The 230296-nt window shown below is 44.0% G+C and overlaps 3 protein-coding genes and 5 long non-coding RNA genes across 17 annotated transcripts; 6 read left to right on the top strand and 2 right to left on the bottom strand.

Moving 5' to 3' along the window:
- Window positions 1-59: 59 nt before the first annotated feature.
- On the bottom strand, window positions 60-14832 carry lrrc61 (leucine rich repeat containing 61). Of its 3 annotated transcripts, none has more exons than XM_052512430.1 (4): window positions 13748-14832; window positions 962-1060; window positions 540-686; window positions 60-234 (listed from the first exon to the last, which is right to left on the bottom strand). In XM_052512430.1, exons 1-4 carry the CDS (start codon window positions 13779-13781, stop codon window positions 173-175), a joined length of 342 nt encoding a protein of 113 aa, XP_052368390.1. In that variant the 5' UTR covers window positions 13782-14832; the 3' UTR covers window positions 60-172. The 3 variants fall into 3 exon arrangements, with proteins under 3 accessions (XP_052368390.1, XP_052368391.1, XP_052368389.1); XM_052512431.1 differs by having other exon boundaries at window positions 75-237; window positions 968-1060; window positions 13748-14628; XM_052512429.1 differs by having other exon boundaries at window positions 81-237; window positions 13748-14621.
- On the top strand, window positions 1082-2967 carry LOC127926796 (uncharacterized). 6 transcript variants are annotated; one of them, XR_008125101.1, is made up of 3 exons: window positions 1082-1423; window positions 1520-1583; window positions 1720-2967. It is a non-coding gene; the product is annotated as an uncharacterized LOC127926796 (long non-coding RNA). The 6 variants fall into 6 exon arrangements; XR_008125100.1 differs by having other exon boundaries at window positions 1656-2967; XR_008125097.1 differs by having other exon boundaries at window positions 1624-2967.
- A 7346-nt stretch (window positions 14833-22178) lies between the features above and the next one.
- Window positions 22179-40038, bottom strand: LOC118377235 (titin). 3 transcript variants are annotated; one of them, XM_052512425.1, is made up of 7 exons: window positions 37154-40038; window positions 35903-37017; window positions 28632-28721; window positions 27011-27176; window positions 25605-25802; window positions 24007-25290; window positions 22179-22327 (listed from the first exon to the last, which is right to left on the bottom strand). In XM_052512425.1, the coding sequence occupies exons 2-7, from the start codon at window positions 36067-36069 to the stop codon at window positions 22289-22291; spliced, it is 1944 nt and encodes a 647-aa protein (XP_052368385.1). In that variant the 5' UTR covers window positions 36070-37017; window positions 37154-40038; the 3' UTR covers window positions 22179-22288. The 3 variants fall into 3 exon arrangements, with proteins under 3 accessions (XP_052368385.1, XP_052368384.1, XP_052368386.1); XM_052512424.1 differs by having other exon boundaries at window positions 35903-38174; window positions 38311-40038; XM_052512426.1 differs by having other exon boundaries at window positions 35903-37595; window positions 38311-40038.
- A 5322-nt stretch (window positions 40039-45360) lies between these two features.
- On the top strand, window positions 45361-47203 carry LOC127926797 (uncharacterized). The gene is made up of 3 exons (XR_008125103.1): window positions 45361-45370; window positions 45404-45528; window positions 45587-47203. It is a non-coding gene; the product is annotated as an uncharacterized LOC127926797 (long non-coding RNA).
- Window positions 47204-60229: 13026 nt separating this feature from the next.
- Window positions 60230-191295, top strand: tbc1d2b (TBC1 domain family, member 2B). The gene is made up of 16 exons (XM_052512427.1): window positions 60230-60742; window positions 84461-84602; window positions 90862-91042; window positions 124261-124430; window positions 133557-133828; window positions 145760-146002; window positions 163324-163503; window positions 164024-164134; window positions 169428-169618; window positions 172769-172838; window positions 174636-174800; window positions 178801-179060; window positions 180631-180748; window positions 185795-185980; window positions 186505-186626; window positions 187243-191295. The coding sequence occupies exons 1-16, from the start codon at window positions 60404-60406 to the stop codon at window positions 187436-187438; spliced, it is 2946 nt and encodes a 981-aa protein (XP_052368387.1). The 5' UTR covers window positions 60230-60403; the 3' UTR covers window positions 187439-191295.
- Window positions 102680-106279, top strand: LOC127926795 (uncharacterized). Its single transcript, XR_008125096.1, has 3 exons — window positions 102680-102997; window positions 105683-105721; window positions 106034-106279. It is a non-coding gene; the product is annotated as an uncharacterized LOC127926795 (long non-coding RNA).
- LOC127926794 (uncharacterized) lies at window positions 161006-163317 on the top strand. Its single transcript, XR_008125095.1, has 3 exons — window positions 161006-161410; window positions 161758-161787; window positions 161913-163317. It is a non-coding gene; the product is annotated as an uncharacterized LOC127926794 (long non-coding RNA).
- Window positions 191296-198010: 6715 nt separating the features above from the next.
- LOC127926798 (uncharacterized) lies at window positions 198011-199200 on the top strand. The gene is made up of 3 exons (XR_008125126.1): window positions 198011-198680; window positions 198797-198828; window positions 199158-199200. It is a non-coding gene; the product is annotated as an uncharacterized LOC127926798 (long non-coding RNA).
- Window positions 199201-230296: the final 31096 nt, after the last annotated feature.

The raw sequence follows: 230296 nt of genomic DNA, 5'->3' as shown, positions 1-230296 counted from the left end.
GACCTGGTATTAGACCTACACTGGTATTAGACCTACACTGGTATTAGACCTGGTATTAGACCTACACTGGTATTAGACCTGGTATTAGACCTACACTGGTATTAGACCTGGTATTATCAGCACTTATCAGGCCTACACCGTTCTCACAGTACTGTAAATAGTAAATACATATTTACCTGGATATGAGGTTCCCAGCCACATTTAGGCTCTGTAAACTGTCACAGCAGGAAATGTCTTCTGGAAGCAGACAAAACATAAAAACATTTAAAGCTGGAATCGTTACTGGAGAAACCGCCATGTTCGTTTGGGATATTACAACACCTCAGTTCGTAAACAAAAACAAAAAGGCGACCAGCTGTTTCCCCTGATGTGGATTTCATCTTTAAAGATTACCATCACAGCGGACCACCAACCTGACATTTCCACACCGTCACACTTGACTTGTACTATAATCGGTATTGTAACAGCACAATGGAAACAGTGGACGAACGCATCCCGTGACAGTTTCACATGCAGTCGTGTATTGTAAAACTCTGTACCTAAGTTAGAGATCCTGTTGGCTGACACATTGAGTATCTGTAGTAGTCTCAGAGAAGAGAGTGGAGCCAGGTTCGTGATGTTGTTACCAGACAGATCCAGTCTCTCCAGATTTATACAGTCCCCGATACAGCCTAGATCATAGATCCCTGGAGAACAGAAAATTATTACAAAAAAACCTTCACAATCAGCTTATCCTGGAAAACACACATAACACACCACCACGTGTTAAAACGAAAAGGCTTACAAAGAAGCTACAATATCAAGTTGGCAACAAGCTCATGATGTGAAGCAGCCAAGATGAAGCTGGAGAGACTTGTGCTATTCTAGAGAACAAAAAGTACGACGACGACGACAAACTCTTCTATCTAGCGTCTGGTTTCTGGCTAGATTACAAGGTGACAATGATGTAATCTGATTTTACCGAGACCTCGGAGCTTCAGGAACAGAATAGATTCCAGATCAAACTCTCCTGTCCGGGACTTCAGCAGAACAGCTGTCACCTTGGAGACTCTCTCGGTTTCTGGGATATAAAAGGAGGAGAAGAAGATAAAACTAGAGTGGGGGATATCAAATCAAATCTTATTGAATACAACAGGTAGACCCTTAGTGAAATGCTGAATACAACAGGTAGACCCTTAGTGAAATGCTGAATACAACAGGTAGACCCTTAGTGAAATGCTGAATACAACAGGTAGACCCTTAGTGAAATGCTGAATACAACAGGTAGACCCTTAGTGAAATGCTGAATACAACAGGTAGACCCTTAGTGAAATGCTGAATACAACAGGTAGACCCTTAGTGAAATGCTGAATACAACAGGTAGACCCTTAGTGAAATGCTGAATACAACAGGTAGACCCTTAGTGAAATGCTGAATACAACAGGTAGACCCTTAGTGAAATGCTGAATACAACAGTTAGACCCTTAGTGAAATGCTGAATACAACAGTTAGACCCTTAGTGAAATGCTGAATACAACAGGTAGACCCTTAGTGAAATGCTGAATACAACAGGTAGACCCTTAGTGAAATGCTGAATACAACAGGTAGACCCTTAGACCCTTAGTGAAATGCTGAATACAACAGGTAGACCCTTAGTGAAATGCTGAATACAACAGGTAGACCCTTAGTGAAATGCTGAATACAACAGTTAGACCCTTAGTGAAATGCTGAATACAACAGGTAGACCCTTAGTGAAATGCTGAATACAACAGGTAGACCCTTAGTGAAATGCTGAATACAACAGTTAGACCCTTAGTGAAATGATGAATACAACAGGTAGACCCTTAGTGAAATGATGATTACAACAGGTAGACCCTTAGTGAAATGCTTACTTTCAAGCCCTTAACCAACAATGCAATTTTAAGAAAAATAAGAGTTAAGTAAAGAAATAAAAGTAACAAATAATGAAACAGCAGCTGTAAAATAACAATAGCGAGGGTTTATACAGGGAGTATCGGTACAGAGTCAATGTGCGGGGGCACCGGTTAGTCGAGGTAATATGTACATGTAGAGTTATTAAAGTGACGATGCATAGATAGAGTAGCAGCAGTGGAAAATACAATGCAAATAGTCTGGGTAGCCCTTTGATTAGCTTTTCAGGAGTCTTATGGATTGGAGGGTAGAAGCTGTTATGAAGCCTTTTGCACTCCGGTACCGCTTGTCGTGTGGTAGCAGAGAGAACAGTCTATGACTAGGGTGGCTCGAGTCTGACAATTGTTAGGGCCTTCCTCTGACAACACCTGGTAAAGAGGTCCTGGATGGCAGGAAGCTTGGCCCCAGTGATATACTGGGCCATATGCACTACCCTCTGTAGTGCCTTGCGGTCAGAGGACGAGCAATTGCCATACCAGGTAGTGAAGCAACCAGTCAGGATTATCACGATGTCGCAGCTGTAGAACATTGAGGATCTGAGGACCCATGACAAATCTTTTCAGTCTTCTGAAGGGGAATAGGCTTTGCCGTGCCCTCTTCACGACTGTCTTAGTGTGTTTGGACCATGAAAGTTTGTTGGCGATGTGAACAGAGATATTGAAGCGCTCAACCTGCTCCACTACAGCACCATTGATGAGAATGGGGGCGTGCTCGGTCCTTCTTTTCCTGTAGTCTACAATCATCTCCTTTGTCTTGACCACGTAGAGAGAAAGGTTGTTGTCCTGACACCACACAGCCAGGTCTCTCTTGATGATGGTGTTGGAGTCGTGCCTGGCCATGAAGTCATGAGTGAACAGGGAGTACAGGAGGGGACAGAGCACGCACCCCTGGGGGACCCCTGTGTTGAATGTAAAGTCATGGCCAAATGTTTTGAGAATGACACAATTATTAATTTCCACAAAGTTTGCTGCTTCAGTGTCTAGATATTTTTGTCAGATGTTACTATGGAATACTGAAGTGTCAAAGGCTTTTATTGACAATTACATGAAGTTGATGCAGAGTCAATTTTTGTCGTGTTGACCCGTCTCTGGGGGACTTTGCAATTAAATGCAATTCATCTGATCACTCTTCATAACATTCTGGAGTATATGCAAATACGCAAATTGCCATCATACCAACTGAGGCAACAGACTATGTGAAAATTTAGATTTGTGTCATTCTCAAAACTTTTGGCCATGACTGTATTTCCTACCCTTACTACCTGGGGGGCGGCCCATCAGGAAGTCCAGGATCCAGTTGCAACGGGTGGTGTTTAGTCCCAGGGTCCTTAGCTTATTGATGAGCTTCGAGGGCACTATGGTGGTGAACGCTGAGCTGTAGTCAATGAATAGCATTCTCACATATGTGTTCCTTTGTTCCAGGTGTGAAAGGGCAGTGTGGAGTGCAATAGAGATGGCATCATCTGTGGAACTGTAAGCAAATTGTAGTGGATCTAGGGTTTCTGGAATAATGGTGTTGTGAGCCATGACCAGACTTTCAAAGCACTTCATGGATACAGATGTGAGTGCTACGTGTCGGTAGTCATTTGGTTACCTTAGTGTTCTTGGGCACAGGGACTATGGTGGTCTGCTTGAAACATGTTGGTATTACAGACTCGGACAGGGAGAGGTTGAAAATGTCAGTGAAGACACTTGCCAGTAGGTCAGCACATGCTCGCAATACATGTCCTGGTAATCCGTATGTCCTGCGGCCTTGTGAATGTTGACATGTTTAAAGCCACAACGGTTACGGAGAGTGTGATCACACAGTCGTCTGGAACAGCTGGCGCTCTTATGCATGCTTCAGTGTTACTTATAAACTCACTCACCGAATCAGCTTATAAATCAATATTATTCTCTGAGGCTACCCAGAACATGTCCCAGTCCATGTGATCAAAACAATCTTGAAGCGTGGATTCCGATTGGTCAGACCAGGGTTTGAGTTTCTGCCTATGGGAATGGAGGTGCAAAATGAGTCGTGGTCAGATTTGCCGAAAGGAGGGCCTTGTAATCATCACGGAAGTTAGAGTAACAGTGATCCTGTGTTTTGCCTGCGTGAGTGCTACAATCAATATTCTGATAGAATTTAGGTAGCCTTGTTCTCTAATTTGCTTTGTTAAAATCAACCTTCCGGTTACTCGTCCAACGCTCTAACCACTAGGCTACCCTGCCGCCTCCACACTCTAACCACTAGGCTACCCTGCCGCCCCTTTTAATAACACTTCAGATTTTCTGGTTTAACAAAGAAATAACACATAACAAAACACTGCAAAGTTTCCTAAGGACTAGAAGTGAGGTCGGCCATCTCTGTTGGCGCCATCATTCGGGGAGGTCTAGTAGTAGGATCTCGATGTTACCCGTCCTTGGTAGAGCAACATGCTCAATGGCTGTATTTTTGAGGGAGGAGATGGGATGGTTAGCGTCAACAAAGTGATCTGCTACTGGATAGTCACCTGATTGAGCTGTGTTCAGCAATGCATTGTTTTAAATGCATTTGTGTTTGTCCTACGTAGGCTTTCCCACATGAACGGCTGAGGAGATTTCCTTTGTCTTGCATGAGACAATACCCGTAACAGTGATTTTGGACCTGTATGTGGGTGTCTGAAGGAGGATGTTTTTGTAGTGCTATTGCACTGTGCGCATGAGCAACATTTGTAGTTCCCTTAAAGACCCCAGTCAACTAATCAACACTTTATATCAATATCAACACAACCTTCTGTATGTTTAAGAAATATTGCTTTGTGCATCCGTTACCAAAAACTCACATCTTTAAGATATTTTCACATTTTTGTCCCTCATGAGGGAGGATAATGAAAGTTCACAGAAGTAACAAGTAATGGTAGACCTACCAATTAGTTATAGTGATTTTACTGATACCAATTTTGTTTATTCATTATTAAGTGCTTAAAACTCATAATTCTGTTGCCAAATTGTTAAGGGAATTATCAAAAAACAAAATTACTGCAACTAATTTGGCTACAATGGGAAACCATAAGCCACAGTTGGGTCACCTGCTACTGTCCTCCCTTCCACTAGCATACTGTTTTGTTTTGTTACAAAGTGGGATTAAAATGTATTTCGTTCTTTTTTGTCAACGATCTCCACACAATACTCAATGTCAAAGTGGAAGAAAACGTTATTCAAGATATATGTATACAGCATTCTAAAGATTGATTCAGTACATCGTTTGACATGTTTCTACTGACTGTTACGGAACTTTTGGACATTTCGTCACGTTATAGTGGACGTGCTTTGTGACTTTGGAATTGTTTACCAAACGCGCTAACCAAAGTAGCTAATTGGACATAAATAAACTGACATTTTCGAACAAATCAAGCATTTATTGTGGACCTGGGATTCCTAGGACCGCATTCTGATGTAGCTCATCAAAGGTAAGGAAACATTTATCATGTATTTTCTGGTTTCTGTTGACTCCAACATGGAGGCAAATTTGGCTACTGTTCTGAGTGCCGTCTCAGATTATTGCATGGGTTGCTTTTTCCGTAAACTTTTTTTGAAATCTGACACAGCAGTTGCATTAAGGAGAGGTATATCTATAATTCCATGTGTATAACTTGATTTATCATCTACACTTATGATGAGTATTTATGTTGAAACGATGTGGCTATGCAAAATCACTTCATGTTTTTGGAACTAGTGAATCATTTTATCTTTATTTCTGCTTTTTGTGAATGCTATATTTAGCTGGAAAATGGCTGTGCTTATTGTGGTTTGGTGGAGACCTGACATAATCGTTTCAATTAATAAAATCGCCACCGGACAATTTACATTGACCCCCTTCCTTTTGTAAACTGCTGCTACTCGCTGTTTATTATCTATGCATAGTCACTTCACCCCTACCTAAATGTACCAATTACCTCAACTAACCTGCAGACTGACTCGGTACCGGTGCCCCCTGTATATAGCCTCCACATTGCCTCGGTACCAGTGTGGAAAATGATTTAAGACTGAAACTCTCCAATACAACCCAACATTGCAGAGTTATGTGCATCCTTTCAAGCACACCCTTCTCATTAACCTGAGGTGAGTTATTCACTATTGTCGATGAACAAATACGGTTTTATATGTAAGATGGTTAAATAATGACCAAAATTATTTATTATATTATTACTTGTGTCCTGGTCCTATAAGAGCTCTGTCACTGAAAGAGCTGCAAAACCTGGACCCGTATAAATCAGCTGGGCTAGACAATCTGGACCCTTTCTTTCTAAAATTATCCGCCGCCATGGTTGCAACCCCTATTACCAGTCTGTTCAAACTCTCTTTTGTATCGTCTGAGATCCCCAAAGATTGGAAAGCTGCCGCGGTCATCCCTCTCTTCAAAGGGGGTGACACTCTACACCCAAACTGTTATAGACCTATATCCATCCTACCCTGCCTTTCTAAAGTCTTCGAAAGACAAGTTAATAAACAGATCACTGACCATTTCGAATCCCACCGTACCTTCTCTGATGTGCAATCCGGTTTCCGAGCTGGTCACGGGTGCACCTCAGCCATGCTCAAGGTACTAAACGATATCATAACCTCCATCAATAAAAGATTGTACTGTGCAGCCACCTTCATTGACCTGGCTTTCGACCAATCACTGCATTCATATCGGCAGACTCAACAGCCTTGATTTCTCAAATGACTGCCTCGCCTGGATCACTAACTACTTCTCAGACAGAGTTCAGTGTGCCAAATCGGAGGGCCTGTTGTCCGGACCTCTGGCAGTCTCTATGGGGGTACCACAGGTTTCAATTCTCGGGCCGACTCTTTTCTCTGTATATATCAACGATGTCGCTCTTGCTGCGGGTGACTCCTCGATCCACCTGTACGTAGACGACACCATTCTGTATACATCTGGCCCTTCTTTGGGCACTGTGTTACCTTCTCTAGGGTAGGGGGCAGCATTGGGAATTTTGGATGAATAGCGTGCCCAAATTAAACTGCCTGCTACTCAGCCATAAAAGCTAGAATATGCATATTATTAGTAGATTTGGATAGAAAACACTCTGACGTTTCTAAAACTGTTTGAATGATGTCTGTGAGTATAACAGAACTCATATGGCAGGCAAAAACCTGAGAGAAAAACCCACCAGGAAGTGGGAAATGTGAGGTTTGTAGTTTTTCAACTCATTGCCTATCGAATACACCGTGTCTATGGGGTCATATTGCACTTCCTAAGGCTTCCACTAGATGTCAACAGTCTTTAGAACCTTGTTTGATGCTTCTACTGTGAAGGAGGGGGTAATGAGAGGGGATTGAGTCAGTCTGCCAGAAAGGCATGAGCTGACCACGCACGTGAGCATTAGCTTGCATTCCATTGCAATTCTAAAGAAAGGAATTCTCCAGTTGTAACATTATTGAAGATTTATGTTAAAAACATCCTGAAGATTGATTCTATACATCGTTTGACATGTTTCTACGGACTGTAATGGAACTTTTTGACTTTTCATCTGCACCTAGTGATCGCGCCTCATGAATTTTGATTACTGGGCTAAAAGCGCGAACAAAAAGGAGGTATTTGATGGACATAAATTGACTTTATTGAACAAACCAAACATTTGTGGAACTGGGATTCCTGGGAGTGCATTCTGATGAAGATCATAAGAGGTAAGTGAATATTTATAAGGCCATTTCTGACTTCTGTTGACTACACATGGCGGATATTTTGGTCTCTAAGCGCTGTACTCAGATTATTGCATGGTGTGCTTTTTCCGTAAAGTGTTTTTGAAATCTGACACAGCGGTTGCATTAAGGAGAAGTGCATCTAAAATTCCATGTCTAACACTTGTATCTTTGATCAATGTTTATTATGAGTATTTCTGTAAATTGATTTGGCGCTCTGCAAAATCATCGGATGTTTTGGAACTACTGAAAATAACGAGCCAATGTAAAGACCTCCTTTGGCCGCCTTTCCTTCCAGTTCTCTGCTGCCAATGACTGGAACGAATTGCAAAAATCACTGAAGCTGGAGACTTATATTTCCCTCACTAACTTTAAATATCAGCTATCCGAGCAGCTAACCGATCGCTGCAGCTGTACATAGCCCATCTGTAAATAGCACACCCAATCTGCCTACCTCCTCCCCATAATTGTTTTTATTTACTTTTCTGCTCTTTTGCACACCAGAATTTCTACTCGCACATCATCATCTGCACATCTATCACTCCAGTGTTAACTTGCTAAATTGTAATTACTTCGCTACAATGGCCTATTTATTGCCTACCTCATGCCATTTGCACACACTGTATATAGACTTTCCAATTTTTCTACTGTATTATTGACTGTATGTTTGTTTATTCCATGTGTAACTGTGTTGTTGTTTGTGTCGCACTGCTTTGCTTTATCTTGGCCAGGTCACAGTTGTAAATGAGAAGATATTCTCAACTAGCCTACCTGGTTAAATAAAGGTGAAATAAAATAAATATAAAAAACTTCCCGCGAGCCAGGTTGTGAAAAACTCACACTCATTCTTATGTTTAATAAATGTATTGTATAGTGTGTGTGGCAGGCTTACAATGATGGCAAAAATCAACATTTGAGAGTGTGCTGACCCTGGTGCTAGAGGGGGTACGCAGCTGGAGGTTGAATGTTTGAAGGGGTACGGGACTATAAAAAGTTGGGAACCACTGATCTAGTAGAATTAGATGCACACTTTCCCACAATGCATTGGAAGAGATGGCTGCGAGTGATAGGCCCTGGTTTTCTTCAAGTAACCAAACAACAAACCTAGGCTAGTTAATTAGGAAGATACCCAATTCTGTAGCTCAGTTGGTAGAGCATGGCGCTTGTAACGCCAGGGTAGTGGGTTCGATCCCCGGGACCACCCATACGTAGAATGTATGCACACATGACTGTAAGTCGCTTTGGATAAAAGCGTCTGCTAAATGGCATATATTATTATTATTATTATATTACCCAAAGCTTCTGTGGTTTTCAAATGTACGCCAAGTAATTTTTGTTCTCCTTAAGAAGATCCTGAGTATTGTGTTTTTTTTATTTTTACCCTCCTTTTATTGTTCTCTTGGCCTTCGTCAGAGCTTTTAAACTAAATACTAAACCACATTTAGATTTCTGAAATATGTCGGCACCGGGACCTGGGGACGTGGCTTTGTTATTGATGTTAATCAGTCCATTTGATATGGATTGGTTTAGTTTGTTGAATTTGGAAAAATCTACATGCACTTGGCCCCACCTACTTAGCCAGTCGGTATACTTCATACTGTTTACAAAACGGCTAAACAGTATGTCTTATGTATGTCCTACGCTAGTATGGGTATTCAGTTTATGTATGTCCTACGCTAGTATGGGTATTCAGTTTATGTATGCCCTACGCTAGTATGGGTATTCAGTTCATGTATGCCCTACGCTAGTATGGGTATTCAGTTCATGTATGTCCTACGCTAGTATGGGTATTCAGTTTATGTATGTCCTACGCTAGTATGGGTATTCAGTTTATGTATGTCCTACGCTAGTATGGGTATTCAGTTTATGTATGTCCTACGCTAGTATGGGTATTCAGTTTATGTATGTCCTACGCTAGTATGGGTATTCAGTTTATGTATGTCCTACGCTAGTATGGGTATTCAGTTTATGTATGTCCTACGCTAGTATGGGTATTCAGTTTATGTATGTCCTACGCTAGTATGGGTATTCAGTTTATGTATGTCCTACGCTAGTATGGGTATTCAGTTTATGTATGTCCTACGCTAGTATGGGTATTCAGTTTATGTATGTCCTACGCTAGTATGGGTATTCAGTTTATGTATGTCCTACGCTAGTATGGGTATTCAGTTTATGTATGTCCTACGCTAGTATGGGTATTCAGTTTATGTATGTCCTACGCTAGTATGGGTATTCAGTTTATGTATGTCCTACGCTAGTATGGGTATTCAGTTTATGTATGTAGTACGCTAGTATGGGTATTCAGTTTATGTATGTAGTACGCTAGTATGGGTATTCAGTTTATGTATGTAGTACGCTAGTATGGGTATTCAGTTTATGTATGTAGTACGCTAGTATGGGTATTCGGACACGACCACTATTATTATGCACAGAGTACAAGCAACATGTGACTAAGTAAATTCTGACTCCTGAACTTATTGAGGCTTTCCATAACAAAATGGGTTGAATACGTATTGACTTAAGACATCCCTGCTTTTAATTTAGTATTAATTTGTCAATTTCTAAAAACATAATTCCATTTTGACATTATGGGCTATTGTGTAGGCCAGTGACACAAAATCAATTTTATATCCATTTAAAATTCTTAAAATGTTGAAAAAGTCAAAGGGTGTGAATACCTTTTGAAGGCACAGTATCTGTTCTTTTCTCTCTGTTGTCTGGTAGTAAAACAATCGGTGTCTAGACAACCTCTCTCTGCCTTAATCTCTCACTCTTCCAATTATAATGTCACCTCTCCCTGTGACCTTAGTCAGCATCCTCAACCCTACCGACACCGCACTTCCATAGACGTTGAAAAGTATTTGAAATTCGGTCAGTCCACCCTGACCTTGATGTTAACGTCCACAGACGGACCGGACCATAACTGGACCTATCATAGACGTATGTTTCACAAGTTTGGACAGTGCAGTAAGTAGAGCACAATAGAGTTGGCGCCCCCCCTTGGGTTGTGCCGTGGCGGAGATCTTTGTGGGCTATACTCGGCCTCGTCTCAGGATGGTAAGTTGGTGGTTGAAGATTTCCCTCTAGTGGTGTGGGGGCTGTGCTTTGGCAAAGTGGGTGGGGTTATATCCTTCCTGTTTGGCCCTGTCCGGGGGTATCGTCGGATGGGGCCACAGTGTCTCCTGACCCCTCCTGTCTCAGCCTCCAGTATTTATGTTGCAGTAGTTTGTGTCGGGGGGCTAGGGTCAGTTTGTTATATCTGGAGTACTTCTCCTGTCCTATCCGGTGTCCTGTGTGAATTTAAGTATGCTCTCTCTAATTCTCGCTTTCTCTCTCTCAGAGGACCTAAGCCCTAGGACCATGCCTCAGGACTACCTGGCATGATGACTCCTTGCTGTCCCCAGTCCACCTGGCCGTGCTGCTGCTCCAGTTTCAACTGTTCTGCCTGTGATTATTATTATTTGACCCTGCTGGTCATTTATGAACATTTGAACATCTTGTCCATGTTATAATCGCCACCCGGCACAGCCAGAAGAGGACTGGCCACCCCACATAGCCTGGTTCCTCTAGGTTTCTTCCTAGGTTTTGGCCTTTCTAGGGAGTTTTTCCTAGCCACCGTGCTTCTACAGCTGCATTGCTTGCTGTTTGGGGTTTTAGGCTGGGTTTCTGTACAGCACTTTGAGATATCAGCTGATGTACGAAGGGCTATATAAATCAATTTGATTTGAGTAGAGTACTGAGTACAGTACTGTACAGTGAGTAGAGCTGATTGGTTAAAAAACGCATTCCAGACAGTGTCTGTTTCACAAGTTACCACCGGCTAAATCTATGATATTAAAATGCCTATTTACTCTGTTCCATCTGACTGAACAATCCACAGTCTCATCAGTCCAGCCAGGAAATGTATAAACTTGGTCTCCACTATAAAAATCATCGAGACATTATCTCACATTTCTTTTAGACATTTAGTTTTCAACAGCGGACATTTGTATAAACCTTGCTGTTTGTCTCTCTGACATTTGCAACATTCAAATTTGATCTCCAGCTGTCCCATAGTAATGAATGTGTCGTGAGTTGGGACGAGACACAGGCAGGGAGCGTTTCTCAGCTAGTCAAAATCATGAATCAGCTGGCATCATTTTTATGGATATATTCAAATAAATGTGAATTGAACAAATGTAAAATGAAGCACAGCTAGTTTGAAGTCTTTCCAGCCTTAGTTTGAAGTGATTGTGTTAGAGGTGTTGTTTGCTAGCTCCTCTGAACTACAGTGTCCTGATGAAATCGCACCTCATTAGCTCATTGTTATGGATGTATCCAAATAAATGTCCCTAGAAAACAGCTTAAACAAATGCAAATACTTTGCTGTTATTCTGGCTGCACTTTTTGACGTGACTAAGTTAGCCGTAGTTGGCTTGCTAGCAAGCAAGGGATAAGAATGTTGCCAGCGTGTATGGCGATGGAACATTTAGAATGAACGGTTGCTCTGGCAACCGAACCAATAGAATGAACGACCTGACCTGAGCCCTAGGACCATGCCCCAGGACTACCTGACATGATGACTCCTTGCTGTCCCCAGTCCACCTGACTGTGCTGCTACTCCAGTTTCAACTGTTCTGCCTTATTATTATTCGACCATGCTGGTCATTTATGAACATTTGAACATCTCGGGCCATGTTCTGTTATAATCTCCACCCGGCACAGCCAGAAGAGGACTGGCCACCCCACATAGCCTGGTTCCTCTCTAGGTTTCTTCCTAGGTTTTGGCCTTTCTAGGGAGTTTTTCCTAGCCACCGTGCTTCTACAGCTGCATTGCTTGCTGTTTGGGGTTTTAGGCTGGGTTTTTGTACAGCACTTTGAGATATCAGCTGATGTACGAAGGGCTTTATAGATATATTTGATTTGACCTTCCGGCTTGTGTAGCAAGCTGAATGAAATAGTATAAACGATTGCTTGTGTAGCTAGATGAAATAGAATGAATTAATTAATCACATTAATGTTCATGTTTAATGAAATTATGTAAATCATTATTTGAATATGTTGGTAACCTGTAGTATAAAAGTGATAATGCCCTCAAAGCCAGTGTTTGGAGGATATATTGGCAAGGTTAGCTGGCCCTCAACTTCAGCCTAATAATACCCGTGCCAATATATCCTCCAAACACTGGCTTCTTCAGCATTATCACTTAAGTTGGGCGGCAGCGTAGCCTAGTGGTTAGAGCGTTGGACTAGTAACCGGAAGGTTGCGAGTTCAAACCCCCGAGCTGACAAGGTACAAGGTGTCGTTCTGCCCCTAATTTAACTAGGCAAGTCAGTTAAGAACAAATACTTATTTTCAATGACGGCCAAGGAACAGTGGGTTAACTGCCTTGTTCAGCGGCAGAACAACAGATTTGTACCTTGTCAGCTCGGAGATTTGAACTTGCAACATTTCGGTTACTAGTCCATTGTGCAGTACAGATCAGGGACCCATGATGTAATTCCATTACCAGGTGCAAATCCACTTCACTCAATAAACAAAAGAGATCTGTTCAAACTCAAGGTGGCATGTCATAGCCCCATTCTTTCTGCAGATATCTTTGAATCTTAATTCAGAGCATGGTGGCATAAAAACCTGCGGGAGATTTTACCATAATTCTGTCATCAAAGTCTACATTTGCACAGTCCTTCCACTAAATGAATCTTTGTAACGTTATCAGTGGACATTTTAAAGTAGTCCTTGTGAATAGAGATGTATGGTTTGTTATTAAGCTTTGAAATCAATGGTTGTTTGTCACCCCAAAAAAAAGAGTGATGACTACAATTCTGTCTCGGGGAAAATAATGACATGATTTCATTGTAGCTTGCTGGTTACAATGGCTTAAGATTTAGCCTACGCTGCTACCAGGCAAATACAGAGCAATTCATGAATTATGAATAAGTGACTGTGGACGAATATGCTACTGTATCAGATATGGCATAATAATCAACTAACCTTAAGGGAGATAAACGTTGTTTTGCTATCCGTTATGGTTAGAAATGACGTTAGTCGAGCCGTGTTTATCAGATGATTGTGCAGTAGCATAACGTTAGCAAGTGGTTGCCAAGGCAGCGGAAGGCTACTGTTGCTCTTGTTATTGTTAGCTAAGCAACAAGCTAAAACAACCATCTAGCTATGTATGACCTTACCTTGATCTTTCACGTCTCTCTTTGAATCCATCATGTTATAGTTCAGGTCAGTTAGCTCGTGTACCGAACATAGAAGTGGATAGTGATTTCTTCGATAATTTGGAGTGAAATTGTCATCTGTCCTTGATGTTGCAGGACAGAGCTGACGACGGTAACGCTAACCAGTGCAGGTAGCTACGGGATTAGCTAGCTAGCACGGTGGGCTAACATGATGCCTAATTTTTTGCACACTTGTTGGAAGCAAATGATTCCGCGAAAACGTTGCTACTCAGTTAAAACCGAAGCGAGCCACAACAAACTGTATTACTGTGTCCCGAAACGAGAAGAAAAAATGTCATGTTGACCTGAAATCCCTCTGTCCGGTCCGACCAGAGCTTCTGAGCACCAGGGAGCAGAAGAACTGTTGAATTTATGAATGCGCAACGCCGGTTCAATGTGACCGGGATCAATTAAACATCGGCAAAAAAAAATGATCTAAAATGATTGCCTGGAGCACAAATACAGTCACCAACTCTCTAGATTACATAAACAACCTAACCAGCTCTGCTGGGTGAGTAAGATGGTCAACGTGTTCAGAAGTATTTCTATCACTTGTGTCTAAAAGTAGCTTGGTCATTTTAGACAATTAACATTAAATTGTCCGCTGCCGTTGCGGTCAGACCAAACCTTACTCCTCGGCCGGGGCGTCCGGAGTGAAACGCTCTGATTTACTAACGCACCCTTAAAGATGACTCCCGGAGGACATGCGCGGTTTGGTTTGTTACGGTAACGTAGCTATCACCGCGGCTGTGTTCTGGAACTAGAAAAACGAGGTCCCTCATGTGCTTTATGTATTGATTTGTTGTTAATAAAAAAATATATTAAAAAAATAAAAATAAAAAAAAAACTAGAAAAACGAGGCTACGTATCCTCTTTCTACTAATACACGGGGAAAATACAATTGAGCAGATGAAACGGGAACAATATTTACGTCTGAAAAAAAAATATATATTTTTACCTTTATTTAGCTAGGCAAGTCAGTTAAGAACAAATTCTTATTTTCAATGACGGCCAAGGAACAGTGGGTTAACTGCCTTGTTCAGGGGCAGAACGACAGACTTACCAGCTCGGGAGTTTTGAATTTGCAACCTTCCGGTTGCTAGTCCACCACTCTAACCACTAGGCTACCCTGCCGCCCCGAATATTATTTGCAATCCAATGCTTGCGTGGGTGTTTGACAGACGCGCCTGATGGTAGCTACAAGTTGTTGCTGGTACTATTCTGTCATCGGCGGTGACAGCAGCTGGTGCTGAGACTCTCTGGAGGCTTTTCTATTTATTTTCTATTTATATCACCTTTATTTAACCAGGTTGGCCAGTAGAGAACAAATTCTCATTTACAACTGTGACCTGGCCAAGATAAAGCAAAGCAGTACGTTTAAAAACGACAACACAGAGTTACACAGAAACAAACGTACAGTCAATAACACAAAATAAAATAAAAATATACAATTATATGTACAGTGTGAGCAAATGTAGAAGAGAGGTAAGGCAATAAATAGGCACTAGAGGAGAGAATAATTACAATATAGCATTACTACTGGAGTGATAGATGTGCAAGTAGAGATACTGGGATGCAAAAGAGCAAGAGGGTACTTTATAATATGGGGATGAGGTAGTTGGGTGTGCTATGGAAGGAGTGTTCTATGGCATTGAAGCTCGTCTGGAGGTTTGCTTACACAGTGTCCAAAGAAGGACCAGAAGTATGGTGTCGTCTGCATAGAGGGGGTTAACACAGTGTCCAAAGAAGGACCAGAAGTATACAGAATGGTGTCGTCTGCGTAGAGGTGGACCAGAGAATCACCAGCAGCAAGAGTGACATCATTAATATATACAGAGAAAAGAGTCGGCCCGAGAATTGAACCCTGTGGCACCCCCATAGAGACTGCCAGAGGTTCGGACACAGGCCCTGCGATTTGACACACTGAACTCTATCAGAGAAGTAGTTGGTGAACCAGGCGAGGCAGTCATTTGAGAAACCAACGCTATTGAGTCTGCCAATAAGAATACTGTGATTGACAGAGTCGAAAGCCTTGGCCAGGTCGATGAAGACGGCTGCACAGTAATGTCTCTTATCGATCGATGGTGGTTGTGATGTCGTTTAGGACCTTGAGCGTGGCTGAGGTGCACCAATGACCAGCTCAGAAACCGGATTGCGTAGTGGAGAAGGTACGGTGGGATTCGAAATGGTCGGTGATCTGTTTGTTAACTTGGCTTTCGAAGATTTTAGAAAGGTACGGCAAGATGGATATAGGTCTATAACAGTTTGGGTCTAGAGTGTCTCCCCCTTTGAAGAGGGGGATGACTGCGGCAGCTTTCCAATCTTTGGGGATCTCAGACGATACGAAAGAGAGGTTGAACAGGCTAGTAATAGGGGTTGCAACAATTTCGACAGATAATTTTAGAGAGGGTGCAGATTGTCTTGCCCAGCTGATTTGTAGGGATCCAGATTTTGCAGCTCTTTCAGAACTTCAGCTGTCTGGATTTGGGTGAAGGAGAAGTAGGGGAGGCTTGGGCAAGTTGCTGCAGGGTGTGCAGAGCTGTTGGCCCGTGTAGGAGTAGCCAGGTGGAAAGCATGGCCAGCCGTAGAAAAATGCTTATTTTTACATTTAAGTCATTTAGCAGACGCTCTTATCCAGAGCGACTTACAAATTGAAATGATTGATTATTGTAGATTTATCAGTGGTGACTGTGTTTCCAAGCCTCAGTGCAGTGGGCAGCTGGGAGGAGGTGCTCTTATTCTCCATGGACTTTACAGTGTCCCAGAACTATTTGGAATTTGTGCTACAGGATGCACATTTCTGCTTGAAAAAGCTAGCCTTTGCTTTCCTAACTCTGTGTATAATGGTTCCTGACTTTCCTGAACAGTTGCATATCGCGGGCGCTATTCGATGCTAATACTGGTCAAGGGTAGTCAAGTCTGGGGTGAACCAAGAACTATATCTGTTCTTAGTTCTACATTTTTTGAATGGGGCATGCTTATTTAAGATGATGAGGAAAGCACTTTTAAAGAGCAACCAGGCATCCTTCCAGGATGAGGTCAATATCCTTCCAGGATACCCGGGCCAGGTTGATTAGAAAGACCTGAAAGGCAGTGAATAAAATGCTTAGTGGGACTATCACTAGTTTTTCAACAGGACAATGACCTAACACACCTCCAGGCTGTGTAAGGGCTATTTGACCACGAAGGTGAGTGATGGAGTGCTGCATCAAATGACCTGGCCTCCACAACCCAATTAATCCAGGTGAAGCTGGATTAAGAGAATGCCAAGAGTGTGCAAAGCTGTCATCAAGGCAAAGGATGGCTACTTTGAAGATTCTCAAGTATAAAATATATTTAGATTTGTTTTTAACAATTTTTTGGTTACTACATGTTCCCATATGTGTTATTTCGTAGTTTTTTACAATGTAGAAAATAGTACAAATAATGGTTAATGTGTAATTCAATCATTAATTGCTTAGTATATGATATAATGTATCTATGTCCCCCTTTAAATCTGAATGTATCTATGTCCCCCTTTAAATCGATCTATGTCCCCCTTTAAATCTGAATCTATCTACGTCCCCCTTTAAATCTATCTATGTCCCCCTTTAAATCTGAATGTATCTACGTCCCCCTTTAAATCTGAATGTATCTATGTCCCCCTTTAAATCTGAATGTATCTACGTCCCCTTTAAATCTGAATGTATCTATGTCCCCCTTTAAATCTGAATGTATCTTTGTCCCCCTTTAAATCTGAATGTATCTACGTCCCCTTTAAATCTGAATGTATCTACGTCCCCCTTTAAATCTGAATGTATCTACGTCCCCCTTTAAATCTGAATGTGTCTATCTGAATGTATCTACGTCCCCTTTAAATCTGAATGTAAATCTGAATGTCCCCCCCCTTTAAATCTGAATGTATCTATGTCCCCCTTTAAATCTGAATGTATCTACGTCCCCCTTTAAATCTGAATGTATCTACGTCCCCCTTTAAATCTGAATGTATCTATGTCCCCCTTTAAATCTGAATGTGTCTACGTCCCCCTTTAAATCTATCTATGTCCCCCTTTAAATCTGAATGTATCTACGTCCCCCTTTAAATCTGAATGTATCTACGTCCCCCTTTAAATCTGAATGTATCTATGTCCCCCTTTAAATCTGAATGTATCTACGTCCCCTTTAAATCTGAATGTATCTATGTCCCCCTTTAAATCTGAATGTATCTACGTCCCCCTTTAAATCTGAATGTATCTATGTCCCCCTTTAAATCTGAATGTATCTACGTCCCCCTTTAAATCTGAATGTATCTACGTCCCCCTTTAAATCTGAATCTATCTAAATCTGAATGTATCTATGTCCCCTTTTAAATCTGAATGTATCTACGTCCCCTTTAAATCTGAATGTATCTACGTCCCCTTTAAATCTGAATGTATCTATGTCCCCCTTTAAATCTATCTATGTCCCCCTTTAAATCTGAATGTATCTATGTCCCCCTTAAATCTGAATGTATCTATGTCCCCCTTTAAATCTGAATGTATCTACGTCCCCTTTAAATCTGAATGTATCTACGTCCCCCTTTAAATCTGAATGTATCTACGTCCCCCTTTAAATCTGAATGTGTCTACGTCCCCCTTTAAATCTGAATGTATCTATGTCCCCTTTAAATCTGAATGTATCTACGTCCCCCTTTAAATCTGAATGTATCTACGTCCCCCTTTAAATCTGAATGTATCTATGTCCCCCTTTAAATCTGAATGTATCTACGTCCCCTTTAAATCTGAATGTATCTATGTCCCCTACGTCCCCCTTTAAATCTGAATGTATCTACGTCCCCCTTTAAATCTGAATGTATCTACATCCCCCTTTAAATCTGAATGTATCTACGTCCCCCTTTAAATCTGAATGTATCTACGTCCCCCTTTAAATCTGAATCTATCTACGTCCCCCTTTAAATCTGAATGTATCTATGTCCCCCTTTAAATCTGAATGTATCTACGTCCCCCTTTAAATCTGAATGTATCTACGTCCCCCTTTAAATCTGAATGTATCTATGTCCCCCTTTAAATCTATCTATGTCCCCCTTTAAATCTGAATGTATCTATGTCCCCCTTTAAATCTGAATGTATTCACAAGAAAACAAAGGCAAGTTATTATTCATTACTTTGTAGTTTATAAAAGACCCACCCACGCTCGTGCAAAAGATAAAGTAGAAAAAAAGACATATTTTTAAATAAATAACATTAAAATAACTTTGATGTTCTCAACCTGCATAGTGCCCAGCACATAAATAGTAGTGAGACAGCTCATAAATGGCTCAAAGTTCAGTTTGAATGACACCCTGCAAAAGTATTCAGAAAAATAATAATGTGTGTAGTGTGTTGTAATATTGGGTTGATGGGATAGTACACTGTAGTGTTGGGTTGATGGGATAGTACACTGTGGTGTTGGGTTGAGGGGATAGTACACTGTCCAGTAGTATTGGGTTGATGGGATAGTACACTGTGATGTTGGGTTGATGGGATAGTACACTGTGGTGTTGGGTTGATGGGATAGTACACTGTGGTGTTGGGTTGATGGGATAGTACACTGTGGTGTTGGGTTGATGGGATAGTACACTGTGGTGTTGGGTTGATGGGATAGTACACTGTGGTGTTGGGTTGATGGGATAGTACACTGTGGTGTTGGGTTGATGGGATAGTACACTGTGGTGTTGGGTTGATGGGATAGTACACTGTGGTGTTGGGTTGATGGGATAGTACACTGTGGTGTTGGGTTGATGGGATAGTACACTGTGGTGTTGGGTTGATGGGATAGTACACTGTGGTGTTGGGTTGATGGGATAGTACACTGTGGTGTTGGGTTGATGGGATAGTACACTGTGATGTTGGGTTGATGGGATAGTACACTGTGGTGTTGAGTTGATGGGATAGTACACTGTGGTGTTGGGTTGATGGGATAGTACACTGTGGTGTTGGGTTGAGGGATAGTACACTGTGATGTTGGGTTGATGGGATAGTACACTGTGGTGTTGATGGGATAGTACACTGTGATGTTGGGTTGATGGGATAGTACACTGTGGTGTTGGGTTGATGGGATAGTACACTGTGGTGTTGGGTTGATGGGATAGTACACTGTGATGTTGGGTTGATGGGATAGTACACTGTGGTGTTGGGTTGATGGGATAGTACACTGTGGTTGATGGGATAGTACACTGTGGTGTTGGGTTGATGGGATAGTACACTGTGGTGTTGGGTTGATGGGATAGTACACTGTGTGATAGTACACTGTTGTGGGATAGTACACTGTGGTGTCCAGTAGTATTGGGTTGATGGGATAGTACACTGTCCAGTAGTGTTGGGTTGATGGGATAGTACACTGTGGTGTCACATGGGATAGTACACTGTGGTGTTGATGGGATAGTACACTGTGGTGTTGGGTTGATGGGATAGTACACTGTCCAGTAGTGTTGGGTTGATGGGATAGTACACTGTCCAGTAGTATTGGGTTGATGGGATAGTACACTGTGGTGTTGGGTTGATGGGATAGTACACTGTGGTGTTGGGTTGATGGGATAGTACACTGTGGTGTTGTTGATGGGATAGTACACTGTGGTGTTGGGTTGATGGGATAGTACACTGTGGTGTTGGGTTGATGGGATAGTACACTGTGGTGTTGGGTTGATGGGATAGTACACTGTGGTGTTGGGTTGATGGGATAGTACACTGTGGTGTCCAGTAGTATTGGGTTGATGGGATAGTACACTGTGGTGTTGGGTTGATGGGATAGTACACTGTGGTGTTGGGTTGATGGGATAGTACACTGTGGTGTCCAGTAGTATTGGGTTGATGGGATAGTACACTGTGGTGTTGGGTTGATGGGATAGTACACTGTGGTGTTGGGTTGATGGGATAGTACACTGTGGTGTCCAGTAGTATTGGGTTGATGGGATAGTACACTGTGGTGTCCAGTAGTATTTGGTTGATGGGATAGTACACTGTGGTGTCCAGTAGTATTGGGTTGATGGGATAGTGCACTGTGGTGTTGGGTTGATGGGATAGTACACTGTGGTGTTGGGTTGATGGGATAGTACACTGTGGTGTTGGGTTGATGGGATAGTACACTGTGGTGTTGGGTTGATGGGATAGTACACTGTGGTGTCCAGTAGTATTGGGTTGATGGGATAGTACACTGTGGTGTTGGGTTGATGGGATAGTACACTGTCCAGTAGTATTGGGTTGATGGGATATGACACTGTCCAGTAGTATTGGGTTGATGGGATATGACACTGTGGTGTTGGGTTGATGGGATAGTACACTGTGGTGTTGGGTTGATGGGATAGTACACTGTGGTGTTGGGTTGATGGGATAGTACACTGTGATGTCCAGTAGTATTGGGTTGATGGGATAGTACACTGTGGTGTTGGGTTGATGGGATAGTACACTGTGGTGTTGGGTTGATGGGATAGTACACTGTGGTGTTGGGTTGATGGGATAGTACACTGTGGTGTCCAGTAGTATTGGGTTGATGGGATAGTACACTGTGGTGTCCAGTAGTGTTGGGTTGATGGGATAGTACACTGTGGTGTTGGGTTGATGGGATAGTACACTGTGGTGTCCAGTAGTATTGGGTTGATGGGATAGTACACTGTGGTGTCCAGTAGTATTGGGTTGATGGGATAGTACACTGTCCAGTAGTATTGGGTTGATGGGATAGTACACTGTGGTGTTGGGTTGATGGGATAGTACACTGTGGTGTCCAGTAGTGTTGGGTTGATGGGATAGTACACTGTGGTGTCCAGTAGTATTGGGTTGATGGGATAGTACACTGTGGTGTTGGGTTGATGGGATAGTACACTGTGGTGTTGGGTTGATGGGATAGTACACTGTGGTGTCCAGTAGTATTGGGTTGATGGGATAGTACACTGTGGTGTTGGGTTGATGGGATAGTACAATGTGGTGTCCAGTAGTGTTGGGTTGATGGGATAGTACACTGTGGTGTTGGGTTGATGGGATAGTACACTGTGGTGTTGGGTTGATGGGATAGTACACTGTGGTGTTGGGTTGATGGGATAGTACACTGTGGTGTTGGGTTGATGGGATAGTACACTGTGGTGTTGGGTTGATGGGATAGTACACTGTGGTGTTGGGTTGATGGGATAGTACACTGTGGTGTCCAGTAGTATTGGGTTGATGGGATAGTACACTGTGGTGTCCAGTAGTGTTGGGTTGATGGGATAGTACACTGTGGTGTTGGGTTGATGGGATAGTACACTGTGGTGTTGGGTTGATGGGATAGTACACTGTGGTGTTGGGTTGATGGGATAGTACACTGTGGTGTTGGGTTGATGGGATAGTACACTGTGGTGTTGGGTTGATGGGATAGTACACTGTGGTGTTGGGTTGGTGGGATAGTACACTGTCCAGTAGTATTGGGTTGATGGGATAGTACACTGTGGTGTTGGGTTGATGGGATAGTACACTGTGGTGTCCAGTAGTGTTGGGTTGATGGGTTGCTTCTCCATTATTTCTTCTGTCTCTCAGGGAACAGCCATCTCCATTTCTGATTATGCAGAAAACAAAACAGTAAGTCATTATACAGCTGAGGAACAGTCAGTCATTATACAGCTGAGGAACAGTCGGTCATTATACAGCTGAGGAACAGTCAGTCATTATACAGCTGAGGAACAGTCAGTCATTATACAGCTGAGGAACAGTCGGTCATTATACAGCTGAGGAACAGTCAGTCATTATACAGCTGAGGAACAGTCAGTCATTATACAGCTGAGGAACAGTCAATTAATTATACAGCTGAGGAACAGTCATTATACAGCTGGAGGAACAGTCAGTCATTATACAGCTGAGGAACAGTCAATTCATTATACAGCTGAGGAACAGTCAGTCATTATACAGCTGAGGAACAGTCAGTCATTATACAGCTGGAGGAACAGTCAATTCATTATACAGCTGAGGAACAGTCAATTCATTATACAGCTGAGGAACAGTCAATTCATTATACAGCTGAGGAACAGTCAGTCATTATACAGCTGAGGAACTTTCAGTCATTATACAGCTGAGGAACAGTCAGTCATTATACAGCTGGAGGAACAGTCAGTCATTATACAGCTGAGGAACAGTCAGTCATTATACAGCTGGAGGAACAGTCAGTCATTATACAGCTGGAGGAACAGTCAGTCATTATACAGCTGAGGAACAGTCAATTCATTATACAGCTGAGGAACAGTCAGTCATTATACAGCTGAGGAACAGTCAGTCATTATACAGCTGAGGAACAGTCAATTCATTATACAGCTGGAGGAACAGTCAATTCATTATACAGCTGAGGAACAGTCAGTCATTATACAGCTGGAGGAACAGTTGTTCATTATACAGCTGATTAACAGTCAGTCATTTTACAGCCGAGGAACAGTCCATTTTTTTATACAGCTGGAGGAACAGTCGGTCATTAAACAGCTGGAGGAACAGTCAGTCATTATACAGCTGGAGGAACAGTCAATTCATTATACAGCTGAGGAACAGTCAATTCATTATACAGCTGGAGGAACAGTCAGTCATTATACAGCTGGAGGAACAGTCAGTCATGATACAGCTGGAGGAACAGTCAGTCATTATACAGCTGAGGAACAGTCAATTCATTATACAGCTGGAGGAACAGTCAATTCATTATACAGCTGAGGAACAGTCAATTCATTATACAGCTGAGGAACAGTCAGTCATTATACAGCTGGAGGAACAGTCAATTCATTATACAGCTGAGGAACAGTCAGTCATTATACAGCTGAGGAACAGTCAGTCATTATACAGCTGAGGAACAGTCAATTCATTATACAGCTGAGGAACAGTCAGTCATTATACAGCTGAGGAACAGTCAATTCATTATACAGCTGAGGAACAGTCATTCATTATACAGCTGAGGAACAGTTGTTCATTATACAGCTGGAGGAACAGTCGTTCATTATACAGCTGGAGGAACAGTCAGTCATTATACAGCTGATTAACAGTCAGTCATTAAACAGCTGATTAACAGTCAGTCATTATACAGCTGGAGGAACAGTCGTTCATTATACAGCTGGAGGAACAGTCAGTCATTATACAGCTGGAGGAACAGTCGGTCATTAAACAGATGGAACATCAGACATTACATTCGAATCAGATCTAGCAGTGTATGACTGTCACTACTATACTACCATTACCATGGACATGTCTGAATGCAGTACTCACCTTTATACCCCAAGAAGAGGTGGTGTGTTTGGACTTGAGCTCCTCCACTGATTCATAGGTATGGTTGTTAGCAGAAGGTCTGGCCGATCCTTTCAGTCCTAACTCTGGTATGTGTTCATAAGGTCTGGCCGATCCTTTCAGTCCTAACTCTGGTATGTGTTCATAAGGTCTGGCCGATCCTTTCAGTCCTAACTCTGGTATGTGTTCATAAGGTCTGGCCGATCCTTTCAGTCCTAACTCTGGTATGTGTTCATAAGGTCTGGCCGGTCCTTTCAGTCCTAACTCTGGTATGTGTTCATAAGGTCTGGCCGGTCCTTCCAGTCCTAACTCTGGTATGTGTTCATAAGGTCTGGCCGGTCCTTCCAGTCCTAACTCTGGTATGTGTTCATAAGGTCTGGCCGGTCCTTTCAGTCCTAACTCTGGTATGTGTTCATAATGTCTGGCCGGTCCTTTCATTCCTAACTCTGGTATGTGTTCATAAGGTCTGGCCGGTCCTTTCAGTCCTAACTCTGGTATGTGTTCATAGGTGTCGTCCAGTAGGAGACGGAGGACCGGCTCACAAGGGACCTCAGCGTACAGACTGTTAGCTATGTCTTCCTCTTCCTGTGGTGATGATGTCATGGATGATGTCATGAATGATGTCATGGGTCCTTCCTGGTCCCTGGGTCTACCTGCCAGTTGATACACGAGGGCAGGTATGGGGCTGTTACATAGATGTTCCAGACTGTGGCTGATTATTGGAGGTCTCTTGGAGGTATCCTTGTGGTAGCTCTGGTCCAGAAGGGAGGGGCTAGTGGTCCGTTTAGTGGGGTTGGGAGAGAGTCTTGGGGGAGTAAAAGAAGGTGCGCTCAGCCTGTAGGAGTTATTGGCCCCCTCCTCTGAGTCAGGATCCAGGTCCAGGAGAGGCAGAGACTTACTCTTGCAGTCCAGCAGGCTGAGTAGCTCTGAGTAGACTGTGCCTGGGTCTGGTCCAGGGGCTGAGGCAGGGCCTGGGGCTCCAGTTTTACCACTGGGGATGCCCCCCCTCTGAGGAGGGGTTTGATGTTGGGCTACAGGACCCAGGCCTTCAGCCCTTCCTTCTGGAGCTCTGGGTAGACCTTCCAGGCTCCTGGGTTGGGGATTCATGGCCTTGTGCTTCTCCAGCTGGGCATACAACGCCCTTCTCTGAGCACTACCCTGGTGGTAATCCAGGGAACTGCTCTTCAAAGGACCGGCCCTTCTAGGCACAGGTGGGACTCTAGGTACAGGTGGTACTCTAGGTACAGTTGGCACAGAGGGTTCTTCCTGGTTAGAGAGACATGAGGAAGTAATTTGGTTACACTCTCTGATCAACTTTGAATCTTTTTTTTGCAATCGCCAGCAAGTAATCAAAACAAATGGTAGGCCTGAGTTTTACAAAGAGGCCCTTTGACTTGACATCTGTTAGTTGATTGTTCCACCAACCCCCCTATAAAGCTGTAGTGTTGTACGCTACAAGAAACCAAATGCAATAGGACTGTAGTTTATGTGTGAACATTTTGATGAGCAAACTCACAATCCTATTGCAGCGGGTTGCCTTACAATCGTACCCCGAATAAACATATTATTTGTACACTGACCTCTGGTTTCCTGCTGCTTTTGGGAGGCAGTGTGGGAGGAGGAGGGTGCTCCTCGGCGTGGTCGCTAGGACTAACCCTGCGCCAGTCACCCTGTTGGTCACTCTGTGCGTCCCACAGGCTCCTCACAGCTCTCACACTGACCCCCGGCTTCTCTCTGAGGTTGACTTTGATGACATCATAGACTTCTACTCTGGAAGACTGAAATAGCACGACATCATCAATTTTACTAACAGGTACAGTGCACACCACCATTATAACTGACCAGATGTATTTACTGATATACTGTATTCTGTGAACACTACCATTATAACTGACAAGAGGCCTACTTGAACCAGTTAGACACACACTATCTTACAAAATGTCTTCTTGAATACCTTCTTGAATTCAAATGATAACATAAAGATCGTGTAGCTCGGTCTCAGATCTGTGAAGTTGGCAAGACAGCACAAATAGACCAGGCTAGAGACAGTCTCTCCTCACCTCTAGACAGGAGCAGATCAGGTACTCTCTAAAGTGTTAAACAAATCAAATCAAATTAAACAACTGGTCTGGGCCAGGCTAGAGACAGTCTCTCCTCACCTCTAGACAGGAGCAGATCAGGTACTCTCTAAAGTGTTAAACAAATCAAATCAAATTAAACAACTGGTCTGGGCCAGGCTAGAGACAGTCTCTCCTCACCTCTAGACAGGAGCAGATCAGGTACTCTCTAAAGGGTTAAACAACTGGTCTGTGCCAGGCTAGAGACAGTCTCTCCTCACCTCTAGACAGGAGCAGATCAGGTACTCTCTAAAGGGTTAAACAACTGGTCTGGGCCAGGCTAAAGACAACATCTCTCCTCACCTCTAGACAGGAACAGGTCAGGTACTCTCTAAAGGGTTAAACAACTAGTCTGGGCCAGGCTAGAGACAGTCTCTCCTCACCTCTAGACAGGAACAGGTCAGGTACTCTCAAAAGGGTTAAACAACTGGTCTGGGCCAGGCTAGAGACACCATCTCTCCTCACCTCTAGACAGGAACAGGTCAGGTACTCTCTAAAGGGTTAAACAACTGGTCTGGGCCAGGCTAGAGACAAAATCTCTCCTCACCTCTAGACATGAACAGGTCAGGTACTCTCTAAAGGGTTAAACAACTGGTCTGGGCCAGGCTAGAGACAACATCTCTCCTCACCTCTAGACAGGAACAGGTCAGGTACTCTCTGAAGGGTTAAACAACTGGTCTGGGCCAGGCTAGAGACAGTCTCTCCTCACCTCTAGACAGGAGCAGGTCAGGTACTCTCTGAAGGGTTAAACAACTGGTCTGGGCCAGGCTAGAGACAGTCTCTCCTCACCTCTAGACAGGAACAGGTCAGGTACTCTCTGAAGGGTTAAACAACTGGTCTGGGCCAGGCTAGAGACAGTCTCTCCTCACCTCTAGACAGGAACAGGTCAGGTACTCTCTGAAGGGCTCTATGGGGCTGGTCTTGTAGTGTTCTATCAGTTCTCCCAGGGTCTCATGCTCCTCTGTGTCTCCAGACACTATGAACTGGCCTGACTTACTCTGGTTGATCACAAAGTGTCTGCATCGATCACGGCCTCTGGGAGACAATAATAACACTGGTAAGTCCGGGGTATGATGTTGTGTTATACTGTGGTCCACTGTTATCTCCCTTGTTACTACCTCCGCTGTTATCTATGTTATCTCCACTGTTATCTCCACTGTTATACGTATTATCTCCACTGTTATCTCCCTTGTTACTACCTCCGCTGTTATCTATGTTATCTCCACTGTTATCTCCACTGTTATACGTATTATCTCCACTGTTATCTCCCTTGTTACTACCTCCGCTGTTATCTATGTTATCTCCACTGTTATCTCCACTGTTATACGTATTATCTCCACTGTTATCTCCCTTGTTACTACCTCCGCTGTTATCTATGTTATCTCCACTGTTATCTCCACTGTTATACGTATTATCTCTACTGTTATCTCCCTTGTTACTACCTCCGCTGTTATCTATGTTATCTCCACTGTTATCTCCACTGTTATACGTATTATCTCCACTGTTATCTGTGTTATCTCCACGGGCGTGCTATTTCCACAGTTACCTACAGTATGTTATCTCCTCTGTTATCTATGTTATCTCCACTGTTATCTGTGTTATCTCCACGGGCGTGCTATTTCCACAGTTACCTACAGTATGTTATCTCCTCTGTTATCTATGTTATCTGCACTGTTATACGTATTATCTCCACTGTTATCTCCACTATTATCTATGCTATCTCCACTGTTATCTCCGCTGTTATCTATGTTATCTCCACTGGTATCTATGCTATCTCCACTGGTATATATGTTATCTCTACTGTTATATATGTTATCTCCACTGTTATATATGTTATCTCCACTGTTATCTCCAATATTATCTATGCCATCTCCACTGTTATCTCCGCTGTTATCTATGTTATCTCCACTGGTATCTATGCTATCTCCACTGGTATATATGTTATCTCTACTGTTATATATGTTATCTCCACTATATGTTATCTCCACTGTTATCTCCAATATTATCTATGCTATCTCTGCTGTTATATCTCCTGTTATCTTTGTTATCTCCATTGTTATCTATGTTATCGCCACTGTTATCTCCACTCTTATCTATGTTATCTCCACAGCTGTCTATGTTATCTTGACTGTTATCTATGTTATCTCCGCTGTTATATATGTTGTCTCCACTGTTATCTATTTTATCTCCACTCGTACCTCTGTTATCTCCATTTTTATCTCCACTGGTATCTCCACTGTTATCTATGTTATCTTCACTGTTTTTTAAAGAACAAATTCTTATTTACAATGACGGCCAAACCCTTCCTAACCCTGACGACGCTGAGCCAATTGTGTGCCACCCTATGGGACTCCCGATCACGGCCTGTTATGATACAGCCCGGTATCAAACCAGGGCCTGTAGTGACTAGCACTGAGGTGCAGTCCCTTAGACCGCTGTTCCACTCGGGAACCCTGTTATCTCTGTTATCTACGATAGGAGAACAACAACCTGTATGACAGGATGTATCCCATGGCTTTGTCACTCAGTCGGACCAGGAAACAGCCCAGTTCTTTGTCTCTCAGCATCTCTTCCGCATCTCTACAGAAGCATTAAAAAGTATTAAAAAGCAATATAAACCAATGCAAAAAATATCCCTCTACCCTCATAAAGGTATCATTGATATGTTATAGGGGAGTATTATTGATATGTTATAGGGGGGTATTATTGATATGTTATAGGGAGGTATTATTGATATGTTATAGGGGGTATTATTGATATGGGAGGTATTATTGGTATGTTATAGGGGGGTATTATTGATATGTTATAGGGGGGTATTATTGATATGTTATAGGGGGTATTATTGATATGGGAGGTATTATTGATATGTTATAGGGAGGTATTATTTATATGTTATAGGGGGGTATTATTGATATGTTATATGGGGGGTATTATTGATATGTTATAGGGGGTATTATTGATATGGGAGGTATTATTGATATGTTATAGGGAGGTATTATTTATATGTTATAGGGGGGTATTATTGATATGTTATAGGGGGGTGTTATTGATATGTTATAGGGGGGTGTTATTGATATGTTATAGGGGGTATTATTGATATGGGAGGTATTATTGATATGTTATAGGGGGGTATTATTGATATGGGAGGTATTATTGATATGTTATAGGGGGGTATTATTGATATGTTATAGGGGGTATTATTGATATGGGAGGTATTATTGATATGTTATAGGGGGGTGTTATTGATATGTTATAGGGGGGTATTATTGATATGTTATAGGGAGGTGTTATTGATATGTTATATGGGGGGTGTTATTGATATGTTATAGGGGGGTATTATTGATATGTTATAGGGGGGTATTATTGATATGTTATAGGGGGGTATTATTGATATGTTATAGGGAGGTATTATTGATATGTTATAGGGAGGTATTATTGATATGTTATAGGGGGGTATTATTGATATGTTATAGGGAGGTATTATTGATATGTTATAGGGGGTATTATTGATATGTTATAGGGGGTATTATTGATATGTTATAGGGAGGTATTATTGATATGTTATAGGGGGGTATTATTGATATGTTATAGGGAGGTATTATTGATATGTTATAGGGGGGTATTATTGATATGTTATAGGGAGGTATTATTGATATGGGAGGTATTATTGATATGTTATAGGGGGTATTATTGATATGTTATAGGGGGTATTATTGATATGTTATAGGGGGGGTATTATTGATATGTTATAGGGGGGTATTATTGATATGTTATAGGGGGGTATTATTGATATGGGAGGTATTATTGATATGTTATAGGGGTATTATTGATATGTTATAGGGGGCATTATTGATATGTTATAGGGGGGTATTATTGATATGTTATAGGGGTATTATTGATATGTTATAGGGGGGTTATTATTGATATGTTATAGGGGGTATTATTGATATGTTATAGGGAGGTGGTATTGATATGTTATAGGGGGGTATTATTGATATGGGAGGTATTATTGATATGTTATAGGGGGTATTATTGATATGTTATAGGGGGTATTATTGCTATGTTATAGGGGGGTATTATTGATATGTTATAGGGAGGTGTTATTGATATGTTATAGGGAGGTATTATTGATATGTTATAGGGGGGTATTATTGATATGTTATAGGGAGGTGGTATTGATATGTTATAGGGGGGTATTATTGATATGGGAGGTATTATTGATATGTTATAGGGGGTATTATTGATATGTTATAGGGAGGTGTTATTGATATGTTATAGGAGGTGTTATTGATATGTTATAGGAGGTGGTATTGATATGTTATAGGGGGGTATTATTGATATGGGAGGTATTATTGATATGTTATAGGGGGTATTATTGATATGTTATAGGGGGGTATTATTGATATGTTATAGGGGGGTATTATTGATATGTTATAGGGGGATATTATTGATATGTTATAGGGGGTATTATTGATATGTTATAGGGAGGTGTTATTGATATGTTATAGGGGGGTATTATTGATATGTTATAGGGGGGTATTATTGATATGTTATAGGGGGGTATTATTGATATGGGAGGTATTATTGATATGTTATAGGGAGGTATTATTGATATGTTATAGGGGGGTATTATTGATATGTTATAGGGGGTATTATTGATATGTTATAGGGGGGTATTATTGATATGTTATAGGGGGGTATTATTGATATGGGAGGTATTATTGATATGTTATAGGGGGTATTATTGATATGTTATAGGGGGGTATTATTGATATGTTATAGGGGGGTATTATTGATATGTTATAGGGAGGTGTTATTGATATGTTATAGGGAGGTATTATTGATATGTTATAGGGGGGTATTATTGATATGTTATAGGGAGGTGGTATTGATATGTTATAGGGGGGTATTATTGATATGGGAGGTATTATTGATATGTTATAGGGGGTATTATTGATATGTTATAGGGAGGTGTTATTGATATGTTATAGGGAGGTGTTATTGATATGTTATAGGGAGGTGGTATTGATATGTTATAGGGGGGTATTATTGATATGGGAGGTATTATTGATATGTTATAGGGGGTATTATTGATATGTTATAGGGGGGTATTATTGATATGTTATAGGGGGGTATTATTGATATGTTATAGGGGGATATTATTGATATGTTATAGGGGGTATTATTGATATGTTATAGGGAGGTGTTATTGATATGTTATAGGGGGTATTATTGATATGTTATAGGGGGGTATTATTGATATGTTATAGGGGTATTATTGATATGGGAGGTATTATTGATATGTTATAGGAGGTATTATTGATATGTTATAGGGGGTATTATTGATATGTTATAGGGGGTATTATTGATATGTTATAGGGGGTATTATTGATATGTTATAGGGGGTATTATTGATATGTTATAGGGGGTATTATTGATATGTTATAGGGGTATTATTGATATGTTATAGGGGTATTATTGATATGTTATAGGGGTATTATTTATATGTTATAGGGGTATTATTGATATGTTATAGGGGTATTATTGATATGTTATAGGGGTATTATTGATATAGTTTATAGGGGGTATTATTGATATGTTATAGGGGGATATTATTGATATGTTATAGGGGCATTATTGATATGTTATAGGGAGGTGTTATTGATATGTTATAGGGGGTATTATTGATATGTTATAGGGGTATTATTGATATGTTATAGGGGTATTATTGATATGGGAGGTATTATTGATATGTTATAGGGAGGTATTATTGATATGTTATAGGGGGGGTATTATTGATATGTTATAGGGGGTATTATTGATATGTTATAGGGGGGTATTATTGATATGTTATAGGGGGGGTGTTATTGATATGTTATATGGGGGGTGTTATTGATATGTTATAGGGAGGTGTTATTGATATGTTATAGGGAGGTGTTATTGATATGTTATGGGGGGGTATTATTGATATGTTATAGGGGGTATTATTGATATGTTATAGGGGGGTATTATTGATATGTTATAGGGGGTATTATTGATATGTTATAGGGAGGTATTATTGATATGTTATAGGGGGGTATTATTGATATGTTATAGGGGGGTATTATTGATATGTTATAGGGAGGTATTATTGATATGTTATAGGGAGGTATTATTGATATGTTATAGGGGGTATTATTGATATGTTATAGGGAGGTATTATTGATATGTTATAGGGGGGTATTATTGATATGTTATAGGGAGGTATTATTGATATGTTATAGGGGGGTATTATTGATATGTTATAGGGAGGTATTATTGATATGTTATAGGGGGGTATTATTGATATGTTATAGGGGGTATTATTGATATGTGAGGTGTTATTGATATAGGAGGTATTATTGATATGTTATAGGGAGGTGTTATTGATATGTTATAGGGAGGTATTATTGATATGTTATAGGGAGGTATTATTGATATGTTATAGGGGGGTGTTATTGATATGTTATAGGGGGGTATTATTGATATGTTATAGGGGGGTATTATTGATATGTTAGAGGGGGGTATTATTGATATGTTATAGGAGGTGTTATTGATATGTTAGAGGGGGTATTATTGATATGTTATAGGGGTATTATTGATATGTTATAGGGAGGTGTTATTGATATGTTATAGGGGGGTATTATTGATATGTTATAGGGGGGTATTATTGATATGTTATAGGGGGGTATTATTGATACGGGAGGTATTATTGATATGTTATAGGGAGGTATTATTGATATGTTATAGGGGGGGTATTATTGATATGTTATAGGGGGCATTATTGATATGTTATAGGGGGGGGTGTTATTGATATGTTATAGGGAGGTGTTATTGATATGTTATAGGGGGGTATTATTGATATGGGAGGTATTATTGATATGGGAGGTATTATTGATATGTTATAGGGGGGGTGTTATTGATATGTTATAGGGAGGTGTTATTGATATGTTATAGGGGGGATTATTGATATGTTATGGGGGTATTATTGATATGTTATAGGAGGTATTATTGATATGTTATAGGGGTATTATTGATATGGGAGGTATTATTGATATGTTATAGGGGTATTATTGATATGTTATAGGGGTATTATTGATATGTTATAGGGGGTATTATTGATATGGAGGTATTATTGATATGTTATAGGGGGTATTATTGATATGTTATAGGGGGGTATTATTGATATGTTATAGGGGGTATTATTGATATGTTATAGGGAGGTGTTATTGATATGTTATAGGGGGTATTATTGATATGTTATAGGGGGGTATTATTGATATGTTATAGGGAGGTATTATTGATATGTTATAGGGAGGTGTTATTGATATGGGAGGTATTATTGATATGTTATAGGGAGGTATTATTGATATCTTATAGGGAGGTATTATTGATATGTTATAGGGGGTATTATTGATATGTTATAGGGGGGTATTATTGATATGTTATAGGGGGGGTATTATTGATATGTTATAGGGGGTATTATTGATATGTTATAGGGGGGTATTATTGATATGTTATAGGGAGGTGTTATTGATATGTTATAGGGGGTGTTATTGATATGTTATAGGGGGTATTATTGATATGTTATAGGGGGGTATTATTGATATGTTATAGGGGGGTATTATTGATATGTTATAGGGGGTATTATTGATATGTTATAGGGGTATTATTGATATGTTATAGGGGTGTTATTGATATGTTATAGGGGGGTATTATTGATATGTTATAGGGGGGGTGTTATTGATATGTTATAGGGGGGTATTATTGATATGGGAGGTATTATTGTTATGTTATAGGGGGGTATTATTGATATGTTATAGGGAGGTATTATTGATATGTTATAGGGAGGTGTTATTGATATGTTATAGGGGGTATTATTGATATGTTATAGGGGGGTATTATTGATATGTTATAGGGGGTATTATTGATATGTTATAGGGGTATTATTGATATGTTATAGGGGGGGTATTATTGATATGTTATAGGGGGGTATTATTGATATGTTATAGGGGGGTATTATTGATATGTTATAGGGAGTTGTTATTGATATGTTATAGGGGGGGTATTATTGATATGTTATAGGGAGGTGTTATTGATATGTTATAGGGAGGTGTTATTGATATGTTATAGGGAGGTATTATTGATATGTTATAGGGGGGTATTATTGATATGGGAGGTATTATTGATATGTTATAGGGGGTATTATTGATATGTTATAGGGAGGTATTATTGATATGTTATAGGGGGGTATTATTGATATGTTATAGGGGGGTATTATTGATATGTTATAGGGAGGTATTATTGATATGTTATAGGGAGGTATTATTGATATGTTATAGGGGGGTATTATTGATATGTTATAGGGAGGTATTATTGATATGTTATAGGGAGGTATTATTGATATGTTATATGGGGGTATTATTGATATGTTATAGGGGAGTATTATTGATATGTTATAGGGAGGTATTATTGATATGTTATAGGGGGTATTATTGATATGTTATAGGGAGGTATTATTGATATGTTATAGGGGGTATTATTGATATGTTATAGGGGGGTGTTATTGATATGTTATAGGGGGGGTGTTATTGATATGTTATAGGGGGGTATTATTGATATGTTATAGGGAGGTATTATTTATATGTTATAGGGGGGGTATTATTGATATGTTATAGGGGGGTATTATTGATATGGGAGGTATTATTGATATGTTATAGGGGGGTATTATTGATATGTTATAGGGGGGTGTTATTGATATGTTATAGGGGTGTTATTGATATGTTATAGGGGGGTATTATTGATATGTTATAGGGGGTATTATTGATATGTTATAGGGAGGTATTATTGATATGTTATAGGGGGGTATTATTGATATGTTATAGGGGGTATTATTGATATGTTATAGGGGGGTATTATTGATATGTTATAGGGGGTGTTATTGATATGTTATAGGGGAGTATTATTGATATGGGAGGTATTATTGTTATGTTATAGGGAGGTATTATTGTTATGTTATAGGGAGGTGTTATTGATATGTTATAGGTGGGTATTATTGATATGGGAGGTATTATTGTTATGTTATAGGGAGGTGTTATTGATATGTTATAGGTGGGTATTATTGATATGGGAGGTAGTATTGATATGTTATAGGGGGGTATTATTGATATGTTATAGGGGGGTATTATTGATATGTTATAGGTGGGTATTATTGATATGGGAGGTATTATTGATATGTTATGGGGAGGTATTATTGATATGTTATTGGGAGGTATTATTGATATGGGAGGTATTATTGATATGTGAGGTGTTATTGATATGGGAGGTGTTATTGATATGGGAGGTATTATTGATATGGGAGGTATTATTGATATGGGAGGTGTTATTGATATGTTAGAGGGAGGTATTATTGATATGTTATAGGGGGGTATTATCAATATCTACATCTCACAAACACAATGACTAAATAAAATCACAATCATAAGGTAGCAATAATTCAAGTTAACACTGGAAAGGAAATGAACCGCACCTTGGCTCATTTAATAGAGTTCAAAGTTCGTTATTCCAAATTAAAATATACATCATAAATCCTTCCAGTTGCTGGAAAAGGAATCATACTGTGAGTCACCACCCTAAAAACAGTGTCGTGCTGACATGCACTCCACTACACTCCACTGCACTGCATAAAACAGCCATGATTTGCCCATCCATCTCTCAATAGACCTGTATGTAGAAGTACTTACCTTCTGGTGATGAATCCTTCGAACCAGGAGGGGAAATTTCCCTCATGGAGGATGAGAGGAGCTTGAGTCTCCATGAACCACTTCAGGGCCATCTCTCTGTGCCTGCACCCTGTCCCCAGAATCCCCTCTGTCCCCTGGTCCTGCTGGGACTCCACCGGCGGCTCCATCCTGACCCCGTCCTACCCACACCTCACCAAGCAGGACAGCAGTCAGCACAGATGAGAACAATGAGCAGAGATAACCTAATCCTAACCCAATCATAGACCTAATGTTAACCTAATCCTAACCCAAGCATAGACCTAATGTTAACCTAATCCTAACCCAAGCATAGACCTAATGTTAACCTAATCCTAACCCAAGCATAGACCTAGTGTTAAAATAGTCCTAACCCAATCGTAGACCTAATGTTAACCTAACCCTAACCCAAGCATAGACCTAATGTTAACCTAATCCTAACGAAAGCATAGACCTAATGTTAACCTAATCCTAACCCAAGAATAGACCTAGTGTTAAAATAGTCCTAACGAAAGCATAGACCTAATGTTAACCTAATCCTAACCCAAGCATAGACCTAGTGTTAAAATAGTCCTAACCCAATCATAGTCCTCACCCAATCATAGACCTAATGATAAGATCGTCCTCACCCAATCATAGACCTAATGTTAAGATCGTCCTCACCCAATCATAGACCTAATGTTAAGATCGTCCTCACCCAATCATAGACCTAATGATAAAATAGTCCTAACCCAATCGTAGACCTAATGATAAGATAGTCCTAACCCAATCGTAGACCTAATGGTAAGATAGTCCTAACCCAATCATAGACCTAATGATAAGATAGTCCTAATGTTAAGATCGTCCTCACCCAATCGTAGACCTAATGGTAAGATAGTCCTAACCCAATCATAGACCTAATGATAAGATAGTCCTAATGTTAAGATCGTCCTCACCCAATCGTAGACCTAATGATAAGATAGTCCTAACCCAATCGTAGACCTAATGGTAAGATAGTCCTAACCCAATCATAGACCTAATGATAAGATAGTCCTAATGTTAAGATCGTCCTCACCCAATCATAGACCTAGTGTTAAAATAGTCCTAACCCAATCATAGACCTAATGGTAAGATAGTCCTAACCCAATCATAGACCTAATGGTAAGATAGTCCTCACCCAATCATAGACCTAATGGTAAGATAGTCCTAACCCAATCGTAGACCTAATGGTAAGATAGTCCTAACCCAATCATAGACCTAATGATAAGATAGTCCTAATGTTAAGATCGTCCTCACCCAATCATAGACCTAGTGTTAAAATAGTCCTAACCCAATCATAGACCTAATGATAAGATAGTCCTAATGTTAAGATCGTCCTCACCCAATCATAGACCTAGTGTTAAAATAGTCCTAACCCAATCATAGACCTAATGGTAAGATAGTCCTAACCCAATCATAGACCTAATGGTAAGATAGTCCTCACCCAATCATAGACCTAATGGTAAGATAGTCCTAACCCAATCATAGACCTAATGGTAAGATAGTCCTAACCCAATCATAGACCTAATGGTAAGATAGTCCTAACCCAATCATAGACCTAATGGTAAGATAGTCCTAACCCAATCATAGACCTAATGGTAAGATAGTCCTAACCCAATCATAGACCTAATGGTAAGATAGTCCTAACCCAATCATAGACCTAATGGTAAGATAGTCCTAACCCAATCTTAGACCTAATGGTAAGATCGTCCTAACCCAATCATAGTCCTAATGGTAAGATCGTCCTCACCCAATCATAGACCTAATGGTAAGATAGTCCTTAACCCAATCATAGACCTAATGTTAAGATCGTCCTCACCCAATCATAGACCTAATGATAAAATAGTCCTAACCCAATCATAGACCTAATGTTAAGATAGTCCTAACCCAATCATAGACCTAATGGTAAGATAGTCCTAACCCAATCATAGACCTAATGTTAAAATAGTCCTAACCCAATCATAGACCTAATGGTAAGATAGTCCTAACCCAATCATATACCTAATGTTAAGATCGTCCTCACCCAATCATAGTCCTAATGGTAAGGTAGTCCTAACCCAATCATAGACCTAGTGTTAAGATAGTCCTAACCCAAACATAGACCTAATGTTAAAATAGTCCTAACCCAATCATAGACCTAATGGTAAGATAGTCCTAACCCAATCATAGACCTAATGGTAAGATAGTCCTAACCCAATCATAGACCTAATGGTAAGATAGTCCTAACCCAATCATAGACCTAATGTTAAGATCGTCCTCACCCAATCATAGTCCTAATGGTAAGATAGTCCTAACCCAATCATAGACCTAGTGTTAAGATAGTCCTAACCCAATCATAGACCTAGTGTTAAAAAAGTCCTAACCCAATCATAGACCTAATGGTAAGATAGTCCTAACCCAATCATAGACCTAATGGTAAGATAGTCCTAACCCAATCATAGACCTAATGGTAAGATAGTCCTAACCCAATCATAGACCTAATGGTAAGATAGTCCTAACCCAATCATAGACCTAATGGTAAGATAGTCCTAACCCAATCATAGACCTAATGTTAAGATCGTCCTAAACAGTGGAACACTCAGTGCAGTGAGGCAGCAGGTTGAAGGGCAGCAGACTGATTTGCCTATTTTCCGTTAGCGGTCAACCTGAGAGCGAGGCCAGCTGAAGGTATCCATTGTTCCAGTTTATCTTCCCTGGTTACTGTACTACTCTCACTGCCTGTTAATACTGGTCAGGATCTGGACATCAAGAGAACCCACTGCCTGTTAATACTGGTCAGGATCTGGACATCAAGAGAACCCACTGCCTGTTAATACTGGTCAGGATCTGGACATCAAGAGAACCCACTGCCTGTTAATACTGGTCAGGATCTGGACATCAAGAGAACCCACTGCCTGTTAATACTGGTCAGGATCAGGGCATTAAGAGAACCCACTGCCTGTTAATACTGGTCAGGATCAGCGCATTAAGATAACCCACTGCCTGTTAATACTGGTCAGGATCAGGACATTAAGATAACCCACTGCCTGTTAATACTGGTCAGGATCTGGACATCAGGACATTAAGAGAACCCACTGCCTGTTAATACTGGTCAGGATCAGGACATTAAGAGAACCCACTGCCTGTTAATACTGGTCAGGATCTGGACATTAAGAGAACCCACTGCCTGTTAATACTGGTCAGGATCTGGACATCAGGACATTAAGAGAACCCACTGCCTGTTAATACTGGTCAGGATCAGGACATTAAGAGAACCCACTGCCTGTTAATACTGGTCAGGATCTGGACATCAGGACATTAAGAGAACCCACTGCCTGTTAATACTGGTCAGGATCAGGACATTAAGAGAACCCACTGCCTGTTAATACTGGTCAGGATCAGGACATTAAGAGAACCCACTGCCTGTTAATACTGGTCAGGATCAGGGCATTAAGAGAACCCACTGCCTGTTAATACTGGTCAGGATCTGGACATCAGGACATTAAGAGAACCCTGCCTGTTAATACTGGTCAGGATCTGGACATTAAGAGAACCCACTGCCTGTTAATACTGGTCAGGATCTGGACATCAGGACATTAAGAGAACCCACTGCCTGTTAATACTGGTCAGGATCAGGACATTAAGAGAACCCACTGCCTGTTAATACTGGTCAGGATCAGGACATCAGGACATTAAGAGAACCCACTGCCTGTTAATACTGGTCAGGATCAGGACATTAAGAGAACCCACTGCCTGTTAATACTGGTCAGGATCTGGACATCAAGAGAACCCACTGCCTGTTAATACTGGTCAGGATCTGGACATCAAGAGAACCCACTGCCTGTTAATACTGGTCAGGATCTGGACATCAAGAGAACCCACTGCCTGTTAATACTGGTCAGGATCTGGACATCAAGAGAACCCACTGCCTGTTAATACTGGTCAGGATCTGGACATCAAGAGAACCCACTGCCTGTTAATACTGGTCAGGATCTGGACATCAAGAGAACCCACTGCCTGTTAATACTGGTCAGGATCAGGGCATTAAGAGAACCCACTGCCTGTTAATACTGGTCAGGATCTGGACATCAAGAGAACCCACTGCCTGTTAATACTGGTCAGGATCTGGACTGGAACCCACTCCTGTTAGGTCATCTGGACATCAAGAGAACCCACTGCCTGTTAATACTGGTCAGGATCTGGACATTAAGAGAACCCACTGCCTGTTAATACTGTTCAGGATCAGGACATTAAGAGAACCCACTGCCTGTTAATACTAGTCAGGATCAGGACATTAAGAGAACCCACTGCCTGTTAATACTGTTCAGGATCAGGACATTAAGAGAACCCACTGCCTGTTAATACTAGTCAGGATCAGGACATTAAGAGAACCCACTGCCTGTTAATACTAGTCAGGATCAGGACATTAAGAGAACCCACTGCCTGTTAATACTAGTCAGGATCAGGACATTAAGAGAACCCACTGCCTGTTAATACTGGTCAGGATCTGGACATTAAGAGAACCCACTGCCTGTTAATACTGTTCAGGATCTGGACATCAAGAGAACCCACTGCCTGTTAATACTGGTCAGGATCTGGACATCAAGAGAACCCACTGCCTGTTAATACTGGTCAGGATCTGGACATTAAGAGAACCCACTGCCTGTTAATACTGTTCAGGATCAGGACATTAAGAGAACCCACTGCCTGTTAATACTAGTCAGGATCAGGACATTAAGAGAACCCACTGCCTGTTAATACTGGTCAGGATCTGGACATCAAGAGAACCCACTGACTGTTAATACTGGTCAGGATCAGGACATTAAGAGAACCCACTGCCTGTTAATACTGGTCAGGATCAGGACATCAGGACATTAAGAGAACCCACTGCCTGTTAATACTGGTCAGGATCTGGACATCAAGAGAACCCACTGCCTGTTAATACTGGTCAGGATCTGGACATCAAGAGAACCCACTGCCTGTTAATACTGGTCAGGATCTGGACATCAAGAGAACCCACTGCCTGTTAATACTGGTCAGGATCAGGGCATTAAGAGAACCCACTGCCAGTTAATACTGGTCAGGATCTGGACATTAAGAGAACCCACTGCCTGTTAATACTGTTCAGGATCAGGACATTAAGAGAACCCACTGCCTGTTAATACTGGTCAGGATCAGGACATTAAGAGAACCCACTGACTGTTAATACTGGTCAGGATCAGGACATTAAGAGAACCCACTGCCTGTTAATACTGGTCAGGATCAGGACATTAAGAGAACCCACTGCCTGTTAATACTGGTCAGGATCAGGACATTAAGAGAACACACTGCCTGTTAATACTGGTCAGGATCAGGACATTAAGAGAACCCACTGCCTGTTAATACTGGTCAGGATCAGGACATTAAGAGAACCCACTGCCTGTTAATACTGGTCAGGATCAGGACATTAAGAGAACCCACTGCCTGTTAATACTGGTCAGGATCTGGACATCAAGAGAACCCACTGCCTGTTAATACTGGTCAGGATCTGGACATCAAGAGAACCCACTGCCTGTTAATACTGGTCAGGATCAGGACATTAAGAGAACCCACTGCCTGTTAATACTGGTCAGGATCAGGACATTAAGAGAACCCACTGCCTGTTAATACTGGTCAGGATCTGGACATCAAGAGAACCCACTGCCTGTTAATACTGGTCAGGATCAGGACATTAAGAGAACCCACTGCCTGTTAATACTGGTCAGGATCAGGACATTAAGAGAACCCTATACATTACATAGACACATTACATAGATACAGATTCAGTCATTAGCCAGCTGTTGACATTCTTTTAAAAAGTGGTTGTGGTTAGTTTACACTGTAAATCTGCAGCTATGTAACTAAATCAAATCAAATCAAATGTTATTGGTCACATACACATGGTTAGCAGATGTTAATGTGAGTGTGGCGAAATGCTAACAAACTAACTAACTAACCAACTAACTAACTAACCAACCAACCCTAATATCTGAGCACTCACAAGCCGAAAGCCTTAAATTGACCATTAACCTATTATCTCTGTATTACTATTTAACATCTCTGTATTACTATTTAACATCTCTGTATTACTATTTAACATCTCTGTTTGACTATTTAACATCTCTGTATTACTATTTATTATCTCTGTATTACTATTTAACATCTCTGTATTACTATTTAACATCTCTGTATTACTATTTAACATCTCTGTATTACTGTTAACATCTCTGTATTACTATTAACATCTCTGTATTACTGTTAACATCTCTGTATTACTGTTAACATCTCTGTATTACTATTTAACATCTCTGTATTACTATTTAACATCTCTGTATTACTATTTAACATCTCTGTATTACTATTTAACATCTCTGTATTACTGTTAACATCTCTGTATTACTGTTAACATCTCTGTATTACTGTTAACATCTCTGTATTACTATTTAACATCTCTGTATTACTATTAACATCTCTGTATTACTATTTAACATCTCTGTATTACTATTTAACATCTCTGTATTACTATTTAACATCTCTGTATTACTATTTAACATCTCTGTATTACTGTTAACATCTCTGTATTACTATTTAACATCTCTGTATTACTATTTAACATCTCTGTATTACTATTTAACATCTCTGTATTACTGTTAACATCTCTGTATTACTGTTAACATCTCTGTATTACTGTTAACATCTCTGTATTACTATTTAACATCTCTGTATTACTGTTAACATCTCTGTATTACTGTTAACATCTCTGTATTACTGTTAACATCTCTGTATTACTATTTAACATCTCTGTATTACTGTTAACATCTCTGTATTACTATTTAACATCTCTGTATTGACTGAAAAAAAGTGCATTCAAGTTATCAACGTTATGTGACTCATGGATAAAAGCGTCTGCTAAATGGCATATATTATTATTATTATTATTATTATCAACGTTATGTGACTCATGCGTTATAGAGATGAAAGACTGTTCAAGAGTTTTATCATCAGATCTTGACTATACTGTATGTTATGTACCTTGAGGCAGGTCCTGAAGCGGTCTGCTATAGGCTCTAGTCCAGCTGTTTCTCTGTCAGGTACCAAGGAGGGTAGCAGGGCTGAGACAGGGTCTGGTCCAGCTGTTTCTCTGTCAGGTACCAAGGAGGGTAGCGGGGCTGAGACAGGGTCTGGTCCAGCTGTTTCTCTGTCAGGTACCAAGGAGGGTAGCGGGGCTGAGACAGGGCGTTCTGAGACCTGAGGTGTCTAGAGCGCAGACATAAGGTCCCTGTTCAAACAACATGAAAAATACAGGTCAACAGTAAGAACAGTTTAATGATTGACAGGTTGTTATAACATACGGTGTAATAACATCCAATAAGATAACAAACACACATTCAAAAGGCAGAAAGAGGCTTGAGTTCAGAAAGCTAGAGAAACTGTAACCGTACCTGTGGGTGGTGGTGTGATCCTAAAGTCCTCTCAGTTAAAGTTAATCATCGTCTATCTATTTAGGGTCTCTGAGGAAGGGAACACTGAAAGAGTACACCTCCGAACACGTCTGATATACATACCACATCTACTCTACCCTTCCATGGGTTAGGAAAGTGTAGGCGTCATTGTGCAATGGTAGAATCAACTGTACTGTCGAAATTTGCATCAGATAGAGAAGGGCCTGCACCAACCAACAGTTTCCTGAAGATGAGTGGAAAGTGAACCTGTGGAGGAGAAACTGTGGTTTCTGAGCTGCTGTATTTCAGAATCCCTTGGCAACAGGAGATGGTTTTACCCACAGAACTAGAATTGGATTCTATATCTACTCACAGAGAAAGTCTGTTTGGTGTAACTGTGGGAGCCTGACTTACAAAACACGGTACATTTTGTTAGTACATTTTCTGTAAACTGTCTGACTTGGAATTTTCAGAGCTTGTGAATCATGGAGGCGATTAGCATTGGCACAGTAGGCCCATTTATCATTACCAAAACCAGCCAGCCTGGGTCAAATGGGCCTTAATATGGGGCTTGAAGAGTGCATGAACAATCAAAATGAGAATATGGTTAACAGCCTGTTCCCCTGCTGATCTAATCTGATCTGTGGTCAGTAGTAGTGTGAGCAGCATGTTCTCCTGCTGATCTGATCTGTGGTCAGTAGTAGTGTGAGCAGCATGTTCCCCTGCTGATCTGATCTGTGGTCAGTAGTAGTGTGAGCAGCCTGTTCCCCTGCTGATCTGATCTGTGGTCAGTAGTAGTGTGAGCAGCCTGTTCCCCTGCTGATCTGATCTGTGGTCAGTAGTAGTGTGAGCAGCCTGTTCCCCTGCTGATCTGATCTGTGGTCAGTAGTAGTGTGAGCAGCCTGTTCCCCTGCTGATCTGATCTGTGGTCAGTAGTAGTGTGAGCAGCCTGTTCCCCTGCTGATCTGATCTGTGGTCAGTAGTAGTGTGAGCAGCATGTTCCCCTGCTGATCTGATCTGTGGTCAGTAGTAGTGTGAGCAGCCTGTTCCCCTGCTGATCTGATCTGTGGTCAGTAGTAGTGTGAGCAGCCTGTTCCCCTGCTGATCTAATCTGTGGTAAGTAGTAGTGTGAGCAGCATGTTCCCCTGCCTATGAGTGGGGTATGATTACCGGGTGGGTTCAAGAAGGTGAATGGAAAGTAACCATGTGGAGGAGAAACTGTGGTGTCTGAACCACTGTATCTGAGTGTTACTATGCAACAGGAAATGGTGTTACGCAGAGAGTCTTATTAGATCAGATGAGTTTATTAGTCAGTGCTCAGGGTTGCAGATGTAGTCGCAGGGTACAGTGAAATTCTTATGCTCCGAGCTCCATCAGTGTGGATCAAAAACACAGCTTTGAGGTGTTTCGCCCTGGGCGTTGACACAGCTTTGAGGTGTTTCGCCCTGGGCGTTGACACAGCTTTGAGGTGTTTCACCCTGGGCGTTGACACAGCTTTGAGGTGTTTCGCCCTGGGCGTTGACACAGCTTTGAGGTGTTTCGCCCTGGGCGTTGACACAGCTTTGAGGTGTTTCACCCTGGGCGTTGACACAGCTTTGAGGTGTTTCGCCCTGGGCGTTGACACAGCTTTGAGGTGTTTCGCCCTGGGCGTTGACACAGCTTTGAGGTGTTTCACCCTGGGCGTTGACACAGCTTTGAGGTGTTTCGCCCTGGGCGTTGACACAGCTTTGAGGTGTTTCGCCCTGGGCGTTGACACAGCTTTGAGGTGTTTCACCCTGGGCGTTGACACAGCTTTGAAGTGTTTCACCCTGGGCGTTGACACAGCTTTGAAGTGTTTCGCCCTGGGCGTTGACACAGCTTTGAAGTGTTTCGCCCTGGGCGTTGACACAGCTTTGAGGTGTTTCACCCTGGGCGTTGACACAGCTTTGAGGTGTTTCACCCTGGGCGTTGACACAGCTTTGAGGTGTTTCACCCTGGGCGTTGACACAGCTTTGAAGTGTTTCACCCTGGGCGTTGACACAGCTTTGAGGTGTTTCACCCTGGGCGTTGACACAGCTTTGAAGTGATTGGGTTTGACCCTAGGTGTTGATGCACATCATTCACCCAACTTCCCTTATGCACTATGTACTTTCTGCATGCTCCTCCCCTATCAAGGTGTTTTGGTACTTCCCTTATGCACTATGTACTTTCTGCATGCTCCTCCCCTATCAAGGTGTTTTGGTACTTCCCTTGAGGCAGGTATCCTAGCGGTTAGAGTGTAGGGGGCGTAGGTATCCTAGTGGTTAGAGTGTAGGGGAGGCAGGTTTCCTAGTGGTTAGAGTGTAGGGGCGGCAGGTATCCTAGTGGTTAGAGTGTAGGGGAGGCAGGTATCCTAGTGGTTAGAGTGTAGGGGCGGCAGGTATCCTAGTGGTTAGAGTGTAGGGGTGGCAGGTAGCCTAGTGGTTAGAGTGTAGGGGAGGCAGGTAGCCTAGTGGTTAGAGTGTAGGGGAGGCAGGTAGCCTAGTGGTTAGAGTGTAGGGGCGGCAGGTATCCTAGTGGTTAGAGTGTAGGGGAGGTAGGTATCCTAGTTGTCAGAGTGTAGGGGCGGCAGGTATCCTAGCGGTTAGAGTGTAGGGGAGGTAGGTATCCTAGTGGTTAGAGTGTAGGGGTGGCAGGTATCCTAGTGGTTAGAGTGTAGGGGCGGCAGGTATCCTAGCGGTTAGAGTGTAGGGGAGGCAGATAGCCTAGTGGTTAGAGTGTAGGGGAGGCAGGTAGCCTAGTGGTTAGAGTGTAGGGGAGGCAGGTAGCCTAGTGGTTAGAGTGTAGGGGTGGCAGGTAGCCTAGTGGTTAGAGTGTAGGGGAGGCAGGTAGCCTAGTGGTTAGAGTGTAGGGGAGGCAGGTAGCCTAGTGGTTAGAGTGTAGGGGCGGCAGGTATCTTAGCGGTTAGATTGTAGGGGCGGCAGGTAGCCTAGTGGTTAGAGTGTAGGGGTGGCAGGTAGCCTAGTGGTTAGAGTGTAGGGGAGGCAGGTAGCCTAGTGGTTAGAGTGTAGGGGCGGCAGGTATCCTAGCGGTTAGAGTGTAGGGGAGGTAGGTATCCTAGTGGTTAGAGTGTAGGGGAGGTAGGTATCCTAGTTGTTAGAGTGTAGGGGCGGCAGGTATCCTAGTGGTTAGAGTGTAGGGGCGGCAGGTATCCTAGTGGTTAGAGTGTAGGGGCGGCAGGTATCCTAGTGGTTAGAGTGTAGGGGCGGCAGGTATCCTAGCGGTTAGAGTGTAGGGGAGGTAGGTATCCTAGTGGTTAGAGTGTAGGGGAGGTAGGTATCCTAGTCGTTAGAGTGTAGGGGCGGCAGGTATCCTAGTGGTTAGGGCGTTGGACTAGTAACTGAAAGGTTGTTAGATCAAATCCCTAGCTGACAAGGTAGAAATCTGTCGTTCTGCCCCTGAACAAGGCAGTTAACCCACTGTTCCTAGGCAGTCATTGAAAATAAGAATTTGTTCTTAACTGACTTGCCTAGCTTAAATAAAGGTAAAAGAAAAATTACAGTAGGCTACCACCATCTCTTCAGAAAGGAACTTAGAAATGTTTGTTTCCACCTTGTGGTAGGCTACTTTACGGTTCTAACTAATTTCCTCTAAAACTACAACTACCATCATCACCGGAATCCCCCAGAGTCCAAGCAGTCATGCGGATGGAAACAGAACCTTGCCAGAGAAGAAGAGGCCGAGCGATAACTGGGCACAAATGATGTCTTCTCCAGTGGGTGGCGTTTTTTGTTTTTGTTGGTCACCAAGCTAGGAGTTTTTGTATGGAGGTCAATGAGAGAGTGTTTAATTTTGTTATTAAAAAATGTAATGATTTATTTGCTACGTGTGTATTATTTGGTCGAATAGACGTTTCGTAATGCATAGGTTGTTACGAGTGTAGTTGATAGAAGTAGGACACGTGACATCCCGGCAACTTTGAGGAAAAACATTACATCGGAGTTGTGCCTGTTTGTGTTCACGCATATCTGCCCTTTTATTGGCTAGAATGGTTCAGCTCCGTGAAATCAGCGACATTAACGTGACCGTCCACTATCGCGAAAAAAGCTTCAAAATAATAGTCTCCCTTTACATGACTACAAGATCACAAATCGTAGTATAGTTTGCCTGTTTCAAGATGCGTTCTTTTTATCTGATTCCTCCCTCTCCCATTTTAGAAGAGTTTGAGGCTTATTGTCGGCTTCTAGTGGTTATTTGTAAATATGTACTAGGTGGGTAAATGACGTGAAAAATACAACCAAAAACATCTCCAAAAACCTCATTAACGTTATTAATGAGTTGAAAATGAATTAAATATGGAACGTTCAATATTCCCCATTAAATAATATTTGGAATAATATTTGATTCCCATTCCACTAGATGACACCCTATGCTTCTCCCAGTCAAACAAAATAGTTTATGCTCTTTAAATACATCTGTGCGTTGGTAGATCTGCTGTACATTGTTAAAAACAGTTATGTTACACTCCTATAGTCTGTTATTATCACTGTTATTGACTGCTATAGACACGCATTACATTAGAATTGTTAGTACATTGTTAAGACAACAGACCTACACTGTGAAGGTCTTTTTCTAAATGAATATTTGTGTGGAAAGTTTCCATCAGCTGGAAAGACAGCACGTTTCTGTTTAATTATTACCTGAGGTTATATTAGGGTGACGTCTCTATTATCCATACGTAATACAGGTTATATTAGGGTAGAGATAAATAAGAGAAGGATGACGTCTGTTAACCAGTGATCTACTGTAATACAGGTTATATTAGGGTAGAGATAAATAAGGGAAGGATGATGTCTGTTAACCAGTGATCTACTGTAATACAGGTTATATTAGGGTAGAGATAAATAAGAGAAGGATGACGTCTGTTAACCAGTGATCTACTGTAATACAGGTTATATTAGGGTAGAGATAAATAAGAGAAGGATGACGTCTGTTAACCAGTGATCTACTGTAATACAGGTTATATTAGGGTAGAGATAAATAAGAGAAGGATGACGTCTGTTAACCAGTGATCTACTGTAATACAGGTTATAAATAAGAGAAGGATGACGTCTGTTAACCAGTGATCTACTGTAATACAGGTTATAAATAAGGGAAGGATGACGTCTGTTAACCAGTGATCTACTGTAATACAGGTTATATTAGGGTAGAGATAAATAAGAGAAGGATGATGTCTGTTAACCAGTGATCTACTGTAATACAGGTTATATTAGGGTAGAGATAAATAAGAGAAGGATGACATCTGTTAACCAGTGATCTACTGTAATACAGGTTATATTAGGGTAGAGATAAATAAGAGAAGGATGACGTCTGTTAACCAGTGATCTACTGTAATACAGGTTATATTAGGGTAGAGATAAATAAGAGAAGGATGACTGTCTGTTAACCAGTGATCTACTGTAATACAGGTTATATTAAGGAAGGATGACGTCTGTTAACCAGTGATCTACTGTAATACAGGTTATAAATAAGAGAAGGATGACGTCTGTTAACCAGTGATCTACTGTAATACAGGTTATAAATAAGAGAAGGATGACGTCTGTTAACCAGTGATCTACTGTAATACAGGTTATATTAGGGTAGAGATAAATAAGAGAAGGATGATGTCTGTTAACCAGTGATCTACTGTAATACAGGTTATATTAGGTAGAGATAAATAAGGGAAGGATGACGTCTGTTAACCAGTGATCTACTGTAATACAGGTTATATTAGGGTAGAGATAAATAAGAGAAGGATGATGTCTGTTAACCAGTGATCTACTGTAATACAGGTTATATTAGGGTAGAGATAAATAAGAGAAGGATGACGTCTGTTAACCAGTGATCTACTGTAATACAGGTTATAAATAAGAGAAGGATGACGTCTGTTAACCAGTGATCTACTGTAATACAGGTTATAAATAAGAGAAGGATGACGTCTGTTAACCAGTGATCTACTGTAATACAGGTTATATTAGGGTAGAGATAAATAAGAGAAGGATGATGTCTGTTAACCAGTGATCTACTGTAATACAGGTTATATTAGGGTAGAGATAAATAAGGGAAGGATGACGTCTGTTAACCAGTGATCTACTGTAATACAGGTTATATTAGGGTAGAGATAAATAAGAGAAGGATGACGTCTGTTAACCAGTGATCTACTGTAATACAGGTTACAGGTTATAAGAGAAGGATGATGTCTGTTAACCAGTTACTGTAATACAGGTTATAAATAAGGTATCTACTGAGGTTATAAATAAGAGAAGGATGACGTCTGTTAACCAGTGATCTACTGTAATACAGGTTATAAATAAGAGAAGGATGACGTCTGTTAACCAGTGATCTACTGTAATACAGGTTATATTAGGGTAGAGATAAATAAGAGAAGGATGATGTCTGTTAACCAGTGATCTACTGTAATACAGGTTATAAATAAGAGAAGGATGACGGCTGTTAACCAGTGATCTACTGTAATACAGGTTATAAATAAGGGAAGGATGACGTCTGTTAACCAGTGATCTACTGTAATACAGGTTATATTAGGGTAGAGATAAATAAGAGAAGGATGACGTCTGTTAACCAGTGATCTACTGTAATACAGGTTATATTAGGGTAGAGATAAGATAAATAGAAGGATGACGTCTGTTAACCAGTGATCTACTGTAATACAGGTTATATTAGGGTAGAGATAAATAAGAGAAGGATGATGTCTGTTAACCAGTGATCTACTGTAATACAGGTTATAAATAAGAGAAGGATGACGTCTGTTAACCAGTGATCTACTGTAATACAGGTTATAAATAAGGGAAGGATGACGTCTGTTAACCAGTGATCTACTGTAATACAGGTTATATTAGGGTAGAGATAAATAAGAGAAGGATGACGTCTGTTAACCAGTGATCTACTGTAATACAGGTTATATTAGGGTAGAGATAAATAAGAGAAGGATGACGTCTGTTAACCAGTGATCTACTGTAATACAGGTTATAAATAAGAGAAGGATGACGGCTGTTAACCAGTGATCTACTGTAATACAGGTTATATTAGGGTAGAGATAAATAAGAGAAGGATGATGTCTGTTAACCAGTGATCTACTGTAATACAGGTTATATTAGGGTAGAGATAAATAAGAGAAGGATGACATCTGTTAACCAGTGATCTACTGTAATACAGGTTATATTAGGGTAGAGATAAATAAGAGAAGGATGATGTCTGTTAACCAGTGATCTACTGTAATACAGGTTATATTAGGGTAGAGATAAATAAGGGAAGGATGACGTCTGTTAACCAGTGATCTACTGTAATACAGGTTATATTAGGGTAGAGATAAATAAGAGAAGGATGACGTCTGTTAACCAGTGATCTACTGTAATACAGGTTATATTAGGGTAGAGATAAATAAGAGAAGGATGACGTCTGTTAACCAGTGATCTACTGTAATACAGGTTATATTAGGGTAGAGATAAATAAGAGAAGGATGACGTCTGTTAACCAGTGATCTACTGTAATACAGGTTATAAATAAGAGAAGGATAGTCTGTTAACCAGTGATAAATACAGATAAATAAGGGAAGGATGACGTCTGTTAACCAGTGATCTACTGTAATACAGGTTATAAATAAGAGAAGGATGACATCTGTTAACCAGTGATCTACTGTAATACAGGTTATAAATAAGAGAAGGATGACATCTGTTAACCAGTGATCTACTGTAATACAGGTTATTAGGGTAGAGATAAATAAGAGAAGGATGATGTCTGTTAACCAGTGATCTACTGTAATACAGGTTATAAATAAGAGAAGGATGACGTCTGTTAACCAGTGATCTACTGTAATACAGGTTATATTAGGGTAGAGATAAATAAGAGAAGGATGATGTCTGTTAACCAGTGATCTACTGTAATACAGGTTATAAATAAGAGAAGGATGACGTCTGTTAACCAGTGATCTACTGTAATACAGGTTATAAATTGATGTCTGTTAACCAGTGATCTACTGTAATACAGATAAATAAGAGAAGGATGACGGCTGTTAACCAGTGATCTACTGTAATACAGGTTATAAATAAGAGAAGGATGATGTCTGTTAACCAGTGATCTACTGTAATACAGGTTATAAATAAGAGAAGGATGACGGCTGTTAACCAGTGATCTACTGTAATACAGGTTATAAATAAGGGAAGGATGACGTCTGTTAACCAGTGATCTACTGTAATACAGGTTATATTAGGGTAGAGATAAATAAGAGAAGGATGACGTCTGTTAACCAGTGATCTACTGTAATACAGGTTATATTAGGGTAGAGATAAATAAGAGAAGGATGACATCTGTTAACCAGTGATCTACTGTAATACAGGTTATATTAGGGTAGAGATAAATAAGGGAAGGATGATGTCTGTTAACCAGTGATCTACTGTAATACAGGTTATAAATAAGAGAAGGATGACGTCTGTTAACCAGTGATCTACTGTAATACAGGTTATATTAGGGTAGAGATAAATAAGAGAAGGATGACGTCTGTTAACCAGTGATCTACTGTAATACAGGTTATATTAGGGTAGAGATAAATAAGAGAAGGATGACGTCTGTTAACCAGTGATCTACTGTAATACAGGTTATATTAGGGTAGAGATAAATAAGAGAAGGATGACATCTGTTAACCAGTGATCTACTGTAATACAGGTTATATTAGGGTAGAGATAAATAAGGGAAGGATGATGTCTGTTAACCAGTGATCTACTGTAATACAGGTTATAAATAAGAGAAGGATGACATCTGTTAACCTGTGATCTACTGTAATACAGGTTATAAATTGACGGGTAGTAGATAAATAAGAGAAGGATGACGTCTGTTAACCAGTGATCTACTGTAATACAGGTTATATTAGGGTAGAGATAAATAAGAGAAGGATGACATCTGTTAACCAGTGATCTACTGTAATACAGGTTATATTAGGAGATAGAGATAACCAGTGATCTACTGAGAAGGATGAAGGATGACGTCTGTTAACCAGTGATCTACTGTAATACAGGTTATATTAGGGTAGAGATAAATAAGAGAAGGATGACGTCTGTTAACCAGTGATCTACTGTAATACAGGTTATATTAGGGTAGAGATAAATAAGAGAAGGATGACGTCTGTTAACCAGTGATCTACTGTAATACAGGTTATAAATAAGGGAAGGATGACGTCTGTTAACCAGTGATCTACTGTAATACAGGTTATAAATAAGAGAAGGATGACATCTGTTAACCAGTGATCTACTGTAATACAGGTTATAAATAAGAGAAGGATGACGTCTGTTAACCAGTGATCTACTGTAATACAGGTTATATTAGGGTAGAGATAAATAAGAGAAGGATGATGTCTGTTAACCAGTGATCTACTGTAATACAGGTTATATTAGGGTAGAGATAAATAAGAGAAGGATGACATCTGTTAACCAGTGATCTACTGTAATACAGGTTATATTAGGGTAGAGATAAATAAGAGAAGGATGACGTCTGTTAACCAGTGATCTACTGTAATACAGGTTATATTAGGGTAGAGATAAATAAGAGAAGGATGACGTCTGTTAACCAGTGATCTACTGTAATACAGGTTATAAATAAGGGAAGGATGACGTCTGTTAACCAGTGATCTACTGTAATACAGGTTATAAATAAGAGAAGGATGACATCTGTTAACCAGTGATCTACTGTAATACAGGTTATTAGGGTAGAGATAAATAAGAGAAGGATGATGTCTGTTAACCAGTGATCTACTGTAATACAGGTTATAAATAAGAGAAGGATGACGTCTGTTAACCAGTGATCTACTGTAATACAGGTTATATTAGGGTAGAGATAAATAAGAGAAGGATGATGTCTGTTAACCAGTGATCTACTGTAATACAGGTTATAAATAAGAGAAGGATGACGGCTGTTAACCAGTGATCTACTGTAATACAGGTTATAAATAAGAGAAGGATGATGTCTGTTAACCAGTGATCTACTGTAATACAGGTTATAAATAAGAGAAGGATGACGGCTGTTAACCAGTGATCTACTGTAATACAGGTTATAAATAAGGGAAGGATGACGTCTGTTAACCAGTGATCTACTGTAATACAGGTTATATTAGGGTAGAGATAAATAAGAGAAGGATGACGTCTGTTAACCAGTGATCTACTGTAATACAGGTTATATTAGGGTAGAGATAAATAAGAGAAGGATGACATCTGTTAACCAGTGATCTACTGTAATACAGGTTATATTAGGGTAGAGATAAATAAGAGAAGGATGACATCTGTTAACCAGTGATCTACTGTAATACAGGTTATATTAGGGTAGAGATAAATAAGGGAAGGATGATGTCTGTTAACCAGTGATCTACTGTAATACAGGTTATAAATAAGAGAAGGATGACATCTGTTAACCAGTGATCTACTGTAATACAGGTTATATTAGGGTAGAGATAAATAAGAGAAGGATGACGTCTGTTAACCAGTGATCTACTGTAATACAGGTTATAAATAAGAGAAGGATGACGTCTGTTAACCAGTGATCTACTGTAATACAGGTTATATTAGGGTAGAGATAAATAAGAGAAGGATGACATCTGTTAACCAGTGATCTACTGTAATACAGGTTATAAATTAGGGTTAGATCTACTGTAATAAGGTTATAAGGAAGGATGACGTCTGTTAACCAGTGATCTACTGTAATACAGGTTATAAATAAGAGAAGGATGACATCTGTTAACCAGTGATCTACTGTAATACAGGTTATAAATAAATAAGAGAAGGATGACGTCTGTTAACCAGTGATCTACTGTAATACAGGTTATAAATAAGAGAAGGATGAATACAGGTTATAAATAAGAGAAGGATGACGTCTGTTAACCAGTGATCTACTGTAATACAGGTTATATTAGGGTAGAGATAAATAAGAGAAGGATGACGTCTGTTAACCAGTGATCTACTGTAATACAGGTTATATTAGGGTAGAGATAAATAAGAGAAGGATGATGTCTGTTAACCAGTGATCTACTGTAATACAGGTTATAAATAAGAGAAGGATGACGTCTGTTAACCAGTGATCTACTGTAATACAGGTTATAAATAAGGGAAGGATGACGTCTGTTAACCAGTGATCTACTGTAATACAGGTTATATTAGGGTAGAGATAAATAAGAGAAGGATGATGTCTGTTAACCAGTGATCTACTGTAATACAGGTTATATTAGGGTAGAGATAAATAAGAGAAGGATGACATCTGTTAACCAGTGATCTACTGTAATACAGGTTATTAGGGTAGAGATAAATAAGGGAAGGATGATGTCTGTTAACCAGTGATCTACTGTAATACAGGTTATAAATAAGAGAAGGATGACGTCTGTTAACCAGTGATCTACTGTAATACAGGTTATAAATAAGGGAAGGATGACGTCTGTTAACCAGTGATCTACTGTAATACAGGTTATATTAGGGTAGAGATAAATAAGGGAAGGATGACGTCTGTTAACCAGTGTAGAGTGAATAGTGAGGGGTTGACTCTGGGTCTAGTGGTGGATAGTGAGGTGTTGACTGTAGGTCTAGTGGTGGATAGTGAGGTGTTGACTCTGGGTCTGGTGGTGGATAGTGAGGTGTGGACTGTAGGTCTAGTGATGGATAGTGAGGTGTTGACTCTGGGTCTAGTGATGGATAGTGAGGTGTTGACTGTAGGTCTAGTGGTGGATAGTGAGGTGTTGACTGTAGGTCTAGTGGTGGATAGTGAGGTGTTGACTGTAGGTCTTGGGGTGGATAGTGAGGTGTTGACTGTAGGTCTAGTGATGGATAGTGAGGTGTTGACTGTAGGTCTAGTGGTGGATAGTGAGGTGTTGACTGTAGGTCTTGGGGTGGATAGTGAGGTGTTGACTGTAGGTCTAGTGGTGGATAGTGAGGTGTTGACTCTGGGTCTAGTGGTGGATAGTGAGGTGTTGACTCTGGGTCTAGTGGTGGATAGTGAGGTGTTGACTCTGGGTCTAGTGGTGGATAGTGAGGTGTTGACTGTAGGTCTAGTGGTGGATAGTGAGGTGTTGACTGTAGGTCTTGGGGTGGATAGTGAGGTGTTGACTGTAGGTCTAGTGGTGGATAGTGAGGTGTTGACTGTAGGTCTTGGGGTGGATAGTGAGGTGTTGACTGTAGGTCTAGTGGTGGATAGTGAGGTGTTGACTCTGGGTCTAGTGATGGATAGTGAGGTGTTGACTGTAGGTCTAGTGGTGTCTAGTGGTGGATAGTGAGGTGTTGACTGTAGGTCTAGTGGTGGATAGTGAGGTGTTGACTGTGGTCTAGTGGTGGATAGTGAGGTGTTGACTCTGGGTCTAGTGGTGGATAGTGAGGTGTTGACTCTGGGTCTAGTGGTGGGTGGTTGATAGTGAGTGGTGGATAGTGAGGTGTTGACTCTGGTCTAGTGGTGTTGACTCTGGGTCTAGTGAGGTGTTGACTGTAGGTCTAGTGGTGGATAGTGAGGTGTTGACTGTAGGTCTAGTGGTGGATAGTGAGGTGTTGACTCTGGGTCTAGTGATGGATAGTGAGGTGTTGACTCTAGGTCTAGTGGTGGATAGTGAGGTGTTGACTCTGGGTCTAGTGGTGGATAGTGAGGTGTTGACTGTAGGTCTAGTGATGGATAGTGAGGTGTTGACTCTGGGTCTAGTGGTGGATAGTGAGGTGTGGACTGTATGTCTAGTGGTGGATAGTGAGGTGTTGACTGTATGTCTAGTGGTGGATAGTGAGGTGTTGACTGTAGGTCTAGTGGTGGATAGTGAGGTGTGGACTGTATGTCTAGTGGTGGATAGTGAGGTGTTGACTGTATGTCTAGTGGTGGATAGTGAGGTGTTGACTGTATGTCTAGTGGTGGATAGTGAGGTGTTGACTGTATGTCTAGTGGTGGATAGTGAGGTGTTGACTGTATGTCTAGTGGTGGATAGTGAGGTGTTGACTGTAGGTCTAGTGGTGGATAGTGAGGTGTTGACTGTAGGTCTAGTGGTGGATAGTGAGGTGTTGACTCTGGGTCTAGTGGTGGATAGTGAGGTGTTGACTGTATGTCTAGTGGTGGATAGTGAGGTGTTGACTGTAGGTCTAGTGGTGGATAGTGAGGTGTTGACTGTAGGTCTAGTGGTGGATAGTGAGGTGTTGACTCTGGGTCTAGTGGTGGATAGTGAGGTGTTGACTGTGGTCTAGTGGTGGATAGTGAGGTGTTGACTGTAGGTCTAGTGGTGGATAGTGAGGTGTTGACTGTAGGTCTAGTGGTGGATAGTGAGGTGTTGACTGTAGGTCTAGTGTGGATAGTGAGGTGTTGATGGTCTAGTGTGTAGTGAGGTGTTGACTGTCTAGGTCTAGTGGTGGATAGTGAGGATAGTGAGGTGTTGACTTGGTCTAGTGGTGGATAGTGAGGTGTTGACTGGGTCTAGTGGTGGATAGTGAGGTGTTGACTGTAGGTCTAGTGATGGATAGTGAGGTGTTGACTCTGGGTCTAGTGGTGGATAGTGAGGTGTTGACTCTGGGTCTAGTGGTGGATAGTGAGGTGTTGACTCTGGGTCTAGTGGTGGATAGTGAGGTGTTGACTCTGGGTCTAGTGGTGGATAGTGAGGTGTTGACTCTGGGTCTAGTGGTGGATAGTGAGGTGTTGACTCTGGGTCTAGTGGTGGATAGTGAGGTGTTGACTCTGGGTCTAGGGTCTGTGGTCTAGTGGTGGATAGTGAGGTGTTGACTCTGGGTCTAGTGGTGGATGGGTGTTGACTCTGGGTCTAGTGGTGGATAGTGAGGTGTTGACTCTGGGTCTAGTGGTGGATAGTGAGGTGTTGACTGTAGGTCTAGTGGTGGATAGTGAGGTGTTGACTGTAGGTCTAGTGGTGGATAGTGAGGTGTTGACTCTGGGTCTAGTGGTGGATAGTGAGGTGTTGACTCTGGGTCTAGTGGTGGATAGTGAGGTGTTGACTGTAGGTCTAGTGGTGGATAGTGAGGTGTTGACTCTGGGTCTAGTGGTGGATAGTGAGGTGTTGACTCTGGGTCTAGTGGTGGATAGTGAGGTGTTGACTGTAGGTCTAGTGGTGGATAGTGAGGTGTTGACTGTAGGTCTAGTGGTGGATAGTGAGGTGTTGACTCTGGGTCTAGTGGTGGATAGTGAGGTGTTGACTCTAGGTCTAGTGGTGGATAGTGAGGTGTTGACTGTAGGTCTAGTGGTGGATAGTGTGGTGGATAGTGGTTTGACTCTAGGTCTAGTGGTGGATAGTGAGGTGTTGACTGTAGGTCTAGTGGTGGATAGTGAGGTGTTGACTCTGGGTCTAGTGGTGGTGAGGTAGTGAGTGTTGACTGTAGGTCTAGTGGTGGAGTGGTGGATAGTGAGGTGTTGACTCTGGGTCTAGTGGTGGATAGTGAGGTGTTGACTCTGGGTCTAGTGGTGGATAGTGAGGTGTTGACTGGGTCTAGTGGTGGATAGTGAGGTGTGACTTGGGTCTAGTGGTGGATAGTGAGGTGTTGACTCTGGGTCTAGTGGTGGATAGTGAGGTGTTGACTGTAGGTCTAGTGGTGGATAGTGAGGTGTTGACTGTAGGTCTAGTGGTGGATAGTGAGGTGTTGACTCTGGGTCTAGTGGTGGATAGTGAGGTGTTGACTGTAGGTCTAGTGGTGGATAGTGAGGTGTTGACTCTGGGTCTAGTGGTGGATAGTGAGGTGTTGACTCTGGGTCTAGTGGTGGATAGTGAGGTGTTGACTCTGGGTCTAGTGGTGGATAGTGAGGTGTTGACTCTGGGTCTAGTGGTGGATAGTGAGGTGTTGACTCTGGGTCTAGTGGTGGATAGTGAGGTGTTGACTGTAGGTCTAGTGGTGGATAGTGAGGTGTTGACTGTAGGTCTAGTGGTGGATAGTGAGGTGTTGACTGTAGGTCTAGTGGTGGATAGTGAGGTGTTGACTGTAGGTGACTGTAGGTCTAGGGGTGGATAGTGAGGTGTTGACTGTAGGTCTAGTGGTGGATAGTGAGGTGTTGACTGTAGGTCTAGTGGTGGATAGTGAGGTGTTGACTCTGGGTCTAGTGGTGGATAGTGAGGTGTTGACTGTGGGTCTAGTGGTGGATAGTGAGGTGTTGACTGTAGGTCTAGTGGTGGATAGTGAGGTGTTGACTCTGGGTCTAGTGGTGGATAGTGAGGTGTTGACTCTGGGTCTAGTGGTGGATAGTGAGGTGTTGACTGTAGGTCTGGTGGTGGATAGTGAGGTGTTGACTGTAGGTCTAGTGGTGATGGTTGACTCTGGGTCTAGTGGTGGAGTGTGTTGACTCTGGGTCTGGTGGTGGATAGTGAGGTGTTGACTGTGGGTCTAGTGATGTGGATCTGGGTCTAGTGGTGGATAGTGAGGTGTTGACTGTAGGTCTGGTGGTGGATAGTGAGGTGTTGACTGTAGGTCTAGTGATGGACAGTGAGGTGTTGACTCTGGGTCTAGTGGTGGATAGTGAAGTGTTGACTAGTGGGTTTGTCATTGCTGTGAATGTGAATGTCAGTGAACATAGTGGGTTTGTCATTGCTGTGAATGTCACCGTGGAGACGATGTGCTCCAGCAGTTTGTCACCATGGAGACGATGTGCTCCAGCAGTTTGCACATCCTCCCCAACAGTCTGGTAACAGTAGACAGTTGGTTTCCCTCCAAAAATCCATTGAATGATGCACATCTTCATGGTATGAAACCAGATCCTATGAGCAAGGTGTCTGAGGATTCAATATCGCCACCTTTACTGGACTTCTGTAGAATTAACACAGTACACAGCAAATAGCTGTGAAGTGCTATAATGAAAACACTTTGTTGGTAACAGCTGACAGTAGCTCTTTCTCTAAAAAAACGTTTGAATGGCACAAATACAGAAAGAGACAGCTAGCGAGAAAGAGAGAGAGAGATAGAGAGAGACAGCGAGAGAGACAGATACTGAGTGAGCGAGAGACATAGAGAGCGATAGAGAGAGCGAGAGCGAGATAGCGAGCGAGCGAGAGAGAGATAGCGAGCGAGAGAGACAGATAGCGAGCGAGCGAGCGAGAGAGACAGATAGCGAGCGATAGAGAGATAGCGAGCGATAGAGAGATAGCGAGCGAGAGAGATAGCGAGCGAGAGAGACAGATAGCGAGTAAGCGAGAGACATAGCGAGCGATAGAGAGAGCGAGAGAAGGGGTCAACACAGCAGGCCCGGTGAATCAGGTCAGTGGTCCACAGCTGCAGGCAGAACAACAGAACTGGACCAGCAGTACAACTGGACTGGGGACAAGGACAGCCAGGACTCATCAGGCCAGTTAATCCTGAGGCATGGTCCTAGGGCTCAGGTCCTCTGGGGGGTGAGACAGAGAGAGAGAAAGAAAAAGAGAGAGATAGAGGGGAATTAGAGAGAGGATACCCATATAGGACAGTTACAGACCCTATCCCCCGGCACCTAGGCAATGGCAGCATTTGGGGACAGAAACAAGGGGGGTTCGGAGGACACTGTGGCCCTGTAAACAGTTACACTTGGATGGGGTCAGTGTGAAAATGTTCTCTTCAAAACATGTTTAAATCCTGTTCTGTTAAATGTCAAGTATTTTAAAACCATCAATACTTCCAGTAACAGCGCTAGCATTGTGTTGTTTTTGTTTTATCACTATACTATTACAATTTGTAAAAAATACAGTAAATCGATCTTTGTTAATTGATTTCAAAAATATTAATATTTTTCTTTAATAATTGTATGTTTAAGTCAATTATCTACAACCTTTGTGATTTAAATTAGAAACACGTCAAGTAAATCGTGAAAAAAAAACATTCAGGTTGACTTTTATTTTGAAATTTAGCCTTATGCTCACTTGACCTTAATGTCGCTAGGTTCACAATGCTGAATGATCCCACCTAATTTTGTCTCCTTCCTGGACTGGACTGCCTTCCATTTTTTAAGACATATATTTTTGTTGTTAGAGCGGCCACTTGAGTGTCTGGTCAGTATAATGGATCATCTGTGACCGTGCGTCCGCTCTGGTGCAAGCCAAGACGAAGAAAGTTGGGGAAAGATGCACGAAGAGGATGGCGGAGAGGAGAACTCTTCACGAGACCTACGGGTTCTGGCCTCCAATTCGGTGGACGCAGGCGAACCCGAATCACTGAAGGACCCGGTCGCGAAACTATGCGGTTATTTGACTAAACTCGCTGGAAAAGGGCCGCTGCGGGGGTTTAAACTCCGCTGGTTTGTGTACGACGAGAGGAAATGTTATTTGTATTACTTCAAGACTCCCCAAGACGCCTTGCCGCTGGGACACATAACGATAGGCGAAGCCAGCTTCAGCTATGATGTGGAGGGGGATGAGGGGCAGTTTGAGATTCGCACCGCGGGGAAGGAGTTTGTACTCAAGGTAAATATAATCTACATTGTTTACAATTCTATAGTTACGTGAAGTTTGGTGTTCAATGCATGTGATGGCGAGTGAATATACGTCCACGATTGACATAATTATTTTGCATAACAATATATGTCACAGTGTCACGAGCACAACAAGTAGTTCTAGACACACCCTTTAATACGGCCTATAGTTTTAGGAAGTATGGTCTGCATGCATTGGTACATGGCAACTAAGTGACAATATGTTGGGAAACTGTCATTAGTCTGTGCTGTTACAATGTATCAACTGCATCTCACGTTACAGAATGGAACGTAGCCTGTTGAATCACGTGGGATGTAACGTAGCCTGTTGAATCACGTGGGACGTAACGTAGTGGGACGTAACGTAGTGGGACGTAACGTAGTGGGACGTAACGTAGTGGGATGTAACGTAGCCTGTTGAATCACGTGGGATGTAACGTAGTGGGACGTAACGTAGTGGGACGTAACGTAGTGGGATGTAACGTAGTGGGACGTAACGTAGCCTGTTGAATGACGTGGGACGTAACGTAGCCTGTTGAATCACGTGGGATGTAACATAGTGGGATGTAACGTAGTGGGACGTAACGTAGTAACGTAGGGATGTAACGTAGTGGGACGTAACGTAACGTGGGGGATGTAACGTAGTGGGGCGTAACGTAGTGGGACGTAACGTAGTGGGGCGTAACGTAGTGGGGCGTAACGTAGTGGGATGTAACGTAGTGGGACGTAACGTAGTCTGTTGAAGCACGTGGATGTAACGTAGTGGGGCGTAACGTAGTGGGACGTAACGTAGTGGGACGTAACGTAGTGGGACGTAACGTAGCCTGTTGAAGCACGTGGGATGTAACGTAGTGGTGGGATGTAACGTAGTGTTGAACGTAGTGGGATGTAACGTAGCCTGTTGAATCACGTGGATGTAACGTAGTGGGACGTAACGTAGTGGGGCGTAACGTAGTGGGACGTAACGTAGTGGGACGTAACGTAGTGGGGGACGTAACGTAGCCTGTTGAATCACGTGGACGTAACGTAGTGGGATGTAACGTAGTGGGACGTAACGTAGCCTGTTGAATCACGTGGGATGTAACGTAGTGGGACGTAACGTAGTGGGACGTAACGTAGCCTGTTGAATCACGTGGGACGTGGGGATAACGTAGTGGGATGTAACGTAGTGGGACGTAACGTAGTGGGATGTAACGTAGCCTGTTGAATCACGTGGGATGTAACGTAGTGGGACGTAACGTAGTGGGACGTAACGTAGTTGGATGTAACGTAGCCTGTTGAATCACGTGGGACGTAACGTAGTGGGATGTAACGTAGTGGGACGTAACGTAGCCTGTTGAATCACGTGGGATGTAACATAGTGGGATGTAACGTAGTGGGATGTAACGTAGTGGGACGTAACGTAGTGGGACGTAACGTAGCCTGTTGAATCACGTGTAGGGGGCGTAACGTAGTGGGACGTAACGTAGTGGGACGTAACGTAGTGGGATGTAACGTAGTGGGACGTTGAACGTAGTGGGGCGTAACGTAGTGGGGCGTAACGTAGTGGGACGTAACGTAGCCTGTTGAATCACGTGGGACGTAACGTAGTGGGGCGTGGGGCGTAACGTAGCCTGTTGAATCACGTGGACGTAACGTAGTGGGACGTAACGTGGGGGCTGTTGAATCGTGGGATGTAACGTAGTGGGGGGCGTAACGTAGTGGGATGTAACGTAGTGGGACGTAACGTAGTGGGACGTAACGTAGTGGGACGTAACGTAGTGGGGCGTAACGTAGTGGGACGTAACGTAGTGGGACGTAACGTAGTGGAATCGTAACGTAGTGGGACGTAACGTAGTGGGACGTAACGTAGTGGGACGTAACGTAGCCTGTTGAATCACGTGGGACGTAACGTAGCCTGTTGAATCACGTGGGACGTAACGTAGTGGGACGTAACGTAGTGGGACGTAACGTAGTGGGACGTAACGTAGTGGGACGTAACGTAGTGGGACGTAACGTAGTGGGATGTAACGTAGCATGTTGAATCACGTGGGACGTAACGTAGTGGGACGTAACGTAGTGGGACGTAACGTAGTGGGACGTAACGTAGTGGGATGTAACGTAGCCTGTTGAATCACGTGGGACGTAACGTAGTGGGACGTAACGTAGTGGGACGTAACGTAGTGGGACGTAACGTAGCCTGTTGAATCACGTGGGACGTAACGTAGTGGGACGTAACGTAGTGGGACGTAACGTAGTGGGACGTAACGTAGTGGGGCGTAACGTAGTGTTGAATCAATGGGACGTGGGATGTAACGTAGTGGGGCGTAACGTAGTGGGACGTAACGTAGTGGGACGTAACGTAGTGGGACGTAACGTAGCCTGTTGAATCACGTGGGGGGCGTAACGTAGTGGGACGTAACGTAGTGGGACGTAACGTGTGGGATGTAACGTGTGGACGAACGTAGTGGGGCGTAACGTAGTGGGACGTAACGTAGTTGGGCGTAACGTAGTGGGACGTAAGTGGGGCGTAATCACGTGGGGCGTAACGTAGCCTGTTGAATGACGTGGGACGTAACGTAGCCTGTTGAATCACGTGGGACGTAACGTAGTGGGACGTAACGTAGCCTGTTGAATCACGTGGGACGTAACGTAGCCTGTTGAAGCACGTGGGATGTAACGTAGTGGGACGTAACGTAGTGGGATGTAACGTAGTGGGACTAACGTAGTGGGATGTAACGTAGCCTGTTGAATCACGTGGGACGTAACGTAGTGGGACGTAACGTAGTGGGACGTAACGTAGTGGGATGTAACGTAGTGGGACGTAACGTAGTGGGACGTAACGTAGTGGGATGTAACGTAGTGGGATGTAACGTAGTGGGACGTAACGTAGTGGGATGTAACGTAGTGGGACGTAACGTAGTCTGTTGAAGCACGTGGGATGTAACGTAGTGGGACGTAACGTAGTGGGACGTAACGTAGTGGGACGTAACGTAGTGGGACGTAACGTAGCCTGTTGAAGCACGTGGGATGTAACGTAGTGGGACGTAACGTAGTGGGACGTAACGTAGCCTGTTGAATCACGTGGGACGTAACGTAGTGGGATGTAACGTAGTGGGACGTAACGTAGTGGGATGTAACGTAGCCTGTTGAATCACGTGGGATGTAACGTAGTGGGACGTAACGTAGTGGGACGTAACGTAGTGGGACGTAACGTAGTGGGATGTAACGTAGCCTGTTGAATCACGTGGGACGTAACGTAGTGGGACGTAACGTAGCCTGTTGAATCACGTGGGATGTAACGTAGTGGGATGTAACGTAGTGGGATGTAACGTAGTGGGACGTAACGTAGTGGGACGTAACGTAGTGGGACGTAACGTAGTGGGACGTAACGTAGTGGGACGTAACGTAGTGGGACGTAACGTAGTGGGACGTAACGTAGTGGGACGTAACGTAGTGGGACGTAACGTAGCCTGTTGAATCACGTGGGACGTAACGTAGTGGGATGTAACGTAGTGGGATGTAACGTAGCCTGTTGAATCACGTGGGACGTAACGTAGTGGGACGTAACGTAGTGGGACGTAACGTAGTGGGACGTAACGTAGTGGGACGTAACGTAGTGGGATGTAACGTAGTGGGACGTAACGTAGCCTGTTGAATCACGTGGGACGTAACGTAGTGGGACGTAACGTAGTGGGACGTAACGTAGTGGGACGTAACGTAGTGGGACGTAACGTAGTGGGACGTAACGTAGTGGGACGTAACGTAGTGGGACGTACGTAGCCTGTTGAATCACGTAGGACGTAACGTAGCCTGTTGAAGCACGTGGGATGTAATGTAGTGGGACGTAACGTAGTGGGATGTAACGTAGTGGGACGTAACGTAGTGGGATGTAACGTAGCCTGTTGAATCACGTGGGATGTAATGTAGTGGGACGTAACGTAGTGTTGACGGGGGCGTAGCGTAACGTAGTGGGACGTAACGTAGTGGGACGTAACGTAGTGGGACGTAACGTAGTGGGACGTAACGTAGTGGGATGTAACGTAGTGGGATGTAACGTAGTGGGACGTAACGTAGTGGGACGTAACGTAGTGGGATGTAACGTAGTGGGACGTAACGTAGTCTGTTGAAGCACGTGGGATGTAACGTAGTGGGACGTAACGTAGTGGGACGTAACGTAGTGGGACGTAACGTAGTGGGACGTAACGTAGCCTGTTGAAGCACGTGGGATGTAACGTAGTGGGACGTAACGTAGTGGGATGTAACGTAGCCTGTTGAAGCACGTGGGACGTAACGTAGCCTGTTGAATCACGTGGGACGTAACGTAGTGGGATGTAACGTAGCCTGTTGAATCACGTGGGATGTAACGTAGTGGGACGTAACGTAGTTGGATGTAACGTAGCCTGTTGAATCACGTGGGACGTAACGTAGTGGGATGTAACGTAGTGGGACGTAACGTAGCCTGTTGAATCACGTGGGATGTAACATAGTGGGATGTAACGTAGTGGGACGTAACGTAGTGGGACGTAACGTAGTGGGACGTAACGTAGTGGGACGTAACGTAGTGGGATGTAACGTAGTGGGACGTAACATAGCCTGTTGAATCACGTGGGACGTAACGTAGTGGGACGTAACGTAGTGGGACGTAACGTAGTGGGACGTAACGTAGCCTGTTGAATCACGTGGGATGTAACGTAGTGGGACGTAACGTAGTGGGATGTAACGTAGCCTGTTGAATCATGTGGGGCGTAACGTAGTTGGGATGTAACGTAGTGGGACGTAACGTAGTGGGATGAACGTAGTGGGATGTAACGTAGTGGGACGTAACGTAGTGGGACGTAACGTAGTGGGACGTAACGTAGTGGGACGTAACGTAGTGGGATGTAACGTAGCCTGTTGAATCACGTGGGATGTAACGTAGTGGGACGTAACGTAGTGGGATGTAACGTAGTGGGAATCACGTAACGTAGCCTGGACGAACGTAGTGGGATGTAACGTAGCCTGTTGAATCATGTGGGACGTAACGTAGTTGGGATGTAACGTAGTGGGACGTAACGTAGTGGGATGTAACGTAGCCTGTTGAATCATGTGGGATGTAACGTAGTGGGACGTAACGTAGTGGGACGTAACGTAGCCTGTTGAATCACGTGGGACGTAACGTAGTGGGATGTAACGTAGTGGGACGTAACGTAGTGGGATGTAACGTAGTGGGACGTAACGTAGCCTGTTGAATCACGTGGGACGTAACGTAGTGGGACGTAACGTAGTGGGATGTAACGTAGCCTGTTGAATCACGTGGGATGTAACGTAGTGGGACGTAACGTAGTGGGATGTAACGTAGTGGGACGTAACGTAGTGGGACGTAACGTAGTGGGATGTAACGTAGTGGGACGTAACGTAGTGGGACGTAACGTAGTGGGATGTAACGTAGTGGGATGTAACGTAGCCTGTTGAATCACGTGGGACGTAACGTAGCCTGTTGAATCACGTGGGACGTAACGTAGCCTGTTGAATCACGTGGGACGTAACGTAGCCTGTTGAATCATGTGGGACGTAACGTAGCCTGTTGAATCACGTGGGACGTAACGTCGTGGGACGTAACGTAGTGGGACGTAACGTAGCCTGTTGAATCACGTGGGACGTAACGTAGTGGGACGTAACGTAGTGGGACGTAACGTCGTGGGATGTAACGTAGCATGTTGAATCACGTGGGATGTAACGTAGTGGGACGTAACGTAGCCTGTTGAATCACGTGGGACGTAACGTAGTGGGATGTAACGTAGTGGGATGTAACGTAGCCTGTTGAATCACGTGGGACGTAACGTAGTGGGACGTAACGTCGTGGGACGTAACGTAGTGGGACGTAACGTAGTGGGATGTAACGTAGTGGGACGTAACGTAGCCTGTTGAATCACGTGGGATGTAACGTAGTGGGACGTAACGTAGTGGGACGTAACGTAGTGGGATGTAACGTAGTGGGATGTAACGTAGCCTGTTGAATCACGTGGGATGTAACGTAGTGGGACGTAACGTAGTGGGACGTAACGTAGTGGGACGTAACGTAGTGGGACGTAACGTAGTGGGACGTAACGTAGTGGGATGTAACGTAGTGGGATGTAACGTAGCCTGTTGAATCACGTGGGATGTAACGTAGTGGGACGTAACGTAGTGGGACGTAACGTAGTGGGATGTAACGTAGTGGGATGTAACGTAGCCTGTTGAATCACGTGGGATGTAACGTAGTGGGGCGTAACGTAGTGGGACGTAACGTAGTGGGACGTAACGTAGTGGGACGTAACGTAGTGGGACGTAACGTAGTGGGACGTAACGTAGCCTGTTGAATCACGTGGGACGTAACGTAGTGGGATGTAACGTAGTGGGATGTAACTTAGCCTGTTGAATCACGTGGGACGTAACGTAGTGGGACGTAACGTCGTGGGATGTAACGTAGCCTGTTGAATCACGTGGGATGTAACGTAGTGGGACGTAACGTAGTGGGACGTAACGTAGTGGGACGTAACGTAGTGGGACGTAACGTAGTGGGACGTAACGTAGCCTGTTGAATCACGTGGGACGTAACGTAGCCTGTTGAATCACGTGGGACGTAACGTAGTGGGACGTAACGTAGCCTGTTGAATCACGTGGGACGTAGTGGGACGTAACGTAGTGGGACGTAACGTAGTGGGACGTAACGTAGCCTGTTGAATCACGTGGGACGTAACGTAGCCTGTTGAATCACGTGGGACGTAACGTAGCCTGTTGAATCACGTGGGACGTAACGTCGTGGGACGTAACGTCGTGGGATGTAACGTAGCCTGTTGAATCACGTGGGACGTAATGTAGTGGGACGTAACGTAGCCTGTTGAATCACGTGGGACGTAACGTAGTGGGACGTAACGTCGTGGGATGTAACGTAGCCTGTTGAATCACGTGGGACGTAACGTAGTGGGACGTAACGTAGTGGGATGTAACGTGGTGGGGCGTAACGTAGTGGGACGTAACGTAGTGGGATGTAACGTAACGTGGGGGATGTAACGTAGTGGGACGTAACGTAGTGGGATGTAACGTAGTGGGACGTAACGTAGTCTGTTGAATCACGTGGGATGTAACGTAGTGGGACGTAACGTAGTGGGGCGTAACGTAGTGGGACGTAACGTAGTGGGACGTAACGTAGCCTGTGGGATGTAACGTAGCCTGTTGACGTGGGGACGTAACGTAGCCTGTTGAATCACGTGGGGCGTAACGTAGTGGGGCCGTAACGTAGTGGGACGTAACGTAGTGGGATGTAACGTAGCCTGTTGAATCACGTGGGGCGTAACGTAGCCTGTTGAAGCACGTGGGATGTAACGTAGTGGGGACGTAACGTAGTGGGACGTAACGTAGCCTGTTGAAGCACGTGGGGGATGTAACGTAGCCTGTTGAATCACGTGGGACGTAACGTAGTGGGGCGTAACGTCGTGGGATGTAACGTAGTGGGGCGAATCGTAGCCCTGTTGAATCACGTGGGGCGTGTTGAACGTAGTGGGATGTAACGTAGTGGGACGTAACGTAGTGGGATGTAACGTAGCCTGTTGAATCACGTGGGATGTAACGTAGTGGGACGTAACGTAGTGGGGACGTAACGTAGTGGATGCAACGTAGCCTGTTGAATCACGTGGGGCGTAACGTAGTGGGGCGTAACGTAGTGGGACGTAACGTAGTGGGACGTAACGTAGTGGGACGTAACGTAGTGGGATGTAACGTAGTGGGACGTAACATAGCCTGTTGAATCACGTGGGACGTAACGTAGTGGGACGTAACGTAGTGGGACGTAACGTAGTGGGACGTAACGTAGTGGGACGTAACGTAGCCTGTTGAATCACGTGGGATGTAACGTAGTGGGACGTAACATAGTGGGATGTAACGTAGTGGGATGTAACGTAGCCTGTTGAATCACGTGGGATGTAACGTAGTGGGACGTAACGTAGTGGGACGTAACGTAGTGGGATGTAACGTAGTGGGATGTAACGTAGCCTGTTGAATCACGTGGGACGTAACGTAGTGGGACGTAACGTAGTGGGACGTAACGTAGTGGGACGTAACGTAGTGGGACGTAACGTAGTGGGACGTAACGTAGTGGGATGTAACGTAGCCTGTTGAATCACGTGGGATGTAACGTAGTGGGACGTAACGTAGTGGGATGTAACGTAGCCTGTTGAATCATGTGGGACGTAACGTAGTTGGGATGTAACGTAGTGGGACGTAACGTAGTGGGATGTAACGTAGCCTGTTGAATCATGTGGGATGTAACGTAGTGGGACGTAACGTAGTGGGACGTAACGTAGCCTGTTGAATCACGTGGGACGTAACGTAGTGGGATGTAACGTAGTGGGACGTAACGTAGTGGGATGTAACGTAGTGGGACGTAACGTAGCCTGTTGAATCACGTGGGACGTAACGTAGTGGGACGTAACGTTGAGTGGGACGTAACGTAGTGGGACGTAACGTAGTGGGATGTAACGTAGCCTGTTGAATCACGTGGGGCGTAACGTAGTGGGATGTAACGTAGTGGGATGTAACGTAGCCTGTTGAATCACGTGGGGCGTAACGTAGTTGGATGTAACGTAGCCTGTTGAATCACGTGGGGCGTAACGTAGTGGGATGAACGTAGTGGGGCGTAACGTAGTGGGATGTAACGTAGTGTGGGGGACGTAACGTAGTGGGGCGTAACGTAGTGGGATGTAACGTAGTGGGAATCGTAACAGCCTGTTGAATCACGTGGGATGTAACGTAGTGGGACGTAACGTAGTGGGACGTAACGTAGTGGGACGTAACGTAGTGGGACGTAACGTAGCCTGTTGAATCACGTGGGATGTAACGTAGTGGGACGTAACGTAGCCTGTTGAATCACGTGGGACGTAACGTAGTGGGATGTAACGTAGTGGGATGTAACTTAGCCTGTTGAATCACGTGGGACGTAACGTAGTGGGACGTAACGTCGTGGGATGTAACGTAGCCTGTTGAATCACGTGGGACGTAACGTAGCCTGTTGAATCACGTGGGGCGTAACGTAGTGGGGCGTACGTACGTGGGGGATGTAACGTAGCCTGTTGAATCACGTGGGATGTAACGTAGCCTGTTGAATCACGTGGGACGTAACGTAGTGGGCGTAACGTAGGGAAACGTCGTGGGATGTAACGTAGCCTGTTGAATCACGTGGGGCGTAACGTAGCCTGTTGAATCACGTGGGGCGTAACGTAGTGGGATGTAACGTCGTGGGATGTAACGTAGCCTGTTGAATCACGTGGGGCGTAATGTAGTGGGGCGTAACGTAGCCTGTTGAATCACGTGGGATGTAACGTAGTGGGGCGTAACGTCGTGGGATGTAACGTAGCCTGTTGAATCACGTGGGGCGTAACGTAGCCTGTTGAATCACGTGGGGCGTTGAACGTAACGTGGGGCGTAACGTAGTGGGATGTAACGTAGTGGAGACTGTTGAATCACGTGGGACGTAACGTAGTGGGGCGTAACGTAGCCTGTTGAATCACGTGGGGCGTAACGTCGTGGGATGTAACGTAACGTAGTGGGATGTAACGTAGTGGGATGTAACGTAGTGGGACGTAACGTAGCCTGTTGAATCACGTGGACGTAACGTAGCCTGTTGAATCACGTGGGACGTAACGTCGTGGGACGTATCGTAGTGGGACGTAACGTCGTGGGATGTAACGTAGCCTGTTGAATCACGTGGGACGTAACGTAGCCTGTTGAATCACGTGGGACGTAACGTCGTGGGACGTAACGTCGTGGGATGTAACGTAGCCTGTTGAATCACGTGGGACGTAACGTAGCCTGTTGAATCACGTGGGACGTAACGTCGTGGGACGTAACGTCGTGGGATGTAACGTAGCCTGTTGAATCACGTGGGATGTAACATAGTGGGATGTAACGTAGCCTGTTGAATCACGTGGGACGTAACGTAGTGGGACGTAACGTAGTGGGACGTAACGTAGTGGGATGTAACATAGTGGGATGTAACGTAGCCTGTTGAATCACGTGGGACGTAACGTAGTGGGACGTAACGTAGTGGGATGTAACGTAGTGGGATGTAACGTAGTGGGACGTAACGTAGTGGGGCGCCGTGTTGAATCACGTGGGGCGTAACGTAGTGGGACGTAACGTAGTGGGATGTAACGTAGCCTGTTGAATCACGTGGGACGTAACGTAGTGGGATGTAACGTAGTGGGGCGTAACGTAGTGGGATGTAACGTAGTGGGACGTAACCTGTTGAATGGGGGATGCGTAACGTAGTGGGATGTAACGTAGTGGGATGTAACGTGGTGGGGCGTAACGTAGTGGGATGTAACGTAGTGGGATGTAACGTAGTGTTGAATCACGTGGGATGTAACGTAGTGGGGCGTAACGTAGTGGGGCGTAACGTAGTGGGACGTAACGTAGTTGGGGGATGTAACGTAGCCTGGAAACACGTGGGACGTAACGTAGCCTGTTGAATCACGTGGGGCGTAACGTGGGACGTAACGTAGTGGGATGTAACGTAGTGGGGCGTAACGTAGTGGGACGTAACGTAGCCTGTTGAAGCACGTGGGGCGTAACGTAGCCTGTTGAATCACGTGGGATGTAACGTAGTGGGACGTAACGAGTGGGACGTAACGTAGCCTGTTGAATCACGTGGGATGTAATGTACGTGGGGCGTAACGTAGCCTGTTGAATCACGTGGGGCGTAATGTAGTGGGACGTAACGTAGTGGGATGTAACGTAGTGGGACGTAACGTAGCCTGTTGAATCACGTGGGACGTAACGTAGTGGGATGTAACGTAGTGGGACGTAACGTAGTGGGATGTAACGTAGCGTGTTGAATCACGGGGATGTAGCGTACGAGTGGGACGTAACGTAGTGGGATGTAACGTAGTGGGATGTAACGTAGCCTGTTGAATCACGTGGGGCGTAACGTAGTGGGGCGTAACGTAGGGGCGTGGGTGGGATAACGTAGTGGGGCGTAACGTAGTGGGGCGTAACGTAGTGGGATGTAACGTAGTGGGATGTAACGTAGCCTGTTGAATCACGTGGGATGTAACGTAGTGGGACGTAACGTAGTGGGGCGTAACGTAGTGGGACGTAACGTAGTGGGATGTAACGTAGCCTGTTGAATCACGTGGGATGTAACGTAGTGGGGCGTAACGTAGTGGGATGTAACGTAGTGGGGGATGAACGTAGTGGGGCGTAACGTAGTGGGATGTAACGTAGTGGGGCGTAACGTAGTGGGGCGTAACGTAGCCTGTTGAATCCGTGGGGCGTAACGTAGTGGGACGTAACGTAGCCTGTTGAATCACGTGGGGCGTAACGTAGTGGGACGTAACGTAGTGGGACGTAACGTAGTGGGGCGAATCAGTGGGACGTAACGTAGTGGGACGTAACGTAGTGGGGCGTAACGTAGTGGGGCGTAACGTAGTGGGACGTAGTGGGGCGTAACGAGCCTGTGGGACGTAACGTAGTGGGGAATAACGTGTGGATGTAACGTAGTGGGAATCGTAACGTAGTGGGACGTAGCCTGTTGAATCAGTGGGACGTAACGTGGGACTGTTGAATCAACGTGGGCCTGTTGAATCACGTGGGGCGTAACGTAGCCTGTTGAATCACGTGGGGCGGCGTAACGTAGTGGGGGTATGTAACGTAGCGTGGGATGTAACGTGTGGATGTAACGTTGAATGGGGCGTAACGTAGTGGGACGTAACGTAGCCTGTTGAATCACGTGGGGCGTAACGTAGTGGGATGTAACGTAGTGGGGCGTAACGTTGAGTGGGGCGTAACGTAGTGGGGATGTAACGTAGCCTGTTGAATCACGTGGGGCGTAACGTAGCCTGTTGAATCACGTGGGGCGTAGTGGGGCGTAACGTAGTGGGATGTAACGTAGTGGGACGTAACGTAGCCTGTTGAATCACGTGGGGCGTAACGTAGTGGGATGAACGTAGTGGGGCGTAACGTAGTGGGATGTAACGTAGTGGGATGAACGTAGCCTGTTGAATCACGTGGGGGATGTAACGTAGTGGGACGAACGAGTCACGTGGGCCTGTTGAATCGTAACGTAGTGGGATGTAACGTAGTGGGATGCGTAACGTAGCCTGTTGAATCACGTGGGATGTAACGTAGTGGGACGTGAACGGTGGATGTAACGTAGTGGGACGTAACGTAGTGGGATGACGTAGCCTGTTGAATCAGTGGGACGTAACGTAGTGGGATGAATCACGTGGGAATAACGTAGTGGGACGTAACGTAGTGGGACGTAACGTAGTGGGACGTAACGTAGCCTGTTGAATCACGTGGGGACGTAACGTAGCCTGTTGAATCACGTGGGGCGTAACGTAGTGGGACGTAACGTAGTGGGATGTAACGTAGCCTGTTGAATCACGTGGGATGTAACGTAGCCTGTTGAATCCTGGGATGAACGCGTAACGTAGTGGGGCGTAACGTAACGTAACGTAGTGGGACGTAACGTAGCCTGTTGAATCACGTGGGACGTAACGTAGCCTGTTGAATCACGTGGGAGTGGGATGTAACGTAGCCTGTTGAATCACGGGGACGTAACGTAGTGGGGCGTAACGTAGTGGGGCTGTTGAGTGGGACGTAACGTAGTGGGATGTAACGTAGTGGGATGTAACGTAGTGGGGCGTAACGTAGTGGGATGAACGTAGTGGGATGTAACGTAGCCTGTTGAATCACGTGGGATGTAACGTAGTGGGGCGTAACGTAGTGGGGCGTAACGTAGTGGGACGATGTAACGTAGCCTGTTGAATCACGTGGGAACGTAACGTAGTGGGAACGTAGTGGGGCGTAACGTAGCCTGTTGAATCACGTGGGACGTAACGTTGGGATGTAACGTGGGGGACGTAACGTAGTGGGATGTAACGTAGTGGGATGTAACGTAGCCTGTTGAATCACGTGGGATGTAACGTAGTGGGGCGTAACGTAGTGGGATGTAACGTAGTGGGACGTAACGTAGTGGGATGTAACGTAGCCTGTTGAATCGTAGTGGGATGTAACGTAGCCTGTTGAATCACGTGGGGACGTAGCCTGTTGAATCACGTGGGATGTAACGTAGTGGGACGTTGAACGTAGTGGGATGTAACGTAGTGGGATGTGTTGAATCACGTGGGATGTAACGTAGTGGGATCGTACGTGGGGCGTAACGTAGTGGGGCGTAACGTAGTGGGACGTAACGTAGCCTGTTGAATCACGTGGGACGTAACGTAGTGGGATGTAACGTAGTGGACGTAACCTGTTGAATCACGTGGGGCGTAACGTAGTGGGATGTAACGTAGTGGGACGTAACGTAGCCTGTTGAATCACGTGGGGCGTAACGTAGTGGGGACGTAACGTAGTGGGGCGTAACGTAGCCTGTTGAATCACGTGGGACGTAACGTAGTGGGAGCGAGTGGGATGTAACGTAGTGGGACGTAACGTAGTGGGACTGTTGAACGTAGTGGGAACGTGTAACGTAGCCTGTTGAACGTCGTGGGATGTAACGTAGCCTGTTGAATAGTGGGGACGTAACGTAGCCTGTTGAATCAACGTAGTGGGGCGTAACGTAGTGGGACGTAACGTAGCCTGTTGAATCACGTGGGACGTTGAACGTGGGATGTGGGATGTAACGTAGTTGAATCACGTGGGGCGTAACGTAGCCTGTTGAATCACGTGGGACGTAACGTAGTGGGGTAACGTAGTGGATCACGTGGGAAACGTAGCCTGGGAATCACGTGGGGCGTAACGTAGTGGGACGTAACGTAGTGGGATGTAACGTGGACGTAACGAGTGGGATGTAACGTAGTGTTGAATCACGTGGGACGTAACGTAGTGGGGTGGAACGGGACGAGTGGGACGTAACGTAGCCTGTTGAATCACGTGGGACGTAACGTAGTGGGACGTAACGTAGTGGGATGAATAGGTGAATCACGTGGGGCGTAACGTAGTGGGGCGTAACACGTGGGGCGTAACGTAGTGGGGCGTAACGTGGGGATGTAACGTAGCCTGTTGAATCACGTGGGATGTAACGTAGCCTGTTGAATCACGTGGGGCGTAACGAGTGGGATGTAACGTAGTGGGGCGTAACGTAGCCTGTTGAATCACGTGGGGCGTAACGTAGTGGGACGTAACGTAGCCTGTTGAATCACGTGGGGCGTAACGTAGTGGGGCGTAACGTAGTGGGATGTAACGTAGCCTGTTGAATCACGTGGGATGTAACGTAGTGGGACGTAACGTTGAATCACGTGGGATGTAACGTAGCCTGTTGAATCACGTGGGGCGTAACGTAGTGGGATGTAACGTAGTGGGATGTAGCCTGTTGAATGGGACGTAACGTAGTGGGAATAACGCCCGTACGTGGGGCGTAACGTAGTGGGATGTAACGTGAGTGGGATGTAACGTAGCCTGTTGAATCACGTGGGACGTAACGTAGTGGGACGTAACGTAGTGGGACGTAACGTAGCCTGTTGAATCACGTGGGACGTAACGTGGGAGCCTGTTGAATCACGTGGGATGTAACGTAGTGGGACGTAACGTAGTGGGATGTAACGTAGCCTGTTGGGATCACGCCTGTTGAATCGTGGGACGTAACGTAGTGGGGCGTAACGTAGTGGGGCGTAACGTAGTGGGACGTAACGTAGCCTGTTGAATCACGTGGGGCGTAATGTAGTGGGGCGTAACGTAGCCTGTTGAATCACGTGGGGCGTAACGTAGTGGGACGTAACGTGTGGGATGTAACGTAGCCTGTTGAATCACGTGGGGCGTAACGTAGTGGGACGTAACGTAGTGGGGCGTAACGTAGTGGGATGTAACGTAGCCTGTTGAATCACGTGGGGTGTAACGTGTGGGGCGTAACGTAGTGGGATGTAACGTAGCCTGTTGAATCACGTGGGGATGTAACGTAGTGGGGCGTAACGTAGTGGGATGTAACGTAGCCTGTTGAATCACGTGGGGACGTAACGTAGCCTGTTGAATCGTAGTGGGGCGTAACGTAGTGGGATGTAACGTAGTGGGACGTAACGTAGCCTGTTGAATCACGTGGGGCGTAACGTAGTGGGACGTAACGTAGCCTGTTGAATCACGTGGGACGTAACGTAGTGGGACGTAACGTAGTGGGATGTAACGTAGTGGGATGTAACGTAGCCTGTTGAATCACGTGGGGTATGTAACGTAGCCTGTTGAATGGGGGCGTAACGTAGTGGGACGTAACGTAGTGGGATGTAACGTAGCCTGTTGAATCACGTGGGATGTAACGTAGCCTGTTGGGGGGCGTAACGTAGTGGGACGTAACACGTGGGACGTAACGTAGTGGGATGTAACGTAGCCTGTTGAATCATGTGGGGCGTAACGTAGCCTGTTGAATCACGGGGACGTAACGTCGTAATCATGTGGGACGTAACGTAGTGGGACGTAACGTAGCCTGTTGAATCAACGTGGGATGTAACGTGGGAGCGTAGTGTAGTGGGAATAACGTAGTTGAATCACGGGGGCGTAACGTTGGTGGACGTAACGTAGTGGGATGTAACGTAGCCTGTTGAATCACGTGGGATGTAACGTAGTGGGGACGTAACGTAGTGGGACGTAACGTAGTGGGATGTAACGTAGCCTGTTGAATCACGTGTGGGATGTAACGTAGTGGGGATGTAACGTAGCCTGTTGAATCACGTGGGGCGAACGTAGTGGGACGTAACGTAGTGGGACGTAACGTAGCGTGGGATGTAACGTAGTGGGATGTAACGTAGCCTGTTGAATCACGTGGGATGTAACGTAGTGGGATGTAACGTAGTGGGACGTAACGTAGCCTGTTGAATCAGTGGGGGAACGGGGCGTAGTGGGGCGTAACGTAACGTAGTGGGATGCGTAACGTAGTGGGATGTAACGTAGTGGGATGTAACGTAGCCTGTTGAATCACGTGGGGCGTAACGTAGTGGGATGTAGTGGGACGTAACGTAGTGGGACGTAACGTAGTGGGGCGTAACGTAGCCTGTTGAATCACGTGGGACGTAACGTGGGGCGTAACGTGGGACGTAACGTAGTGGGACGTAACGTAACGGCGTAGTGGGATGTAACGTAGTGGGATGTAACGTAGCCTGTTGAATCACGTGGGATGTAGTTGGGATGTAGCGTAGTGGGGCGTAACGTAGTGGGATGTAACGTAGTGGGACGTAACGTAGCCTGTTGAGTGGGGCGTAACGTAGTGGGACGTAACGTAGTGGGGCGTAACGTAGTGGGATGTAACGTAGCCTGTTGAATCACGTGGGACGTAACGTAGCCTGATGAACGTCAGTGGGATGTAACGTAGCCTGGAATCACGTGGGAGCCTGTTGAATCGTAGTGGGACGTAACGTAGTGGGACGTAACGTAGTGGGACGTAACGTAGTGTTGGGGACGTAACGTAGTGGGATGTAACGTTGAGTGGGGCGTAACGTAGTGGGACGTAACGTAGTGGGAATCGTAACGTAGGGGTAACGTAACGTGGGGCGTAACGTAGTGGGACGTAACGTGGGGACGTAACGTAGTGGGGGATGTAACGTAGTGGGGCGTAACGCGTAACGTAGCCTGTTGAATCACGTGGGGACGTAACGTAGTGGGATGTAACGTGTGGGACGTAACGTAGCCTGTTGAATCACGTGTGGGATGTAACGTAGTGGGACGTAACGTAGCCTGTTGAATCGTGGGGCGTAACGTAGTGGGATGTAACGTAGTGGGATGTAACGTGAGTGGGATGTAACGTAGCCTGTTGAATCACGTGGGGCGTAACGTAGTGGGACGTAACGTAACGTAGTGGGGCGTACGTAACGTGGGATGTAAGTGGGATGTAACGTAGCCTGTTGAATCACGTGGGATGTAACGTAGTGGGGCGTAACGTAGTGGGATGTAACGTAGTGGAATCATGTGGGGCGTAGCCTGTTGAATCACGTGGGATGTAACGTAGTGGGACGTAACGTAGTGGGACGTAACGCCTGTTGAATCACGTGGGACGTAACGTAGTGGGACGTAACGTAGCCTGTTGAATCACGTGGGGCGTAACGTAGTGGGACGTAACGTAACGTAGTGGGGCGTAACGTAGTGGGGCGTAACGTAGTGGGGCGTAACGTAGTGGGGCGTAACGTAGCCTGTTGAATCACGTGGGGCGTAAATCACGTGGGACGTAACGTAGTGGGGCGTGCGTAGTGGGGATAACGTAGTGGGACGTAACGTAGCCTGTTGAATCACGTGGGGGCGTAACGTAGCCTGGATGAACGTAGTGGGGCGTAACGTAGGGATGTAACGTAGCCTGTTGAATCAACGTGGGATGTAACGTAGTGGGGCGTAACGTAGTGGGATGTAACGCCTGTTGAATCACGTGGGGCGTAACGTAGTGGGACGTAACGTAGTGGGATGTAACGTAACGTGGGGACGTAACGTAGCCTGTTGAATCACGTGATGTAACGTAGTGGGAATAACGTGTGGGGCGTAACGTAGCCTGGGACGTAACGTAGTGGGACGTTGAATCAGTGGGACGTAACGTAGTGGGATGTAACGTAGTGGAATCGTATGTTGAATCACGGGGACGTAACGTAGTGGGATGTAACGTAGTGGGATGTAACGTAGTGGGGCGTAACGTAGTGGGGCGTAACGTAGTGGGACGTAACGTAGTGGATGTAACGTAGCCTGTTGAATCACGTGGGATGTAACGTAGTGGGACGTAACGTAGTGGGATGTAACGTAGCCTGGGAATCAACGTGGGGGGACGTAACGTAGTGGGATGTAACGTAGCCTGTTGAATCAGTGGGATGTAGCGTAATGATGGGACGTAACGTAGCCTGTTGAATCACGTGGGGCGTAACGTAGTGGGACGTAACGTAGTGGGATGTAACGTAGCCTGTTGAATCACGTGGGGCGTAACGTAGTGGGACGTAACGTGTGGGATGTAACGTAGCCTGTTGAATCACGTGGGACGTAACGTAGTGGTAGTGAACGTCGTGGGGCGTGTAGCGTAGTCACGTAGGTTGAATCACGTAACGTAGCCTGTTGAATCACGTGGGGCGTAACGTAGTGGGACGTAACGTCAGTGGGATGTAACGTAGTGGGAATGTAACGTAGTAGCCTGTTGAATCACGTGGGGCGTACGTAACGTAGCGTAGGGGGCGTAACGTAGTGGGATGTAACGTAGTGGGGCGTAACGTAGCCTGTTGAATCACGTGGGACGTAACGTAGTGGGGCGTAACGTAGTGGGATGTAACGTAGTGGGATGTAACGTAGCCTGTTGAATCACGTGGGACGTAACGTAGTGGGACGTAACGTAGTGGGATGTAACGTAGTGGGATGTAACGTAGTTGGGATGAATGGGATGCGAGCCTGTTGAATCACGGGGGGCGTAACGTAGTGGGATGCGTAACGTAGTGGGATCACGTACGTAACGTGGGGGATGCGTAACGTAGTAGCCTGTTGAATCACGTGGGAATGTAGTGGGGCGTAACGTAGCGTGGGACGTAACGTAGTGGGATGTAACGTATAATCGGTGGGGCGTAACGTAGTGGGATGTAACGTAGTGGGATGTGGGACGTAACGTAGTGGGATGTAACGTAGCCTGTTGAATCACGTGGGGACGAACGTAGTGGGGCGTAACGTAGTGGGATGTAACGTAGTGGGGCGTAATGTAGTGGGACGTAACGTAGCCTGTTGAATCACGTGGGACGTAACGTAGTGGGACGTAACGTCGTGGGATCTAACGTAGCCTGTTGAATCACGTGGGACGTAACGTAGTGGGACGTAACGTAGTGGGATGTAACGTAGTGGGACGTAACGTCGTGGGATGTAACGTAGTGGGATGTAACGTAGTGGGACGTAACGTAGCCTGTTGAATCACGTGGGACGTAACGTAGCCTGTTGAATCACGTGGGACGTAACGTAGCCTGTTGAATCACGTGGGCCAGTCTGAGATATGGCTTTTTCTTTGCATCTCTGCCTAGAAGGCCAGCAACCCGGAGTCGTCTCTTCACTGTTGACATTGAGACTGGTGTTTTGCGGGTACTATTTAATGAAGCTGCCAGTTGAGGCATTTCCAGCTGTGCTACAATAACTGCAAAATTGTTTTCTAATGATCAATTAGCCTTTTTAAAATGATGAACTTGGATTAGCTAACACAACGTGCCATTGGAACACAGGAGTGATGGTTGCTGATAATGGGTCTATGTAGATATAACATAAATCTGCCATTTCCAGCTACAATAGTCATTTACAGCATTAACAATGTCTGCACTGTATTTCTGATCACTTTGATGTTATTTTAACGGACAATTTTTTTTGGGATTTCTTTTCAAAAACAAGGACATTTCTAAGTGACCAACTTTTGAACGATAGTGTATATTTCATATTTGAGATTCTTCCCCCCTTTGCCTTGAATGACAGCTTTGCACACTCTTGGCATTCTCTCAAACAGCTTCACGAGAAATGCTTTTCCAACAGTCTTGAAGGAGTTCCCACTTATGCATTCAGAAAGTATTCAGACCCCTTCACATTTTGTTAAGTTACAGCCATTTTCTAAAATGGATTGAATAAAAAAATGTCCTCCAATCTACACACAATACCCCTATTTCAAGATGGCGCCGACAGAGATGGTTGGAGTCCTTCGGAAACTATGCTGTATTTTTATTTATTTTTATAAATGATTTCTTACATCGTTAACCCTGAAAATCTTAAGTGTTATTACACGCAGCCGGGAAGAACTATTGGATATAAGAGCGAAGTCAATTTACCAACATAACGACCAGGAATACGACTCTCCCGAAGCGGATCCTCTGTTTGATCCACCAACCAGGACATTGCATCTAATCCCAGAGACCGACCCAAAACAATGTCGCCTCAGAAGAGATAGACAGAGCGGCCTCCTGGTAAGACTTCGGAGACGTGCACACCACCCACCGCTTCTGAGTATATTACTTGCCAATGTCCAGTCTCTAGAGAACAAGGTGGACGAAATTAGGGCAAGGGTTGTCTTCCAGAGAGATATCAGAGACATTGTAACGTTCTCTGTTACACGGAAACATGGCTCATAACACGTTTAAATGTCTTACTCACCTCGGCTGCAGTGAAGGAGAGGCCGCATGTTTTCGTTGCAGGCCGTGTCAGTGGCACTGTATTGTCCTCAAAGCGGGCAAAAAAGTTATTTAGTCTGCCAGGGAGCAAGACATCCTGGTCCGTGACTGGGCTAGGTTTCTTCTTGTAGTCCGTGATTGACTGTAGACCCTGCCACATGCCTCTTGTGTCTGAGCCATTGAATTGAGATTCCACTTTGTCTCTGTACTGACGCTTAGCTTGTTTAATAGCCTTGCGGAGGGAATAGCTGCATTGTTTATATTCGGTCATGTTACCAGACACCTTGCCCTGATTAAAAGCAGTGGTTCGCGCTTTCAGTTTCACGCGAATGCTGCCATCAATCCACGGTTTCTGGTTTGGGAATGTTTTTATCGTCGCTATGGGAACGACATCTTCGACGCACGTTCTAATGAACTCGCACACCGAATCAGCGTATTCGTCAATATTTTCATCTGACGCAATACGAAACATGTCCCAGTCCACGTGATGGAAGCAGTCTTGGAGTGTAGAGTCAGCTTGGTCGGACCAGCGTTGGACAGACCTCAGCGTGGGAGCCTCTTGTTTTAGCTTCTGCCTGTAGGCAGGGATCAGCAAAATGGAGTCGTGGTCAGCTTTTCCGAAAGGGTGGCGGGTCAGGGCCTTATATGCGTCGCGGAAGTTAGAGTAACAACGATCCAAGGTTTTACCACCCCTGGTTGCGCAATCGATATGCTGATAAAATTTAGGGAGTCTTGTTTTCAGATTAGCTTTGTTAAAATCCCCAGCTACAATGAATGCAGCCTCCGGATAAATGGTTTTCAGTTTGCAAAGAGTTAAATAAAGTTCGTTCAGAGCCATCGATGTGTCTGCTTGGGGGGGGTATATACGGCTGTGATTATAATCGAAGAGAATTCTCTTGGAAGATAATGCGGTCTACATTTGATTGTGAGGAATTCTAAATCAGGTGAACAGAAGGATTTGAGTTCCTGTATGTTTCCTTCATCACACCATGTCCCGTTAGTCATGAGGCATACGCCCCCGCCACTCTTCTTACCAGAAAGATGTTTGTTTCTGTCGGCGCGATGCATGGAGAAACCCGTTGGCTGCACCGCCCTGGATAGCGTCTTCCCAGTAAGCCATGTTTCCGTGAAGCAGAGAACGTTGCAGTCTCTGATGTCCCTCTGGAATGCCACCCTTGCTCGGATTTCGTCAACCTTGTTGTCAAGAGACTGGACATTGGCAAGAAGAATGCTGGGGAGTGGTGCGCGATGTGCCCTTTTTCGGAGTCTGACCAGAACACCGCCTCGTTTCCCTCTTTTTCGTAGTCGTTTCCTTGGGTCGCTGCATGCGATCCATTCCGTTGTCCTGTTTGTAAGGCAGAACACAGGATCCGCGTCGCGGAAAACATATTCTTGGTCGTACTGATGGTGAGTTGACGCTGATCTTATATTCAGTAGTTCTTCTCGACTGTATGTAATGAAACCTAAGATGACCTGGGGTACTAATGTAAGAAATAACACGTAAAAAAAACAAAAAACTGCATAGTTTCCTAGGAACGCGAAGCGAGGCGGCCATCTCAGTCGGCGCCATCGCTGCTGTCCCCCTCCAACTACAGGCCTGACCCTAACCCTGTGTCTCTGACCCCCTCCAACTACAGGCCTGACCCTAACCTCCAAACCCATAACCCTGTGTCTCTATGTATCAGGCCCCTAACCCTGTGTCTCTGTGTCAGTCCCCTAACCCTGTGTCTCTGTGTCAGTCCCCTAACCCTGTGTCTCTGTGGCAGGCCCCTAACCCCGTGTCTCTCTGGCAAGCCCCTAACCCCGTTTCTCTGTGTTTCAGGCCCCTAACCCTGTGTGTCTCTGTGTTTCAGGCCCCTAACCCGGTGTCTCTGTGTTTCAGGCCCCTAACCCTGTGTCTCTGTGTTTCAGGCCCCTAACCCTGTGTCTCTGTGTTTCAGGCCCCTAACCCTGTGTCTCTGTGTTTCAGACCCCTAACCCTGTGTCTCTGTGTCAGGCCCCTAACTCTGTGTCTCTGTGTCAGGCCCCTAACCCTGTGTCTCTGTGTATTTGGCCCCTAACCCTGTGTCTCTGTGGCAGGCCCCTAACCCTGTGTCTCTCTGGCAAGCCCCTAACCCTGTGTCTCTGTGTTTCAGGCCCCTAACCCTGTGTCTCTGTGTCAGGCCCCTAACCCTGTGTCTCTGTGTCAGGCCCCTAACTCTGTGTCTCTGTGTCAGGCCCCTAACCCTGTGTCTCTGTGTATTTGGCCCCTAACTCTGTGTCTCTGAGTTTTAGGCCCCTAAACCCCCTGACTCTGCGTCTCTGTGTTTCAGGCCCCTATCCTCCCTGACTCTGCGTCTCTGTGTTTTAGGCCCCTAACCCCTTGTCTCTGTGTCAGGCCCCTAACCCCTTGTCTCTGTGTCAGGCCCCTAACCCCCCTGACTCTGTGTCAGGCCCCTAACCCCCCTGACTCTGTGTATTTGGCCCCTAGCCTCCCTGACTCTGCGTCTCTGTGTTTCAGGCCCCTAACCTCCCTGACTCTGCGTTTCTGTGTTTTAGGCCCCTAACCCTGTGTCTCTGTGTCAGGCCCCTAACCCCTTGTCTCTGTGTCAGGCCCCTAACCCCCCTGACTCTGTGTATTTGGCCCCTTGCCTCCCTGACTCTGCGTCTCTGTGTTTCAGGCCCCTAACCTCCCTGACTCTGCGTCGCTGTGTTTGAGGCCCCTAACCCCCCTGACTCTGCGTCTCTGTGTTTCAGGCCCCTAACCTCCCTGACTCTGCGTCTCTGTGTTTCAGGCCCCTAACCCCCTGACTCTGCGTCTCTGTGTTTTAGGCCCCTAACCCTCCTGACTCTGCGTCTCTGTGTTTGAGGCCCCTAACCCCCCTGACTCTGCGTCTCTGTGTTTCAGGCCCTTAACCCCCCTGACTCTGCGTCTCTGTGTTTCAGGCCCCTAACCTCCCTGACTCTGCGTCTCTGTGTTTTAGGCCCGTAACCCCCCTGACTCTGCGTCTCTGTGTTTCAGGCCCCTAACCGCCCTGACTCTGCATCTCTGTGTTTTAGGCCCCTAACCCCCCTGACTCTGCGTCTCTGTGTTTCAGGCCCCTAACCGCCCTGACTCTGCATCTCTGTGTTTTAGGCCCCTAACCCCCCTGACTCTGCGTCTCTGTGTTTCAGGCCCCTAACCGCCCTGACTCTGCATCTCTGTGTTTCAGGCCCCTAACCGCCCTGACTCTGCATCTCTGTGTTTTAGGCCCCTAACCCCCCTGACTCTGCGTCTCTGTGTTTCAGGCCCCTAACCGCCCTGACTCTGCATCTCTGTGTTTTAGGCCCGTAACCCTCCTGACTCTGCGTCTCTGTGTTTCAGGCCCCTAACCCCCCTGACTCTGCATCTCTGTGTTTGAGGCCCCTAACCTCCCTGACTCTGCGTCTCTGTGTTTTAGGCCCCTAACCCCCCTGACTCTGCGTCTCTGTGTTTCAGGCCCCTAAACCCCCTGACTCTGCGTCTCGGTGTTTCAGGCCCCTAACCGCCCTGACTCTGCGTCTCTGTGTTTTAGGCCCCTGACTCTGCGTCTCTGTGTTTCAGGCCCCTAACCCCCCTGACTCTGCGTCTCTGTGTTTCAGGCCCCTAACCCCCCTGACTCTGAATCTCTGTGTTTCAGGCCCCTAACCGCCAGGTGATGCAGTACTGGCTCCAGCAGCTGCAGCAGAAGCGTTGGGAGTTCAGTAACACCAGAGGGTCTGGACAGAGGGACAGCTGGAGTTCTCCTACCCCTCACACTGGCCTGGTGGCCAAAGATACAGGTACTTCCCTGCTACACCCTTACACTGGGGAAGCACTGGAAGCTACAAGGACTACACCCTTACACTGGGGACAAAGATACAGGGACTACACCCTTACACTGGGGACAAAGATACATGGACTACACCCTTACACTGGGGACAAAGATACAGGGACTACACCCTTACACTGGGGACAAAGATACAGGGACGACACCCTTACACTGGGGACAAAGATACATGGACTACACCCTTACACTGGGGACAAAGATACATGGACTACACCCTTACACTGGGGACAAAGATACAGGGACTACACCCTTACACTGGGGACAAAGATACAGGGACTACACCCACTGGGGACAAAGATTACACTGGGGACAAAGATACAGGGACTACACCCTTACACTGGGGACAAAGATACAGGGACTACACCCTTACACTGGGGACAAAGATACAGGGACTACACCCTTACACTGGGGACAAAGATACAGGGACGACACCCTTACACTGGGGACAAAGATACAGGGACTACACCCTTACACTGGGGACAAAGATACATGGACTACACCCTTACACTGGGGACAAAGATACAGGGACGACACCCTTACACTGGGGACAAAGATCCATGGACTACACCCTTACACTGGGGACAAAGATACAGGGACCACACCCTTACACTGGGGACAAAGATACAGGGACGACACCCTTACACTGGGGACAAAGATACATGGACTACACCCTTACACTGGGGACAAAGATACAGGGACTACACCCTTACACTGGGGACAAAGATACAGGGACGACACCCTTACACTGGGGACAAAGATACAGGGACTACACCCTTACACTGGGGACAAAGATACAGGGACTACACCCTTACACTGGGGACAAAGATACAGGGACTACACCCTTACACTGGGGACAAAGATACAGGGACTACACCCTTACACTGGGGACAAAGATACAGGGACTACACCCTTACACTGGGGACAAAGATACAGGGACTACACCCTTACACTGGGGACAAAGATACAGGGACTACACCCTTACACTGGGGACAAAGATACAGGGACTACACCCTTACACTGGGGACAAAGATACAGGGACTACACCCTTACACTGGGGACAAAGATACAGGGACTACACCCTTACACTGGGGACAAAGATACAGGGACTACACCCTTACACTGGGGACAAAGATACAGGGACTACACCCTTACACTGGGGACAAAGATACAGGGACTACACCCTTACACTGGGGACAAAGATACAGGGACTACACCCTTACACTGGGGACAAAGATACAGGGACTACACCCTTACACTGGGGACAAAGATACAGGGACTACACCCTTACACTGGGGACAAAGATACAGGGACTACACCCTTACACTGGGGACAAAGATACAGGGACTACACCCTTACACTGGGGACAAAGATACATGGACTACACCCTTACACTGGGGACAAAGATACAGGGACGACACCCTTACACTGGGGACAAAGATACATGGACGACACCCTTACACTGGGGACAAAGATACAGGGACTACACCCTTACACTGGGGACAAAGATACAGGGACGACACCCTTACACTGGGGACAAAGATACATGGACGACACCCTTACACTGGGGACAAAGATACAGGGACGACACCCTTACACTGGGGACAAAGATACAGGGACTACACCCTTACACTGGGGACAAAGATACATGGACTACACCCTTACACTGGGGACAAAGATACAGGGACTACACCCTTACACTGGGGACAAAGATACAGGGACTACACCCTTACACTGGGGACAAAGATACAGGGACTACACCCTTACACTGGGGACAAAGATACAGGGACGACACCCTTACACTGGGGACAAAGATACAGGGACGACACCCTTACACTGGGGACAAAGATACATGGACGACACCCTTACACTGGGGACAAAGATACAGGGACTACACCCTTACACTGGGGACAAAGATACAGGGACTACACCCTTACACTGGGGACAAAGATACAGGGACTACACCCTTACACTGGGGACAAAGATACAGGGACTACACCCTTACACTGGGGACAAAGATACAGGGACTACACCCTTACACTGGGGACAAAGATACAGGGACTACACCCTTACACTGGGGACAAAGATACAGGGACTACACCCTTACACTGGGGACAAAGATACAGGGACGACACCCTTACACTGGGGACAAAGATACAGGGACTATACCCTTACACTGGGGACAAAGATACAGGGACTACACCCTTACACTGGGGACAAAGATACAGGGACTACACCCTTACACTGGGGACAAAGATACAGGGACTACACCCTTACACTGGGGACAAAGACACAGGGACTACACCCTTACACTGGGGACAAAGATACAGGGACCACACCCTTACACTGGGGACAAAGATACAGGGACTACACCCTTACACTGGGGACAAAGATACAGGGACTACACCCTTACACTGGGGACAAAGATACAGGGACTACACCCTTACACTGGGGACAAAGATACAGGGACTACCCTGCTACACCCTTACACTGGGGACAAAGATACAGGGACTACACCGTTACACTGGGGACAAAGATACATGGACTACACCCTTACACTGGGGACAAAGATACAGGGACTACCCTGCTACACCCTTACACTGGGGACAAAGATACAAGGACTACACCCTTACACTGGGGACAAAGATACAGGGACTACCCTGCTACACCCTTACACTGGGGACAAAGATACAGGGACTACACCGTTACACTGGGGACAAAGATACATGGACTACACCCTTACACTGGGGACAAAGATCCAGGGACTACACCCTTACACTGGGGACAAAGATCCAGGGACTACACCCTTACACTGGGGAACAAAGATACAGGGACTACAGCCTTACACTGGGAACAAAGATACAGGGACTACCCTGCTACACCCTTACACTGGGGACAAAGATACAAGGACTACACCCTTACACTGGGGACAAAGATACAGGGACTACACCGTTACACTGGGGACAAAGATACAGGGACTACACCCTTACACTGGGGACAAAGATACAGGGACTACACCCTTACACTGGGGACAAAGATACAGGGACTACACCCTTACACTGGGGACAAAGATACAGGGACTACACCCTTACACTGGGGACAAAGATACAAGGACTACACCCTTACACTGGGGACAAAGATACAGGGACTACACCCTTACACTGGGGACAAAGATACAGGGACTACACCCTTACACTGGGGACAAAGATACAGGGACTACACCCTTACACTGGGGACAAAGATACAGGGACTACACCCTTACACTGGGGACAAAGATACATGGACTACACCCTTACACTGGGGACAAAGATACAGGGACTACACCCTTACACTGGGGACAAAGATACAGGGACTACACCCTTACACTGGGGACAAAGATACATGGACTACACCCTTACACTGGGGACAAAGATACAGGGACTACACCCTTACACTGGGGACAAAGATACAGGGACTACACCCTTACACTGGGGACAAAGATACAGGGACTACACCCTTACACTGGGGACAAAGATACAGGGACTACACCCTTACACTGGGGACAAAGATACAGGGACTACACCCTTACACTGGGGACAAAGATACAGGGACTACACCCTTACACTGGGGACAAAGATACAGGGACTACACCCTTACACTGGGGACAAAGATACAGGGACTACACCCTTACACTGGGGACAAAGATACAGGGACTACACCCTTACACTGGGGACAAAGATACAGGGACTACCCTGCTACACCCTTACACTGGGGACAAAGATACAGGGACTACACCGTTACACTGGGGACAAAGATACATGGACTACACCCTTACACTGGGGACAAAGATACAGGGACTACACCCTTACACTGGGGACAAAGATACAAGGACTACACCCTTACACTGGGGACAAAGATACAGGGACCACACCGTTACACTGGGGACAAAGATACATGGACCACACCCTTACACTGGGGACAAAGATACATGGACTACACCCTTACACTGGGGACAAAGATACAGGGACTACACCCTTACACTGGGGACAAAGATCCAGGGACTACACCCTTACACTGGGGACAAAGATACAGGGACTACACCGTTACACTGCGGACAAAGATACAGGGACTACACCCTTACACTGCGGACAAAGATACAGAGACTACACCCTTACACTGCGGACAAAGATACAGGGACTACACCCTTACACTGGGGACAAAGATACAGGGACTACACCCTTACACTGGGGACAAAGATACAGGGACTACACCCTTACACTGGGGACAAAGATACATGGACTACACCCTTACACTGGGGACAAAGATACAGGGACTACACCCTTACACTGGGGACAAAGATACAGGGACTACACCCTTACACTGGGGACAAAGATACAGGGACGACACCCTTACACTGGGGACAAAGATACAGGGACTACACCCTTACACTGGGGACAAAGATACAGGGACTACACCCTTACACTGGGGACAAAGATACAGGGACTACGCCCTTACACTGGGGACAAAGATACAGGGACTACACCCTTACACTGGGGACAAAGATACAGGGACTACACCCTTACACTGGGGACAAAGATACAGGGACTACGCCCTTACACTGGGGACAAAGATACAGGGACTACGCCCTTACACTGGGGACAAAGATACAGGGACTACACCCTTACACTGGGGACAAAGATACAGGGACTACACCCTTACACTGGGGACAAAGATACAGGGACTACACCCTTACACTGGGGACAAAGATACAGGGACTACACCCTTACACTGGGGACAAAGATACAGGGACTACACCCTTACACTGGGGACAAAGATACAGGGACTACACCCTTACACTGGGGACAAAGATACAGGGACTACACCCTTACACTGGGGACAAAGATACAGGGACTACACCCTTACACTGGGGACAAAGATACAGGGACTACACCCTTACACTGGGGACAAAGATACACTGGGGACAAAGATACAGGGACTACACAATACCTTACACTGGGGACAAAGATACAGGGACTACACTGGGGACAAAGATACAGGGACTACACCCTTACACTGGGGACAAAGATACAGGGACTACACCCTTACACTGGGGACAAAGATACAGGGACTACACCCTTACACTGGGGACAAAGATACAGGGACTACACCCTTACACTGGGGACAAAGATACAGGGACTACACCCTTACACTGGGGACAAAGATACAGGGACTACACCCTTACACTGGGGACAAAGATACAGGGACTACACCCTTACACTGGGGACAAAGATACAGGGACTACACCCTTACACTGGGGACAAAGATACAGGGACTACGCCCTTACACTGGGGACAAAGATACAGGGACTACGCCCTTACACTGGGGACAAAGATACAGGGACTACGCCCTTACACTGGGGACAAAGATACAGGGACTACGCCCTTACACTGGGGACAAAGATACAGGGACTACACCCTTACACTGGGGACAAAGATACAGGGACTACACCCTTACACTGGGGACAAAGATACAGGGACTACACCCTTACACTGGGGACAAAGATACAGGGACTACACCCTTACACTGGGGACAAAGATACAGGGACTACACCCTTACACTGGGGACAAAGATACAGGGACTACACCCTTACACTGGGGACAAAGATACAGGGACTACACCCTTACACTGGGGACAAAGATACAGGGACTACACCCTTACACTGGGGACAAAGATACAGGGACGACACCCTTACACTGGGGACAAAGATACAGGGACTACACCCTTACACTGGGGACAAAGATACAGGGACGACACCCTTACACTGGGGACAAAGATACATGGACGACACCCTTACACTGGGGACAAAGATACAGGGACGACACCCTTACACTGGGGACAAAGATACAGGGACGACACCCTTACACTGGGGACAAAGATACAGGGACTACACCCTTACACTGGGGACAAAGATACAGGGACTACACCCTTACACTGGGGACAAAGATACAGGGACTACACCCTTACACTGGGGCCAGACTGTAAATAGAGTGTCAGAGCTGTGGCTGTTGTTCACACTGTAGACAGTAAATATAGTGTCAGAGCTGTGGCTGTTGTTCAAACTACAGACAGTAAATATAGTGTCAGAGCTGTGGCTGTTGTTCACACTACAGACAGTAAATATAGTGTCAGAGCTGTGGCTGTGGTTAGTAACAGACTGTCTATCTGCTGTGTTTCAGATGTCTTTGTGTTTGAGAAGCCCAGTCACAGTGACAGCATGGAGAGGGTACGCAGCGACTTTGCTATGGAAACAGACAAGGACGGACTGGTGGGTGTCCAATCAGTACGAGGCCCCTCCCACCACCCCCCCAATCCCCTCAACTTCTCCAGCAAGCTGGGCCACTGGAGCTCAGAGATCAGGTAAGGTCTGGTGTAAGGGCTGTGATAAGGACTGGGCCTAGTGTAAGGGCTGTGATAAGGACTGGGCCTAGTGTAAGGGCTGTAATAAGGACTGGGCCTAGTGTAAGGGCTGTGATAAGGACTGGGCCTAGTGTAAGGGCTGTGATAAGGACTGGGCCTAGTGTAAGGGCTGTGATACGAACTGGGCCTAGTGTAAGGGCTGTGGTAAGGACTGGGCCTAGTGTAAGGGCTGTGGTAAGGACTGGGCCTAGTGTAAGGGCTGTGGTAAGGACTGGGCCTAGTGTAAGGGCTGTGGTAAGGACTGGGCCTAGTGTAAGGGCTGTGATAAGGACTGGGCCTGGTGTAAGGGCTGTGGTAAGGACTGGGTCTGGTGTAAGGGCTGAGTCTGGTGTAAGGGCTGAGTCTGGTGTAAGGGCTGAGTCTGGTGTAAGGGCTGAGTCTGGTGTAAGGGCTGAGTCTGGTGTAAGGGCTGAGTCTGGTGTAAGGGCTGAGTCTGGTGTAAGGGGTGTGGCTATGGTAAGGACTGGGTCTGGTGTAAGGACTGTGGTAAGGACTGGTTCTGGTGTAAGGGCTGTGGTAAGGACTGGGCCTAGTGTAAGGGCTGTGGTAAGGACTGGGCCTAGTGTAAGGGCTGTGGTAAGGACTGGGCCTGGTGTAAGGGCTGTGGTAAGGACTGGTTCTGGTGTAAGGGTTGTGATAAGGACTGGGCCTGGTGTAAGGGCTGTGGTAAGGACTGGGTCTGGTGTAAGGGCTGAGTCTGGTGTAAGGGCTGAGTCTGGTGTAAGGGCTGAGTCTGGTGTAAGGGCTGAGTCTGGTGTAAGGGCTGAGTCTGGTGTAAGGGCTGAGTCTTTTGTAAGGGCTGTGGTAAGGACTGAGTCTGGTGTAAGGGGTGTGGCTATGGTAAGGATTGGGTCTGGTGTAAGGGCTGTGGTAAGGACTGGGTCTGGTGTAAGGGCTGTGGCTGTGGTAAAGACTGGGTCTGGTGTAAGGGCTGTGGCCGTGGTAAAGACTTGGTCTGGTGTAAGGGCTGTGGCTGTGGTAAGGTCTGGGTCTGGTGTAAGGGCTGTGGCTGTGGTAAAGACTGGGTCTGGTGTAAGGGCTGTGGCTGTGGTAAGGACTCGGTCTGGTGTAAGGGCTGTGGCTGTGGTAAAGACTGGGTTTGGTGTAAGGGCTGTGGTAAGGACTGGGTCTGGTGTAAGGGCTGTGGCTCTGGTAAAGACTGGGTCTGGTGTAAGGGCTGTGGCTGTGGTAAGGACTGGGTCTGGTGTAAGGGCTGTGGCTGTGGTAAAGACTGGGTCTGGTGTAAGGGCTGTGGCCGTGGTAAAGACTTGGTCTGGTGTAAGGGCTGTGGCTGTGGTAAAGTCTGGGTCTGGTGTAAGGGGTATGGCTGTGGTAAGGACTGGGTCTGGTGTAAGGGCTGTGGCTGTGGTAAAGACTGGGTCTGGTGTAAGGGGTATGGCTGTGGTAAAGACTGGGTCCGGTGTAAGGGCTGTGGTAAGGTCTGGGTCTGGTGTAAGGGCTGTGGCTGTGGTAAAGACTGGGTCTGGTGTAAGGGCTGTGGTAAGGACTGGGTCTGGTTTAAGGGCTGTGGCTGTGGTAAGGACTGGGTCTGGTGTAAGGGCTGTGGCTGTGGTAAAGACTGCGTCTGGTGTAAGGGGTGTGGCTGTGGTAAAGACTGGGTCTGGCTGTGGTAAAGACTGGGTCTGGTGTAAGGGCTGTGGCTGTGGTAAAGACTGGGTCTGGTGTAAGGGCTGTGGCTGTGGTAAGGACTGGGTCTGGTGTAAGGGCTGTGGTAAGGACTGGGTCTGGTGTAAGGGCTGTGATAAGGACTGGGCCTAGTGTAAGGGCTGTGATAAGGACTGGGCCTAGTGTAAGGGCTGTAATAAGGACTGGGCCTAGTGTAAGGGCTGTGATAAGGACTGGGCCTAGTGTAAGGGCTGTGATAAGGACTGGGCCTAGTGTAAGGGCTGTGATACGGACTGGGCCTAGTGTACGGGCTGTGATACGGACTGGGCCTAGTGTAAGGGCTGTGGTAAGGACTGGGCCTAGTGTAAGGGCTGTGGTAAGGACTGGGCCTAGTGTAAGGGCTGTGGTAAGGACTGGGCCTGGTGTAAGGGCTGTGATAAGGACTGGGTCTAGTGTAAGGGTTGTGACAAGGACTGGGCCTGGTGTAAGGGCTGTGGTAAGGACTGGACCTTGTGTAAGGGCTGGGTCTGGTGTAAGGGCTGGGTCTGGTGTAAGGGCTGAGTCTGGTGTAAGGGCTGAGTCTGGTGTAAGGGCTGAGTCTGGTGTAAGGGCTGAGTCTGGTGTAAGGGCTGAGTCTGGTGTAAGGGCCGAGTCTGGTGTAAAGGCCGAGTCTGGTGTAAAGGCCGAGTCTGGTGTAAGGGCTTTGGTAAGGACTGAGTCTGGTGTAAGGGGTGTGGCTATGGTAAGGACTGGGTCTGGTGTAAGGACTGTGGTAAGGACTGGTTCTGGTGTAAGAGCTGTGGTAAGGACTGGGTCTTTTGTAAGGGCTGTGGTAAGGACTGAGTCTGGTGTAAGGGGTGTGGCTATGGTAAGGATTGGGTCTGGTGTAAGGGCTGTGGTAAGGACTGGGTCTGGTGTAAGGGCTGTGGCCGTGGTAAAGACTGGGTCTGGTGTAAGGGCTGTGGTAAAGACTGGGTCTGGTGTAAGGGCTGTGGCTGTGGTAAAGACTGGGTCTGGTGTAAGGGCTGTGGCTGTGGTAAAGACTGGGTCTGGTGTAAGGGCTGTGGCTGTGGTAAAGACTGGGTCTGGTGTAAGGGCTGTGGCTGTGGTAAAGACTGGGTCTGGTGTAAGGGCTGTGGCTGTGGTAAGGACTGGGTCTGGTGTAAGGGCTGTGGCTGTGGTAAGGACTGGGTCTGGTGTAAGGGCTGTGGTAAGGACTGGGCCTAGTGTAAGGGCTGTGATACGGACTGGGCCTAGTGTAAGGGCTGTGGCTAAGGACTGGGCCTAGTGTAAGGGCTGTGATAAGGACTGGGCCTAGTGTAAGGGCTGTGATACGGACTAAGGACTGGACTGGGCCTAGTGTAAGGGCTGTGATAAGGACTGGGCCTAGTGTAAGGGCTGTGATAAGGACTGGGCCTAGTGTAAGGGCTGTGATAAGGACTGGGCCTAGTGTAAGGGCTGTGATAAGGACTGGGCCTAGTGTAAGGGCTGTAATAAGGACTGGGCCTAGTGTAAGGGCTGTGATAAGGACTGGGCCTAGTGTAAGGGCTGTGATAAGGACTGGGCCTAGTGTAAGGGCTGTGATACGGACTGGGCCTAGTGTAAGGGCTGTGGTAAGGACTGTGCCTAGTGTAAGGGCTGTGGTAAGGACTGGGCCTAGTGTAAGGGCTGTGGTAAGGACTGGGCCTGGTGTAAGGGCTGTGATAAGGACTGGTTCTGGTGTAAGGGCTGGGTCTGGTGTAAGGGCTGTGGTAAGGACTGGGTCTAGTGTAAGGGTTGTGATAAGGACTGGGCCTGGTGTAAGGGCTGTGGTAAGGACTGGGCCTTGTGTAAAGGCTGGGTCTGTTGTAAGGGCTGGGTCTGGTGTAAGGGCTGGGTCTGGTGTAAGGGCTGAGTCTGTGTGTAAGGGCTGAGTCTGTGTAAGGGCTGAGTCTGGTGTAAGGCTGAGTCTGGTGTAAAGGCTGAGTCTGGTGTAAAGGCTGAGTCTGGTGTAAAGGCTGAGTCTGGTGTAAGGGCCGAGTCTGGTGTAAGGGCTGTGGTAAGGACTGGGTCTTGTGTACGGGCTGTGGTAAGGACTGAGTCTGGTGTAAGGGGTGTGGCTATGGTAAGGACTGGGTCTGGTGTAAGGACTGTGGTAAGGACTGGTTCTGGTGTAAGGGCTGTGGTAAGGACTGGTTCTGGTGTAAGGGCTGTGGTAAGGACTGGTTTTGTGTAAGGGCTGTGGTAAGGACTGAGTCTGGTGTAAGGGGTGTGGCTATCTGGTGTAAGGGGTGTGGCTATGGTATTGGGTCTGGTGTAAGGGCTGTGGTAAGGACTGGGTCTGGTGTAAGGGCTGTGGCTGTGGTAAAGACTGGGTCTGGTGTAAGGGCTGTGGCCGTGGTAAAGACTTGGTCTGGTGTAAGGGCTGTGGCTGTGGTAAGGTCTGGGTCTGGTGTAAGGGCTGTGGCTGTGGTAAAGACTGGGTCTGGTGTAAGGGCTGTGGCTGTGGTAAGGACTCGGTCTGGTGTAAGGGCTGTGGCTGTGGTAAAGACTGGGTTTGGTGTAAGGGCTGTGGTAAGGACTGGGTCTGGTGTAAGGGCTGTGGCTCTGGTAAAGACTGGGTCTGGTGTAAGGGCTGTGGCTGTGGTAAGGACTGGGTCTGGTGTAAGGGCTGTGGCTGTGGTAAAGACTGGGTCTGGTGTAAGGGCTGTGGCCGTGGTAAAGACTTGGTCTGGTGTAAGGGCTGTGGCTGTGGTAAAGTCTGGGTCTGGTGTAAGGGGTATGGCTGTGGTAAGGACTGGGTCTGGTGTAAGGGCTGTGGCTGTGGTAAAGACTGGGTCTGGTGTAAGGGCTGTGGTAAAGACTGAAGGGCTGGGTAAGGTCTGGGTCTGTGTAAGGGCTGTGGCTGTGGTAAAGACTGGGTCTGGTGTAAGGGCTGTGGTAAGGACTGGGTCTGGTTTAAGGGCTGTGGCTGTGGTAAGGACTGGGTCTGGTGTAAGGGCTGTGGCTGTGGTAAAGACTGCGTCTGGGTCTGTGGCTGTGGTAAAGACTGGGTCTGGCTGTGGTAAAGACTGGGTCTGGTGTAAGGGCTGTGGCTGTGGTAAAGACTGGGTCTGGTGTAAGGGCTGTGGCTGTGGTAAGGACTGGGTCTGGTGTAAGGGCTGTGGTAAGGACTGGGTCTGTGTAAGGGCTGTGATAAGGACTGGGCTGTGTAAGGGCTGTGATAAGGACTGGGCCTAGTGTAAGGGCTGTGGTAAGGACTGGGCCTAGTCTGGGCTGTGAACTGGGCTAGTGTAAGGGCTGTGATAAGGACTGGGCCTAGTGTAAGGGCTGGTAGTGTACTGGTGATAAGGACTGGGCCTAGTGTAAGGGCTGTGGTAAGGACTGGGCCTAGTGTAAGGGCTGTGTGGACTCGGCCTAGTGTAAGAACTGGCTGTGGTAAGGACTGGGCCTGGTGTAAGGGCTGTGATAAGGACTGGGTCTGGTGTAAGGGTTGTGAAAGGACTGGGTCTGGTGTAAGGGCTGTGGTAAGGACTGGACCTGGTGTCTGGTCTGGTGTAAGGGCTGGGTCTGTGTAAGGGCTGAAAGGGCTGAGTCTGGTAAGGGCTGAGTCTGGTGTAAGGGCTGAGTCTGGTGTAAGGGCTGGCTGTGGGCCGAGTAAAGGCCGACTGGGTCTGGTGTAAGGGCTGTAAGGACTGTCTGGTGTAAAGGTAAGGACTGGGTCTGGTGTAAGGACTGTGGTAAGGACTGGCTGGTGTAAGGGCTGTGGTAAGGACTGGGTCTTGTGTACGTGTAAGGACTGCTGTGGGGGTGTGGCTATGGTAAAGGACTGGGTCTGGTGTAAGGGCTGGGGTAAGGACTGGTTCTGGTGTAAGAGCTGTGGTAAGGACTGACTGGGTCTGAGTCTGGTGTAAGGGCTGTGGCTAAAGGATTGGGTCTGGTGTCTGGTAAGGACTAAGGGCTGTGGCTGTGGTAAAGACTGGGTCTGGTGTAAGGGCTGTGGTAAAGACTGGGTCTGGTTTAAGGGCTGTGGCTGTGGTAAAGACTGGGTCTGGTGTAAGGGCTGTGGCTGTGGTAAAGACTGGGTCTGGTGTAAGGGCTGTGGCTGTGGTAAAGACTGGGTCTGGTGTAAGGGCTGTGGCTGTGGTAAGGACTGGGTCTGGTGTAAGGGCTGTGGCTGTGGTAAGGACTGGGTCTGGTGTAAGGGCTGTGGTAAGGACTGGGTCTGGTGTAAGGGCTGTGGCTGTGGTAAAGACTGGGTCTGTGTAAGGGCTGTAATAAGGACTGGGTCTGGTGTAAGGGCTGTGATAAGGACTGGGCCTGTGTAAGGGCTGTGATAAAGACTGGGCTGTGTAAGGGCTGTGGCTGTGGACTGGGCCTAGTGTAAGGGCTGTGGTAAGGACTGGGCCTAGTGTAAGGGCTGTGATAAGGACTGGGTCTGTGTAAGGGCTGTAAGGACTGGGCCTAGTGTAAGGGCTGTGATAAGGACTGGGCCTAGTGTAAGGGCTGTGGATTGGGCCTAGTGTAAGGGCTGTGATAAGGACTGGGCCTAGTGTAAGGGCTGTGATACGGACTGGGCCTAGTGTAAGGGCTGTGATACGGACTGGGCCTAGTGTAAGGGCTGTGGTAAGGACTGGGCCTAGTGTAAGGGCTGTGGTAAGGACTGGGCCTAGTGTAAGGGCTGTGGTAAGGACTGGGCCTGGTGTAAGGGCTGTGATAAGGACTGGGTCTGGTGTAAGGGCTGGGTCTGGTGTAAGGGCTGTGGTAAGGACTGGGTCTAGTGTAGGGTTGTGACTGGGCCTGGTGTAAGGGCTGTGGTAAGGACTGGACCTTGTGTAAGGGGGTCTGTTGTAAGGGCTCTGGTGTAAGGGCTGGGTCTGGTGTAAGGGCTGAGTCTGGTGTAAGGGCTGAGTCTGGTGTAAGGGCTGAGTCTGGTGTAAAGGCTGAGTCTGGTGTAAAGGCTGAGTCTGGTGTAATGGCTGAGTCTGGTGTAATGGCTGAGTCTGGTGTAAGGGCCGAGTCTGGTGTAAGGGCTGTGGTAGGACTCTGTGTACGGGCTGTGGTAAGGACTGAGTCTGGTGTAAGGGGTGTGGCTATGGTAAGGACTGGGTCTGGTGTAAGGACTGTGGTAAGGACTGGTTCTGGTGTAAGGGCTGTGGTAAGGACTGGTTCTGGTGTAAGGGCTGTGGTAAGGACTGGTTCTGGTGTAAGGGCTGTGGTAAGGACTGAGTCTTTGTAAGGGCTGTGGTAAGGACTGAGTCTGGTGTAAGGGGTGTGGCTATGGTAAGGATTGGGTCTGGTGTAAGGGCTGTGGTAAGGACTGGGTCTGGTGTAAGGGCTGTGGCTATGGTAAAGACTGGGTCTGGTGTAAGGGCTGTGGTAAAGACTGGGTCTGGTGTAAGGGCTGTGGCTGTGGTAAAGACTGGGTCTGGTGTAAGGGCTGTGGCTGTGGTAAAGACTGGGTCTGGTGTAAGGGCTGTGGCTGTGGTAAAGACTGGGTCTGGTGTAAGGGCTGTGGCTGTGGTAAAGACTGGGTCTGGTGTAAGGGCTGTGGCTGTGGTAAGGACTGGGTCTGGTGTAAGGGCTGTGGCTGTGGTAAGGACTGGGTCTGGTGTAAGGGCTGTGGTAAGGACTGGGCCTAGTGTAAGGGCTGTGATACGGACTGGGCCTAGTGTAAGGGCTGTAATAAGGACTGGGCCTAGTGTAAGGGCTGTGATAAGGACTGGGCCTAGTGTAAGGGCTGTGATACGGACTGGGCCTAGTGTAAGGGCTGTGATACGGACTGGGCCTAGTGTAAGGGCTGTGGTAAGGACTGGGCCTAGTGTAAGGGCTGTGATAAGGACTGGGCCTAGTGTAAGGGCTGTAATAAGGACTGGGCCTAGTGTAAGGGCTGTGATAAGGACTGGGCCTAGTGTAAGGGCTGTAATAAGGATTGGGCCTAGTGTAAGGGCTGTGATAAGGACTGGGCCTAGTGTAAGGGCTGTGATACGGACTGGGCCTAGTGTAAGGGCTGTGATACGGACTGGGCCTAGTGTAAGGGCTGTGGTAAGGACTGTGCCTAGTGTAAGGGCTGTGGTAAGGACTGGGCCTAGTGTAAGGGCTGTGGTAAGGACTGGGCCTGGTGTAAGGGCTGTGATAAGGACTGGTTCTGGTGTAAGGGCTGGGTCTGGTGTAAGGGCTGTGGTAAGGACTGGGTCTAGTGTAAGGGTTGTGATAAGGACTGGGCCTGGTGTAAGGGCTGTGGTAAGGACTGGGCCTTGTGTAAAGGCTGGGTCTGTTGTAAGGGCTGGGTCTGGTGTAAGGGCTGGGTCTGGTGTAAGGGCTGAGTCTGGTGTAAGGGCTGAGTCTGGTGTAAGGGCTGAGTCTGGTGTAAAGGCTGAGTCTGGTGTAAAGGCTGAGTCTGGTGTAAAGGCTGAGTCTGGTGTAATGGCTGAGTCTGGTGTAAGGGCCGAGTCTGGTGTAAGGGCTGTGGTAAGGACTGGGTCTTGTGTACGGGCTGTGGTAAGGACTGAGTCTGGTGTAAGGGGTGTGGCTATGGTAAGGACTGGGTCTGGTGTAAGGACTGTGGTAAGGACTGGTTCTGGTGTAAGGGCTGTGGTAAGGACTGGTTCTGGTGTAAGGGCTGTGGTAAGGACTGGTTCTGGTGTAAGGGCTGTGGTAAGGACTGAGTCTTTTGTAAGGGCTGTGGTAAGGACTGAGTCTGGTGTAAGGGGTGTGGCTATGGTAAGGATTGGGTCTGGTGTAAGGGCTGTGGTAAGGACTGGGTCTGGTGTAAGGGCTGTGGCCGTGGTAAAGACTGGGTCTGGTGTAAGGGCTGTGGCCGTGGTAAAGACTTGGTCTGGTGTAAGGGCTGTGGTAAAGACTGGGTCTGGTGTAAGGGCTGTGGCTGTGGTAAAGACAGGGTCTGGTGTAAGGGCTGTGGCTGTGGTAAAGACTGGGTGTGGTGTAAGGGCTGTGGCTGTGGTAAGGACTGGGTCTGGTGTAAGTGCTGTGGCTGTGGTAAGGACTGGGTCTGGTATAAGGGCTGTGGTAAGTAGAGGTCAACCAATTAATTGGAATGGCCAATTAATTAGGGCCGATTTCAAGTTTTCATAACAATCGGTAATTGGCATTTTTGGACACCGATCATAGCTGATTACGTTGCACTCCACGAGGAGACTGTGTGGCAGGCTGACTACCTGTTATGCGAGTGCAGCAAGGAGCCAAGGTAAGGTGCTAGCTAGCGTTAAACGTATCTTAGAAAAAACAATCTTAACATAATCACTAGTTAACTATAACTACACATGGTTGATGATATTACTAGTTTATCTAGCTTGTCCTGCGTTGCATATAATCGATGCGGTGCCTGTTAATTTACCATTGAATCATAGACAACTTCGTCAAACGGTTATTTAACAAGCGCATTCGCTAAAAAAGCAGTCGTTGCACCAATGTGTACCTAACCAAAAACATCAACGCCTTTCTTAAAATCAATACACAGAAGTATATATTTTTTAAACCTGCATATTTAGTTAAAAGAAATCCAGGTTAGCAGGCAATATTAACCAGGTGAAATTTGGTCACTTCTCTTGCGTTCATTGCACGCAGAGTCAGTGTATATGCAACAGTTTGGGCCGCCTAATTTGCCAGAATTTCACGTAATTATGACATAACATTGAAGGTTGTGTAATGTAACAGGAATATTTAGACTGATGGATGCCACCCGTTAGATAAAATACAGAACGGTTCCGTATTTCACTGAAATAATAAAAGTCTTGTTTTCGAGATGATAGTTTCCGGATTCGATCATATTAATGAACAAAGGCTCCTATTTCCGTGTGTTATTATGTTATAACTAAGTCTATGATTTGATAGAGCAGTCTGACTTTTATTTGATTTATTTTACCTTTATTTAACTAGGCAAGTCAGTTAAGAACAAATTCTTATTTTCAATGACAGCCTAGGAACAGTGGGTTGACTGCCTGTTCAGGGGCAGAACGACAGATTTGTACCTTGTCAGCTCGGGGGTTTGAACTTGCAACCTTCCGGTTACAAGTCCAATGCTTTAACCACTAGGCCGACTGAGCGATGGTAGGCAGCAGCAGGCTTGTAAGCATTCATTCAAACAGCGTTTTGCCAGCAGCTCTTCGTTGTGCTTCAAGCATTGAGCTGTTTATGACTATAAGCCTATCAACTCCTGAGATGAGGCTGGTGTAACCAATGTGAAATGGCTGGCTAGTTAGTGGGGTGCGCGCTAATAGCGTTTCAAACATCACTCGCTCTGAGACTTGGAGTAGTTGTTCCCCTTGCTCTGCATGGGTAATGCTGCTTCGAGGGTGGCTGTTGTCGTTGTGTTCCTGGTTCGAGCCCAGGGAGGAGCGAGGAGAGGGACGGAAGCTATACTGTTACACTGGCAATACTAAAGTGCCTATAAGAACATCCAACAGTCAAAGGTTAATGAAATACAAATGGTATAGAGAGAAATAGTCCTATAATTCCTATAATAACTGCAACCTAAAACTTCTTACCTGAGAATATTGAAGACTGATGTTAAAAGGAACCACCAGCTTTCATATGTTCTCATGTTCTGAGCAAGGAACTGAAACGTCAGCTTTTTTTATATGGCACATATTACATTCTTCTCCAACACTTTGTTTTTGCATAATTTAAACCAAATTGGACATGTTTCATTATTTATTGATGTATTATATTTAAGTTAAAATAAGTGTTCATTCAGTATTGTTGTAATTGTCATTATTACAAATATATATATATTTTTTAAATCGGCCGATTATTCGGTATCGGCTTTTTTTTGGGGGTCCTCCAATATGCATTGAAAAATCCTAATCGGTCGACCTCTAGTATATAGGAATATACAGTATAGTGAATATACACTTCATGGCCAAAAGTATGTGGACATCTCAACAAACCGTTTCTGTATGGCCCTCGCTTTGTGCTCGGGGGCATTGTCATGCTTTGTCATGCTTTGTCATGTCATTGTCATGCTGAAACAGGAAAGGGCCTTCCCCAAACTGTTGCCACAAAGTTTGAAGCAGAGAATCGTCTAGAATGTCATTGTCTGCTGTAGTGTTAAGATTTCCCTTCACTGAAACTTAAGGGGCCGAGCCCGAACCCTGAAAAACAGCTCCAGACCATTATTCCTCCTCCACCAAACTTTACAGTTGGCACTATGCATTCGGGCAAGTTGCGTTCTCCTGTCATCCGCCAAACCCAGATTCGTCGTCAGACTGCCAGATTGGGAAGCGTGATTCATCACTCCAGCTTTTCCAATGCTCCAGAGTCCACATCAGGGCAGACATTTGACAAACTGACTTGTTGTAAAGGTGGCATCCTATGACGGTGCCACGTTGAACGTCCCTGAGCTCTTCAGTGAGGGCCATTCTACTGTCAATGTTTGTCTATGGAGATTGCATGGCTGTGTGCTCGATTTTATACATCTATCAGCAACGGGTGTGGCTGAAATAGCTGAATCCACTAATTTGAAGGGTTGTCCACATACTTTTGTGTATATAGTGTATATTTCTATGGGACGAACACCGCAGCAGCCTTTGAATAACCCAACCAATAACCCAAGAAGCCGACTCTCAGGTTATTAAAGGGACAGTAGCTACTAACCTAGACTCTCAGGTTATTAAATGGACAGTAGCTACAGACCTAGACTCTCAGGTTATTAAAGGGACAGTAGCTACTAACCTAGACTCTCAGGTTATTAAAGGGACAGTAGCTAATGGCCTAGACTCTCAGGTTATTAAAGGGACAGTAGCTACTAACCTAGACTCTCAGGTTATTAAATGGACAGTAGCTACTGGCCTAGACTCTCAGGTTATTAAAGGGACAGTAGCTACAGACCTAGACTCTCAGGTTATTAAATGGACAGTAGCTACAGACCTAGACTCTCAGGTTATTAAAGGGACAGTAGCTAATGGCCTAGACTCTCAGGTTATTAAATGGACAGTAGCTAATGGCCTAGACTCTCAGGTTATTAAATGGACAGTAGCTACTAACCTAGACTCTCAGGTTATTAAATGGACAGTAGCTACTGGCCTAGACTCTCAGGTTATTAAATGGACAGCAGCTACTGGCCTAGACTCTCAGGTTATTAAATGGACAGTAGCTACTGGCCTAGACTCTCAGGTTATTAAATGGACAGTAGCTACTGGCCTAGACTCTCAGGTTATTAAATGGACAGTAGCTAATGGCCTAGACTCTCAGGTTATTAAAGGGACAGTAGCTACAGACCTAGACTCTCAGGTTATTAAAGGGACAGTAGCTACAGACCTAGACTCTCAGGTTATTAAATGGACAGTAGCTAATGGCCTAGACTCTCAGTTTATTAAATGGACAGTAGCTACTGGCCTAGACTCTCAGGTTATTAAATGGACAGTAGCTACTGGCCTAGACTCTCTGGTTATTAAATGGACAGTAGCTACTGGCCTAGACTCTCAGGTTATTAAATGGACAGTAGCTAATGGCCTAGACTCTCAGGTTATTAAATGGACAGTAGCTAATGGCCTAGACTCTCAGGTTATTAAATGGACAGTAGCTACTGGCCTAGACTCTCAGGTTATTAAATGGACAGTAGCTACTGGCCTAGACTCTCAGGTTATTAAATGGACAGCAGCTACTGGCCTAGACTCTCAGGTTATTAAATGGACAGTAGCTACTGGCCTAGACTCTCAGGTTATTAAATGGACAGTAGCTACAGACCTAGACTCTCAGGTTATTAAATGGACAGTAGCTACTGGCCTAGACTCTCAGGTTATTAAATGGACAGTAGCTAATGGCCTAGACTCTCAGGTTATTAAAGGGACAGTAGCTACTGACCTAGACTCTCAGGTTATTAAAGGGACAGTAGCTACTGACCTAGACTCTCAGGTTATTAAATGGACAGTAGCTACTAACCTAGACTCTCAGGTTATTAAATGGACAGTAGCTAATGGCCTAGACTCTCAGGTTATTAAATGGACAGTAGCTACTGGCCTAGACTCTCAGGTTCTTAAAGGGACAGTAGCTACTAACCTAGACTCTCTGGTTATTAAATGGACAGTAGCTAATGGCCTAGACTCTCAGGTTATTAAATGGACAGTAGCTAATGGCCTAGACTCTCAGGTTATTAAATGGACAGTAGCTAATGGCCTAGACTCTCAGGTTATTAAAGGGACAGTAGCTACTGGCCTAGACTCTCAGGTTATTAAATGGACAGTAGCTACTGGCCTAGACTCTCAGGTTATTAAATGGACAGTAGCTACTAACCTAGACTCTCAGGTTATTAAAGGGACAGTAGCTACAGACCTAGACTCTCAGGTTATTAAATGGACAGTAGCTACTAACCTAGACTCTCAGGTTATTAAAGGGACAGTAGCTACTAACCTAGACTCTCAGGTTATTAAAGGGACAGTAGCTAATGGCCTAGACTCTCAGGTTATTAAATGGACAGTAGCTACTAACCTAGACTCTCAGGTTATTAAATGGACAGTAGCTACAGACCTAGACTCTCAGGTTATTAAAGGGACAGTAGCTACAGACCTAGACTCTCAGGTTATTAAAGGTACAGTAGCTACTAACCTAGACTCTCAGGTTATTAAAGGGACAGTAGCTACAGACCTAGACTCTCAGGTTATTAAAGGTACAGTAGCTATTAACATAGACTCTCAGGTTATTAAAGGGACAGTATCAAATCAAATTTATTTATATAGCCCTTCGTACATCAGCTGATATCTCAAAGTGCTGTACAGAAACCCAGCCTAAAACCCCAAACAGCAAGCAATGCAGGTGTAGAAGCACGGTGGCTAGGAAAAACTCCCTAGAAAGGCCAAAACCTAGGAAGAAACCTAGAGAGGAACCAGGCTATGTGGGGTGGCCAGTCCTCTTCTGGCTGTGCCGGGGGAGATTATAACAGAACATGGCCAAGATGTTCAAATGTTCATAAATGACCAGCATGGTCGAATAATAACAAGGCAGAACAGTTGAAACTGGAGCAGCAGCACAGTCAGGTGGACTGGGGACAGCAAGGAGTCATCATGTCAGGTCGTCCTGGGGCACGGTCCTTGGGCTCAGGTCCTCCGAGAGAGAGAAAGAAAGAGAGAATTAGAGAGAGCATATGTGGGGTGGGCCAGTCCTCTTCTGGCTGTGCCGGGTGGAGATTATAACAGAACATGGCCAAGATGTTCAAATGTTCATAAATGACCAGCATGGTCAAATAATAGTAAGGCAGAACAGTTGAAACTGGAGCAGCAGCATGGCCAGGTGGACTGGGGACAGCAAGGAGTCATCATGTCAGGTAGTCCTGGGGCATGGTCCTAGGGCTCAGGTCAGTTGAAACTGGAGCAGCAGCATGGCCAGGTGGACTGGGGACAGCAAGGAGTCATCATGTCAGGTAGTCCTGGGGCATGGTCCTAGGGCTCAGGTCCTCTGAGAGAGAGAAAGAAAGAAGGAGAGAATTAGAGAACGCACACTTAGATTCACACAGGACACCGAATAGGACAGGAGAAGTACTCCAGATATAACAAACTGACCCTAGCCCCCCGACACAAACTACTGCAGCATAAATACTGGAGGCTGAGACAGGAGGGGTCAGGAGACACTGTGGCCCCATTCGAGGACACCCCCGGACAGGGCCAAACAGGAAGGATATAACCCCACCCACTTTGCCAAAGCACAGCCCCCACACCACTAGAGGGATATCTTCAACCACCAACTTACCATCCTGAGACAAGGCTGAGTATAGCCCACAAAGATCTCCGCCACGGCACAACCCAAGGGGGGGCGCCAACCCAGACAGGATGACAACAACAGTGAATCAACCCACTCAGGTGACGCACCCCCTGCAGGGATGGCATGAGAGAGCCCCAGTAAGCCAGTGACTCAGCCCCTGTAGCTACTAACCTAGACTCTCAGGTTATTAAATGGACAGTAGCTACTGACCTAGACTCTCAGGTTATTAAAGGGACAGTAGCTACAGACCTAGACTCTCAGGTTATTACATGGACAGCAGCTACTGACCTAGACTCTCAGGTTATTAAAGGGACAGTAGCTAATGGCCTAGACTCTCAGGTTATTAAATGGACAGTAGCTACAGACCTAGACTCTCAGGTTATTAAATGGACAGTAGCTACAGACCTAGACTCTCAGGTTATTAAATGGACAGTAGCTACTGACCTAGACTCTCAGGTTATTAAAGGGACAGTAGCTACAGACCTAGACTCTCAGGTTATTAAAGGGACAGTAGCTACAGACCTAGACTCTCAGGTTATTAAATGGACAGTAGCTACAGACCTAGACTCTCAGGTTATTAAAGGGACAGTAGCTACTGACCTAGACTCTCAGGTTATTAAAGGGGCAGTAGCTACAGACCTAGACTCTCAGGTTATTAAATGGACAGTAGCTACTGACCTAGACTCTCAGGTTATTAAAGGGGCAGTAGCTACTGACCTAGACTCTCTGGTTATTAAATAATATATGCCATTTAGCAGACGCTTTTATCCAAAGCGACTTACAGTCATGTGTGCATACATTCTACGTATGGGTGGTCCCGGGAATCGAACCCACTACCCTGGCGTTACAAGCGCCATGCTCTAGGTTATTAAAGGGACTGTGCTACAGAAGGACCATAAATGGACAGTAGCTACTGACCTAGACTCTCAGGTTATTAAATGGACAGTAGCTAATGGCCTAGACTCTCAGGTTATTAAATGGACAGTAGCTACTGACCTAGACTCTCAGGTTATTAAATGGACAGTAGCTACTGACCTAGACTCTCAGGTTATTAAAGGGACAGTAGCTACAGACCTAGACTCTCAGGTTATTAAATGGACAGTAGCTACTAACCTAGACTCTCAGGTTATTACATGGACAGTAGCTACTGGCCTAGACTCTCAGGTTATTAAATGGACAGTAGCTAATGGCCTAGACTCTCAGGTTATTACATGGACAGTAGCTACTGACCTAGACTCTCAGGTTATTAAATGGACAGTAGCTAATGGCCTAGACTCTCAGGTTATTACATGGACAGTAGCTACTGACCTAGACTCTCAGGTTATTAAATGGACAGTAGCTACAGACCTAGACTCTCAGGTTATTACATGGACAGCAGCTACTGGCCTAGACTCTCAGGTTATTAAAGGGACAGTAGCTACTGGCCTAGACTCTCAGGTTATTAAAGGGGAAGTAGCTACTAACTTTCAGCCCATTGTATTCAGTGCCTGTTGAAACTGGTATGACTGGTGTTATATGCCTGTCAAAACGTCCTCTTGGAGAGAGATTGATGAAGCTCTAGCTCCATCTCTTTAAGTGGTGTAAGATGAAGTCTGACAACACAGTGCCGAAGGGTAGAAACCAACTAGTTGTGATCCTACAGTTAGTGTGTGTGTGTTTATGAACAGTATGGCTGCTCTGCTCTACTTAAACAGCCTCACTCTCTCCTTTAGAACACATCTGCTGCTTGGATGATGTCACGTTCTAGAATGCCAGAACTCACGGCTGGGTTGGAGCTGAGTATTGGAGAGGTCAAATGGAAATCACAATTCTGAGTAACATTCCAAGAGCCACATAACAAGCAATGGAGGGGAAGTTTCCGACTTACTATGCTGGGAAGTCTTGACACACTAACTGGTCTTATGGCGCCAGGTTGAGAAAGCAGAAATGCAATCTTCACCCATCGTAGGTGTGAAAATACAGAGAGGAAATGGTTAGACAGACACCATGTGGGTGAATGATTCACGAAACGTTCAGAGCCCAGAAATCATCATTCCCCACCAGTGGAAGACACGTGAACAGGAGTTATCTCAGTAACACGGCATCGTAGTTCTCTGTCTCTAATATCATCAGAATAACACATTATCATAGTTCTCTATTTTTGTTTTTTATTTCACCCTTTATTTAACCAGGTAGGCCAGTTGTGAACAAGTTCTCATTTACAACTGTGACCTGGCCAAGATTAAGCAAAGAAGTGCGAGAAAAACAACAACACCGAGTTACATCTGGAATAAACAAACGTACAGTCAATAACACAATAGAAGTCTATACACAATGTGTGCAAATGTAGTAAGATGAGGGAGGTAAGGCAATAAATAGGCCATAGTGGCAAAATAATAACAATTTAGCAATTTAACACTGGAGTGATAGATGTGCAGAAGATGAATGTGTTAGTAGAGATACTGGGGAGAAGATGGGGAGAAGATGAATGTGTTAGTAGAGATACTGGGGAGAAGATGAATGTGTCAGTAGAGATACTGGGGAGAAGATGGGGAGAAGATGAATGTGTTAGTAGAGATACTGGGGAGAAGATGGGGAGAAGATGAATGTGTCAGTAGAGATACTGGGAGAAGATGGGGAGAAGATGAATGTGTCAGTAGAGATACTGGGGAGAAGATGGGGAGAAGATGAATGTGTCAGTAGAGATACTGGGGAGAAGATGGGGAGAAGATGAATGTGTTAGTAGAGATACTGGGGAGAAGATGGGGAGAAGATGAATGTGTCAGTAGAGATACTGGGGCGCAAAGGAGCAAAAAAAGAACAATATGGGGATGAGGTAGTTGGCTAATATCATCAGAAGAACACATTATCATAGTTCTGTCCCTAATATCATCAGAAGAACACATTATCATAGTTCTGTCCCTAATATCATCAGAAGAATACATTATCATAGTTCTGTCCCTAATATCATCAGAAGAACACATTATCATAGTTCTGTCCCTAATATCATCAGAAGAATACATTATCATAGTTCTGTCCCTAATATCATCAGAAGAATACATTATCATAGTTCTGTCCCTAATATCATCAGAAGAACACATTATCATAGTTCTGTCCCTAATATCATCAGAACAACACATTATCATAGTTCTGTCCCTAATATCATCAGAAGAATACATTATCATAGTTCTGTCCCTAATATCATCAGAAGAATACATTATCATAGTTCTGTCCCTAATATCATCAGAAGAATACATTATCATAGTTCTGTCCCTAATATCATCAGAAGAATACATTATCATAGTTCTGCCCCTAATATCATCAGAAGAATACATTATCATAGTTCTGTCCCTAATATCATCAGAAGAATACATTATCATAGTTCTGTCCCTAATATCATCAGAAGAATACATTATCATAGTTCTGTCCCTAATATCATCAGAAGAATACATTATCATAGTTCTGTCCCTAATATCATCAGAAGAACACATTATCATAGTTCTGTCCCTAATATCATCAGAAGAATACATTATCATAGTTCTGTCCCTAATATCATCAGAAGAACACATTATCATAGTTCTGTCCCTAATATCATCAGAAGAACACATTATCATAGTTCTGTCCCTAATATCATCAGAAGAATACATTATCATAGTTCTGTCCCTAATATCATCAGAAGAACACATTATCATAGTTCTGTCCCTAATATCATCAGAAGAATACATTATCATAGTTCTGTCCCTAATATCATCAGAAGAACACATTATCATAGTTCTGTCCCTAATATCATCAGAACAACACATTATCATAGTTCTGTCCCTAATATCATCAGAAGAATACATGATCATAGTTCTGTCCCTAATATCATCAGAAGAATACATTATCATAGTTCTGTCCCTAATATCATCAGAAGAACACATTATCATAGTTCTGTCCCTAATATCATCAGAAGAATACATTATCATAGTTCTGTCCCTAATATCATCAGAAGAATACATTATCATAGTTCTGTCCCTAATATCATCAGAAGAATACATTATCATAGTTCTGTCCCTAATATCATCAGAAGAATACATTATCATAGTTCTGTCCCTAATATCATCAGAAGAACACATTATCATAGTTCTGTCCCTAATATCATCAGAAGAATACATTATCATAGTTCTGTCCCTAATATCATCAGAAGAACACATTATCATAGTTCTGTCCCTAATATCATCAGAAGAATACATTATCATAGTTCTGTCCCTAATATCATCAGAAGAACACATTATCATAGTTCTGTCCCTAATATCATCAGAAGAATACATTATCATAGTTCTGTCCCTAATATCATCAGAAGAATACATTATCATAGTTCTGTCCCTAATATCATCAGAAGAACACATTATCATAGTTCTGTCCCTAATATCATCAGAAGAATACATTATCATAGTTCTGTCCCTAATATCATCAGAAGAACACATTATCATAGTTCTGTCCCTAATATCATCAGACACAAGGCCAGAGTCCAGAGGCCTCACGCGGCAGCGTAGCCTAGTGGTTAGAGCGTTGGACTAGTAACCGGAAGGTTGCGAGTTCAAACCCCCGAGCTGACAAGGTACAAATCTGTCGTTCTGCCCCTGAACAGGCAGTTAACCCACTGTTCCCAGGCCGTCATTGAAAATAAGAATCTGTTCTTAACTGACTTGCCTGGTTAAATAAAGGTAAAATAAAAAAAAAATCATTGAAATTCACTGGGTGTTTGTCCTTTTTTTTGTCTAAAGAAACATTACAAATCTCCAGAAAAAAATGCACATCATACATCAGGAAAGTACATTAAGGTACAGCTGAAGTCGTAAGTTTACATACACCTTAGCCAAATACATTTAAACTCATTTTTTTCACTCTTCCTGACATTTAATCCTAGTAAAAAGTCCCTGTCTTAGGTCAGTTAGGATCATCACTTTATTGTAAGAATGTGAAATGTCAGAATAATAGTAGAGTGATTTATTTCAGCTTGTATTTCTTTCATCACATTCCCAGTGGATCAGAAGTTTACATACACTCAATTAGTATTTGGTAGCATTACCTTTAAATTGTTTAACTTGGGTCAAACATTTCGGGTAGCCTTCCACAAGCTTCCCACAATAAGTGGTGAATTTTGGCCCCTTCCTCCTGACAGAGCTGTGTAACTGAGTCAGGTTTGTAGGCCTCCTTGCCTCCTTGCTAGCACACACCTTTTCAGTTCCGCCCATACATTTTCAATGGGATTGAGGTCAAGGCTTTGTGATGGCCACTCCAATACCTTGACTTTGTTGTCCTTAAGCCATTTTGCCACAACTTTGGAAGTATGCTTGGGGTCATTGTCCATTTGGAAGACCCATTTGCGACCAAGCTTTAACTTCCTGACTGATGTCTTGAGATGTTGCAGTAATATGCATTATACTACAGTAATATTCATTATACTCCAGGGAGCTACAGTAATATGCATTATACTACAGTAATATGCATTATACTACAGTAATATGCATTATTCTCCAGGGAGCTACAGTAATATGCATTATGCTACAGTAATATGCATTATGCTACAGTAATATGCATTATACTACAGTAATATGCATTATACTACAGTAATATGCATTATGCTACAGTAATATGCATTATACTACAGTAATATGCATTATTCTCCAGGGGGCTACAGTAAAATACATTATACTCCAGGGAGCTACAGTAATATGCATTATGCTACAGTAATATGCATTATACTACAGTAATATGCATTATACTACAGTAATATGCATTATGCTACAGTAATATGCATTATACTACAGTAATATGCATTATTCTCCAGGGGGCTACAGTAAAATGCACTATACTACAATAATATGCATTATACTACAGTAATATGCATTATACTACAGTAATATGCATTATGCTACAGTAATATGCATTATTCTACAGTAATATGCATTTTACTACAGTAATATGCATTATTCTCCAGGGGGCTACAGTAAAATGCATTATACTACAGTAATATGCATTATGCTACAGTAATATGCATTATGCTACAGTAATATGCATTATGCTACAGTAATATGCATTATACTACAGTAATATGCATTATGCTACAGTAATATGCATTATGCTACAGTAATATGCATTATGCTACAGTAATATGCATTATACTACAGTAATATGCATTATACTACAGTAATATGCATTATGCTACAGTAATATGCAGTATACTACAGTAATATGCGTTATACTACAGTAATATGCATTATACTACAGTAATATGCATTATACTACAGTAAAATGCAGTATGCTACAGTAAAATGCATTATGCTACAGTAATATGCATTATGCTACAGTAATATGCATTATACTACAGTAATATGCATTATGCTACAGTAATATGCATTATGCTACAGTAATATGCATTATGCTACAGTAAAATGCATTATGCTACAGTAATATGCATTATACTACAGTAATATGCATTATACTACAGTAATATGCATTATACTACAGGAATATTCATTATACTACAGTAATATACATTATGCTACAGTAATATGCATTATGCTACAGTAATATGCATTATACTACAGGAATATTCATTATACTACAGTAATATGCATTATGCTACAGTAATATGCATTATGCTACAGTAATATGCATTATACTACAGGGGGCTACAGTAATATGCATTATACTACAGTAATATGCATTATACTACAGTAATATGCATTTTACTACAGTAATATGCATTATACTACAGTAATATGCATTATGCTACAGTAATATGCATTATGCTACAGTAATATGCATTATGCTACAGTAATATGCATTATACTACAGGGGGCTACAGTAATATGCATTATACTACAGTAATATGCATTATGCTACAGTAATATGCATTATGCTACAGTAATATGCATTATACTACAGGGGGCTACAGTAATATGCATTATACTACAGTAATATGCATTATACTACAGTAATATGCATTATACTACAGTAATATGCATTATACTACAGTAATATGCATTATGCTACAGTAATATGCATTATGCTACAGTAATATGCATTATGCTACAGTAATATGCATTATACTACAGGGGGCTACAGTAATATGCATTATACTACAGTAATATGCATTATACTACAGTAATATGCATTATACTACAGTAATATGCATTATGCTACAGTAAAATGCATTATGCTACAGTAAAATGCATTATACTACAGTAATATGCTTTATGCTACAGTAATATGCATTATACTACAGGGGGCTACTGTAATATGCATTATACTACAGTAATATGATTATGCTACAGTAAAATGCATTATACTACAGTAAAATGCATTATACTACAGTAATATGATTATATACTACAGTAATATGCATTATACTACAATAATATGCATTATGCTACAGTAATATGCATTATACTACAGTAATATGATTATGCTACAGTAATATGCATTATGCTACAGTAATATGCATTATACTACAGTAATATGCATTATGCTACAGTAAAATGCATTATACTACAGTAATATGATTATGCTACAGTAAAATGCATTATACTACAGTAAAATGCATTATACTACAGTAATATGATTATACTACAATAATATGCATTATACTACAGTAATATGATTATGCTACAGTAATATGCATTATGCTACAGTAATATGCATTATGCTACAGTAATATGCATTATGCTACAGTAATATGCATTATACTCCAGTAATATGCATTATACTACAGTAATATGCATTATACTACAGTAATATGCATTATACTAAAGTAATATGCATTATACTACAGTAATATGCATTATACTACAGTAATATGCATTATACTACAGTAATATGCATTATACTACAGTAATATTCATTATACTACAATAATATGCATTATGCTACACTAATATGCATTATACTACAGTAATATGTATTATACTCCAGTAATATGCATTATACTACAGTAATATGCATTATACTACAGTAATATTAATTATACTACAGTAATATTCATTATACTCCAGGGAGCTACAGTAATATGCATTATACTACAATAATATGCATTATACTACAATAATATGCATTATGCTACAGTAATATGCATTATGCTACAGTAATATGCATTATACTCCAGTAATATGCATTATACTACAGTAATATGCATTATGCTACAGTAATATGCATTATGCTACAGTAATATGGATTATGCTACAGTAATATTAATTATACTACAGTAATATTCATTATACTCCAGGGAGCTACAGTAATATGCATTATACTACAGTAATATGGATTATACTACAGTAATATGCATTATACTACAGTAATATGCATTATGCTACAGTAATATGCATTATGCTACAGTAATATGCATTATGCTACAGTAATATGCATTATACTACAGTAATATGCATTATACTACAGTAATATGCATTATGCTACAGTAATATGCAGTATACTACAGTAATATGCGTTATACTACAGTAATATGCATTATACTACAGTAATATGCATTATACTACAGTAAAATGCAGTATGCTACAGTAAAATGCATTATGCTACAGTAATATGCATTATGCTACAGTAATATGCATTATACTACAGTAATATGCATTATGCTACAGTAATATGCATTATGCTACAGTAATATGCATTATGCTACAGTAAAATGCATTATGCTACAGTAATATGCAGTATACTACAGTAATATGCAGTATACTACAGTAATATGCATTATACTACAGGAATATTCATTATACTACAGTAATATACATTATACTACAGTAATATGCATTATGCTACAGTAATATGCATTATGCTACAGTAATATGCATTATACTACAGGAATATTCATTATACTACAGTAATATGCATTATGCTACAGTAATATGCATTATGCTACAGTAATATGCATTATACTACAGGGGCTACAGTAATATGCATTATACTACAGTAATATGCATTATACTACAGTAATATGCATTTTACTACAGTAATATGCATTATACTACAGTAATATGCATTATGCTACAGTAATATGCATTATGCTACAGTAATATGCATTATGCTACAGTAATATGCATTATACTACAGGGGGCTACAGTAATATGCATTATACTACAGTAATATGCATTATGCTACAGTAATATGCATTATGCTACAGTAATATGCATTATACTACAGGGGGCTACAGTAATATGCATTATACTACAGTAATATGCATTATACTACAGTAATATGCATTATACTACAGTAATATGCATTATACTACAGTAATATGCATTATGCTACAGTAATATGCATTATGCTACAGTAATATGCATTATGCTACAGTAATATGCATTATACTACAGGGGGCTACAGTAATATGCATTATACTACAGTAATATGCATTATACTACAGTAATATGCATTATGCTACAGTAAAATGCATTATGCTACAGTAAAATGCATTATACTACAGTAATATGCTTTATGCTACAGTAATATGCATTATACTACAGGGGGCTACTGTAATATGCATTATACTACAGTAATATGATTATGCTACAGTAAAATGCATTATACTACAGTAAAATGCATTATACTACAGTAATATGATTATATACTACAGTAATATGCATTATACTACAATAATATGCATTATGCTACAGTAATATGCATTATACTACAGTAATATGATTATGCTACAGTAATATGCATTATGCTACAGTAATATGCATTGTGCTACAGTAATATGCATTATGCTACAGTAATGTGCATTATACTACAGTAATATGCATTATGCTGCAGTAATATGCATTATGCTACAGTAATATGCATTATACTACAGTAATATGCATTATACTACATTAATATGCATTATACTACAGTAATATGCATTATGCTACAGTAATATGCATTATACTACAGTAATATGCATTATGCTACAGTAATATGCATTATGCTACAGTAATATGCATTATACTACAGTAATATGCATTATACTACAGTAATATGCATTATACTACAGTAATATGCATTATACTACAGTAATATGCATTATACTACAGTAATATGCATTATACTACAGTAATATGCATTATACTACAGTAATATTCATTATACTACAATAATATGCATTATGCTACACTAATATGCATTATACTACAGTAATATGTATTATACTCCAGTAATATGCATTATACTACAGTAATATGCATTATACTACAGTAATATTAATTATACTACAGTAATATTCATTATACTCCAGGGAGCTACAGTAATATGCATTATACTACAATAATATGCATTATGCTACAGTAATATGCATTATGCTACAGTAATATGCATTATACTCCAGTAATATGCATTATACTACAGTAATATGCATTATACTACAGTAATATGCATTATGCTACAGTAATATGCATTATGCTACAGTAATATGGATTATGCTACAGTAATATTAATTATACTACAGTAATATTCATTATACTCCAGGGAGCTACAGTAATATGCATTATACTACAGTAATATGGATTATACTACAGTAATATTAATTATACTACAGTAATATTCATTATACTCCAGGGAGCTACAGTAATATGCATTATACTACAATAATATGCATTATGCTACAGTAATATGCATTATGCTACAGTAATATGCATTATGCTACAGTAATATGCATTATGCTACAGTAATATGCATTATACTACAGTAATATGCATTATGCTACAGTAATATGCATTATGCTACAGTAATATGCATTATACTACAGTAATATTAATTATACTACAGTAATATGCATTATTCTCCAGGGAGCTACAGTAATATGCATTATACTCCAGGGGGCTACAGTAATATGCATTATACTACAGTAATATGCATTATACTACAATAATATGCATTATACTACAGTAATATTAATTATACTACAGTAATATGCATTATTCTCCAGGGAGCTACAGTAATATGCATTATACTACAGTAATATGCATTATACTACAGTAATATGCATTATTCTCCAGGGAGATACAGTAATATGCATTATACTACAGTACATTTACATTTACATTTAAGTCATTTAGCAGACGCTCTTATCCAGAGCGACTTACAAATTGGTGCATACACCTTATGACAACCAGTGGAACAGCCACTTGCATCTAAATCTTGTTGGGGGGAGAAGGATTACCTAATATTACCCTATCCTAGGTATTCAGAAGAGGTGGGGTTTCATGTCTCCGGAAGGTGGTGATTGACTACAGGCGTCGTGAGGGAGTATGTTCATTATGCTGGGGGCCAGAGCAGCGAATACTGGGCTGATTATGCTCAGTGGTAGGGAGGCGAATAGAGGTGGATGAACGCAGTGCCCTTGTTTGGGTGTAGGGCCTGATCAGAGCCTGGAGGTATGAGGTGCATTATCACAGCTCCGTAGGCGAGCACCATGGTCTTGTAGCGGATGCGAGCTTCAACTGGAAGCCAGTGGATAGGAGCGGGGTGACGTGAGAGAACTTGGGAAGGTTGAACACCAGACGGGCTGCGGCGTTCTGGATGAGTTGTAGGGGTTTAATGGCACAGGCAGGGAGCCCAGCCAACAGCGAGTTGCAGTAATCAAGACGGGAGATGACAAGTGCCTGGATTAGGAAGGCAGGGTCGTACTATGCATGTTGTAGAGCATGAACCTACAGGAACGGGACACCGCCTTGATGTTAGTTGAGAACGTCAGGGTGTTGTCCAGGATCACGCCAAGGTTCTTATTGGGATTGGAGTTGTCAACCGTGATCGGGCAGTCCTTCCCCGGGAGGAAGAGGAGCTCCGTCTTGCTGAGGTTCAGCTTGAGGTGGTGATCCGTCATCCACACTGATATGTCTGCCAGACATGCAGAGATGCGATTATACCACCTGGTCAGAAGGGGGAAAGGAGAAGATTAATTGTGTGTCATTGCATAGCAATGATAGGAGAGACCATGCAGGTTATGACAGAGCCAAGTGACTTGGTGTATAGCGAGAATAAGAGAGGGCCTAGAACAGAGCCCTGGGGGACACCAGTGGTGAGAGCGTGGTGAGGAGACAGATTCTCGCCACGCCACCTGGTAGGAGCGACCTGTCAGGTAGGACGCAATTGTGATGCCCAACTCGGAGAGGGTGGAGAGGAGGATCTGATGGTTCACAGTTATACAGCCGACTAGAAGGATGAATATGAGAGAGTTATTTAGCAGTGCGGAGCGCTCCGTGATACAGAGAAGAGCAGTCTCAGTTGAATGACTAGTCTTGAAACCTGACTGATTTGGATCAAGAAGGTCATTCTGAGATAGATGCATTATAGCTGGCCAAGGACGGCACGCTCAAGAGTTTTGGAGAGAAAAGAGAGAAGGGATACTGGTCTGTAGTTGTTGACATCGGAGGGATCGAGTGTAGGTTTTTTCAGAAGGGGTGCAACTCTCGCTTCTTGAAGACGGGAGGGACGTGCCAGCGGTCAGGGATGAGTTGATGAGCGAGGTGAGGTAAGGGAGAAGGTCTCCGGAAATGGTCTGGAGAAGAGAGGAGGGGATAGGGTCAAGCGGGCAGGTTGTTGGGCGGCCGGCCGTCACAAGACGCGAGATTTCATCTGGAGAGAGAGGGGAGAAAGAGGTCAGAGCATAGGGTAGGGCAGTGTGAGCAGAACCAGCGGTGTCGTTTGACTTAGCAAACGTAATGTCATGCAAAATGGTTGACGAAGTCATCTGCAGAGAGGGAGGAGGGAGGGGGGAAGGATTCAGGAGGGAGGAGAAGGTGGCAAAGAGCTTCCTATTAGAGGCAGATGCTTGGAACTTAGAATGGTAGAAAGTGGCTTTAGCAGCAGAGACAGAGGAGGAAAATGTAGAGAGGGAGGGAGTAAAGGATGCCAGGTCCGCAGGGAGGCGAGTTTTCCTCCATTTCCGCCGGCTGCCCGGAGCCCTGTGCTACAGTAATATACATTATGCTACATTAATATGCATTGTGCTACAGTAATATTCATTATACTACAGTAATATGCATTATGCTACAGTAATATGCATTATGCTACAGTAATATGCATTATGCTACAGTAATATGCATTATGCTACAGTAATATGCATTATACTACAGTAATATGCATTATACTACAGTAATATGCATTATTCTCCAGGGAGCTACAGTAATATGCATTATTCTCCAGGGAGCTACAGTAATATGCATTATGCTACAGTAATATGCATTATACTACAGTAATATGCATTATACTACAGTAATATGCATTATACACCAGGGAGCTACAGTAATATGCATTATGCTACAGTAATATGCATTGTGCTACAGTAATATTCATTATACAACAGTAATATGCATTATGCTACAGTAATATGCATTATACTACAGTAATATGCATTATACTACAGGGAGCTACAGTAATATGCATTATGCTACAGTAATATGCATTATGCTACAGTAATATGCATTATACTACAGTAATATGCATTATACTACAGTAATATGCATTATGCTACAGTAATATGCATTATACTACAGTAATATGCATTATACTACAGTAATATGCATTATTCTCCAGGGAGCTACAGTAATATGCATTATACTCCAGGGAGCTACAGTAATATGTATTATGCTACAGTAATATGCAGAATGCTACAGTACTATACATTATACTACAATAATATGCATTATGCTACAGTAATATGCAGAATGCTACAGTAATATACATTATACTCCAGGGGGCTACAGTAATATACATTATGCTACAGTAATATGCATTATGCTACAGTAATATGCACTATGTTACAGTAATATGCATTATACTACAGTAATATGCATTGTACACCAGGGAGCTACAGTAATATGCATTATAATACAGTAATATGCGTTATACTACAGTAATATGCATTATACTACAGTAATATGCATTATGCTACATTATGCTGCATTATTATACCCCATAGCAACTCGCCCAAGCCTTCCCCATTTCTCCTTCTCCCAAATCCGTTCAGCTGATGTTCTGAAAGAGCTGCAAAATCTGGACCCCTACAAATCAGCCGGGCTCGACAATCTGGACCCTTTCTTTCTAAAATTATCTGCCGAAATTGTAGCCACCCCTATTACTAGCCTGTTCAACCTCTCTTTCGTGTCGTCTGAGATTCCCAAAGATTGGAAAGCAGCTGCGGTCATCCCCCTCTTCAAAGGGGGGGACACTCTTGACCCAAACTGCTACAGACCTATATCTATCCTACCATGCCTTTCTAAGGTCTTCGAAAGCCAAGTCAGCAAACAGATTACCGACCATTTCGAATCTCACCATACCTTCTCTGCTATGCAATCTGGTTTCAGAGCTGGTCATGGGTGCACCTCAGCCACGCGCAAGGTCCTAAACGATATCTTAACCGCCATCGATAAGAAACATTACTGTGCAGCCGTATTCATTGATCTGGCCAAGGCTTTCGTCTCTGTCAATCACCACATCCTCATCGGCAGACTCGACAGCCTTGGTTTCTCAAATGATTGCCTCGCCTGGTTCACTAACTACTTCTCTGATAGAGTTCAGTGTGTCAAATCGGAGGGTCTGCTGTCTCTGCCTCTGGCAGTCTCTATGGGGATGCCACAGGGTTCAGTTCTTGGATCGACTCTCTTCTCTGTATACATCAATGAGGTCGCTCTTGCTGCTGGTGTGTATCTGATCCACCTCTACGCAGACGACACCATTCTGTATACTTCTGGCCCTTCTTTGGACACTGTGTTAACAACCCTCCAGGCAAGCTTCAATGCCATACAACTCTCCTTCCGTGGCCTCCAATTGCTCTTAAATACAAGTAAAACTAAATGCATGCTCTTCAACCGATCGCTACCTGCACCTGCCAGCCTGTCCAACATCACTTCTCTGGACGGCTCCGACTTAGAATACGTGGACAACTACAAATACTTAGGTGTCTGGTTAGACTGTAAACTCTCCTTCCAGAACCATATCAAACATCTCCAATCCAAATTAAAATCTAGAATTGGCTTCCTATTTCGCAACAAAGCATCCTTCACTCATGCTGCCAAACATACCTTTGTAAAACTGACCATCCTACCAATCCTCGACTTTTGGCGATGTCATTTACAAAATAGCCTCCAATACCCTACTCAACAAATTGGATGCAGTCTATCACAGTGCAATCCATTTTGTCACCAAAGCCCCATATACTACCCACCATTGCGACCTGTACGCTCTCGTTGGCTGGCCCTCGCTTCATACTCGTCGCCAAACCCATTGGCTCCATGTCATCTACAAGACCCTGCTAGGTAAAGTCCCCCCTTATCTCAGCTCGCTGGTCACCATAGCATCTCCCACCTGTAGCACACGCTCCAGCAGGTATATTTCTCTAGTCACCCCCATAACCAATTCTTTCTTTGGCCGCCTCTCCTTCCAGTTCTCTGCTGCCAATGACTGGAACTAACTACAAAAATCTCTGAAACTGGAAACACTTACCTCCCTCACTAGCTTTAAGCACCAGCTGTCAGAGCAGCTCACAGATTACTGCACCTGTACATAGCCCACCTATAATTTAGCCCAAACAACTACCTCTTTCCCAACTGTATTTAATTAATTTAGCTCCTTTGCACCTCATTATTTTTATTTCTACTTTGCACATTCTTCCATTTCAAATCTACCATTCCAGTGTTTTACTTGCTATATTGTATTTACTTTGCCACCATGGCCTTTTTTTGCCTTTACCTCCCTTATCTCACCTCATTTGCTCACATCGTATATAGACTTGTTTCTACTGTATTATTGACTGTATGTTTGTTTATTCCATATGTAACTCTGTGTCGTTGTATGTGTCGAAATGCTTTGCTTTATCTTGGCCGGGTCGCAGTTGTAAATGAGAACTTGTTCTCAACTTGCCTACCTGGTTAAATAAAGGTGAAATAAAATAAATAAATAAAATACTGGAGGGGGCTACAGTAATATGCATTATACTACAGTAATATGCATTATACTACAGTAATATACATTATTCTCCAGGGAGCTACAGTAATATGCATTATACTACAGTAATATGCATTATTCTCCAGGGAGCTACAGTAATATGCATTGTGCTACAGTAATATACATTATGCTACAGTAATATACATTATGCTACAGTAATATGCATTATACTACAGTAATATGCATTATGCTACAGTAATATGCATTATGCTACAGTAATATGCATTATACTACAGTAATATGCATTATACTCCAGGGAGCTACAGTAATATACATTATACTACAGTAATATGCAGTATGCTACAGTAATATGCATTGTGCTACAGGAATATACATTATACTACAGTAATATACATTATACTACAGTAATATGCAGTATGCTACAGTAATATGCATTGTGCTACAGGAATATACATTATACTACAGTAATATGCAGTATACTACAGTAATATACATTATTCTCCAGGGATCTACAGTAATATACTACAGTAATATGCATTGTGCTGCAGTAATATACATTATGCTACAGTAATATACATTATGCTCCAGAGAGCTACAGTAATATGCATTATACTACAGTAATATGCATTATACTTGTGGTCCTTCTGTAGCTCAGTTGGTAGAGCATGGCGCTTGTAACGCCAGGGTAGAGGGTTCGATCCCGGGACCACCCATACGTAGAATGTATGCACACATGACTGTAAGTCGCTTTGGATAAAAGCGTCTGCTAAATGGCATATATTATTATTATATATTAGAGTATATATATATATATATATATATATATATATTTTTTTTTTTAATTATTTTTTTATTTTTATTTTACCTCTATTTAACTAGGCAAGTCAGTTAAGAACAAATTGTTATTTTCAATGACGGCCTAGGAACAGTGGGTTAACTGCCTGTTCAGGGGCAGAACGACAGATTTGTACCTTGTCAGCTCTGGGATTCGAACTTGCAACCTTTCGGTTACTAGTCCAATGCCCTAACCACTAGGATACCCTGTTTTCCGTATACTACAGTAATATACATTATTGTCCAGGGAGCTACAGTAATATGCATTATACTACAGTAATATGCATTATACTACAGTAATATGCAGTATACTACAGTAAAATACATTATACTACAGTAATATGCATTATACTACAGTAATATGCATTATACTACAGTAATATGCCGTATACTACAGTAATATACATTATTCTCCAGAGAGCTACAGTAATATGCATTATACTACAGTAATATGCAGTATACTACAGTAAAATACATTATACTACAGTAATATGCATTATACTACAGTAATATGCAGTATACTACAGTAATATGCATTATACTACAGTAAAATACATTATACTCCAGGGAGCTACAGTAATATGCATTATACTACAGTAATATGCATTATACTACAGTAATATGCAGTATACTACAGTAATATGCAGTATACTACAGTAATATGCATTATACTACAGTAATATGCAGTATACTACAGTAAAATACATTATACTCCAGGGAGCTACAGTAATATGCATTATACTACAGTAATATGCATTATACTACAGTAATATGCATTATGCTATAGTAATATGCATTATGCTACAGTAATATGGATTATGCTACAGCAATATGCATTATACTACAGTAATATGCATTATACTGCAGGGGGCTACAGTAATATGCATTATACTACAGTAAAATACATTATACTCCAGGGAGCTACAGTAATATGCATTATACTACAGTAATATGCATTATACTACAGTAATATGCATTATACTACAGTAATATGCAGCATACTACAGTAATATGCATTATGCTACAGCAATATGCATTATACTACAGTAATATGCATTATACTACAGCAATATGCATTATACTACAGTAATATGCATTATACTACAGTAATATGCAGCATACTACAGTAATATGCATTATACTACAGTAAAATACATTATACTCCAGGGAGCTACAGTAATATGCATTACACTACAGTAATATGCATTATACTACAGTAATATGCAGTATACTACAGTAATATGCAGTATACTACAGTAATATGCATTATACTACAGTAATATGCAGCATACTACAGTAAAATACATTATACTCAAGGGAGCTACAGTAATATGCATTATACTACAGTAATATGCATTATACTACAGTAATATGCATTATACTACAGCAATATGCATTATACTACAGTAATATGCAGCATACTACAGTAATATGCATTATACTACAGTAAAATACATTATACTCCAGGGAGCTACAGTAATATGCATTATACTACAGTAATATGCATTATACTACAGTAATATGCAGTATACTACAGTAATATGCAGTATACTACAGTAATATGCAGTATACTACAGTAAAATACATTATACTCCAGGGAGCTACAGTAATATGCATTATACTACAGTAATATGCATTATACTACAGTAATATGCATTATACTGCAGGGGGCTACAGTAATATGCAGTATACTACAGTAAAATACATTATACTCCAGGGAGCTACAGCAATATGCATTATGCTACAGTAATATGCATTATACTACAGTAATATGCATTATACTACAGTAATATGCATTATACTGCAGGGGGCTACAGTAATATGCAGTATACTACAGTAAAATACATTATACTCCAGGGAGCTACAGCAATATGCATTATGCTACAGTAATATGCATTATACTACAGTAATATGTAGTATACTACAGTAATATGCATTATGCTACTCCAGGGATCCACGACCCAACTCTTTCTTCCTTTTCATCTTTAAATGATCTAGTCACTGACTTCATATCCTATTCTCTCTGTTGCTAAGGATGTGTTGTGGTTGACCATGTCCCTTACTCTGTCCCCCCTCTCTCTGTCCACCAGGAACTCCATGTCAGGTCTGCGTGTGGGTCGAGGAGGAGGAGAGAACAGACGCTCTGTCTTCTACACTGGGAGCAGTGGTGATGAGTGGGAGATGTTAGACGCTCCCTCAACCAAGGACATCAACCCGGACCACAAACATCCCACCCAGCCTCAGACTGACTCACACAGACGTAAGAGTCCTCTTCACCCTCTATCCCCTTCCTGACCCTCACCACCACCACCTCCTCCTCTGTCCCATTCCTGACCCTCACCACCACCACCTCCTCCTCACCCTCTATCCCCTTCCTGACCCTCACCACCACCACCACCTCCTCTGTCCCCGTCCTGACCCTCACCACCTCCTCCTCCTCACCCTCTGTCCCCTTCCTGACCCTCACCACCTCCTCCTCCTCACCCTCTGTCCCCTTCCTGACCCTCACCACCTCCTCCTCCTCCTCACCCTCTATCCCCGTCCTGACCCTCACCACCTCCTCCTCCTCTGTCCCCGTCCTGACCCTCACCACCTCCTCCTCCTCATCCTCTGTCCCCTTCCTGACCCTCACCACCTCCTCCTCCTCATCCTCTGTCCCCTTCCTGACCCTCACCACCTCCTCCTCCTCTTCACCCTCTGTCCCCTTCCTGACCCTCACCACCTCCTCCTCCTCACCCTCTGTCCCCTTCCTGACCCTCACCACCTCCTCCTCCTCACCCTCTGTCCCCTTCCTGACCCTCACCACCTCCTCCTCCTCCTCACCCTCTGTCCCCTTCCTGACCCTCACCACCTCCTCCTCCTCCTCACCCTCTGTCCCCTTCCTGACCCTCACCACCTCCTCCTCCTCCTCACCCTCTGTCCCCTTCCTGACCCTCATCACCACCACCTCCTCCTCTGTCCCCTTCCTGACCCTCACCACCTCCTCCTCCTCACCCTCACCACCTCCTCCTCCTCCTCCTCCTCACCCTCTGTCCCCTTCCTGACCCTCACCACCTCCTCCTCCTCCTCACCCTCTGTCCCCTTCCTGACCCTCACCACCTCCTCCTCCTCCTCACCCTCTGTCCCCTTCCTGACCCTCACCACCTCCTCCTCCTCCTCACCCTCTGTCCCCTTTCTGACCCTCACCACCTCCTCCTCCTCCTCACCCTCTGTCCCCTTCCTGACCCTCACCACCTCCTCCTCCTCCTCCTCACCCTCTGTCCCATTCCTGACCCTCCTCCTCCTCCTCCTCCTCACCCTCTGTCCCATTCCTGACCCTCAACCTCCTCCTCCTCACCCTCTGTCCCCTTCCTGACCCTCATCCTCCTCCTCTTCCTCGTCTGTCCCCTTCCTGACCCTCACCCTCCTCCTCTTCTGTCCCCTTCCTGACCCTCACCACCTCCTCCTCCTCCTCATCCTCTGTCCCCTTCCTGACCCTCATCCTCCTCCTCTTCCTCGTCTGTCCCCTTCCTGACCCTCACCCTCCTCCTCCTCCTCTTCTGTCCCCTTCCTGACCCTCACCACCTCCTCCTCCTCCTCATCCTCTGTCCCCTTCCTGACCCTCACCACCTCCTCCTCCTCTTCACCCTCTGTCCCCTTCCTGACCCTCACCACCTCCTCCTCTGTCCCTGTCCTGACCCTCACCACCTCCTCCTCATCCTCTGTCCCCTTCCTGACCCTCACCACCTCCTCCTCCTCCTCCTCACCCTCTGTCCCCTTCCTGACCCTCACCACCTCCTCCTCCTCCTCACCCTCTGTCCCATTCCTGACCCTCACCACCTCCTCCTCCTCCTCACCCTCTGTCCCATTCCTGAACCTCACCACCTCCTCCTCCTCCTCACCCTCTGTCCCATTCCTGAACCTCACCACCTCCTCCTCCTCCTCACCCTCTGTCCCATTCCTGACCCTCACCACCACCACCTCCACCTCTGTCCCATTCCTGACCCTCCTCCTTCTCCTCCTCACCCTCTGTCCCATTCCTGACCCTCACCACCTCCTCCTCCTCGCCCTCTGTCCCCTTCCTGACCCTCACCCTCCTCCTCCTCACCCTCTGTCCCATTCCTGACCCTCACCACCACCACCTCCTCCTCTGTCCCATTCCTGACCCTCCTCCTCCTCCTCCTCCTCCTCCTCCTCCTCACCCTCTGTCCCCTTCCTGACCCTCACCACCTCCTCCTCCTCCTCCTCCTCCTCACCCTCTGTCCCATTCTGACCCTCCTGCCCTCCTCCTCCTCACCCTCTGTCCCATTCCTGACCCTCAACCTCCTCCTCCTCACCCTCTGTCCCCTTCCTGACCCTCATCCTCCTCCTCTTCCTCGTCTCCCCTTCCTGACCCTCTGTCCCATTCCTGACCCTCACCACCTCCTCCTCCTCCTCATCCTCTGTCCCCTTCCTGACCCTCATCCTCCTCCTCTCCTCCTGTCCCCTTCCTGACCCTCACCCTCTGTCCCCTTCCTGACCCTCACCACCTCCTCCTCCTCCTCATCCTCTGTCCCCTTCCTGACCCTCACCACCTCCTCCTCCTCTTCACCCTCTGTCCCCTTCCTGACCCTCACCACCTCCTCCTCTGTCCCTGTCCTGACCCTCACCACCTCCTCCTCCTCCTCATCCTCTGTCCCCTTCCTGACCCTCACCACCTCCTCCTCCTCCTCCTCACCCTCTGTCCCCTTCCTGACCCTCACCACCTCCTCCTCCTCCTCACCCTCTGTCCCATTCCTGACCCTCACCACCTCCTCCCTCCTCCTCACCCTCTGTCCCATTCCTGAACCTCACCACCTCCTCCTCCTCCTCACCCTCTGTCCCATTCCTGACCCTCACCCTCCTCCTCCTCACCCTCTGTCCCCTTCCTGACCCTCACCTCCACCTCCTCCTCACCCTCTGTCCCCTTCCTGACCCTCACCTTCACCTCCTCCTCCTCCTTACCCTCTGTCCCCTTCCTGACCCTCACCTCCACCTCCTCCTCCTCGCCCTCTGTCCCCTTCCTGACCCTCACCCTCCTCCTCCTCACCCTCTGTCCCATTCCTGACCCTCACCACCACCACCTCCTCCTCTGTCCCATTCCTGACCCTCCTCCTCCTCCTCCTCCTCCTCCTCCTCCTCCTCCTCACCCTCTGTCCCCTTCCTGACCCTCACCACCTCCTCCTCACCCTCCTCCTCCTCACCCTCTGTCTCCTTCCTGACCCTCACCACCTCCTCCTCCTCCTCACCCTCTGTCCCCTTCCTGACCCTCACCTCCTCCTTCTCCTCCTCATCCTCTGTCCCCTTCCTGACCCTCACCTCCTCCTTCTCCTCCTCACCCTCTGTCCCCTTCCTGACCCTCACCACCTCCTCCTCACCCTCCTCCTCCTCTTCCTCACCCTCTGTCCCATTCCTGACCCTCCTCCTCCTCCTCCTCACCCTCTGTCCCATTCCTGACCCTCCTCCTCCTCCTCCTCCTCACCCTCTGTCCCCTTCCTGACCCTCACCCTCCTCCTCCTCACCATCTATCCCCTTCCTGACCCTCACCACCACCTCCTCACCCTCCACCTCCTCCTCTTCACCCTCTGTCCCCTTCCTGACCCTCACCACCTCCTCCTCACCCTCCTCCTCCTCACCCTCTGTCTCCTTCCTGACCCTCACCACCCCTCCTCCTCCTCACCCTCTGTCCCCTTCCTGACCCTCACCTCCTCCTTCTCCTCCTCACCCTCTGTCCACTTCCTGACCCTCACCACCTCCTCCTTCTCCTCTTCACCCTCTGTCCCCTGCCTGACCTTCACCACCTCCTCCTCACCCTCTGTCCCCTTCCTGACCCTCACCACCTCTTCCTCACCCTCTGTCCCCTTCCTGACCCTCACCACCTCTTCCTCACCCTCTGTTCCCTTCCTGACCCTCACCTCCTCTTCCTCGCCCTCTGTCCCCTTCCTGACCCTCACCTCCTTCTTCTCCTCCTCACCCTCTGTCCCCTTCATCACCCTCACCTCCTCCTCCTAAACCCTCTGCCCCCTTCCTGACCCTCACCACCACCACCTCCTCCTCCTCCCGCTCTGTCCCCTACCTTCCTGCCAAGCAGCAGCTACTCTTCCTGGCGTCCAAACACATTAAGGCACTTACATTACATGCAAAACAAAATGTAAAACATTACACCATATTACATTATCGGACCACTACATACCTACAATACAAAATGTAGAATTCCATCATATAACAATATGTGTATTATCTGTAGAGATAATACACACAACTCTACCTAACATTATTCAGCTGGTCTATATAATAATACACACAACTCTACCTAACATTATTCAGCTGGTCTATATAATAATACACACAACTCTACCTAACATTATTCAGCTGGTCTGTAGAGATAATACACACAACTCTACCTAACATTATTCAGCTGGTCTGTAGAGATAATACACACAACTCTACCTAATATTATTCAGCTGGTCTGTAGAGATAATACACACAACTCTACCTAACATTATTCAGCTGGTCTGTAGAGATAATACACACAACTCTACCTAATATTATTCAGCTGGTCTGTAGAGATAATACACACAACTCTACCTAACATTATTCAGCTGGTCTGTAGAGATAATACACACAACTCTACCTAACATTATTCAGCTGGTCTGTAGAGATAATACACACAACTCTACCTAACATTATTCAGCTGGTCTGTAGAGATAATACACACAACTCTACCTAACATTATTCAGCTGGTCTGTAGAGATAATACACACAACTCTACCTAACATTATTCAGCTGGTCTGTAGAGATAATACACACAACTCTACCTAACATTATTCAGCTGGTCTGTAGAGATAATACACACAACTCTACCTAACATTATTCAGCTGGTCTATATAATAATACACACAACTCTACCTAACATTATTCAGCTGGTCTATATAATAATACACACAACTCTACCTAACATTATTCAGCTGGTCTATATAATAATACACACAACTCTACCTAACATTATTCAGCTGGTCTGTAGAGATAATACACACAACTCTACCTAACATTATTCAGCTGGTCTGTAGAGATAAAACACACAACTCTACCTAACATTATTCAGCTGGTCTATAGAGATAATACACACAACTCTACCTAACATTATTCAGCTGGTCTGTAGAGATAATACACACAACTCTACCTAACATTATTCAGCTGGTCTGTAGAGATAATACACACAACTCTACCTAACATTATTCAGCTGGTCTGTAGAGATAATACACACAACTCTACCTAACATTATTCAGCTGGTCTGTAGAGATAATACACACAACTCTACCTAACATTATTCAGCTGGTCTATATAATAATACACACAACTCTACCTAACATTATTCAGCTGGTCTGTAGAGATAATACACACAACTCTACCTAACATTATTCAGCTGGTCTGTATAGATAATACACACACCTCTACCTAACATTATTCAGCTGGTCTATATAATAATACACACAACTCTACCTAACATTATTCATCTGGTCTGTAGAGATAATACACACAACTCTACCTAACATTATTCAGCTGGTCTGTAGAGATAATACACACAACTCTACCTAACATTATTCAGCTGGTCTGTAGAGATAATACACACAACTCTACCTAACATTATTCAGCTGGTCTATATAATAATACACACAACTCTACCTAACATTATTCAGCTGGTCTATAGAGATAATACACACAACTCTACCTAACATTATTCAGCTGGTCTATATAATAATACACACAACTCTACCTAACATTATTCAGCTGCTCTGTAGAGATAATACACACAACTCTACCTAACATTATTCAGCTGGTCTATATAATAATACATACAACTCTACCTAACATTATTCAGCTGGTCTATATAATAATACACACAACTCTACCTAACATTATTCAGCTGGTCTATAGAGATAATACACACAACTCTACCTAACATTATTCAGCTGGTCTGTAGAGATAATACACACAAACCTACCTAACATTATTCAGCTGGTCTGTAGACATAATACACACAAACCTACCTAACATTATTCAGCTGGTCTATATAATAACACACACAACTCTACCTAACATTATTCAGCTGGTCTATATAATAACACACACATCTCTACCTAACATTATTCAGCTGGTCTATATAATAATACACACAACTCTACCTAACATTATTCAGCTGGTCTGTAGAGATAATACACACAACTCTACCTAACATTATTCAGCTGGTCTATATAATAATACACACAACTCTACCTAACATTATTCAGCTGGTCTATATAATAATACACACAACTCTACCTAACATTATTCAGCTGGTCTGTAGAGATAATACACACAACTCTACCTAACATTATTCAGCTGGTCTATATAATAATACACACAACTCTACCTAACATTATTCAGCTGGTCTATATAATAATACACACAACTCTACCTAACATTATTCAGCTGGTCTGTAGAGATAATACACACAACTCTACCTAACATTATTCAGCTGGTCTGTAGAGATAATACACACAACTCTACCTAACATTATTCAGCTGGTCTATATAATAATACACACAACTCTACCTAACATTATTCAGCTGGTCTATATAATAATACACACAACTCTACCTAACATTATTCAGCTGGTCTATAGAGATAATACACACAACTCTACCTAACATTATTCAGCTGGTCTGTATAGATAATACACACAACTCTACCTAACATTATTCAGCTGGTCTATATAATAATACACACAACTCTACCTAACATTATTCAGCTGGTCTGTAGAGATAATACACACAACTCTACCTAACATTATTCAGCTGGTCTGTAGAGATAATACACACAACTCTACCTAACATTATTCAGCTGGTCTGTAGAGATAATACACACAACTCTACCTAACATTATTCAGCTGGTCTATATAATAATACACACAACTCTACCTAACATTATTCAGCTGGTCTGTAGAGATAAAACACACAACTCTACCTAACATTATTCAGCTGGTCTATAGAGATAATGCACACAACTCTACCTAACATTATTCAGCTGGTCTATAGAGATAATACACACAACTCTACCTAACATTATTCAGCTGGTCTGTAGAGATAATACACACATCTCTACCTAACATTATTCAGCTGGTCTATATAATAATACACACAACTCTACCTAACATTATTCAGCTGGTCTGTAGAGATAAAACACACAACTCTACCTAACATTATTCAGCTGGTCTATAGAGATAATGCACACAACTCTACCTAACATTATTCAGCTGGTCTATAGAGATAATACACACAACTCTACCTAACATTATTCAGCTGGTCTGTAGAGATAATACACACAACTCTACCTAACATTATTCAGCTGGTCTATATAATAATACACACAACTCTACCTAACATTATTCAGCTGGTCTATATAATAATACACACAACTCTACCTAACATTATTCAGCTGGTCTGTAGAGATAAAACACACAACTCTACCTAACATTATTCAGCTGGTCTGTAGAGATAATACACACAACTCTACCTAACATTATTCAGCTGGTCTATAGAGATAATGCACACAACTCTACCTAACATTATTCAGCTGGCATCAAGAAACCAGATGGCATACCAGAGAGAATACTATAGACATCAAGAAACCAGATGGCATACCAGAGAGAATACTATAGACATCAAGAAACCAGATGGCATACCAGAGAGAATACTATAGACATCAAGAAACCAGATGGCATACCAGAGAGAATACTATAGACATCAAGAAACCAGATGGCATACCAGAGAGAATACTATAGACATCAAGAAACCAGATTGGATACCAGAGAGAATACTATAGACATCAAGAAACCAGATGGCATACCAGAGAGAATACTATAGACATCAAGAAACCAGATGGCATACCAGAGAGAATACTATAGACATCAAGAAACCAGATGGCATACCAGAGAGAATACTATAGACATCAAGAAACCAGATGGCATACCCGAGAGAATACTATAGACATCAAGAAACCAGATGGCATACCCGAGAGAATACTATAGACATCAAGAAACCAGATGGCATACCAGAGAGAATACTATAGACATCAAGAAACCAGATGGCATACCCGAGAGAATACTATAGACATCAAGAAACCAGATTGCATACCAGAGAGAATACTATAGACATCAAGAAACCAGATGGCATACCCGAGAGAATACTATAGACATCAAGAAACCAGATGGCATACCAGAGAGAATACTATAGACATCAAGAAACCAGATGGCATACCAGAGAGAATACTATAGACATCAAGAAACCAGATGGCATACCCGAGAGAATACTGTAGACATCAAGAAAGCCAGTCAGTTGATTATTGACACGTTTTTCCAACACGTTTGATAAACAGGGGGAAATAGAAATAGGCCTATAACAGTTAGGACCAGCTTGATCTCCCTCTTTAGATAAAGGACAAACCGTGGCTGCCTTCCAAGCAATGGGAACCTCCTCAGAAAGGAGAGACGGGTTAAACAGGTCAGAGATAGGGCTTGGTGATGATAGGGGCAGCAAGTTTCAGGAGCTCCTCTCGCACCTCGGACTCAGTGACTGCCTGCAGGGAGAAACTTTGTAGCGGGGCAGGGAAAATAGAGGGAGGAGCATCGGGGATAGTCGCATTAGAAGGGGTGGGAGATGAGGAAATGTTGGACGGGCAAGGGGGCATGGCTGAGTCAAACAGGAATACTGACTTAATGAAGTGGTGATTAAAGAGCTCTGCCATGTGCTCCTTGTCAGTAACAGCCACATTATCAACTTTAGGGGACATGGGCAGCTGTGAGGAGGAGGGTTTATTCTTCTTGTCTTTAACTGTTTCCCAGAACTTCTTGAGGTTAGACCCACAGAGAGAGAACGGCTCCTTAAAGCAATTAACATTGACCTTCCGCATAGCCTGAGTGCACTAAGTTTAACTACCTCTAAATCTATATTTTTGTAAAAACATGCTGAAAAATGCAGGAAGACTGAAGGCACTGTATCTGAAGGCACTGTATCTGAAGGCACTGTATCTGAAGGCACTGTATCTGAAGGCACTGTATCTGAAGCCACTGTATCTGAAGGCACTGTATCTGCAGGCACTGTATCTGCAGGCACTGTATCTGCAGGCACTGTATCTGAAGGCACTGTATCTGCAGGCACTGTATCTGCAGGCACTGTATCTGCAGGCACTGTATCTGAAGGCACTGTATCTGCAGGCACTGTATCTGCAGGCACTGTATCTGAAGGCACTGTATCTGAAGGCACTGTATCTGAAGGCACTGTATCTGAAGGCACTGTATCTGAAGGCACTGTATCTATATTAATCCCTCCCTCTGACATCTCACCCCCAGACTCCATTGGTTCTCCATTCACATTTGACTTCGGGCGGAGCAGCAGTTCCTCGTTGCGGCCCAAGCGGCCCACTCTGCGGGACATAATGGGTTCAGGGAGGTTAGGACGCAGCACAGAGAGCTCTTCCCCCTCTTCTCAGACCACGCCCCCAGTGGAGTGTAACGGCAGCAGGACCAATGAGCTGCAGCTCCGCCTCCAGAGCCAGGAACAGGAACTGACACGCCTCCACGAGGAGAACAACAACCTGACTGAGGAGTTAACCTCCCAGAAGGTAAGGTCATAGAGAAACACGCACACAGACGCATGCACATTTATTTGTAAAAATCTGATTCTACTGCTTGTGTCAGTTACTTGATGTGGAATAGATTTCCATGTAGTCATGGCTCTATGTAGTACTGTGTGCCTCCCATAGTCTGTTCTGGACTTAGGGACTGTGAAGAGACCTCTGGTGGCATGTCTTGTGGGGTTTGCATGGGTGTCCGAGCTGTGTGCCAGTAGTTTAGACAGACAGCTCGGTGCATTCAACATGTCAATACCTTATATAAATAAAATAACTGATAAGTCAACCTCTCCTCCACTTTCAGCTAGGAGAGATTGACATGCATATTATTAATGCATATTGCTAAGCCCCAAGATGGCGTAGCAGTCGGATTGCCTTGTCCTGTCCCGTGTAAATATCGTTTTCCTCTTTCTTGTTGTATATATTTCGGATATATTTTAATCTCACTTTCCATCTACGGACTGAATATACTCTCCTGCAACTCGCCTCACCCAATGTGCTACGGATCTGCTATTTTTATACTTTAGATCCCCCATCAGACGCTAACTAGCTACTAGCTAGAAGTCAGTTAGCCCCCTGCTAGCGGTCTTCACCGATAACTCGTACACCAGCCAGCCTCAGCTCGGTCAATACCTGCCAGTCTGCACAGCACGATATCAACCCAGAGCATTTCGGACTGCTTTTTTCTCTACCACATCTCTGGATTCCTACCGCAAGCTCTGAACCTTTACACCGGATCATCACAGCTATGTAGCTGCAATCCGAGTGGCTACTCCTGGCTAACGTCTCTGTCCCGAAGCAAGCACCAGTTAGCCTTGAGCTAGCCTCGAGCTAGGCCCATCTCCTGGCTAGCCGAAGAGGTCCACCAGCCAAATGTTGGGCAACAATACCTCTTTTGCCAATTGTCCTGGACCCTTTACTGCCAACACGGAGCCCCGCCGATCAGTCACGACGTAATCATCCGAGGTGGTTTCAACAGGCTATTCTTTCGTTGCGACATCGCCGAAGGCCCATCTGCTAGCCCCGGCCCGCTAGCTGTCTGAATCGCCATGTCTCCAGCCGTGCACTGCCCAATATGCCTTAGCTAGCCCTTTTGTCCCACCCCCCACACATGCGGTGACCTCACCTGGCTTAACTGGTGCCTCTATAGACAAAACCTATCTCATCGTCACTCAATGCCTAGGTTTACCTCTACTGTATTCACATCCTACCATACCCTTGTCTCTACATTATGCCTTGAATCTATTATTCCGCGCCCAGAAATCTGCTCCTTTCACTCTCTGTTTCGAACGCACTAGACGACCAGTTCCTATAGCCTTTAGCCGTACCCTTATCCTGCTTCTCCTCTGTTCCTCTGGTGATGTAGAGGTTAAGCCAGGCCCTGCAGACCCCAGCACCATCCCCAATCCCCAGGCGTTCTCATTTGTTGACTTCTGTAACTGTAAAAGCCTTGGTTTCATGCATGGTAATATCATAAGCCTCCTTCCTAAGTTTGCTTTACTCACTGCTTTAGCACACTCCTCTGTCCTAGCTGTGTCTGAATCCTGGTTTAGGAAAGCCACAAAATCCTGAAATGTCCATCCCCAACCACAACATTTTACGACAAGATAGAACTGCCAAAGGGGGCGGAGTTGCAATCTACTGCAGAGACAGCCTGCAGATTTCTGTCATACTATCCAGGTCTGTGCCCAAACAATTCTAGCTTTTTAAAAATACACCTTTCCAGAAACAAGTCTACAATTCGAGCTTCTCACCGTTGCCGCTTGTTATAGACCCCCCTCGGCCCCCAGCAGTGCCCTAGACAACATATGTGTATTGATTGCCCCCCATCTATCTTCAGAGTTCATACTGTTAGGTGACCTAAACTGGGATGTGCACTGGGATGTGCTTAACACCCCAGCCATCCTACAATCTAGGCTAGATGCCCTCAATCTCACACAAATTATCAAGGAACCTACCAGGTACAACCCAAAATCAGTAAACATAGGCACCCTCTTAGATATCATCCTGGATCTCAGTGATCATTGCCTCATTGCCTGCATCCATAATGGGTCCGCGGTGAAACGACCACCCCTCATCACTGTCAAATGCTCCCTAAAACACTTCAGCAAGCAGGCCTTTCTAATCGATCTGGCCCACGTATCCTAGAAGGATATTGACCTCATTCCGTCAGTAGAGGATGCCTGGTTGCTCTTTAAAAGTGCTTTTCTCACCATCTTAAATACGCATGCTCCATTAAAAAAATTTAGAACTAAGAACAGATATAGCCCTTGGTTCACCTCAGTCCTGACTGCCCTTGACCAGCACAAAAAACTCCCTGTTGCGTTCTGCATTAGCATCGAATAGCCCCCGCTCTTCAGGGAAGTCAGGAACCAATATACACAGTCAGTTAGGAAATCAAAGGCTAGCTTTTTCAAACAGAAATTTGCATCCTGTAGCACTAATTACAAACGTTTTGGGACACTGTAAAGTCCATGGAGAATAAGAGAACCTCCTCCCCAGCTGCCCACTGCACTGAGGATAGGAAACACTGTCACCACAGATATATCCCATTTTAATTTATATATAATAAATTCAATAAGCGTTTTTCTATGGCTGGCCAAGCTTTCTACCTGGCTACCCCTACCCCGGACAACAGCTCTGCACACCCTGCAGAAACTTTCCCAAGCTTCCCCCGCTTCCCTTCAACCAACTCCAGACAGCTGATGTTCTGAAAGAGCTGCAAAAATGTGGATCCCTACAAATCAGCTGGGCTAGACAATCTGGACCCTAAAATGATCTGCCGAAATTGTCGCAACTCGTATTACTAGCCTGTTCAGCCTCTCTTTCGTATTGTCTGAGACCCTGAAAGATTGGAAAGCTGCCACGGTCATCCCCCTCTTCAAAGGGGGATACGACACCATTCTGTATACATATGGCCCTTCTTTGGACACTGTGTTAACAAACCTCCAAACGAGCTTCAATGCCATACAACTCTCCTTCCGTGGCCTCCAACTGCTTTTAAATGCTAGTAAAACTAAATGCATGCTCTTCAACCGACTGCTGCCCTTATCCGCCCGCCCCACTAGCATCACTACTCTGGACGGTTCTGACTTAGAATAAGTGGACGACTACAAATACCTAGGTGTATGGTTAGACTAAACTCTCCATCCAGACTCACATTAAGCTTCTCCAATCCAGTATTAATCTAGAATCGGCTTCCTATTTCGCAACAAAGCATCCTTCACTCATGCTGCTGTTGTGTCTTTACTATCATTAACTGAAGACTGATAGTTTTCCTCAAAGATTCTCTGTAATTAGTTATTACGCGATTAGACTGATTAATCATGTAACTGTAATTACTAGGAAGTTGGGGCACCAAGGAAAAATATTCAGATTACAAAGTTATAATTTCCTAAAATAACTTTTCAGATATTTTATCTGATCAATTAGTCTTCGAATTAATGAATGATTTACTTTACCTCACGTTAGTCTCATTCCAAACGTCGTAAATTGTTGGTTATCTGCACGAACCCAGTCTTCACTATGAGTCATCCATACATCAATTGTCTTAAATAATGTATTTATTACTAAGTAATTCACAGAAATGCATAAACAAACAAACATGGTAAATATGGTTACATGAAATGATAGGAGAATGTGCCCTAGTGGGCTAAACCGGCATGGTGGCTTGTTAGACAAGAGGGGGAGTGGGGGTCGACTAAAGTCACTACAGTTAATGATTATAACAATTGAAATGCTAAATCCTTTACACATGAACGCTCACTCATTCGGGAACAATTGCAATCAAGATATATATTTACGCTCAGTGTGTCGTCTTGATCGCTGGTGAAAAGTTTGTGTCTTTGGTAGAATTGTCCGTCTCTCTCTCCCTCCCTCTCTCTCTCGGTTGTGGTTAGAGGGGATAGTTCAAAGTGACATGCATTCATTTGTTATAGAATGGATGTTTCGGCGGTTGTCGTTCTTCGCGTTCAATGATAACGAATTCCTAGCTGCAGACTAGTAATCAATATCAAAGACTTGTTCTTATTCTGTCGGTATCGATAGTCTTAAGAGTTTAACCACGTGGTATTGTTAAAAGAGTCAGCAATGGTCTACAACCTTTGTCCTCCTAATGGAGAAAAACATGGTCTGCAACCGTTAGCCATCTCGTAATTGAGGTAAGCTCGGTCTGCTGATCGAAAACACTAGTGAGGGTTTTATTCGGAAGGGCCGAAGAGGGCTGTCCCAGGAGGCCTGACCCTAACTGGGCTCAGGGGCGGTCCTCTGATTTAGTTCAAATCCAATTCCCTTTTTGATTTTTCCTTCATTAAACAGTCCAAAATCACATTGTAAAATTGTGTAAACAGTATCATACTCCCTCATTCATCTTATACAACAATTAGATGTAAACCTCATATCTGGGGCTATTATATAAACAGTGTTATGGTAATGTGGCCACACCATCTCATGAGCTTTCTCAAGTTGTAACAAACGGACCAGTTCTTAGCTGGATTCTTCACCGATCTTTTATACTTTCTTGAACATGAAATTTGTTCGTACCTCAAGTTCTGTGAGGTGGAAGGTATTCCCTTGTTCTCCATGAAAACCTACTCTCTGCATACTGTGTGTCCATGAGGAGATTCTCAGGATTTTACGATGTGTCTCTGACCACAGCAACCTAGTTCAAGGAGGAAATGGGGGTGCAGGGAGAGGGAGGTGGGCTTGCTATACCCAAAGAGGCCAACGTCATGACACTGCCAAACGTACTCTTTTTTTTTCGGGACTTAAAAACGGTGACCCCGGACATGCCGAATTTGCGACATTCTGGAAAGGACCCCGAAAATAATTTTTAACCATTTTCACAAAAAAGTGATATATATTTTATTTTTTTTATTTTTTTCGGGACTTAAAAACGGTGACCCCGGACATGCCGAATTTGCGACATTCTGGAAAGGACCCCGAAAAGAATTTTTAACCATTTTCACAAAATAGTGATTTATTTTATTTATTTTTTTTCCGGGACTTAAAAACGGTGACCCCGGACATGCCGAATTTGCGACATTCTGGAAAGGACCCCGAAAATAATTTTTAACCATTTTCACAAAAAAGTGTTTATTATTTTATTTTAAAAAATTAAAAAAATTTCGGGACTTAAAAACGGTGACCCTGGACATGCCGAATTTGCGACATTCTGGAAAGGACCCCGAAAATAATTTTTAACCATTTTCACAAAAAAAGTGTTTATTTATTTATTTATTTATTTTTTCGGGACTTAAAAACGGTGACCCCGGACATGCCGAATTTGCGACATTCTGGAAAGGACCGCGAAAATAATTTTTAACCATTTTCACAAAAAAGTGATTTAAAAAAAAAAAAAAAAAAAAAATTTTCCGGGACTTAAAAACGGTGACCCCGGACATGCCGAATTTGCGACATTCTGGAAAGGACCCCGAAAATAATTTTTAACCATTTTCACAAAAAAGTGAAACTGACTATCCTACCGATCCTTGACTTTGCCGATGTCATCTACAAAATAGCCTCCAACACTCTTCTCGACAACTGGATATAGTCTATCACAGTGCAATCTGTTTTGTCACCAAAGCCCCAAACACTACCCACCACTGCGACCTGTATGCTCTTGTTGGCTGACCCTCGCTACATATTCGTCGCCAAACCCACTGGCTCCAGGTCATCTATAAGTCTTTGCCAGGTTAAGCCCACCCTTATCTCAGCTCACTGGTCACCATAGCAACACCCAGTAATCGCACGCGCTCCAGCAGGTATATTTCACTGGTCATCCCCAAACCAACACTTTCTTTGGCCACATTTCCTTCCAGTTCTGTGCTGCCAATGACTGGAACGAATTGCAAAAATTACTGAAGTTGGAGACTTATATCTCCCTATCTAACTTCAAGCATCGGCTGTCAGAGCAGTTTACTGATTACTGCACCTGTACACAGCCCATCTGTAAATAGCCCACCCAACTACCTCATCCCCATATTGTTATTGATCGTCTTGCTCCTTTGCACCCCAGTATCTCTACTAGCACATAATCATCTGCACATCTATCTCTCCAGTGTTCATGCTAAATTGTAATTATTTTGCCTCTATGGCCTATTTATTGCCTTAACTCCCTCATCTTCTACATTTGCACACATTGTTTATAGACTTCTATTCCACTGTACATTGATGTTTCAATTGTGTTATTGACTATACGTTTGTTTGTTTAACTTTGTTGTTTGTGCTATGCTTTATCTTGGCCAGGTCGAAGTTGTAAATGAAAACTTGTTCTTACCTGGTTAAATAAAGGTGAAATTTAAAATATATATAAAAAATATATATATATTAGCTCTCTCCCAGTAGTAACTAACTCATTAGGGTAGCAGCATGCCCCGTAGTAACTAACTCATTAAGGTAGCAGGTAGCAGTGTGCCCAGTAGTAACTAACTCATTAGGGTAGCGGATAGCTGTATGCCCAGTAATAACTAACTCATTAGGGTAGCAGCATGCCCAGTAGTAACTAACTCATTACGGTAGCAGTTTGCCCAGTAGTAACTAACTCATTAGGGTAGCTGCATGCCCCGTAGTAACTAACTCATTAGGGTAGCAGGTAGCAGCATGTCCAGTAGTAACTAACTCATTCGGGTAGCAGCATGCCCAGTAGTAACTAACTCATTCGGGTAGCAGGTAGCAGCATGCCCAGTTGTAACTAACTCATTAGGGTAGCAGCATGCCCACTAGTAAATAACTCATTAGAGTAGCACGTAGCAGCATGCCCAGTAGTAACTAACTCATTAGGGTAGCAGGTAGCTGCATGCCCAGTAATAACGAACTCATTCAGGTAGCAGCGTGCCCAGTACTAAATAACTCATTAGGGGAGCAGGTAGCAGCATGTCCAGTAGTAACTAACTCATTAGGGTAGCTGCGTGCCCAGTAGTAACTAACTCATTAGGGTAGCAGCATGCCCAGTAGTAACTAACTCATTAGGGTAGCAGCATGCCCAGTAGTAACTAACTCATTAGGGTATCAGAATGCCCAGTCATAACTAACTCATTTGAGTAGCAGATAGCAGCATGCCCAGTAGTAACTAACTCATTAGGGTAGCAGCATGCCCTGTAGTAACTAACTCATTCAGGTAGCAGCGTGCCCAGTAGTAAATTACTCATTAGGGTAGCAGCATGTCCAGTAGTAAATAACTCATTAGGGTAGCTGCGTGCTCAGTAGTATCTAACTCATTAGGGTAGCAGGTAGCAGCATGCCTAGTAGTAACTAACTCATTAGGGAAGCAGCATGCCCAGTAGTAACTAACTCATTAGGGTAGCAGCATGCCCCGTAGTAACTAACTCATTAAGGTAGCAGGTAGCAGTGTGCCCAGTAGTAACTAACTCATTAGGGTAGCGGATAGCTGTATGCCCAGTAATAACTAACTCATTAGGGTAGCAGCATGCCCAGTAGTAACTAACTCATTACGGTAGCAGTTTGCCCAGTAGTAACTAACTCATTCGGGTAGCAGCATGTCCAGTAGTAACTAACTCATTCGGGTAGCAGCATGCCCAGTACTAAATAACTCATTAGGGGAGCAGGTAGCAGCATGTCCAGTAGTAACTAACTCATTAGGGTAGCTGCGTGCCCAGTAGTAACTAACTCATTAGGGTAGCAGCATGCCCAGTAGTAACTAACTCATTAGGGTAGCAGCATGCCCAGTAGTAACTAACTCATTAGGGTATCAGAATGCCCAGTCATAACTAACTCATTTGAGTAGCAGATAGCAGCATGCCCAGTAGTAACTAACTCATTAGGGTAGCAGCATGCCCTGTAGTAACTAACTCATTCAGGTAGCAGCGTGCCCAGTAGTAAATTACTCATTAGGGTAGCAGGTAGCAGCATGTCCAGTAGTAACGAACTCATTAGGGTAGCAGCATGTCCAGTAGTAAATAACTCATTAGGGTAGCTGCGTGCTCAGTAGTATCTAACTCATTAGGGTAGCAGGTAGCAGCATGCCTAGTAGTAACTAACTCATTAGGGAAGCAGCATGCCCAGTTGTAACTAACTCATTAGAGTAGCAGCATGCCCAGTAGTAACTAACTCATTAGGGTAGCTGCGTGATCAGTAGTATCTAAGTCATTAGGGTAGCAGGTAGCAGCATGTCCAGTAGTAACTAACTCGTTAGGGTAGCAGGTAGCAGCATGCCCAGTAGTAACTAACTCATTAGGGTAGCAGCATGCCCAGTAGTAACTAACTCATTAGGGTAGCTGCGTGATCAGTAGTATCTAAGTCATTAGGGTAGCAGGTAGCAGCATGTCCAGTAGTAACTAACTCGTTAGGGTAGCAGGTAGCAGCATGCCCAGTAGTAACTAACTCATTAGGGTAGCAGCATGCCCAGTAGTAACTAACTCATTAGGGTATCAGAATGCCCAGTCATAACTAACTCATTTGAGTAGCAGATAGCAACATGCCCAGTAGTAACTAACTCATTAGGGTAGCAGCATGCCCTGTAGTAACTAACTCATTCAGGTAGCAGCGTGCCCAGTAGTAAATTACTCATTAGGGTAGCAGCATGCCCCGTAGTAACTAACTCATTAAGGTAGCAGGTAGCAGTGTGCCCAGTAGTAACTAACTCATTAGGGTAGCGGATAGCTGTATGCCCAGTAATAACTAACTCATTAGGTAGCAGCATGCCCAGTAGTAACTAACTCATTACGGTAGCAGTTTGCCCAGTAATAACTAACTCATTAGGGTAGCTGCATGCCCCGTAGTAACTAACTCATTAGGGTAGCAGGTAGCAGCATGTCCAGTAGTAACTAACTCATTCGGGTAGCAGCATGCCCAGTAGTAACTAACTCATTCGGGTAGCAGGTAGCAGCATGCCCAGTTGTAACTAACTCATTAGGGTAGCAGCATGCCCACTAGTAAATAACTCATTAGAGTAGCACGTAGCAGCATGCCCAGTAGTAACTAACTCATTAGGGTAGCAGGTAGCTGCATGCCCAGTAATAACGAACTCATTCAGGTAGCAGCGTGCCCAGTACTAAATAACTCATTAGGGTAGCAGCATGCCCCGTAGTAACTAACTCATTAAGGTAGCAGTGTGCCCAGTAGTAACTAACTCATTAGGGTAGCGGATAGCTGTATGCCCAGTAATAACTAACTCATTAGGGTAGCAGCATGCCCAGTAGTAACTAACTCATTACGGTAGCAGTTTGCCCAGTAGTAACTAACTCATTCGGGTAGCAGCATGTCCAGTAGTAACTAACTCATTCGGGTAGCAGCATGCCCAGTACTAAATAACTCATTAGGGAGCAGGTAGCAGCATGTCCAGTAGTAACTAACTCATTAGGGTAGCTGCGTGCCCAGTAGTAACTAACTCATTAGGGTAGCAGCATGCCCAGTAGTAACTAACTCATTAGGGTAGCAGCATGCCCAGTAGTAACTAACTCATTAGGGTATCAGAATGCCCAGTCATAACTAACTCATTTGAGTAGCAGATAGCAGCATGCCCAGTAGTAACTAACTCATTAGGGTAGCAGCATGCCCTGTAGTAACTAACTCATTCAGGTAGCAGCGTGCCCAGTAGTAAATTACTCATTAGGGTAGCAGGTAGCAGCATGTCCAGTAGTAACGAACTCATTAGGGTAGCAGCATGTCCAGTAGTAAATAACTCATTAGGGTAGCTGCGTGCTCAGTAGTATCTAACTCATTAGGGTAGCAGGTAGCAGCATGCCTAGTAGTAACTAACTCATTAGGGAAGCAGCATGCCCAGTTGTAACTAACTCATTAGAGTAGCAGCATGCCCAGTAGTAACTAACTCATTAGGGTAGCTGCGTGATCAGTAGTATCTAAGTCATTAGGGTAGCAGGTAGCAGCATGTCCAGTAGTAACTAACTCGTTAGGGTAGCAGGTAGCAGCATGCCCAGTAGTAACTAACTCATTAGGGTAGCAGCATGCCCAGTAGTAACTAACTCATTAGGGTAGCTGCGTGATCAGTAGTATCTAAGTCATTAGGGTAGCAGGTAGCAGCATGTCCAGTAGTAACTAACTCGTTAGGGTAGCAGGTAGCAGCATGCCCAGTAGTAACTAACTCATTAGGGTAGCAGCATGCCCAGTAGTAACTAACTCATTAGGGTATCAGAATGCCCAGTCATAACTAACTCATTTGAGTAGCAGATAGCAGCATGCCCAGTAGTAACTAACTCATTAGGGTAGCAGCATGCCCTGTAGTAACTAACTCATTCAGGTAGCAGCGTGCCCAGTAGTAAATTACTCATTAGGGTAGCAGCATGCCCCGTAGTAACTAACTCATTAAGGTAGCAGGTAGCAGTGTGCCCAGTAGTAACTAACTCATTAGGGTAGCGGATAGCTGTATGCCCAGTAATAACTAACTCATTAGGGTAGCAGCATGCCCAGTAGTAACTAACTCATTACGGTAGCAGTTTGCCCAGTAATAACTAACTCATTAGGGTAGCTGCATGCCCCGTAGTAACTAACTCATTAGGGTAGCAGGTAGCAGCATGTCCAGTAGTAACTAACTCATTCGGGTAGCAGCATGCCCAGTAGTAACTAACTCATTCGGGTAGCAGGTAGCAGCATGCCCAGTTGTAACTAACTCATTAGGGTAGCAGCATGCCCACTAGTAAATAACTCATTAGAGTAGCACGTAGCAGCATGCCCAGTAGTAACTAACTCATTAGGGTAGCAGGTAGCTGCATGCCCAGTAATAACGAACTCATTCAGGTAGCAGCGTGCCCAGTACTAAATAACTCATTAGGGGAGCAGGTAGCAGCACGTCCAGTAGTAACTAACTCATTAGGGTAGCTGCGTGCCCAGTAGTAACTAACTCATTAGGGTAGCAGCATGCCCAGTAGTAACTAACTCATTAGGGTAGCAGCATGCCCAGTAGTAACTAACTCATTAGGGTATCAGAATGCCCAGTCATAACTAACTCATTTGAGTAGCAGATAGCAGCATGCCCAGTAGTAACTAACTCATTAGGGTAGCAGCATGCCCTGTAGTAACTAACTCATTCAGGTAGCAGTGTGCCCAGTAGTAAATTACTCATTAGGGTAGCAGCATGTCCAGTAGTAAATAACTCATTAGGGTAGCTGCGTGCTCAGTAGTATCTAACTCATTAGGGTAGCAGGTAGCAGCATGCCTAGTAGTAACTAACTCATTAGGGAAGCAGCATGCCCAGTAGTAACTAACTCATTAGGGTAGCAGCATGCCCAGTAGTAACTAACTCATTAGGGTAGCTGCGTGATCAGTAGTATCTAAGTCATTAGGGTAGCAGGTAGCAGCATGTCCAGTAGTAACTAACTCGTTAGGGTAGCAGGTAGCATCATGTCCAGTAGTAAATAACTCATTAGAGTAGCAGATAGCTGTATGCCCAGTAGTAAATAACTCATTAGAGTAGCACGTAGCAGCATGCCCAGTAGTAAATAACTCATTAGAGTAGCAGGTAGCATCGTGCCCAGTAGTAAATAACTCATTAGAGCAGGAGGTAGCAGCATGCCCAGTAGTAAATAACTCATTAGAGTAGCATGTAGCATCGTGCCCAGTAGTAAATAACTCATTAGAGCAGGAGGTAGCAGCATGCCCAGTAGTAACTATCTCATTTGAACAGGTAGCCTTGCTGTTAGAGCGTTGATCCAGTAACCTAAAGGGTACTGGTTCAAATCCCAGAGCCGACTAGATGAGAAATGTTCCTTTGTCCTTAAGTAAGGCACTTAACCCTTACTGCTCCTTGATAAGCGTCTGCTCAATGTCTAACATCTAAATGTAATCTGTTTTGCAGACGCCTTTTATCCAAAGTGATTTACAGTCATGCCTGCATACATTTTGCATGTGGTTGGCCCTGGGAATCGAACTCACACTGCTGGTATTGCAAGCGCCATGCTATACCAACTGATCCATACAGGACCACCACTGTCTTCTCTCCTCCACCAGGAGCTGGTCAGACTGCTTCAGCAGACCTTGAGGAGCACCCAGAGGGAGATGCGACCAGCGCCAGTATTAACTCCAGTACCTGCCTCACCTCCAGCCCCAGGGTTCCCAAAGTCGGACCTAGCCCAGATGGAAGCCCTCCTCCTGGACAGGGATGGTCAGGTCCAGGCCCTGTGTTGCCAGATGGAGCGTCTAGCCCTGGAGAAGGAGAGTCTACAGAGGGAGCTGAAAGGACTGAAGGTCAAGGTTAGAAGAGATACAGGTTTTTGTTCTTCTTGTCTTGATCTCCTTCTTGTTCTTGTTGTTTTTTTCTTATTATTATTATTCTTGTATGACTTTATATTTTTAAAACAATACTTAATAACATACACACACAACAACATCACACAAACAACCACGTCTCACCTAACCCTAACCACGTCTCACCTAACCCTAACCACGTCTCACCTAACCCTAACCACGTCTCACCTAACCCTAACCACGTCTCACCTAACCCTAACCACGTCTCACCTAACCCTAACCACGTCTCACCTAACCCTAACCACGTCTCACCTAACCCTAACCACGTCTCACCTAACCCTAACCACGTCTCACCTAACCCTAACCACGTCTCACCTAACCCTAACCACGTCTCACCTAACCCTAACCACGTCTCACCTAACCCTAACCACGTCTCACCTAACCCTAACCACGTCTCACCTAACCCTAACCACGTCTCACCTAACCCTAACCACGTCTCACCTAACCCTAACCACGTCCTCACCTAACCACCACGTCTCACCTAACCTAACCACGTCTCACCTAACCACCACCTCACCTAACCACGTCTCACCTAACCCTAACCACGTCTCACCTAACCCTAACCACGTCTCACCTAACCCTAACCACGTCTCACCTAACCCTAACCACGTCTCACCTAACCCTAACCACGTCTCACCTAACCCTAACCACGTCTCACCTAACCCTAACCACGTCTCACCTAACCCTAACCACGTCTCATTGCACCTCCACCTTTATTTAACCAGGTAGGCTAGTTAATATAATAATAATATAATAATAATAATAATAATAATATAATAATATAATATAATATAATAATATATAATAATAATAATATAATAATATAATATAATATAATAATAATAATATTATAATATAATAATATAATAATAATAATATAATAATATAATATAATATAATAATATATAATAATAATAATATAATAATATAATAATAATAATATAATAATAATAATATTATAATATAATAATATAATAATAATAATATATGCCATTTAGCTGACGCTTTTATCCAAAGCGACTTACAGTCATGTGTGCATACATTCTACGTATGGGTGGTCCCGGGAATCGAACCCACTACCCTGGCGTTACAAGCGCCATGCTCTACCAACTGAGCCACAGAAGGACCAGTTGAGAACAAGTTCTCATTTACAACTGACCAACTGCGACCTGGCCAAGATAAAGCAAAGCAGTGCTACAGAAACAACAACACAGAGCTACACATGGAAATAACAAACATACAGTCAATAATCCAGTAGGGGAAAAGGTATAGTTGCAGTGTTTGCAAATGAGGTAAGATAAGGCGAGGTATTTATGATATAGCAATTAAACACTGGAGTGATTGATATGCAGAAGATGAATGTGCAAGTAGAGATACTGTATGGGGATGAGGTAGTTGGACGGGCTATTTACAGATCAGCTATGTACAGGTGCAGTGATCTGTGAGCTGCTCTGACAGCTAGTGCTTAAAGCTAGTGAGGGAGATATGAGTCTCCAGCTTCAGAGATTTTTGTAGTTCGTTCCAGTCATTGGCAGCAGAGAACTGGAAGGAAATCCGGCCAAAGTAGGAATTGGCTTTTAGGATGACCAGTGAGATATACCTGCTGGAGCGCGTGCTACGAGTGGTTGCTGCTATGGTGACCAGTGAACTGAGAAGGCGGGGCCTTACCTAGAAAAGACTTGTAGATGACCTGGAGCCAGTGGGTTTGGCGACGAGTATGAAGCGATGGCCAGCCAACGAGAGTGTACAGGTCGCAATGGTGGGTAGTATATGGGGCTTTGGTGACAAAACGGATGGCACTGTGATAGACCTCATCCAGTTTGTTGAGCAGAGTGTTGGAGGCTATTTTATAGATGACATCACCGAAGTCGAGGATCGGTAGGATAGTCAGTTTTACTAGGGTATGTTTGGCAGCATGAGTGAAGGATGCTTTGTTGCGAAATAGGAAGCCGATTCTAGATTTAATTTTGGATTGGAGATGCTTAATGTGAGTCTGGAAGGAGAGTTGACAGTCTAACCATACACCATTTTTGGTATTTGTAGTTGTCCATATATTCTAAGTCAGGGCCGTCCAGAGTAGTGATCTTGGACAGGTGGGCAGGTGCAGGCAGCGATCGGTTGAAGAGCATTCATTTAGTTTTACTTGCATTTAAGAGTAGTTGGAGGCCACAGAAGGAGAGTTGTATGGCATTGAAGCTTGTCATGAGGTTAGTTAACACAGTGTCTAAAGAAGGGTCAGATGTATACATAATGGTGTCGTCTGGAGGTTAGTTAACACAGTGTCCAAAGAAGGGCCAGAAGTATACAGAATGGTGTCGTCTGCGTAGAGGTGGATCAGAGAATCACCCGCAGCAAGAGCGACATCATTGATATATACAGAAAAGAGAGTCTTACAAGAGTCAAACACCTAATGCTAACCCTAACCACATCACCCGTAACCACATCACCCGTAACCACATCACCCCTAACCACATCACCCCTAACCACATCACCCCTAACCACATCACCCCTAACCACATCACCCCTAACCACATCACCCCTAACCACATCACCCCTAACCACATCACCCCTAACCACATCACCACATCACCCCTAACCACATCACCCCTAACCACATCACCCCGTAACCACATCACCCCTAACCACATCACCCCTAACCACATCACCCGTAACCACATCACCCCTAACCACATCACCCCTAACCACATCACCCCTAACCACATCACCCCTAACCACATCACCCCTAACCACATCACCCGTAACCACATCACCCACATCAACCACATCACCCCACATCACCCCTAACCACATCACCCCTAACCACATCACCCCTAACCACATCACCCCTAACCACATCACCCCTAACCACATCACCCGTAACCACATCACCCCTAACCACATCACCCCTAACCACATCACCCGTAACCACATCACCCCTAACCACATCACCCGTAACCACATCACCCCTAACCACATCACCCCTAACCACATCACCCCTAACCACATCACCCCTAACCACATCACCCCTAACCACATCACCCCTAACCACATCACCCCTAACCACATCACCCCTAACCACATCACCCCTAACCACATCACCCCTAACCACATCACCCCTAACCACATCACCCCTAACCACATCACCCCTAACCACATCACCCCTAACCACATCACCCCCAACCACATCACCCTAACCACATCACCCCTAACCACATCACCCCTAACCACATCACCCCTAACCACATCACCCCTAACCACATCACCCCTAACCACATCACCCCTAACCACATCACCCCTAACCCACATCACCCCTAACCACATCACCCCTAACCACATCACCCCTAACCACATCACCCGTAACCACATCACCCCCACATCACCCTAACCACATCACCCCTAACCACACATCACCCCTAACCACATCACCCCTAACCACATCACCCTAACCACATCACCCCTAACCACATCACCCCTAACCACATCACCCCTAACCACATCACCCCTAACCACATCACCCTTAACCACATCACCCCTAACCACATCACCCCTAACCACATCACCCCTAACCACATCACCCCCACATCACCCCTAACCACATCACCCCTAACCACATCACCCCTAACCACATCACCACCCCTAACCACATCACCCCTAACCACATCACCCCTAACCACATCACCCCTAACCACATCACCCCTAACCACATAACTACCCAACCACATCACCCCTAACCACATCACCCCTAACCACATCACCCCTAACCACATCACCCCTAACCACATCACACCTAACCCTAACTACCCAGTCAGTTAGAATACCTCATGATAAGCTCCAGACAACACTATCTACCACTACCTCTATTTATCAACCTCTGTCTTTTAATTTGAACTCACATGCTCCGGTATTTGAGAAATATTATGTACTGAACAATTCCATGACACTATTTACCACCACTATTTACCACCACTATTTACCACCACTATTTACCACCACTATTTACCACCACTCCTCACTATTTACCACCACTATTCACCACCACTATTCACCACCACTATTCACCACCACTATTCACCACCACTATTTACCACTACTATTTACCACCACTATTTACCACTACTATTTACCACCACTATTTACCACCACTATTTACCACCACTATTTACCACCACTATTTACCACCACTATTTACCACCACTATTTACCACCACTATTCACCACCACTATTTACCACCACTATTCACCACCACTATTCACCACCACTATTCACCACCACTATTTACCATCACAAGCCGATGCTGACACTAAGGCTGCATTCAACGAGCGATAATAAGAAAACAACAAAATGCTCATCCTAGTGGCCGGTGATTTTAATGCAGGGATAATCCTACCAGCATGTCACGTGTAACTACAGTAAAAAAAAAAATAGAAGTAGAAATAGAAGTGGTCAAATGACGCAGATGCGTTGATGAGTTTCCTGCCATCCAGGACCTCTATACCAGGACCTCTATACCTGCTACTCTAATGAGTTATTTACTACTGGGCTCTATGCCAGGCTTGTCAGAGGAAGGCCCTGTATACTACAGGACTGTTTAGCACAGACTGGAATATGTTCCGTGATTCTTCTGATGGCATTGAGGACTAATACGGTATCAGTCGCCGGCTTCATTAATAAGTGCATCGATGACGTCGTTCCCACAGGGACCCTCAGGGGTGCGTGCTTAGTCCCCTCCTGTATTCCCTGTTCACCCACGACTGCATGGCCACGCATGGCTCCAACACACATCATTAAGTTTTCTGAAGACACGACAGTGGTGCCAGGACGACAACCTCTCACTCAACGTGAGCAAGACAAAGGAGCTTATCGTGGACTACAGGAAAATCAGGACCGAGCACGCCCCCATTCTCATCGACGGGGCTGTAGCGGAGCAGGTTAGCCTAGTGGTTAGAGTGTAGAGGGGCTGTAGTGGAGCAGGTTGAGAGCTTCAAGTTCCTTGGTGTCCACATCGCTAAGGATTTCTCAAGGTCCAACAACACCAAGCCAGCCATGAAGAGGTTACGACAAACGCCTATTCTCCCTCTGGAGGCAAAAAAAGATTTGGGACCTCAGATCCTCAAAAAGTTACGCAGCTGCACCATTGAGAGCATGGTTGCATCACCACTTGATATGCTGCACGGCATCCAACTGCAAGGCGCTACAGAGGGTAGTGCGTATGGCCCAGTAATCACTTGGTCCGAGTTTCTTGCCATCCAGGACCTCTATACCAGGCGTGTCAGAGGAAGGCCCTAAACATCCCAAGCCATACGACTGCTGAACAGCTTCTACCCCCAAGCCATACGACTGCTGAACAGCTTCTACCACCAAGCCATACGACTGCTGAGCAGATTCTACCCCCAAGCCATAAGACTGCTGAACAGCTTCTACCCCCAAGCCATAAGACTGCTGAACAGCTTCTACCCCCAAGCCATAAGACTGCTGAACAGCTTCTACCCCCAAGCCATACGACTGCTGAACAGCTTCTACCCCCAAGCCATACGACTGCTGAACAGCTTCTACCCCCAAGCCATACGACTGCTGAGCAGCTTCTACCCCCAAGCCATTAGACTGCTGAACAGCTTCTACCCCAAGCAATACAACTGCTGAACAGCTTCTACCCCAAAGCCATTAGACTGCTGAACAGCTTCTACCCCCAAGCCATCAGACTGCTGAACAGCTTCTACCCCCAAGCCATTAGACTGCTGAACAGCTTCTACCCCCAAGCCATACCACTTCTGAACAGCTTCTACCCCCAAGCCATCAGACTGCTGAACAGCTTCTACCCCCAAGCCATTAGACTGCTGAACAGCTTCTACCCCCATGCCATACGACTGCTGAACAGCTTCTAGCACCAAGCCATTACACTGCTGAACAGCTTCTACCACCAAGTCATCAGACTGCTGAACAGCTTCTACCCCCAAGCCATCAGACTGCTGAACAGCTTCTACCCCCAAGCCATACCACTGCTGAACAGCTTCTACCCCCAAGCCATACCACTGCTGAACAGCTTCTACCCCCATGCCATTAGACTGCTGAACAGCTTCTACCCCCAAGCCATCAGACTGCTGAACAGCTTCTCCCACCAAGCTATGCCACTGCTGAACAGCTTCTACCACCAAGTCATCAGACTGCTGAACAGCTTCTACCACCAAGCCATACGACTGCTGAACAGCTTCTACCCCCAAGCCATCAGACTGCTGAACAGCTTCTCCCACCAAGCTATGCCACTGCTGAACAGCTTCTACCACCAAGTCATCAGACTGCTGAACAGCTTCTACCACCAAGCCATACGACTGCTGAACAGCTTCTACCCCCAAGCCATCAGACTGCTGAACAGCTTCTACCCCCCCAAGCCATCAGACTGCTGAACAGCTTCTACCCCCCAAGCCATCAGACTGCTGAACAGCTTCTATCACCAAGCCATACGACTGCTGAACAGCTTCTAGCACCAAGCCATGCGACTGCTGAACAGCTTCTACCACCAAGCCATACGACTGCTGAACAGCTTCTACCACCAAGCCATACGACTGCTGAACAGCTTCTACCACCAAGCCATTCGACTGCTGAACAGCTTCTACCACCAAGCCATACGACTGCTGAACAGCTTCTACCACCAAGCCATAAGACTGCTGAACAGCTTCTACCACCAAGCCATCAGACTGCTGAACAGCTTCTACCACCAAGCCATTAGACTGCTGAACAGCTTCTACCACCAAGCCATACGACTGCTGAACAGCTTCTACCACCAAGCCATTAGACTGCTGAACAGCTTCTACCACCAAGCCATACGACTGCTGAACAGCTTCTACCACCAAGCCATACGACTGCTGAACAGCTTCTACCACCAAGCCATGCGACTGCTGAACAGCTTCTACCACCAAGCCATACGACTGCTGAACAGCTTCTACCACCAAGCCATACGACTGCTGAACAGCTTCTACCACCAAGCCATTAGACTGCTGAACAGCTTCTACCACCAAGCCATCAGACTGCTGAACAGCTTCTACCACCAAGCCATTAGACTGCTGAACAGCTTCTACCACCAAGCCATACGACTGCTGAACAGCTTCTACCACCAAGCCATACGACTGCTGAACAGCTTCTACCACCAAGCCATACGACTGCTGAACAGCTTCTACCACCAAGCCATTAGACTGCTGAACAGCTTCTACCACCAAGCCATCAGACTGCTGAACAGCTTCTACCACCAAGCCATACGACTGCTGAACAGCTTCTACCACCAAGCCATTAGACTGCTGAACAGCTTCTACCACCAAGCCATACGACTGCTGAACAGCTTCTACCACCAAGCCATTAGACTGCTGAACAGCTTCTACCACCAAGCCATACGACTGCTGAACAGCTTCTACCACCAAGCCATACGACTGCTGAACAGCTTCTACCACCAAGCCATTAGACTGCTGAACAGCTTCTACCCCCAAGCCATCAGACTGCTGAACAGCTTCTACCACCAAGCCATACGACTGCTGAACAGCTTCTACCCCCAAGCCATATGACCGCTGAGCAGCTTCTACCCCCAAGCCATTAGACTGCTGAACAGCTTCTACCACCAAGCCATTAGACTGCTGAACAGCTTCTACCACCAAGCCATACGACTGCTGAACAGCTTCTACCCCCAAGCCATTAGACTGCTGAACAGCTTCTACCACCAAGCCATTAGACTGCTGAACAGTGTTTTTTTACCATTTCTTAGCCATTAGACTGCAGGTCACAGCTTCTACATACAGTCGAGAAGAACTACATATAGATCAACAGCGTCAACTCACCATCAGTACGCCAAGAATATGTTTTCCAGACTGCTGAACAGCTTCTACCACAAAGCCATGGAACAGCTTCTAGACCAAGGAAACATGAGGGAAACTGTTCTGGTCAGACTCAAAAGGGCACATCGCAGCTTCTTCCACCAATGTCCAGTCTCTCGACAACAAGGTTGATGAAATCCGAGCAAGGGTGGCATCCAGAGGGACATCAGAGACATAACGACTTTGCTGAACATGGCTTACTGGGACCACAGGGCGGTAAGCCATTTCTCCACGACTGCTGAACAAACTCTCTCTGGTAAGAAGAGTGGCGGGGGCAAGCCATGACTAGACTGCTGAACAGCTCAAATCTACCACCTGATTTAGAATTCCTCCACAATCAAATGTAGACCGCATTATCTTCCAAGAGAATTCTGAACAGCTTCTACCCCCAAGCCATTGGCTCTGAGACTGCTGAAAACATTTATCCGCTGCATTCATTGTGAACATTTTAACAAAGCCAATCTGAAAACAAGACTCCTGAACAGCATATCGATTGCGCAACCAGGGGTGGTAAAACTGCTGAATTGTTACTCTAACTTCCATGCGACTGCATATAAGGCCCTGCCCCAAGCCCCCTCGGAAAAGCTGAACAGCTTTTTGCTGATCCCAAGCCTACAGGCAGAAATTAAAACAGACTGCTGAACAGACCAAGCTTCTACCACCAAGACTGCATCCATCAGACTGCTGAACAGCTTCTAGCAGATGGGAATATTGACTGATTCAGTGTGCGAGTTCATTAGAACGTGCGTCGAACAGATGTCGTTCCCACCACTGCTGAACCAGAAACCGTGGACAGCTGAAAGCTGAACCAGCTTTTAATCACCAAGCCATCTGGCACTGACTGAACAGCTTCTACCACCAAGCCATTAAACAACTGCGTGAGTACAGCAAAGTGGAATCTCAATTCAATGGCTCAGACACAAGAGGCATGTGGCAGGGTCTACAGTCAATCACGGACTACAAGATGAAATCCAGCCCAGTCACGGACCAGGATGTCTTGCTCCCAGGCAGACTAAATAACTTTTTGCCCTTTGAGGACAATACAGTGCCACTGACACTGCTGAACAGCTCTCTCCCACCAAGCCATGAGTAGACTGCTGAACAGCTTCTACCACCAAGCCATGCAGACCCAGAACTCCCCAGAACAGAGCTGCTCTGTGTTTACCAAGCCATCCCTATACCAGACTGCTGAACAGCTTCTAGAGGGCCACCATTGTTCCTGTTCCCAAGCTAAGGTATCAGACTGCTGCCCAGCACTCACTTCCGTCATCATGAAGTGCTTTGAGAGACAGTCAAGGACCATATCACCTCCACCCTACCTGACACCTAGACCCACTCCAATTTGCTTACCGCCAAATAGGTCCACAGACTGCAATCTCAACAGCTTCTAACCCACCTGGACAAGAGGAATACCTATGTGAGACTGCTGAACAGCTTCTTCAACACCATAGTACCCTCCAACAGCTTCTACCATCAAGCTCGAGACCCTGGGTCTCGACCAGCCAACTGGGTACTGGACTTCCTGAGCCATACCACTGCTGAACAGCTCTCTACCATCCTCAAGCCCCATGCGTTCTGAGCCCTGTACTCCCTGTTCACCCACAGCTGCGTACCACGCAAGCCAACTCAATCACTGCTGAACAGCTGGTCTATTACCACAACAAGCCCTACAGGGAAGAGGTGAGGGCCCTCGGAGTGTGGTGTCAGGAAAATAACTGCTGAACAGCTCAACAAAACTAAGGAGATGATTGTGGACTGCAGAAACAGCAGAGGGAACACCCCATCCACATCGATGGAACAGCTTCCTCGGCATACACATCACAGACATGAATTGGTGACTCACACTGACTACCACCAAGCCATATTCAACTGCTGAACAGCTTCTCACCAAAAGCCTCACAAACTTCTACAGATGCACAATCGAGACATCCTGGCTGTATCAGCTGGTCTACCACCAAGCCAGAGGGTAGTGAGGACTGCTGAAACTACCTGCCCTCCAGGACACCTACACCACCCGTTGTTACAGGAAGGCCATAAAGATCATCAAGGACATCAACCACCCGAACCACTGCCTGTTCACCCCGCTATCATCCAGAAGGCAGGTCAGTACAGGATCAAAGCTGGGACTGAAAAACAGCTTCTATCTCAAAGCCATCAGACTGTTAAACAGCTTCACCACTAACAGTGTGAGTGGCATTACACTGTCATGACACACCCAACCACCATTTTAATAATGGGAATTGATGGGAATTATGTAAATATATCACTAGCCACTTTAAACAATGCTACCTTATATAATGTTACTTACTTATTCATCTCATATGCCATGTATATACTGTACTGCTGAATCAGCATCCTTATGTAACACATGTATCACTAGCCACTTTAACTATGCCACTTTGTTTACTTTGTCTACACACTCATCTCATATGTATATACTGTACTCGATACCATCTACTGTATGCTGCTCTGTACCATCACTCATTCATATATCCTTATGTACATATTCATATCCCCTTACACTGTGTATAAGACAGTAGTTTTGGAATTGTTAGTTAGATTACTTGTTGGTTATCACTGCATTGTCGGAACTAGAAGCACAAGCATTTCGCTACACTCGCATTTAACATCTGCCATGTGTATGTGACAAATAAAATTTGATTTGATTTGACAGCTTCTACCACCAAGCCATTAGACTGCTGAACAGCTTCTACCACCAAGCCATTAGACTGCTGAACAGCTTCTACCACCAAGCCATTAGACTGCTGAACAGCTTCTACCACCAAGCCATACGACTGCTGAACAGCTTCTACCACCAAGCCATTAGACTGCTGAACAGCTTCTACCACCAAGCCATTAGACTGCTGAACAGCTTCTACCACCAAGCCATTAGACTGCTGAACAGCTTCTACCACCAAGCCATTAGACTGCTGAACAGCTTCTACCACCAAGCCATTAGACTGCTGAACAGCTTCTACCACCAAGCCATACGACTGCTGAACAGCTTCTACCACCAAGCCATACGACTGCTGAACAGCTTCTACCACCAAGCCATCAGACTGCTGAACAGCTTCTACCACCAAGCCATACCACTGCTGAACAGCTTCTACCACCAAGCCATACGACTGCTGAACAGCTTCTACCACCAAGCCATTAGACTGCTGAACAGCTTCTACCCCCAAGCCATTAGACTGCTGAACAGCTTCTACCCCCAAGCCATTAGACTGCTGAACAGCTTCTACCACCAAGCCATTAGACTGCTGAACAGCTTCTACCACCAAGCCATACGACTGCTGAACAGCTTCTACCCCCAAGCCATTAGACTGCTGAACAGCTTCTACCCCCAAGCCATTAGACTGCTGAACAGCTTCTACCCCCAAGCCATTAGACTGCTGAACAGCTTCTACCCCCAAGCCATTAGACTGCTGAACAGCTTCTACCCCCAAGCCATTAGACTGCTGAACAGCTTCTACCACCAAGCCATTAGACTGCTGAACAGTTAATCAAAATACATGAATCCCTTATTTTATGCCCTGACTGTCTTGCCCAATGTACACTAACTGAACTTAACCACACGTACGACACTGACACTCCAACACACACACACACACACACACACACACACACACACACACACACACACACACACACACACACACACACACACACACACACACACACACACACACACACACACACACACACACACACACACACACACACACACACAACACATGCATATCGACGCCATACACACACATATAGTTGAAGTTGGAAGTCTACATACACCTTAGCCAAATACATTTAAACTCAGTTTTTCACTATTCCTGACATTTAATCCTAGTAAAAAATCCCTGTTTTAGGTCAGTTAGGATCACCACTTTACTGTAAGAATGTGAAATGTGAGAATAATATTAGAGTGATTTATTTCAGCTTTTATTTGTTTAATCACATTCCCAGTGGGTCAGAAGTTTACATACATACAATTAGTATTTGGTAGCAATGTTTAACTTGGGTCAAAAGTTTTGGGTTGCCTTCCACAAGCTGTCCCAATCCCCTGTATATAACCCATCTCACCTCAGAGTAGTGTCTGATGTCGTCCCAGCCACCCTGTCCCAGTCACCCTGTCCCAATCCCCTGGATATAGCCCATCTCACCTCAGAGTAGTGTCTGATGTCCTCCCAGTCATCCTGGCCCAGTCACCCTGTCCCAATCCCCTGGATATAGCCCATCTCACATCAGAGTAGTGTCTGATGTCCTCCCAGTCACCCTGTCCCAGTCACCCTGTCCCAATCCCCTGGATATAGCCCATCTCACCTCAGAGTAGTGTCTGATGTCCTCCCAGTCACCCTGGCCCAGTCACCCTGTCCCAATCCCCTGGATATAGCCCATCTCACCTCAGAGTAGTGTCTGATGTCCTCCCAGTCACCCTGGCCCAGTCACCCTGGCCCAGTCACCCTGTCCCAATCCCCTGGATATAGCCCATCTCACCTCAGAGTAGTGCCTGATGTCCTCCCAGTCACCCTGGCCCAGTCACCCTGGCCCAATCCCCTGGATATAGCCCATCTCACCTCAGAGTAGTGTCTGATGTCCTCCCAGTCACCCTGTCCCAATCCCCTGGATATAGCCCATCTCACCTCAGAGTAGTGTCTGATGTCCTCCCAGTCACCCTGTCCCAGTCACCCTGTCCCAGTCACCCTGGCCCAGTCACCCTGGCCCAGTCACCCTGTCCCAATCCCCTGGATATAGCCCATCTCACCTCAGAGTAGTGTCTGATGTCCTCCCAGTCACCCTGGCCCAGTCACCCTGTCCCAGTCACCCTGTCCCAATCCCCTGGATATAGCCCATCTCACCTCAGAGTAGTGTCTGATGTCGTCCCAGCCACCCTGTCCCAGTCACCCTGTCCCAATCCCCTGGATATAGCCCATCTCACCTCAGAGTAGTGTCTGATGTCCTCCCAGTCACCCTGGCCCAGTCACCCTGTCCCAATCCCCTGGATATAGCCCATCTCACCTCAGAGTAGTGTCTGATGTCCTCCCAATCACCCTGTCCCAATCCCCTGGATATAGCCCATCTCACCTCAGAGTAGTGTCTGATGTCCTCCCAGTCACCCTGTCCCAGTCACCCTGGCCCAGTCACCCTGGCCCAGTCACCCTGTCCCAATCCCCTGGATATAGCCCATCTCACCTCAGAGTAGTGTCTGATGTCCTCCCAGTCACCCTGTCCCAGTCACCCTGTCCCATCCCCTGGATATAGCCCATCTCACCTCAGAGTAGTGTCTGATGTCCTCCCAGTCACCCTGGCCCAGTCACCCTGTCCCAATCCCCTGGATATAGCCCATCTCACCTCAGAGTAGTGTCTGATGTCCTCCCAGTCACCCTGGCCCAGTCACCCTGTCCCAATCCCCTGGATATAGCCCATCTCACCTCAGAGTAGTGTCTGATGTCCTCCCAGTCACCCTGTCCTAGTCATCCTGGCCCAGTTACCCTGGCCCAGTCACCCTGTCCCAAACCCCTGGATATAGCCCATCTCACCTCAGAGTAGTGTCTGATGTCCTCCCAGTCACCCTGTCCCAATCCCCTGGATATAGCCCATCTCACCTCAGAGTAGTGTCTGATGTCCTCCCAGTCACCCTGTCCCAGTCACCCTGGCCCAGTCACCCTGGCCCAATCCCCTGGATATAGCCCATCTCACCTCAGAGTAGTGTCTGATGTCCTTCCAGTCACCCTGGCCCAGTCACCCTGTCCCAATCCCCTGGATATAGCCCATCTCACCTCAGAGTAGTGTCTGATGTCCTCCCAGTCACCCTGGCCCAGTCACCCTGTCCCAATCCCCTGGATATAGCCCATCTCACCTCAGAGTAGTGTCTGATGTCCTCCCAGTCACCCTGTCCCAATCCCCTGGATATAGCCCATCTCACCTCAGAGTAGTGTCTGATGTCCTCCCAGTCACCCTGTCCCAGTCACCCTGGCCCAGTCACCCTGTCCCAATCCCCTGGATATAGCCCATCTCACCTCAGAGTAGTGTCTGATGTCCTCCCAGTCACCCTGGCCCAGTCACCCTGGCCCAGTCACCCTGTCCCAATCCCCTGGATATAGCCCATCTCACCTCAGAGTAGTGCCTGATGTCCATATATATATATATATATATATATATATATATATATATATATATATATATAGCCCATCTCTACTCTCACCAGTAACCACCGTTGGATCTATAATCAAACAAGGAATAATTGCTCTAGGGTAGGGTTAATATTGTGGTTATCCTCTAGGTTAGGGGTAGGGTTAATATTGTGGTTATCCTCTAGGTTAGGGGTAGGGTTAATATTGTGGTTATCCTCTAGGTTAGGGTTAATATTGTGGTTATCCTCTAGGTTAGGGTTAGGGTTAATATTGTGGTTATCCTCTAGGTGGGGTTAATATTGTGGTTATCCTCTAGGTGGGGTTAGGGTTAATATTGTGGTTATCCTCTAGGTTAGGGTTAATATTGTGGTTATCCTCTAGGGGGGGTAGGGTTAATATTGTGGTTATCCTCTAGGTTAGGGTTAATATTGTGGTTATCCTCTAGGTGGGGTTAGGGTTAATATTGTGGTTATCCTCTAGGTTAGGGTTAATATTGTGGTTATCCTCTAGGTTAGGGTTATTATTGTGGTTATCCTCTAGGGGGGGTAGGGTTAATATTGTGCTTATCCTGTAGGTTATGGTTATTATTGTGGTTATCCTCTAGGGGGGGTTAGGGTTAATATTGTGGTTATCCTCTAGGTTAGGGTTATTATTGTGGTTATCCTCTAGGTTATGGTTAATATTGTGGTTATCCTCTAGGTTATGGTTAATATTGTGGTTATCCTCTAGGTGGGGTTAGGGTTAATATTGTGGTTATCCTCTAGGGGGGGTTAGGGTTAATATTGTGGTTATCCTCTAGGTTAGGGTTAATATTGTGGTTACCTTCGAGGTTAGGGTTATTATTGTGGTTACCTTCTAGGTTAGGGTTATTATTGTGGATACCTTCTAGGTTAGGGTTATTATTGTGGTTATCCTCTAGGTGGGGTTAGGGTTAATATTGTGGTTATCCTCTAGGTTAGGGTTATTATTGTGGTTATCCTCTAGGTTAGGGTTAATATTGTGGTTATCTTCTAGGTTAGGGTTAATATTGTGGTTATCCTCTAGGTGGGGTTAGGGTTAATATTGTGGTTATCCTCTAGGTTAGGGTTAATATTGTGGTTATCCTCTAGGTGGTGTTAGGGTTAATATTGTGGTTATCCTCTAGGTTAGGGTTAATATTGTGGTTATCCTCTAGGTGGTGTTAGGGTTAATATTGTGGTTATCCTCTAGGTTAGGGTTAATATTGTGGTTATCCTCTAGGTGGGGTTAGGGTTAATATTGTGGTTATCCTCTAGGTTAGGGTTAATATTGTGGTTATCCTCTAGGTGGGGTTAGGGTTATTATTGTGGTTATCCTCTAGGTTAGGGTTAATATTGTGGTTATCCTCTAGGTTAGGGTTAATATTGTGGTTATCCTCTAGGTTAGGGTTAATATTGTGGTTATCCTCTATGGGGGGTAGGGTTAATATTGTGGTTATCTTCTAGGTTAGGGTTAATATTGTGGTTATCCTCTAGGTTAGGGTTAATATTGGTTATCCTCTAGGTGGGGTTAGGGTTAATATTGTGGTTATCCTCTAGGTGGGGTTAGGGTTAATATTGTGGTTATCCTCTAGGTTAGGGTTATTATTGTGGTTATCCTCTAGGTTAGGGTTAATATTGTGGGTATCCTCTAGGTTAGGGTTATTATTGTGGTTATCCTCTAGGTGGGGTTAGGGTTAATATTGTGGTTATCCTCTAGGTTAGGGTTAATATTGTGGTTACCTTCTAGGTTAGGGTTAATATTGTGGTTATCCTCTAGGTGGGGTTAGGGTTATTATTGTGGTTATCCTCTAGGTTAGGGTTAATATTGTGGTTATCCTCTAGGTTAGGGTTAATATTGTGGTTATCTTCTAGGTTAGGGTTAATATTGTGGATATCCTCTAGGTTAGGGTTAATATTGTGGTTATCCTCTAGGGGGGGTTAGGGTTAATATTGTGGTTATCCTCTAGGTTAGGGTTATTATTGTGGTTATCCTCTAGGTGGGGTTAGGGTTAATATTGTGGTTATCCTCTAGGTGGGGTTAGGGTTAATATTGTGGTTACCTTCTAGGTTAGGGTTAATATTGTGGTTACCTTCTAGGTTAGGGTTAATATTGTGGTTATCCTCTAGGGGGGGTTAGGGTTAATATTGTGGTTATCCTCTAGGTTAGGGTTATTATTGTGGTTATCCTCTAGGTGGGATTAGGGTTAATATTGTGGTTATCCTCTAGGTGGGGTTAGGGTTAATATTGTGGTTACCTTCTAGGTTAGGGTTATTATTGTGGTTACCTTCTAGGTTAGGGTTAATATTGTGGTTACATTCTAGGTTAGGGTTATTATTGTGGTTATCCTCTATTTTAGGGTTATTATTGTGGTTACCTTCTAGGTTAGGGTTAATATTGCTCTCGGTTAGGGTTAATATTGTGGTTATCCTCTAGGTTAGGGTTAATATTGTGGTTATCCTCTAGGTTAGGGTTATTATTGTGGTTACCTTCTAGGTTAGGGTTAATATTGTGGTTTCCTTCTAGGTTAGGGTTATTATTGTGGTTATCCTCTAGGTGGGGTTAGGGTTAATATTGTGGTTATCCTCTAGGTGGGGTTAGGGTTAATATTGTGGTTACCTTCTAGGTTAGGGTTATTATTGTGGTTACCTTCTAGGTTAGGGTTAATATTGTGGTTACATTCTAGGTTAGGGTTATTATTGTGGTTATCCTCTATTTTAGGGTTATTATTGTGGTTACCTTCTAGGTTAGGGTTAATATTGCTCTCGGTTAGGGTTAATATTGTGGTTATCCTCTAGGTTAGGGTTAATATTGTGGTTATCCTCTAGGTTAGGGTTATTATTGTGGTTACCTTCTAGGTTAGGGTTAATATTGTGGTTTCCTTCTAGGTTAGGGTTATTATTGTGGTTACCTTCTAGGTTAGGGTTATTATTGTGGTTACATTGTTGGTTAGGGTTAATATTGCTCTCGGTTAGGGTTAATATTGTGGTTATCCTCTAGGTTAGGGTTAATATTGTGGTTATCCTCTAGGTTAGGGTTATTATTGTGGTTATCCTCTAGGTTAGGGTTAATATTGTGGTTATCCTCTAGGTGGGGTTAGGGTTAATATTGTGGTTATCCTCTAGGTGGGGTTAGGGTTAATATTGTGGTTATCCTCTAGGTTAGCGTTAATATTGTGGTTATCCTCTAGGTGGGGTTCGGGTTAATATTGTGGTTATCCTCTAGGTTAGGGTTAATATTGTGGTTATCCTCTAGGTTAGGGTTAATATTGTGGTTACCTTATAGGTTGGGGAGATCAATGAGCAGCTGAGCATGCTGATGGAGACCATCCAGGCCAAAGATGAGGTCATCATTAAACTGTCCCAGACACCCCCCCAGGGAGCAGACGGGACCACCCCCCTGCTGCAGGACTGCAGCTCAGCTCCACCCCCCGCCAGCCAGCAACAGGAGATAAACAATCTTAAGGTACAAACCGGGCTGGGGGGGGTCAGAACCACACTGTAATAATTAATGTGTGGGGGTTGGGTCAGAACCACACAGTAATAACTCTGGTGGGGGGGTTGGGTCAGAACCACACAGTAATAACTCTGGTGGGGGGGTTGGGTCAGAACCACACAGTAATAACTCTGGTGGGGGTGTTGGGTCAGAACCACACAGTAATAACTCTGGTGGGGGGTTGGGTCAGAACCACACAGTAATAACTCTGGTGGGGGGGTTGGGTCAGAACCACACAGTAATAACTCTGGTGGGGGTGTTGGGTCAGAACCACACAGTAATAACTCTGGTGGGGGTGTTGGGTCAGAACCACACAGTAATAACTTTGGGGGGGTGTTGGGTCAGAAACACACAGTACGAACTCTGGTGGGGGGGTCTTGTTTAAATGTGAAGAACCACACACTAATAACTCAACTGAACACAGCTAATATCCTATTTCTCATGTTATGACAGTTTTTATGATGCTTATTTAATGGTATTTCCATTTCAGGACAGTGTTCAAGGCTATAAATCCCAGAACAAGTTCCTGAATAAGGAGATCCTGGAGCTGACTATTCTACTAAGGAACGCTGAGGCCAGGGAGCGATCTCTGGAGGTTAAGGTACTACTGGGCTGCAGGACTACTGGTTTGGTGCTGTTGGTGTACTACTGGGGTACAGGACTACTGGTTTGGTGCTGTTGGTGTGTACTACTGGGGTACAGGACTACTGGTTTAGTGCTGTTGATGTGTACTACTGGGGTACAGGACTACTGGTTTGGTGCTGTTGGTGTGTACTACTGGGGTACAGGACTACTGGTTTAGTGCTGTTGGTGTGTACTACTGGGGTACAGGACTACTGGTTTGGTGCTGTTGGTGTGTACTACTGGGCTGCAGGACTACTGGTTTGGTGCTGTTGGTGTACTACTGGGGTACAGGACTACTGGTTTGGTGCTGTTGGTGTGTACTACTGGGGTACAGGACTACTGGTTTGGTGCTGTTGGTGTACTACTGGGTTACAGGACTACTGGTTTGGTTCTGTTGGTGTGTACTACTGGGGTACAGGACTACTGGTTTGGTGCTGTTGGTGTACTACTGGGTTACAGGACTACTGGTTTGGTGCTGTTGGTGTGTACTACTGGTTTGGTGCTGTTGGTGTGTACTACTGGGTTACAGGACTACTGGTTTGGTGCTGTTGGTGTGTACTACTGGGGTACAGGACTACTGGTTTGGTGCTGTTGGTGTGTACTACTGGTTTGGTGCTGTTGGTGTGTACTACTGGGTTACAGGACTACTGGTTTGGTGCTGTTGGTGTGTACTACTGGGGTACAGGACTACTGGTTTGGTGCTGTTGGTGTGTACTACTGGGTTACAGGACTACTGGTTTGGTGCTGTTGGTGTGTACTACTGGTTTGGTGCTGTTGGTGTGTACTACTGGTTTGGTGCTGTTGGTGTGTACTACTGGTTTGGTGCTGTTGGTGTGTACTACTGGGGTACATGACTACTGGTTTAGTGCTGTTGGTGTGTACTACTGGGGTACAGGACTACTGGTTTAGTGCTGTTGATGTGTACTACTGGGGTACAGGACTACTGGTTTGGTGCTGTTGGTGTGTACTACTGGGGTACAGGACTACTGGTTTAGTGCTGTTGGTGTGTACTACTGGGGTACAGGACTACTGGTTTGGTGCTGTTGGTGTGTACTACTGGGGTACAGGACTACTGGTTTGGTGCTGTTGGTGTGTACTACTGGGGTACAGGACTACTGGTTTGGTGCTGTTGGTGTGTACTACTGGGGTACAGGACTACTGGTTTGGTGCTGTTGGTGTGTACTACTGGGGTACAGGACTACTGGTTTGGTGCTGTTGGTGTGTACTACTGGGGTACAGGACTACTGGTTTGGTGCTGTTGGTGTGCACTACTGGTTTGGTGCTGTTGGTGTGTACTACTGGGGTACAGGACTACTGGTTTAGTGCTGTTGGTGTGTACTACTGGGGTACAGGACTACTGGTTTGGTGCTGTTGGTGTGTACTACTGGGGTACAGGACTACTGGTTTGGTGCTGTTGGTGTGTACTACTGGGGTACAGGACTACTGGTTTAGTGCTGTTGGTGTGTACTACTGGGGTACAGGACTACTGGTTTGGTGCTGTTTGTGTGTACTACTGGTTTGGTGCTGTTGGTGTGTACTACTGGGGTACAGGACTACTGGTTTAGTGCTGTTGGTGTGTACTACTGGGGTACAGGACTACTGGTTTGGTTCTGTTGGTGTGTACTACTGGGGTACAGGACTACTGGTTTGGTGCTGTTGGTGTGTACTACTGGGGTACAGGACTACTGGTTTGGTGCTGTTGGTGTGTACTACTGGGTTACAGGACTACTGGTTTGGTGCTGTTGGTGTGTACTACTGGTTTGGTGCTGTTGGTGTGTACTACTGGGGTACAGGACTACTGGTTTAGTGCTGTTGGTGTGTACTACTGGTTTGGTGCTGTTGGTGTGTACTACTGGGTTACAGGACTACTGGTTTGGTGCTGTTGGTGTGTACTACTGGTTTGGTGCTGTTGGTGTGTACTACTGGGGTACAGGACTACTGGTTTAGTGCTGTTGGTGTGTACTACTGGGGTACAGGACTACTGGTTTGGTGCTGTTGGTGTGTACTACTGGGGTACATGACTACTGGTTTGGTGCTGTTGGTGTGTACTACTGGGGTACAGGACTACTGGTTTGGTGCTGTTGGTGTGTACTACTGGGGTACAGGACTACTGGTTTGGTGCTGTTGGTGTGTACTACTGGGCTGCAGGACTACTGGTTTGGTGCTGTTGGTGTGTACTACTGGGGTACAGGACTACTGGTTTGGTGCTGTTGGTGTGTACTACTGGGCTGCAGGACTACTGGTTTAGTGCTGTTGGTGTGTACTACTGGGGTACAGGACTACTGGTTTGGTGCTGTTGGTGTGTACTACTGGGGTACAGGACTACTGGTTTGGTGCTGTTGGTGTGTACTACTGGGGTACAGGACTACTGGTTTGGTGCTGTTGGTGTGTACTACTGGGGTACAGGACTACTGGTTTGGTGCTGTTGGTGTGTACTACTGGGGTACAGGACTACTGGTTTGGTGCTGTTTGTGTACTACTGGGGTACAGGACTACTGGTTTAGTGCTGTTGGTGTGTACTACTGGGGTACAGGACTACTGGTTTGGTGCTGTTGCTGTGTACTACTGGGGTGCATGACTACTGGTTTGGTGCTGTTGCTGTGTACTACTGGTTTGGTGCTGTTGGTGTGTACTACTGGGTTACAGGACTACTGGTTTGGTGCTGTTGGTGTGTACTACTGGGGTACAGGACTACTGGTTTAGTGCTGTTGGTGTACTACTGGGGTACAGGACTACTGGTTTGGTGCTGTTGGTGTACTACTGGGGTACAGGACTACTGGTTTGGTGCTGTTGGTGTACTACTGGGGTACAGGACTACTGGTTTGGTGCTGTTGGTGTGTACTACTGGGGTACAGGACTACTGGTTTGGTGCTGTTGGTGTGTACTACTGGGGTACAGGACTACTGGTTTGGTGCTGTTGGTGTGTACTACTGGGCTGCAGGACTACTGGTTTGGTGCTGTTGGTGTGTACTACTGGGGTACAGGACTACTGGTTTGGTGCTGTTGGTGTGTACTACTGGTTTGGTGCTGTTGATGTGTACTACTGGGGTACAGGACTACTGGTTTGGTGCTGTTGGTGTGTACTACTGGGGTACATGACTACTGGTTTAGTGCTGTTGGTGTGTTCTACTGGGGTACAGGACTACTGGTTTAGTGCTGTTGGTGTGTACTACTGGGGTACAGGACTACTGGTTTGGTGCTGTTGATGTGTACTACTGGGGTACAGGACTACTGGTTTGGTGCTGTTGGTGTGTACTACTGGGGTACAGGACTACTGGTTTGGTGCTGTTGGTGTGTACTACTGGTTTGGTGCTGTTGGTGTGTACTACTGGGGTACAGGACTACTGGTTTGGTGCTGTTGGTGTGTACTACTGGGGTACAGGACTACTGGTTTGGTGCTGTTGGTGTGTACTACTGGGGTACAGGACTACTGGTTTGGTGCTGTTTGTGTACTACTGGGGTACAGGACTACTGGTTTAGTGCTGTTGGTGTGTACTACTGGGGTACAGGACTACTGGTTTGGTGCTGTTGCTGTGTACTACTGGGGTGCATGACTACTGGTTTGGTGCTGTTGCTGTGTACTACTGGTTTGGTGCTGTTGGTGTGTACTACTGGGTTACAGGACTACTGGTTTGGTGCTGTTGGTGTGTACTACTGGGCTGCAGGACTACTGGTTTGGTGCTGTTGGTGTACTACTGGGGTACAGGACTACTGGTTTGGTGCTGTTGGTGTACTACTGGGGTACAGGACTACTGGTTTGGTGCTGTTGGTGTGTACTACTGGGGTACAGGACTACTGGTTTGGTGCTGTTGGTGTGTACTACTGGGCTGCAGGACTACTGGTTTGGTGCTGTTGGTGTGTACTACTGGGGTACAGGACTACTGGTTTGGTGCTGTTGGTGTGTACTACTGGGGTACAGGACTACTGGTTTGGTGCTGTTGGTGTGTACTACTGGGGTACAGGACTACTGGTTTAGTGCTGTTGGTGTGTACTACTGGGCTGCAGGACTACTGGTTTGGTGCTGTTGGTGTGTACTACTGGGGTACAGGACTACTGGTTTAGTGCTGTTGGTGTGTACTACTGGGCTGCAGGACTACTGGTTTGGTGCTGTTGGTGTGTACTACTGGTTTGGTGCTGTTGGTGTGTACTACTGGTTTGGTGCTGTTGGTGTGTACTACTGGTTTGGTGCTGTTGGTGTGTACTACTGGGGTACAGGACTACTGGTTTAGTGCTGTTGGTGTGTACTACTGGGGTACAGGACTACTGGTTTAGTGCTGTTGGTGTGTTCTACTGGGGTACAGGACTACTGGTTTAGTGCTGTTGGTGTCTACTACTGGGGTACAGGACTACTGGTTTGGTGCTGTTGGTGTGTACTACTGGGGTACAGGACTACTGGTTTGGTGCTGTTGGTGTGTACTACTGGTTTGGTGCTGTTGGTGTGTACTACTGGTTTGGTGCTGTTGGTGTGTACTACTGGGGTACAGGACTACTGGTTTGGTGCTGTTGGTGTGTACTACTGGTTTGGTGCTGTTGGTGTGTACTACTGGGGTACAGGACTACTGGTTTAGTGCTGTTGGTGTGTACTACTGGGGTACAGGACTACTGGTTTAGTGCTGTTGGTGTGTTCTACTGGGGTACAGGACTACTGGTTTAGTGCTGTTGGTGTCTACTACTGGGGTACAGGACTACTGGTTTGGTGCTGTTGGTGTACTACTGGGGTACAGGACTACTGGTTTGGTGCTGTTGGTGTCTACTACTGGGGTACAGGACTACTGGTTTAGTGCTGCTGGTGTGTACTACTGGGGTACAGGACTACTGGTTTAGTGCTGTTGGTGTGTACTACTGGGGTACAGGACTACTGGTTTAGTGCTGTTGGTGTGTACTACTGGGGTACAGGACTACTGGTTTAGTGCTGCTGGTGTGTACTACTGGGGTACAGGACTACTGGTTTAGTGCTGTTGGTGTGTACTACTGGGGTACAGGACTACTGGTTTAGTGCTGTTGGTGTACTACTGGGGTACAGGACTACTGGTTTGGTTCTGAGGTTGGTTTTAATTGGTTGGTGTGTGGATGGTTTTAATTGGTTGGTGTGTGGATGGTTTTAATTGGTTGGTGTGTGGGTGTACAACCAGGAAGAAGTCAGTGCAGCTCTAACCTCAGCTGCTGCCCTCATGCCCTGTCAACATTGCTCACTATGTTTATCTCTTGCTCTCGCTCTCTCTCTCCTCTCTCTCTCTTCTCCTCTCTGTGTGCGTCTCTCTGGGTTCCAGTATGTGGCGTTGGAGGCTAAAGTGTGTCAGGTTGAGAGTAAGTACCTGGTGCTGCTTCAAGACCTGAAGAACCCAGTGTGTTCCTCTTCAGAACAGAGTCCTGCCAGGGAGGTCATCTCTAGACTGTTGGAGGATGCACTGAACAACACTGACCCTACGGGACACGCCGTCTTTAAGCCACACCCTGTCAGGTAAACGCACACACACGCTCTACAGGTGGATAGCACCTGATATATACTGTTCTGTAAACGGAACCAATATTTTAAAAGTATGGGAACTGGTTAATAACGTTATTAAATGTTCTGGGCGTTGTTTTTCCAGTCCCACAAAAATGTCAACAAAGTTCCTTTGCAAAGCCCTCTGTCACTCGGAAGATGACTTACTGTAGCCTACCAACTATGTGACAAGATGACTTACTGTAGTCTACCAACGATGTGACAAGATGACTTACTGTAGTCTACCAACGATGTGACAAGATGACTTACTGTAGTCTACCAACAATGTTACAAGATTACTTACTGTAGTCTACCAACGATGTGACAAGATGACTTACTGTAGTCTACCAACGATGTTACTAGATGACTTACTGTAGCCTACCAACGATGTCACAAGATGACTTACTGTAGTCTACCAACGATGTTACAAGATGACTTACTGTAGCCTACCAACTATGTTACTAGATGACTTACTGTAGTCTACCAACGATGTTACAAGATGACTTACTGTAGTCTACCAACGATGTGACAAGATGACTTACTGTAGTCTACCAACGATGTTACAAGATGACTTACTGTAGTCTACCAACAATGTTACAAGATGACTTACTGTAGTCTACCAACGATGTTACAAGATGACTTACTGTAGTCTACCAACAATGTTACAAGATGACTTACTGTAGTCTACCAACGATGTTACAAGATGACTTACTTTAGTCAACCAACGATGTTACAAGATGACTTACTGTAGTCTACCAACGATGTTACAAGATGTTACAAGATTACCTACTGTAGTCTACCAACGATGTTACAAGATGACTTACTGTAGTCAACCAACTATGTTACAAGATTACTTACTGTAGTCAACCAACGATGTTACAAGATGACTTACTGTAGTCAACCAACTATGTGACAAGATGACTTACTGTAGTCTACCAACGATGTTACAAGATGACTTACTGTAGTCAACCAACGATGTTACAAGATGACTTACTGTAGTCAACCAACTATGTTACAAGATTACTTACTGTAGTCAACCAACGATGTTACAAGATGACTTACTGTAGTCAACCAACTATGTTACAAGATTACTTACTGTAGTCAACCAACGATGTTACAAGATGACTTACTGTAGTCAACCAACTATGTTACAAGATGACTTACTGTAGTCAACCAACGATGTTACAAGATGACTTACTTTAGTCTACCAACGATGTTACAAGATGTTACAAGATTACCTACTGTAGTCTACCAACGATGTTACAAGATGACTTACTGTAGTCTACCAACTATGTTATAAGATGACTTACTGTAGCCTACCAACGATGTTACAAGATGACTTACTGTAGTCTACCAACAATGTTACAAGATGACTTACTGTAGTCTACCAACGATGTTATAAGATGACTTACTGTAGCCTACCAACGATGTTACAAGATGACTTACTGTAGTCTACCAACGATGTTACAAGATGTTACAAGATTACTTACTGTAGCCTACCAACGATGTTACAAGATGACTAACTGTAGTCAACCAACGATGTTACAAGATGACTTACTTTAGTCAACCAACGATGTTACAAGATGACTTACTGTAGTCTACCAACGATGTCACAAGATGACTTACTGTAGCCTACCAACGATGTTACAAGATGTTACAAGATGACTTACTGTAGCCTAACAACGATGTCACAAGATGACTTACTGTACACTACCAACTATGTTACAAGATGACTTACTGTAGTCTACCAACGATGTGACAAGATGACTTACTGTAGCCTACCAACTATGTTACAAGATGTTACAAGATGACTTACTGTAGCCTACCAACTATGTTACAAGATGTTACAAGATGACTTACTGTAGTCTACCAACTATGTTACTAGATGACTTACTGTAGTCTACCAACGATGTTACAAGATGACTTACTGTAGTCAACCAACGATGTTACAAGATGACTTACTGTAGCCTACCAACTATGTTACAAGATGTTACAAGATGACTTACTGTAGTCTACCAACTATGTTACTAGATGACTTACTGTAGTCTACCAACGATGTTACAAGATGACTTACTGTAGTCAACCAACGATGTTACAAGATGACTTACTGTAGTCTACCAACGATGTTACAAGATGTTACAAGATGACTTACTGTAGTCTACCTACTATGTTACAAGATGACTTACTGTACTCTACCAACTGTTACTAGATGACTTACTGTAGTCTACCAACGATGTTACAAGATGACTTACTGTAGCCTACCAACTATGTTACAAGATGTTACAAGATGACTTACTGTAGTCTACCAACTATGTTACTAGATGACTTACTGTAGTCTACCAACGATGTCACAAGATGACTTACTGTAGTCTACCAACTATGTTACTAGATGACTTACTGTAGTCTACCAACGATGTCACAAGATGACTTACTGTACACTACCAACTATGTTACAAGATGACTTACTGTAGCCTACCAACTATGTTACAAGATGTTACAAGATGACTTACTGTAGTCTACCAACTATGTTACTAGATGACTTACTGTAGTCTACCAACGATGTCACAAGATGACTTACTGTACACTACCAACGATGTTACAAGATGACTTACTGTAGTCTACCAACGATGTTACAAGATGACTTACTGTAACCTACCTACTTAGCCATACACTCTGTTTTGTCTAATGCATTTAAATAGCTTGACCAATTCACAGACACACACACTGATTGGTGAACTAATTTAACGTTGAGCTAAATGTAAAAGAAAAGGTTGAAGGTTGAAAAGGTCAGAGGTTGAAAAAATAACTGAAAGGAATGATATAAACTGGTACTTGTTTGGGTTCCAACCGGCTTAAACCACCCTAGGGATTGTTCTGCCCCTCCATTACTTCAGCATCACATGTTAAAGACTGGTTTATTAGTATATTGCTCTGTTCAATGTATGCTAGTACTGTGTTAATGTATCAGGATATTGAAAGAACCTTTCCACTGACCCTCTATTCACTGCTGTTGTGCCCCTGAGCAAGGTACTTAACCTTTTATGATTGTTGTTCGGCTGACGACGCTGTCCTGCTCTCTTGTGTGAGGTTATTTCAATCAATTATTTCCCCTCTCCATCCAACCAGTGAGTACGATGTGTTCGGCTTCAAAACAGTTCCAGAGGAGGATGATGAAGAGGAGAAGCTGGTAGCCAAGGTGAGAGCTCTGGACCTGTGCTCCCCCTCCCCTCCCTCTCCTCTCCCTCTCCTCTCCCCCTCCTCTCCCCCTCCTCTCCCTCCCTCTCCTTTTACTCATCATCCTCCTCCTCTCCCCAGGTGAGAGCTCTGGACCTGTGCTCCCTCTCCTCTCCCCTCCTCTCCCTCTCCTCTCCCCCTCCTCTCCCTCTCCTCTCCCTCTCCCTCTCCCCCTCCTCTCCCCCTCCTCTCCCTCCCTCTCCTTTTACTCATCATCCTCCTCCTCTCCCCAGGTGAGAGCTCTGGACCTGTGCTCCCTCTCCTCTCCCTCTCCTCTCCCCCTCCTCTCCCCCTCCTCTCCCTCTCCTTTTACTCATCATCCTCCTCCTCTCCCCAGGTGAGGGCTCTGGACCTGTGCTCCCCCTCCTCTCCCTCTCCTCTCCCTCTCCCTCTCCCTCTCCTCTCCCCCTCCTCTCCCCCTCCTCTCCCCCTCCTCTCCCAAGGTGAGAGCTCTGGACCTGTGCTCCCCCTCCTCTCCCTCTCCTCTCCCCCTCCTCTCCCTCTCCTCTCCCTCTCTCCTCTCCCCCTCCTCTCCCTCCCTCTCCTTTTACTCATCATCTTCTTCCTCTCCCCAGGTGAGAGCTCTGGACCTGTGCTCCCCCTCCTCTCCCCCTCCTCTCCCTCTCCTCTCCCCTCCTCTCCCTCTCCTCTCCCTCTCCCTCTCCCCTCCTCTCCCTCCCTCTCCTTTTACTCATCATCTTCTTCCTCTCCCCAGGTGAGGGCTCTGGACCTGTGCTCCCCTCCTCTTCCCCTCCTCTCCCTCTCCTCTCCCTCTCCTCTCCCTCTCCTCTCCCCCTCCTCTCCCTCTCCTTTTACTCATCATCCTCCTCCTCTCCCCAGGTGAGGGCTCTGGACCTGTGCTCCCCTCCTCTCCCCCTCCTCTCCCTCTCCTCTCCCCCTCCTCTCCCTCTCCTCTCCCTCTCCTCTCCCCCTCCTCTCCCTCTCCTCTCCCTCTCCTCTCCCTCTCTCCCCCCTCCTCTCCCTCTCCCTCTCCTCTCCCTCCTCCCCCCTCCTCCCCTCTCCTCTCCCTCTCTCCTCTCCCTCTCCTTTTACTCATCATCCTCCTCCTCTCCCCAGGTGAGGGCTCTGGACCTGTGCTCCCTCTCCTCTCCCTCTCCTCTCCCCTCCTCTCCCTCCCTCCCTCTCCTTTTACTCATCATCCTCCTCCTCTCCCCAGGTGAGGGCTCTGGACCTGTGCTCCCTCTCCTCTCCCCCTCCTCTCCCTCTCCTCTCCCTCTCCCTCTCCTCTCCTCTCCTCTCCCTCTCCTCTCCCCTCCTCTCCCTCTCCTTTTACTCATCATCCTCCTCCTCTCCCCAGGTGAGGGCTCTGGACCTGTGCTCCCCCTCCTCTCCCCCTCCTCTCCCTCTCCTCTCCCCCTCCTCTCCCTCTCCTCTCCCCTCCCTCCCCCTCCTCTCCCTCCCTCTCCTTTTACTCATCATCCTCCTCCTCTCCCAAGGTGAGGGCTCTGGACCTGTGCTCCCCTCCTCTCCCCCTCCTCTCCCTCTCCCTCTCCCCCTCCTCTCCCTCTCCTCTCCCTCTCCTCTCCCTCTCCTCTCCCCCTCCTCTCCCTCCCTCTCCTTTTACTCATCATCTTCTTCCTCTCCCCAGGTGAGGGCTCTGGACCTGTGCTCCCTCTCCTCTCTCTCCCTCTCCTTTTACTCATCATCTTCTTCCTCTCCCCAGGTGAGGGCTCTGGACCTGTGCTCCCTCTCCTCTCTCTCCCTCTCCTTTTACTCATCATCTTCTTCCTCTCCCCAGGTGAGGGCTCTGGACCTGTGCTCCCTCTCCCTAACAGACCCTGAGGTGTCAGTGGGGGTGAAGTGGGAGAACTATCTCTCCTCTACTATGAACAGAGACATGGTGCACTGCCCCGAACTCAAAGCCCTTATGAGGAGCGGGGTGCCACATGTCCATCGCTCCAAGGTACGATATCATATACCTTATAGCCACATGTCCTCCTCTCCAAGGTATGATATCATATACCTTATAGCCACATGTCCTCCTCTCCAAGGTATGATATCATATACCTTATAGCCACATGTCCTCCTCTCCAAGGTACGATATCATATACCTTATAGCCACATGTCCTCCTCTCCAAGGTACGATATCATATACCTTATAGCCACATGTCCTCCTCTCCAAGGTACGATACCTTATAGCCACATGTCCTCCTCTCCAAGGTATGATATCATATACCTTATAGCCACATGTCCTCCTCTCCAAGGTACGATATCATATACCTTATAGCCACATGTCCTCCTCTCCAAGGTATGATATCATATACCTTATAGCCACATGTCCTCCTCTCCAAGGTACGATATCATATACCTTATAGCCACATGTCCTCCTCTCCAAGGTACGATATCATATACCTTATAGCCACATGTCCTCCTCTCCAAGGTACGATATCATATACCTTATAGCCACATGTCCTCCTCTCCAAGGTACAATATCATATACCTTATAGCCACATGTCCTCCTCTCCAAGGTATGATATCATATACCTTATAGCCAGCCACATGTCCTCCTCTCCAAGGTATGATATCATATACCTTATAGCCAGCCACATGTCCTCCTCTCCAAGGTATGATATCATATACCTTATAGCCACATGTCCTCCTCTCCAAGGTACGATATCATATACCTTATAGCCACATGTCCATCGCTCCAAGGTACGATATCATATACCTTATAGCCACATGTCCTCCTCTCCAAGGTATGATATCATATACCTTATAGCCACATGTCCTCCCCTCCAAGGTACGATATCATATACCTTATAGCCACATGTCCTCCTCTCCAAGGTACGATATCATATACCTTATAGCCACATGTCCATCGCTCCAAGGTACGATATCATATACCTTATAGCCACATGTCCTCCTCTCCAAGGTACGATATCATATACCTTATAGCCACATGTCCTCCTCTCCAAGGTATGATATCATATACCTTATAGCCACATGTCCTCCTCTCCAAGGTACGATATCATATACCTTATAGCCACATGTCCTCCTCTCCAAGGTACGATATCATATACCTTATAGCCACATGTCCATCGCTCCAAGGTACGATACAACAAATCAAATGTATTTTTATAGCCCTTTGTACATCAGCTGATATCTCAAAGTGCTGTACAGAAATTTGCTATCGTAAATGTTAGCAACACCTCCGCCTTTGCGGGATGCACGGGGGTCACTAGTGTAGCCAGGAGGTGAGGCCTCATTTAACACAGTAAATTCATCAGGCTTAAGCCATGTTTCAGTCAGGCCAATCACATCAAGATTATGATCAGTGATTAGTTCATTGACTATAATTGCCTTTGAAGTAAGGGATCTAACATTAAGTAGCCCTATTTTGAGATGTGAGGTATCATGATCTCTTTCAATAATGACAGGAATGGAGGAGGTCTTTATCCTAGTGAGATTGCTAAGTCGAACACCGCCATGTTTAGTTTTGCCCAACCTAGGTCGAGGCACAGACCTGGTCTCAATGGGGATAGCTGAGCTGACTACACTGACTGTGCTAGTGGCAGACTCCACTAAGCTGGCAGGCTAGCTGCACTCTATTTCATTGTGGAGCTAGAGGAGTTAGAGCCCTGTCTATATTAATAAGATGAGAGCACCCCTCCAGCTAGGATGGAGTCCGTCACTCCTCAGCAGGTCAGGCTTGGTCCTGTTTGTGGGCGAGTCCCAGAAAGAGGGCCAATTATCTACAAATTCTATCTTTTGGGAGGGGCAGAAAACAGTTTTCAACCAGCGATTGAGTTGTGAGACTCTGCTGTGGAGCTCATCACTCCCCCTAACTGGGAGGGTGCCAGAGACAATTACTCGATGCCGACCACATCTTTCTAGCTGATTTACACGCTGAAGCTACGTTGCGCTTGGTGATCTCTGACTGTACATTATACATTATTGTATGTATTGGACACTTTTTCAGTACAAAATAATACCGTTTTATTTCTCAGATCAAGGTGTGGGTCTGTTTTCCAGAATCGATTCGTTGTTGTTTTGCTTGGGCCGATTAATCGTTTAGTTAGGGGTTCAAGTAGCATAGCTGAGTGACAGGGTAGCCTAGTGGTTAGAGTGTAGAGGCGGCAGGGTAGCCTAGTGGTTAGAGTGTAGAGGTGGCAGGGTAGCCTAGTGGTTAGAGTGTAGAGGTGGCAGGGTAGCCTAGTGGTTAGAGTGTAGAGGCGGCAGGGTAGCCTAGTGGTTAGAGTGTAGAGGCGGCAGGGTAGCCTAGTGGTTAGAGTGTAGAGGCGGCAGGGTAGCCTAGTGGTTAGAGTGTTGGACTAGTAACCGGAAGGTTACAAGTTCAAACCCCGAGCTGACAAGGTACAAATCTGTCATTCTGCCCCTAGGCCGTCATTGAAAATAAGAAAATAAGAATTTGTTCCTGGTTAAATAAAGGTAAAATAAAAAAACATATTTTATTTCTTATTGAAACTTGATACATGGCATTTATATGTACCAAGCTCTCACAAATTGTTTTTCTAGGCTAGAATTTCAAACAACATTGGCCGCTACTGACCAATAAACATTTGGCACACAGGATATGAGTTTAGCTGACCTGTAAAGTGTGGTTGAGTTTCACTGCATGGTGGCGGCTGTTGAACAGGAAAAAAATGTTAATGCAAGCTCATTGGCTCATAGCAGTCACATGTTGCATTTAAAAACATCGATGCTACAGTCCCATATGTGTTGCCAGTACAGCGGTCCTGGAGGAGGAGACATATAAAGTAGTCAACATCATTGAATATAATCCAAAATACCTTCAAAGCATCAGTTTGATTTTGTCTTCTGATATTTGGCAAGTGTGGTAAACAGTACAGAAGTAACTGGTCCTAGGGCAATGTGCCCAATTCTTCCTCATGGTGTCACAGTGGACACACAGCTGAACCCTGGCGATGCTGCTTGCAGCTTAAATGCGAGAGACCCTATTGTATTTGTTGCCGTTGATTATTATTTTCCTTCTTCTGCCAATCGGTGAAAAAAATGCTAATTCCCGTGAGATGGTAAGGCCTAGGGGGTTGCAGCCCTGTCATGCGACGCCATGGCAATTGGCCATATGGTGGCGCTATAACAAGCTATTCAAAATTAAACTTTGAAAGCTCGATCTCCTTAATATTCCTTTTGAGCTAGAGTCCTAAAATTCGCTATATTCTGTAGGTCACCTTCCTCACAATATAGATATTTTTTTTCCTCTCCAAAAGGACCCATACGTTCCGGTAAATGACCTTTTTGAATTTTAAAAATGTTTTTTCCAAGATAGCATCTTAAACAACATGGCTGTGTCGTTGGACGTTCAACACGGGACACTCTTAACCTCTTGCTCATAAACATCACTATTGGGTCTTTTTTTTTCGATTAAATCTGTCCATATATAGCCTAGATATCGATCTATGAAGAGAGATCTATGAAAAAAGATTTTTAACAGAATGTTCGAAAAGGTAGAGGGTCGACTTAAGAGGTTAAGTCAATATTAAATGAATCAGTCTTTGTCAGCAAGCTGGAGAGGTCACAGTCAACCTTAGATACATAAAGTCCCGGTCTGACGTGCTCTCTAGGGAGTTCCTCACATAAAGAGGCTTATACACTGCCATCTAAACCTACATAAACATCATTCATTGGTTCCTACACGTGTCTCCGTCTCCCATATTAACTTGGAGAACATATTCTGGGCGTTCTGACAGATGGTCCTGAGGAGGTCATGACGCCTCCCCTCATGTCTGAAACACTCCTTGGTTACTGCCTGTGCTTGGTAATGACACCAAAGACAAGATAATATTCTAATATTCAAGGCCGTCTCTTCAACATTTCCTTCACAGCTGACCAATAAACATTCATGTGGGCGAGGTCTGGCACATAAATGCAGTTGAGGTGTGCATAAATTAATCAATGACTTCCTCCCACCCTCTTCCCAGGTGTGGCGCTGGTGCGTGTCCTACCACACCAGGAAGTTCCGTGACAGCCTGGCTCCAAACTACTACGAGACCTTACTGGGTGTGGCCAGAGACAAGCCTAATCCCGCCTCCAAACAGATAGAGCTTGACCTGCTGAGGACCTTACCTAACAACAAACACTACTCCTCCCCCGGCGCCGACGGAATACAGAAACTACGTAATGTCCTGCTAGCCTTCTCCTGGAGGAACCCTGACATAGGATACTGCCAGGGACTCAACAGGTACATGACTACTGCAGTACGACTACCATTCTATTACTACAGCTATAGGTCTATATGTCATACTACTAGTATATAGGGCTGTATGTCATACTACTAGTATATAGGACTGTATGTGGACATACAGCCCTATATGGACATCAGAACAGCGATTACTCACCACGAATTGGCAGAAGCTTTTTTTTCCTTTCATGAGTCCGATGGGCCCGACAGACAGAGAAATAGAAGGTGGAGGTCGGAGTGACTTCTGAGGATTCGTAGGCTATCGAATAAACCCCCACTGCCTTCCGATCTACTAGCTAACATGAAATCATTGGAAAATCAAATCCACGACCTACAAGGAAGATTAAACTACCAACAAGACATTAAAAACTGTAAAATCTTGTGCTTCACGGAGTCGTGGCTGAACGATGACATTATCAACATACAGCTGGCAGGTTATAGGCCGTATAGAGGATAGAATAGAATAGCGGCGTCTGGTAAGACAAGGGGTGGTGGACTATGTATTTTTGTAAATAAAAGCTGGTGCATGATATCTAAGGAAGTCTCAAGGTTTTGTTCGCCTGAGGTAGAGTATCTCATGATAAGCTGTAGACCACATCTGTATTTTTCGTAGCTGTCTACATACCACCACAGACCGAAGGCACTAAGACCGCACTCAATGAGCTGTATTCTGCCATAAGGAAACAGGTAAATGCTCATCCAGAGGTGTCGCCCCTAGTGGCCGGGGACTTTAATGCAGGGAAAATTAAATTAGCTTGACAAAATTTCTATCAGCATGTTAAAAATGCAACCAGAGGAAAAATAACTCTGGACCACCTTTACTCCACACACAGAGTACAAAGCTCTCCCTCGCCCTCCATGTGGTAAATCTGACCATAATTCTATCATCCTGATTCCTGCTTACAAGCTAAAATTAAAGCAGGAAGCACCAGTGATTTTGGTCGATAAAAAAGTGTTCAGATGAAGCAGATGCTAAACTACAGGACTGTTTTGCTATCACAGACTGGAACATGTTCCGGGATTCTTCCTATGGCATTGAGGAGGAGTACACCATAACAGTCGCTGGCTTTATCAATAAGTGCAACGATGACGTCGTCCCCACAGTGACCATACGTACATACCCCAACCAGAAGCCATGAATTACAAGCAACATTCGCAATGAGCTAAAGGCTAGAGCTGCCACTATTAAAGAAGCGGTACTCTAACCCGGACACTTATAAGAAATCCTGCTATGCCCTCCGACGAACTATCAAAGCCCCTGTGTCAGGGCTTGCAAACTATTACAGACTACAAAGGGAAGGACAGGAGCGAGCTTCCCAGTGACACGGGCCTACCAGATGAGCTAAATTACTTCTATGCTCGCTTCGAGGCAAGCAACACTGAAACATGCATGAGAGCATCAGCTGTTCCGGACGACTGTGTGATCACGCTCTCCGTACCACTCCAGATAACTGGAAGTGCTACTATATATGTTGTTTCCAACACCGCAGCTGACCCTGTTCTGTTCCCAACCTGTTGTTTTCCCTAATCTTCTGTCAGTGCAATGATCATCCGTGTTCTCATCTTCCAGGCTGGCAGCCATAGCTCTGCTGTACCTGGACCAAGAGGATGCTTTCTGGTGTCTCATCACTATCGTGGAGGTCTTCATGCCCCAGGACTACTACACCAAGACCCTGCTGGGATCACAGGTACACTACTATACCACTACTACACCAAGACCCTGCTGGGATCACAGGTACACTACTATACCACTACTACACCACTACTACACCACTACTATACCACTACTATATCACTACTACACCAAGACCCTGCTGGGATCACAGGTACACTACTATACCACTACTATACCACTACTATACCACTACTACACCACTACTATACCAAGACCCTGCTGGGATCACAGGTACACTACTATACCACTACTACACCAAGACCCTGCTGGGATCACAGGTACACTACTATACCACTACTACACCACTACTACACCAAGACCCTGCTGGGATCACAGGTACACTACTATACCACTACTACACCAAGACCCTGCTGGGATCACAGGTACACTACTATACCACTACTACACCAAGACCCTGCTGGGATCACAGGTACACTACTATACCACTACTACACCAAGACCCTGCTGGGATCACAGGTACACTACTATACCACTACTATACCACTACTACACCACTACTATAACACTACTACACCACTACTATACCACTACTACACCACTACTATACCACTACTATACCACTACTACACCACTACTACACCACTACTATACCACTACTATACCACTACTACACCACTACTACACCAAGACCCTGCTGCGATCACAGGTACACTACTATACCACTACTACACCACTACTACACCACTACTACACCACTACCCTGCTGGGATCACAGGTACACTACTATACCACTACTATACCAAGACCCTGCTGGGATCACAGGTACACTACTATACCACTACTACACCAAGACCCTGCTGGGATCACAGGTACACTACTATACCACTACTACACCAAGACCCTGCTGGGATCACAGGTACACTACTATACCACTACTATACCACTACTACACCACTACTATAACACTACTACACCACTACTATACCACTACTACACCACTACTATACCACTACTACACCACTACTACACCACTACTATACCACTACTATACCACTACTACACCACTACTACACCAAGACCCTGCTGGGATCACAGGTACACTACTATACCACTACTACACCACTACTACACCACTACTACACCACTACCCTGCTGGGATCACAGGTACACTACTATACCACTACTATACCACTACTACACCACTACTATACCACTACTATACCACTACTATACCAAGACCCTGCTGGGATCACAGGTACACTACTACACCACTACTACACCACTACTACACCACTACTACACCACTACTATACCAAGACCCTGCTGGGATCACAGGTACACTACTACACCACTACTATACCACTACTATACCACTACTACACCACTACTACACCACTACTATACCACTACTATACCACCACTACTATACCACTGCTACACCACTACTACTCCACTACTATACCACTACTATACCACTACTACACCAATACCCTGCTGGGATCACAGGTACACTACTATACCACCACTACTATACCACTACTATACCACTGCTACACCACTACTACTCCACTACTATACCACTACTACACCACTACTATACCACTACTACACCAAGACCCTGCTGGGATCACATGTACACTACTATACCACTACTACTCCACTACTACACCACTACTACTCCACTACTACACCACTACTATACCACTACTACACCACTACTATACCACTACTACACCAAGACCCTGCTGGGATCAAAGGTACATTACTATACCACTACTACACCACTACTATACCACTACAACACCAATACCCTGTTGGGATCACAGGTACACTACTATACCACTACTATACCACTACTAAACCACTACTACACCACTACTACTCCACTACTATACCACTACTACACCACTACTATACCACTACTACACCAAGACCCTGCTGGGATCACAGGTACACTACTATACCAATACTACACCACTACTATACCACTACTATACCACTACTATACCACTACTACACCACTACTATACCACTACTACACCAAGACCCTGCTGGGATCACAGGTACACTACTATACCACCACTATACCAATACTACACCACTACTACACCACTACTATACCACTACTATACCACTACACCACTACTATACCACTACTACACCACTACTACTCCACTACTATACCACTACTACACCACTACTATACCACTACAACACCACTACTATACCACTACTATACCACTACTACACCACCACTACACCACTACTATACCACTACTACACCACTACTATACCACTACTATACCACTACTACACCACTACTATACCACCACTACACCACTACTACACCACTACTACTCCACTACTATACCACTACTACACCACTACTATACCACTACTACACCAAGACCCTGCTGGGATCACAGGTACACTACTACACCACTACTACACCACTACTATACCACTACTACACCACTACTATACCAAGACCCTGAGTGTGTATGTGTATGTGCGTATCCCACAACTGTTGAGAAGGAGTAAAAGATGTTAGTGACAATATAGGATGATTCACAACAATTGTTTGCTAATATAATAATTGCTTGCAATAATGTAATTTTGGTAATGGCGAGACTGGTGAGAGGTAAAAATCATTTTTATAAAATGCCTACATTACTACAAATATTAATAGCTAATTATGGAAAATAAGAAACAGGATTCTTAAAAAATATATATATTCTTTTGATGGCTGTATATAATACAAATCGAGGTGAGGGCGATGGAAATGCGTGTGGCGGTTCTACTTCTGTTCTGTAAATGGCACTGTGTGCTCTTTTCGAAGGATGGATCCCGGTCTCTTCAGGGCTCTGGGATCCGAGGGGTCGGGGGTGGTCTAGCGGGCATTGGGATGACAACCCAACTCGGGATGAGGAGGGCTTTTAGCGGGTGGAATAGTCGGGACCAATTGGAGGTTTATTTAGTAGCAATGCAAATATAATAGTACAGCTAAATAGATACTCAATCATCATGTTGTTTTTTAATGCTACCTTTACAAACATATATTTTGATAAATATAATTGAAAGTTGTGTCTCATTATGGTAAGTGGTGAAATAAGTATAGCCAGTTCTAATTGAAAAGACGATCAGTATTTACCTGGCTAAAAGAGAAGGAATGTAATATCTATTGTTTACAGGAGACTCATTCAACAAGTTTAGATGAAGTTTTGTGGAAAAGGACTGGGGGGGTGAATATATAATATATTTCTCCCATGGGCAAAGAAATTCAAAAGGGGTGATGGTTTTAATTAACATTAATGTTGATCCAAATGTGCAAATTGTCCAAACAGGTCATCAAGGTAGATTTTAAATATGTTATTTAAGTTTTGTGGAAAAGGACTGGGGGTGAATATATAATATATTTCTCCCATGGGCAAAGAAATTCAAAAGGGGTGATGGTTTTAATTAACATTAATGTTGATCCAAATGTGCAAATTGTCCAAACAGGTCATCAAGGTAGATTTTAAATATGTTATTGGACAATAAACAGATATGGATTGTTAACCTATACGGTCTGAATAATGAGGATCCAAGCATCTGTGAAAATATCTATAAGAATCTATCAACTCTACAAGGAACACTAGACTCTATTATTATGGTGGGAGATTTTAATAGTCTTAAATACCTCTATGGACCGGAAAGGAAATCACACTACAAACTATCACCCTCAGGCACTTAAGGAAATCATGAATGTCATGGATATATTGGAATTAGTGGATATATGGAGACTTAAATACCCTGACCTAGTGAGATATACAGTGGGGCAAAAAAGTATTTAGTCAGCCACCAATTGTGCAAGTTCTCCCACTTAAAAAGATGAGAGAGGCCTGTAATTTTCATCATAGGTACACTTCAACTATAACAGACAAAATGAGGAAAAAAAAACAGAAAATCACATTGTAGGATTTTTAATGAATATATTTTCAAATTATGGTGGAAAATAAGTATTAGGCTACTTCATTGCCAAGAACCTTAAGGTTCTTCGAGGATCTCATAAGAACACCGGTTGAACCCCTAATGTTTAGTGTAAGCACAATTTAACCACTACACTAGAGCATCCAGAGGGTATTTTGTATTCTATTCGCATCCACCTTAGCTGTTCCATAAGCAGCAGCTCTTCCACACAAAACATAATACAGAATGACATAATACAGAACATCAATAGACAAGAACAGCTCAAAGACAGAACTACATTTTTCAAACAGGGGAGAGGCGTTGTGCCGTGAGGTGTTGCTTCATCTGCTTTCTGAAACCAGGTTTGCTGTTTATTTGACCAATATGAGATGGAACAGAGTTCCATGCAGTAAGGGCTCTATATGATACTGTACACTTTCTTGAATTTGTTCTGGATTTGGGGACTGTGAAAAGACCCCTGGTGGCTTGTCTGGTGGGATAAGTGTGTGTGTAACAGCAATGAAGAACAAAACGTGTTGCTCTGTTCTTGGCCAGCTGCAGCTTAACTCGGTCTTTCTTAGCTGGACTTGACCACATGACTGCGCAATAATCAAGATAAGATAAACTAGAGTCTGCAGGACTTGCTTCATGGTGTCAGAAAAGCAGACCATCTCTTTGTTACGGTCTTTACAACCACTGAATCTATATGTTTTTACCATGACAGTTTACAATCTAAGATAACAACAAGTAGGTCTAGAGGTCTATAACTTAGGGAATGATTTGTACCAAATACAATGCTCTTAGATTTAGAGATGTTCAGGACCAGTTTATTACTGGCCACCCATTCCAAAACAGACCAACTCTTTGTTAAGGGTTTCAGTGACTTCATTAGCTGTGGTTGCTGATGGGTATGTGGTTGAATCATCAGCATACATGGACACACATGCTGTGTTTAATGCCAGTGGCAGGTCATTGGTAAAAATAGAAAAGAGTAGAGGGCCTAGAGAGCTGCCCTGCGGTGCAGCTGGATGAACGTTTGATGTCTGTATGTTCTCTGTCCTCTCTGAGGACCACCGAGTGTTCAAGGACCTGCTGAATTATTGTTGGGGTTAGGGACTGAGGTGACCCCTGTATGCTCTTTCACCTCTAGGTGGACCAGCGTGTTTTTAAGGACCTGCTGAGTGAGAAGCTGCCCAGACTCCACGCCCACTTTGACCTCTACAAGGTTGACTCCTCCCTCATTACCTTCAACTGGTTTCTGGTCCTCTTCGTAGACTCAGTGAACTCTGACCTCCTCTTCAAGATCTGGGATGCCTTCCTGTACGAGGGACCCAAGGTAGGCTGGATAACATGGTAGGATGGTTAACAGGGTAAGATGGTAGGATGGTTAACCTCTCTGGGATATGTGGGACGCCGGCCAACATCCAGTGAAAATGCAGAGCGTCAAATTCAAATAAATTACTATAAAAAATATAACTTTTATGAAATCACACATGCAAATACATCACATTAAAGCTACACTTTTTGTGAATCCAGCCAACATGTCAGATTTCCAAAAGGCTTTACGGCGAAAGCAAACGATGCTAAAACACCGGTTCCAACTCGCGCAACGTGACTACAAAATATCTCATAAGTTACCTGTAAGCTTTGTCCAAACATTTCAAACTACTTTTGTAATACAACTTTGGTTTTTTTTTTTTTACGTAAATAATCACATTTAAGACGGGATGATGTGTTCTTCAATACCGGAGGAAAACAAAGTGTAGCGAGCTTTCAGGTTTAGAATTAGTGTTAATCTGTCATAGGAAGCTGACTTGGGTGTCATTTTACAGTGACTTTCATGGCTCTGTCTCTCCTCAGATCATCTTCCGCTTCGCCCTCGCTCTCTTCAAGTACAAGGAGGAAGAGTTTCTGAAGCTTCAGGACTCCATGGCCATCTTCAAGTACCTCCGCTATTTCACCATAACTATCCTGGACTGGAGGTACAGTACTCTCAACCTACCGAATTCTCTCTGCGTATTGAGTCATGTCTGACTCGCTGCGTATTGAGTCATGTCTGTCTCTCTGCGTATTGAGTCATGTCTGTCTCTCTGCGTATTGAGTCATGTCTGTCTCTCTGCATATTGAGTCATGTCTGTCTCTCTGCATATTGAGTCATGTCTGTCTCTCTGCGTATTGAGTCATGTCTGTCTCTCTGCGCATTGAGTCATGTCTGTCTCTCTGCATATTGAGTCATGTCTGTCTCTCTGCGCATTGAGTCATGTCTGTCTCTCTGCGCATTGAGTCATGTCTGTCTCTGCGTATTGAGTCATGTCTGTCTCTCTGCGTATTGAGTCATGTCTGTCTCTCTGCGCATTGAGTCATGTCTGTCTCTCTGCGTAATTGATTCATGTCTGTCTCTCTGCGTAATTGAGTCATGTCTGTCTCTCTGCGTAATTGAGTCATGTCTGTCTGACTCATTAGAATGACCAGTAATACTGTGTTTACTGTAGGTGCTGATCAAGTCTAATGTTGACTTTCTTGACAAATATGAAAACTAATTTGAAGTCTGTTGTGTGTCGTCTGTGTATCTGTGTGCGTCTCTCTCCCTCCCTGCAGGAAGTTGATGAGCATAGCGTTTGTGGACATGAATCCGTTCCCCCTGAGACAGATCCTTAACCGCAGGACCTTCCATCTGGAGAAGGTTAGACTAGAGCTGACAGAGCTTGAGGCCATCAGACAAACCTTCCTCAGAGAGAGAGACACACACACCGACGCAGGCGCGCTGTGTAGCGACGATGAGGAGGACAACTAGCCAATCACGGCCCAGGCCAACTAGGACATCAGTAGAGAGACTGACCACGGCCCCCGACGCACGCATGCAAACTTTGTAGCGACAACTAGCACACAGCCTGTCAGGGTGCAGTGCCTGCAGACTCCAGCCAATCAGGGCTCTCGCCTGGCTATCCCGCCCACCTTCAGACCAAACAGACGCTGTCATGAGTAATGACCCACCATGATGACCAGTGATATATCCACATACTCCCCACTCTCTGCTACGCTAGACCTGTCACCTCCATGTTCTCCACATGCTGAACCCTGTGGCTTGGACCTGTCACCTCCATGTTCTCCACATGCTGAACCCTGTGGCTTGGACCTGTCACCTCCATGTTCTCCACATGCTGAACCCTGTGGCTTGGACCTGTCACCTCCATGTTCTCCACATGCTGAACCCTGTGGCTTGGACCTGTCATCTCCATGTTCTCCACATGCTGAACCCTGTGGCTTGGACCTGTCACCTCCATGTTCTCCACATGCTGAACCCTGTGGCTTGGACCTGTCACCTCCATGTTCTCCACATGCTGAACCCTGTGGCTTGGACCTGTTCACCTCCATGTTCTCCACATGCTGAACCCTGTGGCTTGGACCTGTCACCTCCATGTTCTCCACATGCTGAACCCTGTGGCTTGGACCTGTCACCTCCATGTTCTCCACATGCTGAACCCTGTGGCTTGTTGTGGATCAAAACACTCTTGGCCAAATGTTTTTTTCAATTACTTCCAATCTTTTGTAAACGTGTTAATCTGTTTGTTGTGGCTGAGGGACATTGAGCTGAGAGGTTGACATGACAACCACAGTGTTATTCTGTCCCACAGCCATACTGCTGTGATTGCAGAGCTGGATCATGCCAATCTAAATCAGTATTTTTATAATAAATCATTGTGCTCTTTTGGAGAGGAGGGACTGATTTGTATTCGTAGATAACCTGACAGCTATAACCCTCTCAAAGTATAGGTAGGTGTGTTTTTTGTTTCCAGATTGGTTTTGTAGGAGACTATGCTGCTGCAGTATACTATACAGTACCCAGCAGGCCTTGTTGGTAGCCCCTGTCTGTCTACGAAGCACTTGAACCACTTTTACCAAAACGTCTATTGATTGACGCTTTACTGAGAAACCTTGGACCAATAATAGTCCATCATTCCAGACTCCAGTACATTTCCAGAAATGCTGTCCCTCCCCTTCCCGTTGAACGAAGGATGAGGAACAGAGGCAGAACCCGGATTCACCTCAACCCAGTCACAGGGCAGGAGTTATTGTACTCTGCACAGCTTCAAGTCCCTCTGCGGTAACATACTGTCATCACCATCACGTGGTGTTAATAAGGGGACATTTTATGAGGGAATCTACTAGTCACCTGTCTTTCTCTTCCTGTTTACATTTTCCCTTGACTTTTTCTTCACTTATTTTTGTGCTTTCCAGACCCATCAAATGTTGTTTCTTTGATATTTGTTCTGAAATGTTTCAGCACATCTACACTGAATAGACCGAACATTAGGAACCAGTTTCTAATATTGAGTTGCACCCCCACCCCCCTCTTTGCCCTCAGAACAGCCTCACGTGGTTGGGGCATGGACTCTACAAGGTGCCGAAAGCTTTCCACAGGGATGCTGGCCCATGTTGACTCTTAATGCTTCCCACAGTTGTGTCAAGTTGGCTGGATGTCCTTTAGGTGGTGGACCATTCCGGATACACACAGGAAACTGTTGAGTGTGAAAAACCCATCAGTGTTGCAGTTCTTGACACAAACTGGTGTGCCTGGCACCTACTACCATACCCCGTTCAAAGGCACTTAAATATTTTGTCTCTCCTATTGACCCTCTGAATGGCACACAGACACAATCCATGTCTCAATTGTCTCAAGGCTTAAAAATTATTCTTTAACCTGTCTCCTCCCCTTCATCTACACTGATTGAAGTGGATTTAACAAGTGACATCAATTAGTGATCATAGCTTTCACCTGGATTGTCTGTCATGGAAAGATCAGGTGTTCTTAATGTTTTGTCCACTCAGTGAATGTTTCCACTTAATTTAGTATTAGATTATTGAGTGGCCAACTATATCGAATGTGACTTTAAAAAAAAAATACAAATGAAGAATTGTGGTGTCGCGCAATGCCATATAAACAATGAAATGTTGTCTTATAGTTGTACTGTGAGTGGTGTGTTTTCTCTGAGAGCTGGTCTCTCTACGAACCTTCTGATGTCGAGTTGAGTGCTGTACCCATCCATCATGTTACCATGGTTTCACTTACCTATATAGGTTTATTGTTTGACAGGATTGCACCCAGCATTAAAAACACAAGTTATACTCACTTTACCTTCACACACTTCCTGTTGACCAATCACTTTAACTTCACACACTTCCTGTTGACCAATCACTTTAACTTCACACACTTCCTGTTGACCAATCACTTTACCTCCATACCATACCCTTCCTGTCGACCAATCACTTTACCTCCACACCCTTCCTGTTGACCAATCACTTTACCTCCATACCCTTCCTGTCGACCAATCACTTTACCTCCATACCCTTCCTGTTGACCAATCACTTTAACTTCACACACTTCCTGTTGACCAATCACTTTACCTCCATACCATACCCTTCCTGTCGACCAATCACTTTACCTCCACACCCTTCCTGTTGACCAATCACTTTACCTCCATACCCTTCCTGTCGACCAATCACTTTACCTCCATACCATACCCTTCCTGTCGACCAATCACTTTACCTCCACACCCTTCCTGTCGACCAATCACTTTACCTCCATACCATACCCTTCCTGTCGACCAATCACTTTACCTCCACACCCTTCCTGTTGGCCAATCACTTTACCTCCATACCCTTCCTGTTGACCAATCACTTTACCTCCATACCCTTCCTGTTGACCAATCACTTTACCTCCACACCCTTCCTGTCGACCAATCACTTTACCTCCATACCATACCCTTCCTGTCGACCAATCACTTTACCTCCATACCCTTCCTGTTGACCACTCACTTTACCTCCATACCATACCCTTCCTGTCGACCAATCACTTTACCTCCACACCCTTCCTGTCGACCAATCACTTTACCTCCATACCCTTCCTGTCGACCAATCACTTTACCTCCATACCCTTCCTGTCGACCAATCACTTTACCTCCATACCCTTCCTGTTGACCAATCACTTTACCTCCATACCCTTCCTGTTGACCAATCACTTTACCTTCACACCATACCCTTCCTGTTGACCAATCACTTTACCTCCACACCCTTCCTGGCGACCAATCACTTTACCTCCACACCCTTCCTGTTGACCAATCACTTTACCTCCATACCCTTCCTGTTGACCAATCACTTTACCTCCATACCCTTCCTGTTGACCAATCACTTTACCTCCACACCCTTCCTGTTGACCAATCACTTTACCTCCATACCATACCCTTCCTGTCGACCAATCACTTTTTGTATTTGTTCCAATGTTAATTTCTTTGATCAAGTATTGTATCACCTTGTATCTCAGCTGGTTTCTTTCTGTATTCCATAAGCTATCCCACTCCCTTGTTATTGCTGTTGTAAGGATGGAGGTGTGTCTGACCCTGTGCATGACCACTCCTCAATCCTAACACTCTTTTTAAAGCAACACCTCTACACAATCATCTAGTGCCATTTGCAACCTTCCACAAAACCGTCAGGACACTTTCTCTTGTATCTATGGATATTGAATATCATTTCCACAGAATTCTTATTCAACTGATCGTGACCGAAATGGCCCGCTATGAACACAAATAAATATTTTATGAGTTGTATGATCATCATCACCTAATAAACATTGTTATAGCTTACCGTGCACATTTGTGTTAATGCTGTTATGTACTTTCTACAGAGAAAGGATCCTTGACTTTTCCACATTTTGTCTCTGGCTTAAACACAATGTCAAAGTTGTGTTTTTTACAAATAAATTAAAAGCTGTAATGTTTTGAGTCAATCAGTATTCAACCCCTTTATGTCAAGCCTAAATCAGTTCAGGAGTACAAATGTGCTTAACAAGTCTCATAATAAGTTGCATGTACTCACTCTGTGTGAAATAATAGTGTTTTAACATGATTTTTTGAATGACTAACTCATATCTGTAACGTCCCTCAGTCGAGCAGTGAATTTCAAGCACTGATTCAACCACAAAGACCAGGGAGGTTTTCCAGTGCCTTACAAAGAAAGACACTTATTGGTAGATGGTTAAATATATTTTTTAAAGCAGACATTGAATATCCCTGTGAGCATGGTGAAGTTGTTAATTACACTTTGGATGGTGTATCAATGTACCCAGTCACTACACAGATACAGGCCTCATTCCTCACTCAGTTGCCAGAGAGGAAAGAAACTGCTCAGGGATTTCACCATGAGACCAATGGTAACTTTAAAACAGTTACAGGAGAACACTTAGGATGGATCAACATTGTAGTAACTCCACAATTGACAGAGTGAAAAGACGAAAGCCTGTACAGAATAAAAAAAAACATGCATCCGGTTTACAAGGAACTAAAGAAAAACTGCACAAAACGTGGCAAAGCTTTTTTCACTTTTTGTCCTGAACACAGTGTTATGTTTGCTACAAACCCAACACATCACTGAGCACCACTTTTCAAGCATAGTGGTGGCTGCAGCATCTTACAGGTATGCTTGTTATCGTGAAGGGTGGGAGTTTTTCAGGATAAAAATAAACAGAATGGCTCCAAGCAACCAACCGGCGAATCCTAGAGGAAAACCTGGTTCAGCCTGTTTCAGCATGACAACGCCCCATACACAAAGCGAGGTCCAGAGAAATGGTTTGTCAAGATCGGTGTGCACGAACTTCACTGGCCTGCACTGACCTCAACCCCATCGAAGACATTTGGGATGAATTGGAATGCCGACTGTGAGCCAGGTCTAATCGCCTAACATCAGTGCCCCGACCAACTGACTAATGCTTCCATTCAGCCGCAGCAACATGTCCCCACAGCAATGTTCCCAGAAGAGTGGAGGCTGTTATAACAGGAAGGGGGGGACCTACTCCATATTAATGCCTTCCCAGAAGAGTGGAGGCTGTTATAACAGCAAGGGGGGGACCAACTCCATATTAATGCCTTCCCAGAAGAGTGGAGGCTGTTATAACAGGAAGGGGGGGACCTACTCCATATTAATGCCTTCCCAGAAGAGTGGAGGCTGTTATAACAGCAAGGGGGGGACCAACTCCATATTAATGCCTTCCCAGAAGAGTGGAGGCTGTTATAACAGCAACTCCATATTAATGCCTTCCCAGGGGGACCAACAGCAAGGGGGGGACCAACTCCATATTAATGCCTTCCCAGAAGAGTGGAGGCTGTTATAACAGCAAGGGGGGGACCAACTCCATATTAATGCCTTCCCAGAAGAGTGGAGGCTGTTATAACAGGAAGGGGGGGACCAACTCCATATTAATGCCTTCCCAGAAGAGTGGAGGCTGTTATAACAGGAAGGGGGGGACCAACTCCATATTAATGCCTTCCCAGAAGAGTGGAGGCTGTTATAACAGCAAGGGGGGGACCAACTCCATATTAATGCCTTCCCAGAAGAGTGGAGGTTGTTATAACAGCAAGGGGGGGACCAACTCCATATTAATGCCTTCCCAGAAGAGTGGAGGCTGTTGTAACAGGAAGGGGAGGACCAACTCCATATTAATGCCTTCCCAGAAGAGTGGAGGTTGTTATAACAGCAAGGGGGGGACCAACTCCATATTAATGCCTTCCCAGAAGAGTGGAGGTTGTTATAACAGCAAGGGGGGACCAACTCCATATTAATGCCTTCCCAGAAGAGTGGAGGTTGTTATAACAGCAAGGGGGGGACCAACTCCATATTAATGCCTTCCCAGAAGAGTGGAGGTTGTTATAACAGCAAGGGGGGGACCAACTCCATATTAATGCCTTCCCAGAAGAGTGGAGGTTGTTATAACAGCAAGGGGGGGACCAACTCCATATTAATGCCTTCCCAGAAGAGTGGAGGCTGTTATAACAGCAAGGGGGGACCAACTCCATATTAATGCCTTCCCAGAAGAGTGGAGGTTGTTATAACAGCAAGGGGGGGACCAACTCCATATTAATGCCTTCCCAGAAGAGTGGAGGTTGTTATAACAGCAAGGGGGGGACCAACTCCATATTAATGCCTTCCCAGAAGAGTGGAGGCTGTTATAACAGCAAGGGGGGGACCAACTCCATATTAATGCCTTCCCAGAAGAGTGGAGGTTGTTATAACAGCAAGGGGGGGACCAACTCCATATTAATGCCTTCCCAGAAGAGTGGAGGCTGTTAACAGGAAGGGGGACCAACAGCATAACAGCAAGGGGGACCAACTCCATATTAATGCCTTCCCAGAAGAGTGGAGGTTGTTATAACAGCAAGGGGGGGACCAACTCCATATTAATGCCTTCCCAGAAGAGTGGAGGCTGTTATAACAGCAAGGGGGGGACCAACTCCATATTAATGCCTTCCCAGAAGAGTGGAGGTTGTTATAACAGCAAGGGGGGGACCAACTCCATATTAATGCCTTCCCAGAAGAGTGGAGGCTGTTATAACAGCAAGGGGGACCAACTCCATATTAATGCCTTCCCAGAAGAGTGGAGGCTGTTATAACAGCAAGGGGGGGACCAACTCCATATTAATGCCTTCCCAGAAGAGTGGAGGTTGTTATAACAGCAAGGGGGGGACCAACTCCATATTAATGCCTTCCCAGAAGAGTGGAGGCTGTTATAACAGCAAGGGGGGGACCAACTCCATATTAATGCCTTCCCAGAAGAGTGGAGGTTGTTATAACAGGAAGGGGGGGGACCAACTCCATATTAATGCCTTCCCAGAAGAGTGGAGGTTTTAGCAAGGGGGACCAACTCCAGCAATGCCTTCCCAGGTTGTTATAACAGCAAGGGGGGGACCAACTCCATATTAATGCCTTCCCAGAAGAGTGGAGGTTGTTATAACAGGAAGGGGGGGACCAACTCCATATTAATGCCTTCCCAGAAGAGTGGAGGCTGTTATAACAGCAAGGGGGGGACCAACTCCATATTAATGCCTTCCCAGAAGAGTGGAGGTTGTTATAACAGCAAGGGGGGGACCAACTCCATATTAATGCCTTCCCAGAAGAGTGGAGGCTGTTATAACAGCAAGGGGGGGACCAACTCCATATTAATGCCTTCCCAGAAGAGTGGAGGCTGTTATAACAGGAAGGGGGACCAACTCCATATTAATGCCTTCCCAGAAGAGTGGAGGTTGTTATAACAGCAAGGGGGGGACCAACTCCATATTAATGCCTTCCCAGAAGAGTGGAGGCTGTTATAACAGCAAGGGGGGACCAACTCCATATTAATGCCTTCCCAGAAGAGTGGAGGCTGTTATAACAGCAAGGGGGGGACCAACTCCATATTAATGCCTTCCCAGAAGAGTGGAGGTTGTTATAACAGGAAGGGGGGGACCAACTCCATATTAATGCCTTCCCAGAAGAGTGGAGGCTGTTATAACAGCAGAAGTGGAGGTTGTTATAACAGGAAGGGGGACCAACTCCATATTAATGCCTGGAGTCCCAGAAGAGTGCCTTCCCAGAGTGGAGGCTGTTATAGTTAGGAAGGGGGGACCAACTCCATATTAATGCCTTCCCAGAAGAGTGGAGGCTGTTATAACAGCAAGGGGGGGACCAACTCCATATTAATGCCTTCCCAGAAGAGTGGAGGTTGTTATAGCAGGAAGGGGGACCTACTCCATATTAATGCCTTCCCAGAAGAGTGGAGGCTGTTATAACAGCAAGGGGGGGACCTACTCCATATTAATGCCTTCCCAGAAGAGTGGAGGTTGTTATAACAGCAAGGGGGACCAACTCCATATTAATGCCTTCCCAGAAGAGTGGAGGCTGTTATAACAGAAGAGTGGAGGTTGTTATAGCAAGGGGGGACCTACTCCATATTAATGCCTTCCCAGAAGAGTGGAGGGAGGTTGTTGTAACAGCAAGGGGGGGACCAACTCCATATTAATGCCTTCCCAGAAGAGTGGAGGTTGTTATAACAGCAAGGGGGGACCAACTCCATATTAATGCCTTCCCAGAAGAGTGGAGGCTGTTATAACAGCAAGGGGGACCAACTCCATATTAATGCCTTCCCAGAAGAGTGGAGTGGGGGGGACCTGTTATAACAGCAAGGGGGGACCAACTCCATTAATGCCTTCCCAGAAGAGTGGAGGTTGTTATAACAGGAAGGGGGGACCAACTCCATATTAATGCCTTCCCAGGTGGTTGTTATAGAAGAGTGGTGACCAGCTCCCAATAGCCAGGTTGTTATAACAGGAAGGGGGGACCAACTCCATATTAATGCCTTCCCAGAAGAGTGGAGGGAGGTTGTTATAACAGCAAGGGGGGGACCAACTCCATATTAATGCCTTCCCAGAAGAGTGGAGGTTGTTATAACAGCAAGGGGGGGACCAACTCCATATTAATGCCTTCCCAGAAGAGTGGAGGTTGTTATAACAGGAAGGGGGGACCAACTCCATATTAATGCCTTCCCAGAAGAGTGGAGGGAGACTGTTATAGCAGCAAGGGGGGGACCAACTCCATATGAAAAATGCCCATGATTTTGGAATGAGATGTTAGACGAGCAGGTGTCCCCATCATTTTGGTCATGTACTGTATCAGAGGACTGTAGTAGCTTGATGCATTGCTACAGTACCACTTTACCACAACAACGGCAGAATACAGTATGATCTGTTGGAGTCATAAGCGGCAGCTGCCTCGCGGTTCAGAGCGTTGGGCCAGTAACCCAGAGGTTCCTGGATGGAGTCCTTGAGGCGACCAGGTGAGAAAAGTGTCAATGTTGATCCTGTTAGTGGAGCTGGATAAGTCATTCCCATTCAACTCCAGGTGGTGTTACTACTACTGCTCTAATAGCTAGGTGGTGTTACTACTACTGCTCTAATAGCCAGGTGGTGCTACTACTACTGCTCTAATAGCTAGGTGGTGCTACTACTACTGCTCTAATAGCTAGGTGGTGTTACTACTACTGCTCTAATAGCCAGGTGGTGTTACTACTGCTCTAATAGCCAGGTGGTGTTACTACTGCTCTAATAGCTAGGTGGTGTTACTACTACTGCTCTAATAGCTAGGTGGTGTTACTACTACTGCTCTAATAGCTAGGTGGTGTTACTACTACTGCTCTAATAGCCAGGTGGTGTTACTACTGCTCTAATAGCTAGGTGGTGTTACTACTACTGCTCTAATAGCCAGGTGGTGTTACTACTGCTCTAATAGCTAGGTGGTGTTACTACTACTGCTCTAATAGCTAGATGGTGTTACTACTACTGCTCTAATAGCCAGGTGGTGTTACTACTGCTCTAATAGCTAGGTGGTGTTACTACTACTGCTCTAATAGCTAGGTGGTGTTACTACTACTGCTCTAATAGCCAGGTGGTGTTACTACTGCTCTAATAGCTAGGTGGTGTTATTACTGCTCTAATAGCTAGGTGGTGCTACTACTACTGCTCTAATAGCTAGGTGGTGTTACTACTACTGCTCTAATAGCTAGGTGGTGTTACTACTACTGCTCTAATAGCTAGGTGGTGTTACTACTACTGCTCTAATAGCCAGGTGGTGTTACTACTACTGCTCTAATAGCCAGGTGGTGTTACTACTACTGCTCTAATAGCTAGGTGGTGTTACTACTACTGCTCTAATAGCTAGGTGGTGTTACTACTACTGCTCTAATAGCCAGGTGGTGTTACTACTACTGCTCTAATAGCCAGGTGGTGTTACTACTACTGCTCTAATAGCCAGGTGGTGTTACTACTACTGCTCTAATAGCCAGGTGGTGTTACTACTACTGCTCTAATAGCTAGGTGGTGTTACTACTACTGCTCTAATAGCTAGGTGGTGTTACTACTACTGCTCTAATAGCCAGGTGGTGTTACTACTACTGCTCTAATAGCCAGGTGGTGTTACTACTACTGCTCTAATAGCTAGGTGGTGTTACTACTACTGCTCTAATAGCTAGGTGGTGTTACTACTACTGCTCTAATAGCTAGGTGGTGTTACTACTACTGCTCTAATAGCCAGGTGGTGTTACTACTACTGCTCTAATAGCTAGGTGGTGTTACTACTACTGCTCTAATAGCCAGGTGGTGTTACTACTACTGCTCTAATAGCTAGGTGGTGTTACTACTACTGCTCTAATAGCTAGGTGGTGTTACTACTACTGCTCTAATAGCTAGGTGGTGTTACTACTACTGCTCTAATAGCTAGGTGGTGTTACTACTACTGCTCTAATAGCCAGGTGGTGTTACTACTACTGCTCTAATAGCTAGGTGGTGCTACTACTGTTCTATCTGAAAGGAAACACTTTGAAGTTTGTGTAAATGTAATACAAAAATAGACATTTATTTATCAACTACTAGAACAACTACTTTCAGATAGAAAGTGTTTCCTTTCAGATAGAACAGTAGTAGCACCACCTAGCTATTAGAGCAGTAGTAGTAACACCACCTGGCTATGGTTATATACAGGGAGGTAATGACATGGTTATATACAGAGAGTACCAGGTAATAATATGGTTATATACAGAGAGTACCAGGAAATAACATGGCTATATACAGGGAGTACCAGGTAATAACATGGTTATATACAGAGAGTACCAGGAAATAACATGGCTATATACAGGGAGGGAATAACATGATTATATACAGGGAGTACCAGGTAATAACATGGCTCTATACAGGGAGGTAATGACATGGTTATATACAGGGAGTACCAGGTAATAACATGGTTATATACAGGGATTACCAGGTAATAATAACATGGTTATATACAGGGAGTACCAGGTAATAATAACATGGTTATATACAGGGAGTACCAGGTACTAACATGGCTATATACAGGGAGGTAATAACATGACTATATACAGGGATAACCAGGTAATAACATGGTTATATACAGCAAGTACCAGGTAATAACATGGCTATATACAGGGAGTACCAGGTAATAACATGGTTATATACAGAGAGTACCAGGTAATAACATGGTTATATACAGGGATTACCAGGTAATAACATGGTTATATACAGGGAGTACCAGGTAATAACATGGCTATATACAGGGAGTACCAGGTAATAACATGGCTATATACAGGAAGTACCAGGTAATAACATGGTTATATACAGGGAGTACCAGGTAATAACATGGTTATATACAGGGAGTACCAGGTAATAACATGGCTATATACAGGGAGTACCAGGTAATAACATGGTTATATACAGGGAGGGAATAACATGATTATATACAGAGAGTACCAGGTAATAACATGGCTCTATACAGGGAGGTAATGACATGGTTATATACAGGGAGTACCAGGTAATAACATGGTTATATACAGGGAGTACCAGGTAATAATAACATGGTTATATACAGGGAGTACCAGGTAATAACATGGTTATATACAGGGAGTACCAGGTAATAACATGGCTATATACAGGGAGTACCAGGTAATAACATGGTTATATACAGGGAGGGAATAACTTGATTATATACAGAGAGTACCAGGTAATAACATGGCTCTATACAGGGAGGTAAAGACATGGTTATATACAGGAGTACCAGGTAATAACATGGTTATATACAGGAGGGAATAACATGATTATATACAGAGAGTACCAGGTAATAACATGGCTCTATACAGGGAGGTAATGACATGGTTATATACAGGGAGTACCAGGTAATAACATGGTTATATACAGGAGTACCAGGTAATAATAACATGGTTATATACAGGGAGTACCAGGTAATAAATAATAACATGGTTATATACAGGGAGTACCAGGTACTAACATGGCTATATACAGGAGGGTAATAACATGGTTATATACAGGAGTACCAGGTAATAACATGGTTATATACAGCAAGTACCAGGTAATAACATGGTTATATACAGGAGTACCAGGTAATAACATGGTTATATACAGAGAGTACCAGGTAATAACATGGTTATATACAGGGAATACCAGGTAATAACATGGCTATATACAGGGAGTACCAGGTAATAACATGGTTATATACAGGAGGGTAATAACATGGTTATATACAGAGAGTACCAGGTAATAACATGGTTATATACAGGGAGTACCAGGTAATAACATGGTTATATACAGGAGTACCAGGTAATAACATGGTTATATACAGGAGTACCAGGTAATAACATGGCTATATACAGGAAGTACCAGGTAATAACATGGTTATATACAGGAGTACCAGGTAATAACATGGTTATATACAGGGAGTACCAGGTAATAACATGGTTATATACAGGAGTACCAGGTAATAACATGGTTATATACAGGGAGTACCAGGTAATAACATGGTTATATACAGAGAGTACCAGGTAATACCAGGTAATAACAGGCTAGGTATACATGGTTATATACAGGAGGTAATAACATGGTATATACAGGAGTACCAGGTAATAACATGGTTATATACAGGGAAGGTAATACATGACCAGGTAATAACATGGTTATATACAGGAGTACCAGGTAATAATAACATGGTTATATACAGGAGTACCAGGTAATAACATGGTTATATACAGGAGTACCAGGTAATAACATGGCTATATACAGGGAGGGAATAACATGATTATATACAGGGATAACCAGGTAATAACATGGTTATATACAGGTAGGTAATAACATGGCTATATACAGGGAGTACCAGGTAATAACATGGTTATATACAGGAGTACCAGGTAATAATAACATGGTTATATACAGGGAGTACCAGGTAATAACATTGCTATATACAGGGAGTACCAGGTAATAACATGGCTATATACAGGAAGTACCAGGTAATAACATGGTTATATACAGGGAGTACCAGGTAATAACATGGTTATATACAGGGAGTACCAGGTAATAACATGGTTATATACAGAGGGCCCTCGGAGTGTGGTGTCAGGAAAATAACCTCTCACTCAACGTCAACAAAACTAAGGAGATGATTGTGGACTTCAGGAAACAGCAGAGGGAACACCCCCCTATCCACATCGATGGAACAGTAGTGGAGAGGGTAGCCAGTTTTAAGTTCCTCGGCATACACATCACAGACAAACTGAATTGGTCCACTCACACTGACAGCGTCGTGAAGAAGGCGCAGCAGCGCCTCTTCAACCTCAGGAGGCTGAAGAAATTCGGCTTGTCACCAAAAGCACTCACAAACTTCTACAGATGCACAATCGAGAGCATCCTGGCGGGCTGTATCACCGCCTGGTACGGCAACTGCTCCGCCTCAACCGTAAGGCTCTCCAGAGGGTAGTGAGGTCTGCACAACGCATCACCGGGGGCAAACTACCCACCCTCCAGGACACCTACACCACCCGATGTTACAGGAAGGCCATAAAGATCATCAAGGACATCAACCACCCGAGCCACTGCCTGTTCACCCCGCTATCATCCAGAAGGCGAGGTCAGTACAGGTGCATCAAAGCTGGGACCGAGAGACTGAAAAACAGCTTCTATCTCAAGGCCATCAGACTGTTAAACAGCCACCACTAACATTGAGTGGCTGCTGCCAACACACTGTCATTGACACTGACCCAACTCCAGCCACTTTAATAATGGGAATTGATGGGAAATTATGTAAATATATCACTCGCCACTTTAAACAATGCTACCTTATATAATGTTACTTACCCTAAATTATTCATCTCATATGCATACGTATATACTGTACTCTATATCATCGACTGCATCCTTATGTAATACATGTATCACTAGCCACTTTAACTATGCCACTTTGTTTACTTTGTCTACATACTCATCTCATATGTATATACTGTACTCGATACCATCTACTGTATGCTGCCCTGTACCATCACTCATTCATATATCCTATGTGCATATTCGTTATCCCCTTACACTGTGTATAAGACAGTAGTTTTGGAATTGTTAGTTAGATTACTTGTTGGTTATCACTGCATTGTCGGAACTAGAAGCACAAGCATTTCGCTACACTCGTATTAACATCTGCTAACCATGTGTATGTGACAAATAAAATTGGATTTGATTTGATTTAGAGTACCAGGTAATAACATGGCTATATACAGAGAGTACCAGGTAATAACATGGCTATATACAGGAAGTACCAGGTAATAACATGGTTATATACAGGGGGAATAACATGATTATATACAGGAGTACCAGGTAATAACATGGCTATATACAGAGAGTACCAGGGAATAACATGGTTATATACAGGGAGTACCAGGTAATAACATGGTTATATACAGGGAGGTAATAACATGGTTATATACCGGGAATACCAGGTAATAACATGGTTATATACAGGGAGCACCAGGTAATAACATGGTTATATACAGAGAGTACCAGGTAATAACATGGTTATATACAGAGAGTACCAGGTAATAACATGGCTATATACTGGGACTACCAGGTAATAACATGATTATATACAGAGAGTACCAGGTAATAACATGGCTATATACTGGGACTACCAGGTAATAACATGATTATATACAGAGAGTACCAGGTATATAACATGGTTATATACAGAGAGTACCAGGTAATAACATGGTTATATACAGGGAGTACCAGGTAATAACATGGTTATATACAGGGAGTACCAGGTAATAACATGGTTATATACATGGTTATATACAGAGAGTACCAGGTAATAACATGGTTATATACAGAGAGTACCAGGTAATAACATGGTTATATACAGAGAGTACCAGGTAATAACATGGTTATATACAGGTTATATAACAGAGAGTACCAGGTAATAACATGGTTATATACAGGAGGGTAATAACATGGTTATATACAGGAGTACCATAATAACATGGCTATATACAGGAGGGAATAACATGATTATATACAGGTACCAGGTAATAACATGGCTATATACAGGAGTACCAGGTAATAACATGGTTATATACAGGAGAGTAATAACATGGTTATATACAGGTAGTACCAGGTAATAACATGGCTATATACAGGAAGTACCAGGTAATAACATGGTTATATACAGAGGGCCCTCGGAGTGTGGTGTCAGGAAAATAACCTCACACTCAACGTCAACAAAACTAAGGAGATGATTGTGGACTTCAGGAAACAGCAGAGGGAACACCCCCCTATCCACATCGATGGAACAGTAGTGGAGAGGGTAGCCAGTTTTAAGTTCCTCGGCATACACATCACAGACAAACTGAATTGGTCCACTCACACTGACAGCGTCGTGAAGAAGGCGCAGCAGCGCCTCTTCAACCTCAGGAGGCTGAAGAAATTCGGCTTGTCACCAAAAGCACTCACAAACTTCTACAGATGCACAATCGAGAGCATCCTGGCGGGCTGTATCACCGCCTGGTACGGCAACTGCTCCGCCCTCAACCGTAAGGCTCTCCAGAGGGTAGTGAGGTCTGCACAACGCATCACCGGGGGCAAACTACCCACCCTCCAGGACACCTACACCACCCGATGTTACAGGAAGGCCATAAAGATCATCAAGGACATCAACCACCCGAGCCACTGCCTGTTCACCCCGCTATCATCCAGAAGGCGAGGTCAGTACAGGTGCATCAAAGCTGGGACCGAGAGACTGAAAAACAGCTTCTATCTCAAGGCCATCAGACTGTTAAACAGCCACCACTAACATTGAGTGGCTGCTGCCAACACACTGTCATTGACACTGACCCAACTCCAGCCACTTTAATAATGGGAATTGATGGGAAATTATGTAAATATATCACTCGCCACTTTAAACAATGCTACCTTATATAATGTTACTTACCCTAAATTATTCATGTCATATGCATACGTATATACTGTACTCTATATCATCGACTGCATCCTTATGTAACACATGTATCACTAGCCACTTTAACTATGCCACTTTGTTTACTTTGTCTACATACTCATCTCATATGTATATACTGTACTCGATACCATCTACTGTATGCTGCCCTGTACCATCACTCATTCATATATCCTTATGTGCATATTCGTTATCCCCTTACACTGTGTATAAGACAGTAGTTTTGGAATTGTTAGTTAGATTACTTGTTGGTTATCACTGCATTGTCGGAACTAGAAGCACAAGCATTTCGCTACACTCGCATTAACATCTGCTAACCATGTGTATGTGACAAATAAAATTGGATTTGATTTGATTTAGAGTACCAGGTAATAACATGGCTATATACAGAGAGTACCAGGTAATAACATGGCTATATACAGGAAGTACCAGGTAATAACATGGTTATATACAGGGAGGGAATAACATGATTATATACAGGGAGTACCAGGTAATAACATGGCTATATACAGGGAGTACCAGGTAATAACATGGCTATATACAGAGAGTACCAGGGAATAACATGGTTATATACAGGGAGTAGCAGGTAATAACATGGTTATATACAGGGAGGTAATAACATGGTTATATACCGGGAATACCAGGTAATAACATGGTTATATACAGGGAGCACCAGGTAATAACATGGTTATATACAGAGAGTACCAGGTAATAACATGGTTATATACAGAGAGTACCAGGTAATAACATGGTTATATACAGAGAGTACCAGGTAATAACATGGCTATATACTGGGACTACCAGGTAATAACATGATTATATACAGAGAGTACCAGGTAATAACATGGCTATATACTGGGACTACCAGGTAATAACATGATTATATATATACACCATTTAGCAGAAGCTTTTATCAAAGCAGAGAGTACCAGGTATATAACATGGTTATATACAGAGAGTACCAGGTAATAACATGGTTATATACAGGGAGTACCAGGTAATAACATGGTTATATACAGGGAGTACCAGGTAATAACATGGTTATATACAGGGAATACCAGGTAATAACATGGTTATATACAGAGAGTACCAGGTATATAACATGGTTATATACAGAGAGTACCAGGTATATAACATGGTTATATACAGAGAGTACCAGGTAATAACATGGTTATATACAGGGAGTACCAGGTAATAACATGGTTATATACAGAGAGTACCAGGTAATAACATGGTTATATACAGAGAGTACCAGGTAATAACATGGCTATATACATGAAGTACCAGGTAATAACATGGCTATATACAGAGAGTACCAGGGAATAACATGGTTATATACAGGAAGGGAATAACATGATTATATACAGGGAGTACCAGGTAAAAACATGGCTATATACAGAGAGTACCAGGGAATAACATGGTTATATACAGAGAGTACCAGGTAATAACATGGTTATATACAGAGAGTACCAGGTAATAACATGGTTATATACAGGGAATACCAGGTAATAACATGGTTATATACAGAGAGTACCAGGTATATAACATGGTTATATACAGAGAGTACCAGGTATATAACATGGTTATATACAGAGAGTACCAGGTAATAACATGGTTATATACAGGGAGTACCAGGTAATAACATGGTTATATACAGAGAGTACCAGGTAATAACATGGTTATATACAGAGAGTACCAGGTAATAACATGGCTATATACAGGAAGTACCAGGTAATAACATGGCTATATACAGAGAGTACCAGGGAATAACATGGTTATATACAGGAAGGGAATAACATGATTATATACAGGGAGCACCAGGTAATAACATGGTTATATACAGGGAGCACCAGGTAATAACATGGTTATATACAGAGAGTACCAGGTAATAACATGGTTATATACAGAGAGTACCAGGTAATAACATGGTTATATACAGGGAGTACCAGGTAATAACATGGTTATATACAGGGAATACCAGGTAATAACATGGTTATATACAGAGAGTACCAGGTATATAACATGGTTATATACAGAGAGTACCAGGTATATAACATGGTTATATACAGAGAGTACCAGGTAATAACATGGTTATATACAGAGAGTACCAGGTAATAACATGGCTATATACAGGAAGTACCAGGTAATAACATGGCTATATACAGAGAGTACCAGGGAATAACATGGTTATATACAGGGAGGGAATAACATGGTTATATACAGAGAGTACCAGGTAAAAACATGGCTATATACAGGAGTACCAGGTAATAACATTGTTATATACAGGGAATACCAGGTAATAACATGGTTATATACAGAGAGTACCAGGTATATAACATGGTTATATACAGAGAGTACCAGGTAATAACATGGTTATATACAGAGAGTACCAGGTAATAACATGGCTATATACAGGAAGTACCAGGTAATAACATGGCTATATACAGAGAGTACCAGGGAATAACATGGTTATATACAGGGAGGGAATAACATGGTTATATACAGAGAGTACCAGGTATATAACATGGTTATATACAGGGAGTACCAGGTAATAACATGGTTATATACAGAGAGTACCAGGTAATAACATGGTTATATACAGAGAGTACCAGGTAATAACATGGCTATATACAGGAAGTACCAGGTAATAACATGGCTATATACAGAGAGTACCAGGGAATAACATGGTTATATACAGGAAGGGAATAACATGATTATATACAGGGAGTACCAGGTAAAAACATGGCTATATACAGAGAGTACCAGCGAATAACATGGTTATATACAGGGAGTACCAGGTAATAACATGGTTATATACAGGGAGCACCAGGTAATAACATGGTTATATACAGGGAGCACCAGGTAATAACATGGTTATATACAGAGAGTACCAGGTAATAACATGGTTATATACAGAGAGTACCAGGTAATAACATGGTTATATACAGGGAGTACCAGGTAATAACATGGTTATATACAGGGAATACCAGGTAATAACATGGTTATATACAGAGAGTACCAGGTATATAACATGGTTATATACAGAGAGTACCAGGTATATAACATGGTTATATACAGAGAGTACCAGGTAATAACATGGTTATATACAGGGAGTACCAGGTAATAACATGGTTATATACAGAGAGTACCAGGTAATAACATGGTTATATACAGAGAGTACCAGGTAATAACATGGCTATATACAGGAAGTACCAGGTAATAACATGGCTATATACAGAGAGTACCAGGGAATAACATGGTTATATACAGGGAGGGAATAACATGATTATATACAGGAGTACCAGGTAAAAACATGGCTATATACAGGAGTACCAGGTAATAACATTGTTATATACAGGGAATACCAGGTAATAACATGGTTATATACAGGGAGTACCAGGTAATAACATGGTTATATACAGAGAGTACCAGGTAATAACATGGTTATATACAGAGAGTACCAGGTAATAACATGGCTATATACAGGAAGTACCAGGTAATAACATGGCTATATACAGAGAGTACCAGGGAATAACATGGTTATATACAGGGAGGGAATAACATGATTATATACAGGGAGTACCAGGTAAAAACATGGCTATATACAGAGAGTACCAGGGAATAACATGGTTATATACAGGGAGTACCAGGTAATAACATGGTTATATACAGGGAGCACCAGGTAATAACATGGTTATATACAGAGAGTACCAGGTAATAACATGGTTATAAACAGAGAGTACCAGGTAATAACATGGTTATATACAGAGAGTACCAGGTAATAACATGGCTATATACTGTGACTACCAGGTAATAACATGATTATATACAGAGAGTACCAGGTAATAACCTGGCTATATACAGGGAGTACCAGGTAATAACATGGTTATATACAGGGAGTACCAGGTAATAACATGGGTATATACAGGGAGTACCAGGTAATAACATGGCTATATACAGGAGGGAATAACATGATTATATACAGAGAGTACCAGGTAATAACATGGCTCTATACAGGAGGTAATGACATGGTTATATACAGGGAGTACCGGGTAATATCATGGCTATATACAGGGAGTACCAGGTACTAACATGGCTATATACAGGGAGGTAATAACATGACTATATACAGGGATAACCAGGTAATAACGTGGTTATATACAGGGAGTACCAGGTAATAACATGGTTATATACAGGGAATACCAGGTAATAACATGGTTATATACAGAGAGTACCAGGTATATAACATGGTTATATACAGAGAGTACCAGGTATATAACATGGTTATATACAGAGAGTACCAGGTAATAACATGGTTATATACAGGGAGTACCAGGTAATAACATGGTTATATACAGAGAGTACCAGGTAATAACATGGTTATATACAGAGAGTACCAGGTAATAACATGGCTATATACAGGAAGTACCAGGTAATAACATGGCTATATACAGAGAGTACCAGGGAATAACATGGTTATATACAGGGAGGGAATAACATGATTATATACAGGGAGTACCAGGTAAAAACATGGCTATATACAGGGAGTACCAGGTAATAACATTGTTATATACAGGGAGTACCAGGTAATAACATGATTATATACAGAGAGTATCAGGTATATAACATGGTTATATACCGAGTGTACCAGGTAATAACATGGCTATATACAGGAAGTACCAGGTAATAACATGGCTATATACAGAGAGTACCAGGGAATAACATGGTTATATACAGGAGGGAATAACATGATTATATACAGGGAGTACCAGGTAAAAACATGGCTATATACAGAGAGTACCAGGGAATAACATGGTTATATACAGGGAGTACCAGGTAATAACATGGTTATATACAGGGAGCACCAGGTAATAACATGGTTATATACAGAGAGTACCAGGTAATAACATGGTTATAAACAGACAGTACCAGGTAATAACATGGTTATATACAGAGAGTACCAGGTAATAACATGGCTATATACTGTGACTACCAGGTAATAACATGATTATATACAGAGAGTACCAGGTAATAACATGGCTATATACAGGAGTACCAGGTAATAACATGGTTATATACAGGGAGTACCAGGTAATAACATGGGTATATACAGGAGTACCAGGTAATAACATGGCTATATACAGGGAGGGAATAACATGATTATATACAGAGAGTACCAGGTAATAACATGGCTCTATACAGGAGGTAATGACATGGTTATATACAGGGAGTACCGGTAATATCATGGCTATATACAGGAGTACCAGGTACTAACATGGCTATATACAGGAGGTAATAACATGACTATATACAGGGATAACCAGGTAATAACATGGTTATATACAGGAGTACCGGGTAATATCATGGCTATATACAGCAAGTACCAGGTAATAACATGGCTATATACAGGGAGTACCAGGTAATAACATGACTATATACAGGGAGTACCAGGTAATAACATGGTTATATACAGGGAGTACCAGGTAATAATAACATGGTTATATACAGGGAGTACCAGGTAATAAATAATAACATGGTTATATACAGCGAGTACCAGGTACTAACATGGCTATATACAGGGAGGTAATAACATGACTATATACAGGGATAACCAGGTAATAACATGGTTATATACAGGGAGTACCAGGTAATAACATGGCTATATACAGGAAGTACCAGGTAATAACATGGTTATATACAGAGAGTACCAGGTAATAACATGGTTATATACAGGGATTACCAGGTAATAACATGGTTATATACAGGGAGTACCAGGTAATAACATGGTTATATACAGGGAGTACCAGGTAATAACATGGCTATATACAGGAAGTACCAGGTAATAACATGGTTATATACAGGGAGTACCAGGTAATAACATGGTTATATACAGGGACTACCAGGTAATAACATGGCTATATACAGGGAGTACCAGGTAATAACATGGTTATATACAGGGAGGGAATAACATGATTATATACAGAGAGTACCAGGTAATTACATGGCTCTATACAGGGAGGTAATGACATGGTTATATACAGGGAGTACCAGGTAATAACATGGTTATATACAGGAGTACCAGGTAATAAATAATAACATGGTTATATACAGAGAGTACCAGGTAATACCAGGGTTATATACAGGAGGTAATAACATGGTTATATACAGGGAGTACCAGGTAATAACATGGCTATATACAGGAAGTACCAGGTAATAACATGGCTATATACAGGGAGGGAATAACATGATTATATACAGAGAGTACCAGGTAATAACATGGCTCTATACAGGGAGGTAATGACATGGTTATATACAGGGAGTACCAGGTAATAACATGGTTATATACAGGGAGTACCAGGTAATAATAACATGGTTATATACAGGGAGTACCAGGTAATAAATAATAACATGGTTATATACAGGGAGTACCAGGTACTAACATGGCTATATACAGGGAGGTAATAACATGACTATATACAGGGATAACCAGGTAATAACATGGTTATATACAGCAAGTACCAGGTAATAACATGGCTATATACAGGGAGTACCAGGTAATAACATGGTTATATACAGAGAGTACCAGGTAATAACATGGTTATATACAGGGAATACCAGGTAATAACATGGCTATATACAGGGAGTACCAGGTAATAACATGGCTATATACAGGAAGTACCAGGTAATAACATGGTTATATACAGGGAGTACCAGGTAATAACATGGTTATATACAGGGAGTACCAGGTAATAACATGGTTATATACAGGATTACCAGGTAATAACATGGTTATATACAGGGAGTACCAGGTAATAACATGGTTATATACAGGGAGTACCAGGTAATAACATGGTTATATACAGGAGTACCAGGTAATAACATGGTTATATACAGGAGTACCAGGTAATAACATGGCTATATACAGGGAGTACCAGGTAATAACATGGTTATATACAGGAGGGAAATAACATGATTATATACAGAGAGTACCAGGTAATAACATGGCTCTATACAGGGAGGTAATGACATGGTTATATACAGGAGTACCAGGTAATTACATGGTTATATACAGGAGTACCAGGTAATAATAACATGGTTATATACAGGAGTACCAGGTAATAAATAATAACATGGTTATATACAGAGAGTACCAGGTAATAACATGGTTATATACAGGAGTACCAGGTAATAACATGGCTATATACAGGAGGTAATAACATGGCTATATACAGGAAGTACCAGGTAATAACATGGTTATATACAGAGGGCCCTCGGAGTGTGGTGTCAGGAAAATAACCTCACACTCAACGTCAACAAAACTAAGGAGATGATTGTGGACTTCAGGAAACAGCAGAGGGAACACCCCCTATCCACATCGATGGAACAGTAGTGGAGAGGGTAGCCAGTTTTAAGTTCCTCAGCATACACATCACAGACAAACTGAATTGGTCCACTCACACTGACAGCGTCGTGAAGAAGGCGCAGCAGCGCCTCTTCAACCTCAGGAGGCTGAAGAAATTCGGCTTGTCACCAAAAGCACTCACAAACTTCTACAGATGCACAATCGAGAGCATCCTGGCGGGCTGTATCACCGCCTGGTACGGCAACTGCTCCGCCCTCAACCGTAAGGCTCTCCAGAGGGTAGTGAGGTCTGCACAACGCATCACCGGGGGCAAACTACCCACCCTCCAGGACACCTACACCACCCGATGATACAGGAAGGCCATAAAGATCATCAAGGACATCAACCACCCGAGCCACTGCCTGTTCACCCCGCTATCATCCAGAAGGCGAGGTCAGTACAGGTGCATCAAAGCTGGGACCGAGAGACTGAAAAACAGCTTCTATCTCAAGGCCATCAGACTGTTAAACAGCCACCACTAACATTGAGTGGCTGCTGCCAACACACTGTCATTGACACTGACCCAACTCCAGCCACTTTAATAATGGGAATTGATGGGAAATTATGTAAATATATCACTCGCCACTTTAAACAATGCTACCTTATATAATGTTACTTACCCTAAATTATTCATCTCATATGCATACGTATATACTGTACTCTATATCATCGACTGCATCCTTATGTAATACATGTATCACTAGCCACTTTAACTATGCCACTTTGTTTACTTTGTCTACATACTCATCTCATATGTATATACTGTACTCGATACCATCTACTGTATGCTGCCCTGTACCATCACTCATTCATATATCCTTATGTGCATATTCGTTATCCCCTTACACTGTGTATAAGACAGTAGTTTTGGAATTGTTAGTTAGATTACTTGTTGGTTATCACTGCATTGTCGGAACTAGAAGCACAAGCATTTCGCTACACTCGTATTAACATCTGCTAACCATGTGTATGTGACAAATAAAATTGGATTTGATTTGATTTAGAGTACCAGGTAATAACATGGCTATATACAGAGAGTACCAGGTAATAACATGGCTATATACAGGAAGTACCAGGTAATAACATGGTTATATACATGGAGGGAATAACATGATTATATACAGGGAGTACCAGGTAATAACATGGCTATATACAGAGAGTACCAGGGAATAACATGGTTATATACAGGGAGTACCAGGTAATAACATGGTTATATACAGGAGGTAATAACATGGTTATATGCCGGGAATACCAGGTAATAACATGGTTATATACAGGGAGCACCAGGTAATAACATGGTTATATACAGAGAGTACCAGGTAATAACATGGTTATATACAGAGAGTACCAGGTAATAACATGGTTATATACAGAGAGTACCAGGTAATAACATGGCTATATACTGGGACTACCAGGTAATAACATGATTATATACAGAGAGTACCAGGTAATAACATGGCTATATACTGGGACTACCAGGTAATAACATGATTATATATATATGCCATTTAGCAGAACTTTTATCCAAAGCAGAGAGTACCAGGTATATAACATGGTTATATACAGAGAGTACCAGGTAATAACATGGTTATATGCAGAGAGTACCAGGTATATAACATGGTTATATACAGAGAGTACCAGGTATATAACATGGTTATATACAGAGAGTACCAGGTAATAACATGGTTATATACAGGGAGTACCAGGTAATAACATGGTTATATACAGAGAGTACCAGGTAATAACATGGTTATATACAGAGAGTACCAGGTAATAACATGGCTATATACAGGAAGTACTAGGTAATAACATGGCTATATACAGAGAGTACCAGGGAATAACATGGTTATATACAGGAGGGAATAACATGATTATATACAGGAGTACCAGGTAAAAACATGGCTATATACAGAGAGTACCAGGGAATAACATGGTTATATACAGGGAGTACCAGGTATATAACATGGTTATATACAGAGAGTACCAGGTATATAACATGGTTATATACAGAGAGTACCAGGTAATAACATGGTTATATACAGGGGTACCAGGTAATAACATGGTTATATACAGAGAGTACCAGGTAATAACATGGCTATATACAGGAAGTACCAGGTAATAACATGGCTATATACAGAGAGTACCAGGAATAACATGGTTATATACAGGAGGGAATAACATGATTATATACAGGGAGTACCAGGTAAAAACATGGCTATATACAGAGAGTACCAGGGAATAACATGGTTATATACAGGGAGTACCAGGTAATAACATGGTTATATACAGGGAGCACCAGGTAATAACATGGTTATATACAGAGAGTACCAGGTATATAACATGGTTATATACAGAGAGTACCAGGTATATAACATGATTATATACAGGGAGTACCAGGTAATAATATGGCTATATACAGAGAGTACCAGGGAATAACATGGTTATATACAGAGAGTACCAGGTATATAACATGGTTATATACAGAGAGTACCAGGTATATAACATGGTTATATACAGAGAGTACCAGGTAATAACATGGTTATATACAGGAGTACCAGGTAATAACATGGTTATATACAGAGAGTACCAGGTAATAACATGGTTATATACAGAGAGTACCAGGTAATAACATGGTATATACAGGAAGTACCAGGCAATAACATGGCTATATACAGAGAGTACCAGGGAATAACATGATTATATACAGGGAGTACCAGGTAAAAACATGGCTATATACAGGGAGTACCAGGTAATAACATTGTTATATACAGGGAATACCAGGTAATAACATGGTTATATACAGGAGTACCAGGTAATAACATGGTTATATACAGAGAGTACCAGGTAATAACATGGTTATATACAGAGAGTACCAGGTAATAACATGGCTATATACAGGAAGTACCAGGTAATAACATGGCTATATACAGAGAGTACCAGGTAATAACATGGTTATATACAGGGAGGGTAATAACATGATTATATACAGAGTACCAGGTAAAAACATGGCTATATACAGAGAGTACCAGGTAATAACATGGCTATATACAGGAAGTACTAGGTAATAACATGGCTATATACAGAGAGTACCAGGTAATAACATGATTATATACAGGAGTACCAGGTAAAAACATGGCTATATACAGAGAGTACCAGGGAATAACATGGTTATATACAGAGAGTACCAGGTAATAACATGGTTATATACAGGGAGCACCAGGTAATAACATGGTTATATACAGGAGTACCAGGTAATAACATGGTTATATACAGGGAGTACCAGGTAATAACATGGTTATATACAGGGAGTACCAGGTAATAACATGGCTATATACAGGAGTCCCAGGTAATAACATGGTTATATACGGTGAGTACCAGGTAATAAATACATGGTTATATACAGAGAGTACCAGGTAATAACATGGCTTATATACAGAGAGTACCAGGTAATAACATGGTTATATACAGGAGTACCAGGTAATAACATGGTTATATACAGGAGTACCAGGTAATAACATGGTTATATACAGGAGTACCAGGTAATAACATGGTTATATACAGAGAGTACCAGGTAATAACATGGTTATATACAGAGAGTACCAGGTAATAACATGGTTATATACAGAGAGTACCAGGTATATAACATGGTTATATACAGAGAGTACCAGGTATATAACATGGTTATATACAGAGAGTACCAGGTAATAACATGGTTATATACAGGGAGTACCAGGTAATAACATGGTTATATACAGAGAGTACCAGGTAATAACATGGCTATATACAGGAGTACCAGGTAATAACATGGCTATATACAGAGAGTACCAGGGAATAACATGGTTATATACAGGGAGGGAATAACATGATTATATACAGGGAGTACCAGGTAAAACATGGCTATATACAGAGAGTACCAGGTAATAACATGGTTATATACAGGAAGTACCAGGTAATAACATGGTTATATACAGGGAGCACCAGGTAATAACATGGTTATATACAGAGAGTACCAGGTAATAACATGGTTATATACAGAGAGTACCAGGTAATAACATGGTTATATACAGGGAGTACCAGGTAATAACATGGTTATATACAGGGAATACCAGGTAATAACATGGTTATATACAGAGAGTACCAGGTATATAACATGGTTATATACAGAGAGTACCAGGTATATAACATGGTTATATACAGAGAGTACCAGGTAATAACATGGTTATATACAGGGCGTACCAGGTAATAACATGGTTATATACAGAGAGTACCAGGTAATAACATGGTTATATACAGAGAGTACCAGGTAATAACATGGCTATATACAGGAAGTACCAGGTAATAACATGGCTATATACAGAGAGTACCAGGTAATAACATGGTTATATACAGGGAGGAATAACATGATTATATACAGGAGTACCAGGTAATAACATGGCTATATACAGGAGTACCAGGTAATAACATTGTTATATACAGGGAGTACCAGGTAATAACATGGTTATATACAGGGAGTACCAGGTAATAACATGGTTATATACAGAGAGTACCAGGTAATAACATGGTTATATACAGAGAGTACCAGGTAATAACATGGCTATATACAGGAAGTACCAGGTAATAACATGGCTATATACAGAGAGTACCAGGGAATAACATGGTTATATACAGGAGGGAATAACATGATTATATACAGGGAGTACCAGGTAAAAACATGGCTATATACAGAGAGTACCAGGAAATAACATGGCTATATACTGTGACTACCAGGTAATAACATGATTATATACAGAGAGTACCAGGTAATAACATGGCTATATACTGGGACTACCAGGTAATAACATGGTTATATACAGAGAGTATCAGTTATATAACATGGTTATATACAGAGAGTACCAGGTAATAACATGGTTATATACAGGGAGTACCAGGTAATAACATGGTTATATACAGGGAATACCAGGTAATAACATGGTTATATACAGGGAGTACCAGGTAATAACATGGTTATATACAGAGAGTACCAGGTAATAACATGGTTATATACAGAGAGAACCAGGGAATAACATGGTTATATACAGGGAGGGAATAACATGATTATATACAGGGAGTACCAGGTAAAAACATGGCTATATACAGAGAGTACCAGGGAATAACATGGTTATATACAGGGAGTACCAGGTAATAACATGGTTATATACAGGAGCACCAGGTAATAACATGGTTATATACAGAGAGTACCAGGTAATAACATGGTTATATACAGAGAGTACCAGGAAATAACATGGTTATATACAGTGACTACCAGGTAATAACATGATTATATACAGAGAGTACCAGGTAATAACATGGCTATATACTGGGACTACCAGGTAATAACATGGTTATATACAGAGAGTATCAGGTATATAACATGGTTATATACAGAGAGTACCAGGTAATAACATGGTTATATACAGGGAGTACCAGGTAATAACATGGTTATATACAGGGAATACCAGGTAATAACATGGTTATATACAGGGAGTACCAGGTAATAACATGGTTATATACAGAGAGTACCAGGTAATAACATGGTTATATACAGAGAGTACCAGGTAATAACATGGTTATATACAGGAGTACCAGGTAATAACATAGTTATATACAGGGAGTACCAGGTAATAACATAGTTATATACGGGGAGTACCAGGTAATAACATGATTATATACAGAGAGTATCAGGTATATAACATGGTTATATACAGAGAGCACCAGGTAATAACATGGTTATATACAGAGAGTACCGGGTAATGACATGGTTATATACAGAGAGTACCAGGTAATAACATGGTTATATACAGGGAGTACCAGGTAATAACATGGTTATATACAGGGAGTACCAGGTAATAACATAGTTATATACAGAGAGTACCAGGTAATAACATGGTTATATACAGGGAGTACCAGGTAATAACCTGGCTATATACAGGAAGTACCAGGTAATAACATGGTTATATACAGATAGTACCAGGTAATAACATGATTATATACAGAGAGTACCAGGTAATAACCTGGCTATATACAGGAAGTACCAGGTAATAACATGGTTATATACAGAGAGTACCAGGTAATAACATGGTTATATATAGAGAGTACCAGGTGATAACATGGTTATGTACAGAGAGTACCAGGTAATAACATGATTATATACAGAGTGTACCAGGTAATAACATGGTTATATACAGAGAGTCCCAGGTAATAACATGGTTATATACAGGGAGGTAATAACATGGTTATATATAGAGAGTACCAGGTAATAACATGGTTATATACAGAGAGTCCCAGGTAATAACATGGTTATATACAGAGAGTACCAGGTAATAACATGGTTATATATAGAGACTACCAGGTAATAACATGGTTATATACAGAGAGTCCCAGGTAATAACATGATTATATACAGAGAGTACCAGGTAATAACATGGTTATATACAGAGAGTACCAGGTAATAACATGGTTATATACAGGGAGTACCAGGTAATAACATAGTTATATACAGGAGTACCAGGTAATAACATGATTATATACAGAGAGTATCAGGTATATAACATGGTTATATACAGAGAGTACCAGGTAATAACATGGTTATATACAGGGAGTACCAGGTAATAACATGGTTATATACAGGGAGTACCAGGTAATAACATGGTTATATACAGGGAGTACCAGGTAATAACATGGTTATATACAGGGAGTACCAGGTAATAACATAGTTATATACAGGGAGTACCAGGTAATAACATGGTTATATACAGGGAGTACCAGGTAATAACATGGTTATATACAGAGAGTACCAGGTAATAACATGGTTATATACAGAGAGTACCAGGTAATAACATGGTTATATACAGAGAGTACCAGGTAATAACCTGGCTATATACAGGAAGTACCAGGTAATAACATGGTTATATACAGAGAGTACCAGGTAATAACATGGTTATATACAGGGAGTACCAGGTAATAACATAGTTATATACAGGAATACCAGGTAATAACATGGTTATATACAGGGAGTACCAGGTAATAACATGGTTATATACAGAGAGTACCAGGTAATAACATGGTTATATACAGAGAGAACCAGGGAATAACATGGTTATATACAGGAGGGAATAACATGATTATATACAGGAGTACCAGGTAAAAACATGGCTATATACAGAGAGTACCAGGGAATAACATGGTTATATACAGGGAGTACCAGGTAATAACATGGTTATATACAGGGAGCACCAGGTAATAACATGGTTATATACAGAGAGTACCAGGTAATAACATGGTTATATACAGAGAGTACCAGGAAATAACATGGCTATATACTGTGACTACCAGGTAATAACATGATTATATACAGAGAGTACCAGGTAATAACATGGCTATATACTGGGACTACCAGGTAATAACATGGTTATATACAGAGAGTACCAGGTATATAACATGGTTATATACAGAGAGTACCAGGTAATAACATGGTTATATACAGGGAGTACCAGGTAATAACATAGTTATATACAGGGAATACCAGGTAATAACATGGTTATATACAGGAGTACCAGGTAATAACATGGTTATATACAGAGAGTACCAGGTAATAACATGGTTATATACAGAGAGTACCAGGTAATAACATGGTTATATACAGGGAGTACCAGGTAATAACATAGTTATATACAGGGAGTACCAGGTAATAACATAGTTATATACGGGGAGTACCAGGTAATAACATGATTATATACAGAGAGTATCAGGTATATAACATGGTTATATACAGAGAGTACCAGGTAATAACATGGTTATATACAGGGAGTACCAGGTAATAACATAGTTATATACGGGGAGTACCAGGTAATAACATGGTTATATACGGGAGTACCAGGTAATAACATGGTTATATACAGGGAGTACCAGGTAATAACATAGTTATATACAGGGAATACCAGGTAATAACATGGTTATATACAGGGAGTACCAGGTAATAACATGGTTATATACAGAGAGTACCAGGTAATAACATGGTTATATACAGGAGTACCAGGTAATAACATGGTTATATACAGAGTAACCAGGTAATAACCTGGCTATATACAGGAAGTACCAGGTAATAACATGGTTATATACAGAGAGTACCAGGTAATAACATGGTTATATACAGAGAGTACCAGGGAATAACATGGTTATATACAGGGAGGGAATAACATGATTATATACAGGGAGTACCAGGTAAAAACATGGCTATATACAGGGAGTACCAGGTAATAACATTGTTATATACAGGGAGTACCAGGTAATAACATGATTATATACAGAGAGTATCAGGTATATAACATGGTTATATACCGAGAGTACCAGGTAATAACATGGTTATATACAGGGAGTACCAGGTAATAACATAGTTATATACAGGGAATACCAGGTAATAACATGGTTATATACAGGGAGTACCAGGTAATAACATGGTTATATACAGAGAGTACCAGGTAATAACATGGTTATATACAGGGAGTACCAGGTAATAACATGGTTATATACAGGGAGTACCAGGTAATAACATAGTTATATACAGGGAGTACCAGGTAATAACATGATTATATACAGAGAGTATCAGGTATATAACATGGTTATATACAGAGAGTACCAGGTAATAACATGGTTATATACAGGGAGTACCAGGTAATAACATAGTTATATACAGGAGTACCAGGTAATAACATGGTTATATACGGGAGTACCAGGTAATAACATGGTTATATACAGGAGTACCAGGTAATAACATGGTTATATACAGGAATACCAGGTAATAACATGGTTATATACAGGGAGTACCAGGTAATAACATGGTTATATACAGAGAGTACCAGGTAATAACATGGTTATATACAGGGAGTACCAGGTAATAACATGGTTATATACAGAAAGTACCAGGTAATAACCTGGCTATATACAGGAAGTACCAGGTAATAACATGGTTATATACAGAGAGTACCAGGTAATAACATGGTTATATACAGAGAGTACCAGGTAATAACATGGCTATATACAGGGAGTACCAGGTAATAACATGGTTATATACAGGGAGGTAATAACATGGTTATATACAGGTAGTACCAGGTAATAACATGGCTATATACAGGAAGTACCAGGTAATAACATGGTTATATACAGAGGGCCCTCGGAGTGTGGTGTCAGGAAAATAACCTCACACTCAACGTCAACAAAACTAAGGAGATGATTGTGGACTTCAGGAAACAGCAGAGGGAACACCCCCCTATCCACATCGATGGAACAGTAGTGGAGAGGGAAGCCAGTTTTAAGTTCCTCGGCATACACATCACAGACAAACTGAATTGGTCCACTCACACTGACAGCGTCGTGAAGAAGGCGCAGCAGCGCCTCTTCAACCTCAGGAGGCTGAAGAACATGGCTTGTCACCAAAAGCACTCACAAACTTCTACAGATGCACAATAGAGCATCCTGGCGGGCTATATACAGGCAGCTCCGCCCTCAACCGTAAGGCTCTCCAGAGGTAGTGAGGTCTGCACAATATCACCGGGGGCAAACTACCCACCCTCCAGGACACCTACACCACCCGATGTTACAGGAAGGCCATAAAGATCATCAAGGACATCAACCACCCGAGCCACTGCCTGTTCACCCCGCTATCATCCAGAAGGCGAGGTCAGTACAGGTGCATCAAAGCTGGGACCGAGAGACTGAAAAACAGCTTCTATCTCAAGGCCATCAGACTGTTAAACAGCCACCACTAACATTGAGTGGCTGCTGCCAACACACTGTCATTGACACTGACCCAACTCCAGCCACTTTAATAATGGGAATTGATGGGAAATTATGTAAATATATCACTCGCCACTTTACACAATGCTACCTTATATAATGTTACTTACCCTACATTATTCATCTCATATGCATACGTATATACTGTACTCTATATCATCGACTGCATCCTTATGTAATACATGTATCACTAGCCACTTTAACTATGCCACTTTGTTTACTTTGTCTACATACTCATCTCATATGTATATACTGTACTCGATACCATCTACTGTATGCTGCCCTGTACCATCACTCATTCATATATCCTTATGTGCATATTCGTTATCCCCTTACACTGTGTATAAGACAGTAGTTTTGGAATTGTTAGTTAGATTACTTGTTGGTTATCACTGCATTGTCGGAACTAGAAGCACAAGCATTTCGCTACACTCGCATTAACATCTGCTAACCATGTGTATGTGACAAATAAAATTGGATTTGATTTGATTTAGAGTACCAGGTAATAACATGGCTATATACAGAGAGTACCAGGTAATAACATGGCTATATACAGGAAGTACCAGGTAATAACATGGTTATATACAGGGAGGGAATAACATGATTATATACAGGGAGTACCAGGTAATAACATGGCTATATACAGGGAGTACCAGGTAATAACATGGCTATATACAGATAGTACCAGGGAATAACATGGTTATATACAGGGAGTACCAGGTAATAACATGGTTATATACAGGGAGGTAATAACATGGTTATATGCCGGGAATACCAGGTAATAACATGGTTATATACAGGGAGCACCAGGTAATAACATGGTTATATACAGAGAGTACCAGGTATATAACATGGTTATATACAGAGAGTACCAGGTAATAACATGGTTATATACAGGGAGTACCAGGTAATAACATGGTTATATACAGAGAGTACCAGGTAATAACATGGTTATATACAGAGAGTACCAGGTAATAACATGGTTATATACAGAGAGTACCAGGTAATAACATGGTTATATACAGGGAGTACCAGGTAATAACATGGTTATATACAGAGAGTACCAGGTAATAACATGGTTATATACAGAGAGTACCAGGTAATAACATGGTTATATACAGAGAGTACCAGGTAATAACATGGTTATATACAGGTAGTACCAGGTAATAACATGGTTATATACAGAGAGTACCAGGTAATAACATGGTTATATACAGAGAGTACCAGGTAATAACATGGTTATATACAGGGAGTACCAGGTAATAACATGGCTATATACAGGAAGTACCAGGTAATAACATGGCTATATACAGAGAGTACCAGGGAATAACATGGTTATATACAGGGAGGGAATAACATGATTATATACAGGGAGTACCAGGTAATAATATGGCTATATACAGAGAGTACCAGGGAATAACATGGTTATATACAGAGAGTACCAGGTATATAACATGGTTATATACAGAGAGTACCAGGTATATAACATGGTTATATACAGAGAGTACCAGGTAATAACATGGTTATATACAGGGAGCACCAGGTAATAACATGGTTATATACAGAGAGTACCAGGTAATAACATGGTTATATACAGAGAGTACCAGGTAATAACATGGTTATATACAGGGAGTACCAGGTAATAACATGGTTATATACAGGGAGTACCAGGTAATAACATGGTTATTTACAGAGAGTACCAGGTAATAACATGGTTATATACAGAGAGTCCCAGGTAATAACATGGTTATTTACAGAGAGTCCCAGGTAATAACATGGTTATATACAGAGAGTACCAGGTAATAACATGGTTATATACAGAGAGTCCCAGGTAATAACATGGTTATATACAGAGTCCAGGTAATAACATGGTTATATACAGGAGTCCCAGGTAATAACATGGTTATATACAGAGAGTACCAGGTAATAACATGGTTATATACAGAGAGTCCCAGGTAATAACATGGTTATATACAGAGAGTACCAGGTAATAACATGGTTATATACAGGGAGTACCAGGTAATAACATGGTTATATACAGGGAGTACCAGGTAATAACATGGTTATATACAGGGAGTACCAGGTAATAACATGGTTATATACAGAGAGTACCAGGTAATAACATGGTTATATACAGAGAGTACCAGGTAATAACATGGTTATATACAGAGAGTACCAGGTAATAACATGGTTATATACAGAGAGTACCAGGTAATAACATGGTTATATACAGGGAGTCCCAGGTAATAACATGGTCATTTACAGAGAGTCCCAGGTTATAACATGGTTATATACAGGGAGTACCAGGTAATAACATGGCTATATACAGGGAGTACCAGGTAATAACATGGTTATATACAGGGAGTACCAGGTAATAACATGGTTATATACAGAGAGTACCAGGTAATAACGTGGTTATATACAGGGAGTCCCAGGTAATAACATGGTTATATACAGAGAGTACCAGGTAATAACATGGCTATATACAGAGAGTCCCAGGTAATAACATGGTTATATACAGAGAGTGCCAGGTAATAACATGGTTATATACAGAGAGTACCAGGTTATAACATGGTTATATACAGGGAGTACCAGGTAATAACATGGCTATATACAGGGAGTACCAGGTAATAACATGGGTATATACAGAGAGTCCCAGGTAATAACATTGTTATATACAGAAAGGTAATAACATGGTTATATACAGGGAGTCCCAGGTAATAACATGGTTATATACAGGGAGTACCAGGTAATATCATGGTTATATACAGGGAGTACCAGGTAATAACATGGTTATATACAGGGAGTACCAGGTAATAACATGGCTATATACAGGGAGTACCAGGTAATAACATGGCTATATACAGGGAGTACCAGGTAATAACATGGCTATATACAGAGAGTACCAGGTAATAACATGGTTATATAGGGTGAGTACCAGGTAATAACATGGTTATATACAGAGAGTACCAGGTAATAACATGGTTATATACGGTGAGTACCAGGTAATAAATACCATGGTCATCAACTCATCCCTGACCGCTGTACGTCCCTCCCGTCTTCAAGAGAGCGAGAGTTGCACCCCTTCTGAAAAACCTACACTCGATCCCTCCGATGTCAACAACTACAGACCAGTATCCCTTCTCTCTTTTCTCTCCAAAACTCTTGAGCGTGGTTAGCTATACCGCTATCTCTCTCAGAATGACCTTCTTGATCCAAATCAGTCAGGTTTCAAGACTAGTCATTCAACTGAGACTGCTCTTCTCTGTATCACGGAGCGCTCCGCACTGCTAAAGCTAACTCTCTCTCCTCTGCTCTCATCCTTCTAGACCTATCGGCTGCCTTCGATACTGTGAACCATCAGATCCTCCTCTCCACCCTCTCCGAGTTGGGCATCTCAGGTAATACGCATGGTTGCGTCCTACCTGACAGGTCGCTCCTACCAGGTGGCGTGGCGAAATCTGTCTTATATACCACTGGTGTCCCCCAGGGCTCTGTTCTAGGCCCTCTCTTATTCTCGCTATACACCAAGTCACTTGGCTCTGTCATAACCTCACATGGTCTATCCTATCATTGCTATGCAGACGACAACAATTAATCTTCTCCTTTCCCCCTTCTGATGACCAGGTGGCGAATAACATCTCTGCATGTCTGGCAGACATATCAGTGTGGATGACGGATCACCACCTAATAACCTCAGCAAGACGGAGCTCCTCTTCCTCCCGGGGTAAGGACTGCCCGTTCCATGATCTCGCCATCACGGTTGACAACTCCATTGTGTCCTCCTCCCAGATAAGAACATGGCGTGATCCAGGACAACACCCTGGTTCTCAACTAACATCAAGGCGGTGTCCCGTTCCTGTAGGTTCATGCTCTACAACATCCGGAGTATACCCTGCCTCACACAGGAAGTACGCAGGTCCTAATCCAGGCACTTGTCATCTCCCGTCTTGATTACTGCAGCTGTTGGCTGGGCTCCCTGCCTGTGCCATTAAACCCCTACAACTCATCCAGAACGCCGCAGCCCGTCTGGTGTTCAACCTTCCCATTCTCTCAGGGAGTCAGGCTCTCTCCACTGGCTTCCAGTTGAAGCTCGCATCCGCTACAAGACCATGGTGCTCGCCTACGGATGTGAGGGGAACGGCACCTAACATCCAGGCTCTGATCAGGCCCTACACCCAAACAAGGGCACTGCGTTCATCCACCTCTAACCTGCTCGCCTCCCTACCACTGAGGAAGTACAGTTCCCGCTCAGCCCAGTCAAAACTGTTCGCTGCTCTGGCCCCCAATGGTGGAACAAACTCCCTCACGACGCCAGGACAGCGGAGTCAATCACCACCTTCCGGAGACACCTGAAACCCCACCTCTTCAAGGAATACCTAGGATAGGGTAAGTAAGGGTAAGTAATCCTTCTCACCCCCCCCTTCTCCCCCAACAAGATTTAGATGCAAGTGGCTGTTCCACTGGTTGTCATAAGGTGTATGCACCAATCTGTAAGTCGCTCTGGATAAGATGTCTGCTAAATGACAAATGTAAATGTAAATGTAAATGGTTATATACAGGGAGTACCAGGTCATAACATGGCTATATATAGGGAGGTAATAACATGGTTATATACAGAGAGTACCAGGTAATAACATGGTTATATACAGGGAGTACCAGGTAATAACATGGTTATATACAGGGAGTACCAGGTAATAACATGGTTATATACAGGGAGTACCAGGTAATAACATGGCTATATACAGGGAGTACCAGGTAATAACATGGTTATATACAGGGAGTACCAGGTAATAACATGGTTATATACAGAGAGTACCAGGTAATAACATGGTTATATACAGGGAGTACCAGGTAATAACATGGTTATATACAGGGAGTACCAGGTAATAACATGGCTATATACAGGGAGGTAATAACATGGCTATATACAGGGAGTACCAGGTAATAACATGGTTATATACAGGAGTACCAGGTAATAACATGGCTATATACAGGGAGTAGGTAATAACATGGCTATATACAGGGAGTACCAGGTAATAACATGGTTATATACAGGAGTACCAGGTAATAACATGGCTATATATAGGGAGGTAATAACATGGCTATATACAGGGAGTACCAGGTAATAACATGGCTATATACAGGAGTACCAGGTAATAACATGGCTATATACAGGAGTACCAGGTAATAACATGGCTATATACAGGAGTACCAGGTAATAACATGGTTATATACAGGAGTACCAGGTAATAACATGGCTATATACAGGGAGTACCAGGTAATAACATGGCTATATACAGGGAGTACCAGGTAATAACATGGCTATATATAGGGAGGTAATAACATGGCTATATACAGGGAGTACCAGGTCATAACATGGCTATATATAGGGAGGTAATAACATGGCTATATACAGGGAGTACCTGGTAATAACATGGTTATATACAGGGAGTACCAGGTAATAACATGGCTATATACAGGGAGTACCAGGTAATAACATGGTTATATACAGGGAGTACCAGGTAATAACATGGTTATATACAGGGAGTACCAGGTAATAACATGGCTATATACAGGGAGGTAATAACATGGCTATATACAGGGAGTACCAGGTAATAACATGGTTATATACAGGGAGTACCAGGTAATAACATGGCTATATATAGGGAGGTAATAACATGGCTATATACAGGGAGTACCAGGTAATAACATGGTTATATACAGGGAGTACCAGGTAATAACATGGCTATATACAGGGAGTACCAGGTAATAACATGGCTATATACAGGGAGTACCAGGTAATAACATGGCTATATACAGGGAGTACCAGGTAATAACATGGCTATATACAGGGAGTACCAGGTAATAACATGGCTATTTACAGGGAGTACCAGGTAATAACATGGCTATATACAGGGAGTACCAGGTAATAACATGGTTATATACAGGGAGTACCAGGTAATAACATGGCTATATACAGGGAGTACCAGGTAATAACATGGCTATATACAGGGAGTACCAGGTAATAACATGGCTATATATAGGGAGGTAATAACATGGCTATATACAGGGAGTACCAGGTCATAACATGGCTATATATAGGGAGGTAATAACATGGCTATATACAGGGAGTACCAGGTAATAACATGGCTATATACAGGGAGGGTAATAACATGGCTATATATAGGGAGGTAATAACATGGCTATATACAGGGAGTACCAGGTAATAACATGGCTATATATAGGGAGGTAATAACATGGCTATATACAGGGAGTACCAGGTAATAACATGGTTATATACAGGGAGTACCAGGTAATAACATGGCTATATATAGGGAGGTAATAACATGGCTATATACAGGGAGTACCAGGTAATAACATGGCTATATATAGGGAGGTAATAACATGGCTATATACAGGGAGTACCAGGTAATAACATGGCTATATATAGGGAGGTAATAACATGGCTATATACAGGGAGTACCAGGTAATAACATGGCTATATATAGGGAGGTAATAACATGGCTATATACAGGGAGTACCAGGTAATAACATGGCTATATACAGGGAGGTAATAACATGGCTATATACAGGGAGTACCAGGTAATAACATGGCTATATACAGGGAGTACCAGGTAATAACATGGCTATATACAGGGAGTACCAGGTAATAACATGGCTATATACAGGGAGTACCAGGTAATAACATGGCTATATACAGGGAATACCAGGTAATAACATGGCTATATACAGGGAGTACCAGGTAATAACATGGTTATATACAGGGAGTACCAGGTAATAACATGGTTATATACAGGGAGTACCAGGTAATAACATGGTTATATACAGGGAGTACCAGGTAATAACATGGTTATATACAGGGAGTACCAGGTAATAACATGGTTATATACAGGGAGTACCAGGTAATAACATGGTTATATACAGGGAGTACCAGGTAATAACATGGCTATATACAGGGAGTCCCAGGTAATAACATGGTTATATACGGTGAGTACCAGGTAATAAATACCATGGTTATATACAGAGAGTACCAGGTAATAACATGGCTATATACAGGGAGTACCAGGTAATAACATGGTTATATACAGGGAGTACCAGGTAATAACATGGTTATATACAGGGAGTACCAGGTAATAACATGGTTATATACAGGGAGTACCAGGTAATAACATGGTTATATACAGGGAGTACCAGGTAATAACATGGTTATATACAGGGAGTACCAGGTAATAACATGGCTATATACAGGGAGATAATAACATGGCTATATACAGGGAGATAATAACATGGCTATATACAGGGAGATAATAACATGGCTATATACAGGGAGATAATAACATGGCTATATACAGGGAGACCAGGTAATAACATGGCTATATACAGGGAGACCAGGTAATAACATGGTTATATACAGGGAGTACCAGGTAATAACATGGTTATATACAGGGAGTACCAGGTAATAACATGGTTATATACAGGGAGTACCAGGTAATAACATGGTTATATACAGGGAGTACCAGGTAATAACATGGTTATATACAGGGAGTACCAGGTAATAACATGGTTATATACAGGGAGTACCAGGTAATAACATGGCTATATACAGGGAGTCCCAGGTAATAACATGGTTATATACGGTGAGTACCAGGTAATAAATACCATGGTTATATACAGAGAGTACCAGGTAATAACATGGTTATATACAGGGAGTACCAGGTAATAACATGGCTATATACAGGGAGATAATAACATGGCTATATACAGGGAGATAATAACATGGCTATATACAGGGAGATAATAACATGGCTATATACAGGGAGATAATAACATGGTTATATACAGGGAGATAATAACATGGTTATATACAGGGAGATAATAACATGGCTATATACAGGGAGATAATAACATGGCTATATACAGGGAGATAATAACATGGCTATATACAGGGAGAACCAGGTAATAACATGGCTATATACAGGGAGATAATAACATGGTTATATACAGGGAGATAATAACATGGCTATATACAGGGAGATAATAACATGGCTATATACAGGGAGATAATAACATGGCTATATACAGGGAGATAATAACATGGCTATATACAGGGAGATAATAACATGGCTATATACAGGGAGATAATAACATGGCTATATACAGGGAGATAATAACATGGCTATATACAGGGAGATAATAACATGGCTATATACAGGGAGATAATAACATGGCTATATACAGGGAGTCCCAGTATTTATTTTGATGTGAACTCCGCATTGTTGTGAAAGGACCCGTAAGTATGTCTTTTCTTGTCCGTCTACTCCTGTTGTTTGCAAAGCGTGTGCCAAATAAAATGGGATTTGATTTAGATGTGCTATTGCCACATTCTTCAGCCAGCTGGGTTCACTCACACTTGGCTTGTGTTGGAACATTGTGTGTCTGTCTGCAGTAACAGGAAAAGCATATGAATGTATAACCTTACACTAATGATCTTTTGAGAAACCATTAAAGATTTATCTAAAAGGCAGAAGAACATTTCAAGACTATTTCTGATCATCACTTTATTTTTCTCAAACCCCCACATCGTGTGGGCTTCCTCGATGTCACAGTGCTGTTTCGTGTATAGCCAACAGATGGCATCATTTTCAGACTTATACATGTGTGTCTGCTTGGAGCGACAGACCAGTGTGTGTCTGTGCTCGGAGGGGACAGTCACAGCACACTGAAAACACTGCAGTCAAGAGTCACAGACAGGAGTAGTATGACTTACTACAGCAATAAGACCAGCTATTTATTTTGATATCATATAAGGTAAGAACATCAAATACTTTGTTGTAGCTTACCTAGCGGAGTTGGTACATCGTTCTGACAAGGAAACTGTCACGTTGTAATGTTGTTACAGCTCTTATTGATACATTGGGTGGAGAACGTTTGTTCAACTCTTAAAGGCAACTTGAAAATCACTCGTTATTCTTTCAACGATCATGATTGTAGTTTGCCGTCTTCCATCTTCCGTAATTTCTATAATTCTTTGCTTTTGAATATTCGGGGTTGATCCTTGTTAATGCTGTTCACTTGGCATTCAAAATCAGGCTTGCCTAATACTGAAGTCCTGTTATACCAACAGTGGCATTTAGATTCAGGCTTAGTGTTTCCAGGCTCCTTGACTAAAATGTTGTGAAAGAAAGGCAAACTGGGACACTATTCCTATTGTAGTACACTGCTTTTAACCAGGACTCATAGGGAGACCAATAGGGAGAGCCCATAGAGAGACCCATAGGGAGACCCGTAGGGAGAGTCATAGGGAGACTCATAGGGAGACCCATAGGGAGACCCATAGGGAGACCCATAGGGAGAGTCATAGGGAGACTCATAGGGAGACCCATAGGGAGACCCATAGAGAGACCCATAGGGAGGCCCATAGGGAGACCCATAGGGAGACCCGTAGGGAGAGTCATAGGGAGACTCATAGGGAGACCCATAGGGAGACCCATAGAGAGACACATAGGGAGGCCCATAGGGAGAACCCATAGGGAGGCTCATAGGGAGGCCCATAGGGAGACCCATAGGGAGACCCATAGGAAGACTCATAGGGAGACCCATAGGGAGACTCATAGGGAGACCCATAGGGAGACTCATAGGGAGACCCATAGGGAGGCCCATAGGGAGACCCATAGGGAGACCCATAGGGAGACTCATAGGGAGACCCATAGGGAGACTCATAGGGAGACCCATAGGGAGACT

The sequence above is a fragment of the Oncorhynchus keta genome, unplaced genomic scaffold (assembly GCF_023373465.1).
Source record: "Oncorhynchus keta strain PuntledgeMale-10-30-2019 unplaced genomic scaffold, Oket_V2 Un_contig_833_pilon_pilon, whole genome shotgun sequence".
Taxonomy (NCBI): Eukaryota; Metazoa; Chordata; class Actinopteri; order Salmoniformes; family Salmonidae; genus Oncorhynchus; species Oncorhynchus keta.
Note: the sequence above shows the minus strand (reverse complement) of the source record. Positions and strands in the feature narration are given on the sequence as shown.

Bases quoted from the DNA above. Each gene is read 5' to 3' on its own strand.
- LOC118377235 (XM_052512425.1), bottom strand. From the start codon at position 36,069: ATGGAGCCGCCGGTGGAGTCCCAGCAGGACCAGGGGACAGAGGGGATT. The intron at 28,722-35,902 runs GTAAGTACTTCT...ATGCTTCTGTAG, and splicing joins GAAGGATTCATCACCAGAAG to AGATGCGGAAGAGATGCTGA. The intron at 27,177-28,631 runs GTTGTTGTTCTC...ATTGTCTCCCAG, and splicing joins GGATACATCCTGTCATACAG to AGGCCGTGATCGATGCAGAC.
- tbc1d2b (XM_052512427.1), top strand. From the start codon at position 60,404: ATGCACGAAGAGGATGGCGGAGAGGAGAACTCTTCACGAGACCTACGG. The intron at 146,003-163,323 runs GTTAGAAGAGAT...GTTACCTTATAG, and splicing joins TGAAAGGACTGAAGGTCAAG to GTTGGGGAGATCAATGAGCA. The intron at 164,135-169,427 runs GTACTACTGGGC...TCTGGGTTCCAG, and splicing joins AGCGATCTCTGGAGGTTAAG to TATGTGGCGTTGGAGGCTAA.
- lrrc61 (XM_052512429.1), bottom strand. From the start codon at position 13,781: ATGATGGATTCAAAGAGAGACGTGAAAGATCAAG. The intron at 687-961 runs GTAAAATCAGAT...TCTGTTCTCCAG, and splicing joins CCTGAAGCTCCGAGGTCTCG to GGATCTATGATCTAGGCTGT. The intron at 238-539 runs GTACAGAGTTTT...GTCTGCTTCCAG, and splicing joins CAACAGGATCTCTAACTTAG to AAGACATTTCCTGCTGTGAC.